Source organism: Eubalaena glacialis, chromosome 3, assembly GCF_028564815.1.
Source record: "Eubalaena glacialis isolate mEubGla1 chromosome 3, mEubGla1.1.hap2.+ XY, whole genome shotgun sequence".
Lineage (NCBI taxonomy): Eukaryota > Metazoa > Chordata > Mammalia > Artiodactyla > Balaenidae > Eubalaena > Eubalaena glacialis.
Window position 1 is genome coordinate 178377963 of NC_083718.1, and position 280889 is coordinate 178658851.

The following is a 280889-nucleotide window of genomic DNA, read 5'->3' on the forward strand; positions in this document are numbered from 1 at the left end:
TGTGTGGGTGATTGCAGGGAGCTGAGGATGAGAGAGCACTGGATTTGGTAACATGGAAGTCATGGTAACCTTGATAAAAGCAGGTGTAGAGGAGTGATAAGGTCATAGGCCAGATTGGAATTGGTTGAAGAGTGAATGGTGTTACCAGAAAACTGGGTTCACCTCTTGTTGGGTGTTAAGCCAAAAGACACAACCAAGGCAAACAGCAGGAGAAGGAAGGATTTATTACTTGCAGCAAGTAAGGAGAACACTGGGGATCTTTCCCAAAGCAGTGTCTCCCTGAACAGCAAAATTGAGGAACTTTTAAGCTAAGGGTACATGTGTAAAAGGGAAGAGCTAAATCGGAATCCATGTTCGATCTGTTTCTTTGTAACCTTTGCTTTTCGTTGCTTTTGTTATTATAATCATACATAATGGCCTGCCTCAGGGAACCCTGCCCCTTTGCCTCTATGTTAAACCAAAGTGCCTTTGTACATCCTGACCCTGTCCACCTGTGGATGGCTGCAAGAAAGAAGAAATTAACACATCCCCTTCCGGAGGCTGGCCATTCCAGGGGACATTTGCAAATCTTATGGCCTTTTTACTTTACTTCCTCATCTCCTCCCCTCCTCTATTCTATAAAAGAAACTGGCATCCAAACCCCAATAAGATGGTTTATCAGAGACACTAGGCTGCCATCTTGTCTGCCGGCTTTCCGAATAAAGTCGTATTTCTTGCTTCAACACCTCGTCTCTGATTCGTTGGCCTGTCGTGTGGTGAGCAGAGCGAGCTTGGACTCGGTAACTCATACATATTCATGAAGGGGCTTGAGCAGAGGAGAATTCAGCATAGAATTAGGGCAAAGGTTGAGAGAGTCCAGCTTTAGTTGATTGAAGTCCTTAGGGTCAGCAAAGATCAGCATCATCATTCCTTAGGTTTTGGGATCTCACCATGTAAGTTACCATCCTCCACCTGGGTGGGGCATTTGTTCCGGCAGAACTCAGAGATTATGTATATCCCTTGAGGAAGAACTAGGACTCTGCTTTATTGATGAACTCTTGTTTCTTGACTGCTTTTCCTGTGTTCCTGCATTCCCTCACTTTCCTACGGATCATTAATTGCTGAGACCGGTTCAAGGGCAAGCATTGTGGCCAGGCTTAGATCACAAAATGGCTTAGCCTAAAATGGCTTCTCTTTTGTAAAGGAAGCCATGCTGATTCTCTTTCTCTGGGGACCTCCTACCCTTTCTGCTTACAATAGGAGATGAGGAGGTCGAGAGAATATAGAACTGTGCCATCTATTATGGTACCACTCACTACATGTGGCTATTGAGCACTTGAATGTGGCAAGTTTCAAATGAGATGAGCTATAAGTGTAAAACGCTTGAAACTATCCTCCCTAAGCTTCTGAGTTACTCAATTCTTCTGATTCTCCTTATATCTAACAATTGTTCTTCTGGACCTTCTTCCTAGGGTCCTCCCCCTGTTCCCAAAACATCAGGTGAAGGAGCTAGCCATGTGGCTGTGCAGGGGAAGAAAGTTCCAGGTAAAGGACACAGCAAATGTAAAGGTCCTGAGGCATGGGTCTGCTTAAGGCGGTTATGGAACTGGGAGGAAGACTGTCGTTGGAACACAGCTGGAGAGAGTGTGGTAGGAAATGAGCTCTGGCCAATAAGGTGTAGAGGGGAGGGACTTTGTCATTTACTTTGAACGAGGTGCTAAGTTTTTGGAGGTTTTTGAGCAGAGGAATGTTGTTCTGGTTTACATGCCAAGAAGACTGTAAAGAGGTGTTGGGGGAGGGGAAAATTTCCCCCTCTACCCCTCTTGAGTTCTTGTGGCTGGACTAGTAATAAAATTGACACAAGACAGATTAAAAGGAGAAAAAGAAATAAATTTTAATTCACGTGCATGGAGGCCCCATAGAAATGGGACCTAAGAAGTGGCCAAAGCAGGCAGCTTTTATAGTTTTTAGACAAAGAAATAATAAATTTGTGAGAAATTGACAGGACAAAGAAACTAAGGTTTTGGGTGCCCAATTAATGAAGACTCTAAACAGAGTTTGGTCTTGGGGCAGTAAATTAAAGAAGTGACAAGGTTTGTTATCTAGGCTTCTCAGCCTGAATTCCCTATCTTTGGCGATAAGGATGTCCTTCTACCTCCAGATGCTGGGAGTGCACCTTTCACATGAAAGACTTATTTCCTGCTTTCAGGGAGACAGAAAGGAGGGTCAGAGTGTATCCCTCTTGCATTTCTTAAGTAACTGTAATTCAAAATAATCAATAGGCCATTGAGGCACATTTTGGGGCGGCCTACTCTGGGCCCCAACAGGCAAGGGCGAAAACAGGGAGACCAGTTAGGAAGCTTTTGCAATAATCCAGGTGAGAGGCCAGGTGGTAACAGTCCCTGTACAGTAGTTGCATTCCGTATATATTTTGAAGGCACACACAGTTGACAGGATTTGGGGAAGTTCTACATGGCGATGTAAGAGAGAGAGGTTAAAGCTACAGCTAAGATTTCAGGAAGGATGGAGCTGCCACCTGCTGAGATGGGGAAGATTACAGAAGGACGTTTGGGGGTGGCTGGAAGTAGAATATGTTTTGGATCTTTAAAGTGCAAAATACCTATCACCTATCATACATTGGAGATGCCAGGTATGCAGTAGGATATACAAGTCTGGCATTTTAGGAGCAAGGTCAGGTCAGGAGATAATGGAATTTGCGAGTCATTAACACACAGCTGGTATTTAAAGCCACAGGAGATGAGATCACCCAGGGAGTAAATGTAGTTAGAGAAGTCCAAGCACAACCCTAGGCCACTCAAGTTTACAGGTTAGAGAGATGAGAAAGAATCAGCAAAGGGCACTGAAAAAGAATGGCCAGTGGGTGATGGAAAAACCAGGAGAAGGTGGTGTCCTGCTGAAACTGAGGAGGACCCTATGGGGCTCTCTGGTACAAACCTTTCTGTTTCTCCCATTTCTTGTCTGTAGAAAATAGGCTTCATTCAGCCTCCATGACTTTCCCTGAGTTCCAAAGGGCAGGTTCAAACAGTTGCTAATCAGGGAAGGGAAAGAATGCAGAAACAAGGGAGGAAGAGTCAAGAAACAATAGTGCAGCCTTGTGGCAGGGTCCTGGTTCCTCCTCAAGGTATACATAACAATATCTGAGTTTTTCTGCAGGAACTAAGGCCCTCAGACAGGTGGAGGATGGTAACTTCAGGCTGAGCACGAGATTCCTGGAGTACCGCCATGTTATCTCACCACCAATCAATCAGAAGAAAGCCATACACCCTGCAGCCTTCACCCCAAATTTTGCCTATAAAACTTTTCCCCGCAAACCATCAGGGAGTTCAGGTTTTTTTGAGCACGAGCCAGCTGTTCTCCTTGCTTGGCCCTGCAATAAACCTTTCTCTGCTCCAAACTCCAACATTTCAGTTTGTTTGGCTTCACTGTGCATTGGGCACATGAACTTGTGTTCAGTAACACTGCGAGTTAAGAGAAGAACGTGTTCCCAAGAGGAGAGAGTGAAGAACTAGGTCAAATGCTGCACACAGGTCAAGTAAAACAGAGTGTGAACTCGCCACTGAATTTAACAACGTGGAGGCCTTTGGTGACCTTTATGTGGTTGGTTTTGGGGCAAGAGCCTGATTTAGAACGGGTTTAAGGGGGATAGGAAATTAGGGAACTGGAGAAGAGTCTAGATCACTCTTTCCAGGAGTTCTGCTATAAAGAAGAGCAGAGGAAAAAAAAAAAAAAAGAAGAAGAGCAGAGAAGTGGGATGGTAGCCGGTGGGGGATGTGGGAGTCAAGAGAGGGTTTGTTAAAACTGGGAGAAATTACAGCATGTATCTAATGCTGATGAGAATCACCCAGTAGAGACTGGAAAATCCATGATGCAGGAGCAATATATCCTGCAAGATTCAGACTCATGTCTCCTATCTCTACATGGATGTCCCTTATGCACTTAAAATGCAATTTATTAAAAACTGAAATCATCATCTCCCTTCTAAACCTGCTCCTTCTCTACTTGTTATCTCATTTGGTAGAAACTCTATTCGCTTAACTACCCAAGTTAGAAAACTGGCATATAGCAGTGACAGCACAATGAATAATATTCACGATTTTATCACGTGCTAAGTGAGGTAATGACACAGGGAGCTGTAAGCACCTAGGAAAGGGCTATGACCTACACCTGAAGGTCAAATAACAGAAAGGTAAACAGACTTTGCTTAGACCAACTTATCAAGTTTAGCAATTCCATGTCCTAAATATCTTTCAAGTTTGCCTCCTCATTCCACACCTATTACACTGCCCCATTCTGGCCTTCATTATCTCTGGCTTGTAGTATTTCTATAGTCTTACAAGGTTTCTCTGTCTCTGTCCTTGACCTAGACTGAGGAAGTTATACAAAATGAAAATCCCCCTTATATCACTCACCAGCTTTAAACATTTCAATGAGTCCCTCAGATAAAGCAAAGTCTTGGCCAGCCTCTCAAAGTCTCACCTCCCCTTCTCGGAGTTTGTGGCCTCATACCAAGAAGTTTCTCTCTTCTGTGCTTTTGTTCCTTATAGTTCCCTTTGTCTAGAATGGTACCTTTCTTCTAACCTGGCTAAGTTCTACTCATCTATTAAGGGTGGATTTAGGACTTATCCCTCCTGGGAAGACTTTCCCCAAGTACTCCAAACCTTCCAAGGAAGGGAAGGGGACCTTACTTTAAGTTTCTACCATTCTCCCCTCACCCCCGCCCCCTTGCAAAAGTGCAAGGACCATGTCTTATTTTCATCGTTCCTTAAGTGAACGTTTGTCTAAACAATTGCACACATAAAGCATCCAGTCTGGGTAATTCCCTGGTGGTCCAGTGGTTAGGACTCCACGCTCTCACTACCGAGGGCTCAGGTTCTATCCCTGGTCAGGGGAAACTAAAATCCCACAAGCTGTGCAGTGCAGCCAAAAAAAAAAAAGGCATCCAGTTCAAGGTTACCCAGCTGGCAAGCTATTGAGTATTGTGTCAGAAGTTAGTGCTTAGACCGCCATAAGGCTCTCATTAAAATGCAAAGTTCTCAAAATCCTCACTCAAGCAGTACCCTTTACAGTTCGCAAAACACTCTGATAAGGCTACTCTTTATGTCCAGAAGCAGAGATTGAAAAAAGGCAGTTTTCAAACCCTGCAGCTAAAGAGGACCATCATTAAAGAAGGAAGAAATCAGCATATGGAGATAACAGCAGTGAGGAGGGTCCACCACCTGCAAGGATGACCTTCCAGGGCAGAGAAACCTCGCCCAGGGACCCGCTAGCACCCCAGCACAAGCCAAGGCACAGCAAACCCACTACTGCGAAGACTACAAATCCCAGCATGCCTGGCATCCAGTGAGTGACAGCACGCAACGCATGCCGGGACACGTAGTCCAGTTCTAGCTCAGGAAAAGGCCAGAACGTCACGTGACGTCAGGAGGGCTCAGGAAAGGAGTCACAACCGGTCCAGGCTCGAGTTAACCCTTCCAGAGAGCCGACCCTGGTTCCTCTGGTGACCCAGGTTTCAGGTCCCACCCCACAATCCAGCGGACCTATGGTGTGCGTTGAGTAGCCTCTCGCGTGATCCTTCACGGTTAAAGGCGAAGTACCAGCGAGCTAAAACAGGCAGCCTTTAGCCCTCGAGGTGCCCGCTTGGAAGACTAGTGGTGCGCAGAACGCTATCCTGGACAGGAGCTGAGGTCGGTTCCCCTGCAGCGCCGGTGAGGACGTGGCAAGGGTCTCGACTAGCGGCTTCCCCTTCCTCCGCCCGTCGGGCCAGAGGCGCGGGAGGCGCAAAGACTGCTGGGAACGCGCATGCGCCCACCGCGGCGGGGAGTACACCTCCAACGTCTGCGGGTGCGGGGGGTGTCGGGTGTCCGCGGAGGCGCTTTGCGGCCGGTCGTGCGGGTCGGGTGCGGGCGCGCGGGCGGGCGCCCAGGCAGAGGCGCGCACAGGTGATTGACTGGCCAGCTGGCTGAGGGAGCGCCTGGTCCTCATCGCTGGCAGGTGGCGGAGCCCATTTGGGCGGCGGTGGAGGCGGCTGCGGCAGCCTGGGCGGCCGGGCTCAGGAGGCACTCCTCGGGCCAAGGCCATGGCCCCGCGGCTGCAGCTGGAGAAGGCGGCCTGGCGCTGGGCGGAGACGGTGCGGCCCGAGGAGGTGTCGCAGGAGCACATCGAGACCGCCTACCGCATCTGGCTCGAGCCCTGCATCCGCGGCGTGTGCAGGTGAGGCCCGCGCACCGGGCCTCGCGCCCCCCTCGCGTCGGACCTTGCAAAACCAGGCCAGGGGCTGGGGGAAGGAAGACGGCGGCCCTTTGCGTGCATCTAGCAGGCATGGAGAGAACAAGGTGGAGGTTTCCTCCTTTCCGCCTTCTGGGCGACCTGGGAAAGGCAGCCTTTCCGGGCTCTGCACGGAGGTGATGCTGCTGAAAGCCCTTCAGAAAAGGTTCTGGGTTCTTATTAGAAGATGGCGGTGGAGATGGTTGAAGGCAGGAGCTGAGAGCTTAGCAAACGTTGGTGGTTGGTATATCCTGGCCACTGCTCGGTTTTTTGGTTTGTAAAACGGGAACTTCTGTGAAGTGAGCTTCATCATTGTATATCTTGCATTGGTGTTGACGCTGAAGGCGTGATCATATTTTTGGGTAGGGCGGCTCTAGGAAAACGTACGGTTAGTCTGCGTCATCGGTACCCTTCATCCCCAGTTGACCTTCCCCTCTCTCGGTAATCTAGTATTTTTTAGCCTTTTTTGGGGGGTGGGGGGTCGCTCTGACTCAACACCAGTCTACCGAGTACAAAGTTTGAGCTGTGTAAGTGCTGTCCTTCACTTCTACTTAGCCCGTGAACCTTGCCTTTCCTTTTAGATCGAATCCTTAGCTGTTTTACCACCTTTTAACGCGGGAACTATAGTTTGTGTCTGGAATGGTGTTGAATTGACTTGGCCAAGCCGGGCATGCTCAGTAGCCTTTGATCAAGCATTTAGTAAAGACTTTCTGGAGTTTTTACATTCCACGGTGGGATCCGGAAGGAATGGAAGTCAAGGTCTCAGACTTGGAACTTTAAGTCTAGTATGGGAAGTGAAACAAGTTAGAGAGCTTCCATAAAGCAAACGAATAATTCCAAGCTCTGGGAGTCTGGCTCACGAGGAGGGCAACAGTCAGTACTGGAATGACGTGGCCGTGTATAATAGATAAGCTTCAGTCAGTTTCTCCACATAATTAGGTTCCAGAGTAACCAAAAAATATAAACTCTTTCACTGTAATAGTTATGATTTTAATGGAAGTAAAGGAGTAGAAATTAGCTGAGATCACTATAAGGGGAATGTCACGGACATGAGTTTTAAGCTGCAATTGCAAGGTTTATATCCAAGCAGTTTTTTTCATAAACAGCTTTGAGACATAATTCACACATCATATGATTCACCCATTTAAAATGTACAACCCAGTATTTTTTATTTGTATAGTCACAGAGTTGTTCAGCCCTCAGCACAATCCGACCCCCCTAAAAGAAGCTCTGTACCCATTAGCTTGGCACTCAGTCCTCCCTGTAAACCCCACTCCCCCTCCCCCCCAGTTCGAAGTAACCACTGATACACTTTCTGCCTCTAAATTTGCCTATTCTGGCCATTTCATGTAAATGGAATCATACAGTATGTGGACTTTTATTTTATGACTGGCTTCTTTGACAGCATAATGTTTTCAAGGATCATCCATGTTGTAGTATTTGTCAGTATTTCATTTCATTAAAAATTGTTTTGTAAAAGTTATGTAAAACGCACAACGAAATTTACCATTTTTTAAAAAAATTATTTATTTTTGTCTGCGTTGGGTCTTCGTTGCTGCTCGCAGGCTTTCTCTAGTTGCGGCGAGCGGGGGCTGCTCTTCATTGTGGTGCGCAGGCTGCTCATTGCGGTGGCTTCTCTTGTTGCGGAGCACGGGCTCAAGGCACGTGGGCTTCAGTAGTTGTGGTGTGTGGGCTCAGTAGTTGTGGCTCGTGGGCTCTAGAGTGCAGGCTCAGTCGTTGTGGTGCGCGGGCTTAGTTGCTCTGTGGCATGTGGGATCTTCCCGGACCAGGGCTCGAACCGTGTCCCCTGCGTTGGCAGGCGGATTCTTAACCGCTGTGCCACCAGGGAAGTCCCACTATTTTTAAAGCATACAATTACACGGCATTAAGTACCTTTACGATATTGTACAAACATCACCATTGTTTAGTTCCAGAACTTCTTCCATCACCCTAAAAGGAAACTCCATATCCATTAAACTCCAGTCACTTCCCAGTTCCTCCTCCCCCACCCCCTGGCAACCACTAATCTTTTTGTCTGTAGATTTCTTTATTCTGGATATTTTATATAAGTGGAATCATACAATACGTGGCCTTTTTTGGTCTGGCGTTCACTTAGCATAATGTTTTCAAGGGTCATCCATGTTATAGCATGTATCAGTACTTTATTCCTTTGTATGGTTGAATAATATTCCATTGTTGGATATGCCACATTTTATCTATTCATCAGTTGATGGATTTAAATTTTTTCCCCCAACTTTATTGAGGAATAATTGACAAATATAACTGTATATATTTACAGTGTACAACATGATAATTTAATGGACATTGTGGAATGATTACCAAGATCAGGGCAATTAACACATCCATCATCTCACAGCATAGTTAAGTTGATGGATATTTTGGTTATTTCTGCTTTCTGGCTGTTGTGAACAGTGTTGCTATGAACATTTGTGTACAAGTTTTTGTTTGAAGACCTATTTTCAGTTCTTTGGGATATATACCTAGGAGTGGAATTGCTGGGTCATGGGATAACTATGTTTAACATTTTGAGGAACTGACAAATTGTTTTCCAAAGTGGCTGCACTATTTTACATACTCACAGACAATATCTGAAGATTCCATTTTCTCCTCATCCTTACACTGTTTTTGTCTTATAGCCATCCTAGTGGGTGTGCAGTGGTATCTCATTGTGGTTTTGCTTTGCATTTTCCTGATGACTAATCAGGTTGAGCATCTTTTCATGTGCTTATTGGCCATTTGTAGATCTTTGGAGAGAGGTCTTTTCACATCCTTTGCCCATTTTAAAATTGGATTGTCTTTATTATTGAGTTCTAAGGGTTCTTTATATATTCTGGATATAAGTCCCATGTATTTGCAAATATTTTCTCATTCTATGGGTTCTCTTTTCCCTTTTTTTTTAAAATGCTTTTCTTTTTTATTTGTTTATTTTTGGCTGCGTTGGGTCTTCGTTGCTGCAGGGGCTTTCTTTAGTTGCTGAGAGCAGGGGCTGCTCTTCGTTGCAGTGTTTCTCATTGTGGTGGCTTCTCTTGTTGCAGAGCACGGGCTCTAGGCACGCGGGCTTCAGTAGTTGTGGCACACGGGCTTCAGTAGTTGTGACACGCAGGCTCAGTAGTTGTGGCGCACAGGCTTAGTTGCTCCGCGGCACGTGGAGTCTTCCTGCACCAGGGCTCTAACCTGTGTCCCCTGCATTGCCAGGCAGATTCTTAACCACTGCACCACCAGGCTGTGTCCCCTGCATTGGCGGGCGGATTCTTAACCACTGCGCCACCAGGGAAGTCCGGTTTTGCCTTCTTTGAACCAGCACATAGCACAAAGAGCCTGGGAATGTTGAGTCAGTCACCAAAGTTTTGGAAAGGGGTTAAAGTTAGGCAATGACCTGCTGTAGCGCCCCTCCCCCCTCCCCCTGTCAAAGGATGGGGAGCCTTCTGAATTCCTCCTTATTTGTTGACATCTGGTTAGAGACCGGTTTGTGATTATGAAATAAAATGGTAGAGGGACAAGAATGTTCTTAATTAGAGGGGACTAGTTTGGAAGGGAGTTCCTGAACTCAGTTAATGGACCTAACTAATCCTAAGCAACTGTCATTCTGATAGAGTGGTGACATTTGGAGTTACAGAGACAATTTGAAGTTTTCGAGGAAAATTCAGACAGTAAATGGTTATTATTGGAACTATTTCAGTAATCCTTGGTTAACCTATTCTCTCTCCCCCTCCCTCCCTCTCTTTCCTTCTCCCTTTCTCTCTCTCTCTGTGTACACACACAAATCACTTTTTAGAAATCTGGTGCTGCATTAGGCAAAGCCTTAGTGTAGTCAGGGGTCTTCCCTGGAAGCAGGAGAGTTGGCTTGCTATCCTTCATTGATTTCTACCTGGGCTGTGTGAAATGGTGTCCTAAGAGCCAAGAAACTAAAAGGTGTTGAGGGAGAAAAACAAAGCAATAACTCTTTAAATGACCACGCAGAGGGAGTAATATCTCCACCCTCCTCTTCCATTCAAATAATAAAATTTCTTTGCACTGCATAGCATCTATGAAATCATTGACTAAATTTCTGTCCATTGTGCTGGAAAACATACTCCTAAGTGACAGATCCTTGGAGATCTGTCAAAACAGAGCTAAAACTACCACTCTTACCTATGGTCAGTGTAGAAGGAACTTAAGTCATTTGCACCCCTAGATACTTAGCCTACTGTTTTTTTTTTCCACTTTGCAGTTTTTGATTTGTGAAAAATTGTTTCCTTTCTATACAGTTTTGGATATCATTGCAGATGTCTCCTTTTCCTTCTTGCCCACACCATCTAATCAGCTCCAAAGTCCTATTGATTTCATTGCATTGATATGCTGGAATTCAGCTTTCTTCCATTGCTTGCATTGCCACTAAATTGGTTTAGACTAGGAAAATTGTTATGTCTCAGGCTTTGTTCAGCCTCGGTCCATCATTTACATTGCTGCGAAAGGTCCATCATTTACATTGCTGCGAAAGCGTTTGTTGGCCTAAAATCACAGCGAATAATGTCAACAGCTGCTTAGCATGTCATACCAAACATTTGGGGAACCTGCCCCCTGCCTACTGCTGTAGCCGCTTGGTGTTCTTGTATCCATGGCCCTAGAAAAAAAAGTACCTGTTAGAATTCTTCATTTTGTTTCATTGCCACAGTGTCAAACATATTCTGTGGACATGTGCCCAGAAGTATTGAAACAAAATATTGGTGCCATTTAACATTTTGAGACATTTTTCTCAAGTTTTTCCAAAAGCGTTGTGTTTAACAATGAACGGACAATGACTCACTTTACCCTGATTCATGATCAAAACTTTTTTTTTTGGCCGCACCGCGTGGCCTGTGGAACTTCCCCGACCAGGGATCAAACCTGTGCCCACTACAGCGGAAGCACAGAGTCTTAACCACTGGACCACCAGGGAAGTCCATCACCAAAACTTTTTTTGCCAATTTCATAAGTGAAAACATCTTTCATGGCTGTTTTAAACTCACATTTCTCTGGAGCTGAATGTTTTCCCCTGTGTTTGTTAACTAGTCTTATAAGAAAGCTTAGAGGAAGAGGGGCAAAGCTGTTTTTAAGAATTCGGAGATCTGGGAGTTCCCTGGAAGTCTGGTGGTTAGGACTTTTCACTGCCGTGGCCCTGGGTTCAATCCCTGGTTGGGGAACTAAGATTCTGCAAGCGGCGCAGCGTGGCCAAAAAAAAAAAAAATTAGGAGATCTGTTAGAGACTGGAATGGATTGTTGGCTCTTGGAGGTAAGTTAATAACAGAAAAAGCTTTATTTCGTTAGTCCATATTTGTTAGGGTTCCTAGATACAGGTGACAGAAACTTTAATATAGTGTAAGGGAAGTGCCTCAGTTAACAAATCTAGGGAGGTGTTTGTTTTAATTCAGGAAAGATGTGGACAAATAAATCATGGCTAGGGCAGGGAAACACTTGAGCCCAGGAGAGATTCATGAACCTCTTCCAGCTGTTTCTCATGCAAATCAGCATGTTGTTTCCTTCTTAATGTTAGGACAGCTAAGCTGTCAGAAGGGTCTGCCACTGAAGAGGGATTGTCATTTTGGGGTTGTTTGTTTTCTCTTTCTCTCAGTTCCCATTTTAAATATCTTGTGAGGCTGTGTTTGGGTGCTGGATGGGAGCTGCATCTCAGCAGCTCTTGCTAGAACCACAAGAATGGAGGAACAGTTTGTTGTCAAAGAAAAAAAAAGGCAGGGGGAGCTGAAGAAACTAGGCATGTACAGTAATAGTCAACTGCCACACAAAACAAAAACCTAGTCGTAAGCCGACGGATGCATAAGTGAATGAGATACGAGTAGTGGGAGAGAGCCAGGGGAGAACCAGGATGAGTGCTCTTCGTGCTTTGTTTTTGTTTGTGATTCAGTTCTCCCTCTCTGATTCCCCTGTAGGCAGAAGGAAGGATTTCTGGGAAGAAGACCAGTGGGGAGTGGGTAGAGGGTACAGTTATAAGGTTGTAGGAACTTACTATTTCAGAGAAGGTGAATGGCATCACTCTACCTAGATTAAATCGGGGCTACTTGTGACCTTGAAAAAGTTACTTGCTTTTTAAGCCAGCATTAGCAAATTCACATGCTTTCTAGGGCCAAGTAAGTTGTATAAATTTGAGTCAACAGGCTAGGGTATTTACACATCAAACATGTAAACATGTGTCCCTGTCTCACGTGTCTCAGCCTCCTTGATCTGTCTCTTCTTACACTGATGGAAACAAGTATGCAGAAGTATTTTTCTACTATAAGAAAATTGGTACAAACAGGATGATAGATGATACTTGACACCTGTAGCCTACTCCTAATGGGGATAAAAAGGAGCTTGGGGCTTTGGAGACTGAGTGGGAGAGGTTTTCTTCTACAGGGGGATTTCATCTAGCCTTCTGTACATGGCATTCTGCTGCACTGCTTAGGTTGGCTTGGAAGTAATGGCTTATAATAGAAATTTTTATTTATTTACTTACTTATTTACTTATTTATTTATCTATCATTGGCTGCGTTGGGTCATCGTTGCTGCGCACGGGCTTCCTCTAGTTGCTGCGAGTGTGGGCTACTCTTCATTGCAGTGTGCGGGCTTCTCATTGCGGTGGCTTCTCGTTGCGGAGCACAGGCTCTAGGCGTGCGGGCTTCAGTAGTTGTGGCTCGTGGGCTCTAGAGCACAGGCTCAGTAGTTGTGGTGCACGGGCTTAGTTGCTCCGCAGCATGTGGGATTTTCCTGGACCAGGGCTCGAACCCGTGTCCCCTGCATTGGCAGGCAGATTCTTAACCACTGCGCCACCGGGGAGTCCCAATAGAAATGTTTTTATGATTTATGCTTCTTAAGTAGATTCTCCACTGCTCCAAACAAGAAAATAAATAAACAAACAAAAAAATCCTCCACAACATTGAGCCCATGTACCAAAAAAAAAACAGGCTTGGCCTCAATTTGGAAAGCTTTAGTTGGTTAGCCTAAGCTACTTTTAATGCAGTGGCTCACCACTGACTTTGGTTCTCACCTGGAGTGTGTCCTTAGGCACCCGGAAGCCATAGGTTCTCTGGGGAGGAGGGTGGCGGCTGGTGCTTTAACACAGGTTCATCTCATCTACACGGTGATGGCATTTTAGCTGATGGAACTTTATTCAGTGATACCTCACCATCAGCTAATTTAAGAAAAGCAAAAACAAAAAAACAATGCCAGCGTTCTAGGGCTAAATAATACAAGTTGCTCCCAACTTCTCACATCTGTTTTTGGAAGTCTTTTTAAAGTTAAAGAAACCTATTGCGTGACAGTTTTAGTTCATAGCTGTGTATTTTATTTGATCGTTGAAGCCAACTTTGGACCAAGTGTACAAGATTTATTGTGTGGGGGGGAGGGGAGGAACGTGGACAAGGAGAGCCTACTTTTGTTCATTTTCTCTATTTTGCTGTTAGGAACAGGAGACTAAAATCAGAATGGTTCTAATGGAACCGTAGTTTTCTGAGAGAATGATCTGTGCTTTTGACCCACAGGAGAGTGCCTGTCTTCCCAGCCAAAACCTATGAAGGACTTACCCCTCCCTTATTTACGAGGAGAAAACAAACTTGGTATACCTTTGAAAAGCATATTGGAAAGAGCAAGTACCTACTTACTTAGTTTTAGAGATAACATTTTCACTCTAGTTATTGATGCTAACTTTTCCTGTTCTAAAGACCTTGCAGTTCAGTGCTGTGAGTTGTAATTTGGGGGTGGGGTGGGGTGCGGATCCCAGCTCCCTGACCAGGGACTGAACCCAGGCCCTTGGCAGCAAAAGTGCAGTCCTAACCACTGGACTGCCAGAGAATTCCCTGTAATTTTCTTTTTAAAAGAATCTTCCTTATTTTTTTTATTTTTATTTATTTATTTATTTTTGGCTGTGTTGGGTCTTCGTTTCTGTGCGAGGGCTTTCTCTAGCTGCGGCAAGCGGGGGCCACTCTTCATTCATCGCGGTGCGCGGGCCTCTCACTATCGTGGCCTCTCTTGTTGCGGAGCACAGGCTCCAGACGCGCAGGCTCAGTAATTGTGGCTCACGGGCCTAGTTGCTCCGCGGCATGTGGGATCTTCCCAGACCAGGGCTCGAACCCGTGTCCCCTGCATTGGCAGACAGATTCTCAACCACTGCGCCACCAGGGAAGCCCTATTTTATTTTTTTATTTTTTTTTAAAAAAAAGGAATCTGCCTGGTAAGTCCTTGCTCCTATTCCAAGGAAAGATTTTAGGTTACTTTCCCCTGTCTCTGAATCAGGTTTGTTTGTTTGTTTCTTTATATCTTCTCTTGGTAGAAGAGAAAAATTACTTTTGTGTAAAAGGAGAGATTTTTTTTACTTATTGTAATTCCCTTGTAGTAGTCCTTTACCATTAGAGGTGAGTTATAGGTACAAAAAGTAACTCCTTTTAGATCCTCCCCCGCCCCCGCCATGGATCAGTTGTACTTTTATTTCCTTAGTAAGTTACTTTCCAACCTGGCTTTGACATAATCCTGACAAAACTGCTCTTAAGTTGGCCAAACTTGTTTTCATTTTTATTTTTAAAGCCAAGAAGACAGTGTGTTTAAGTGGAATATTGAGAACAATTATTTACTTATTTCTCGAATATGTAGTACTTCCCAGAGTTCTAAATCTGAAAGATATAAAAGGTGATGGAGGAGCATAGATGATATATATCTGAAAGATATAAAAGGTGATGGGGGAGCATAGCAATAAAACTAATTTATTCTTAGTTTTTGCAGCCAGCAGGTAGAGGTAAACCTCCTCAAAGATGGTTGTTCCCAGATTATAGTGCGTCTTTTTATCTAAACAAACAAACAGGTCTGTCATACCCCTCCCCCCCACCCCCCCTCCCCACACACACACTTTTTTTTGGCCATACCACCTGGCATGCGGTATGGGATCTTAGTTCCCTGACCAGGGATCAAACCCGCGCCCCCTGCATTGGGAGCACAGGGTCTTAGCCACTGGACCACCAGGGAAGTCCCCTTCACACCCTTTTTTTAATTTTTAAAGATTTAATTTTATTTATTTTTGGCTGCGTTGGGTCTTCTTTGCTGTGCGTGGGCTTTCTCTAGTTGCAGTGAGCAGGGGCTCCTCTTCGTTGCAGTGCGCGGGCTTCTCATTGCGGTGGCTTCTCTTGTTGCGGACCACGGGCTCTAGGCACGCGGGCTTCGGTAGTTGTGGCTCGTGGGCTCAGTAGTTGTGGCTCGCGGGCTCTAGAGTGTAGGCTCAGCAGTTGTGGCGCATGGGGCTTAGTTGCTCCGCGGCATGTGGGATCTTCCCGGACCAGGGCTCGAACCCGTATCCCCTGCCTTGGCAGGTGGATTCTTAACCACTGCGCCACCAGGGAAGTCCCCCCCACACCCATTTTTAAACACTGCTTTGTTCCTTGCTTTTTTCAACTAATGATATTGTTACATATCACAACATAACAGTTTCTCCTTATCTTTTTTTCCTAATTACAGTAGTTTCCATTGCTTGGCTGTATTATTTAGCAGATTCCTATTGATGGGCATTTATAGTGTTTCCAATCTTTTACTGCTGTTAATGAAGCTTTAGTGGGTAACCTTCTGAAATATTCAGAACATACTGATTTAATAAACTCCTTCATATCAAAAGAAAATCTAGGCTCGTATGTTGCAGTCAGTTGTGTATCTTAAGTCTCCTTTAATCTGGATAATTACTCAGTCTTTCTTTGTATTTCATCATATGGAGGGTTTTTTTTTTTTTAACATCTTTATTGGAGTATAATTGCTTTACAATGGTGTGTTAGTTTCTGCTTTATAACAAAGTGAATCAGCTACACATATACATATATCCCCATATCTATATGGAGGTTTTTGAAAAGTATAGGACACTTACTTTGCAGAAAGCTTCTCAACTTGGATTTGTCTGGTGTTGGCTTATAATTAGGTTTAGGTTATTCACTTTGGTAGGAAAACCACAGAAGTGATGTTGTGCTCTTAGTGCATCACACCAGGAGGGGCATACAGTTAATTAGACCCATTACTGGCTACTTAAACTTTGATCCTTTGGTTAGGTGGTATCTGCCAGGTTTCTCCACTGAAAGTTACTATATTTCCTTTTGTAATTAATAAACAACTTGTGCTGAGATACTTTGAGACTATGTAAATATTCTGTTACTCAAACTTTCCTACACTGGCATCCATTGACAATCCTTGCATGATTTCTTTATTAATCTGATGGATGCCAAATGGTGAATTTCTAATTCTGTCCTTTCTTCCACATTGATAGTTGGCTTTCTTCTTTAAGGAGATTTCTCATCCATCCATCCATCCACCCACCTTACTATGGAATCCTACCTTATTGAGCAGGTTGTAATCCGATCATTATTTTGTTGCTCAGATTGTTCCAGATTTGGGTACTGGGAACCCCATCCAAGCTCTTCCTTTTAACATGTCCCCCTCATTCTTTGAGTACATCCTTATTTTGGGGGCACAGCAATATGTCCATGTTTATCTTGCCCAGGCTTCAAATCGGCCATTTCTCCCAGGAGCTCTGGATTCTTCGAGTGGGGAATATTTATAAATCAAGATCTGCTTGCTGGGTGTGTTCATGTTACTGCTTTTAGGCCCTCGGCTGACAAAAAAGCTGTCTCGTTTGGGCTGCCCAATTAAATCTAAATTTCAGATAGACAACAAATACTTTTTAAAATATAAATATGTCATTTATCTGAAATTCAAATAACTTCTGTCCTGTATTTTATCTGGCAACACTAATCTACCTGTCTGTATATATTAAGACCCTGTGGATTTTGATTTAACACATGTTATTCCTAATCAATATTGCAGGGTTGGTTTTATTCTTCTTCCCTTATTTGTAACTTTCCTCTCCAAAACTTGATTCCCTTCATCCCCAGTATACATGTACTTATTTGTTCAATTGCAGAATGCACAGAAAGTTTCAGAATTGTTAACCCATCTATCTTTGAAAAGGAAGCTATTAAATAAGTTTGTTGTTTGTTCCTTATGTCTTTATCCTGACATTAATAAACTTGCTAATGACCAAGTTCAAGTTACTTGGGTCAGTGCCCCACCCTCTTCCTTTCAGTGTATGTTACTCAGTTGAAATATGTTATTGTTTGTGTTGAATTTGGGGTTCCCTCCATCCTTACTGATTTGTGTGTAACATTCACATGGCCCCCAAATTCAGCAATGTATGGAACGGTATATTCAGGAAAATGTCCAACGCTTCTTTTTTAAAAAAAATCTTAATCCTACTCATGTTCTACAGGTAACCAGTTTCACTAGTCTCTGATTTATCCTTTTGGTGTTTTTCTTTTTTTTATACTGTTATTTTTTTATTGAAGTATTGTTGATTTACAATGTTGTGTTAATTACTGTATAGCAAAGTGATTCAGTTATACACACGCGTATATACATTTGTGTTTTTCTTTTTGCTCAAATGAGCAGATACATGTATATTTTATTTCCCCATCTTTCTTAACACAAAAAATGGCATGCTGTAGATAACTCTTTTGCACTTTGCTTTTTGCTCATTAATATATCCTAGAAATTACATCAGTTCACAGAGATCGTCATGTGTTTTTCCTGTCACAGTTGTGTGGTACTCCATTGTGTGGCTGTACCATATTCCCTATGTTTGGTCATTTGGGTTGTTTCCAGTATTTTGCAATCACAAACAATGCTGTAATGAATAACCTAGTGTATGTGTTTTTGCACTGTTGGAGGTCCATCTTCAGGATGAATTCTTAGAAGTGAAATGGATAGGTCAAAAAGTAGGTGTGTATGTAGATTTGTTAGCAATTGCAAAATTCCCTTCTGTACGAGTCCTACCAGTTGGCATTCTCATCAGCAGTAGATGAGTTCTGTTTCCCCACAGCCTCACAGACTGGGTGTGGTGTTATGCTTTCTCAGTTTTGCTAATCTAATAGATGAGAAATAGAATTTTAAAAATGGTATCATTATAGTTTTAATTTGCATATTTCTTACCATGGAACTATGGTGTTTTTTAATCATACAATATTTTTTCATAGACGAAACTGCAAAGGAAATCCGAATTGCTTGGTTGGGATTGGTGAGCACATTTGGTTAGGAGAAATAGATGAAAATAGTTTTCATAACATTGACGACCCCAACTGTGAGAGGAGAAAAAAGGTAAGCCATCGTTTTTTAAGAGATTTCTATATGGCATTCTTGTGTGTTTTATATTGTGCCTATGATAAGAAACCATTACTGATTTCAGGTAACCTAAGCAGCTTTAAGATCAGTAGTGGAATTTAAGACTCTAAACCACTTGAATTGGAACAGTTCTTAATGGTATGCTTTAAAACAGGTAGCTATGTAATCCAGTAAGCCTTTAAATAATAGTTTTAGTTCAGTGCTGATTCTGTGTTTGCTTTAACATAGCATGTTTTATTTTGAGCTCTTTTTAAGTCTCTTTAAAGGAGGTGGTAAATCCAGGGAACAAGCTCCCATAATGATATTACTTTGCTTTCTTGGGCTTGTATTTTACATATTATACATACAACAGAAGTTTTACCTTTTTTTTTTTTTTTTAATGGTAATACACATTAATACTTTCTAACGATAACGATAAAGACTATTTACAAAATAGTCACTTGTATAGGTATTTTCTCTCTTAAAAAGAATGATTCTTTGTAAGTTCAGGAATTCTCAGCCTTATCTTTGGAAAAAATTGCAACTAACTCCCTCCATCCCCCCATCTCCCAGATCTATAGGATAAAAAGGAACTTTTCTGGAAGTTTCACTTTGTCATTCTGCTGAATGCTGGGCTCTTAGGAATACAGCAAATGAAAAACCTATGTACACGTGTTTAAAATTGGATGTTTCCTAGAGCCGACTGTTCTCTAAGCTTAGATTTAAGTGGCTGGAGAAGACTAGAGATGCTGTCCTAAGTCTTTCCCACTCCCATAGTCAACCCAAATGGGGCTTTCATGATAATTATGCCCTAACCTTTCCTGAGAGAGGCTCACAGGGTTTAGTGGTTGAGGCAGTTTAACACATTTTTAATCAAATTAAAAAAAATACTTCTCATAATTTTTTTATTTAAGGGGAAACTGGTTTTATAATTGTAAATTTTGTGTTTTTGTAGAACTCATTTGTGGGCCTCACTAACCTTGGAGCTACTTGTTATGTCAACACATTTCTTCAAGTGTGGTTTCTTAACCTGGAGCTTCGGCAGGCGCTCTACTTATGTCCAAGCACCTGTAGTGACTACATGATGGGAGATGGTATCCAAGAAGAGAAAGGTGAGTGGGGATGGGTATGGGGAGGACTTAACTGCTGAGCTTATTGCTAGCTAGACCACTTTGAACCAACCATATAGAGGAAACTTCAACTACAATTTCCCTCTGTAGTACACTGTGATTGCAGTCCATTAAGTTCTAGTGATTGAGAGAAATCAGTCAGTAAAGCAGACAAGGTTACTCTTTTGCCTAGTTTGAGAGACTTAATAAATACTTCAGTGTACCCACAGCCTTTTGTCTTGATTCCCAAATAGGCTGACTTACAAAATATCCTCTAAAATTAAGATTAAATTAACCAACCTTGGCAAAGCAAGCTACTAATATGCGACTACACTCATTGCACATTTAGAAATCAGCTTCAAACTGTTCTAGTGGAATTATTTAGTTTTTTTATGCATAATATGTGGATTGTTATTCCTAATTGATATTTCTATTTAGAGATTATTCTCTTTGAGATGGAACTTCCATGGAATGACCAGCTTTTTCTTCTTCTCAAAGCTGGGGGATAGAGGGAAGTGAGTATAAGATTACACAGGTCTAGGAGCTCCAGGTTGGGAACCTTTGACTCTTGTTCTCATTTGTAAATCCTGTGCTGTCTTTTATGTGATCTGATTTGGGCACACAGCTCATGTCTTTGGCTCTGAGAGAGAAAAGATAGGGTTCCTAAGCCCCACATCTTCCTTCTTGCTGCTCTTTAGATAATGGTAATACTTTTGGTCCTTGTTAACAGTTCAGAACAGTGCTTGAAAATTCTTAAGTTTGTTTCCCCACAGCTTTATTCCTATAGTTCTGAATATTTAAATCTAGATTAATAGTATAGAAGGTATTGATATTTAAAGAATTAGTGTATGTGAAGGATGAGTAATGGAAAATGGATCATTTTTAATTTTTAGCATTGTTTTTGCTGAAGAATAAATTTACCAATGAGAAGATAGCTAAATAACAAGTGGAAACTAAATGTCTATTTTGTAAAATGATGTACCATGGCTGCCTTTGGGTATTGTGGTTTTAATATGTATCTTCAAGAGATGTGTTTTTTTTTTGTTTTGTTTTTTAAATTTCTAAACACTTAGATCTTACCATTTCACCAAAGTCCTTAACCTTGTTCTCGGATAAGAGTGTGCATTTCTGGTGCTATTAGCGGACACAGTGCAGTGTAGTGAGAAGGGTTTGTGTTGGAAATGATGGGACTTGAGTTCTAGTCCCAGCTCCACTACTCCCTTATTTTACAGGTAGGAAAACCAGCAGAGGATAAGTTATTTAAGATCTCATGTAGTATCTAACCTGTAAAATAAGAAAGTTGGAGTAGATACAAACTTACTTGAAGGGCTTTTAAGATCCTGTAAAGCCCCTGCACCCCAGGAAGTAAGATTTTTATCTTTATTTTACAAATGAACTATTGACTTCCTTTTCACAATTGTTGAGTCACAATTGGTAGTAAAGAGATAAACCATTCAGACCAATCAGGAGACAAACTACACAACGACTTGAACTGACAAAAAATTATTAATAGGAAATTAGAGTAATAGGGGAATTGGTTAGTAAGAATTAAAGAGGACTTGAAAAAACACAGATATAGCAGATAGGGGAGCAGCCACTACCCCAAGGGCTGAAAAAGAATAGAGAAGGAGGAGTCCCACACCCCCACTGACCAGGCCTGAGATCCAGACCTCACTGGGGAAAGCACTGCCTGCCCGAGCTCACTGGATGGCCAAGAAGGTGCTGAGATGCCTCAGTGGGTTTCCCTGCTGGAAACTGTCCTCAGGGAGGTACTGGGCCTTGGAATCTCTTGCAGAGAGTGTCCAGGAGGTCATTCACAGGGTGGTCATTCAGGAGGAAATGCCTCACAAGAGGCATCCCACTGAAGCTACCAGAGGAGGTGCGGGGAGAAGCTGCTGGCCACTGCTGGCTGAGGGAGCCCACAGAGCCTGGTGAGACTCACAGTGGAACCCTGGAGCGCCCTCTACTGACAAGACTCAACTTTACACTAGCTGGCAAAGGAGGAATCTTTGCAGAGCTCATCTCTGTTAGCACAGAGCAAGCAAAGAAAGGGTGGATTTGGAGCCGAGAGGCAATTAATCGATAACTGGCACAGAAGAGAATACACAAATCTTTTAGGGCTCTTGAGATTCATGCTTCCTATTTGCATACCTTCTCCGAACTCACTAAAACTTGAAACTAAATTTTAAGATTTTTAACAGTAAATTGTTATATTGTTCATTCAAGTTTGAATCAGTGTGCTTGAGATTGCTGTCATTTGCTCTGTTTGTGGCAAGTTCACATTAATGAGATTATATTAAAGTATTTGGCCATTTAATGCAAATAGTAAATATAGTGTATGGTTTTTATTACTGGATTGGATGTTTCGGTGTGATTTGACACTCTAGAAGCCATAGTCATGATTGCTATTGTTGTTGTAACATATATATAGCCTCTTGCCTTTAGGGGATGCATATAGACAACCATGGCTGCCTCATGACTTCCAAAAGATGTGATTACTGATTTCTTTTAAAGTTTTAAAACTATAATAAAACATTATTATAGTTTGGATATAAGGGTGTTTAATTATAATTATGTTCTCATGTGAAGAGGAGTACATATTTTTAAAAAGTAGCAGTTTTTAAAAGAACAAACATTTCTTTAATAGATTATGAGCCTCAAACAATTTGTGAGCATCTCCAGTACTTATTTGCCTTGTTGCAAAACAGTAATAGGCGATACATTGATCCATCGGGATTTGTTAAAGCTTTGGGCTTGGACACAGGGCAGCAGCAGGTAAGAACCTTTTATTTTTTTAAATATAAAAAGCATTCCTTACAATCTTTATAGAAAGAAATGAAGAAATTTTTTAAAATTAATTTTTTTCTATTTTATTTACTGTTCAGTATATTATACATTTTCCTTGATCTCATTTCTGAAAATCCGTATGTGGGCACAAACTGATCCAGCATAGCTCTAGTCCTTGTTCCAAAATGCTAAGTTCAAAGTACAGATAGTTTCTGGATTATTTTACTTATTACTGTTTGTAACAGAAATTGAAAAGCAAGGTATGATTTTTTTTCTTTTTATTAACCCAAACCTGTATTGTAGGATGCCCAAGAATTTTCAAAGCTCTTTATGTCTCTTTTGGAAGATACTTTGTCTAAACAAAAGAATCCCGATGTGAGGAACATTGTGCAACAGCAGTTCTGTGGGGAATATGCTTATGTAACTGTGTAAGTGTGTTTCCACTTTTTCATCATACATTTTGTTCTAAGGCGGTTGCTTCTGTGTCTTCTAGTTCAGTTCCAGGTTATGGATTTAGTGGCCTATCATGGGACCTGAAGTATTTATAGTAATACGTTTCCATGGGAACATGTAAACAACTGACTAGATAATTGCAGTTGAACCCATCCAGGTGTTGGGAACTGTTTCTGGTTGAGCTCTTGCTGTTTATTTCATGGCTGTGGTCTGGGCTGAAAGCGTGAGATTGGAGCCTGCTGGAGTACTAAAAGTAAAACAACTCTTAAACTTCTTCCTAAGCATAAAATGCATGGCCTCATCAATCACTTTGTTTTTATTTTTTGAATATACATAGTGTAGATAATTTCTATGACAGAATTAAGGTAATAAATGCTTCTTTGTGTATTTCCAGGATGTAGTACATCCTGTACGTTATTGCTTTTCCCACTCTGATCTTAATTTTATCACTCTGCTTTATTATAGGTGCAATCAGTGTGGCAGAGAATCTAAGCTTTTATCAAAGTTTTATGAACTGGAGTTAAATATCCAAGGCCACAAACAGTTAACAGATTGTATCTCAGAATTTTTGAAGGTATTCACATTTTGGCGTGTATGTTGTTTCTGCCCATTAACACTATTCTGAATGTCTTTGATTTTATGAATAAATTCATTATTTCAACTTTTTCTACATATGAGTGTCTCTGTTTAATGATGTAGAAGAAACTTTGTAAATTATAAAGTATTGAAGTAGGCTGCATTTAAAATAATTTTTGACTGTTTCAGTTTATTTTATATGTAGAGTTATGTATGTGCAAAAACTCGTGTGATTGGGGTGTAACAGAGTAAGAAAATGTAAGTGATGTTACCATAAGGTTAATTTACTTTTTCATTTAATGAGAACTAGAAAGAGTTGAATGCACATATTTTTTTACATGGCCATTCAGCCTCTCCACTCCATATCTCTGTGTGTGTGTGTGTGTGTGTGTGTGTGTGTGTGTGTGTGTGTGTGTGTGTATGTATGTGTGTTTATTTCGGCCACACCAAGCGGCATGCGGGATCTTAGTTCCCCAACCAGGGATTGAACCCGTGCACCATGCATTGGGAGCGCGGATCCTTAACCACTGGACAGCCCGGGAAGTCCCTCTTTGTATATTTAGATTTATGCAGAGACGGGGAAATGGTTCCCCTTTGCTCCGAGTGGAAAAGTTGCTAAGAGGCAGCCTTTGTTATCATGTAGGAACAGACACATAGCATGGTATTGATAGGTGAGCTTATTATATAGCTTCCTTTCTTAAAATATTTTTGTACTTTTCCTCCTCCTTTAGCATAACCATTAGCATGCTTGAAGTGCTCATTTATTGGGTCCATTCAGCTAAATATTGAGTGCTTACTGGGTTCAGGCAGTGTTTCAGCTGTTGGGAATAACCATATGGAACAAAGCAGACATTTTTGCCTTTAAGAAGCTTATAGTGATAGTGGTATGGGGACCAGTGACGGACAATAAAATAAATGGAAGTAAAACATCTAGTGTGTCAACTGTAATAAGGGCTTTGGAGAGAACTAAAGCAGGGAAGGGGCATGGAGAACGTGGAGTGTGATTGAAGGTGGAGTAGTGAGTCATCCAAGAATTGGGGAGAAGAGTGTCTGGGGCAGATGAAATAGCAAGTGTAGCGCATGAGACAAGAATGTGCCTGGTGGTTTGAGGAATAGCAGGGAGGTCAGTGTGGTTGAAACATAGGGAGGATGATAGACGATGACATTGTGGAGGTAACTAAGGACCATATCAGACAGGGCCTGGTAGACCTTTGTTGGAAATCTGACTCTGAGTGAGATGAGATACCATGTAGGGCTGTATGCATAGGAGTGATGTAATCTGTTTCAACAGGATAACTCTGGTTGCTGTCTTGAGAATAGGCTGATGGTGGGGCAAGGGCAGACAGAAGGAGTTGATGGTGGCTTGGACCAAGGGTTAGCTGGAGAGGTGATAAGCAGTGTTTGGATTTTTCAAAGTAGAGCTGATAAAATTGTGGATTGGATATGGAGAAAAAGAGGAGTCAGGGATTACTAAGGTTTTGTCCTGAGCAACTGGAAGAATAAAGTTGGCATAACTAAGATGTGAAGGAGTGTGGGAAGAGTAGGTTTGGCAGAGGAATTAGGAATTTGCAGTGGAGCATGTTAGATTTGATAGGTATAGTTCAGGGGAGAAGTCAGGGCTTGATCAAATCACCAAGGGCATGAGAGGGATGAAGACCAAGGACTGAACCCTGGGACATTCAAACATTAAGAGATCAGAGAGACAGGGGAGCAGCTAGTCAAAGATGCTGAGGGGGATGTGAGTTGAGTAAATAGGCGAGTGTGGCTTCCTGGATCAAATGAATAAAGTGGTGGTACTAGTATTGTATTACTGTATTTATTGTCTTGTAGTGTAATCTGTACCAAAAAGCTGTTATAGAAACATAAAGGAAGTTGAGGTCTATCCCGATGGAGCTTTTTCTGTATACCTACAGTATTGGAAACGCCTCATAGAGTAACTATGTGGTTTCCTTTACTCATAGAACTACCTGTTATATCTGTGGAAAGAACTAACTATAAGACAGTAGCTGCCAAGTAAACTGTGAAAAACCTAACAGTCAAACTTTTTTTTATCTTAGGTATTGGCATATCCCAACGATCTGTACTGTTGTAGGGTGTGATAGCTTAGGAATGAGTATGATTTGAACTTAATACAATTTTAGAGGGTGTCAAATTCAGAACCAGGCAGATCCATCTCCTGACCCTAAACATGGTCCTACAGTAAATTGCTTGAGGAAACTGGATCCCAAAGGTTACAGGTGGGGAATTTTGAAGTGTGTCCGTATTCCATTGGAGATCAAAGAAGCCCAACTAAAAGAATTGTGGACTGACTGACATGACAGCTGTGGATTGAGCAAAACTTCTTTTTGAAAGGGCTATCTTATCTTGAAGATTATGACTTTGGAGATTTTCACTAAAATAATCACTAAGGTGATTGGCAGTGGAAAGAATCAGAACATGTGAAATTCCTTAAAAATTTATTGACTTAAGTAATTTTGCCTATGTTACACATAATAAAAAAAACCCTTTACACTTTGTGCAGAAAGTCAGCATAAAAAAAAAAAAGAAACATAAAGGAAAAATTTAAAAAGAAACCACCATTAGCTCTAACATTGCGTTTTTCTGCACTCTTAGTTTTGTGTCATGAATGTGGTTCAGTAACTTTAACTGTGTGTGTGTGTTTGAAATTTGTATATATAATTTCATATTTATTGCCCATATGTAGTTTCCGCCCATTTTCGCTGTTTTAAAATTAATTTTGCTGCATCAAAGTACCTATGATTTCTTTTTATTTTATTTATTTATTTATTTATTTATTTATGGCTGCGTTGGGTCTTCGTTGCTGCGCTCGGGCTTTCTCTAGTTGCGGTGAGCGGGGGCTACTCTTTGTTGCGGTGCGTGGGCACGAGCTTCTTATTGTGGTGGCTTCTCTTGTTGCAGAGCACGGGCTCTAGGTGCACAGGCTTCAGTAGTTGTGGCTCGCGGGTTCTAGCGCGCAGGCTCAGTAGTTGTGGCGCACGGGCTTAGTTGCTCCACGGCATGTGGGATCTTCCCAGACCAGGGCTCGAACCCGTGTCTCCTGCATTGGCAGGCGGATTCTTCACCACTGCGCCACCAGGGAAGCCCCTTATGATTTCTTTTTTAAACCTACTTCCTTACAATTCCCAGAATTGGGATTATCAGGAGAAAAGATCTAAAGCCAAGTATTTTTAAAATCATACATTTTGGAAAGAGAAACATCAGTTTTAAATCATTGTATACAAATTAATAATGTCACTGCTAAGCTAATACAATCTTATGTGTCCTTCATTATTTATAATAACTTGATCTTAAAGAGCTTGAATAGAAGCTATTAACTAAAATGAAATTATAATGTGCATCATAGGGTTGATCACTTGAAAAAAATCTTTTCTTTTTTTTAAACTAATGTGTCTTATTCCTGATCAGGAAGAAAAATTAGAAGGAGACAATCGATACTTTTGTGAAAACTGTCAAAGCAAACAGAATGCAACAAGGAAGATCCGACTCCTTAGTCTTCCTTGTACTCTGAACTTACAGCTAATGCGTTTTGTCTTTGACAGGTAAATATGTGCATGTCGTAGTGTTTGTTGCTCACTGTGGACTAGTATGTACAGATTTTACCATAGATAAGATAGTAAAATGCTTATAATTTGAAACTCAAGATTTGGGGATGAAAGTTACAGCCTGTCATAATTAAGAACTAGAAAAATAGAGAATCCTTATTTTTTATTCTGAAAAGTTATTAAAAACTGCCAAGGAAAAGCAGACATTTAGGTAGGAACTGAATTTCCTTGACATTCTGTATTATTGTATAAGGACTTGAGTAAATTTTCTACTCACTACAGTACATCCCCCATTCCCATGGAGATAGATCAGGCAATTTTTTTTTCACATGTGCATTTCTTCTGTAAAGCAGGAACATGTATGGTTTCCTTTGTAATAAAATTAAAACTTCTGGAAATGTACTGTTTGGAATTAGCACTTTAAATTCATACCTTTTAGGTTGTTGATTATTTATTGCCCAATTCTAAAACGGTATTATGTTTTGAGCAAGATTGCTAAATGAAATCTACCTAGCTGCTATCCAGTTTATTAAAATAACCAGTAGAGCTTATACATTGTTTTATGGTTGTTTTAAATATAAATATAATTAGCTTTCTTCTTGGTTAGGCAAACTGGACATAAGAAAAAGCTGAATACCTACATTGGCTTCTCAGAAATTTTGGATATGGAGCCTTATGTGGAACACAAAGGTAATATTTTTACCAAGCAGTGATAATTATAATGCTCAGAGACGAACTTGTGATCTACTTGTGTTGAGTACAGAGTAGCATTTTACTACTAAATTTTATTTGCTAATCTTTGAGAACAAAGGCATTTTAGGTGAGCCGATATGTTACTTTCATTTTCTATGAGTGAGTACATAACAAAGATTAGATGGTTCATGGATGTATATTGGGGTTGGCCAAAATGTTCGTTCACGGAAAAACCTAAACAAACTTTTTGGTCAACCCAGTATATAATTAATGGTATAAAAGAATAAAAAATGAAAAATACTTCGCTGTTCCTGTACTCAAGGCTTGTTACCTTAGCCTCAATACCGTATCTGTAATTCCTCGTAAAATTAAGGGTCTCCAAGCTGCCTCCATTCACGTTTTTAAAAAACATTTTATCAAAAACATTAGATGGCCTAGTTCCAATATTTATGCTGTAATTATATATATGACCACTGATAAGTTGTAGGATGTTATGACAGAGTCACTAATAACTTACTCTTTTTTTTCTTTTGGTAGTCTTCATCTTACCAAACAGGATGATTCTTGTTAGAGAAAAGAAACATCTTGCCCTTTGTTTCTCCTGCCCTTACTGGACAGACCATTTTGCTTCTCTTTTAAGATTGACCTTAATGTTTGTGAAATTTTTAATACAGAAATTATATCATAAACTCTGTCTCCGTAAAAAGGTTCTGGTGGCAGCTTATAAATAGAAGCAAGCCATAAAATAAAACCTTCAACAGAAATGATTGGGGAGGTTGGGGGAAGTGATGTAATAAATATTTAAGCCTTAAAATGTGTGGTGCTCTCTAATCAGTACTGGAGTTTAAGATTTACACCTGTGGAAGAAGGAAACTACTGTAGACGTTGCTGCTGGACTTTGTTACTATATTTGGCTGAATGAATAAACTTAGCAGTAGTTCACTTTACATAGTAGTTTGCTTCCTGCCTCCTTTGTTTAGGTAATTATTTGAAATTAGAGAAGCCTGATGGCTTAGTGGTTTCTTGGAGTCAGAAACTTAGGAGATGTAAAAGTATTCCTTTCCTTTTTTTTTTTTTTGGCTGAGCTGCGTGGCTTGTAGGATCTTAGTTCCCCAACCAGGGATTGAACCCCAGGCCACTGCAGTGAAAGCATCCAGTCCTAACCCTGGACCGCCAGGGAATTCCCAAATTATTCTTTTCCTTGACTCCAGTGTTATGATTTTGAATAGTTCTTATTGTTATTCAATTTATTATATATTTGTCCAATTTATACTGTAAAGAAAACCTTTGACCATAATAGGTCAAAAAAGCTGTATATATAATTTTAGTATGTTGGATTACTAAGTAATTTTTAATTAGTGAAATAAAAAGTCTTATTTTAGAATTGTTAGCTATGACTGGTAAAATTAATCCAGTAGTTTGTAGTTATAGACTTGTTCACACCCTTTTGTAATGTTTGTTATACAAATGTATTACCTCATATAGGTAGAATACTAGAAACAAATTAACTTGTTACAGTTGCACAGGGTTCATTCTAGATAATTAGGAAAATTCAGAAAGCATAAAGAAGAGTTATAAGTAAGAGCCACTTGTAATTCTATCACCCAGATAACCAGTATTTATATTTTCCTAAATTCTTATTCATATGTGTCTACACACACATATCCACACAAAGTGGAAAAGATAGATCTAAAAGATGATCTATTTTTGAAAGGAGAATTCATTTGCTTCTTTAGCGAACCTGCAGATACACAGAGATATGTAGACAGAGGGATTCTCATACCTTGAACATTTAGCAGCTTACCCTCTAACTCAACTCCTGCCATATTTCTTGGGGATTTTAATATCCCTGTAGACCATTTTAAGAGTCTGAATAAAATTCATAGAATTTTAGAAGAAACCAATTACATTTAAAGATTTTTGTTGATGTGGATCATTTTTGAAGTCTTTATTGAATTTGTTACAATATTGCTTCTGTTTTATGTTTTGGTTCCTTGGCCACGAGGCACGCGGGGTCTTAGCTCCCCACCAAGGATCGAACCCGCACCCGCACCCCCTGCATTGGAAGGCGAAGTCTTAACCACTGGACTGCCAGGGAAGTCCCAGAAACCAATTACATTTAAATGTAGTTATCAAAATACTGAGACAAATTTGTAATACAGTAATGTAGGTGCAAACCAAAGAACAGGTTCCAGTGGTCAAAACCACTGTAATTCTTAAGTTGATGAGTATAATAAATTGATAAGTATAAAATCAGGTTATCTGCAACAATGGTAATGTGATAATGAAAACCATGATGTCTATTGGTAATAGAGTCACAGTTACTGCTAATACTTCTGTGGTTTATTGTCTTCATTAATAATTTAGGGAATACTACTAAGTACCACTGTTGTAGACAGTCTTCAACTGACCTCATTAACAACTTCTCTCCTTCAGTGATTTTGTCTTTCACTCTGCCTCAGCCCTTCTGAGGACCCTCAGAGCTACCTTGTTCTTCCATAGTTTAAATTTCATACATCTTATTCCATCCTATTTTTCCTCTTCTTAAAATTATAAAATGTAACGCATTCATCGAAGTTAAAATACAAAAATGTATGGCTCAGGGAATTATCACAAAGTGAATATCTTCATGAGTACCACCCAGGTCAAGAAAGAAAACATTCCCAATACTCCAAAGATTCCTGTGTGCCCCGCCCAGTTGCAATCTCCTTCCTCCTGAAATATAGCCAGTAATCTGACTTATATGGCAATCACTTTTTTATTTTTTTGCTTTAGCGTTTTACCATGTAAGCTTGTACCCCTAAACATTATAGTTTAGTTTACCCTTTTGCCTCCTGGGATAGCCAGGCGAAATCTAACCCATCATTAAATCTTAATCTGCCTCCTCTGCTCCTTCATCTGGGCCATTGATTGCTGGAGAAAAACACCACAGGTGTCTCTGTCTTCTTAACCTTTTTATTTTGGAGAATTTCAAATTTATATGAGAAAATCCAATCTGACAGTTTTGATCTTTTAACTGGATCAGTTCATCTATTTACACTCCTAATTCCTCTAATTCAGATTTACATCACTTTTTATAGTTCCCTGTCACTTGCATATATTTTCAAGTTTCTCATTTCTCTAAACATAGAAAGCCCAGTTTTATAATCCATGATTGACATTGGTGGAATATTATTCAGGTTTATTTTTGCTGTCTGATTTGGTTATTTTAATGTTGCCATGTCTTCCATACCTGGTTATCTCTGGAAATTTTTTATTTTTTATTTTTGCCGCACTGCATGGCATGTGGGATCTTGTTCCCTCACCAGGGATCGAACCTGTGCCCCCTGCAGTGGAAGTGCAGAGTCTTAACCACTGGACCGCCAGGGAAGTCCCTGGAAAATTTTTTACGGGGATTCACTTAGGGCTGGGATGAAGCCACCTCCTTCAGAGAGACCTCAGGTTTCTTTCTGCCAGGCACCTGGGGTCCCTACTAGTTAGGTATTATCACAGATCAAGTTCGCTGCTTGAGGTTCCCTTGCTCACTCAGGCTATAAGAACCCGGCCAATTTAACACCATGACATTTCCCCCCATTCTCTTCCTGTTGCTCTGCTCAGGGTTAAGGAGTTTTCTTTAGGTTCCCTGAGGTTGGGGAGTGGAGAGGTTGTTTCTTCCCTGAGGTTGGGAGTGGAGAGGTTGTTTCTCGTTCACCTTTTCCATGAAATGATTGGGAGATGCAGTGTAGTAGAAAGAAGAGTGGGTAGGTGAGTCTAGGTAAGCCCTAAAACGTGGAGTGTGGAAGTGCCCACCTGGTGGATACAACCTGGGCTGGGCTGTTTGCTATTACTGTTTTGTTCTTTCAGTGATTAACCTGGAAATTATAACATACCTAACTCTTAAAGTTAACAACTTTACCCTCTGAAAGCAGTACAAAGACCTCAAACCACTAGGAAATCGATATTTTCCTAAGTTGTTTATTGTTTTCATATGTGTTTTAGTTCTACCTTAAAAAAAAACTCATAAGGGGAATCCCCTGCCGGGGGCCTGGGTTCGATCCCTAGTTGGGGAAGTAAGCTCCTGCAAGCCGCTTGGTGTGGCCACAGCTGCCAAACACACACACACACACACACACACACAATAGCCCTCATAGGATGCCTTATTATCTGTAGAACTATTGGTATTAGTTTACCTACCTCCTTTGTTTATCATTCCTTTTAATATTCTAGACCTTCCATCTGGAATCACTGTTTTTTTTTTAAAAGGAATTCCTTTATTTATTTATTTATTAATTTTTGGTTGTCTTGGGTCTTCGTTTCTGTGCGAGGGCTTTCTCTAGTTGTGGCAAGCGGGGGCCACTCTTCATCGCGGTGCGCGGGCCTCTCACTATCGCGGCCTCTCTTGTTGTGGAGCACAGGCTCCAGACGCGCAGGCTCAGTAGTTGTGGCTCACGGGCCTAGTTGCTCTACGGCATGTGGGATCGTCCCAGACCAGGGCTCGAACCAGTGTCCCCTGCATTGGCAGGCAGATTCTCAACCACTGTGCCACCAGGGAAGCCCCTGGAATCACTTTTTAAAATACAGAATTAAGTTTGTAAAAATGCCTTTAGTAAGGGTCTGTTGGTATCAAGTTATTTTCAGCATACTGTCTGGAAGTATCTATTTATTTCTTGTTGTGAAATTTACTCTAAGGATTAACAGTTATTTTCACTCAGTACAATTAGAGATTCTGTTGTCTTAGGGCTTCCTTTGTTGCTGTTGGAAAGTTGGTTGTGGTTTAATTCTTTCTTTATAGGTGACCTGTTTTATTTTGTCTGATTTTGAAGATCTTTTTGTTTGTTTGTTTGTTTTTGTTTTGGTGTTTTGCAGTGCCACTGTGACCTGTTTGGGTTGAATTTTAGTGTATTTATCCTCCCTAAAGGATAAATTTCTCAACCATTATGTCTTAAAATTTTTTCTCTTTTCCATTCATTCATCTCTCCTTCTGGAATTACATTAGTCATGTATTAAGATCTTAACTTTGCCATCCATGTCTCCTATCTCTTGCTTTGTCCTGCATTCTACATAACTTTTTTCAGGTCTGCCTTCTACTTTAATGATTCTCTATTTAGGCAAACCTAATCGCGCTGTTAAAACTTGCATAGAGTTTTGACTTTCAGTTATTGTAATTTTCATTTCTAGAAGCTTGATTTGGTTCTGTATCACATCTTACTTTCATTTTTTATAATCTCTTATTCCTTACTTTTAGTTTTTATTCTATCAATTATTTCTTTGAACATAACGTTCTACTTATTTTTACTTTTTCCAGTAACTGAGATGAAAAACTTCATGGGTTTTTTATCTGTTGTTTCCTGCCTCTCAGTTATAGTGACTTGTGTCCTTTGTGTTTTGTTGTGTTTGTGTGTGTTTATGTGTATGTTGGACTGAATTCATATTCCTTAGAACTGTCACTCATTCTAGGACCACATCAAACTAAACTCTTGGCTTGAAGTTTTTCTGTCTTCCTAGGTAGTATGAATTCTTGGTTGAAATATTCATGAGGGCTAGATTCTTAAAAACTTGCAACAGATATTTGTTTTTTTCCTCACCCCCAGAGTCAAAGTATAAGGCAGATAATTTTTTCCTACTATTTCCTCTGCAGGGTAGGTTCATTTCTCCTTATTTCTTAAACTGAAGAACCCTAGTTTCACAATGTGAGTCCTCTTCTAGACTCCTCACCTTTTAAGGATCTTAGCTTTGATCTCTGGTCCCACGAACCTCTTAAATGTGAAAAAAACAGTTGAAGTTGATAGTTTCACCTAATACTCTCAGGAGGAAATTGGTTTCATTTTCCTTAACCTCCCTAGCTTCCTGCCTTCACATAGTATTTGGCTTCTGAGAATTCTTCATTTGTTGCCAGATGATCATTGCATCTTAAAAGATTTTAAAGTATTTTTATCTTAGTATTTTAAATTTATTTTCAGCTGGGGTGGGTTAGATGGGCTTTGCTTCAGGTATTAATCTGCATTACCATGTCCCCCACTGAGCTAAAAGAATGCAGAACTTTGTCATTTCAGTCAACTGCTGTATTCTCCATGCCTAAAACAGTGTCTAAGATGTTTATTATTTGTTGAATGAGTGACTGGCTATACCTTTATGACTGACTTCTTGCAGTTTTAAGGAAATTACAGTGATGAAACAAAGATGTGTGCAAAGATTTTTATGACAAAGGTAATTATTTAATGGCCATAAAATGCTACCAGTTTAAATGTCTAGCAGTGAGGGAGTGGTTCAATATAATGTGGTACTTGTATATAGTTGCTATAAATAATTTTCAGAAGAATATTTAATGATGTGGAAAGATGTTAATGATATATTTGTTAGAAAAAAATCTATAAGTTTCAGTATTAATAGTGGTTATGTCTGTGTTGTAGGATTGCTGATGAATTTGTTTTCTAATTTTTATTAATAAAATGTGTAGTAGCAGTGATTGCTTTAAATACAATTTCCTCCCTATAATTGGTTTAAGTTTAGAATGTTTAAAAGATTTTTTTCAAACTTAAAAATATTTTATCGTAAAACGTAAATGTTCATTCATTTGCTGATATTTTGATGTATGGATAAAGCCTTCTCTTCTTGCATAAACCATGTGCATAGTAGATAGGCTGTGATATGTAGGTTTTATTTATTTTAATTTATTTATTATTTATTTTTGGCTGCGTTGGGTCCCCGTTGCTGCGTGCGGGCTTTCTGTAGTTGCTGCAAGCGGGGACTACTCCTCGTTGAGTTGCGCAGGCCTCTCATTGCGGTGGCTTCTCTCGTTGAGGAGCACGGGCTCTAGGCGCGCGGGCTTCAGTAGTTGTGGTATGCGACTTCAGCTCGCGGGCTCTAGAGAGCAGGCTCAGTAGTTGTGGCGCACGGGCTTCATTGCTCCGCAGGATGTAGGGTCTTCCCGCAGCAGGGATCGAACCCGTGTCCCCTGCACTGGCAGGCGGACTCCCAACCACTGCGCCACCAGGGAAGCCCCGGTTTTGTTTATTTAAAGTGGAATAGTTAATAAGTTAAAATACTTATAAAGAAATCTGAGTGCAGAACTCAGTCTAGATTTTTATTGTTTCTTTCTCTGTATTTTCTATTTGTCTTGTCTACACCAATTTTTCCCCCCTCTTTTGGCCGTGCCACGAGGCTTGTGGGATCTTAGTTCCCTGACGAGGGATCAAACCCACGTCATCGGCATTGAAAGCGCCGAGTCCTAACCACTGGACCACCAGTGAATTCCCTTGTCTACACCTATTTTGAAAGCAATTTTCCTTAATGACATATCTCCAATTTTTAAAAAACATTTTTCTTTTTTCTAGAAACAATAGCTTTTTAGTTTTGCACTCAAATCTTATTAGTTTGTGTGTAGTTAATTTTTGTAATAAGTTGGAAAATATGAACAACCGATTCTTGGTAAGCATATGGCTCAGCCTGTTAATGCAGAAGGGAAAGTATACTACAGAATAGCTTCGTAACCCTGAGTGCCCAGAATGCCGTAGCTTTCCACCTGTATATTTTGCAGAGGGAATGGAGAGTTGATACAGTGAGCTGCTTAAAACAATGCCTGCTACATTATTTTATGAGACTAAATTCTTTAAATCTTAGGTGACATATTTTGAACTCTGTCAGATGCATAAAGAATTGTAATCATTACAATTCAAGCTTAGGATATAAGAAGAAATAATGTTATCCAAAATTTCTTTCATTTTTCCCCTTTCTCCTTCCCTAGGTGGGTCCTATGTGTATGAACTCAGTGCAGTCCTCATACACAGAGGAGTGAGTGCTTATTCCGGTCACTACATTGCCCATGTGAAAGATCCACAGTCTGGTGAATGGTATAAGTTTAATGACGAAGACATAGAAAAGATGGAGGGGAAGAAATTACAACTAGGGATTGAGGAAGATCTAGGTAAAACCTTTAAGTTGTGAGTGCCCTTTTAAAATATAATTTTTTTTTTTTACCAGAAATGTTTGTGATAAATTATTATGGCCCAAGATTGTTATGGACTATCAAGGCTATATGCATTTCTTAAACACATGAAATCTCTGAACATCTTTTATAGCAATGCTTGAATTTTTTAAAAAAATGATTTTGCTCCAGAGATGGTTTCCATAATGTCATGTTTTCAGTACAGTTTGAAGGCACAAATTTAATTTTCAATTAACAGGTTAATTGTGGGCAGCTAGGGAAGAGGATGGTGAGTATTAAGCTAAAAATTATGAGTAGTAGATGTAATATAGTAGGATTTGTAGCCCTTTTCTCTGGGTCAGGACATTTATTTTGGGGAAATAAGTATAGCAGGGGAACTTTGTTCCCTGAGCAATGTCTACCCCTCCCTGTTAAGTATCTTACTCCGTCCCTAGAGTGTGGAGCAGTGCCTCTGTGGGGAATCAGCTGCTTGCTGTTTTGTAGTAATGAGGTCTGCTGTAAATGATACCTCCTGAAATAGTATTTTTCTAGTATGTAGCTCTCATCATCTCGGTTTTCGTGGGCTACATACCCATTTATTGTCGAATGGAGTGTGCAGTTCTTCCAATAGGAGCCATCTTGGCTGAGGTTCTCATCACTTTCTTACCGTGTCATTTTGGGGTGAGGCTCGGACAATGGGATGCAAAAAGAGAAAAGGATTGGGAATAGGTGTGTGTCTCCTGCCACCCTTCTTTCTTAAAGGATCAGTACCACTTTCCCAAGGTGGAATAGCATGGCAGTTGAGGTTGGCTTTCAAGGAAGGCATGGGGAATCTTGCTGCAGATATCCATGTGGTGGCTATATTCTTGTAATTTGAAGAAGTATTTTCTATTTTTTTATGTATACCATTTTTATTCATCAATTATACCTCAGTAAAGCTTGAAAAGAGAAAGTGGGAGGTGTGCTGGGCTTGCCTGCTCTGAGTAGCGCTCAACCCAGGCTTGATGCTAGAAGTATTTTCTAATTTTAAATCACATTTTAGACATGTAGCAATCTTGCTCCCACTTTACCTAAGTAATACTTAGGCTCTTAACATTTGCTTATATTTTTTCTTATCGTGATATTCTTACTAGGAACAAAATTGACATGTAGCTTTAAATTGTGAATAAAATTCAGCTTTATTTGACTGTTCTTTACTGAGGTTTATTTGATCTGTTTCATTTTAGTGAGAAAATTGTAGGATTAAAAGCATTATTAAGGCTCTCCTGTCTTCTACATATAGGTAGTCCTAAATTTTAAAACAGTTCAATAGAAAGAGACTCTACATGTATGAGGATCCCATTCCATTGTTTTAATGCCTCTCATTATATGCAGCTTACATTGCTCCTTTTATCTATTTTATCAAAAATAGAAAATACTTATTCATTAAATTCCATTAGTCATTCATTACTATATTCTCTTGTGAACGTCTATGAATCATTTTATATTCCGTCTTATACAAATCAATGAACATCTTAAATCTTAATTTTTTAGTTAGAAATGACCAACGTCTTTTCTTTGTATACATGCTCCTGAGGTTTTTAATTCCCTATGACTGTGGTCTTTAAACTTATTTGCTTCTGTAGTCCCTATAAGAATATTGAACAACTTTTGTATTTCATTGCACATTTTAAAATCCAACATTTTTCATTGTAAATTTAAGTAGCTTCAAATAATGTAACTTCTGACAAATTATAAATATTGAAACTTTAAACTGCAGCATTACTGTTGTATCCAAATGAAATTACATAACATATAGATTCCATACATCCACATCATCCTTTTCAGAGTTACATGAACTGACCTTTTTTTATGACAGGATTTTTTTTTTTTAATGTTTCCTTTTTCTCCTGTACTAGTGTTTCCATTACACTGACCCTATAGAATTTCATTCTAATGGAATATACTAAGTTTTCTGTAGCTATAAAGCTCTAAATAGTTAGAAAGCACTTCTGGATTGAGTGTTCTTTTTTTTTTTTTTTTAAATGAAACTATATAATTGATCAAACCAATGTAAGTGTGTTAGAAATTTTTAAAAATTGAACACAGCAAAATTTTACTGTAAACATATCTTTTGGTGAGATAAGACTTTTTTTGTCACAGGTAAGAGGTTATATCTTTCTTTTGTAAAGTGGGAGACAGATGACTGAAAGGAGAGGTGGAAACCATCAGTGAAACCTGAACAATTTTAGAAAAATACATTGTCAATTGAGGATCTGGTAATTGATTTCCTCAGAACTATCCATGACCTCCTACCCATTGGAAGGTTATACTGGGATAATCAGACTCAATTTGAAGATCACCTTCATGTGATATATGTGCCATGTAAAACACTAATGTTTTCCACTTGCTTCTGAATTTATAGAGATTAGTGGCTAATCTTAGCATTTTATTTCATTTTTTTCAGGAACATTCCATTTCTTTGCACAATTAAGTCTGGATTTATTTTTGTAATTTAAGATCAACAGTAAAATTAACTCATAATAGTTTGTGGGTTTTTTTTTTTTTTCCCCTGGTTCAGGTTTGTCATTGTGAAAAATAATACTTTCTTTTCAGCTTTTAAAAATGGAATATGGCAGGCAATGCGGGTTAGTAACTTGTTTAAACATTAAAAAATTTGTCCAGCCTGCTAAATTTTTATTGCCTTTTAATGTATCTTGAGTTTGTATTTTAGGAATTGTTTTCTATGACCCTCCCCCTTCCCCTCCCCTGCAAAAGAATGAATAAACTCTAGGCATTCTAATTTAGTCATCTTTTGATTTCTCTTACCTCAGCAGAACCTTCTAAATCCCAGACACGTAAACCCAAGTGTGGCAAAGGAACTCACTGCTCTCGAAATGCGTACATGTTGGTTTATAGACTACAAACTCAAGAAAAACCCAACACGACTATTCAGGTACCAGGTGAGCAATTTTCCAGGATTACATAAGGCAAATATTTTAGAGTACCGTGCTCAAAGGTCAATGACGAGAACGGATTGCTTTTATCTATTATGGTAGGTTGGTTGCATATGGTAAATGGTGAAAGTGTATATAATCACAGATTTGCTTTAAAGTGGTGAGTTTTTATGATAAAGGAGGCTTTAACAGAACTATTCCACTGACTGCCCCTAAAGAAAAGCAAAAGCAATTTTAAAAAGTTCCTGTGGATTATAAAGATGAATTTAAAGAGCAGTTTGGTTCTGTTTTGTTCAGTTTGTAAAGCAGTTTTGGGTTTTAGCCAGTTATAAATTTTCTAGATTTAATATAAAAAAGGAAGAGCTGCTGCTTGGCTGAAGGCAGTCGTCAGTTGTCATTTTACCTAATACTGTGCTGTGCTCTGTCTGTGGCACCATCTGTTTTGAATGGTGTTTCTGACCCATTTGATGCTTCCAGTTGGCTGATGATGTCATGGAGAATCGGGTAGGGGAACCCCCTGGTATTTATTCCAGGGGCTGTCTTCAGTTTTACTTCTGTCTGCAGGTTGTAGGGAGACCATAGTAGGATGTTGCCACCAAAATCTTAGCCAGTATTTGTTGTAATTTACAAATCAGCATGGTTCTTTGTCTTTGAAAAACAGGATAAAGGTTTTTGTGTCTTTCTGTTCTGAATAGCCTTTCTTCAAGAGCTGGTAGATCGGGATAATTCCAAATTTGAGGAGTGGTGTATTGAAATGGCCGAGATGCGTAAGCAAAGTGTGGATAAAGGAAAAGCAAAGCATGAAGAAGTTAAGGAGCTGTACCAAAGGTTACCTGCTGGAGCTGGTCTGTAAGATATTCTGGGACAGCACTGTTGCCATTAAGTGCCTTGTTTCTTTTATGTTCACAAATGTGTATGAACAAACTTTCCCCTGCCCTTTCTTATTTATAACCCGTTAATGCCAGCTTATGCACTATACAATTACTATGTAAACCAACAGTAACTTAATGTGTAGCATTCCGTATAATTTTCATTATCATGTACTTTTAAAAATGGGAAGCTCTTAATAAATTATGAGGTTTAGGTCAGCACTCTGCATATATAACTCTTGTAGATATTTCTAATTTGTGAGACATTAACTTGTTTTTAAAAGAAAAATCTGATTGGGCTACTATGGAAGCAACTCGCCTAGTCTATTTCCTTGTGTACTTTGTGCCCTAACAGTATTAACAGGCATTCTTTTATATGAGTACTATTTTTATGATACTGTTAGATTATTTTGAAATTTAGTATCAAATATTCTAAGAATAGGAAAGCTTTCTGCTGACCCCTAATTTCTTAAGAATTATCCCACACAGTCCAGCTCATTCCTTTACTGTGTATGTTTATTCAAGTTTATCTAATGCCTCAAAAAGGAAACCTCAACTCCTTAAGGCTGTTAATGCCATTTGTAATAATGTTTTCTGTCATTTCATAGGCAATTCCCCATACCCAACTCCTACTTTAAAAAGAGGCAGTTTTACTAATTTTAGAAAATAAATACTCAAGCATAATTGTACTTGTGGTTTTGTCTTTTTGATATCTCAATTTTCCATTACTGGTATTACTTTAAGCAAAAGATGAATATAAATTGCTACATCTGTAAGAATATCTCTCAAAAGTTCTGTCTAAACTATACCTTAATTTGATTCTGACCTTTCTTTGTAACCTGTTACTCTCACTCTGTTTTAAGGGTTGGGATTATGCTAAAGAATTAGACCGACCTCAGTTTGATTGGAAACAATTTGGAAATGAACATGTAATTCAAATCTCTAAATTTATTCAAAGGAGTTGGTACCTAGAAATTTGTTTTCTGAACCTTATTCATGGTTTCCTGTATTCACTGGACAAAAGAAAGCAACTTACTGGGTCTATAAACTAAAATGCTGTTTTGAATTACTCTTTAAAACTGCATGGTCCAAAGATGTTATGTGTCAAGTTTACACTGTGCTCCTCTTGCCTGTTTTCATTCCGTCTATAAGAACCAGTGCTTGTGTTCTTCGAATATGTATATATGTTATCAATACTCTTACCAATTATGAGCTTTATAATTTTTTCCCATTTATAGTAACCTTATATGGTAGTAAGTCCATGTTTTCCTAAAATATTGTCAGATCTCAAAGCTAATGACCATGGTTTTGTGCTGCCAATCAAAGTCTTGTTATGTTTTTTCTAAATCTTAACCTTTGTGAACATATTAAAAGAAGGGTCATTTATCCTAAAATATAAACCTCACTGGGGACCTGAACCCTTTTGGCCCTTTTTATTTAAGTTGAAATAAATTATCTCTAAATAATCCTAAATTATCTTTAGGTAAGTTTCAAATATTTTTCATGCCATGATCTTTCTAGACTTTATAACTTTCCAAAACAAATTCCTATTCAAAATCCAGGCATTTAAAACTATATATAAATAACTTTGAACCATAGTATACGTTTCCCTTTGGTAAATATTTTAACACTTGCTTTCCCGCTTCGTCAGATGCTGAGATTTTTATACAGTTTGTTTGTTATCCCAACTTAATAGAGTTCTTACTCCTGTTTGTTAGTTGATTATCCATGCCTTTGGCATCACAATAATGGAGAACATCTGTGAGAACCTGCCAGGCGTCTCTCTCTAGTGCAGAAACATCTGTAGTGTAAAAACCTTCCACAAGCAGAATCTACTTTAATTATTGAGACTTGTGCTAGACCCCGATTGTTAGGGAAGCCCTTGGTAGAAATTGATACAGCTCTTTCAAGATTTTTCTAATCTTCATATCTTACATCAATAGCCTTGAGATTACTAAAAGTTTTAACCTATGGGACTCTCCTTGGGAAAAGATTAGATATGCTAAGACTTCTATTTTGCTCTCTGGGATAGGGATCATTCCATACCATTATACATTGTAAAATGCCACAACCATGTTAACCTATGCTGAATCTTAAGGTCTCCACATTTATATATTGTGTGAATATATGATTAACTTTTCTATATCTCTTTTCTTCCAAAAAAGCTCAAAATGCTTCACATATCTTATCTTTTACATTCAACAACATCCCTGTGAGGTAGGTAGAAGGCAGGTATTATTACCTTCATTTTACAAATAAAAGATCTGAAGCATAGAGAGTTCAAGTGACTTGCTCAAGTTCAGTTTCTTGGTGGCAGAACTTGGTCTCAACTTGTAGTCACGAGCTCTTCCTCTGCAGCTGCATCAGAGCTGACCAATCAGTTAGGAGTCTCTCAGTTTATGATGTACAGTTTTAGCACAAATAAGGGATCCAACAGTTCTGGATTTTGTTTTTGTCAAAATTGAAATGTCTTATGCTAAACTTAAAATGGAAGTTAGTTTTTAGACTTGTAAATCTCAGGGAAGTGTAAAATTGGTCAAAATGGGCTTTGAGTTGAATTGTCTATCCCTCAGATCTCATCAGAAGTAGTATCATAATACAAATATATAAATTCAACCTCTGTATGTTTTCTTCTATGTTTTATGCTGGGACTCACTGGAGATCTTTGTAAGTAATCAAAGCTGGCCCTTTATCTTTAATTTTGGCTTTTACGGAACTCTGGGGCTCTGTTTTCCCAAATTAAAACACATTCTGAGGTGTTTGGTTGTACCTTTTAATTTTTGCAACTTCAGAATTGATATATTCCATTCTAGTGCACTTCATCCTAGAAGTTGCTTAAAATAGCTTAATTTCTTGAAATACATAATAATGTAATGAATTGATTGTGATATGGATTTGGATGGGGAAATCAACTACCTTTTAATCAACATCAGTATCATCTTGGGTGAAGAAAAATTCAGTGGTTTAAACGGCCTTGTGGAAGTGCGGTTGTAGCTGATGAGGTTAATTTTTAACTTAGAACCTAGTCAGACTCCTCGTTTTAACTTCCAGTTGTATTATCACACATCGATGACAAGTGTTGATGAAAATCATTATGGGGGTGAGGTTATGTGATTTGCGAGCTGGCCTGGAGTGTGGCTTGTAGTCACCAAGTGTCCTGATCAGAGCTCTGCTGTGCTTATCAAGCAAGACACTTCTCTCTGTGGAAACCTCTTTTGTAGAATGTGGTTAATAATACCAGCCGATCTTATAGGGCACCGTGCAGACTCGTCCCTCCCGTGCACAGCTCCTTGAACTCAGATGAGTGCTAGTTAAACGGAGCTTTGTGCTGTACTCATGAAACGTCTTCCCTGAACAATGATTCTTATGATTCTGCTAACTTTGGAAAGAGTTTGCATTGTCTTGAGGAAAATGAATGTATCGCTTAGTCAAAAAGCTGTAAGAATACATAGGCTCTTTCCCTTGCTTTCTTCCTCAGAGCCCTATGAATTTGTCTCTCTGGAGTGGTTGCAGAAGTGGTTGGATGAATCGACGCCCACCAAGCCTATTGATAATCACGCTTGCCTGTGTTCCCACGACAAGCTTCATCCCGATAAAATATCGATTATGAAGAGAATATCTGAATATGCGGCTGACATTTTCTATAGTAGATATGGAGGGGGACCAAGACTAACTGGTAATTCGAGATGTCTTATCTGCTTAAAAAAGAGTAACGCAATAAGCCTGCATTATATGATCTTTATGATCATTTGACCCAGACTGTGCTTAGACCTCATATTCCTTGCACTTTGCAAAAATGATTTGCTAAATCAAGTAAAAGTTAAGCAGCGTCATACATGGTATATTTATAATGTTAGAAAAGAAACTGCTTATTCAGTTTTGTTGTGTGTTTTTTCTCATAAAACAGACAAAATAGGATACATTTGAGAAAGCCATCTAGTAGTGTTTTGTTATTTTGTACAATACTCTTCAAAGTATTGGTCTGGTTGATACCCACACGAAGGTCTTAAACAATTAACATTACATTTATAGTTGTCAGATATATTGATTACCCTCCCCTCCTTTACAGCCTCCATCATTTGATGGTGGTCTTGCAAAATTTGCATCTAAATCTTGTAAAATGTACTTTCTGGCATAGATAGTTATGGCCTATTATAACACTTTATATCCTATAGTTCTTTCTTTATGCACGATAACACTATTGCTATCTTGATATTTATGTCGCCAAAATAATTTAGGACGTATACCAATTTGCTATATTGTCAAAATTTGTGACTTTGGGTTAAAATTCTTCATTGTTTTATGAAGTGCTGAAAACATTTTCTTAACAGGAAATCTGTATGTGAATACACTCTTCCCTTTCGTTTTCTCTGTCTCAGTGAAAGCCCTGTGTAAGGAATGCGTAGTAGAACGTTGTCGTGTGTTGCGTCTGAAGAACCAACTAAATGAAGATTATAAAACTGTAAATAATCTGCTCAAAGCAACAGTAAAGGGGTATGTTCACAGTGTATATTGTTTGATAAGCTAAAAAACCAAGTAGCTTATTATTTGTGGATAATAGGGACTTGGGATCTTTGAAAGAAAGAAGAGTGATGAGTGGTTGGCCACAGCAGAGTAAATTTTGTGGTGATTGCTGCTGTGGCAAAGATAAAGAGAGCTGAGGCACAGCCCCTGTGGCTATAATCCATCCATTAGAAAGGTGGAAGCAGAGATGTGCATCTGAGGCCTAAAGAAGCCAAGGCAAGGTTCTCGCCTGTGTTCTGACATGGAATTGTGGAATACTTATGTTGGAAAACCATTCTAGCAGGCCTGGGGTGTCCCCTTTAGAGAGGCTGAAGCAAGTTTGTTAACCAAGGGTACCCAGTGGTGCATCCTTGTCAGGAACATCCAGGCTTCTTGGAGTTTGTTGAGCCGCACTCTGTAGAGCACCTCTGGACTCAGGTGGCATTTATGATGTTTGGGTTTAATTTAAGTTGTATATTTCCCAAAGAAATATCAGTCTAGTTCACTGTTTTGGGTCATTCCACAAACAGCCTACTGAGTCCCCTAAATGTGTTTGTGTATATATATGTGAGTGCCTATATGTGCATTTGAAGGGTCAGCTATATGCAGTTTTGAGTAGTAATCAAGTGAAGGAAAGTGGCCAGTTGTTTGGCATGATTGGCATAAATTTAAATGAGGGTTAGGAGGAGCAGGGTAAGATTTAGGATGGAAGCAAAGTATTTTCTATACATGCAATTTAATAGTGAGGAGTAAAAATGGCCAAAATGAGGAAATACGTGAAAAAAAATTGTGTGCACAGCAGCAAATACTGAACATTTTAATTCAGTTTAGTTGTGGCCTTTACAAGGAAAGAAGGGAGAAGGACATTAGGAAATGTTACTTGCATGATTTTACATTCTCTCTCTTCTCCACAGCAGTGATGGATTTTGGGTAGGGAAATCCTCCTTACGCAGTTGGCGCCAGCTAGCTCTTGAACAGCTGGATGAGCAAGATGGCGATGCAGACCAAAGCAGTGGGAAAATGAATGGCAACACCTTGAATAAAGGTAATATTTAAAACCTGTATGTAGATGGTTGTGAATCATACCACAAAATTGTAAGCATTTGTTTGTAGTAAAATTGTTTTGATTCCCATCCACGTAATTTCTAAGACAATTTTTTTTGAAGCCTAAAGCTCTCAAAAATGTCTCAGAACAAATAAAAAGACTTATAAGCTATTGAAAGTGAGCAAGGGCGCGAGGGCTCAACAGCTCACGAGAGGCATTCCTTACGGCATAAGGCATTCCTTATGACCTGCTTTGGGCTTAGGGTCTCTCTAGTTAATCCCAAGCAAAATTACTTTTAATTTTGCTCCAGCTAAAATTTTTAAGAAAGGCAAGTCTGCTGCAAATTGCATAGTATGTTGTTAGCTCAGTACATTTTGGTTATAGATTATTAGCCACGCCAACAGGCTGACTTCGTCAAGTTAAATGTGTTTGAACTTCTGCATTTTTCATCCAGGAGAAAAAGCAGGTTTTGAATAGCTTTTTACTTATAAATTCTTCTGAGTTTTCTGAAGCGATGCTTTTAAATTGGAAATTATATTAATGTAAGTCAACCACTCAATTCAATTTTGTAATCAGTATTTTATAAGATTATGGGAAATTAAAGCATTAAAACCTTTTAGATTTAAAATAGAAATCAGTAGTTTGATCAGTTTACTAATTCAGATATAATTAATGATCCATAAGCAATTATTTCACTTAATTTTATCTCCAAATATTAGTACTTACATATATATATTTTATTATTTTAATATTCTTAACCTTTTTACTGAAATATTCTGTATTTTCTGCATTTGAACATTTGTATCATTTTATTTGGTGTGGATCTTCCCATATCACTGCTTTATTTTTGAGAATGTAAAAACACCAGAGCCATTAATAATTTTAAACTGTGATTTTTTTTTTTTTAAACATTTTCAAATTTGAAGAGTGTTTTTTTCTTTTGGCTAAAGTATTTTGTTGTGCTGTGTACTTCATGAACGTAACATTTGTTTCAATTTTATTCTATCATTTAAAAAAGATATTTTAAATATAGCCAATATATTATAATAGCTATATATGGAATATAATCTTTACAAATTGTGAATCACTATGTTGTATACCTGAAACTTATTTAATATTGTACATCAACCACCTCACTAAAAAGAAAGATTAAAAACATACTTTTAGTGTGACATGTGACCCAGTATGTTAAATATTTTGTGCTCTTTTAAGCCTCTTTACGTATCAGTGGCCCTTTTTTTTTTTTAAACTGAAGTATAGTTGACTTACAATGTGTTAATTACAGCAAAGTGACTAAGTTATACATATATATATTCTCTTCCATTATGGTTTATCCCAGTATATTGACTATAGTTCCCTGTGCTCTGCAGCAGGACCTTGTTGTTTATCTGTTCTGTATATACCAGTTTGCATCTGCTCACCCCAAAGTCCCAGTGCATGCCACCACCGCCACCCCAACCACCAGTCTGTTCTCTATGTCCCCGATTCTGTTTCTGTTTCATAGATAGGTTGATTTGTGTCATATTTTAGATTCCAGCAACCCTTCATTTTAAGGAAAGTTGGATGCCATAATAGAAAATGCCTTGATGTCCTAGCTTAAAAATATTTTTCATGTTGCTTTCAGAGTAAAATGCTCCTCTTCTCCCCCTTCCTCCATTCAAAGATTTTAAAAGCTTGAAGCAGAGTAGAAGTAACAAAGTAAAACCTGAAAGCCTTTCCACCAGGTATAATCACTGTAAATAGTGGCTTTTTTATAATGGTGCTTGTTATTGGCACAGTTGTGCATCGTCCTTTACCAAAACAGTTTTTAAAAATTTAGCAGCTACATTTCATTGTATGAATATATATTTATTTAACCTATTTCCGTTTTTTACAATTAGTATGTAAGCACAGATGCAGTAAATGTGTCCTTGTACCTACTTCTTTGCCTAATTTTCACATTGTGTGACAGAGAGAGAGACACAGAGAAACAGGCAGGAGACAGAGTTATCTGGTCATGTCTTTCCTTTGCCCATTTCTCTGCTTGAGCTTTTTAATGATTAGTAAATATTCTTTATGTATATTAAGTGTATTAAAAGTCTGTTATGTGCTTAAGCTGGAAAATCCATGAGTAACTATTCTAATCTCCTGCTACTTAGGACTTTTATTTGATCCTGTTCACTGGTATACACAAGTACAAACTGGCAAGTGTCACAGTGTAGACAAGTAGGAAAAGCAGATATTGAAAGAGAACTGTTAATAGGAAAAGGAAAGTTTTAATTATATATGTTTGACATGAAATGGTAAATCCTTATTTCATTAGCCTTCTAAAGTTTTCTGTTCTTCCCTAAAGAGTCGATGGGTGAAAGTGACATGACATGTAGATGATTATCCTGGTTTATGACACAGTATTCTGAATACCATGACTAGAATTAATGGAAGGATATGTAAAATGTTTTTCAGTTTGAAAAAAATGCATGTTTTCTTGCATAACCCCAATCTTTAAAAAACAAAACTGCCATTCAGAAATTTTTCTTTCCTTTAAGGGAAAGAAATGAAACACTTCTTAGCAGGACTGTGTCGAATCACTTGGGTCTAATTTTTAAAATGTTTTAAAGTTTTCTGTGTTTGAAATTGTGTAGAGTAGTATCTTTGCTACTTTGAAATTTAAATACAACAGTAGAAGAGTTATTATCTGTATTTCTTTTGATTAGATGAATCAAAGGAAGAAAGAAAAGAGGAGGAGGAAGAATTAAATTTTAATGAAGACATTCTGTGCCCACATGGTAAGCTAGATAATGTAAAACTTCTGTTGTTAGCCTTACTTTAGCATATCATATATATTTTGTTAAATATTTTACACTCAAGAGCTCAGGCCCTAATATGGCAGCCTTGGTAGAGCAACTGGTTTTCTAAACTGTTCATGATCCTAATGTTTCTATTCTCTTGCCCTTTTCAACTGTTAGCTTCTACTGCCTACTTTCAAGCCAATGCCTCTCACACTTTTCCCTCTCTCCTCGCAAAAAAAGTTTAAAATAATAGAATTTCCCCATATTTTAGCGAAGAAACTTATTGTCACTTGTCACATTGAAGGGTTTTCTGAGCTTGAAGGAGAAGAATTTCAGTTATTTCCCATTTATGTGTCTGTGTCTTTGTCCAAATTTGAACACTTTGAAAACAGCTTTTGTATATTCTTCTTCTTAGGGCTATTTCTGGTTTAGTTTCTTAGCTACTGTGTACTATATATTCTTAATAATAATTTCTAAATCCTTATTAATCCTGAATATTTGTTTATGAATTTATTTGGTTTTAGTGAGTGCTCATTTGAAATAACTTTTTTTTTGAGAGGGACTCCTTATATATGACACATGGTTTGCCATTCTGTCAGCCCTCTGAAAGCCAAAAAGGTGTCTACTTCTCAAAGTCTTTTACTGTATAAGTTCCCCAATCACTCTTTTTTTTTTTTTTTTTTTTCCCTAACTCCACCCTGAGAAAAATTGGACCCAGAGAAGCTGGGATGTCAGTGATGAATCTGTTGACACGTTTGCATTTCTTGTTGTGTGCTAATGTATTGCTGATACTCAGAATTCTTTTTTTTTTAAATTGAAGTATAGTTAATTACTATGTTGTAGTAGTTTCATGTGTACAGCAAACTGATTCAGTTATACATATATGTATTCTTTTTCAGATTCTTTTCCATTATAGATTATTATAAGATATTGAGTGTAGTTCCCTGTGCTATACAGTAGGTCCTTGTTGTTTGTCTATTTTATATATAGTAGTGTATATCTGCTAATCCCAAACTCCTAATTTATTCCCCCTCCACCATCCCCTTAGGTAACCATAAGTTTGTTTTCTGTCTGTGAGTCTATTTCTGTTTTGTAAATAAGTTCATTTGTATAATTTTTTTTTAGATTCCGTATGTGAGTGATATCATGGTATTTGTCTCTGACTTCACTTAATATAATAATCTCTAGGTCTATTCATGTTGCTGCAGATGGCGTTATTTCATTCTTTTTTATGGCTGAGCCTAATACTCAAACTTCTTGTTGGTCCCAATAAATTCCTTATTTTAGTTCTTACTTCATTGCCTCGTTATGAACCCATACATGATGCCTCACCCTTTCCCTCATTCACACCAGTGTGGCGCGGCACGCGGGATCTTAGTTCCTCGACCAGGGATCAAACCTGCGCCCCTTGCAGTGGAAGCACAGACTCTTAACCACTGGACTGCCAAGGAAGTCCCCACACCAGTGGTTTTTTATGAAGAAGAATCCTTGGTGATGCTAGTGACAGTAGTTGTCACTTGAGTTGTATTTGTATGCCTATCTTTCTGGACACCATCTCACTGCATTTTACTAGCTGAGTGGCATTCTCATTTACTGACTACACAACTAGGAAGTGGGGGTGAAGGGTCATCCTGGGATGTGGATTTTTTTTTTTTTTTAAACATTTGTAGCGTAGATGTGCACATAGCATAAGTGCCTTCATTTTGAGAGTTGAGGAACCTGTAGTAAAATGCTAAGTTTTCATGCTTGGTGCTGCTTAGCAGAGTGAAACAGTGCCAGAACTCAGATTGTCTTCCTCCTTCGCTCACTGACATTTGCTGTCAGCCCACCTCTCTCATCTTGTCATTTTAGTTTTACAGTTTTGACTAGAAAGCATGGCAGAGCTGAAAGTGATTTCAGGACTTATGCTGCTCTCCTCAGCTTGTCAGAAATGGTATATGAGCTATTTTTTTTAGATCTTCTAGCTTGATCTGCAGCTCAGTGGCATTTTGTTGCTGTACCTTGTTATCTTGCATTTAAAAAGCATAGTTCTCAACTCTTGCTTTTGCGGACGTCACCTGTCAGTGTACCATGTACACAGGTGCAGGATACGGGACTTCACTTAAAACCTACCCCACTCTTTAGGTTTATATTAAAACTTGTTCCTGAGATGTCGTAATGGTCGTCATAGCAAACAGATGATAGACATTTATCAAATGTTTACCTTGTGCCTAGTAGTTTTCTGAGTGTATAGATATTAACTCATTTAATCTATACAACAACCCTGAAAGGTCAGTATTACTATTGTACCGATTGTACTGATGAGTAAGTAAACTGAGGCAGAGGTGAGAGTCGTTTGCTAAAGGATACCACAATTAATGCATAGGTTTCTCCTAGTTATATAATTGTCTGAAATTCTTTTTCTTTGAAAATTTGAAGGACTTACTGTATCTTTCAATGTACCATTAGTCCAGAGCCCTTCTTAGGCAGTTTTTGTCCCTTCCACTTTTGGTAGCTTGTTAAGATCTCTGTCCACAGCATCGTGACACCTCACCCTGTGCAGGTCCTAATTCATTTATTGCTCGGGGGGTTCTGTGGAAGCCATGCACATGTGTGAGGGCAGGGGACCGCCAGCTTCCCTGTTTGGGTGTCCTGGCTGGGCCATTTCACTGGAGAATTCTCACTTTGATTATCCCTTCTTGGGCTGCTCAGATTTCTCCATAAGGATCTTTCATTCTCCTGCCTGGAAAATGCAGAGCTGGCTGTCACTTCCAGGGCTGTAGAGAGGAGGGCTTGGGAGTCTCTGCATTCTGTATGGAAACATTCACTTATCCGCATCTCAGCGCACTACCTCTTATCTCGGCTTTGTGTCCCCCAGTGCGGAGGCCTTAGGTTTTATATCATCAGAGAAGCTTGTGTTGTCTTTTGTGGATAGCGGGGGCAGGTATCTGTAGGGTGTATAGAAGGGCAACTCAGAATTTTAACTGCCTCTTAGATAGTCTTTTAGTCCGTTCTCTTCTGGGTACCCCTAATTCCTGGATTTGTGGGGCCAGTTCTGTAGTGTAGTAAATCGGGTTACTTCTTTTGTCAGTTTAGAATTCATTTTTCTTGTCTTATCCATCCATCTTTAAGCTTCTAAAATATTTGTTTCTGTTGTCCCATCTGTTTTCTTTTATCCATCATGATTTTGTATCTTTAAAAAAGGTCCCCTTTCTGTGGTTTAATGGTGTTTCAGGAGGAACTGGAAGTAAATGCAGTTTTAAAACATCATTTTTATCTGAAGTCCGTGTTTGCATTTTTATACTCTAAAGCCTGTGTATATTTATCACGGATTTTGTGTGAATTAATAATGGATTATATATTCCATTGTATGATTTGCTACTATCAGAGTTTAGCATTTACTGCAGATACTCCTTATCCATCAGGCTTTCTTATCCATTTCATTTTATATTCATTTAATGGTTAACCTTCCTTAACTTACCTTGTTTATTATACCTGTTTACTAAGCAGCTGAGCAGTTTTTTAATTTATATTTTTACAAGTTCTTTGGATATTCTGTGCCCCCAAAGTATTAGAGTTTGAACTAGATTTTGTCGGGGAGGGGACTTATCCAGAATCTAAACTCATTGTTAACTAGATTTCTATTTTTACCAGAAGATCTTTGGGGATTAGGTTATCGACTTATGTTTGGTGAATTCAATCTCTCATGACTAGTTTGATCTTGTATTGGGAGATGTTGCTTACAAAATGAATTTAGTTTATTGGCTTTCTCTTAAGATTTAAGAAGCAATGTTATATATTTCAGGATACAAGTCTAATTTCTAAAAATTCATCTGTCACAAATAAAAGTTCATTGTTGTGAGGTCGAACTATTCAGATACATTAAATCATGGTAGTTATTAAAATGATGTGAAACTAAATTTAGAAACATGACTAGGGGTAGAGTAGAGGACTTTCTATTTAATACTGACTTGCAGTATTTAATACTGACCGCAGTATTTAATTTCTGACTGCAGTGAAGTGACTTATTAAAATACATTGCTGATTTTAGAAATAAACTTGCGTTCTTTTCTAATTACCTGAGTAATGCACATCCTACAATACAGCCAGTCATAAAGTAAAAGCACCCTTACATCAAAACAAGAGGCAGTGTATCCAGAGAGTCTGTGGAATCCTGTTTAAAATATGTGTTTGTGTATTTGCATTATTATTATTATTATTTTTTTTTTTTTTTAGAATTTTTATTTATTTATTGTTGGCTGTGTTGGGTCTTCGTTTCTGTGCGAGGGCTTTCTCTAGTTGCGGCAAGTGGGGGCCACTCTTCATCGCGGTGCGCGGGCCTCTCACTATCGCGGCCTCTCTTGTTGCGGAGCACAGGCTCCAGACGTGCAGGCTCAGTAGTTGTGGCGCACGGGCCTAGTTGCTCCGCGGCATGTGGGATCTCCCCAGACCAGGGCTCGAGCCCGTGTCCCCTGCATTGGCAGGCAGATTCTCAACCACTGCGCCACCAGGGAAGCCCTGTATTTGCATTATTGTTTCCTACATTCTCTCTCCCTTTCTGAACCAGATTGGGTTATAACATACGTATACAGAGGAACGGTCCCATTAAAAAAAAGGAAACCACTTAAAAAGTATAATTGCCCTGGAGTTCTTTCTTTCTTTCTTTTTTTAAAATTTATTTATTTTTGGCTGTGTTGGGTCTTCGTTGCTGCGCGCGGGCTTTCTCTAGTTGCGGCGAGTGGGAGCCACTCTTCGATGGGGTGCACAGGCTTCTCATTGTGGTGGCTTCTCTTGTTGCGGAGAAAGGGCTCGTGACATGCGGGCTCTAGAGCGCAGGCTCAGTAGTTGTGGCGCACGGGGTTAGTTGCTCCGCAGCATGTGGGATCTTCCCGGACCAGGGCTTGAACCCGTGTCCCCTGCCTTGGCAGGCGGATTCTTAACCACTGTGCCACCAGGGAAGTCCCTTGGAGTTCTTTCTAAATCAGTTATAGAAGTCTACTGTAATCTTTTTTATGGCTGCATTATATTTCACCATAAAGGTGTACTAGATTGGAGCCTGATAATCCAGTTAACCTTTAAAAAAAATAATAAGTTCCCTAATGGTGTCTGAGGATAGCATTTTATTTTTTAAAGGATTTTTTTAAAAAATTATTTATTTATTTATTTTTGGCTGCATTGGATCTTCGTTGCTGCGTGTAGGTTTTCTCTAGTTGCAGCAAGTGGGGCTACTCTTTGTTGCGGTGCGCGGGCTTCTCATTGCGGTGGCTTCTCTTGTTGCGGAGCACGGGCCCTAGGCACTCAGGCTTCAGTAGTTTTGGCACGCGGGCTTAGTTGCTCCGTGGCATGTGGGAACTTCCCGGACCAGGGCTTGAACCCGTGTCCCATGCATTGGCAGGCAGATTCTTAACCACTGCGCCACCAGGGAAGCCCCAGGATAGCATTTTAAAGTAAGTTTTCATAACCTCAGAGGAAATTTGTTAACAGCCTACTCAGAAATAAAGTTAATTTTTACATTGTGATCTGTTTTCTCTGGTAATAAGTATATTAAAGCAAAGTAATCATTTCTTAGGATTAGTCAAAGCTCAATAAGAGGTGACGGATGGAAGTTAAGAAGATGCATTTTGAGGCATTAGAAATTATGGGGTTTAGATGAGAGATATCTGGTTTCATATCCTAGCTCCGTTATCCACCAATTGTGGTGACCCTGGGTGTATTAATTTCTCTGATTCTTGGTTTATTTATTGTTATAAAACACATAAAGCAAAGAATCATGATACTGCATTTAGAAAGCCCCTGGCTTTTTCACTCATATAAACATGTAAGTATCTTGCCAATGGGGGTAGAAACACATTTTCCTTTGGTAACTTAGAGATGGTTTTCTGGGTAAAGAACCATATAGGTACATATATGCAGTTCACTAATTATCTGTTGGGAACAGCTGAAGCAATAGAAACTGGAACCACAAACACAGTGAGGGGTTGAGTGGGGAGAAAGGCCCTGAAATGCCGGAAGTATCAGTCAACCGAGGAGGGGCTGCTGAGATTGAGGGTCACTGCCATCTGGGCGTTCTGTGATCTTCGGAGGAAATGAAGGGTGGTGGTGACTAGCACTCTGCTTATTCTCTTCTAGGATTTTTAAAGATCCACGGGGTTCAGGGTGTTTGCAGTAGTAATAGCAAACCAACTGGGTATTGACTGGAGATGGTTTTACGATTGAACAGTAGATTGCTTTACTATTTAAGCGTGAGTCTCACACAACTTTGAAAACAGCATTTCAATTCTGGATGAATTTAGTAAAGTAATAAGGTAAAACGGAGAAAATACGTTCTGCAGGAAATTGTGGCATTTGAATGTGGGCGGAGATGAAATACAGACGAAATACTGTTAAACAACCCCTGGGGTGGCACAGGGACACCAGGATCCCTGGAAGCCCTTTTAGTGCTTCCTTCACTGGTAGGAAGAAAGACCTAGATTAAGGACAAAGGAATGGCTGGCTTCTTTAGAATTAGATGAAATTAAAAATTTAGAGACTTTGAAACTAAGGAAAGAGAGAGAGAACTACAGTACTTTAGAACAGAAGGAAAAGAGGCCCTACAAATTTGTCTTAAGTTTAAGAAATATAAAATAGATTTTTGGAAGGTATATATTGATTTTTTTTTTTTTTTAACCTTTTCTCTCTACTCCGGCCCCCCCCCCCCTTTTTTGACTTAGGGGAGTTATGCATATCTGAAAATGAAAGAAGGCTTGTTTCTAAAGAGGCTTGGAGCAAACTGCAGCAGTACTTCCCAAAGGCTCCCGAGTTTCCAAGTTACAAAGAATGCTGTTCACAGTGCAAGGTGCTGCACGCTCTCCTGACATCTGTGGAAATTATAATGCCACCTCCCTGGATTGACTTCCCAGGAGAATTGACATTGCACTCTTGGTAGGGGTTAGGGAGGAGGCAGGTCCTGTGCTGTCAGCAGGAGATGGTTGATTGCTTCCTGCTTCATTCTCTTTCAGATTTTAGAAAGAGAAGGAGAAGAAAATGAAGCCTTGCATAAGATGATTGCAAATGAGCAAAAGACTTCTCTTCCAAATTTGTTCCAGGACAAAAACAGACCGTGTCTCAGTAACTGGCCAGAGGTATAATGATTCCCACAAAGGATAGAATTCATCTCACCTTTGTAAGACCCTTGCCAAATTCCTGATGAACAGTGGTTTCAGAACAACTGAGAGCTTCTCTAATTCTCATTTGTATAGTTTTCTTATCCGGGGGATTTTACTCTTACTTCTGGTTGCTTGGTAGAGGGCTGTATTTCCATTTTATTTATGAAGCTTGAAAGAGGAAAACCACAGTATATGGAGACATTTTCCCTATAGGATTTAGGTTAAGAATGCAGTGAATTAATGGATACTTTCATTTTTTCTATTCTAGGACACGGATGTCCTCTACATTGTGTCACAGTTCTTTGTAGAAGAATGGCGAAAATTTGTTAGGTATGTACCAAAAATTTTCTACTTCCTTTTTTATTGTTGATTTTAGTATTTTTAAGAATTCATGGATCCTGATCGTAGTACCTTACTTTTACTAGCATATACTGAAAGTTTTATTTTCTAATAATTTAAATGAATAATCCTTAGGAACACATTAATTACCATCATTAAAATATCTCTCTAATTTTAAAATAATCATCTTAAAAAAATCTTCTCTTTAGTCATGCAGTAGTGAAGTATATTGATCCTCCTTGTTTCATTTGAGTAGGAAACCTACAAGGTGTAGTCCTGTGTCATCGGTTGGAAACAGTGCTCTTCTGTGTCCTCACGGGGGACTCATGTTTACATTTGCTTCCATGACCAAAGAAGATTCTAAACTGTGAGTTTCTTCTCTTCATGTGATTTTTTTTTTTCTTCTAGTGATTAATAGAACGTGTTTAGGAAATTTCTCGTCTGACATAAAGAGTCTGTTTTAAGAATCTGTTGAATTGTGGGGTTATTTCCTCTGGTATTCTCTGCTAGGTGGAGCACTTGCCTTTTTAAAAAAAAAAAAAAAGACTGCTTCTCCGTAAAAATCAAGAGGCTGCCTGAGGCTACCTTGCTCTTGTTTCTCCCTTCTCCTTCCTGGAGCCCTGCTTTCTCCTTCCAAGCCGCTGGTACCCAGGACAGTGTCTCTAGGTTACATCATATAGTATTTATCCCTCTGTAGCTAACTTCTTTACTCATCTTCGGTTTTTGAGGTTTAGCCATGTTGATCCATGTATTGATAACTTCAGTCCATTTTGTTTTACTGCTGTTGTAAAATTTTTTGGTATGAAAAACCTACTATTCCTTGTTGTATCTTTTCCTTCTTAATTTATTTGTATTAAATATTGGTTTTGATAATTTTGGTTTAGAGATGGACTATGTCCTTGTGTCTTAAAGCATGTTGTGTTTTTTTGCACAGTATAGCTCTCATATGGCCCAGTGAGTGGCAAATGATACAAAAGCTCTTTGTCGTGGATCATGTAATTAAAATCATGAGAACTGAAGGAGGAGATGCAAACCCTTCAGAAACACAGTATATTTCTGAGCCTAGTAAGTTTTCATATTGCTCTTGCTTTATGTAGTTAAAAGTTGGCATTTTAAGGGGGAAGGAAAGAGTATGTCAATATTGTATTTTCTACTTAAAGATCATGTGGTGGTCCAAACTATATTCTGCAGATGGGAAGTATCGTATAATTACCTCATTATTTGTATGTTTGTCGACAGTAAATGGATTTGCTTATTTGCATACAATAGAATACAACGGTTAACAGAAAATATGAGTAATATTTTGATGAATACACTCTGGTAACTTTGATATGTTCTTTTAGATCTTTCATTCTTTGACAGTAATTCCTCAACCACTGCTATTTTATCCTCTTTTTTTTTTTTAAAGAACTCTGTCCTGAATGTAGAGAAGGGTTATTGTGTCAACAGCAGAGGGACCTGCGTGAATACACTCAAGCCACCATCTACGTCCATAAAGTCGTGGATAATAAGAAGGTACCAGTCCTTCTTGTGGCTGTGCCTAGTAATGATCAAGCTTGCCTTTTGACTTGCTGTTGGATTTTCACTGAGGATGGCCTAGGGTTGCCTTATTTTTTTTTTTTTTGATGGGAGGGGATGGTGCAGGCGGAGCCATTGGACTAGAATTGAAAAGGAATAGTTGTGTGATTTATGTGAATCTAGTCAGTTATTAATCGAAACACAAATATTGATTGAGTGTCAGCTGTGTGCTAGGAATGGTCTTGGTGCTGGGGATACAGGTGGTGCAGAAGACAGAGAGGTTACCTACTGTCAAGAATATTTGTACCAGGCTTCCCTGGTGGCACAGTGGTTGGGAATCCGCCTGCCAATGCAGGGGACACGGGTTCGAGCCCTGGCCCGGGAGGATCCTGCATGCTGTGGAGCAGCTAGGCCCGTGCACCACAACTACTGAGCCCGTGTGCCACAACTGCTGAAGCCCACGCACCTGGTGCCCATGCTCCACAACAAGAGAAGTCACCGCAATGAGAAGCCCGCGCACTGCAACAAAGAGCAACCCCCGCTCGCCGCAACTAGAGAGAAAAACCCACATGCAGCAATGAAGACCCAACACAGCCACAAAAAAAAAAAAGAATATTTGTACCTAGTGAGGTAGATCAAGAATAAGCCCATAAATTCACAAGATAATTTCAGACAAGAACAAGTATTTTGAAGGAAATCTAGCAGAGTAAAGCGAGAGACGGATAGAGGCGGAGGTGCATTGTTAGATAGGGCATGGGTAGGAAAGGTGCGTCAGAGGAGGAGTTGTTTTACCTGAGCATTAACTGTCAGAGAGTCAGCCTGTGATGTGTAGTCCAGGCAAAACCATAAGCCTAATGTGCTCAAGCAACAGAGTAAGTTTTATCTAGAGCAGCTCTGCCCAATGGAACTTTCTGCAGTGATGGAGATGTTCTGTATCTACACCGTAGCCATTAGCCGCATTTGACTGTGGAGCACTTGAAATGTGGCTAGGGTGACTTGAGGAACTGAGTTTTTAATTCATTTTAATTTAAATAGCTATGTGTCACCTCTGGCTACCATAGTGGACAGCACTGGTCTAGAGAGAAGTTTCTTCCAAGGAGGGAAAGTGATAGGTGATGAGGGATCAAATTTTATCGGCCTTTATACATCATACCAAGGATGTGGGATCTTATTCTAAGCGTAGATGTAAGCCACTGGAGTTTCAAGGGAGGTCATGGTGTGATCTCATTTACGCTTTCAAAAAGTCACCCTGGCCATTGTGTTTGGAGTTGGTAAGGGCATAACGGAAAGAAGGACGGCCAGTTTAGAGCCTCTTGCATTTTTTTATCTAAAGAGTAGGTGAAGTAGACAGATTGGGGTATAATTTGGGAGCAGGGGTGTTTTTGGAGCATTTTCACTATATTAGGAATGGCTCTTAGGTAGATCCTGACCCACATCTCTGGACATCTCATTAATTTGATTCCAAGGTTTTGGGAATTAAAGACAAAATAGAATGTGTTTTATTTGATGATAGTTACCAAACACATTATTTTAGAAAGGTAACTTACAAATTATGCTCTAATGGTGTAGGGTCTTGCTTCACAAGTTGAATTAAGGCCTCATTTCCTAATTTGCTGAGAAAATGAAGTTGAGTGAAAGTGTCTCAATTTTTCCCCTAGAATTTTCTTTTTTAATTTTATTTATTTATTTATTTATTTTTGGCTGTGTTGGGTCTTCGTTTCTGTGCGAGGGCTTTCTCTAGTTGCGGCAAGTGGGGACCGCTCTTCATCGCGGTGCGTGGGCCTCTCACTGTCGCGGCCTCTCTTGTTGTGGAGCACGGGCTCCAGACGTGCAGGCTCAGTAGTTGTGGCTCACGGGCCTAGTTGCTCCGCAGCATGTGGGATCTTCCCAGACCAGGGCTCGAACCCGTGTCCCCTGCATTGGCAGGCAGATTCTCAACCACTGCGCCATCAGGGAAGCCCCTAGAATTTTCTTGTATCTTTTGTACCTATTAGTGCATGTATATATTGGTATCTAGTACAAAATAGTATCCAATTTAGGTAAATTTTTATTATTATTATTTTTTAGTTTGATAGCAGAATTTCATCCATCCTTCATTTTCTCAGTCTCAAGGAGCATTGGGACTCCTGTCTGAACTTGAAAAGGCTTGACGATCAGTGTACTAGGGAAAATGTAGAGCAACTTTGAACTTCTACAAAATAACTTCTACAAAATGATCAATGTAAAATCTGATAACTGTTCTGCAGAGACCGCTTAAATTTATGGCGAACACATTAAATACAAGAATAAATCATAGGATAAGAACTAACATGTTAAAAGAGCACAGAAAAGAGAGAGAGCCCTTGAGTCTTCATCCTCTATCTGGTCTATTACCCCACCATTGAAAAAGGTGTGCCTCCTCTTGATAAAGGTGGCCAGTCAAAGCCACACAGCCGGGCTTCCCTGGTGGCACAGTGGTTAAGAATCCGCCTGCCAATGCAGGGGACACGGGTTTGAGCCCTGGTCTGGGAAGATCCCACATGCTGCAGAGCAACTAAGCCCGTGCGCCACAACTACTGAGCCTGTGCTCTAGAGCACGTGAGCCACAACACCTGAGCCCGTGTGCCACAACTACTGAAGCCCACGCGCCTAGAGCCTGGTCTCCACAACAAAGAGAAGCCACCACAATGAGAAGCCCGCACACTGCAACAAAGAGTAGCCCCCGTTCGCCACGACTAGAGAAAGCCCACGTGCAGCAACGAAGACCCAACGCAGCCAAAGATAGATAAATAAATGTATTAAAAAAAAAATTTAAAAAGCCCCACAGCCTCCATAGCTCGCCTTCCTAGGGTCTGACCTACTTTTCTCTCTTTTCCTGGCACATTCAGGTGATGAAGGATTCAGCTCCAGAGCTAAATGTGAGTAGTTCTGAAACAGAGGAGGATAAGGAAGAAGCTAAACCGGATGGAGAAAAAGATCCAGATTTTAATCAAGTATGTGTTGAAGCTGCTCTTCATTGTTACACCTTTTGCTGTTCTGAGAGCAGTCACTCTAAGCTCTTGGACATCTATGCGTAGCTTATGTAGGATGTTGGTTCTCAGGACCCCTTTTTTCCCGCTTTCCTGCATTGGGTAGCATGCTGTAGCTGTCCTGATTTCTCATGAAAAGCCATGGAGTACATTACTCCAGAATTAATATGTGCTATTAAGCAAGAAAGGCTAAAATATACTGAAATGATTCAGTTTTTACCTGGAAAGAAAACTTAAACTAACCCATATCTTGGTTTGTTGCTTAATCATGGAATCTTTATGTATGAAAAAATTATTAAACTCATATTCCCTGACTACAAGGAAAACACACAGTAGCCTTTATAATATTGGAGTTTATAGAAGAGACTTTTGGGTCTCTAACGTGTTAGGCAAGTGACTAGAATCAGCATTAGTCTTTCATTTTTCTTCTATTAAAAATTACCTATTTTCTGTGTATTTTGTTATGGTATTTCTACCCCCTCTCATTTTGTTGCTTGATTATATTCTGCATGTTCACAGTGATATTGGAGAAAAATGTCAAGAACAGGAAATAATGTGGGAACATGTTTGGTTGATATATGATGTAGATAAGTTTAGTGTCTCAAAAAGTCAGACCATTATACACCAGGATATTCTAGATTTACCTTATTCATGGCATTTCTACTCTAATTAGAATTTAGCTTTAATTAACTAATTAGAGATATTTGTGTTCTCTCTTTTCTGCTAAAAAATAGTGTAGTCGGATTACGGTTAGCATCCTCCCTGAAGGAATAAAAGTGATAAAATGGCCATCTGTTGTATCTGCTACAGAGCAGAGATTATCTGGGTTTCTTGGCCCCTCTGTGTATATATACTGATACTGTTAATTCATTTTCAACTGTGATTAAGAAAGTCTGAAAAGCACTCTTGACTTGAATCTTGGTCTCCCTGAGGTAAATGTTACTTGTAGTTTCCCAACTGGCATAAAGAGATATGTCAGCATTTGTTGACTTTAAAACACCTGTGGAAGAACAAAGTCAGGCACTTTCGCGCACAGCCCTGCTGACAGTGATCAGCCACTCCTGCCAAATTTGTGTTTCAATCCCTCAGCATTGGAGGGCCCCCTTGTCCCAGTGCTAACCAAATCCATACAGTTTATAGGGATGTAGGTTTTCAGTTTTATGGGGATATTTTCCTATAATAAATAATGCCCTCATTAAAATTTATGTACATGTATGCCTTCTGTTCCTTGGGATGGTTTTTGAGATTATTGAGTTAAGTAATATGTCTCTTGAATAGGAGTTTGCAAACATAACAAACCTTGTTTGTTGTCGACTTGTTTTATGTTCCCATCTCCTCTACAGTCCATTTTTCAAGTCAGATCTACAAGCTAGTGTATTTGCTTTTTCAGTTGATACATTTAAAATAGAAGTGTTTGTGTCCATCTTGATTTAGGACTCCATTCTCTTTCATTTGCTTGGCCGGCAGTACCATGGTAGTTTATTGGTAGTTTATTTATTAGTGGGAGTATGGTTTAATAATCAGTTGGGAATCCCTATTCTTCTGGTAAACTTTGTAAATAAGTTTGTAAAGCTAGATATATATCTGTGTTCTTACTGTCCTTATTTCTGTCATTTCAAGCTTTACTTTTCAGCCTAAGAGTTATTTAGAAAACTTTTTAAAACGTTTTCAAGTGATTTAGATTTTTGGGAAACTTTAACTTTTTTAATGTCTAGTTTTACCTATTGTTGTCATACCCACAGCAATTTTTAAATTGCCGTTCTGTTCCTCAGCTGCAGATGACAACAGATTTCACTTTTATAAATACGATAGAGAATATTTGTTGGGGAACATTGTTTTTTATGACATAATTATTTTTTGTACTTTGAATTTTCTTTTGTCTTCCTTCTCATTGTTGTATACTCTAGAATGTTTTAAACATTTTTGTCTTGCAAAAAAGGTGTAACCTTCCTTTTTGAAAAGAGTAGTTGGTCCCAGAAGAATGTCAAGAGTTTTCAGAATGTCGGCCTCCTCAAATCTTTTCTTTGTAATACGTTGCACTATCTCAATACAAAGCTTCTGTAGTTGCTGTTTTAAATCCCTGTAATATAAAATGATGCATTTCTATTTGTCCTTAATGGAAATGAACAAATCCCCTTTCCTCTTTTCTCTAAGCTAGATCAACCCACTTCCTTTGACTTTGACCTTATCTACAATTAAGGTTAATAATGTACCCAGTATTGGATATTACTTAGGTAATTGAAAGCCTTCTAAAACCAGTGGACTGCTTTTTGTCAGATAAGTTGGATTTAAATTCTGTGGATTTAAAAAAAAAAAAATTCTGGGAAAGGCTTTTAGACCCATTAAAATATATATCTTGCTTAATGCTCAGGGCTTTGTTACTTGGTTGTGTTTTATATTTTAAAGTAAAATTTTAGGTTGTTGTAGATATTTTCCCTTATATTCCTAATTGTGAAATTTAGGTCCAATTTCACCTTTTCTTTAATAGTTGAGATTGAGAAAAATGTGTCATGAATTTTTTTTAACTCCCACGTTGTTTCTTATGTTAGAATCACCTGTGTGCCTCTTTAGACGCACAGCTAGAGCTGAATCTAGCGTTGTGCAGCACCTAGCCAGTGGCCTATCACCCTGAACAAATGCTCTTCTGTTTACCCCCTGATCCTCTCTGCTTTGTAAATCTCTGGAGCTCCATTGATGATGCATATGTGGCATCTGTGTCCATAATGACCCCTAAACTGCTCTGATTATGCACACCTGACACTCAGTGACAACTACGGAAACTAGAGCCAGAGCCTGGGGGTTACCTCATCCAGATTTAATTAAACCAGGGGAAAATATTATTTTAAAAATCTTGTTTCATTCATTCCCTGTCCTGGTTAGCAGAAGAATCTTGACTGTTAACCTCTTGATGAGGCATTTATTGGAGTATTGTAGAAAGATACTTGGTCCTCGTCTATTTTTTTCTTAAGACTAGTACAATATATATTATATACCCATATGTATGCCTGTACTTTTTGCTGAACCATCTTTAGGTAAATTGTGCACATCATGGCATTCCACCTCCAAGTTCTTAAACCAGCTTATCAGTAAAGACAGTGTCCTGTTTACCCAACCTCAGATTTCTTCACCTATCCCAAATGTGTCTGAAGCAATTTTCCCTCCTCAAACCAGCATACAATTAAGATATGCATTGTTTTGTATCAGTTTAGACTGTTATCCAGAACAGTTATCCTGCCTCTGCACCCCTTTCTTTCCTTTTTGACACTAAGTGGATTAAATTTAATAATCTTAAAAATTTTTCAGTTTATCATAATTGTGTCTTTCTAAGGTCAAACTTATTTTGCTTTTAAATCTCCTTTTTATAATACATACATTTTTAAATCCTGGAGCTTATATGCAGTTAGAAGTGTATTTTACTTATCATTTAATTTTTTCAATTTTGTCTGAGCCTACTAAGAACCTCCAGCGAGTTCCTATTCACTGTTGATATTGAATTTCAAATGGTTAACAGTCTGATAAATAAATTGCTTTTGCTTGCCTGATGAACTTTATGAGCACGGGTCACAGTGTGGGTAATTTCAGTGCTTTCTTTTTTTTTCGGATCTTTATTATAGAGCAACGGAGGAACAAAGCGGCAAAAGATATCCCATCAAAATTATATAGCCTACCAAAAGCAAGTTATTCGGCGGAGTATGCGACATAGAAAAGTTCGTGGTGAAAAAGCTCTTCTTGTTTCTGCTAATCAAACATTAAAAGAATTGAAAATTCAGGTGAGGAAAATATAGCATTTGTTTAATTATGCTCTGAACTTGGAGGACCTTCACAAGTTTCTGCTTTGCACCTAAGTATTAGGCCATTGAGAGAGGGCTTTTTTGAGTTTAGAATAATGCTTGCAGGGTCACCAAATTAAAATAACTCTTTCTTTAGAAAGAGTTTCAAAGTTTTCAAAATTAGCCAAGAATCTTTCTGTGAAGATGAAAAGTATTTTGGGGATTCTGAAAACTTGAGCAGGTTCTGAGTAGCTTTCCAATAATAATGAGAAATGTTGAGAACCATTTAATTTGTTACGTGTTGAGGTTGTTCTTTTTGAAGGTTCATTTTAGATTGTTCCCACTCTATCCCCCCCCCGCCCCCTCCGTTGCTTTTGCACATCAACGCAGTAGATGCGTTATGAAAATGCCTCATGATATTGTTGTTTGCTGGTAGCAATACTAAAGTACTATAAATGAGCATGCCAATGGTACATCTCAAAACCCAGGAAAAAGAGGCTGATAAATTCAAGATGTACATGAAAAAAAATCTGGCCCCTTGTCTATTTTAGTCACTGATACAGATCCCAAAAGTTGACCAAATTTCCCTCTTTGCTACTTTCATGTGGCATGGTTTACTGGTTATGCATTTTTCCTTGTTGCTAATATTTATCATTGTAATTGAGGCAAAAGTATAGGCTTCCTTTGAGGGTGTTATGTGTTCCAGATTGTCCCGGGAACAGTATTTCCCTTGGTTGAACCCATGGCTCTGAAAATAAATGTGTTGGCATAATATCTTTACTCTGTTATTGTAGCTTTTACATCTGAGAAAGCTTGTTTCTATCACCGGCTTTCTGCCTGTCAGTGGTAAACCTCGAACATTCAAAACCTTTAAATTACAAAAAGAGCCCCTGTGGATAAAGACATTTTCAAAGCCTATGCTGCTTTTTATTGTGGACTACCCTTTTTAAAGAATAAATCAAAAGTCAGCAGAAATAACCTCTATCTATGAGCATGTTACCTGCACAAATGAGTTGCTAGAAGGCAGCAGCTATTCACAGGAAACCCCCCAAATGTGCTCTCCTTGGATGGCTCCTTTGCCGTGTCCCTCCTCTCATCTCCCATCCTTGCTTCGAGGACCACTGTGATCTAAACAGTCAAAAGAAAGGGCAGTGAAGTGTAATTTCCCTTCACTGATCCGTGGTGGTAGCTTTGAAAGCTCCCACTAGACGGGACCTTTTTGCCCAGCAACCTGAGCATTGTTGGAGCTTGTGGTGGGCACGCATGTGATCCTCAGCCAGTGGTGGTGGGTGACTTTTTAAGCATGTAGTGCATTTTTTTTATGTTTCATGGAGCCTGTCCTCTAGGGTATACTACATTTCCAAGTTAATAGGATGGCAACTACACCCATTTATAGTTGCTTAATTCATCCACCTATGAGGCCATAAAGTACAATTTATCCATCTCCTTTCTCAGAATATGCTTGGTGTTTAATTGTCTCATTCCATTTTCCCAAAGAGGGGTTTTGAGTGGGTAGTATTGCTTGCTTTAGAAAGGAGGAAATTTTCCTTATTTCACTTTCCTTATTTCCTTATTGCATTTCCTTATTTCAGCCACACACTCACACCCCCATGGCAAGCAGCATGGAGCCGCTCACCTTGTAGGAACAGAGTTTTCATTGTTCCTGTTACGCCCCACAGATCAACAACGCTGCACCCGCTTGTTAAACAGACCTATAGAATGTTAATTCTTCTGAAGCATTCTCCTAGCACTTACAGTTTATGAATTATTATTATACAGGGCACAGGCCTCCATGCCTTTGGCCTGTTCCCTCATTCTGAAATATCGTTTTCTCCTCACTAGTAAGCACTGTTCATCTTTCACAACATCTTTTCTGCAAAACCTGTCTTGGCCTTCAGTTACACAGCTAACTGCTCCTTTCTATGTGCTCCGCTAGGAGCATTGTGTACTTTCTGCCACCATCTTCACTGCTTGGTTTTGTCCTCTGGACCTCTCCAGGGTGGGATTATTCACTTCTATATTTCTAGTACCTAGCACAGTAGTCAACACATGGTGTAATAAATCTTCATGAGTTGTTGAATGAATGGAAATGTCCTTGTCTGTGCGCTCAAAATATAAAGTATGAGCCTCCACCCCTCATTGATGGAACTCGTGTCTAGAGGTATTTGCAGTTGGTCCAATGTTGTGTGGTGGTGCAAAGACCCTGTGCATCCCACTTAGGCGTGTGAACTAGCATTCCTACAGTCATGCAGCTCTGACATTGCCCACATTAAGTTGGTATCAGACACTTCCTCTGTAACTGTGCTTTCTTCTTCATGGGTCATATTTACTAACTGGGGCTGTTGCCTCTGCCTGATGCCCGTGTGCTGGGCTGCCTTCGGTAGAACTGTCCTGTCAGTACTTCTCACGTACCAGAAATAGGCTCATTGCTTCATAGACAGATCATTGATGATGTCAGTGCACCGTAGCTACAGATCCCTGTTTAATCAGTCTCTACTTGCTTCTGAGGGCCTGATGTCCCTTTGAGAAGTCCAATTACGAATCTGGCCTAACAGTTAGGGAGGAGGCCAGTGTTGTTATCCTGTTGTTATTTTCCTGTGTACTGTTATTAAAATCACTTTTCTGGTCACGGTCTTCCCAGCTGGAAAGCTCTTGGGCCCAATTATATACACAGTTGGTTCAGGGCTGCTTGTTTTGTCTTTCCAGATTTTTCAAAGAGTAGAGGAATAGAGTGCATAAAAGGGTAGAATGGTTTCCCTGTAACATGGATATTGGTGTAATGAGATACATGTAATGGAGCATATTCAAGGAGTATGGAACTCAGTTATGCAGCATAATAAAATGAATACTCTAGAATACACCCAAGTGAAGAATTAGAATGTATCATTGAAGGGTACCTATGTGTGCCTCCCTGAGCCCAACTCCTCCTTACTTCGCACTGGTATTTACTCCCTGGACGTGATAAAAAATTTTTCTGAATTTGAAAACAATGTTTAAGTATTATGCACAATAGTCTTTCTGAATGTATTCAATTTTTAAGACTTGGCTAGAACTGGGCTGGAGTATATGGCCCCTACCCTTAAGAAATTCATATTCTGGTCCCTAGAGGCAAGACTCGGTCTAAGAATATGTGACAGGCCCGATGGCTGAATTTTGTAGTCCCGGCTGCTCACTAAGGGGATCAAAACGAGAAGAGTCCAGATAGCCTTCTGGTTAATTTAGAGATGGTCTTATGAAAGAATTTGGAATTGACTTGGTTATTAAAACGATGTGGAACCTGGGCATGATAGGGGTGACAGTGACGGCCTTGCTCAAGCCTTATTACCAGAGGAGCTGTCAGCCCAGCCCCACCTTCTGCTCCTTTGTTTTCTCCGCACCACGACCCGTGGTGAGGTTGTAAGATGCAGAAGACAAGGTCCTGTGGGTATAATTGTCTCCTAATTCTCTATCAGGCCTCCTAAGAATGTTCTCAGATGTATTGGGATTAGAGTCTCAATAGGAATTTAGCAAACGAGCTGACTGTAAACTGTTGTATCTTTTGTATTCTGAAGTCTTTTATTTCGCCCTCAGAATCTATGCATTATTTCTTCAAATAGGGTATAAGTCTCAGTATTTTGCTTTATACAAACTTTGTTTCTTTTATATTGGCACAGATCATGCATGCATTTTCAGTTGCTCCTTTTGACCAGAATCTGTCAATTGATGGAAAGATTTTAAGTGATGACTGTGCCACCCTCGGAACCCTTGGCGTCATTCCTGAATCTGTCATTTTGTTAAAGGTAGGTAACAGCTCTTTACCTGAGGGATTCTAGGGATTCTCATGTGTAAACTGCGTGCAGTGGTGGTTACCGTTACCTCGGGTTCTCAGCAGGGTGTGGTAAGAAGCTTCTGCTGTGAGTTTTGCTGACCTCTACATTCTCCATCTCTGGGTGAGCCATGAGAGACTTAGAGGAGGTCACAACATCATTGGGTCTTGTGGGGTTTTAATAATTCTTGTTTAAAATAATCTAGATTTAACCTCCTCCCTAACTTTCGAATCAGCGAATTACTTAACCATATTTCTACTACTAAAGCATCTCCACCTTTCCTCATAAGTACAGGAAACAGACATAAGACACAAGGCTTGGCCACAATAGTCAAAATACTTTTGGTTGGCTTCATGGGATTCTTGTCCAGGGTATGGAAATTGGCTTTGGGGAGAATGGATTTAGGAGAGGTAGGTGTGTTTTAGAAAGTAGGGGCTTCTGAGACTTTGTCACAGAAGAAGAATCATTGAACCAGCCTCTTTAGCCCAATCCTGCCCTCCCTCAGGGCCTGATTTTGTCACTTTCCTTTGCCTCTTTTGTTTCTTTGTGGCTAGAAGCATGCCCCCTGCATGATGTGATAGAATATTTTTCAGGTTTTGAACTGTGAAATATATTTTTCATACCGTAGAGCCTCAATTCTGATCAGATAAAGTTAGGCCCTGGAAATGGTCATGCAGACCCATATCTACCCCTACACACACACACACCTACACACCCCTCATCCTGCTACCTACCCCCTGGAAATGACGATGCAGGCCCATATCTACCCCTACACACACCTACACACACACACACACACACACACACACACACACACACACACACACCCCTCATCCTGCTACCTACCCCCTTCCTGTTTGCTTTTCTTGGAACTGTAGGTTCTGTGGAATTATTTTGAAAGCCTGTTTGGTTTGCTGAATCCTAAGGACGCCGTCTAAAATCCTAGAAACAGCCTGTGTAGTTAAAGCGTTTGTACTTCACGTGGGCAACTAGAGTCCATATTGGTCATTGTCCTCTTGGCCCTTGCAGCTAATCCCACCGCAAGCTCAGACTCAGTGCTGGCTTCTGCCTTAAAAAGGACATGGGTATTTTTTTCTTGATGTTGAGGAGGGATGAAAATGTATTTTTAACCTAATTGGCATTTTTAGAGGACCATTCTGACTTGATTTCTGCCAACTCACGCTGTCATCACTGGCACCTTAAGTCATATCAATTAGATCAGTGTTTAGTAACCTCAGGGTATCTGAACCTTTCTGCATCTAAAGGTATTTGAGGAGCAGGAAAACAGTGCCACATCCAATGTGCAGTCTGTGCAGTTGTCAGGGTATTGAGTCTAGACCCACCATTGACAAGGCATCCTTTGTTAATCCTGGACATTGCCAGCTCTGGCTTGAACCCTGTTTTCCACTGGACAGTGTTTGTATTTGTGTCTTGGAGCAACACACTGGTGGGCTCGGGACCAGCCTTTCGTGTGAGGTGGATGGGACGTTATCCTCCTCCTGGCTTCCACTCCCTTGTGGTTTTGAATTGTCTTCGTTTGTTTTCTAGGCTGATGAACCAATTGCAGATTATGCTGCAATGGATGATGTCATGCAAGGTAAAGACCAACTTGTTTTGGGAATTTGTTGAGGAACTTGTTAAAGGAAGGTGGGATTATAGTTATTGATGCTTTTGTCTACAATGCTTTTACTTTTAAACTTGAACAAAGCTTCTACATGTTAAGGTAGAATCTTACATTATTGCTCTGAAAAGATCATAGTAAGAATGATATCTATGAAAATTTGGAAAGTGGAGAAAACAGTACTAATTAATTAATTTACCATAGGAAGCAAATAAATGTAAGCCTGCAGGTGAAAGAGGTCAACAAAAAGCAAAGCTAATTCAAATTGCAGAGCCTCAGACAGACACAGGAATTGGATGCCCTAGGTGCCTTTGAACGTAAGAGTGGGGTCTAAACCTAAAGGCAGGTTGGAAGCTGTATAAGAAGCAGTTAGACAGCTCACTACCTTGCAGATCCTCACAGCCCTTCCCTCATGTCACTGCCTCTTCTCAACCTGTAGAGTTTGTTTCAGCTCTTTGAAGAAATTAACCTAGAAAGGTGATAATGAGGCCCATTACCTACCAAACAGGGAGACCACCCACCAGCTCTTTGTTCAAATACTGGCAGCTGGAGGGAAGGGATGATCCTCTGGGGAAACGGGCAATTCAAGAAAACAACCTACAAATATTTTTAAAAAGTGGTTTGTCTCCCAGGTACCCTTGGGTGAAGCCCACCACTGCCCACCGAACAGTTTTTAGGCATCTTTTTAGTACCTCACACTTAAATAGGTGGAAATGGACAGCTAGAGAGCACCAGACAGTTGAGCAAAGAGCATGAAACCAAAAGACATCAATCAACAGACTGAAAAAAAAGGAGCCCAGAGAAAATAGACAACACAGGAAGCATAAGAAAGCTTAAAAATTAACTATAAACAATACGAGAGAAAGAGCAAATAGTCTATGTGTAAGGAACATTCAGAGAACAGAAAATAATTCATGAAAATAAAAAATGGGTGCACCAAGGGCCTGGTACAGTAAAGTACAGATCTAGGGATAAGAAGACCCTAAAAGCATCTAGAGGTATAGAAGGAAAAACCAGACACATTCACAGGATGAAGAGTCAGAAAGACAAACTAATGGACCAGTGCCCACAAGATTCTGAGGAAAAGTGAGTTTGAATCTAGAATTCTATAACTAGATAGACTTTATTTTAACATCACACTTGATGGCTCTTTGAATGTAAGGCCTCAAATTTCTCTCACACACCATTTGCCGAGATACTCTGGGAGGGTGTGCTCTGTTAAATGAGAGAGTAAATCAAGAAAGAAGTCAACAGTGGAACCCAAAAACAGGGATCCAACATAGGAATAGATGCCCTAGAAGCTGGTGAGGGGGAGATTCCAGGACGGAAGCTCTGCAGCAGGTGTTGAGCACACCCGATGCAGATTGGAGCGGTGGGATGCAGGCTTTGGCACAGGATGTCCCCTGGGAAGAGTGGAAGTGACAGATGACTGTCCTGAGGTTTACAGCTCTTTCAGAGTTTACACTTGAATTGGAGATAGTACAGAGAAAATGAAACACATAAATAATGCAGCAGTTACCAACCCCAGAAAGACACAGTCATACCAGACAGGAACTCTAACCAAGGTACACCAGGGAGGTCAACTGTGAGCAGTGTTACGGAATACAAAATAATGTGAACATTGGAGATTAGCTTAACAAAAACTGTCACTGTGTCAGGAGGATGGGTTCGGGGGCAGGTGGTATGTAAGAGGTGGTAGAAGAACTAAATTTTTATCTTTCACTGAAATTATTAGATAGTATCTAAAATTATGAATTAGCAATATAAGCATGTTATTTAGAAATACGGAGGTTAAATACCAGAAGTGGCTGCAAGGGCTGAAAGTGGTTTCTTCTAGAGTGTGGGAATGGGAGGGGGAGGGGGAGAGAGGGCGATGGCCACATGGTTTTCTCCGGCCCCCTGCCCCCATCATGCAAAATGTTGGCTCCAGTTACAACCCTTGTTCTCCCAGTATTTGTCTTTTGAGTGATGCATATGTATTGCTCTGATAAAAATAAAACAGAGAAAGATTTTCATTTGATTATTATCTATAACTTCAAAGGTAATGTTTATAGGTGAATAAGGTAATTAAAAGTTATTTTAAACTTTTCGTCTTTAGGCATTGAAGTGAACTTATGACTGTCGGTAGTGACAATCTTTTCAATTTGGAATTCTGTTTTTTTTTCCTTCCAGTGTGTATGCCAGAAGAAGGGTTTAAAGGTAAGTTACATTTGTCACGTTTTGTTCATGAATGTCAGAGTCATACTGTAATTTTCTATTAAAGTGAAGCCTATGATTTGATTTTAAAATTTAATTCAATCTGAGTCTCATGACTGAAATTAATTTTAGTTAAATGCATTTTTTATTCAAGCTTCTTCATTATCTGTATCAGCACTCAGGCCTCAGGGCCTCAAATAGGGCCTGTGTGTTAGACGTATCTACCGCCAGATGTCCATTCTGCTTTTTCTTTCTCATTTCGGGGGGAAGTTGGGGAATTAGCTAGTGGCATTTTGATTTTTATACTTAACCTTTTCAAGTTCCTCCTGTCAGTCCCATCTTAGAGCAAAACAGTTTGTATGTAACTGATAAGAATTAGAGGAGAAGAATTTGCTGAATTATATTAGGTTCAGTGAAAAGGTTTCATTGATCTATTTAGAATTAGGCATTTCTTGGATTATTACTTTAAATGGATAAACGGCAGTGCCTCCTACTACATCTTGGCCACTATAGTTGTGCACATAGTCGAATCCAGACCTTTGACATTTACAGATTTAACTGTTGCCAGTTTGATTCTTTGTGGCCTAGTCCAGAGGTCCATGACAGGTTGCAACTTTGCCCAAGAATGAGGTTGAATCGAATACCAGGGGTTCTTTGCTAAAGCGAACAAGTGAGCCCAGCTACTGGCCTAAATAAAGCCTCCCTCTCAGTGCGGCTTTTTGTCTACACGTTCCCACTACACAGAAACTCCTGATGTGGTTAAAACAAAACAAACAAAGCAAAAAATTCCTTTATGAAAAATGGCCATCAAATGAAAGCATCGGTAAAATCTGATTAACTTGTGTGAAGATAACTAATAGGAGCCGCATGGCTTTCAACAGGAATGTGCTTTAGCTGAAAACCTGGAGTCTGTTGATATTTTTTCTTATCCTTCAACGTCAAAAGGCTTCTGTGCTCATTTATTAAGTTGGATATTCCCTGTTGGTGATGCGTTCTTGGCAGATGGAATATATGAACTCTTACCTTGCAGTTCACAACTGTACCTCCACATGTGTTTCTTTTCCCAGGTACTGGTCTTCTTGGACATTAATCTTTTTGAACATTTGCTGACCGCTAAGAAATGACCAGAAGGGAAGAGGAGTTTGACATGTTAGGGCATTACAGAAAAAGTGGATTTAAGAATTAAACCATTACATGACTCCTCCGCAAGGCAGAAAACCATTCAAAAGTGACTGTCCCCAAATGCCTTATGTCAAATAAAGCAGATTGCACTGAAGGCCATCAGACTTGAAGGAAATGTTTCAAATTTTATATTTAAGGGGGGTGGGGGGGGGAATGGGCAAGTAAAGACTGAAGAAGTTTAGTAGCAGTATCAGTAAATCATGTTTACATATGAGATTTATAGGCACGGGAGGGAATAAAGTTCTGTTATATTTCCTTGCTTGAGTTTCATACCAGATGCATTCATTGGTCCATAAAGGATTTGTATCACAGGAGATGGGACAACATTCTGCTCTGAACTAAAAGTAATTCTTTAGAGACATAACCTGCTTACCAATACCTGTCTTTGATTCATATTTTACTTTCAATAAAGCATGAAAGTGAAGAACTTGCCGTAATTGTGGAAAAGTGTCTTCAGATTAGATTCCTCTCCGTGTCGGCTCCAGTGCACCCGCCTCACATCCTGCCCGCTGGTCTCTGACTTAGTGCTGGGAAAGGAGGGTGCACCTGCGTGTCTCCTGCAGTGAGCCAAGGGATTGTGTCTCACTTCTGTCTTCAAAGGCTTTTTACTTCCATGCATTTCAGAAAGGATGGCAAACGTATTACATGTCATAGCATCCTCCAGTTTTGCTATTATTAAAAAGTGGAAAATCAAATACACCTTGCACTTTTGAGAAGTCTGACCACCTTATCTGAAGAGTAAAATGGCCTGAAATACATTTGGAAAATAACATGGGTTTTTATATAAAATTTCTTCTTCCCATCCTCCAAGTCCGCCATTTCTTGGATCTCACTTCTCTTTTTTTGAAAGCATTTTTCCGAAACAGCCAGAAAGGATCTTTTAGATCACATTGTTCAAAAATGGAAAAAAATGTGTGCATGGAGTGTGCCACGTCATCCAGCTCAGGATTGTTGGTTAGCAACACATGACCAAAGCAGTATTCGTTAGAATATTGAAGGATTTTCAAATGGAATTAAGACTGGAGTTTGTTTCACTGTTTCCTCTGAGTACGTATGTACAAGTTTGCGGCCGAGATGCTGACTCAGGCGTCTCTCTTGCTAACACTTTATTTAGCCCTGGGTTTTGCTGGGGTTTTTTTTTTTTTTTTTTTTTTAAACCCCTCCCTTTTCTGAAAATTTAAACTGAAATACCGGATGGGGGTGTCAGGTTTCAATTTGAGGACCAGTAACCTTGGCAGCATCCCCTTTGAATAGATCTTTTTATCAGAATAATGATGGCTTTTTGGTAAAATTACAACTTCTTACCTGAGTTTCCCCTCTGTGTTTACAGTGTCTTCAGTCTGTACCGCCTGGGGAGGCAGAGGGTGTTTAATGAGTCTGTGTGGGAGAATGCGCTGCACACAGGACCCTCACAACGCATCCTAGGAACCTGTGGGCCCCACCCGCAGGTCGGCAAAGGGAAGGGAAGGACTTGAGGTCCGGGTCATGAGCTAATCCTCATTTTTAGATCCCCACACCCACCCCCCAATGAACCTGAACATAAAATAATAACATGCCAAGCAACTACTACTTTCCCAGGGTAAAGACTTGTGTGCAAGTTCACTTAGTACTGGATGCAGCTGCTTCCTCCTCCCTGTAAAGAAGCTGTTTGTCCAGAGAAGGTTCTTTCTGGGAATTGACATAAACATGGCAGTAGTCACCCAGAAATCTGATGTATTTCCCCAGTTTGCTGTTAATAACTGTTTTAAAATGTGTTACTTGGAGTCTTTTTTTTCCTCATGCAGTGGTACAAAATAACAGCCTGTGGTAGGTCTTTCAGGCTGATGACCCAGTACTGGCTCCCTTATTGATCTGCACAGGTGGTGGGAGCGGAGTGGGCCCTGTGTGAGCAGGTGATGCTCCAGCAGTTTTCTGTCTCCCGCCCCCACGACTTAACCGTGTGCTCCCAGCACCGCACTGCTCAGAGTGATGTCTGTGGCCCCACAGTACCAGCAGCATTGCGAAGCTGTATTAGAAATGCAGGTTTTCAGGCCTGAGACCCACTAAATCTGCATGTGCAAGCCGCCCCTGTTGAGAAGCCTTGGGCTGGGCCCTCTCCCGCCCACGGTCGGCAGAGTTACACAGTCATGTGTACGTGTATTTAGTGGCCCTCACCACTTTGTACAAGGAAAACAGGTACAACATGTAACCTAAAATCAGTTCTTGCCTTGTCTGTATTAATAGATGGAGATCAATTGTCTCCTTGACTATGACCACGCTAAGGTGCAGAGACTCTTTCCATCAGGTTTCTTATGCATGTGGTTTTGTTTTTGTTCTTGTTTTTTAAAGACAGTCTTCTGTGGAAGGTAAAATGAAGCTTGAAGTCACCCCGCCCCCCATCCCCATTGTATTTCTGTCCATTCCTCAATCCCAATCTGATGTGTACAACATGCCATTCTGCTACAAGTTGTTGCCGTCACCTCAAATATAGGTCGCCATTTGGATGTCTTCATTCCTTGGGGGGAATGAGTATCTGTGTATTAATGAACTTTATTGTGTAGAATTACAGTTACCATTCTGCCCAATTTAAAAGAAATGTATGTCCCTTTGTTTCTGTGGCATCATAATCCAGAGCGAATTTTTTATTACTTTAAATGTCGATTTGGTTGGTCTGTGTGGTCATGGGCTTCTTGATCAGACCCTGGTTAATACTTGAAGTGAATGCTAGGATTGAATAACCTGTTTTAAACACCCAAAGGGTGATTTATCTCTGTCTGAACAAACTGCTAAGGTGAAATGAGCACTGAAGCCTGGCTGTCCTGTTACAGAATCGCGCAGGAGTGTCACATCCTTTCTCTCTGGCATTTGGATGTTCAGCTTGTTCAGTGTTACAGGGGACTGTGAATAGAGTTCAGTCTCATGAACAACCAGCATTTTCATTTTAAGGAGATTCTCACCCCTTTGCCAATGGCCCGTGCATCCCCACCCCAGGTGCAGGGTTTTGTCACGAACTGTATTTCTGATTCTGAAAGCTAGCCGTTTACCACCCCCAAAATCCAGGCAATGCATAGATAACCAATATTGGCTGGGGATTTGATTATCAACATGAGTGGAATCCTTTATTCATTAAAGTACAGATTACAGACATTTGTAAAATGGTAACACTTTGTTTCACATACTTCACTGAGCAACAGCTTTGTGCCGAGTCCTGAGGGCCAAGTCTAGTAGGGAGACTTGGTGGCGCAGTGGTTAAGAATCTGCCTGCCAATGCAGGGGACACGGGTTCGAGCCCTGGTCTGGGAAGATCCCACATGCCGCGGAGCAACTAAGCCCGTGCGCCACAACTACTGAGCCCGCGAGCCACAACTACTGAAGCCCACGCGCCTAGAGCCCGTGCTCCGCAACAAGAGAAGCCACTGCAATGAGAAGCCTGTGCACCGCAACGAAGAGTAGTCCCCGCTCGCCGCAACTAGAGGAAGCCCACGCACAGCAACGAAGACCCAACATAGCCCAAAAAAAAAAAAAAAAAAAAAAAAGTCTAGTAGAGAGACGTAGAAAACAACGCCTCCACCTCATACATCCCAAACATTTGTGGGTTTTTCTCAAATCTGGCTTTTGAGTTAATTGGGCTGAGGAGTCTGCTGGCTGTTCAGATAGCACAGACTTGTGTAGGCGAGTGTTGAAAGGGCTAGTCTGAGAAGTTGGGTCCCCTGTGTTACAGATAATCTCACCATTTACCTTTAAGCAAAGTTGCTTAGCTTTGCTTTGTCTTGGTTTCCAAATCATCTCTTCGAACAGAGCAGTATTTGCTGCTTTGTTCACCCTCCCACACTGAGGATCATGCAATAATAAACACTGTTGGGGTAAAATACTTCGTGATTCTTTGTAATTAGACTTTAGCCTTTGTGAGGAAATGCTGTGGAATCTTTCCCGCAAGTCTTCAAAAAGAGGTCTTGTAACTGCATAGCCAAGCTGCCTGGAACCCCCTCCCTGAGAACTTCAGGACATACGTTACGCTGGAAGCCGTTGGAGTTAAAATGATGGCTGGACAGGTGTGTTTGATTATTCTGTTATATAAGTGTTTCCTCTTGGCCCATAAGGAAAGTGAAGCTAATGGCCAAACAGTAAGGTTCCTTGATTCTATGTTTATTTGCAGGGTCATGTTGAAAGGAATTTGAAACACGTTTGGAATGCATGTTGAAGATTTATGTCTTTGTGATAGGCAGGTTCTGCCCCAGAGGGGCAGCTTCCAATGTTTTGATTGTCATTGCCAAGAACATCAGGAACAGGTGCCGTGAGCCTCAGAGGCCGGGTTGTGCAGGCACCGGGCAAAGCAGAAGACTGCGGCCAGTGCTTCAGGCTACTTTCTGATCTGAGAATCGTGTTTTATATTCTTTATTTACCTCTTGAGATTTAGTGAATAGTATTTTTCAAGAGTAGGGTACATGGAACAGGTATTTCTTGTGCTTCTGGGAACTTCCCCAACATATAAGCCACAGGACCCGCTTTATCACATGACTGCAGTGTACTGCCAACCATATCACATTCAGCACTTTTAAAAAATGCATATGTTTCAGGCAAGTTGGTGACATTTGTTCATACGGTAAGACTTAGGTATCTTTGCTGAGCCTCATTAGGTTTTGGGACGAGGTTGCAGAATTGATCTTGTGAATCAAGTCATGTTTGTAACTTGCCAGGAGTTGTCTGGCCTTTTCTTTATTATTATTATTATTATTAATTTATTTATTATTTTTGGCTGTGTTGGGTCTTCATTGCTGCACGTGGGCTTTCTCTAGTTGCGGCGAGCGGGGGCCACTCTTCGTTGCAGTGTGTGGGCTTCTCATTGCGGTGGCTTCTCTTGTTGCGGAGCACGGGCTCTAGGCTTTAGTAGTTGTGGCTCACGGGCTCTAGAGCGCAGGCTCAGTAGTTGTGGCACACGGGCTTAGCTGCTCCGCGGCATGTGGGATCTTCCCGGACCAGGGCCTGAACCCGTGTCCCCTGCATTGGCAGGTGGATTCCCAACCACTGCGCCACCAGGGAAGCCCAGTCTGGCCTTTTCTAGGTGACATTGTTCTGCCTTTAGAATTGGGACCTGCACCAGCTCATTACTGGACTAAGCCCTGGCTGTGTCTCCCCCAGCGGAGGCAAGACCATGTTTCCCGAAGACGTGTATCCTGCTGCCAAACAGGCTCCGTCCACGGGCACCAGTGATGCGGTGGCTCCTCTCGTGCTGTGTGTTCACACTTTGCCATTCATGAGCCTGTCTGAATTCCCCCTGAAGTTAGTTCTGAGAGCTTGTCCAACATAATTACTGTATTGGTCTCAAACAGAGGGCATCATCTGTTCTCCCCCATCATGTTTAAAGGGGAAAAAACAAAAAGACCTGCTTTCAAGGATTTGGCTGGGACTGCGTAGGCCAGGGCCTTTGAAGTGAAATTGCTCTTGGTCAGGGAGGGAACCAGCCTCATAACAGCAGCTGGAATGGCAGCTTGAATTCTAGATCTGCGTTAGTGCTGCCAGGCGAGGCAGGCCCTGGGCCACAGGAAGTGGGGGACACACCCCAAGGAAGCCAGAAGGCCTGGGCAGCGGCTGCCTGGGTTGAAACGTTGCCGGCTGGCACATGGGCCTCTGCAAGCTTGGATCTTGGTTTCCCCTCCCCCCAGTCTCTGGCGTATTTGTAACGGAGAGAACACTAAACTTTTACCAGCTCTTTTTATGGTCCTGGATAAGTGTGTTCCCCTTTGTGCCTCAGTGTTCGCTCTAAAGGGAAGTTGGGTGTAGAAATTGTCGAGCAGGAATTAGGTGGAAGGAGGCAGTGGGGCCTCATCTCTTCACCCCTACCGCCACCCACTACCTCAAAGTCCAGGGAGTGCGTTTGGGAAATTGCCCGACTGGACCACCTCTAAGGACTCTTGTTTTATATGTGAGTCATTTCTTTGATTGGTTTATGTTTGGAGTTTTTGCTGCATCTCCTGTCCCACCTGTAGCGTGCACTGGCTCTGGGTGAAGGAGGAGACGGTCGAGAATTCTGGAACTAGAGTGAATTACTTATTTTTGTCTTAACTGGGAGCCAGAGTTAGGGCTGTGCTGGATCTTATGTCTGCATTTATTTTATTTTATTTTTCAAAATTTATTTATTTTTGATTTTTATTTTTGGCTGCGTTGGGTCTTTGCTGTGTGCGGGCTTTCTCTGGTAGCGGTGAGCGGGGTCTACTCTTCGTTGCGGTGCACGGGCTTCTCACTGCAGTGGCTTCTGTTGTTGCGGAGCACGGGCTCTAGGCGTGCGGGCTTCAGTAGTTGTGGTGCGCGGGCTTCAGTAGTTGTGGCGCGCGGGCTTAGTTGCTCCGCGGCATGTGGGATCTTCCCGGGCCAGGGCTCGAACCCATGTCCCCTGCATTGGCAGGCGGATTCTTAACCACTGCGCCACCAGGGAAGCACCTTACGTCTGCATTTAAAACCACTCCAAATCCCAGAAAATGAATCAACCTAATCAGTGCTGGACTGGTCTAGCTCCCTGAGGGCAGGGTCTCTGGCCATCTTATTCATCCTGTATCCTGCAGTGTGTCACATATGTTCTCAGCAAGGAAAAACCGGATGAACACTTCAGGATCCGCTGGAAGCTCTTGTCCAGCAACAGCAAGATCCCTGGGAGAGAGTTTTCTATTACTTTGGTGTGACCAGTGCTGTCTCCTTTGTCCTCAAAATGGGGATTTCCTAGCTGTGTTCACAGTTGTGATCCAAGAGTGGGTCCCCCTGGGGTGGCATCCTCTCTGCTGTGTGTCCGGCATCAGCATGGCAGCCCACCGAGACACTGAGGCCTCAGAACCTTTCTTGACGGATGTGCCCTGGAGCTGACTCTCAGTCCTCATCGGTCTTGTTCTCACTGGAGCGGAACTTTCTTCCAGCCATCCCTGCAGCCCACCCTCCTCCTCTTCACCAGCCCCTCCTAGACCTGACTCAGTGTTCTGCGGACAACACACCTTGGGGACCCACCGCTTTGGGGTCTTCTCCCTCTGCCTTTCCCACTGGGCAGCTCCCATCCCTATCTTTCTGATCTGGCCAGGCAGGGAAGGGTGGCAGAGAGTAATTTCCATTCCCAGTTTTGGACTCCCTCGTGCATGATTCCAAGTTTACAGCTGTGCCACCCACGTTTTCACTCTCCAGCCTTCTTAGATGTCAGATTTTTTGAAGCCAGCTTTCATTTTTCAGCAGTGGGGAGGGAGGGCAGGGGTGGTGGCTGGGTCGCAATGTATTAAGTGTTTGGAAAAGAAAAGGCTTGTGCCCAGAGGCAGCCATGCATGAGCGGTCAGTCTTGAGTGGTTTGGATTGAAATAGGGCAGGGAAAGCGAAGCTCCGGGGCCTTCATTCAATCTTCCCTTTAATACCCAGGCTCCATGCCAGACTCTGTGCCCAGCCCCGTACGGCACATGCCGGCTGCCTTCTCCCCAGGGCCCCTGAGAGTCTCAGCATGCTGCCCCCCAGGACACAGGAGAGATTATAAGACTCTTGCACTGAGGTTTTCTGTAAAGTGCTGTAATTGAAGAGCTCCTTGGTTAATAAAAAAGAAATAGAGGCCTGGCACAGAAGAGCCTTCGTTTTTTGACCTACTCGGCCAGGATTGGGTACATTCAGTCCCTCGGTGCCCATGGGACCACAGGCCCTTGGAGACCTTGGAGTTTGCTGGTCCAGACCACGAAAGATCACAGCTGCAACTCCTCACTTAGTTTCTTTCCGCACCTCCTCTGCCTCCATCGGGCCCCTTGCTGTGGCTCACGTGAGGCACTTTGGCTTCACTCCAGAGTCCAGTCTGGAATGGTACCACCAGCAGTGCTTTCCTGGCCAGAGCTGGAAGCCCATGGTCTCTGTCTCACAGCATGGAGGGGAAGAGGGCTTTTTGGGCGAGTAGTTGGAGAAGCTGAAGAGGCACTGGAATTTTGATGGGAACTGAATTCAAGGATCCATCTGGCCCAGTTCACAAAAAAGACAGAGGATGGGAGGAGATGTAGTGCTTCAGAGAACCTTGGAGTTTGTGTGCCCTTCCTGAGATGTGTGAGCCCAGCCTTGCTGTAGGCAGGTTAGCCCAGTGCATGCTGCCCTGGAAGGGCTTTAGGTTTTCAACCAGTGTTGTCCAAATACGATTTTACTTCACCAAGCATCTCTCAGGACCAGTGTCCTGTACAACATACCAGTCTGGGGCAATTGCTGCACTATGAAATCCCTTCTGCACCATCCCCAGAAGTACCTTGTCTCATTCAACTTCTTCCCTCTTAACTACAGCTTTGAACCAAACTATAAAGCCCTGGTGCATCCTGAGAAGGATCCAGGCTCAGGCCTGATGCTTAGGCAGGAAATCAAACGCCCCCTGGGGTGGGGGGGGCCCAGAGTGAGTAGGTGCTGCTCTTGGAGCACCTGCAGTTTTCTTTCTTCTTCCCTGAAGGCCTTGTTCTGCCAGCACTATTCAAAATGTTATCTGTGGCCCCAGAGCACCGGCAATGCTGTGAAGCTGTATTAGAAATGCAGAAGCCCAGGCCCCAGACCCACTGAATCTGGATCAGGCCACTCCTGTGCTCTTAGAAGTTTGAGAAGCCCTGGGCTGGGAACTCTCTCCCACCCATGGCTGGGGCGTGCCTGCGGAAGAGACACAGAAGGACTGGAAAGAATGCGTGCCCCATCCCTACATCCCCTCTGCCTTTTCACATTTTCAGGGGGTGGGATGAGGGTGAGGAATGGCCTGCTACTCCCCCTTAATTCTAATCTCTGTTGGTTGAGGTGAGAGCCTTGGCGGGGAAACATGGCCCTGGTCCCAACCCCTGTGGGACTGAAAACTCAGGCTTGAAAGGCTCAGATTGTCCAGAGGCTGATAGAAGCATTGCTGAAGGCCCCAGGTCTTTTCCTTAATGAAATGAATCCCCATGGCTGGGAAGATAGAGGGGGGAATGGGGACCGTGGAAGTGACGGTCCCTTGGTAAGCACACAGCAGGTGCTCAACAAATATGGTGAGTAAATGAATACAAGTCTTGAATCTTCCTTAAATCTTGTCTGTGAAGTGGGCCTATTGGACTCACTGACCTTGGAGGGTAGATGAGATGGAGGTTTTTCTCTACCCCTTTTGCAACCTCAGTTTCTCCAGTTATTAGAGCGAGGGTGTGAGATCCAGAGGTGTAAAGATCGCCTCTAAAATCAGCGTTCTGTGTGACGCAGGCCTACCAACCACAGCCTCACCCGTGGTCCCCGACAGCTCTGGCCTTGTAGGCACACTGCCTCTTTCCTCTGTTCATCTAGGGTGGTTGCTCCTTGGAGGGGAGTCCAGTGGGGAGAGGGGCCCAGGAGCCGCTCAAGGGTCCACGGCATTGCTGCTGCTCACTTGATTGTGACCTTGGGCAAGTCTCTTCCCCTCTCTGGGCCTCAGAGGTCAGGTTAAGGTGATGTCTGAGGCCCCTTCGTGCCTGGGTTTTCACTCTTGCCCTCACCCCACCTTTCTCCTGCAGCCTTCCCTCTACTTCTTCTTTCGAGCGTGGCCTGAGGTTCGCCACCCCCGTTCCCCGGTTAGGTTGGGAGTAGGAAGAGAGCTACCTACTCCCGGGAGGATGTCGGAGAGCCGCTAACCAGCTGCGGGGCCACCGCGCGGCCGCTGCCAGGAGGCACGCGAAGCGCCCGGGCGCGGAGGACGTGCCGCGGGGGCACAGCTTCCTCATCCAGCTAAACCTGGCCGCCTTTTCCTTCCTCCCCGCCCCTGCAGACTCGCGGGCCTAGGGCGTGTCCCCCACTTTCCCGTCGACCCCAGTTGTCGCAGAAGTTGCCCCTCTCCCCTTGGAGCAGGGACTGTCGGCTGGACCGCTGGGTCCTCGCCCGGCCCTGCCAGTTTAGCCGTGTAACCTTGAGCCGGTCCTTGCCCTCTCCGGTTCTCAGTTACCCGACCTGTAAAATGGGGCGCAGAGCGCCCGCCTCCGGGACCTGCTGTGGCGGGCGGCCGAGTGGGGGCCTCCGCCGAGCCCGCGGCTCCAGCTCTGGCTCCGCAGTGGCGGGGTGGGGGGAGCGCGCCGGGAAGGAGGCTCCGCGGTCACGTGACGCCGCCCCCCCACCCCCCCGAACTGCGGCGGCGGCGGCGGCGGCGGCGAACGCCGAGCCGCGTTCGATCAGAGCTGCAGCGGCTGCCGCGGGCTCCGGAGCGCCGAGCCCAGGAAGCCCCGGCCCAGGCCCGCGGGTGAGTCCGCCCCGCCCGGGCGGCGGCTCTGGGAAGGGGAAGGGACGGAGGTGGCCCGGGCTCCCCTCGGCCGGCAGCCAAGACCCGGCGCGGGCGGGCCGGGCAGGAGGGTGGGGGCAACGGGCGGGGACCCGGGGGCTGGGGGCCGGCGGGGAGGGGGCGCAGGCTGGCGTTGGCCGCGCTGCGGGCGGGGGATGGGGGGGGCGGCTCAGCCCCCTGCCTCCGGGGGTGGGTCGAGGCCGCGGCTCGGGAGGGGGGCGCTCGGGTCCCACCCCCCTGCGTGGGTGGGGGTTCCGTGTTGGGCTCACCCTGAGGAGGGGACGCGGAGAAATGGGCGCGTTCTCTCGATTTCTGGGGAGGGGCCCGGCCCCGACAGCCACCGGGAGGAGGCACTAGGGTCCTCAGAGGAAGGAAGTGGGGGTCCAGCGACCTTGAACCGAGGGGGCAGTGATGTCCTTGCTTCCCCAGGGACAGCGCGCATCCCCCCAGCCTCGTCCCTGACCCGCCGCGGAACAGGGCACCCCCGCGTCACGCAGTCGGACGCCCCCTCGTCGCCCCGTTCCCCCCCCCCTACCCCGGCTCCGCAGGATCTGAGGACTCGGTGGGAATCCACAGGGCGGTCCCCGCGACCCGCAGACGCTCTGGTGCCAGCCGTGGGGCGCCTGGGCTTGGGGAAGATCCCTTGTGTTCACACATGCACGCACACACACAGACACCAGCTCAGGACGTGAGCTCCCTCCCTCCATGGTAGTTAGACCCCGACCTGTGCGTGACCCCTAGTTTTTGTTGGGGTCCTACCACAGGCCTGGGGGTGGAATCAAGAAGGACACCCCACCCTTCACACATGGCACATGGGCATCTGTCCCCGTGCTTCATCCCCCTTCCTCTCCAAAGTCAGAGGCCAGCAGGAGGAAGACTGGGAGAAGCTGGGTCAGGACGGAGCAGGAGAGGCAGGCAGGGGGGAGATGAAGGAAGGAGGCAGCATCTCCTCCCCAGGCTCCTGGTCCACCCTGCCTGCCACAGGGTGGTGGTCCCTCCTTCCCGAGGGTGTCTGGAGGAAGAGGCTGGGCCAGGGCAAGGGGGTGGGCGGCCCTGAGCTTCCTAGCTAATGAGAGGGGAATCAGCCAAAGGGGCCCCTGGACAGGGAGAGGGCAGCGGCTGAGTGGGGCAGGTGGTAAGTCATGCCCAGCTGGCCCCAAGATGGCCCCCATTCCTCTGTCCGGGACCTGTGTCTCGCTCTGAGACCCCCTGGCAGCTGGAGGGTCTGGGGAAGCAGAGGGGTACCTTAATGGCCTTGGAAAGGATTCCAGGGTCACGATTAATCCTCAAGTGGCAGAGAGCCTTCCTTACCCACAGCAATGTTTCAGGGAGGGGAACTGGAGTCTCCATTGCACAGATGAGGAAACTGAGGCTCAGAGAGGCTGACTGAACTGTCCAAGGTCACAGAGTCACCTTTGGCTGGCCTAGAATCAGTTCTCTGACTCCTGGTCCAGACGGATCTCCACAGTGGTGGGGTGGAGACAGGGTCAGTGACAAGGTAGAGCGGTTCACAGGTGACCTGCTCTCCTGTGCGGCCCGGGGTGCGGGGGGAGGGTGCCTCTGGGATGGAGGTGGGAAGCTGGGTCGGGTTGAGGAGGACTTCACCTTTCTTCAGGGTCCAGAACTCAGACCTTCTCCCTTCCCAGAGCCCTGTGCTTGCTTTGCTGCCTCTGCCCACGGCCATGATGTTGTGTGTTCCCTCCCTGGGACCTTCCCAGCTCCCAGCCTTCCTTGGGCAAAGGCCTCTGCTCTCCTCTCTGCCCCGGCTGCCTGCCTGGCAGGGGTCTCCAGACACCCCTCTCTATCCACCCTCCGCCCCTGTGAGACAAGAAGGATTCTTCCTTCGGCCTCTTGAAATGCAGGTGGTCTCCTTTTTGGCTCGGGCGTCTCTGCTGCTCTGGCCTCAGGCCCCCAGCTGGGTCAGCACAAGCCTGGGGTAAGGGAACCCTGAGACCCGGCTCCACCTCCCTCTCACCAGGCCCCACCCCTGCCGGCTGTCCTGTTCCAGAGCCGAGAGGCCCTTTGAGGACTCCTGGGGTAGGTCTATCTTCCACGCCACCTGTCTGTCTGAGGAGGCCTTTGTCCTGGCTGTCAGACACCGCTGAGCAGCCACACGGCTGCACAAACAACCAAGACCCGTGCACAGCCAGACACAGATGCAAACACGCTCCGATTCACAGATACCCCGGGACCCAGACACAGGAACGCACCGCACACTCAGGCCAAGACACCCGCCTCTAACTCTGACCAGTACCGCAAGCGGAGAGACCTGCCATCCAGACGCTGTGTGCACACAGAGGGGGAGGGTGTTGTCAGGAAGAAGAGGCTCCTCCAAAGCCCTCGTGGGGCTGATAACGGCCTCCATTACCTCCTCCAGGGCACGCACATGACGTACACCCAGGAAAGAGCACAAGGAAGCCCCACACCCTTAGAAGTGAACCTGGCAGATAGGCCCCTGCACCCACCCACACCCAGGCTGCCCTGGGTGCACACACGCATGCATTACATCAGCTTCCTGTGCGGGGGACACGAACTTAGCACCACCCCGGCAGGGGGTGGCAGAGGCCCCTCTGGCCACCCCCAGCAAAGCCTCACCCTCACCTTCTTCCCTCTTTTTTGGTTCACATGAACCCAGGTTGGCTGACCCTGAGAATCCTGGGAAACTACCTGTGGTTCCCCCTCAGTGGACCTTCCTCTCCTGCCCACCTTCCCCCCAGACATATACCTGCCAGGTGGCCAGAGAAGCCTCTCCCTGGGCCGCCCCTTTGCTGCCCCTGGAGGTGCTGTTCCTCAGGCCCCTCCCAAAACAGGACACCCCCCAAGCCCAGGCTCCAAGCAGCCCTGGGGTTCCCTTTCCTTTGCCACTTTTCCGAGAGACCTTGCCAAGTCCTGGTTTCTGCTTTGCCCTCCCAGCGAGGCTGGGGGCCAGCTGGTGTGAAGGGAGGGGAAACCTCGGAGTTCTCCTCTACCCACCTCCTCACTCGGCAGAACCTCTGCCTGCCTGGGCCCTGGCACCCTGGCTCTGCCTCTGAGAGCCTGGCATCGCTGGGAGGCGGCTGCTGAGAGGTGCTTCTGGGGGCTCAGATATCTTCTGCAGGGCAGACTGATGCTAGGTGGAGGGCAGCGAGGGGCTCCGGGCTTTGCCGTTCTCACTTGGATGCTCACCCTGGGCTTGCCAGGGCGCTAGTTCTGAGTCCAGGCCTGGCCCTGCCTCTTGCTGGCTGTGTGGCCCGGGGAAGTCATCTCCCCTCTGGGCCCATCTCCAGCTCTGGGAGGCAGCTCGGCCTGGCTAGGGAGTGTGACGTGTGAGGTGGCAACTCTGTGCCAATGAGGAAAGGAAGTTTGGCTCTGCTGGGCAGTGTGGGGCAAGAGGGGGCCCCTGGCTAAGGACTTCCGGCAGATGGAAAACTCTGGGTCCACACTAGGCCAAGCAGGGGTTGCCAGTCCAGGGATTTCCTGGGGCGACCACCCTGGGGTCAACAGAGGGGGACCTGAGGGCAGGGGGGCTGCTGCTGTAGTTTACATCTGTGAGTATTTTTATGCCCCCATATGTGCTCTATTTTTAGGGCTGCAGACTTGTACTTGCAGGCAGTGACTCAGAGAGGAAGGAAGAAGAAGCAGAGGGGTGCTGGTGGGGAGACACCCCAAAACGGGGAGGTTCCGCTGGGATACCAGCCTTCCCCACTGGAAGAAAGGAGTCAAATCTGTGGTGCCCCCGCTGTGTGCTGGCACAATGGTAGGACCCTCCTTTGCACACTCAGGAAGCATTTATTGAGTGTGTAGTGTGTCCCAGGGACAGTAATAGATACCGGGGAAACAGACATGAGCTGGGTGTGGCATCCTTCGGTCCCTGCCCCAGCCCAGTGTGGTGCCACTGTGGCCATATCTCAGATGAGGAGGTAAGGCTCAAAGAGGTCAAATGACCTGCCCACTCCTCTAGTCGATGCCTCTGCCAGCGTGGGGCCACCCTCCCTGGGGTCCCCTTTTGGAAGAAAACCTGAGTTAAAAATCTGACTTTGCCACTGACTAACTGCACAACTTGGAACCCATTACTCCATCTCTCTGAGCCTCTGTTTCTTTATCTGTAAAGTGGGGATCACCCACTCTATGTACCTGATGGGGTTGTTTTGAGGGTTAAGAAGATTAATGTAGGCAAATACCCAGGGCAGTTTCCAGCTCATTGTGGCCATTTGTTGGGGACTCAGAGGAGATGGGGTGGGAGTTGTCAGGAATCCAAGTCCAGTTTCTGCTGTGTGACTTTGGATAAGTCACTCACTCTCTCTGTGCCTCATTTCCTTCTCCATAGAACAGGGATGATAAGCCCTTGTTTGCCTGCCTACCTGGGAGTGTTTTTTGTGCAGATCAGACATGATGGCTGGGAGCTGCTTGGAAAAACATAGAGCTGTACTCAGAGATATGAATGCACAGAAGAAAAAACAAACACCAGAAAAATATGAAGAAAAATCTTAAAAAAGAAACTTCAGATATTTTATTACAGCAAGAAAAAATAAGCCTTTTATTCAATGTTTTAGGGGCAGTGGGAATTGTTTCCATAACCTCACATTTCCAAGGCAGTTGGCGTTACTCTTGTCACATGAGATGGGTAGTTTTCCCCCTTGGGGAGTCAGTGCCTGGCACATAGTAGGTGGTCGATAAATGGTCATGGTGGCTATGAGTGGAGTCACTACGAGTGGAAGGAGGAGTGAAGATATTTCTGGTGGCGTGACCACTACAGCATGAAAGGTGGCAATCAGGACACTGGTTTGGCTTCACTGGAAGGTGTGAGTAGGGGTGAGTTGGAGCCAGTTTATTAAGGACCTTGAATGCCAGGCTGAGGAATTTTCCCTGCAAGCCAATGGGAAAACCACTGGAGAGAGTGGCTGAGTCTTCTGTGGGCAGGCCTTGGGTAGGAATTAGCCTGGCCCAGTTCTCTGCCCTGCTCCTGCTGTGTAAGTGTGGCTCCATTGCCCGTTTCCCTGGGTCTCATTTTCCCCCTGTATGCAAAGGAGAGAGCTCCAGCATCTTCCATCCCAGGGACAGGAAAGAGGACCAAGGCACCAACCAGTCAGGAAAGAAGGGGGCTATCATCTGTGCCGGAAATCAGGAGACACATGTCCCCCTCTGACCTCATCCCGCTAGCTGTGTGATCTTGGGCAAGTCGCCAGCCCCTTTGAGCCTCTCTTTCCATCTGTGCAATGGGTGGGTGCAGTTTCTGCCTTTGCAATGTGGCTCCAGTGAGGTGGAGCTGGTGACCGTGCTGTATGAGCCTCAGGTGTGTCGTATCTCTGGGGGAATCGTGCTGTTTCTTGCAACTACATGTTCCCCAGCCTCCCTTGAGAATCTGGGGCTGCTGCAATTTATAGGGGACAGTGGGTGAAAACAGACTCCTGAGCGGCCAGAGAGGCCGTGACCTTCTCAAGGCCACAGGAGCCACATGCCTGCCACAGCCAGGCTGTTGGGGGAGTGGACAGGTGAGGCATGTGGGTCCAGCCCTCTGCTCTGCTCCTGAGTTCTCCACCCCAAGTCTGCAAGAGAAAGACACCCCCATCCCAGCTCAGAGGATAGCCCTTTCCAAGACCCCACTCCTCTGAGTTGGGACTTTTGGGGGTGGGTGGAGGGTGACCTTGGGAATTTCTCTCTGCTTGCAAGCTCAGGGCCAGAACTGTTGGGGCAGCCCTAATTCCTCCGTTTCAAAAGTGGGACCCCTCATTGACCTGTGAGGGATTGCCAGGACGAGGCCCAGGCTGATGGCAGGCACGCCTCCCACCCTGGTGCCGCATCCCGACCTTGAGGGTCCAGAGAGAGGCCATGGGGCTGAAGCTCTGGGTAGGTGGGCTCCAGCCTGGCTCCATTTACCACCTGCCTCCACCTGAGATGTGGGAGCTTTTCCAGGTGCATAGGCGTGCCCTTAGGGTCCCTCTCCCAGGGCTTCAATCCTCTGGAAACAGGACTGCACAGAGCCCCTGGGACAAAGCCCTCACCTGTCCCAGTCACCGGGCAGGGCCCCAGACCGCCCTAGCTGGAGAGGTGTGGCCCTCCGTGGTCCTCTGAGGGGCAGAGAAACCTGGACCTGTCCCCTGCCCTTGCTCCCAGCTGCACCATTGGGGTCTGCCCTGTGTTAGCCAGGGTGGGAGCCGGCTGGCTGGCTTAGCAATGCAGGAGCGTTCCTGGCAGGGGAGAAGCAGAATGGAGGCTGAGTGATGGGGTGCAGGTGGGGGTCATTAATTGAGTACTTACAGTATGCTGGGCCCTGTGCTAAGCACTTTTCATGGATCTGTCTTATTTGATCCTCAGAACAGCTGTCATTAGGCCCACTGAGGCTCAGAGAGGGTAAGCAGTCCGCCCAAGGTCACCCAGCTGGTGTGTGGCTGGAGCTGAGATTTGAATTAAGGGCTGTCTGACTCCATTTTTAACCACTTTGGTGTACTGCATGCAGAATGAGATGGGGAGGGGGAGGGGGAGGGGAGGGGCCTAGTTCTGGGCAGGGGTGGGGCTGGGGCTCAAACCCTGGGGCTGCCGCACACCTGCAGGACCTGGCCCTGAACCTCCCAGCTCCCCCTCCCTCCCTTTTCCCTTCCCCATGGCCCGTCCGTGGGGCTCAGCACCCCGGGCTGAGTTGGGGGAAGAGGAGAGAATGGGGAGATTTGTTTGCAGAGGTTCCCAGGGACGTGAAATCCCACAGACCCTGGATTCTCCTGGCCCCCTCTGGCTGCATGAACTCCCAGCTCATGAAATCCTCAGCATCAGAGCTGGAGAGGAGCCCATGGAGATCAGCTGGTCCAACCCCCTCATTTTATAGATAATAATTATGATGATTACACCCGAGGGCAGCAATTCACAAAGGGCTTTCACATCTGGGTTGCCTCCGACGTGCGCCAGAACCCTCAGGGCTGGCAGGACTCATTTTGCCGTTGTTATTCTCCTCACTTTGTGGCCGAGGAAACTGAGGTTCAGAGAGGTGAAGGGATGGGCCTCGGGGCACAAGCTGGACTCCAAACCCAGATCTTGCTTCGCCTGAGCCCACTGCACCATCCCGTGTCCCCTGAGACTTAGAGCCCACGTGGTGTGGCTCCAGGACTGCATCCTGCCTTAGGGACAGTGTGGGGGGTGTCTCTAGGTGGGGGGCTGCTTCTTAGAGGTCTGTGTGGGCACGAGGCAGGTGTCAGGTGAAGCTCCGGGTCTCCCAGTGATGCCTGCCTTCCTCCCCTGTCATGGGAATACACCACCCGCTCCCTGCCGAGAGTGTAGACTGAGGGGCAGAGCTGTTTCCTAGGGGCCTCTCCACCTGCCATGCCCATGGGGCCCAGGCTGCCCCCCAAATCAGACTGAGAAGGCACCTTGGAGAGCCTTCATTTTACAGAGAAGGAAACTGGGTGCCAGAGGGGTAGGGACCTGCCCACAGTCACACTGAGCCAGTGGCAGAGCTGGGCCTAGGACCTGGGTCTCCTGACTCAGTGTATGGCTGTGCTGGCACAAGTCCAGTAACAGTACTAAGGACAGCCCCCACTTATTGGGCCCCTCTCGTGTGCCAGGGCTGAGCACTTTACACTGAATCCTAAGAACAACCCTATAAGGTAAGTACTGTTATTCTCATTACCATCCCCTTTTACAGATGAAGAAACTGAGGCTTTGAGAGGTTATGAAAATGGCCCAAAGTCATAAACCAGGAAGTGACAGACAGAGGCGAGAATTCAAACACAGGTCCACCTGACTCCGAACCCATGCTGATGTCAACCCCTGTATGTATTATGATAGGAATAAAATTTCTTTTGTCCTTCTTTTTGCTCATAGCCAACCTAGGACATCATACATTCATTCACTGACATTTATGGAGCGCCTTCTGTGCTGAGGAGACCAGGGAGCTGATCTGGAGTCAGAGGCCAGGGGTTGAGGGTCAGAGATTAGACAGTGAGGTAGGGCGTCTCCAAACACTCCTAGACTCTCTGGCCCCGCCAAGGATGGCTGTCCTCCCCCCTTCCATCCCCAGCCTGGCCACAGACTGTGTGTTTGCAACCTCTCTCTCTGCCCTTCCTCTTGCCCACGGTGTCTGTTGTAGCCTGATTTACCCTTGTGAGAAACGTGGGCATGACTCAGCAGGGGCTTCTGGATTTTGTACACCACAAGGAAGACTGTACGGACAATAGCAGTAGCAGCCGCCACCATGCAAGCTGTTCGTGGGCACAAGGCACCGTGCTAAGTCCTCTCTCTGTGTGCATCACCTTGTTCAATGCTCACCATCACCTTGTGAGCCAAGAGCTGGTATACCTCCATTTTCCAGACGTGGGAACTGAGGCTTAGAGCCCCACAGCTCAGGACTGGGCTGGAACCCAGCTCTGTCCAGCTCTGAGGCCTGTGCCCTTACCCCTGACTCACACTGCCCTGCTCTGTGTCCAGGCTCTGTGCCCAGGCTGCGTGTTTGTGCATTTAGAAGCCTGGTTCCTGGAAGGCAGGCTTCAGCCAAGCAGCAAATATTTGTTGAGCACCTACTGTGTGCTTTGGGGAAGTGCTTTGCGAGACTAAAGCTTGTGAGGATGGGGAGATAGGGGTGTTTCTGTGAGGGATGTGGGTCCCCATGCAACCACCCCACCCAAGTCTTGAGGCAGAGGAGGCTCTCAGGCTTCCAGGGGTGTCAGGGCAGGGCAGCGTGTGCTGTTTGAAGGGCTTTCTTCTTGCAGGAGTGTCCCTGAGAGTGACTCAGAGCTGAGTTACCTTAGGGGGTCTTCCCTGGCCCTTGGGCAAGCCATGTAGTCTCTCAAAAGGCCTCTGTTTCCTGGTCTGTGAACGGGGATGATAATAGCATGTAGTTTACAGGGTGGTCATGAGGACTAAACCAACGAGAGTGCTTGGTACAGGGCCTCGGGGACTCGTAGCTGCTCTTACTGAGCTGGGGTGCGTGTATGATGGAGGATGAGGTCTTGAGGGGGCGGCAGGAGAGCTGGCCTCAGTTTCTCCATCCATCACGGCTGACACACAACTCTTGTGTAATCTGCCTCAGGGGGCTGTTGTGGAGATCAGAGAGGTCCCAGGGCACGTAGGTGCGCCTCCATGATCTGCACACCGAGGGATCGGTTCCCGGGGGAGAGGGGACGGCGGGAACACGGTGGGCGGCGGCACAGGTGCCACCATTGTGGCGCGCAGGTGTGTCATTGTGGGCCGGAGAGGCGCGGCAGTTCGCTCCGGGGATTAGGGAAAAGGCACGTTCGGGAGGCCGCCTTCGCTCAAGTGGGGGAGTGAGGAGTGCGGGGGTCGGGGGTAACCAGAGCGCGGCCGGGAATGCAGGGCGCTTCCTCGGGGCGCCCTCGGGTCCCAGCCCTCCCCAGAAGAGACGCCCGGGACGCTGTCCCTGGTCCTGGAGCCCGCCCGGCCCTAGCCCTGCAGTTCCCGTGGTGACCAGTTGAGGGCGCCCGGGACCGCGGCGGACTCCTCAGGCCCATTTCAGAACACATTTTTAAAGAGCGTTTTTTATTCTCATGTAATGGTATTCCCGGATAATAAGCCTACCCACACACACAATTTAAAAAACCAAACGACACACTGCCCTAAGAGAAGTAAAAGCCCTCACTTCCACAGATAAATAGTCTGGCATGATCACACCACAGGACCTAATGAAGTAACCAAATGCTTGCCCCTGTTTGTATATTAAAAAAATTTAGATTTAAGGGTAGAAAAATCTTATCGTGGTACATGACTTCTAGTTCAGAATGGCTCCAGTAGTTACATCTTTTGAAGACTCAGTTTGTATAAAGCCACACTAAAAAATACTCATATGTAAACCAGAGTTAAGTTGTAGGATGGGATAAACGCGCCTTTCCCCCACGTGAATATCTGGGGGGATATTTGATGCACAGCAGGTCTCCTTGGTGGGATTCTCCCTGGCATAGCTTTCCTGGCCTCCACCCACTGAGAGACAGCGGTGACCCCCAGTAACTGCGGAGGACCAAAACCACCCTCGCGTATTTCCCTAATGCCCTTCAGGGGGCAGAGCCATCCCCGTTGAGAACCATTGCCAAGGTGGGGGCCTTGGCTGGGTGAAGAGGGGTTCACAGCATCCCTGACTGGCTGAGTGGGAGCATGGCACCTTAAGGAACTGTCGGGGCATCCCATCCCCCATCTTACAGATGGACCAGTAGAGGCCCAAAGCAGGAAGAGATTGTGCTAGGAAACACAATGAGTGACCAGCTGAGCCGGGAGCCGCAACCCAGATCTCCTGCCCCCGGTACAGGGCTCAGTCCACCCAGCTGCCCTGGGTGGAGCTCTGGGTGTAACTAGTCTCCCTTCCAGTTCAACTTACCTGCTTCTGAAAATGGGCAGGGAGTGCCATGCCCTTAGCAGGGGGGCTGGCTGGATTCCAGCCTATAATGTGTTAGAGGGTCTTGGCTTCCCCTCTCCTTGGGGATGTAGCAGTTGCACACCACTGGACCCCTACCTTTATTTCTTCCCAATAGTTGGCTGAGCGCTGTGTGTGTGTGTGATGTGTGTGCGCACGTGTGTCTATGTGTATATTTTGTGTGAACATAATGTGATCTGTGTGGGCCTGTGATTTCTGTGTATGAATCTGTTGTCATTGGTGTGTATTCACGTGTGTGTACAAACCCAGCCACAGTCAGTAGGTGAGCACTCACAGATTTGGGACCTGTGGGTGTGAGTTTGATTTGACCTTTGCATGCGTGTGTGCATGTGGATTTGTAAGTGTGGGGCTGGTGTTCATGTGAGCACGTCTGCATGCATTTGACCTTGATATGATCGCTGTAGGCATTAGATGTCTCTGTGCACAGTACAAGGACAAGTGCACATGTGACCTGGTGAAGTTTCTGCGCAGGTGCGCACACAGGTCCACTACAGACGGTCTTGTTCATCCTCTACCCCTAGTTCCTGAAGAGTGTCAGACACACAGTAGGTTTCTGATTAGGCAGAGGTCTCAGGAACTCGTTGGATGGGATGGCAGTCTCAGAGTCAGGATGGCTGGTTCATTAACTTCACTGGGCAGCCACTTGGGGAGAGGGTGTGAGCCAAGCCACACCCACTCCTCCCTCCTTTCCCAGGGCCTAGGGACCCTCCAGGAGACTCCTTTTCCAGGAGCTCAGGGTTTGCAGCATCTTGGCATTGGGTGGGTGTGGCTTGGCTAGAAAGGCCATGAGCTAAGGACAACGATGCTTCGAACCTATGAAATTCTCATTTTTCCATGATTCAGTCTCTAACCCAGCAAAGTAAAAGTGGGTGTTTTAACAGATGAGCAAGCTGAGGCCCAGAGAGGAAAACTGATTAACACAGGAGGCTGCCTGGCCAGGCAGGAAGCCCGGGATTGCCCTGCCTCCTGCCCAGGATGCCCCCAGCAGATATCATGGTTGGGAATGACAGGGGGGAGGGAGAACAGGGGAGGTTGCTGGGGACCCTAGCAAGAATTGACCCCACCAGCCCCATCTGGAGCCCAGGCCTGAGATCTTCCCAGGAGCCTGCCCCTCCCTGTGCCCTTACATTTCCGTGCTGAGGGTTGGGAAGTGGGAGCTGGAGGCAGCTGGGTGGAACTCCCAGAGTTCAACCCAGGGTGAATTTGGAAAGGGAGCTCTGCAACCCTCCACCCCTGCACCCTTCCCTCCTCCTTCACACAGTCTGGCACCTGTTTGAACAACTCAGGTGCAAATCTAGGAGGCCCAGAAGGGAGGCTTCCTCCTAGAGGGAGGGCCTGGACCCTGGAGGATAGCCTGGCTCTGGTTTCTAGGGGAGAGGCTGCAGGGAAAGGAAGAAGGGAGCTCTGTCCCACCCCAAAGACGGCAGTGGCTTCCCAGTGCCAGTCGGCAAGCACCGGTTCTGTGCTGCCTGGAGAGTATTGAGCTCCCTGTCACAGTGGCCAGTGGAGGCTGAACGTCTGGGGACTGTTAAACACGGTACAGCGAGGAAATGTCAGAGCCTGGCCTGGCACCTCCGCCCTTGCTGCCCCACCTCCGTGTGTGTCTGTGTGTCTGTCTTGGAGGTTGTTTCATGTGCCCACGCATAGAGCTGCCCCCTTCTTTCCAACAGCTGCATATACTGCATGGTGCACATGGACTTTGATCTATTTATCTGGATGGCTGTTAGTTTGTTTTGGAACTCTTACTAATAAATCTTTGCTAACTCAAAAAAAAAAAAATGGTGATTTCATGTAGTTCGGCCTAATACAAATGATGCTGCAGCAAGTGTTTTATTTAACAAACTCATGCGATTCAAATACTATTCTCAATGCTTTGTAAGTATTAAATTAGTTAATCCTTGGCAAAACCCTTTGAAGTAGGTACTTTTATATTCATCATCAACCCTATTTTGCAGATGAAGAAACTGAGGCACAGAAAGATTAAGTGACTTGCCTAAGGTCACACAGCCAACAAGTGGGAGAGCTGGGATTTGAACCCTGAGAGGGTTCACAAGAATGAGCATATAAGCACTTGCCTTCCTGTCTCTTGTCCTTGGCCATTCATCTTGAGACTCACCTGTGGTGACGTAGAGGGTAAATTCTCAGAAGTGGTTTTGCGGGTTCAGAAGGTGCGTTTAAATTCTGCTATTGCTGGCGGGACCGGGAGCTGGCCTGGGAGTGTCCTGTGCGTCGCCGGCTGAGGGACTGTGACACCCACCCCCACCCCACCCCCAGCTCTTGCCAATGAGGCAGCTGCAGCTGGTCAGAGCCCAAGAGTCCGGAGCCCACACTGGGCTCTTTGTCTTCGGTGGGAACCCTGCAGCCCCCATGGCCCCTCTCAAGGGCCCACTGTCCCAGCACCAGCAGGGCCTCCCGGGGGCCAGGCCCGGCTGGGAAACTTGGCACATCAGAGGCCTCTTGGCCACCCTGCCAAGTGGATATGCAGAGCCCACTCAGGAATCATTCCCACTGAAAAGAGAGTGGCGAGGCCGAGGGAAACGTCCAGGTGGGTGCATCACCCTGGATGGGGCTGGAGTCCTGGGCCCCAGCCCTGACACTGTGCACACCCCTTATGACCCAGGCCCAGCTCCTGGTCCTTCCCTCCACCCCAGCTCTCTGGGCGCCCCTGCTGCTGCTGCCACTTAGGAAGGAAAGACTTCCTCCCTCTTTGGGCCAATCTCAGTGCTCCTAGGGTTTGCCCCTCGGGAGCCCTACCAGACTGCCCTGTGAGGAGTGGGCTTCCCACACTGCCCCGGAATCTGCCGCCCTGCCCGGAGCAGAAGGGGCCCAGCCCTGGCTCCAGAGCACCCTGCCAAGAGAAAGCCAGACCCTCCTCTGAGAACCAAACCAAGGGAGTGGTTCTAGGGCCGAGAAAATCATGCTGGCCCTGCCCAGGCTCTGAACTCCGCAAGGGGCTCTTGAAGGCTCCTCCACCCACCAGAATGTGTGGAGAGGAGAAGGGGTCCAGGGTGGGGCAGAGAGAGGGGCTGGCGGGGGATGGAAATCCACCAAGACACGAATATTTGCTGTGAGCCAAGGTCTCAGTTTCTTCACGTCTGAAATTAGGAGACTGCTGTGCCCCCCATCCCCCACCTGGGTGAGGCAAACTGTGGAGCCCGGTACCCAGACCAGCCATTTCCCAGGGGAAGATGGAGCTCACTGAGCCCTGGCTCAGGGCCCAGGCGGAACAGCTCCTGAGAGGCCTCTGAAGAATCCCTGCCACCCTATCGTTGTGCCCTTGGGTGTCCCTTCTCCCTCGTCCCCCCACTGCATCTGTCCCCTGCAGTCCCTTTAAACAGAAAACCCCATAGAAAACCTCAGGTGTCTAAGAGGGCCTCCCAGGGTGCAGGGCATAGGGGCAGAGTGGGTGTTCTGGGAGGGGTGGGTGAGTCCTGGGGGCAGGGGCAGGGTCCCGTCTCCTGACACACCTTTACTTGGGGCAGGAGAGACAGCTTCCTGTGGGGTGGAGCACTGGACTGTGAGCTCTGGGTGAGTTGGGTGCAGAGGAGGGGCTCAGAGTGTTTGTTGAGTGAATGTGTGAACGGCTCTAGAACTTCGAGCCCCGTTTCCCTCGGAAGGGAAGGTTGCTGAGGAACCCAGGATGGATGATTTTCAAGAAGAGGGTGGGGCATCTCCATTCCCGCCCTCTTCCTCCTCACCTGGGCAAAGAAGGGCTCCTGGGAGTGGGGGTGAGAGTGGGCAATTCCTTCCCTCACTCTTTCAAGAGCAGAGCTTCTGACCCACAGTGCGGGACTCTCCTAGGTGGCACTTATTTAGCATTTACTGTGTCAGGCCTGGGCAGAGTGCTCCACACACATTAACTCACCACAAGGGCCCTGCGGGATTCGTCCTATTTTACAGATGAGAAATTCGAGGTACAGTGCAGACCATTTTGACCCTGGATTCCAAATTCTGGACCCGGCTCGCTATGAGCTTCCCCTTCGTGATGACAGGGGGACAAATCCGCCGACAGAACCGGAAAGCTCTAGGGGGGGATGGAAGAGGGTGTCGCCTCCAGAAGAGGGTCTGCAGCTCGGTACGCCCTGGTCTGGGGGTGGAGGGTTGGCCTCGTCCTAACCTCTCCCCGCACCTCCCCCCCCCCCGCACCCCCCGCTACCGCCGAAGTCCCGCCCGGCCCTCCCGCCTCCCCGCCCCGAGTTCCCAGCTCGGAAAGTCCAGCGAATCCCCTGCTCCCGGCCCGAGGGCGGCGCGAACAAGCGGCCCTTTCTGCGCGCGGCTGCCCCCGACAGCTGGACCGCAGCCCGCGGGGGCGCGGACAATCCCGGGGCTTGTGGCCGGGGGCGGGGCGGCCCGGGTTGCCAAGGTGACCCGGGCGCGGGGAGGCGGCTCCGGCTCGGCGCGGGCTGCGGCGGCACCATGAGCGGCCGGAAGCGCAGCTTCACCTTCGGGGCCTACGGAGGGTAGGTGTGCCGGGCGGGGGCGCTCGTGCGCGCGCGGGGGTGCGCGGGGAAGGGCGGGGGGGGGGGGACGCGCGCGCCCGCGGGTGTCTGCCTTGGTTTCTGTAGTTGTGAATTTGTGCTTAGGTGTGAGGTGAGCGTTTTATGTCAGTACGTAACTCGTAGGGTTGGGAAGTCTGCGTGCGTGCGTGTGTGTGTGTTCCGATTGGGTGCCCATGTGCACGCGTGGGGACGCGAGTGGCCGCCCATGTGCACGCGTGGGGACGCGAGTGGCCGCGGGCATTTCTGTGTTTGTGTCTAAGTGTGTGACAGTGTTTATGTGTATGACTGTGTGTGGACCGGCAGGTGGGCCTGTGTGTGTGCACTCCTGGGTGCACGTATAGGTCGTGGGGGTGGGAAAAGGCAGGTCAAGGGGAGGCCCTGCAGGGGCCCTGACTTGGTCCCTGAAGCTGCTGGGCCCCAGCAGTGAGGCTTTGGAGGAAGGGAACCTAGAAGCCATTAGCAGGCCCCTGCCCACCTCCACCCCTGGGCACCTCGCTACCTGGCTCTCAGGACGCCCCTCCTCCCAGGGCTGCTGGCTGCCTGGACCTGGAGACCTGTGGAGGCGGGGGGAGTCAGAGTGGTGTCTGGTCCATCTTGGGGTCACTGTTCCTCCTGACCCCAAGTGCCCACCCCAGAGGAGTGCAGAGGTGGGCTGGGAGGATCCTTGCCTTAGGCAGAGGTTTGGTAAATTGGAAGGAAGACTGGGTAGACAGACTGGCCAGAACCCCTTCCCTGGCTGGCCAAGTAGTTGCATAACCTTCACCAGGCCCTGCCTCTCTGTGGTCAGAGGGACACACAGGGCGCACCTTTTGGGTGCAGAGCACTTGGGGCTCACACATGTAACGCTGCAGAATATGTGCTCTTTGAGCTGAGGGGATTGTGTCCAAGGTACGTCCCCTCTCTGGACACCCAACCTCCAAGGGGATCCCGCAGAGGGGCTGGGTGGGGTGGGAGACAAGAGGGCTGCCCTCCCTGCCTGGGGCCGTGCTAGCCATCAGGTGATGGGCCTGGGTTGAGCCCTGAGCCTCCCGGTCAGCTGACACTGAGAGGCAGCCAGGCAGTGGGGCTGCATTCTGTTGTGTGACCTTGGGCGAGTCCTGGCCTCTCTGGCCTCACTTTCCCCATCTGCAGAGTCCGCATTAGCTGATCCCTGGGAGACCCCAGCCCTGCCTCCCCAGAAGATGTCTCCTTAGCTGGCGGAGTCTGGTTTGGGGCCCCTTTCCCATTCTCCTCTGGCCTCTGACCAGGAGGCAGGAGTTGTTTGTTGTCCCAACAGCTGCTGAGCCCCTCAGCCCCCAGCTGGGCGGGAGGGTGGAGCCCTCCCCTATCCCAAGGTGCCCTCAGAGGGCAATGGGGGGAGCCTCTGGGAGGGGGCACTGCCTATACACTCTCTCTAATGCCGGACCTGGAGGGAGTGGGGGAGATGAGGCCAGGGGGTGGCCCCTGAGCTCCGGGGGCTTGAGGTCTTCCTCTGGCTCTGCTCTGGGTTGGGGGTGGGTTAGGAGAGAAAGCCCCTCATGGGTCTCCTGCTCCCAGATTCCCAGGCGTTTGTCCCCTGGGTGGATGTGAGTGAGCTCCAGCTCCGGGATCGAGGCAGGCCACTGGGGAAGTAGAGGGGGGTGTTCTTCCTGCCCACCTTTACGAACACCCACACCCTTCAGTGCCGTCTGGAAACACTCTAAGTTGGCTCCAGCTGTGCCCCTGCATCCTTGCTCTGATCCCAAACTGCCGTGGCCACTGTCCCACTCCGCCCGTTCTAGGACGTCCCATGCGGAACCCCACCCCTGCTGCCACCCCAGAGCCTGGTCCTGGGCCCCTGCTCCCCTGTCCCCAATCCTGTCTCTCTTCCTTTCTTCTTCACCCCACAACTTCACATGTCCCTAAACTGACATTAGGGCCCCTGCAGCCTATGGGGGATGGTGACAGTGCATCAGGCACCTTAGAAGCAATACCTCCTCTAGGCCCCTCTGCAAGGGCGGGTGTGAGTTAGGATTGGCCTGATGTGCTGGGCGAGGCCTGGTAAGAAGGGTCTGCCCCCCTCACCTGCTGTCCCTCTTGCTGTGTTTCAGGGTGGACAAGTCCTTCACCCCTCACCGGAGTGCGTGGTGAGTACTGAGGGGCTCTCGGGAGGGGCTGGGCTGTTTCGCTGAACTTTAGAGACACTCCCAAACCATTACTGCCCCCTGTAATGCCAGACCAGACCCCACCAACCCTCTACCCATCCTCTGCAGGCCTTGGAGTGGGCAGACCCTCTTACCAGCTCTGTCCCATCACCACAGCTCTTTCTAGAGCTCTGCCTTGGAGTCAGGCAAATCAGGTTAAATCTCAGCTCTGCCATTGCCTGTGTGGCCTTCAGCAATTCACTCACCTCTCTGAACTTCAGTGCTCTCACCTGTGAAATGAGGATTAAAATGCCTATTTAACAGAGTGAAAGTTGTACCAAAAAAAAAAAGCAAAACAGGGCCTGGCATATTGTAGGCCCTCAGTGACAGGGTTTCCTTCCTTTTCTCTGTTCTTTCCCATCTCATGGTGGCTCCTGGGCACTGACCCCCAAACCCTCTACTTCCACTCCATACACAGCCTTCAGAACGCCCTCCTGCAGCCCATTTCCTGTGTCTGAGGCTGCCTCTCTCTGGAGGAGGAAGTGTCTGCAGCTTCCCCAACACTGTGCGCAGTGGGTGGAGGTGCAGCCTCACCTCGGGATTCACGCCCCCCAGCCCGATGCCCCAGCAGGCGGGTGCCTCCCGGCTTCCCTGGCACCGGCATCACTTGGGTCCGGCTGGCTGCTCCTGCTGCCACTTTAACTCCAGCAGGAGAGCCCCCAGCTGCTCTGGCTTCTGCTTTCTGCCCCTGCTGAGGGCTTCCTGGGGTCCCTAGGCCCTGCAGTGCCCCCCAGCTGCTGGATGACTCCTATCTGGCACCATTGCCTTACCTGCTGCCAGAGCTCCCTAGGAAGCCACACCTGGGGCGGGAGGCAAACGGGGTGCCCAGGCTGAGCTCCAGGGCCTGCCCTTTTATTTTCCTTTGACACTCTCTGTGCCACCTGGAGCCAGTTACTCTCCCTCTCTGGGTTTTGTCTCCTGCTGCTGTGCCTCTACTACGTGCAAAGCCAGTTTGAGTCTCTACCATGTGCAAGGCCATATGCCAAGCCCAGAGCGGGGGTAGGGCGAGGAGAGATACAGATGGAGGTGAGAAAAATGCCTTTTCTTTCAAGGAGTTCAATAATAGTATCCCAACAACTGCCATTTGTCAAGAACCTGCTGTGCACCAGGTACTGTTAGGTGCTTGAATTGCATCATCTCACATAATCTTTACCACATCTCTGAGTCAGGGACTATTAGCCTTAACTACAGATGAGAAGAATGGTGCATGGAGGGGGCAAGTGACTTGCCCAGGTTCACACAGCTAGTCAGTGGCAGAGCTGGGATTTGAATCTCGATCTTCCAGGCTCTGTGCAGAACCCAGAGTCTCACTCACTCCGTCCCAGGGCCTCCAGGCCACAGGGCAGATCTGACAGATGCACCTGAGGGAAGACTTGAAGATGGAGGAGGACTCAAAAAGATGGAGGAGTGACTCAGAAAGCCCACTCTAGGGAACCTTGAATGAAGAGTCAAGAGACGAGGATCTAGGACTAATAGTAACTAACCACTGTGTGACTTTGGGCAAGTCCCTTCCCCTCTCTGGGCCTCAGTTGACACACTTACAAAATAAGATTCTGGGATGACCAGGACTTGCCCATCACCCACAATGCCTTGCCCCACGCCCTCCTTGCTGGAGCTGCTGCCCCTGGTGCTAGCCCCTAGGCCCTCTCTTCCCCCATCCCCAAGCCAATTGCTTAGCCCCCAGCCTGTGCCTGGCATCTAGTTAGTGCCCTGTAAGTGGGTGGTCACTTTGACTGTCAGTTATGATTTTCTGGCATTCAAGGCCTGTCTCCACCTCACCTTCCAGGCCGGGACTCACTTCTCCCACACCCTGCATTTCCAATCAATGGGAATATGGTCCCCATGAGCACCACCTCCAGGCTTTTGCTCACGTTGTCGCTGCAGCCCGTCTTTATCACCATTTGTTGAGTGTTTCCTTTCCTGATCCCCACACCTCCTCTTTTTCTCCTTGAATGCCGTTTCCGCCGCTTATCATGCTTATAGAGCACACAGTAGAGCCTACTCCTAGTGCAGTGGAAAGACCATGGCCTTTGGAGTCTGACAGACATTGATTTGAATCTGCCTCTGTCACATACTAGTGGTGTGACCTTGGGCAGGTCACTTCCCCTCTCTGAGCCCCATTTGGTGCTCAATAGTATTTAATGAATTGGATCTTTCAGCGAGTTGACCTCAGTTGAGTTGAACGTATCCACATAAGACTGTGGCGTGAGGCAGGGTCTGAGGTCCTTGAAAGCAGGGGTTGCTTGAGTTACTTTTGACTTAGGCCCACTTTCCAGCATGAGTCCCATAAGAGCTGGGCTGTACTCTTCTCATCTCTCCATTCTCCACACAGTCTTGCCCAGCTACCCAAACCCAGTAAATGCTTAATGAATGTTTGTGGGATTGAATTGAATGTGTCCAGAGAGTGGAAGAGGTGAAACCTTGTCAGGTAGACTGAGAGGAGGTGTGGTTTTCACCGCATATTTTAAAAAAGGATTAAGAGGTAGGGGCTTGGATCAAGGGAGCAGTGAGGCCTGGTAGAGGCCAGACGTGATCATGGCTGGATTCCCCTACCCCCTGCCCCTCATCAGCAGATTATCTACAGTGGAGGAACACAGAACAAGTGTGCAAATGCCGAGGAATGAGGCCCAGTGGGAGGATTAGGAGCCAGTGGGATAGTGGGTGACTCTGGTTCCGCAGCCCTAATGGACATTTAAGGTGGATTCAAATGGTGGGGGGAGGAGGGAGGTGGAACAGTGTCAGAGTGGGGGAATGGCTAGGTGGAGTTGTGCAGGGAAGGCGGGTTCTGGAAATACCCTGGGAAGAGGAGATTCAGCTTTGACCTTAAAGCTGGGACCCTGGGGGGAGGAGCAGGACCTAGCAAGGATTCAGTGCCAGTGAGTGCTGGGCATTTTACTGTGGTGGTCTCATTAAGTCATGATGACAGTCCTGAAAGTTGGCCTTAGTGTCCCCTTTTTAGAGGCCAAAACCAAGACTGAGAACGTTGAAGACTCTGGCCCAAAGTCGCACAGCTGGCGAAGGCTGGATTTGAATCCAGCTTTTCCTCCTGCCAGGGAAGGGTCCTTGGCCAGAGACAAGGAAGCCACAGGAATGAGAAAAATCCTGGTTATGGGGTGAGAGAGGAGGAGGAGGAGAGTGAGATAATCCCGGGATACCTCCAAAACAGAGGGCACTGCCCAACCCCCTGTGTCCCACCGGGAGGGCCTATCTGGTCACTGAGATATTTCCCCGTGACAGTAATGGTACCAGTTGCTCCCATATATGAACCATTTCCCAGGTCTCAGGCCCTGGGCTGAGAACTTCATTTAAATTATTTCATTCCATCCTCATACCAGCTTTACAAAGTAAAGACTATTACTATCCGTCTCCCATTTTACAGATGAGGAAACTGAGGCTCAGAGAGGGGACCTGGCTGGCCCAGGGGAACACAGTCAGTGAGTGGTGAACAAGACTGGCAGCAGGGTCAGCCTGAGCCTGTACCTTTAGCCCCAGCTCTCCTGGAGGCTGCCTGTGCCGAGTGGGGGTCTTGGGTGGGCAGCCCCTGTCCTCAGGTGGCTCCTTTCTGTAATCACTGAGCCAGAGGCCCTGGGGGGCGGAGGGAGCCTGTGTGCTGCTGCAGGAAGCACGAGGCTGGCCTCATTAGCGGTTCTGAAATGCCAGGCGGGCACAGCCTGCTGGGCCTCCTCATCTATTATGCATCTGGTGGACAGGACCCCGGTGGGCAGCTGGCAGAGCACAGGACAGGGGAGCTAGCTACCACTTCTTGAGCCCACACCTGCCACCACACCTCTGAGCAGGGATCCCTCAAGGCGAATGCCAGGGCAGCTCCTGCCTCATCCCCCTGGCCCAGCCTGGGTGAGGGGGTTCCACGGGGGACAGGAGCATGGATGCTGGTCCCCAGCTCATTAGTCTGCCTGTCTCAGCAGCTACTCCTGAGAGAGGCTGGGACCTTGATTGAGCTGAGAGTCATTTGGGACTAGGGTGGGCAGAGGCAGGCTGATATAGAGTCTTAGGAGCACAGGCTCCTGGCTGCACAGCACCTCAGAGTGATGGTAGTCTTGGTCATTTATTCATCATTCATTCAGCCATAAGGAACTACTGAACACCTACTGTAAGCCAGACACAGTTCTAGGGACTGCAGATTCAGCAGAAAATGAGACAGGCCCAGTCCCTATCTTCAGAGAGATTGATTTGGCCAGTTCTTCACCTCTTTGAACCTCAATTTCCTCATGTGTAAAATAGGGAGTAGAGGAGACAGTCTATAAATAGACGCCCCCCAAAAAAACCAAAAAAACAAACTATGATGGTTGTGCTGAATTTTAAAGCAAGAGTACATGCTAACAAGAGCTGATCCTTACTTGGAGCTTAGCCAGCATGCTGGGCTGTGTTCCAAAGCCCTTTCCATATATTGATGGATTTAATCCTTACAACCCCATGAGGCAGGTACTGTCATTACTCCTGGTTTAGGGCTGAGGAAACTGAGGCCTAGAGAGGCCAAGTAACTTATTCAAGGTCTCTTGGCCAGGCTGAGATTTGAACACAAGCAGCTGGGCTCCAGTTTGTACATCACCCTGTACTGTGAAGCTGTGGGGTGATGGATGGAGTCATGGAAGGCTTTTCCGAGGAGGCGGCACTTGAACCAAAATCTGAAGAATGAGAAGAGCCACTTGAGAAAGCAGCAGATGCAAAGGCCCTAAGGCAGGAGTGAGTCTGGTGTGTCCTCAGAACAGGAAGGAGGCTGGTGTGGCTGAAGAGATGTGGGAGAGTGAAGCCAGGGGTGGATTTAGAAAGGGGGAAGGGGCCAGACTGAGAGTCTCACAGGCAGAGTAGGAGTTTGGCTACAACATCAGTGACTGACATGCAGAACCGCTGAGTCTCAGACTCTTGGCTTTGTGAAATCTTAGAATCAGAGAATTTGGGCCTCCTAGAACCTTTGGAGATGGAAGAAATGTTTGAGGCACCCTCCTATGGCCTCCCACTAAACAAGGAACCCTCCCTTGGTTCACAACCCCTTTGAATATTGGAAGAAGACTTTGGGGGCCCTCTGAGGAAATCGTACCTTTATTTTCAGTAGCTTTATAGACCTCTTGAAGCTCATCGTCCCTGGTTGAGACCATCATGACCTCTTGGCAGCTCCTTGACTAGCCTTTGTTGCTCACTCCTGGTGATAGGAGGCTCACTACCCTTGAAGTATCCCATTCCATTCCTGAGCAACTCAGATGGATTTCAAAATTCTTCCTTACTTCAAACCAGCTGCCTGAGCCTACATGCACCCTCTGGGTGTCCCATCCCTGACAGTGGCCCTTTAATGAGACAAGGATGGGGATTGTGTATTCCCAGGTCCACTCTTTCTTGTCTAAACAGCCACTCATCCTAGCCCACCCTCCTTTACATCCTCTATTTAGCTCAGCTTGTGCAGGCCTTGAAACCCCCTTAGTTGTCCCTCTCTGCCTTCCTATGGGGCCAGACAATGCCCACTCCTGGGGAAGGCCACTTCTTGGGCAGGGGGGATGCCTAGGAGAGACTCCAGACCAGAGAGACCCCCTCTTCCAGGACAGAGCCCTCCCTAACTTAAGGAGATAAGAGAAAGTCTCCTTCAGATGGGTTTTGGTCCTGGGTCTGCCGCTATGTTTCTGTGTGACCTTGGGAAGTGAATCCCCATCTTTGGGCAGTTTCCCCATGCCCACCTGCGGCACAATCAAGAGGCAGAGATGGGAGACTTCCTTGGCAGTCCAGTGGTTAAGACTCCGTGCTTCCACTTCAGGGAGCATGGGTTCCATCCCTGGTCAGGGCACTAAGATCCCGCATGCTGCGAGGTGTGGTCAAAAAAAAAAAAAAGGAGGCAGAGATGGTCCTGGAGGGCACTTGCAGCTCTAAGTTTCCCAGTCTGGTTGGCCCTGCTTGCCTCTACATCCCAGCAACGCTCAGGCTTAGGTCCCTTTGTTTGGGAGGTGCATAGAAAGACGGGGGTTCTGTTTTCAGGCAGATCTGAGTCCAAATACCAACTTCAACTTTTCTTACTTGCTGTGTGGCCTTGCCCAAGCTACTTTTGCCTCTCTGAACCTCAGATTGTTCATGACAATAAGAACCAGGCTGCTTACCCCACGGGAGACTTAGAATGAAATAAGTTCATTGTGTGCACTCAGTGGATGTTTTCCCTCTCTCTGAGCATTTGCATTTTGAGAGAAAAGACACATTAAACCAGAGAGACTCATTAAAATTTTAGTGCTAGAATTTTAGGCCCTGTGGAGGTGGCTTATTTGAGGAGAAGTGATTAAGGAGGGGACCTTTCTGATATCCCCAAATCCCATAAAGGCTTTCCTCTGCTCAGGGTCTCTCCCAAGACAGTCATTCCTTCATTTAGCAAATTAATTCAACAAATATTTAATGTGGGAATGCCCTCTAAGGGCCAGCCAAACCCCATGCTGGACACTGGGGACATGGCAATGGAGATGACAGACAAGGCCACTCTTCTCGTGGAGTTCAAGGGCAGGGGGGAGAATAAGGAAAGAGAGGGTTCTAAGGTGGGGTGATACGTGTTGATGGGGCAGATGTGGGGAGCTCTGAGAGCTCAGAGAAGGACTCCTCCCCCCTACCTGGGAATCAGGGGAGGCTTTCTGGAGGAGGTGACCCAGAAGCTGAAACTCAAAAAACAAGTTGAAACGGGCCAGTTGGCAGCGTGTCTGTGTGTGTGTGGTGTGGGAGGGAGGGCCAGTGCCAAGAGAGTGTTCCAAGAAGAGGAGGTGGCAGGTCAGCAACGTGGAGGAGAAGAGCGTTTGGTGGCACGTGCTGGGCACAGGACGGAACTGGACCTGGCAACAGAAAGTGGGAGAGGCAGCCACCAGCTCATGTCCCTGCTAGCCCCACTGGGACTTCCTGTGGGTGCCCTAGAGGGTCTGAACCCCCAAGCCACGATGGGGCAGAGGCCTGCTAGGGCTGCCCGTCACCCACTGTAAGATGGGCACTCCCCACTGTAAGAACTGCCCTGCTCTGTGCTGTCAGTCTGGGGCTGTGTACAGTGGAGGATAACTTCTCTGGGTCTTGTAAATTAAAGACCATAAAAGCACCTACCCTGAAGATTGTTGTGGGGATTAAGTGAGATAATGTATGCCAAGGTCCAAAACCAAAGTGATGCCAGCAATCGTGGTCACTGCCGTGTCATCCTTACAAGCTGGTCCTTGCAGTGGGGGCAGAATCGCTCAGCGTGTGGACTCTGCCCTCTGGAAGTTCACTGCCTGCCGGGAGGCAAGACCTGCCCACACGTGAGCATGCTCCCAGCCATGGGCACTGACCTTGACACTGGCCCTGAGAATGCTGGCTTTGCAGCCAGCCAGGTCTGCACTGAGTCCTGGCTGGGTGACCTTGGGCAGTGCCTCCCTGGCTGAGCCATGGTTTCTTCCTTTGTGCAGCGGGGTTATTAGTTGTCACCACCTCAGGGTGAGTGAGAGGAGTGAGGAGGTGCTTTTAAAGGGCCAGCACAGCCTAACAGTGCAGCTCTTTCAGACCACGGGAAGCCCCGGTAACCTGCAGAAACTGCACTCTCTCTCTCTGAGGCTCATTTTCCTATCTATAAAATGGGAAGGTTAGCTACAAAACACTGACGTGCTGGGGTTCTAGTGGAGTCTGATAGTCCCTAATCTTGACCTGATCTGACTGTTTGCTGTGTGACCCTGGGCTAGAGACTTAATCTCTCTGAACCTCAGTTTCCACACCTGTAAACAGGGACAATATTCACCTCACAGGATCCTTTCAAAGATTCGTTAGCCATTTGCTTGTTTTTTTTTTTTTTTTAATAAATTTGTTTATTTTATTTATTTATTTTTGGCTGCATTGGGTCTTTGTTGCTGCCCGCGGGCTTTCTCTAGTAGCGGCAAGCGGGGGCTACTCTTCGTTGCAGTGTGCAGGATTCTCATTGCGGTGGCTTCTCTTGTTGCGGAGCACGGGCTCTAGGCACGCAGGCTTCAGTAGTTGTGACACGCAGGCTCAGTAGTTGTGGCGCATGGGCTTAGTTGCTCCGTGGCATGTGGGATCTTCCCGGACCAGGGCTCGAACCAGTGTCCCCTGCATTGGCAGGTGGATCCTTAACCACTGTGCCACCAGGGAAGGCCCTCGTTAGCCATTTGTTCATTCAACCAATACTTATCAAGTCCCTGCCACGTGTCAGGTAACATCTAAGAATTGGGGATAAAGAGGTGAACCTGAGGGACCTGGTGTGTGGCCTCATGCAGGTCACCTTCCAATGCAGGAGACAGATGCAAAACGAGCTAACAGGCAAATAAGGTGAATTCACATGGGTAGTGGGTAGTGAGAGACAGGGTGGTTGGGGAGGGGATACCCTTTGCTAAGGGTATCAGGGAGGGCCTCTCAAGGCCTGAATGGGAAGGAACTGACTGTGGGAAGGGTGATCCAAGCAGAGGGCAGAGTATGTGTAAAGGCCTTGGGGCAGGAACAAGATTCCTTCCCTTCCCCAAATCTGGAACATTCCAGATCATCTCCTGGCAGCAGGTGGAAGGTGGCTGAGTAGGCAGGGGGGTTGGAGGCCCATCATCTCTCAGAAGAACTGCTGCTCACGAGGCAGGCCTGGGGGAGGGGGGTGGGCACTGTGGGCAGGCATGCAAGACCAGGCTTGGGTTGGGCCTCCGGTGAGAGGGGGTGTGTGGCAGAAGGCGGAGCCTCTGAGCCCACAGGGGTGGGGCCGACTGCAAGGGTGGGGCCGACTGCAGGGCACAGGCAGGAGGCCAGCCTGGCGACCACCTGGCTGATCCCCCTGCCCAGAAGTATTCTGGGGTCTGGTACAGAGACCCGGGGCCTATTTCAGGAGGGGTTTGGGGGAGGGGAGCAAAGGAACTTAGGCTGGCTTTCTCTCTCACTGCAGCCAAGCTGGACCTGAGTACCAGTCATAGAGTGCCCCGGCCTTTCCCAGATCTGGCCCACCCACGGGCCAGAGGTTCTTTGAGACGCCCCCTATACACACGCACATTTTCCCTATGCACACTCCTAGACTTGACTCTTGTCCAGGCAGCTTCGTCACGAGCATACAGCTATATACACATTCACTCATGTAGCACATCATAATCGGGCATCGACTGCGTGCCAGGCCCCCAAACAGATCGGGTCCGCACCTGAGGAAGCTCCGTGATCTGATAATCACACTGTGACAAGTGCAAACCCGGGACAGGCTTCTGGGAAAGCTGGTCAGGGTAGGGGCAACCTGACCCAGTCTGGGGAGGGGGCTCCAGAAAGACTGGATAAGAGTGTAGCATGTAGGTGTGATGGGGGATGACGGGGGAGGGTGGAACAGGTGGAGGGTACGGTGTGTGCAAAGGCTGGGAGGTGGGACAGACGCTCAGGGCCTCGTGGGCCACGTGAGGCAGTCGAGTCTCCATCCTGCACGTGGCGGGAAGCCACGGGGGGCTTTTAGGCAGGTGGATGACGTGATAGACACAAACATGCTCGCCTACAAACCCACGCACGCCCCAGACACGAGCGCGTTCTCTCCCACCCACATTTCACGTTCCTGCCAGGCCTCCCACCTACATCCTCACCCACGGAGTTGCACACACCCTGTCGCACCAGCGGGCAGCACTGCAGAAAACCCTGTGCCGGCTCCCAGCAAAAGTGTCAGACATTCGCCCCAGCTGCTTGCTGATTTTGTGGAGCAGCGCCCTCTGATCCAGCCCTTTGCACACTCCACATTTGCACAGATGTGCACGTGCCCCCTCCCAACCACCCCCACAGTGTGCAGGGTCATAACCCTCCCCTGCACATGGAAGGCGGCTCCTAGCTTGGGCAGTACTTTCATACACGTTATCTCACTGAATTCTCCCAGCAGCCCTGCGTGGAGGAATTATCAACACCATTTTACAGCTGAGGAAACTGAGGCTCAGAGAGGTGAAGTGACTCTCCCCATGCCACACAGCTAGAGCTTGACCAAGTCACGATTTGAACTCAAGTCCATCTGGCTTCTAGATCTGTCCATTGGTCCAGCCAGACTCAGGAGCACGCATCTGTGCTCCTCTCCTCTCCAGGCTCTCACTGAGAAGGCGGCAAGGAACTTAAAACGCCAGTTTCTTCCAGAAACACGTTGATCAACTTGGAAAGTTATTTAGAGCCCCAGTGCATGCCCATCCGCCTGGCGACCTTGAGGCCTTGGGGGGTGGTTCCAGGGGTGCGGCTGGGCACCTGCCAGCCTGCTAGCCTGGGGCAGCTCGGGGCTGGGACCTGATGCCAGGAGCAGAGGCTTCATTTATTTGCATTTGCAAATGAGGCAGACAGCCTTGTCCCTGCACAGGCTGACCCCGGCTGGCCTGGCTCCCAGGACCTGACAGCTGAGGTCCCAGGGTATAGCCCCGAGCCCAGCAGCCTGGGTTGCTTCTCTCCTGCCTTCTCTCCTCCCTGCCCCTCAGAGCAGAGTGCCTTGTGTAGGAGAAAGAGCGTGGGCTTCAGAGTCAGCCAGAACGAGGGTTACAGCCCAGCTCTGTCACTCCTGCCTGGGGGACCTTGGCCGTGGTGTTTAACCTCCCTCTGTGTCCGCTTCTCCTTGGAATAAGGAGTGAAGAGTATCTCTTTCTCAAGATGACTGAGGAAGGTAAAGGAGTCAGGTACTCAGAGAGCTGACTCATAGGATTCAGTTCTTTTAATCTTTCTTTTTTTTTTTCCTAATGACAAAAATAATCAGTGCGCATTGTAAAAATCCAAACAATGCAGAGAAATATATCCTGTAGAAGGCAGAAGTTCCTAGTGGTCCTGTTTCCCAGAGATAACCCATGTGAACTTTTACATGTAATTTAAAATTTTTACAAGTGAGATTTTTTTGGTGCAACCTGTTTTTTTCACTTAACAGTATACCTCAAATTCCCTTTTCCGTCACGACTAGAAACCTCCTTTGTCACCACTGCATGGTCTTCCGTGGTTTGCACATGGCTTGTGTATTTAACCAGCTTCCAGGTTTCAGCTATGGCAAACCCTGCTGCAGTGAATGTCCTCTGTTCATATATTTTTGTGCTTTTTTGTAAGTATTTCTGGGGGATAAATGCCTAGAAGTGGAGTTGCTGGGCCAAAGGGTGTGCACATTTTCATCCTTAATGGGAGTGGCAAGCAAACCGGCAGAGAAGTAGCAGCAATCCATGTGCCGCGGGAGATCCAGGAAAGTCCATCTCCTCGAAAGAATGGGAATTTATCCACTGCCTCTGCCCTTGACCACAGACCCGGGAGTCAAGAGGAATCGATTCCACATGTGGGAGGTGCCTGGCAGGTCATCTAGTGAAACCCCATGCTCCCATTATTCTTCCTGTTCCCATACTTTGGCATCTCCCCCTTCATCCCTTCCTGCCTTTGCTTGACGGGGAGCTCAGTACCTTACACGGCTCTATTCATCACGTTATTTCTCATGTTGGACTCTGGTCTACCTTCTCACAACTTTCACCCAGGAGCCCTGCCTCAGTCCTCAGCAGCCTACAGAGGAAGGAAAAAAGGAAGAGAGAAGGGAAGGCCAGGAAATGCTCATGGTTAATATTTACATACTTTATATGTATGAACTCATTTAATCCTCATGACAACCCTTGGAGGCAGACACAGTTGTTATCCCCAAATTATAGATGAGGAAACCGAGGCTCAGAGAGGTTAAGTAACTTGCCCAAGTCCCACAGCTGTTAAGTGGCAGAGCTAGGATATAAACCCAGGCAGTCTGGCTCCAGGGCCCACACCTCTGATGTTATGCTGTCTCTCCGGGCAGGAGCTTGTAATTTATTGAACAACACCTACTGTATACTCAGCTTCCGCTCACCAGTGGCCTGGAACCCATGAGGGAGCAAACCCACGGGCTAGGAGGAAGAGGGCTGGATTTAACAAGGCCTCAGCACTGCAGGGTTTAGCATCTGAGCAGTGAGGCCACAGAGCACCAGGCACAGCTAGAGAACAGTCCGGGCAGTGTCACTGGCTTTGCTTTGAGGTGGGTGAGGCCTGGCTCTGATGCCAACACCCAGCACCATTGTCTGGCCCAGAGCGGGTGTCAGGACGTGTGTCCTGAATGAGTGACTAAGCACAGGAATGAAGGGCACACGGGGGAGTGGGTGGGTGATGGAGTGAGTGAGCGAAGGAATGCATGGAGTTCAGCAAGGGAGACCCCCTGGGCTGCAGAGGCTGGGAAAGGACAATAAGGTTAAGGAGGGAGGTGGGGGGGGCGGGCGTGGCGGGGTGGGGGCTCTAAGACTGCGCAGCTGATGGGTGCTGGGAAGGCCCCTGCGCACGAGCTCCGGCCACCCTTTCCCTGGGTGCTAAGGGCGGCAGCCTGTGCCGGCCCATTGGTAAGTTGTCCTGTGCCCACGTGGGCAAGGGCTAGAGCCGCTGGGTTTGGGCTTCGGGTGTGATACCACGGGCGAGTCATCACCTCTGTCCCAGCTTCACTTTTCTTCTGTGTAGAATGGAGGTAACGAACATTACCTGCCTTCGGTTCCTTGTGAGGCTGTTGAGAGGGTCTAGAGCAAAGGAAGTCTGTAAACTGTAAAGTGCCAGGTGGGATAAGCGGATGTTGTTATTAGGGAGCAGGAAGAGGCCCCGTGGCTCGGTCATCTCAGTGTCACTCCTCCCTCCTGCCTCCGGTGCAGGGAGGGGTCAGTCCCCAGGGAGGCGGAGGGTCAGGCTTAGGCTGCTGCAGGCCTTGGGCCACCTGGGCAGGGGAGGCACTGGCGGGCAGCTGGCGGATGGGAGGCCCGGCTCCCAGGTGCTGTGCCCCCGGGTGGGGGCCAGTCCCATGACCTCCTCTCGGGGCTGCCAGCCTGTTGTTTGCTGAGGAGGCCGCTGCCTGGCGCAGCTCTGGGATCCGGTTGTCTCGGCGCTCAGCCAGCACGGGGTGAGGGTGCGGTGCTCCCGAGCCACCTTCCTGCTCCCCTCTGCCCTGCCTGGTGCCTAAGGTCCTCTCCTCCCGCCCCCAGGGGGGCCCTGCCAGCTCTGCCACTGGGCGGCTGCGAGACCCCGGCCCATCTTGCAACCTAGCTGAGCCTCTGCCTCCTTATCTCTGAAATGGTGTGAGGATAACAGCAGCCTCAATCAGAGCTGTTGTAAGGATTACAGGACATCACAGCTTGGCTCCCCCCATCCCCCTTTGTTTCCTGTGCCCTCAACACTCCCTCTTGAGTCCTGGCTGAGGTCAAAGGTGCCTGGGGAAAGGAGAGCCAGGAGCAGCCACGCCTGTGTCCCCCACGCCCCTGCTCTCGCCGCCCCTCCCCATGGGCCCCCAGAGGATGCCCAGGCCTAGCTTCAGAAACTTGCTCACCGGCTGCCCCTGGCCACCTTCCCTGGCACCTTGGCAAGGCCACGGGCAAGCAGTGCCAGATGGTTGAACTCCGGAGACAATGGGCTTCTGTGGCCCCCAGGGGAGGGGGCAGTTCCAGGGTGGCCTGTAGGCTCTGGTTTCAGGAGATTAGAGTCCCCTCAGACCTGATACCGCGGCTGGGAGGCACGGGCAGCCTCCCAAGCCCCATCCAGAGGGCCCTCTCTAAGGGGACTAAAGGTTCACAGGAGTAACCCTCCGGTGCGGGACCCCTTCTCGCTTTGAGGTCTGTGCCCTTTCCCCATCCCCCGCCCCAACGTGAATCGCCAGTTTGGTAGAACCGGTTGGTCTCATGGAGACCAGGGAGATTCAAGGGACCCTGAGCTCTGGTGACCAGTGCTGGGCTGGCCTGGACCCCTTAGGCCCCAGTCCTGGGCTAGCCCCCCACAAATCCTTCTCAGCCTTATGTTTGTTGGTTGCCTGAGCCCCTCTTCTGCCCTCCCAACACCCCCCAGGACTGGTTTCCCAACTTGTGTGTGTGCTGTCCAGCACCTGCCCGGCTCCCCTGCTCCCCGTCACAGGACTCCTGCCTTGGTGGTCATGTGTCACCTGCTCTGGCCACCAGAGTTTCACCTGTTTCAATTGCATTTTAAAGCATGAATGGTTTACCGGGGAGAAAAGAAGGAAAAAGGAGCTCCCAGCAAAGGGCAAAGCCTGTGCAGAGGCTCAGCAGTGGGAAACAGCGCGTTTGGAAAGCTGCCTGCAGCCCAGCCAGGTTAGGGCAGGAAGCTGGGGGTGTGGGGATAAGGCTGGGAGACTCAGCAGGGGTCAGACCCACCTGGGGGCCTCCATTCAGGGCAACTCTCTCTGAATGGCCAAAGGGCCAAGTCCTACTCACAGGATAGCTCAGCCACCCCTCTGGTGCCCTGAAAGGGTGGGTTCTCTGGGAGAGCGGCTAATAAAAATAATAATAATGGCAAACACCTCTACTGGGCTTACTTGCTTACTCTAATCCGTGGCTTAGGAGGTGGGTACATTGTCTCTCATTTTGCAGATAAGAGAAAAAGACAGGACCCTCCCACCAACTCTCCAGCTGGTTAACAGGTGGGAAGCAACCCAGGGAGGCATCTGGTCACCTGTCCTCCATCTTCCCTTTCTCCCCAGTCACACCTGAGTCTGACCTGCAGTTTTGCAGAGTGTGGATACCCCCCTGAGAGGCCCCCCACCCCAGCGCAGCATCTGTGGCCCTGGACCGGTGGTGGCCTGGTTCTAGTTCCTAATCTGCTCCCGCTTTGCTGGGTAACTTCAAGTTGGTTGTTTAACCTCTCTGAGCCTCAGTTTACCCTTCTGGGAATGGAGGATCCTAGCAACTGCCTTATCTCCCACTCCAGTTCCGGTGAGACTTCCAGGAGTGAGCAGATAAAGAGGGCTTTTGAAAAGTAGAAAAAGCTGCACTCACGACACTGCAATTATTACTGTTACAATATGGAGATAAGGGAGGGGGTGGAGGTGCGGTGACAGCTGCCAAGTTACCGGGAGCCGTCTGCAGCAGCTTCCGGCCTGGCCCATCCCACTCAGGAGCTGGGCCACTGGGTCCCTCCCCACACACCCCGCCGCACCCTTTCCCTGGGAGAGATGGGCACTCCGAGAGGGAGGGGAGCTAGGGCCAGATGGCTGGTGGCCACACACCTGCAGGGCCGGAAGGTGATCCTGGAATGTGGCTGGCCCAGACTCCAGGTGGGCTTTGGCTTTCTGTGTGACCTTGGGCAAGTCACCTCCTTTCTGGCTGCCGCCTATTGCTGTGTCCAGGTGTCCTGTACCCACAGGCAGGTGTCCAGGCCAGACAGAGCAGCATTGGAGCTGGACCTAGAGAAGATGCTTGGCGGTGGCGGCAGGAACCCAGGGCTGTGATGGGGAGGCCGCTGGGGGCTGGGTGACAGGACTGAGGGCCTGGGTTGAGAGCGGCTGTGATGCGTGTAGTAGACGAACCCTGGGCTAGAGTGAAACCCTGGCACTGCCCTTTCCCTGGAGTGACCTTGGGCTTGTCACTTAAAGTCTCTGAGCCTCAGTTTTCTTATCTGGAAAAAGGCTGATAATAATCCAACCTCACAAAACTGCCATGGTGATTGAATGAGACAATGCCTGTGTAAACTGTAGAGTGCTGTGCAGATATGACTGCGGTCCTGGCCAGGGGAAAGGAAAAGTGGGGAGAGTTCCCCATGTCCCAGCTGCTGCGTGTGCAGGAAGAAGGCAAAGCATTTTAAGCTGAGCCAGGCCATAGGGTCAGGAAGGTTTCCAGAGAAGTGGGGAGGGGGCAGAGACTTGGGAGGCCCCCGTGTGAACGGAATGATGGAGATCAGGAGGAGAAAAGGGTGGGATAGGAGAGAAAGGGGAGGGACAGAGAGATTCAAGTTCATGAGAGGGAGGAAAATAACCAAATAGGGGGAGGTCTGCGGAGACCAGAGGCAGAGGAGAGTGCATGGTGGGCTAGAAAGGTGGGGAAGAGGCGTGTGAGAGGTGAGGAAGGCTAAGAGGAGGAGGAGGAGGCATCAGGAGGGTAAGGGGTAGGGAGAGAGGCAAGAACCTGAGTTTATTCATTTCTTCAGAAGCCCTGATTGAGCAACTACTGTTTTCTAAGAGATAATAGAGTGAAGCATTAGGACAGCGTCTAGATCCGATGGTTGGAGGTTCAAATCCTCTGTATTTCACTTACTATCAGCGTGACCTTGGACATGTTGCTTAACCTCTGTGTCTTAGTTCCCTCCTCTGAAGCAGGATTAAATGAGGTAGTACAAGTGAAGCCGTTCGCGCAGGGTCTGCACGCGGTACGTCCTGCATCAGGGGTGGCTGCCGTTTCTGGAGTGACAAACCTGGGTTCAAATGCCTGCTCTGCCTCATTAACTGTGCGACCTTGGGCAAGTTAATATACCTTTCTGAGCCTGTTTCCTCATGTGCAAAGCAGGTAGATTTTGAGCACCTACCTCACTGGGGAGCTGTGAGGATTAAGAAAACTCATGGAGGGCTTCCCTGGTGGCGTAGTGGTTGAGGGTCTGCCTGCCGATGCAGGGGACACGGGTTCGGGCCCTGGTCTGGGAGGATCCCACATGCCGCGGAGCAGCTGGGCCCGTGTGCCACAACTGCTGAGCCTGCGCGTCTGGAGCCTGTGCTCCACAACAAGAGAGGCCGCGACAGTGAGAGGCCCGTGCACCGCGATGAAGAGTGGCCCCCGCTTGCCACAACTAGAGAAAGCCCTCGCACAGCAACGAGACCCAACACAGCCAAAAAATAAATAAATAAATAAATAAATTTATAAAAAAAAGAAAGAAAACTCATGGAAGGTGCAGGGAGGCTGTGGCTTTTGTTATTATTGTCCTTCTATCCCTGCAGAGCTGGGATGGATTGGGGCAGGCAGGACCTAGGGCCTCTGATGTCTGCTCTGTTCTCATCCTGGAGCCCCTCGCTTCCCCTGCCCCTTAGGGCCTCAGCAATGACCTTTGAGGTGGAGGAGTTGCCTGTGAGGGGCAGACTCTGGACAGCCAGGAACCGGAGAGCTGAGGGCCTTGGGCAGCGCTCCAACAGAAGCAAGAGCCCCCTTGTCTTGAGAGACCTACCGAGTCCTGTGCCAATGTGAGCAGTCCTGAGTGAGGGGACACCTGGACACAGGGAAACGGAGGTGGGTTCTGGAAGGGGAGCGTGTTAGGGAGCTGCTGCCAGGCTGACCTGCAGTGGCCACAGTCTGAGCCTTGGGGTGTGAGAAGGGACAGACAGAAGGACAGCACCCGAATAGCTCAGTCATGGGCAAAAACCTCCACTCGGCGGCCAGGGCCACCAAGACAGTGATCTCTACCATCAAGGGGACCCAGCTTCACCTGGGCTTCAACTCCAGGACTTCCTGGCCCTTGGACAATCTCCGCTCTCCATGCTGACCTGGCACCGCCCTGCTTTGTCAAGGGCATGGGCTTTAAATTCTGACTCTGTCACCCACTTGCTAGGGGAAGTGGCTTCATCTCTCTGAGCTTTAGTTTCTCCATCTGTAAAAAAGGGGATAAATAATGCCAGCCTCCCAGCACAGCAGTGAAGGTGTAATATGCCCGACACAGTTCCAGGCACATAGTCCGTCTCAAGGGTCCCCATGGCAGCCTCAGTGGAATTTGCCCGGACCATTTCTTTTTTTTTTTTTTTTTGACTCGTGAATTTGTTTTTATTTTTATTGGGCTATAGGGAATGGGTTGGGAAATATCTCTGTAAGTTATGCCCCACTAGGGAAATGTCCATTCTGATTTTCCTGGGATAGCTTTCGGAGCTTTTTCTTTTTCTTGGAGCTGCTGCTCTTGCTGGCAGCAGCCTCTTCAGGTCCGCTGCTGAGAGGCTCCTCCTTGGAAGAGAATTTCCTCTTTTTCTTGGGGACCCTCTTGTTTCCTGACTCTTCAGGGTCACTATCTGGTTCCTCTTTGGGGAAAGATTTCTTCCTCTTGGGAAGACTTCACTGCCAGCTGTCTCTTCAAGATCACTACTAACCAGCTCCTCCTTGGAAAAAGATTTATTTCTTCTTTTTCGGTTTGGAGGAGACAGATGGGTCTTCCATTCCATTCTCCTGAGGAGCCTCCTGGGGCTTTTGCTTTTGCTTTTGCTTCTTTTTGGGTCTTTCACTTGTCTCCTCACATTCCTCCGGGGTACTACTGCTGTTTTCTGAAGAAGCCAGGGCAATCGCAGCCAGCCTTTTCTTTTCCTTCTTCAAGTGTTTCTTCTCCTGTTTCTCCAGCTTCCTAGTAATCTCAGCAGCCGCTTCCTGTGCCTGAACCATTGCCTCCTTCATGACATCCAGATTCTTTCGTGGAATCTCTCCAGTCTCATAGAAGGACAGTGCCCGGACCATTTCTATGGGCCTCTCGCCACTCCCCCTTCCCCAGTCTCTCCCCATGTCACTGTACCTTGTAATCTACAGAAATCTACAGAAACCTGTGTTTAGGCCATTTTCTTGCTCACAAACCTTTAATGCCTTCCTACTGCCAACATTCATTCATTCAGTCACTCATCCATTTAACAAATACTTAATGAGACGCTAACGTGGGGAGCCAGAGTTTACCATGAATGCATGAATAGCAGAGAATTCATTGAGTGAATAGCTTCTAGCTGCCAGGCTCTATGATGAATTTTTTCTGGAAACTGAGGCTGAGAGGGGTGTGTCACTGATTCGAGGTCACACAGCAGGTAAGTGCCTGGGAATATCTCCCCTACAACGATGCCACAGGCCTAAAATGTCACTGCCACCATGTCTATCCTCTGGGTCAAGCACTACCCAGTTCAGGACCCCCTTTTAAGATGCTAGCCCCCCTGGGAGGTGGAGAGGCATCTGGTGCCTGCGGCAGGGCTATGGACAGTTCCTCTGAGCTGTTTCTCCCTGAGTAGCTGGGCCCAGGGGAGCCAGCAAGGGGGCTCAGAGCTTCCTCAGCATCTCCTTCCTGGGCCAGGTTCCCACAGGCCCTTCCCCTCTTGGGGTGTGGCAGTCCCAGCTCCGCCTGACTCAAGCGGGTCATGGGCTGAATGACTCACCCTCTCAGGACCAGCCTTAGTCGAGGGACGGGGGCGGGGGTGCAGCCACGTCGGGGTGGCCCTAGGTGGTGGGTGGAAGCCAGGACTGCTTGCCCAGCCCCGGGCCACCTGGGTCCCAGGAACCACTGGGCACTTCCTCTCCCTGACCCCAGAATTAGCCTCCTCAGCAGGCTTTCTAGGGTAATAGGAGCTGACTTCACCCTCACCAGACCTGCTTCCTTTTCTCAGGGAGGGCCATGGGTGTGGGCAAAGAGACTGGGCTTGGTGTCAGTCAAGCGCCACTCAGATGCTGCTCTGCCGCTGACCAGCTGTGTGAACTCGGCATGCCTCTGCATCCTCATCTGTAAAGTGGGAATGCCAGTGTGGTGATGAGTCTGTGCCCTCAGGCCTGGAAAGAGGGGCTTGGCATGGGACCTGGCACATAGTCGATCCAATGAGTGTCCGTTATTGTTATTGTCATTAATAATAGCAGTGGCCCAGGTGGCCTCTCAGCCTCAAGGCTACTCTGTCCCTAAAGGCTCAGGGAGAGGTGCATAGAGGCTGGGCTACCTTGCTTAGTCCAGACGTCAGGGCTCAGCCCTTTACAGCAACCCTCACCGCCCCCTGCCTCAGTCTACCCATCTTCAGAATGGGCTGTGGACATCCTCTTGGCTGGATTATGGGTTAGGGAGGCCTAATGGAGAGCTGAAAGTGAGACCCTGTCTACAGCTCTGATCTCTGGGGAAGGAGAGCCTGTTTGGCAGCCCTGCTCAGGAAGCCCCTCCTCTCCTGCCTCCTGGGGAACCCAGGACCCCCTCCTCCATGAAATCTGTCCCCCTTAATGTCCCCCAACTCTGAGAGTGACTCTCCCTCCCAAAGTTCACAAATCTCCCAACTTGGGGCCCTCCCTGACCTCAGACTCTTTTTCTCTTCCAGGAGGAGTGATGGGCAGAACCAGCGCTTCCCTCAGGCACTAGACCTGCCACGAGTGGACTTAGTTCCCTCCCAGACTGCTTCACTCCACCCTAAGGTAAGTGCCCGCCTCCCCACAGCCCCAGGTCTGGAGACCCCCCCAGGGCCAAGAGATACCTAGGAATGACTGCTGTGCAGAGGTAAAATGTTTGGGTAGATGCTCCTTGGGGTTTAGCCCCCCCAAGGGGATACCACTCCTCACCCCTGGGTGGGCCCGGTACAGTCTCAGAAGTTGAACCAGGGTCTGTAGCACTGTTGGGGGCAAAACAACTGGGAATAAACTGGCCAAACAGCTATTCTTCCTTATATTCGTTATCAACATCACCATCAGTTTCCTCATCTGTAAATCAGGTATAATGATAATACCCCACTTCACAGGGCTACTGTGAGAGGTAGCCCTGTGAAGTGGGGTAAAGTGTGAAAAGTGATGATAAAACACTCTGTGCACAATATCTGGCACAGGATAAGAGCCCTATAAATGAGGCTATTCTTGTTATCATCAAAATCAAATGTTTGCCCAGCACCTGACCTGTGTCAACTTTGTGCTGGGCACTGAGGTGCCAGAAATCAGTCTGACACAGACCCTGCCCTCAAGGAGCCATAGTCCAGTTAGGAGATAAATAACTAAACAACTTATACAGGGTGTCAAATACCAGTAATAGCCACTAGCATTTATTGAGATTTACTATGTGCCAGGTGGGTACTTAATGCTTTACATGCAGTATCTCATTTCATTCTCAAACTCTAACTACTATGTACTTATATTAGTACTCTTATTAGTCCCATTTTGCAGATGAGAAATCAAGGCTCAAAGAGGTTAGGTTACTTGCTCAAAGACACGCAGGTAGGATGTGATGGGTCTAGGACCAAAACTCATGTTATCTTACCAGAGTGCCTAGTCTGATGGCATCTCTAATGCAGAGGGTAATAAGCTCTCACTTTTGTAGTACACTTTTCAGTTTCTAAAGCACGTCCACAGATATCATGCCTCTTGGTCCTTCCATCAAACCTTGGTGGTAGGCATTCTCCAGATGAGGATCTAGATGCTCAGAGAGGGGAACTGGTTTTCCCAAGGTCACACAGCCAGGACATAGCAGAGGCAGGATCTGCCAAGCTCCTTTCCCAGTGCTCTGACCTGGAACAAGGGCCATATACCTCTTCTAGACCAGGAGGGCACATGTCCAAGGAATGGTGTACTTTTGGATCACCACCTCCAAGGGGATCCAAGTGCAGCGGGTCCTAGGGACCATATCAAGGGGTTCTTGAGATCCTCTCCTGTTGTCTGTGCCTGGGTGACAGCCCAAGACTGGGCCATGTGGATCCTGGGACTTGGCAGGTAGGGAGCCACTCCATGGCAGCTGGGCTCAGAAGTGAGTCTCCCAGTCCCTCTCCCCCAAGCATCCAGTAGGAGGCCTGGGTTCACTTCCCCTTCCTGGGCCTCAGTGTTCCTGTTGGAAAAATGAGGGTTAGAAGAGCCCATCTCCCTGAGTCCTGCCTGCTCGGCCAGCCTGGGGCTGGCCTTCTCAGATTAGCTCTGAGCTACCTCCCCTCTGCCCAGTTTGGCTAGAAGCCTCCATTTGTGCCAATACAGCCCAGCCGGCTGCGGGCTCCAAACTGCCCCATCCCAACAGCCCACCCCCACCCCAGAATCAAGACACAGTCTGTACATCGTACTCCTTTGACAGGAAAGGAAACCAGGGCCCAGAGAGACTGGATCCCCAGCAAACCAGTGGTGGGGCTGAGGGGTCCCAGGTCTGTGACACATTCTCCACCCCCTCCCCCAGCTCTGCACACATTTATAATGTTGATGGTGGAGCCAGTGTGAGGGGCAGTTGACCTCCCTGTGCCAGTGGGCAAATCCCTGCCCCTCTATGGGCCTCAGTTTCTGATCTGTAAAATAGAGGTGGCAGTTTTTTTTCTACCCACCTTGCCAGCTTGCAATTGGGGGATGACTGTGAAAGTAATTTTGGAAAGTTCAAATTAGGAAGCTGAACTATTATTAGCATCATTATGTTCCCAGGGCAGGACAGAACACCCAGAAAGGACATCCCCCTCTCACTGGGAAGCCACATTTGTGTAGACACTGAGCTATCCAAGACCCTCCTACCCTGTCCTGCTGTAGGATTTTTTCTGCTTGAGGATTTAGAAATCTGCACACATGTACATACACAGCCTACCCACACCTACATACATGGGTACATTCACATGTCTGCAGATGTATTCAGAGACTCGCACATGTACACATGCATGTATATACAGATACACGTGTACAAACACACAAATATGCACACCCAGGATGTCCCCATCTGATCTCAGAGTCACACACATCTACACAGCTGCATGCACACATGTGCACGCCCTCCACTCCTGGCACACAGATGTCTCCGGTGATGCGAGCAGCTCTTGCCTCCTCCCAGTGTGGGAATGAATGTTTCTCCGGCTGCATTTCAATGGGTGCCCGGAAGCGCTCAGGCCTGGAAGTGCCTGCGTGAATCAATATTTGCTGCTGTTAATTATTAAAAACAAAGCTACACTGTGTCTGGAATACACATCTCCAGAGTTCCCACCGGCTTCCTGGGCTCCAGCCTGACCCAGGGCCAGGTCTGGGGGAAAGGAAGGTGCGGTGCCTTTCTTCCAGGAGGCCTTGGCCCTGGAGATGGAGAGTGGTGGGTAGCTGCCAGCAGCTCCTTCAGGAAGCTGAAGAGAGGTTGGGTACTGAGCTGGTGGGCAGCCCTGCCCTGCAGGGTCTGAAGCAGCTGGTGTTACTTGGCCACAGCTCAGGAAGCAATTGCTGCTTTCCCAGCATCTGTCTGGGGAGGGGATGCTGAGGCCCTGCCCCACACTGTACAGTGGCAGACACAATGCAGGGTCAGCTGGAAGGGCTTGAAGAGGCCTTATATTTTACAGATGGGGAACCTGAGGCCTACAGAGGTGGCAGGGACTCACTCAGGTCTACTCAGCAAGTTGAAGCAAGGCCAGAGCTAGAACCTACATATGCTGAAGTCTTCTCCATGTGTGGGTCCTTGGCAGGCCCTGTTCCCTCCCTCTCCCAGAATCAGGGGCAGTTAGGGACAGGTATGGGCATGGGGCCTGGGGAAGGGAGGGTACAGGTCAGCCACTGGCAGGCATTAGAGGGGGGTGGAGGTGGGAGGGGAGAGAGCTCCAAGCCTTTCCCTAGATTCCTAGCTCTGCCTTTTCCAAGCTGTGTGATCTTCAGCATGATATTTTATCTCTTGGAATCAGTTTTCTCTTCTGTAAAATGGGGATGACACTCGTACCTCTTGAGTTGTAGGGCGAGGATAAGACTTGCAAAGGGTCCAACATTAAGTAGATGCTCAAGAAAAGCCCTCTGTCTCCAAGGTAACCCCCCCAACCCCCGCCACTTCCTCCCCGACTTCAAAGCCCAGCCCAAGAAGCCCATCCCTGAGGCCCTAAGGCGTGGTACCCAGAGTTTGGGAAGGTAGAGGAAGCAGGCTAGGGGTGCGCTGGAGAGCCTCGGGACTCAAGGGCCCGCGCCGAAAGCTCCCAGCGCGCTAGCAAGAGCGCGCAGGCGCAGTGTCCGGGAACCGCACCGGGGGCGGGGCCTCCTGTGTCCCCGCCCCGGATCCCCGAAGCCCCGCCCCGGTCCCGCGCCGCCCGTACCTGGCGCCCCGCCCCCTCAGGGCCCGGCAGCCCGGCGAGCCCAGCGCAGGCAGCGCGCCGCGGGAGCCCGAAGCCGGGAGCGCGGAGCTCGGCGCTGCGGGGCCCGGGCCGGGGCTCGCGCGGGCCGGAGCCGGCTGGGTCAGCTAAAGCGCTGCCGGGGTGGGGGCCGGGGCCGGGGCCGGGCCGAGCTCGGGATGGCGCAGCCGCGGCCCCTGGAGCCCCCGGGCCGTCCTCGGAGGGGATCGCTGCCCTCTGGGACCGCCTGGCAGGTGAGGACCAGGGCGAAGGCGGCCTGGCCAAGGGGGTCCGCGGGAGACGGATCAGCCCAACTTGTTCGGAGCCCGGCAGGCTCTGCCCCAGTCAGGGCGGGTGTGCGAGGCTCCGTCATGGAGGGTGTGTTAGCTTCTGGGCTGACACACGGCCACCGAGGCCGCAGCGCACACCCCTACCCTGGGGTCCCAGGCCTTGAGCTCTTTCTGCAGCTGCCTACGGAACAGAGTGCCCGTGGTGGCACTGTGGCTCCGGGCTACAGGGGCACTCTGTGTGTGTGTGGATGTGTGTGTGCGTGTGTGTGGATGTGTGTGTGTGGGCGCTAGCCTTGGGACCACTTCATCCATCCCCCCCCCCCTTTAGGAAGGGTCTGAATGTCACAGTGTAACTTTGCTTGGTGCCCTGGGGCACTTCACTCACAGCCTTCCATGTGTCAGAGCGTCTGATGCACTAATGAGGCTGTATCTGTGGGCATCACTTGTTGCTGTGTGTGCGCTCTGGGTGACAGTACCATGTGTCAGTGTTTATGTGGCTGTGACTCCCAGTGCGTTGTTCCTGGCCATGTAAGGCCATGTTACCCTGAGTGGGGTATTCTGGGGGACATCAGTGCACCTGTATCACTCGTGCTGGGACTGTGCTGGGCTGAGGTTGTGTGGCTCACCCAGGCACAGATGCTGATGTTGCTGTTGTGCAAGGTGTTGACTGAGAGGCGTGTTTGTCTACCTGGACTGCAGATGTGTGTCTGTGGTCTCTGCTCTAATTGCCTGTGGAATTGTCTCTTCCGAACTCAGAAGTGTTGGGTGTGGCCACAGGGGCCATGGGTCACCATCTCCTGTGGACTCCTGTCGTGCATTTTACAGGGTGGGTTTTACCTCTGTGGGCAGGCCTCACAGTGTGCACATGGGGTGTCTGTGTCTTGTGATCTTTAACAGACAGCTCCGTGTGTGTGTGTGTGTGTGTGTGTGTGTGTGTGTGTGTGTTTCAGACCAATGCCCCTCATCCTTGGCGATTAACCACTTCCACAGTTGCTGCATGCTTTTTCTTTTTCTCAAAACTCATTTAATGTTATGGGATCAAGTCTGTCATGTCTGTTATACAGGGAGTGTGACTGATGGGGAAGGGTGAACTTGTGCATGGCAGTGGGGCTCTGTGGCTCAGTTTCCATGAACATACCTGCCTGTGTCTGCGAGTGCATGTTATTGTGTCTCTCGGCACGCGGATGTGAGAGTAGTTTTGTGGCGTTCGTGTAGCTTCGTGTGCAATTACTGGTGCAGTTGCACAGATCTGCATAGGGGTGGGTTTGCATTTGTGTGTGCGGCTCTTATGGGACATAGACCTGTATGTGTGTGAGGGAGTGTGCTGTTGTGTAACGTAGGACACTGACACGTGTATTTGTATGTTAGCGTGTAGCTGTAAGAATTGATGTGCACAGACCCGGTGGGTTTGTGCGTGTGGGTTTCTGTGTGTTTGCTTTCTTTGGTACAGTGAGACTGTGTTTAAATATTGGTGTGCAGGCCTGTGTGTGTTTGAGCAAGAGAGAGAGAAAGAGAGAGAGAGGGAGTGTGTGTTTCCTGGTGCACAACCCCATAGCACATGTGTGTGTGAGCTCAGGCAGTGCCCCCACTGGACAGCAGGAGCCGACTGAATTGAGGCCTTGGAGGTGCTGGGGGAGGGGCGCTCTCCTAGAGACTCTGGGGGCTTCCCAGGCCCAGCCCCCAGCTCCGCCAACCGGCAAGGATGCCGCCTTCCAGGAAGGCTCGTAGGGAGCTGGCGCTGGAGAGGCTGAAGCTGCCAAGCACAGCTGGCAGATGCCCGGATTAACCCTGTGTGTGCCCTGGCTAGCCTCAGGAGAGGCTGGCTGGAGTGGGAGGAGGGAGGAGGGAGGAGGGGGAATGTGTGGACTCAGACACAGGTATTGGGCCAATGGGACATCCCAGCATTCTCTCCCCCAACAGACGCCCAGCCCACACTTGCTTGGGGGGGAGGATGGGGCCCTCCTTCCAGAGGTGAGTGGAACCACAGACCCTCCTGAGGATCCCAGCTGGGCTCGTCTCTGGAGTTGGGACCTGGGGCTCTTCTGAGGGGTCCATGGGCCGATCCGGGCACTGCCAGTCTTGCAGTGACATGGGGGAGGTGTGTCTCTCCCCAAAGGTCAAGACCTTCTTTGTCTGAGGCAGCAGCCTCCTCCTTTGGGGAAGGGGACTGAGTGGGGTGGGCTGCCTGGGGAGGGTGCTGGACTCTGGGCGGACTTCACCGGGCAGTTGGTCAAACTCTGCCAGTCAGTGGCACAGAGCCCCATCCTATGATGTCCCGTCCACTCCCTCTTGCTGCTTGGGCAGGTCCACGGTGTTTGGTCAGAGTTGGGGGACCAGGAGGGCTGGGGCAGGTGGAGACTCCTCGGGGACTTGTAGGATCAGCTGGGCTACCCCAGTGCTGACCTGCTCTCTCCATCTCTGTTGCAGAACACAGATCTGTTTGAGATGATTGAAAAGATGCAGGTGAGGTGGGCTCTGGAGCCCGTTCTGGGGAGCCACAGAGGGGGCTGGACTGGGGGTGGGGGGACCTTGCTGTATCTGCAGCCCTACATCTCTCTGAGGACGGGCCGGGAGCTCTCGCACACTGTGCCAGGAGGAGATGTTGGCAGTGCGTTGTCCAGAGCCCTTTGTCTGGGGTCGGAAGAGAGGATGGGGACTGATAGTGCCCAACTGCCTGAGTGACCCAGGGCGCAGGCCCCGCTTGCGTCTCTCCAGCTCCCATCCCTGTGTAGGTTGTTGGGGTCAGTGCCTCAACCCACCCTGCATACACATACCATCCCCCATCTCCCAAGAGGCATCACAGGCTCTGCAGGACCCTGTGTGGAATGGGGGCAGGGACAGATGCTAGGGCACAGGGCAACCGGAGGCTGGGCTGCAGGTCCGGGGAGGTGTTAAGGAACCGGGCAGCCCCTGCCCCCACTGCCTGACCCCTGCCCATCCTCCACTCCCCAGCCCTGGTCTTCCAGGCCCTCGTCTGTGTTTTTCGCTTGGGTGTGTGTTGGGAGGTGGCCGGGGGACTTGAACAAACCTCAGGAGCTTTCCTGATGTCGGTTCACCCTCCAAACCCCGTCTCCTGCCATCTTCCTGTTTCTCTGCCTCTCTTAGTCTTTCCATCTCCACCTCTCCCCCTCCTTCTCTCTCTCCCCCTCTCTCTCCCCCTCTCCCTCTTCCTTTCTCTCTCCCTCTCCCTCTTGCTCTCAACAACACGTATCTGTGTAGATGCAGCGGCCTCCCTCCCCAGCTCACACACAAGCGTGCACACTGGCCCTGCCCCCACTCCCAGCAGTGACCAGAGCCCCGAGCCCTCCCTGCTGCTGCCAGCCTCCCGCAGCCCCCGTTCCCTCCAGGAGGGCCAGCCCTGCAGAGGCCTGAGTAACCCCGCGGCCAGCGCCCTGCCCTGGGAGCACCTCCACAGCACCATCTACCTGGAAGGGGTGCTGCTTCCAGCCGCACGGGAAGGGTGTGACGGGATGTGCTGCCTTCTCTTTGCAGGGAAGCAGGATGGATGAACAGCGATGCTCCTTCCCACCACCCCTCAAAGTAGGTCTGAATCTGGAACCACTCCACCCTTCTGGGGGCCTTTGGCTTCCTGAGCAGTGCTCTCCAAAGGGCTTGGGGATGGGAGGGGACGGGAAGGGGGAGGCAGACTCCCTCTCTAGGGGTGGGGGAAGTGCTGCCCCAGCCGAGCAGCCAGCCCAGGAGAATCGGCGCCCCCCCTTTCGTGAAGTAGTCTTACTGCGGGCTGGTGCTGGGGCCAAGGGGGAAGCAGGGTATACCCAGCCCCTGCCCTCTAGGAGGCTAAGGTGTGGAGAACCCCTCCCTTGCTATAGGCCTTCATTCCAGCTCCTCCTCACTCCATCTGCACCACTGTAAACTCACCCCGCCTCTCCAGGCTTCCCCATCTCAAAATCGAAGCCCCATCCCTCGCAATAGCCTGCTGTAAAAGGTTTTCCTTGAAGCCACTTATGATCGGCAGTTGCAAGAAGACTCATACCCAGGACCCAGGAGGCTTACGCTCCCCCTCGCCATGTAGCTCCTGCCCGGGACGGCTGAGGGGGAGGGGGAGAGACGGAGAGATGGGGAGGGGTAGCCTCGTTGCCCCCCAACCTTCATGAAGAGACTAACAGGAGGCTTGGGACCAAAGGAGGTGTGAGGAGCCTCTTTAGACTCGGAATTTTCTTGGGGTGGGAGCTGCATAGCTCCTCCAGGTAGGCATACGGTACTATGGTTGGTGATTTGGGACCCCAATAATCCAAGAATATCAGTGGCTGGGCTTAGGGGAGTGGACCCAGGGCTACAAGGATGAGGGTTAAAGTGGGGTTCATGGGCACAAGGCTGATGCTTTGTCTAGAACAGGGCTTTTCAAAGTGTGGCCCTCAGACCAGCAGCATCGGCATCACCTGGGAGCTTGTTGGCATATAAATTCTTGGGCTCCACCCAGACACACAGCATAAGAAACTCTGGGGGTGGGGCAAAGCAATCTGTTTAATGAGCCCCCCAGGCCATTCTGATGCACTGAGAACCACTGGTCCAGAGGTTTCTTCTGGGGACGCAGTCAGCCTCCTTTTCCCCAGGCAGGAGACCCAGAAGAGGCTGCCAGCACTCAGTGAGCTAAGCCTGCCTCAGTCCCTGCCTCGTGGGGTCAGCCCACATGGGATGGGGAGATGAGGACGCAGCCCCATCCACAACCCCAGCCTGGGGGTGCTGGCTGAACAACAGGTGTTCTGGGGAGGCTGGAGGTAAAGGGTAAGGACCCCACCCCCACTGGGCCTCTGCCCTGCTTGTGTTTTGCAGACGGAGGAGGACTACATTCCCTACCCGAGCGTCCACGAGGTAACCGACTGGATCCCACTGAGCCCATCTCCATCCCGAGCCCAGGAGGCACTCCCTCAGGGAGTCTGGGCACCTGGGCCCTCCTCCTTGTCAAGAGCCTGACCACAGGCCTTGCTCTGGGTGTTGGAGACGCAGTTTACAAGCCCAAGACTTCAGAGCCCATGCGAACCCTTAGGCCTCTGAGCCAAATATGCCAGCCTCTCGGCCAACGTCATGCTCTCAGCTTAACCTGTCCCCACACTCCCATCCTTTGAGACTGGGACATGGGGCTCTGTGCATCTGGGTCTATGCCTGCAGTGGGAGGAAAAGGGCTGGAGCAAGTGCCTTGAAGGAGGTGGATATGAGCCCTGGGACCCACATAGGCTCTGGGCTGTCCCCTAGTACTCCTTAGCCGTGGCAGAAGTGGCTCCAGGGCTGAATTGGGGGGTGTCTTGGGGCCCCCAGTGGCGTGCAGTGTGGGTGGCTCTCAGCTGAGTCCTCCTTCAGGTCCTGGGGCGAGAAGGGCCCTTCCCCCTCATCCTGCTGCCCCAGTTTGGGGGCTACTGGATTGAAGGCACCAATCACGAAATCACCAGCATCCCGGAGACAGAGCCGCTGCAGTCGCCCACGGCCAAGGTGAAGCTGGAATGCAACCCCACCGCCCGCATCTACCGCAAGCACTTTCTTGGCAAGGTGTGTGGCCCACTGGTGTTGGGGGGCTGGGCTGGGTGGGGAGTGGGTCACAGCCCAGCCGTGGGGGAGGCTGGGCCTGGGAGGGAGCGGAACCGTGGGCTGGGCTGGCTGGCTGTCGCAGAGTCCAGGGAGCATGTGTAGTGGATTCACTCATTCAGTCAATAAACATTTATTGCAAAAGGCAGTGTTATGGCATAGTGGTTAACAGACTCTACCAGGGTTTGAATCCTGGCTCTGTCACTACATGGGACATCAGGCAAGTCACTTACCCTCTCTGTGCCTCTGTTTCTTTCTTTCTTTCTTTCTTTTAAGATGGGGAGACTGGTTTTTTGTTTTTAATAAATTTATTTATTTTTGGCTGCATTGGGTCTTCATTGCTGCATGCGGGCTCACCGCTGCTCTTCGTTGCGGTGCACGGGCTTCTCATTGCGGTGGCTTCTCTTGTTGTGGAGCATGGGCTCTAGGTGCGCAGGCTTCAGTAGTTGTGGCATGCAGGCTCAGTAGTTGTGGCACGCAGGCTCAGTAGTTGTGGCTCGCGGGCTCTAGAGCGCAGGCTCAGTAGTTGTGGCGCACGGGCTTAGTTGCTCTGTGGCATGTGGGATCTTCCCGGACCAGGGCTCGAACCCGTGTCCCCTGCATTGGCAGGCAAATTCTTAACCACTGCACCACCAGGGAAGCCCCTGCCTCTGGTTCTTCATCTGTAAAAACGGAGATGGTGATGATACCCACCTCGTGCCTTTAATGCAACGGTGTTTGTGAGGCATTTAGAATGGTGTCCGGCACAAAGTAAGGGCTCAGTCAGGGTGAACAAATAATGAGCACCAGCTGTGTGCCTGGTCCTGTTCTGGGCACCAGGTGTACAGCAGCAAACAAAACAGACCCAGGCCCTGCCCTCAGGCAGCTTGAGGTGGGGAAGACAGTAATTCCGTGGTGTGACCTGGATTGGTGCAACCCCTGCCCCACCACCTGCCCCAGAGCCGGGACCCTGCCCAGTAATGACCTGTCCTAGTGTCACCCGACGACGGCGTTCCAGGCAGGAGTTATTGGGAGAGGCTGTGGGAGCTGGAGGGGAGGTCACACGCTGGGACCTCGTACGTGCCACATTCCATGCCGAGTGCTGTCTCTGTGTCAGTTTACAAACGCGGTGGCGGAATGTAGCGTGGGCTCAGGAGTCTCGTGGCCTGAGTGCGCCTATTGACTCTTCTGTTTATTGATGGTGTGACCTTGGGCAAGTTAGTTAACCTTCCTGAGCCTGTTTTCCTCGTCTGTAAAAATGAGGATGATAAAAGCATCGAGAACCATGTTTGGCACATAGTAAGTACTCAGTAAATGTTAGCTGTTATTATTACATCTTCATAATTACTCCGTGAGATCAGGATCGTCCTAATTTTTACAGAAAAGGAAACTGAGGCTCAGAGAGATAAAGCGACTTGGTTAAGTTCACACAGTTACTGAGCTAGGAACTGGACATAGCTCTGGCTGACCTTCCATTAAGACACACTAAGGGAGGGGTCACGTTTCTAGCGTGTGTGCGTGCACTCGTGGGTGCTGGGAGGAGGGGTGACTCCTTGGGGTGTTGGGAAGCTGTGCGAGCTCAGTCTGGGCCCAGGGCATTAACCTGATGCTGGTGGGTATTGGTGCTAAGGTGGGGGGACAGGGTGACTGAGACTAAACCAGCAGGCTCAGATTCAGGAGCCATTGCCTGGGGACAAACTCAGAACAGGGCAGGGAATTCCACCTGTGGGTGGAGAGAGACCTGCATCCCCGGAACCCACTGTCCAGAGGCTCTTAATTGGATCTGGCAGGTGGTGGGGCCTGGGGGACTATGTGGGCCTAGCATATAGTTGGTGCACAGAAAAGTTTGCTGAAGGAGTGGTGAGTGATAGAATGAAGGTGGTGCCTTGGGCACTGGAGGATTGGAAGAGGTACAGGTTGGGGGGGTCTTAGAGGAGGCATGATGACCAGGGTCAGGCTGGCAGCACAGAGAGGAGGGGCCCCAGGGGCTGGCAGAGAGGCCAGGCCATTCCCAGCTCCAGGTGGGGTGCTGGAGAAGCAGTGGGCCCTGTTCTGGCAGAGGGAGGAAGTTAGGGTGACTTTGGCATTGACCCACTGGGACCCTGAGCCCACTCTCCTTGGGCTTCTCTGGGCCCAGCCAGGGGGGTCTGGGGAAACTCCCCACCCCGAGGACTTCGGTGCAGACCTCCTTGCCAAGAGCCTGCCACTCCCTCTGTGCAGATAGTGCCAAGCCTTTGGGGGTTTCCATCACTCTGCCCCAGGTCCCCGCAGACTGCCCCTGAGGTGTGGATTTGTGGGGCATGTCCCCTGGCCTCTACATCTTTTTCCTCCCATCCCTTGAGCACAGCTGTTTGTATTTAAACAGGGCTTCCTTCCACGATGACTCCTGGGGTGGGTGTGGCTGAGGAGCCAGCCTCATTCCCAGGGCCGGGCTGGCAGGGGAACCCAGGGCCAGCTGGGGTGAAATCTTCTGGCACTTCCGGCTCTTGGCTTTGGGGCTTCCCCACCCGGAGGTGCCAGACTGCCAGCTCCTCTCTGGGGGTGCCATCCCTGCTGCAGTTCCCCTGGGCCCTCGGGAGCATTTCTTCCCCACCCTGCGTCTTCCCCAGGTGAGGCAGGAGGGCAGGAACCGGCTTGGTCAGCCGGCCAGTGTGTTTATGAGATGTTTCATTTCCTGATTCTCATGGGCCCTGGCTTCAGGGGCCACAGAGCAATCAGTTGACCAATCAGTCAGTTGACATATTTTTATTGAGCACCTACTGTGTGCCCAGCTCTGAGAGGGGCGGGGGCTGGGAGACAGCCATGCAGGTACAGATGTGGTCCTGACTTTGCTGAAGACCCAGAGAGCCAAGGTTACTACAGACGTTCAGAGAACACCTACTCTGCGCCAGGCACTATCTCTTTCAGTGCCTGCCACCCTCCCACAAGGTAGTGGGCCTCACTCCCATTTGATAGACTAGGAAACTGAGGCACAGAAAGGTAAGGTGACCTTCTCAGGTTACCCAGCTGGCAAGTGGCAGAGCTGGGATTTGAATGCAGGTCTCTCTGAGGCAGATAGTGCTGTTAGCCCAGACACCTGCTGCTTGGTGAAGGACCCCCATCCGGGGGTGAGTTGGCTTTCTGGTCTGGTTTCTGGAGGCCTCAGGCTCAGCCTCACCCTCTCCCCTGGCCCCCACCTTCCACCACAGGAGCATTTTAATTACTACTCACTGGACACTGCCCTGGGCCACCTTGTCTTCTCACTCAAGTATGATGTCATCGGGGACCAGGAACACCTGCGTCTGCTGCTCAGGTGAGGGTGGGGTGAGGGGACCTGTGACAGCAGGGAGGGCTGTGGTCTCAGAATCTGAGAGCCCATCTCATTTTACGCACTCTTCTAACTGAGACCCAGAGAGGGCCAGGGATTTGCGTGAGGTTGCACAGCAAGTTAGTGCCCAAGCCAGGCCTGACCGCCTCATCACCTCTGGACCTCCCTGGGGTCTGCCCTCTCTGGTCTTACTTGGTGTGGAGGGGCTCCCATCTCCCTTTCGGACTGCCTCACCCCTCAGCATGGGTCTTCTCCTCCCAGGACCAAGTGCCGGACATACCATGACGTCATCCCCATCTCCTGCCTCACTGAGTTCCCCAACGTGGTCCAGATGGCAAAGGTGAGGCCTCTGATCCTTCATGCTGAGCCCCCCGTGAACGCCCCAGGTGGGCACAGAGCTGGGCTGCAGCCTCGCCTTTGCACACCCTCATCTTTAGCCCCAGATCCTGGCCTGCCTGCTGTGGCCTGTCTCCAGGGTCCTGCCGCTCACGCGTTCCCATGATGCCCACGTGCTGGCTGTGTGCTTTGGGCACTCTTTAGAGCACCTTTTGGAGACAGGGGCTCCAGTTCTCTGTACCCCATTCTGAGTGACAGTGAGCCTGCTTCAGGCTTGGTTGTCCCCTCTTTGTCCTCCACTGTCCTCCCCCCAGACCTTGGCCAGGGAGGCCCAGAGGCCCCACCCTCAGGCCCTCCCTTATCTGCTCCCACAGCTGGTGTGTGAAGACGTGAATGTGGATCGATTCTATCCTGTGCTCTACCCCAAGGTATGGCTGGATCTGGGCCCTGCTCACTGAGAGTGGGTGGGTAGCTAGGGGACCAAGCATTTATTGGGCACCTGCTGTGTGCAGGGCATTTTTCCTAAGTTCTCTCATTTAAACCTCACAATAACCCTGCAAAGTCCACAGTTTGTGGAAGAGGAACCAGAGGCCCAGAAAGGGTTGGTGCCTTACCCAAGGATGCACAGCAGATAAGGAAGCCTGCATTTGAACCTAGTGCTGTCCTCCTTGGAGGCAAGCCTTCCTTACCTCTGGAAACTCTCAGTGCCATTTGGGGACCCTCCTAAGGGTAATCTGTGCTCCTGAGCCAAGGCTCCACTGGTCTTGCCTTCTGACCCCAGAGGGGACCTGGGGAGAGAGAATAACACAGGCACCTCCATAGGTGCCGCCCCACAGACGGCAGCTGCACTTGCAGCTCTGGTGCTGGGTGCTGGGTTTGTGGCACTGTGACAATGTGGGATAAAGGGGAGGGACTTCTGTCTTCAGTGAGCCAGGGGGTTTCTGGAAAGAGGTGGGCCCTGAAAGACACGTACAGCCTGTGGCTCTGGCTGAATTCCAGAGTGAGGTGAGGTCGCTGAAGGCCGGGTGGTCCAGGAAAGGTCCCCTGAAGGAAGGGGCCTCAGAAATCAGGTCCTGCTTCTCAGTTACCGAAAGCCCAAGGTGAGGAGGGGAACTTGCTCAAGGCCCACAGCACACTGGTGGGACTCGGCCTGTTCTAGAATGATGAGGTGGCTTTACAGAAGAGCCGGGGAACAAGTTGGGTGTTAGAGCAGAGTAGGGGCGGGAGCTTATGGGCAGAACTCAGGAGCAATGCGCTTAGCCTTTGGAATCCAACAGACCTGAGTTCAAGTCCCAGCTCTGCCATTTGCCAGCTGTTGACCTTAGCAAGTCAGTTCCTTAAGGTCTCGGAATGTCGGCGTCTTCATCCGTGAGATGCAGTCCGCGGGAGTGCCTCCCTCACGGGCTTGTTCTGAGGAGGAAATGAGTGGATGCATGTGTAGTGCCTGGCACAGCGCTTGGCACATGGAGCAATAAACGGCAACTTGAAAAAGCAGCGTGTTTCACCCATCGTCCTGTCCCCGCAGGCCTCCCGCCTCATCGTCACCTTCGACGAGCACGTCATCAGCAATAACTTCAAGTTCGGAGTCATTTATCAGAAGCTTGGGCAGGTGTGCTCACCTCCTGCTCCCTGCCCCTCACACATCTGGCCATGTACCTGGGACCTCAGACCTTTGCCAGGGAGAGCACCTGCCCGGGGACTCAGTTTCCCAGGAGCTCAGGGGCTGCCAGAGGTCCCCCTTCCAGCCTTCCTGGGTGTGAGTGGGGGTAGGAGGCCCAGCTCGATGACCTCTGCCCTCTGTGCATCCCTAGACCTCCGAGGAAGAACTCTTCAGCACCAACGAGGAGAGCCCCGCCTTCGTGGAGTTCCTCGAATTCCTTGGCCAGAAGGTCAAACTGCAGGACTTTAAGGGGTGAGCATTGGGGTGGGACAAGCAGAGGATAATCTGACCCATGCCCTTGGGCAGGGAGGGAGCCCCCGTCCTGGCCCCCTGGAGGCCTGGCTGGGGCTGGAGACTGAGCCGTGGCCTGGGGGGCCTGGGGCAGGTTCCGAGGAGGCCTGGACGTGACCCACGGGCAGACGGGGACCGAGTCTGTGTACTGCACCTTCCGCAACAAGGAGATCATGTTTCACGTGTCCACCAAGCTGCCCTACACAGAAGGGGACGCCCAGCAGGTAGCCTGGGCACCCACCCGCCTGCTTCCCACCTGTCTTCCTGTCCCCCATTTACCTACCCATTCAGTGTCCACCACACCAGACTCAGTGGGCCCTGGGATAGAGAGATGGAAATGATCTAGTCCCCCAACTTGTGGCCTCTAGTTGGGGCAGGGTGACAAGCTACTACAATGTTGTGAAAGCCTCAGTTTCCACATCTGTGAAATGGGGATAATAATGGCACCTACCTTATAGGTGAGCATAAACGAGGGTATGCACCCAGAGTGGCTAGAACAGTATCTGGTACATAGCAGGAGCTCACTAAATGCGAGTATTTTTACAGGAAATGAAGGGTATTGTCATGTCACATGGGGGCACTTAGACTGGGCAGAGGTGGGAGGAGTCAGGCAAAGCTTTCAAGATAAAGTGACTTTTAGGCTACAAAGGAGGTAGGAGAAGGAGGAGGAGCATTCTGGGGGAAAGAATAGCTTCCATCTTCTGCAAAGGCCTGGTGATGAGGAAGTGCAAGGCATGTTCCTGGAGCTGAACTTGGAAATTTGTCACCTTGTTCTAAGCTTCCTGCAGGGCTGTCCTCCTTATTTCCCCATGCCCCCACTCCAGGGGTACAGGGGGATACAGGGGTCATGTGAGAAAAATGAAAATGTTTATTCCTTATTTTTAATGTCTTTTAATTTTATGTTAATAAGATTCTCTGTTCATTTTAACAACAAAGATATATTGAGTGGAACTTATTTGTTCAAGAGGGGCCCATGTTTGGGGTATTTAGACAGGAGGAGGGTGAGAGGTAGGGCCTGGGGACCAAGAGCCCCGGGTTCAAGTCCCCCAACTCACTGTAGGGCCTTGCAAGTCACTTCTGTCTTGGCCTCAGTTTTCTCATCTGTCACAGGATTCCAAGAAAACGAAAATAATTTTAAGACAAGTTTCTCACCACATTTTTTGGGGGGAAGCAACTCCTTAGACATGCCCTCTGCCTACCCCAAGCCCCCCGCACCTCTGCGGGCACCCTCCCCACACTCCGCGGGCCCCCGGCCAGGTGGTGAAGGCTGTGGCCCTGTGCTCAGTTGCAGCGGAAGCGGCACATCGGGAATGACATCGTGGCTGTGGTCTTCCAGGACGAGAACACGCCCTTTGTGCCGGACATGATTGCGTCCAACTTTCTGCATGCCTATGTGGTGGTGCAGGCCGAGAGTGGGGGCCCCGATGGCCCCCTGTACAAGGTGGGTGATCTCGGAGCTTCCCAAGGGCATCAGCCACCATCCCAGCCCCACCCTCACTCACTGTGAGGCCTCTCTGAGCCTCAGTTTTCCCAACTGTAAATAGGGGGACTGTCCGGAGGGCTCTGAGCCCCCCTGTCGCTGTGATGATGGAGGAGTCCCATCCTGCCCTCTCTGCTCCCTGAAATCCCTCCCCTCAGAGAGGCTGGTTACCCTCCTCCGCCCTTTAGCCTCCTCCTTCTTCTCCATCCTCGTGACTCCTGAGACCCTCCACCCCTTCCCACCACTCAAATTCAGGGCCAAGGATGGAGGAGCCAAAATCCTGGGGTTCACCCACCCAATCAGCAGTCACTGAACCTCCCCCACCAAGGGGCAGCCCTGTGCCCAGCACGGGGCAGGATAGGGAGGCGAATCAGTGGTTTCTGGCTGGTGTGGGGACTCCATGGGGACAGCTGCCCTCCCTTCCAGGTCTCCGTCACTGCGAGAGACGACGTGCCCTTCTTCGGGCCACCCCTCCCGGACCCTGCTGTGTTCAGGAAGGTGAGGGGCAGCCCCCAGCCCCCCCGTCATGGGCAGAGCAGGACTGAATGGGTGGGGGCTGAGAGCGTGCACGTTCTGCTGTATGAGGTCCTGAAGCCCCACTGTGCGCCAGGGCAGCCGGCCTCCCCTAACTGAGCAGCTGGGGCCTGGCTTTTCTGTTCATCTGGATAAAAACTGTGACTTTATTTTACAACGTCACAGAACAGACTATATCCTTGTTTTACATTTTGTGTAGCAGACTCTGTGGCCTTTCCTCATTTCTGTTGTCTTTTTGACAATTTCAGCCTTCTTCTAAAATGTTTGGGGAGAGGGGCACACATCTCTCTCACCTCTCAGGAGCCCTCACTTTGAGCCTTGGCTTCAGCCCCCCCCAATCCCCCAGACTGACGCAGTGGGAGACCCCAACCCAGCTCTCCCGAGGGGTGGGCAGCCATGAAGGGCATAGGGCTCACAGGTGCCTGGGCTGGGGGGCTGAGCCCAAGGAGATGCCCTTCTGGGAGTGAAGAGGGCAGCCCCCAGGCCCCAGCAGAGCATGGCTCAGGAGCCCCAGCCCCTTGTCTCTGTGTTCGCCTGACCCCCCTTTCTCTTCTCCTCCACGATGGGGGCTCCCAGGGGCCTGAGTTCCAGGAATTTTTGCTGACAAAACTGATCAATGCTGAATATGCTTGCTACAAGGCAGAGAAGTTTGCCAAACTGGAGGTGAGTATGCGTTCTTGGGGTTGAATCCCCCCACCCCCTAGAATTTCAGTCCCTGGGGAGAGAAAAGCTATGTTCAGACCTTGGCCTTAGGGAAAGCTGCCTGGGGGAGGACAGATTTACAGATGAGCAGCGCCAGGGTCAAGGGAGAGGAAGTAAGGGTTCATAAGGAATGCTCAGGAGGGTCTTGGAGGTAGGCGGGCTGGCACAGAGGACGCAGTGGAGGAGGGGCGTGGGGACATGAAGTCAGATCTTTGAGGGGCCACGTTGAGCCCTGGGGGCTGCCTGTGCTGTGGAGGGGCCTGAGGGAAGCCGTCTAGGCTTCTGGAGCCCAGGCCCACTTCCCACTCAGAGAAGGTGGCCGCGATTGCAAATGTGGGAAGAAGGGCTGATCCCTGGGGTCTCTCCTAACGGCCCCGCCCTGGCCCTCAGGAGCGGACACGGGCCGCCCTCCTGGAGACGCTCTATGAGGAACTGCACATCCACAGCCAGTCCATGATGGGCCTGGGTGGCGACGAGGACAAGATGGAGAACGGCGGCGGGGGCGGCGGCTTCTTCGAGTCCTTCAAGGTGAAGAGCAGGGGTCTACCTGGGTGCGAGGGGGACGGATGTGGTTGGCTTGGAATCTGGGCACGCGGTTGGGCTAGAGACAAGGTGTGGGGGTGTGGCTAGAGGCGAGCTCACATTGGAGGTGGAGTCGGGTGGGGGCGTGGCTCAGGGTGGAGTCAGGGGTGGAGTTAATAGGCGTGAGCTCGGGCTAGGTGGGCACGCAGCTGGGGTAGAGTCTGGGTGATGGTGAGCCTCTGGGTGGACTGGGCTTTAGGGTGGGCTTAGACTTGGGGGGGGTGGTCTTGGCCTGGGGTAGAGCTGCGGTTGGGAGTTGTAAGGTGGGCTCTGGCTGGGGGAGGAGTTGATGGTTGGAGGCGGGGCCTAAGCTTGGGGGCGGAGTCTGCCTGGGAGCTGTGCTGAAGGTTGGAGCCCTCTGGTGCCAAGGGTGGTGGCTCCCAGGTCAGCAGGCAGAGAAGAGAGGAGGAAGCCTCTGTCCTGACCGAGAGAAAGAAACAGAGGTCAGGGAAGGGACGTGAACGAGGGGCCATAGGAGAGGGACCTGGTCTGCATGACCTTAGGCCGTGTGACCCACCCTGGCTATCTCTGGTTTAGCTTAGTGTTAAGAGCATAGACACCCTGGGTTCAAATCCCAATTCTGCCACTTACCAGCTTGAGCATTCTCTGAGCCTCAGGTTTTTAATCTGTTGTTTAGGGTGATGGCAACTTACCTCATACAGCTGTTGAGAATTATTTGTGAAGCAGTTAGATCAGTGTAATCTAAGTTAAGAAGCAAAATGCAAAGCCCTGCCCATCTACCTCAGCAACTACCATCCAAAGTGAGAGGCAGAGGAGGAGAGAGTTCCTCTTCCCCCCACAGGGCCTGGACTCCCCCAGGCTGCAGGTCCCCAGGCGGTGGCCTCTTTGCCACTGTGTCCTCCACCCACAGGAGGAGGACTGCCCATCCTCCAGGTGCCCAGCAGGCTGGCAGGGCCTCATCTTTACCCCAGGGCAGGCCACAAAGCTGGAGGTGTGGGTTTGCATAAGAGGATTAGCCCAGCTGCCCAGGCCTGCCTTGGGCTGAGGCGAACAGAACGTCTTTGAGAAAGAGGCTTGAAGAGAGCCCTGCCTCTGCTCACTGGAGACAGGGAGTGGGTGGGAGGAACATGGACCTGGGGTGTCTTCTCTGAGCGGGGGCTCCAGTGACCCCACATCTGGTGAGTGCTGGATGGTGGATCGGGCTTAAGTTACAGACTTTCTTAGAGGCAGCGGAGCCCACGGTCAAGGGTTTGGGTTTGGCATCTGGGTTCCAGACCCACCTCTGCTTCAGTTTCATCACGTGTAAAATGGGCTTGGTGGCAGTGCCTGCTTCCTGGGGCGGATTGAGTGAGAGCAAATGTAAAGTACCCGGCCCTGAAGTGAGCATTCAGTGCAGATTGACTGAAAAAAGCAAGGGACGGAGGGAGGGAGGGAAGAAAAGCAAGGAGGAAAGCAAGCCCTAAGAGACGCTAAAAGGAGGGAATTGGGGTTTCTGGAGGTCTCTCTGTGCACGCTTTTGCTCATGACCCAGCGTCTTCTGCGGTCTTTACAACAACTGCACAACAGGTCATGAGGCTCAGAGGCTCAGAGGCTCAGAGGTGTGGAGTGGCTTGCCCAAGGTGACCCAGCAAGTTGGTGGCAGAGTCAAGGCCCACACTACCCTTGGCACATGTGGACCTGACTCTTGTGTGGTCTCATGGGAAGGGACTTCCTGAGGTCACCGAGAGTGGCGTCGGTGGCTCCTGGGTTTCCCCGAGGGGGTGAGGCCTTATGAAACCCCTACCGCCACCTTCGCAGCGGGTCATCCGGAGCCGCAGCCAGTCCATGGATGCCATGGGGCTGAGCAACAAGAAGCCCAACACCGTGTCCACCAGCCACAGCGGGAGCTTTGCACCCAACAACCCGGACCTGGCCAAAGCGGCTGGAATAGTGAGTGCCCTCCCCCAGGGGCCCCGCCTCCCCCCGCTGCCCTGCTGTCCGAGGGCTCATCCTGGGCTCTAGGCTAGGTCTAGCCACTGCTCTCCATGGGGTCAGGTGCCCAGGCTGTGACACTGGGATGCTGAGAGCCTGCAGCCCCCTCCCCAGCTCCTCGGCCCGCCCCACCTCCTGGCCCCTTATTCAGCTGTGTCTGTTCTGGGGCAGCTTCTGTGTCACATTCCTTATGAAGCACCTACTGTCTGTCATATGCTGGGGATTGGGCTGCTGTATGGACACCTCCTGTCAAGCCTTGAGTTTCTGGGAGCGCCTATTGTGTGTCAGGCTGTGGGCACGCACTGTGTGTCAGGACCTGGATTTCTGTGTGAGCATCTGCTGTATGCCTGGCTCTGAGATGCTGGTGGGTACCGCTGTGTGTCTAGACTTGGGCTGCTGTGTGAGCACTTACTGTGTATTAGGACCCGGGTTGCTGTGTGGACATGTACCTTGTGAGCATCTACTGTGGGCCTGGCCCTGAGATTCTGTGAGCACCTATTGTATGTCAGATCCTGGGCTACTGCGTGGACCTAACTCTGTAAGTGTCTGCTGTGTGCCCAGCCCTGAGCTGCTGTATGAGAATCCACCATGTGTCAGGAAATGGACTGCTGTGATAAGCCCTGGATATCAGTGAATACCTTCTCTGTGTCAGGAGATGAGCTGTGTGAGCACCCATTATGTGCCAGGGCCTCTGTGGTTGTGCCCACCTATTGTGTGTCAGGACCTGGGCTTCTGTGTGAGCCTCTCCTGAGTGAGCACCTACTGTGTGATTACTTACTGTCTGCCAGGCTCTGTGGGATTCTGCTACTAATACTCAGGGGGTGTGCTGGGCACAAAGGATGAATAAGGCCTTCAATTGTGGGCCAGTCTGCTTTCTGCTGCCCAGTGGTCACCCCCCAGCACTGCACCTACCGCTCTGCTGCCCCTTCCCCATCCATCTTTCCTTCCTTCCTTCCATCCACCCGTCCTTCCATCCATCCGTCTGTCCATCCATCCATCCATCCATCCACCCACCCACCCATCATTTACTGACTGATTGCTGCATGCCAAGCAAGCCCTGTGCTCAGTGCTGTGAGGCTGTGTCATGTGGCAGGAGGGACCCCCTCCACCCCACCCCTGCCCCATGGGCTGACCTGGCCAGGGAAGCAGGGCGAGTCCTCTGTGTTCCAGCAGTCACCAAGCCCACTGTCACTGGAGAAGCAGGCCCACCCTCCTCCAACCCCAATTCACTAGCCACTCCCTTCCTTCCCCGCCAGAGTGGCCCAGCCTCCTGTGGGTGGCTGTAGAGGGGCCCCAGGGACAGGGCCAGACCAGCAGCACCCACCGTGGCAGTAACCAGACCCATTTCTGTTTTTGTTTTTGCACAACTGTCCCCTCTCTTCATGTTGCTTCCTTTTCCTTCCACTCTCTCCTCTTTCCTTGTTTTCCCTTCCCTTTTTCTCTTCCCCTCCTCCACCCCCTGCCTCCCTCCACCTTCTTGCACTTGTGTATTCTGTCCTCTTGCACCTGTCTTTTTACTCCCTCTCCTCCTCTTTCTCGAACTGTTTTCACCCTTGATTTTCCCTTTGCGCCTGCCCCTCCCTCTCCGTCTCTGTCCGTCTTGCTCCCCGGGTCCATCTCTGTGTCTGTCTCTCCGTGTTTCACTCTGCACCCCTTCTCATGTGACTATTTGTCAATCTCTCTCCTCTGTTCTCTCTGTGTCTCCTCCCACCTCTTCTCTCCTTCCCTTCCCCGGCCTTGTCTCTCTCAATCCCCTGCCCCACTCTCTTCTTTGTCCCTGTCTGTGTCTGTCTGTCTTTCCCTCCTTTCCCTGTCTTATTTCTCTGTGCCTCCCCCTCCCGCCATCTCTGTCTCTCTGACTCTCTCTATGTCTGTCTCTCTCTCTCTCTCTCTCTGCTCCCACCCTCTGCTGCTTGCCAGTCATTGCTTATTCCTGGGAAAAGTGCGAGTAGATTCGGACGCCGGGGCAGTGCCATAGGCATAGGAACCGTGGAAGAGGTTGTCGTCCGCGGGGCCGCCGGCTCTGGAGGCTGCCTGCACGCGCTGTTCTCTGCTCGCTCTCAGGACGGAGGCCATATTGGGGACGTTGCCCCCCTCCCCCCGGGACAGGCCCGAGGGCTGGCAGGATGGAGTGCCAGCAGCTCTGATGGCACTCAGCACCTGCTTTGGGGCCTGGCACCTGTGCCAGTGCCACTGCCCCCCCCCCCCCGCCCACCAGGGGCTCTGGCCCTGCCCTGGCCCCTGGGACTCTGGCCCAGTCCCTGCCTTTAGGATCTGGTACCTAAAGACCCTCTGTCCAGCTGCACGTCCCCCAATATCGCCGGTTCTGCATGGAGCGCCATCGCCCTCCTCTGCCCTAACTCCCTGTCCCGACCATGAACTGGCCTGGGGGTTTCTGCCCATCTGTGCCTCCATGGGGCCCACCTTCCCGCCTCCCCAGAGAAATGGGGGACATGCTTCTGGTGCCTAGGGCATCCCACCATAGTGTATGAGTAAACTGGGCCGGAGGGCATCTTTCAGCTGCTGGGCCAGAACCTCCCCCAGCCAGTTTGGAGATTCCGAGGTGTAGCAGGGGGCAGGGGCTTGGGTTGCCTCACCCACTCTCTCCCCACTGCCCGTAGGCTGCAGGTCCCATGAAGTCCTGGGGGCAAAGAGGCAGCAGTCATTCCGAGGACTTGGCCTCCTCCAATCCCAGCCCAGAGTGGCTGTCCAGCTCCCTCAGGCTTCTGCTCTTCTCCTGGACTAAGATGCTGGGTCCAGACCTGCTGTGTGACCTCATGGGGGCCTTTGCCCTCTCTGGGCCTGTTTCCTTACCTGTAAATTAGGACGGCTCTCTCTGGAGATGGACAGTTCTCTCATTTTTCTTGCTCATTGTCTCTGCTTCAGGGCCTGGGCAGCAGGGCCCCAGGGTGGCATGTGGGGGGCACGGGGGCTCCTGGAGCAGGTGGGTACTGAGTTGGGACCTCTCCCCGCAGTCACTGATTGTCCCTGGAAAGAGCCCCACCAGGAAGAAGTCGGGCCCGTTCGGCTCACGCCGCAGCAGTGCCATCGGCATTGAGAACATACAGGAGGTGCAGGAGAAAAGGTGGGTGCAGCAGAGGGGGTGGGATGGCGTCCTGCGTCTCCTCTGGCTCCCCCCGACCCCCATTCAGTGGCAAAGCACAGCAGGCAAGAGGGAGCTCCCACGCTTCTCCCCCTCTGTCCCCACCGGTGACTACACGGTCAAATCCCTGCTCTGCGTCAGGCACCAGGGCCAGCTCGTCACCTGACATGAAGCGCTATCATCCAGTCCCAGCTCTGCCGGCTCCCAGGGGGGGTCACACCTTGCACATCAAGGAGCCATAGGTCAAGGGGTCAGGGGCCTGCCCAGGTCACACAGCTGGTGAGGGGCAGAGCCAGGATTTGAGGCCTGGTCCATGGAGGTCTGTAAGTGCATCTGTGTGGGCGGGGTGTGGACAGCACACCGTCTTACCAGCAGGGAGTCTCCGGGAAGCAGAGGATAGTTCCTGGGTGTGAGTCCTGTCTCCACCACACTGGGGCTGTGTGACCTTGGGAAAGTCACTGTACCTCTCTGAGCCTCACTGTCCCAATCTGAAAAATGGGGATAAGAGCACAACCAACGGCATGGTGCTGCTGCGGGGATGTGTGCAGTGCATGTGAAGCAGGGAGCAGGTGCACTGAGGCCTCAGGAGTGGAGCTGGCACTGTCCTCAAAAGCAAGAGAGCCCAGAACCCCATGAATCCAGGGTTCGAGTCTTGGCTTCGCCATGTCCTAGCTGCGCGTCCCTGAGCAGGTTCCTTCCCATCTCTGGACTCCAGTTTCCTTATCCATAACAGGGTCTTAAGTAGGTGCTCTCACAGCACCTGCCCCCTCCTTGGCCAGGCCAGCCCAGGAGCTGCAGGGACTGCTCTGGGGCTGGCCCCTGAGGATGTAGGGTGTGGGTACGAGGCAGGAGGCACCCATGACCTCCTCTCACCACCTGGGCCTCCTTCTACCCTTGATGCCAGGCCTGGTGCTGAATCCCCCCACTGCCCCCATGTGCCCCGCAGGGAGAGCCCCCCGGCTGGCCAGAAGACCCCAGACAGCGGGCACGTCTCACAGGAGCCCAAGTCGGAGAACTCATCCACTCAGAGCTCCCCAGAGATGCCCACGACCAAAAACAGGTTGGGGCTCGGGGCATGCTGAGCCGGGGGGCTTGGGTGTGGTGGGCCCATTCATTCTACCCCCTGTATGGGCCCAGGCCTGCCGGGAGTGTTGACACAGCCATACCACGGCGGCAGGGGACCTGATTACTCTCCTAGGTCCTCCTTTGACACACACCCACTGAGCGCTTTGTGCATGCCAAGCTCTGCAAGACAGCAGTGAGCTGGACATACACGGCCCCTGCCTCGTGGAGCTGACAGTCCAGCGTAACATAACCTAATAAGCTACTTCCAGATAGTGATGATAGAAAAATAAAGCAGAGGATATGATGAAGAATGGGTGGGGGTGGGGCGTTAGGTGGGTGCTCAGGGAAGACATCTACCAAGGGGTGGGGTTTGAATTGGGAGCTGAGTGAGGAGTCAGCCCTGTTAGGTCTGACTTACAGTGGCATGGCAGAGGGAAGAGGGTTTCAGGTAAGAAACACGGCAAGTGCAAAGGCCCTGAGGCATGCTTGGTGCAGTTGGAGCTGAATGAGTGAGGCTGGGCCCAGGCGGACACCGGTAGTGGAGGGGATGAGGTTGGAGAGGCGGGTGGGGGCTAGGTCACGGCTTTGAAGGCCATGTGAGAACTTTGAGACTGGCAAGGAGGCTTTGGAAGATTTTAGTTAAGAGGGGTAGTGGTGCTTTAACAAGCTGATTGTGGTCACCATGTGAAGGCTCTGAGGGTGGGGGCAGGAGCAGAAGCAGGGAGGCCAGCCAGGAGGCTGTCCCTCCGTTCAGTGCTTGTTGGCTGAGCCCCTTCTGTGTTGGCTGCCGGGGGTGAGGGGGCTGTTGAGAGGACCCGGCCTGGGCTGAAGAGTCAGGCAGGTGAACAGAGAAGCAGGAAAGGGCGACAGGGACAGGGAGAGACAAAGCTGAGCAGAGAGGGTCATTCCCACAGCAAGGAAGAATCAGGGAGGGCCTCCTTGAGTAAGCAACCCCTGGCTGGTTTTTGAAAGGTGAATTTACTTTTTGGGATTTGAGGGAAGGAGTGAGACTCCAGGCAGGAGACACAAAGGCCCTGAGCATGGGACAAAATTGTGAGAGAGTTAAAAGAGAGTAGACTGTGGAGTTGGAAGGCCTGGGTCCTACCGGTTCTCCCACCTATGGCTGCGTGACCTCGGGCTGTGTGCCCATCCTCTCTGTGCCTCGGTGTCTGCTGCTCTGTAAGATGGGTCTAATAATGATAGCGATGAGATAACTAGGGTAAAAGCACTTAGAACAGTGCCTGGCACAGAGCAAACCTGCACTAGATGGCAGTATTGTTGTTAATAGTTATGATTGAACATCCAGCCAAGGAAATTGGACTTTATCTGGGGCAGTGGGGATCCAGGAGAAGAGGGTATTGAGTAGGGGAGGGGCATGATAGGATCCGCGTGTTAGGAAGGACAGTGGCATCAGGGAGGCTCAGAGGCCCAGGGAGCTATAAGGGGCCAAAAAGGCACTTGGCTGGCTGCAGGCTGGGCCGCCCTGGGCCGGGAGGGCAGGGGCATGGGGTCTTGGCCCAGGAGGTGCCCAGTGTGGATGCTGGCTGATAGGACGCTATCTGTGGCAGAGCGGAGACAGCAGCTCAGAGAGCAGAAGTGCTGAAGGACTTCTCCCGCTCCTCGTCCAGTGCCAGCAGCTTCGCCAGCGTCGTGGAGGAAGCAGAGGGTGTGGACGGGGACGATACAGGCCTGGTGAGAGGCCCAGGGAGGGGAGGTGCCCCACAACGGCCTGAAGGGGGTGCTCTTTGGTCCCTGGAGATGCTCTGGGTGGAAGCATGAGGCTGGGCGTGGTTGAGTTGTGATCAAGGGACTCAGCCCAAAGGAGTAATGCAGACTGACCTTCCCTTACTCTAAAGCCTTCCATGGCTCCCCAGTACCCCCCACAGCCCAATCTCTGAGGCCATTGAAGATCTAGCCCCTCCCTCCCCAGCCTCGTCTCTTACCACTTCAGCCATTCTGCCCTCCTTTGCAGTCCCCCAAACCAACCAGGCTTACTCTACTTCTGGGCCTTTGCACATGCCATTTCCTCTGTCTGGAGCACTACCTGCTTCCTCCTTCCCACTTTGTCTGACTGACTCATATTCATCCTTCTCAACTCAGCCTCATATCACCTTCTCCTGAAGGCCTGCCTTCCTGGTCCCAGGGTAGGTTAGGAGCCCCCTTTACACTCTCATAGACCCTGGGCTCTGTCCTTGGAACCTGTCTGTCATGCTTCACTCAACAGTCCTTCGGCGAGCGCTGTTCCTTGCCACGCCCCGTGCCAGGTGCTGCATGGGCAGAGGGGACAGTGCAGACCAAGGCCCTGCCCTGTGGGGCTTGTACTAGTCTGGAATTGTACTAGTCTCTTCACAGCCTGTCTCTCCTCTCAACTTCAAGCTCTCGGAGGGCTGGGACCTTTCCTGATTTCTCTCGGTGGCTTGGCCCACGAGAACATCAATAAATGTTTGCTGAATGAATGAATGGGAGCGCACGTGTGCGTGTGCACGCGCGCGCCTGGGTCTGTGTCTGTTCCCACTCTGTCCTCCTTTGGTCCCCCCTGGGGCAGACATTGCTGGGCCCTCATCCTCTTTGCAGAGGGGCAAGGCTAGGGGGTTGTGGATTGCAGCAGCGAGGGGGTGGTGAGGAGGGGAGAGGGGAGCCAAGCCAGTGCCATGGCCAAGGGCTAACCTCCCTCTTTCTCTCCTCCCCCATCCCCAGGAGAGTGTCTCGTCCTCGGGGACGCCCCACAAGCGGGACTCCTTCATCTATAGCACGTGGCTGGAGGACAGTGTCAGCACCACAAGTGGGGGCAGCTCCCCAGGTACTGGCCAGGGCCAGCTTCCCCCGCCACAAGCAGGGCCAGTCTTGTGGTGGGCCGGGGACAGAGCTGGGCACAGAGGGTCAAAAGCAGTTCTCAGGCCCCAGGTGGTGGGTGTGTGATGGGACTGCCCCTGACATGGGGACAGTGGGCTGGTCATTATCCAGCCTAAGGTGGTTGGTGGCTTGGAGGGCTGGTGGTTTCCAGAAAGGCCTTGGAGGATGATGGGGGAGGGGGTTAAAGAAGGGAGTTAAGGGTGGGAGTCCCAGAGGGAGGGGCTCGGTGGAGTTGGGGAGCATTGGTGCCGACCGCCCATCCATGCCCCCGTCTCCCTGGTGCCTCCCCGCGGCCAGTGAGGTGGCTCCCTCCTGCCTCCCTCCCCAGGCCCCTCTCGGTCACCCCACCCAGACGCCGGCAAGTCGGGGGACCCTGCATGTCCCGAGATCAAGATCCAGCTGGAAGCATCTGAACAGCACATGCCCCAGCTGGTACGCACAGCCACCAGGGCCCTGGCCACGGTGGGGACAGGTGGCCTGGAGCCTGGCCCTGTGGGGAGCCCTACCTGGGAGGGGGATTGGCTGTTGGGGAGAGGCATCAAAGCGACCAGGGGTCCCCAGGGATGGGGGCTGGACCAAGGGGCCCCCTTAATCCTGGAGGGGTTGGGCTCGTCCAGCCTGGGCACAGCCAGTGACTTCTGCTTGCATGTGTCTCCCATGTCATCTGTCCTGTCACCTGCATTGCCGCCATTCTCTGTCTGTGCAGGGCTGTTAGCCAGGATGCCCCTCTGAAGGTGACACTGAGCAGGTCAGTACCAGCCCTCAGCTTCTGTTTGGTGGGGAGAGGGCGGGGGTGGGCCGACTTCCCTCTCTTCCTCTGTCACCTCTCTTGGGTGAGAGCTATGTATCTAGGTTTGAGTCCTCTGCCACTCAGTTGCTAGGTGACCGTGGGCCTCAGTTTCCTTAGCTGTACAATGGGTCTGATAAATGCTGCCTCACCTCTGCCCATGAGTTTCTGGGAGGATTTGATGGGAGCCTGAAAGGGACTTGGGAATTGTTGGGAGGGAGGGGTCTAGGGGGTTCCCAGTGGGATGGAAAGACCCAGAGCCTGGAACTCCAAGGGTGGGCCCCTTCCGCATCTGTCCCCCTGCTTCATGGTGCCTCCGTCTCCCTTTACCCTGCAGATGAGGCCGCAGAAGCACAAGGTGAAGACGCTGTGTCAAATCCAGGCAGACGGGACCTCTGCCCCCGAGGCCAGCACCAGCCTGTGGGCTGCCCCCGGCCTCCCCAACCCTCCTCCTGGCCCACTGTCTGGGCTGTCTCTGCAGGGCGGAGCCATCCAGACCTGGGAGTGGGGAAGCTGCTGGCACCATCCCCACCCCCTGGGCTGGGGGGCCGGCTGGGGCAGGGAGTGGTCACTTGAAACAGGACTCCAGGCCTGGCTCATCTGTCACCCCTGGGTGCTCCTCTGGACTCAGGGGGAGTGAGCTGGAAGGGGGGATTGAGACATCTCAGTGCATACAGAGCCTACTATGGAGGCCGTGGGGTGTGACGTGTGGTAGAATGAGCACTGGGCTGGGAGTCCTAAGTCCTAGCTTTTGATTTGGGTTCTGCTCTGTGACTATGGGCAAATCACTCTCCCTCTCTGGGCGCCTCTGCTATAAATGGACAAGATTATTTCAGAGGTCACTGAAGGCTGTGAGTCCATGCACCTGCCCCAGAATGGAGGATTGTCGTCCCAGGGACCTCCCATCACCCTACCCTGCTTCTTGGGGTTCCTGGGGCCCCCGGTGGGCCGAGGGGCAGGGAGCTGGCTGTGCCCATTGCCCCTCCTGGACCCTCAGTCTCTACCACAGATCTGCCGATGCCCTGTCCACTGCCTCCACGACAGACGAGTGACCCGCTTGTGGGGGAAGTGGGAGCTACCTGGCTCCTCAGCCAGCACCCAGCTTAACCCTTGCCTTCCCATGCTCCTGGGCACGCCGGGCCGAGGGGTCTCAGCTGGCCTAGAGTTATGGGCCGCACCTTTGCGCCACCCTCACCCACCATGGAGGGGGCAGCCAGGCACAGCCCACATCCTTGTGTGTGTCTGTCCACACTTTTTAGGCGCCACGCCAAAGGCCAGCCTTCCGGCCCCAACACCCATTTTGGAAGCCCCCCGTGGCCGTGTGTATGTCAGTAACAGTTGTACAAAATAAATTCTATTTATCGCTATTGTACCCCGAGTTGGATGTGGCTTCGTGTGACCCCACCCCCCACCTGGATCAACCCGACAGATCTCAGTGGCACCATGGTGGCGGGGGAGAGCCTATTCACCCCCGAATCAGAGCAGCTGGGTCTGCGAGCACCTCCAGGGCCAAGCCGCAGGCTCCATGACCACCAGCTGTGGCTTCCCCCCCGTGGCCCTGCCCTTTCTTCCACCTTGCTCCCCTCTCCACAGGGGGGAGAACGTGGCTTTGAAGGTCCAATCAGGCAGACCTAGATTGGAGTCCTGCCACCATCTCTTAACTCTCTGAGTGGCACTGAGAAACTTACAAGCTTCTCTGAGCCTCAGTTTCCACTTCTGTAAAACGGAAGCGATAGTACCTCTCCCAAGGGTTCGTCATGAGGATTCACTGAGCTGGAGCATATGGGACACCTAGCACAGCGTCTGGCACCCCGTGGGTTCTCAAGGATCCGCTTTCCTCTCCTTTCCTATGCCCAGTGAAGCTCAAGGGTTTCCCCTATGTGGCCACCTGGGGGCGCCAAGGGATTGCTTACCCGGAATGATGGGGGTGGGGAGATGGCGATGAATCTGTCCAGCTGCTGGAAGGAGCTCACAGTGCAGAGCGGTTACAATAAAGGGTGACGAATGCCCTGGCGGGGGTGGGGGGCGGGGACGAGCATGGGGTCCAGCCTGGCTAAGGGAAGAATGGGGAAGACTCTGGAACAGTGGTGCCTGAGCATCCTGGAAAGGCTTAGGATAGTGTCCCTGGGGGAGCGAGCTGCAGGTGCAAAGGTAGGAGGTGAGAGTGCTGCTTGCAGTCGGGAAGGGAGCCAGCAGTTCTGAATGATGGGAAGGTGATGATGGAGGGGCAGGGAGATGGGGCAGAGATGAGGCCAGAGGTCACATGGCCTTGGGTGCCAGACCAAGGGGCTAAGGCTTTATGCTGAGGGCAGTGGGGAGCCACGGAGGATGCGAAATAGCAGTAGAAAGAGAAGTGGGGGCTGCTGGTGGGGACTGGCTGGGCAATGTCAGCCCAAGGAAGGGAGGACCAAGGAGGCCATTGCTGGGTGCAGAGGGTAACCGGGACAGTGGGCAGGTCTGGAAGATGCTGGGAGACTTGAGCATCTGGACGAAGGGCCTGATGTGATGTGGGGCTGAGGGAGGACCTGAGGAGCCTTGGGGCGGGGCGGTGGGGTGTTCTGGCCTGAGTATTGGGTGAATGGGAGGGTCTCCTCTGAGGTAGGAGCACAGGAGGAAGAGCAGGTTGGGGGATTTGGGGTATGGGAGGGTGGGCACAGAATTGAGTTCCTGTGGGACTAACCATGCCTTGGCCTCGCCCCCTCCCCACCACAGCTCCCATGCGCTCCCCAGGACGATGCTGGGTGCACCCCAGGGCCTTTCCCGACAGGGCCCTGCTGTGACCCTCAGATGTCTGGGGCCACCCAGGGGTGGTGACTCACATCCACTCCCCAACCCCGCCCACCTGGGTTTGGCCCTGGGCAACCCTGGGCTCAGTGGGTCCCCTGGTAACCCCCCTCCCCTCCTCTGCCTCACCCCTGTTCTCTAACCCCTCCCAGGCCCTGGCTCTTCCCCACTCTCTGCCTCAGTCTCTTACCCTGTCTCCTCCCATCCCACCACCAAGGGCCAGTAGCCCCATTTCAGCACCAAGATCAAGAGCTTAGCTCTGAGCCTGTTCACCTCCTAGCTCTGTGACTTTGGGCACATGACTTTGGCTCTCTGGGCCTCAGGGTCTTCATCTGTATGATGGGAATGCTAATAGCCCTGCCCTTGGTACCCTGATGTGAGGATTCAATGAGGTGATACCTCAGAAAGTTCTTGGTGCTGCCCTAGCACACAGTGGGCTCAAAAAATAGTGTGTGTTGTGTGTGGGGACATGCAGTTGGCCATTAACGAGGACCATCTCCGTAACCCGCATCAGAGGCTGTGGAGTCGCTCTCTGAATGGGATATGGAGCGGCTGATGCGGAGCCCGGCACAGGTGTCTGGATACAAGGCGTTGGGAATGTACAGTTATCAGTTGCTTCCCTGAGCCTCAGCTTCCTGGACTTCACTGGGGTTCACGATCCTCGTATAAAAGAAGTGGGGCACCCCTGCTTGTATCCCTTTATGATGTGCCCCACCCCACAGCTCTGGCCCGCAGCTGAGCTGGAGCGGAAGCAGGGGGCCAGGCTGATGAGCAGAACCTGCCTTTGCCCCTCGGCCTGCCCGGCTTGTGGCAGAGCCCCCATCAGCGGGAAGGGCCGGCCTCCGGGCTGGGTTTCAGCCCGGGTCCCCGCCCCACCCCTCCAGGCTCCAAGGTGGGGCTGGGGGAGGCCGAGGACGAATCTGGCCTCTGGGATCAAAGTGTCCAGTGCTGTTTCTCTTGTGCCCGCGCCAGCTCTGTGCTGGTCCTGGGTTCTGAGGTGGGGAGGGCGAGCCAGGACACTGACCCGAGGCTGAAATTAGGGCTTGGGCGGGGGGCGCCGGGCTCCGGAAAGCACAGGACTCTGCTTAGAAATAACTCTGGTGGTGGAAACGGCAGCCAAAAGTTTCTCTGGACGCAGGAGGCAAGAGGCCTCCATGGAGGGACTTGGGTGCCTGGCTGACCCGACAGCCGCGTCTCCCCTGCCTCAGAGCTGGGACCTGTCTCTCCAGGTCTCAGTTTCCTCACCCATAAAATGGAGGCAAAGCCCTACCTGTTGCTGTCAGGCCAAGAAGCTGTCATGGCCTCTAAGGGATGTGGCATAGACCCCATGCCCAATAGGAGGGGTCCTCCCCGTCCCCCAGCAGCTGGGGCATCCCTGGACATCCATGGCTAACTCTAGGGCAACATTGCCAAAGAGCCGGCCACAGGCCCAGGCCCGCCCAGTGCCAGGGGACTGGGACCTGGACATTCTCTGCTGCTCAGGCCACAGGGGGTACTTAACCAGGGACCCTGGAATGTGGAGGTCCCTCCCTCCTTCCCTGTACCCGCCCTGCCAAGGGGACAGTCAGGGACGGAGCCTCCTGAAATAACCAGATCTGGTTAGCAAGGCTAATTTTAAAAGCCACTGTGGCTGCCCCATAGGCCCTTCTGGGAAACCATGAATGTCCCTGTGTTTGCCCCTGGGAGGCAGGGTGAGGGGAGAGCAGAGGGGCTGGGAGGACTCCCACCCCTGACTGCCAGTGCCGGAGACCCCAAGCTGCCTCCCAAGGCCTGCCCATCCAGGGCCCAGAGCTCTGGCCCACTACAGGGGCTCAGGGGCCCAGCCTCTGCCCTGATCCACTCAGAATGAACCCTGGTGGGCTCTCAGGATGCTCCACCCTCTGTACTGGTCTCCCTGAAGCAGTTCTGGGCAGGGAGCCTTAAGCTCTCTGTCTGTCTCTGTCTTGGCTATCTCCCACAGTCTCCATCTGCTTACTGTTTATGTCCCTTTTTCTCTGTGTCTCTGCCTCTCTCTGTCTCTGACACTCGAGGTCCCTCTCTGCAGCTGTGACTCTATCCCCCTCTCTCTGGGTCCACCATGCAGGAGGCCCCCGCAGCCTTCTGACAGTCTGTAGGCTGGACTGTGCATGCCAGGTAAGGGGTAAGTGTCCACCTGGGAGCTGGGGCTGCAGGTGGGTCCTGGTGGGGGAGGACAGTAGTCCTGGGGACCGACAGGAGCTGTAAGTGGGCAGGCAGGGGATGTGTCATGATCTGGGCCATCCATCCAGGCCAGGTGCAAGCAGAAGAATTGAGCTCCAGGGGTAGGGTGGCCAGATTTAGCAAGTAGAAACACACAGAGCCCAGTTAAACTTGAATTTCAGATAAACAAGGGATGATTTTTAGTTTAAGTATACCTCATGCAATGTTTGGGACATACTTAAACTAAAAATCATCCCTTGTTTATCTGAAATTCAAGTTTGACTGGACATCCTATGTTTTATCTGGCAGCCCTATCGGGGAGGCTCTAAGAATGAGAGGAGAAACGTGCTCTTAGGAGCAGCAGGTTCTATAGACCGAGGGAGCCCCCGCCTGGCGGGGATGTCACAGCCATGCCTGTGGGAAATCCCTGTCTGATGTGGGAGGAACAGCTCCTGCCCACAGGGAGCTTTCAGTTTTCTGGGGTGGGGCCAGTCCTCAGGAGCTTGGCTGGCGGGGTGCGGTGCACGTGATACACAGACACCAGTTACCTCCTCAGGGGAACCATAGACATCAGAATGGAGGGTCTCTCCTGAGCCCCGGTGCCTCATCCAGGGCCTGGCACACAGTAAGGGCTTCATAAATATTTGTTGAATGAATGAAGAATTCTCCCAACCCATGCCCACAGCAGTGGGGTGGTGCCTGGCCAGCAGGGGCTCCAGCACCCTACCTGCCCCTCCCAAGCTCCTTGGATCCAACGGGCGTGTGGACTGCCCTCACCCCAGCGGCTCCCCAAAGTGAGCTGTGGAGGGGGAGGAGCAGGGCAGAGGGCATAGAGAGATGATGCCAGCTTTCCTCCTACCCCACCCTCACCCCAGACCCCAATCCCAACTCGGAGTCCAGCCTGGGCAAGCATGCAGGTCGGGGCTGGGAACTAGGTCAGGGTGGCCGCTGGCTTCTGGCATTGGGGGCTTTTTGGGACTAAGGTAGGGGAGCAGGCCAAAGAGGTGCTGATCAGTGCTCCTTAGGGGGACATTTGGACAGTTGGGAGATTCCTGGGACCCAGAAACTTGAGGACACTTGTTTCTGGGGAGGTAAGATTTGGATCTTTTCCTGAAGTGCATTGATCTCAGGGGTCTTCCTGAAGGGGCCAACTAGGGAGAGGCCTGTGGTTCTCCCACACCTCCCCCAGGACAGAGTCCCTTAAACAGCCTTTTTGTTCATTCATTCATACATTCATTCATTTATTCACTTGCTGATCCCTCCCTCACTGCCGCCATTCGCTGGGATGACCCGGCTCCAGGCCAGGTGATAAAGGACTGCAGCATCTCTTCTGGTCTCAGTAGGAACATACCTGTTCCAGTGCTGGCCCTGCCACTGGCTCCCCGTGTGACCTTGGGCAAGTCACTGACCACTTTGAACCTCAGTTTCCCCATCCCTACAATGGGGATAACGCTAGCAGCTCCCTCCTGGGCTACTGTGAAGGGTACGAGATGATGCCAGCCCTCGGTGAGAGAGCTTCAGAGGGGGAGCCACCATGATTATTGTTGTTATTATTATTATCAGTCTCATTTTTTAAAGTTTTATTTATTTTATTTATTTTTGGCTGCGTTGGGTCTTCGTTGCTGCGCGCGGGCTTCCTCTAGTTGCGGCGAGTGGGGGCTACTCTTCTTTGCGGTGCGCGGGCTTCTCATTGCGGTGGCTTCTCTTTGTTGCGGAGCACGGGCTCTAGGCACGCAGGCTTCAGTAGTTGTGGCTCGCGGGCTCAGTAGTTGTGGCTCTTGGGCTCTAGAGTGCAGGCTCAGTAGTTGTGGCTCTTGGGCTCTAGACTGCAGGCTCAGTAGTTGTGGCGCACGGGCTTAGTTGCTCCGCGGTATGTGAGATCTTCCCGGACCAGGGCTCGAACCCGTGTCCCCTGCATTGGCAGGCGGATTCTTAACCACTGCGCCACCAGGGAAGCCCCATATTATCGGTATCATTTTGAGGCCCCTGTGGGTTGGTCAGGGAGTGGCTGGCCCCAAGGCCCAGGCCCCATGGCCAGTGTCACACTGAGCCATCCCGATAGGCCCGCTTCCTCTCGGTGCTTCAGCCATCTTGGCCCCCATCCCTCTTTTTCAAGGCATGTCAGCTCCTTCAAGGTGCCTCTGGCTTCTAGATCAGCAAGAAATCCTTCAGAGAAAAGTTAGAGGTGGGGACAGAGCTTGGCGCGGCCATCCGGTGGCAGGGCTTGGGCCTGGCCCCCCAGCCTGCAGCGTGAGCTGGAGCTGGTCCCTCCTGCTCGGGCCTGGTTTCCCCAGTTGTACAGCGAGGGGGCGGGGCTGGACGTCCTGCCACCGCCTGGACGGGGCCCTCTGTGTGTCATCCTGTTAGTAACGGGTTAGCTCGGAGCCTATAATCACATCTGCCCTGGGAAGAACTAACAGCGTCTCTGTAAATTGAGCTCTAATTGCGGCTTTTAGTGGAGTCAGCTGCTCCCCCATTTCCCCCCCCCCCGCCCACTGCTCTGAATCAGCGAGGTTGTCCCAGCCTGCCCTGCCAGGCCCAGGAATCCCCCAGGATTGGTCTGGCTCCCACTGAGCCAGCGATGGGTCAGGGACTAATGTCCTTCCAGGACCTACTGTGCACGAGGCTCTGAGCCGGGTGCTTTCCATGCAGTGGACTCCAGGTCATGTGACTACAGCTCTGGGAGGCAGGGGCTACTGGGGCTGTTTTTGCAGAAGGGGAAACTGAGGCACAGGGCAGTGAAGTCACTTGTCCAAGGCCACTCAGCTAGGATGTGGCAGAGTCTGGATATAAGCCTAGATCTGTCTGATTCCGAGGCTTTGTTCCCGGCCTGAGGCAGAGGAGACACGCCCCACCCCACCCAGGGGCTCCGAGACCCCCAGCTGATGTTTCTTCCGCACTGGCGTTTGCTGACGAGGCCAGAGGCAGCCCCCCTCCTCAGGCGGGGCGCAGGCCTGTGGTTTCCCTGTTTGTTCTGGAGGTCCCAGCCGCTTCCCCAAGGAGACAGCTAGTGGTTCCCAGGCCACAGCCCCTTGGGCGGAGCCAGACCACGACTGGCCGGCCTGGGAACACTGCCCGCCGGCCCCACTGGGCTCCACCAGGCCCTGGCGCTGGGTGGTCTGGGCAGGGGCCGGGGAGGGCCTCGATCCTGGCCACAGGGCAGGAGCCACAACTGGTGCCAGACACGAGGCTGCCCTGCCAGAGACCTGGAAGGGTCCTGAGGCCGGGGATGGCTAAACTGGGGCAAACATTGCCCTGGGGGGGAGCCCAGGAGGGAAGGCCCCAGGGCCCAGTTCTCTCTGAGGACCTCAAGAGAAACATCCACCCCCTTCAGGATTGTCATTGTTGGGTGGCTGCAACTCAACCATTGAGTTGGTTCAGACAGGAGCCCTCCTTAGAGGCTGGTGGAGAAGCCAGGGTTGGCAGGCAGAAGACCTAGCGTCCAGCCCTGCCCTCCTCTGGACCTCAGTTTCTCCATCTGTACAATGGGCAGGGGTCAGGACTCCATGCTTGACCAGGGCTCCGCCAGCTGGGCAGGCTGTGGTTGTGGGGTGGGCAGCCCAGGCTGGAAGGATCTCAGTTGTTCCCAAAGTCATTTTCAGGGGCTTCTTGTTGCCCCCACCCCCAAGTCTTATAGCCCCCGCCCACACCTCTGACAAAGCCCCCTCTGTTCCCCTCTCCCAGGTGACTGCCTGATGGAGTGGAAAGAGCTCCCATGGGTTTTGGAGTCTGACAGAGCCCAGTTCAAATCCTGGCCACTGGCTCTCTGTGATCTTGGGCATGTTTCATCCTCTCCCTCCCCCATAGCTTTAAATGCCATTGTGACACTTATCCTTCTATCTCCGGCCTGGGCTCCTCGCCTGAACTCCAGATTCTTTCCCAACTACCTACCAGCATGTCCACTCCGAAGTCCAATGGGCATCTCCAAGCTAACATGATCCAAACCAACTCTCTATTTTCTCCCCAAATCTGCCCCCCCATGTGCATAAATGGCATTCCACCCAGGTGGTCAGACCCCAAACTGAAGGGGCATCCCTGCTTCCGCTGTTTCCTCCTCTCCCTGCATTCAGCCCGTTAGCAAGCCCGGCTGGCTTTAATTCCCAAACGTGTCTGGGATGAAGCCCCTTCCCACCACGCTTAGCTGGTCCAAGCCATCACCACCTCCACCCCCAGCAACAGAAAGGCCTCCAGACTGCCCTCCGGCATCTGCTCCTGGCGTTCCTGATCCCTGCATGGCAGCCAGAGCAATCTTTCCATAAGCTGGATCGTGTCGCTCCCTGCGTCTAACCTTCCCATGTGACAGAAGAAGACGCAGGTGCCTATCGTGCCCCACGCAACGCAGCTCCCTTCCACCACTCCCCCTCATCCCATCCACTGTCTCCCCTTTCTCTGGGCTCCAGCCACATTGGTTATTTCTGTCCCTCAAACATATTAAGAGTATTCCTGCCCCAGGGTCTTTGCGCTTGCTTTATTCTACTTGGAATAATCTTTCCTCCAGCTCTTTGAAAGGCCACCTTCTTACCGACTGGGTCTCAAACCAAATGTCACCTCCTCAGACAAGTGCTCCCTGCCCACCAGCTACAGCAGGGCCCCCAGTCACTCTCTGGACCTTGGTTTTCTTATTTGTAAAATGGGGCCAGTGCCAGTGCCCTACCTAAGAGGGTGGAAAGAGATGGTTGGCGGGGAGGGGGGTGCGGAAATGCCAGCGTGAGGCAGGCACTGGGCTCCTGTGAGTCCTCCTCTCTCACTGGCACCCACAGTCCCAAGGCATGGCTGACTCTGAGCTGGCTGGACCCAGGGTCAGGAGACTGGGAGAACCCTTTGCCAGAGGTGGAAGCTGGGCTCCTCTGCCCGTTTTACTGTGTGACTTCAACTTGGTCTCTGATCCTCTCTGGGCTACCTTCCTCCCTGGCCTGCAGAAGCCAACTCCAGCCCTGAGCTTTGTCTGGGCGACAATGGAAAGAGGTCTGTCCCCAGGAGATCCCTCAGGAGTGGAGGGATCAGGGCAAAAGGCCCATCCAGCACTGAATCTTGCCTTGAGGTTGGATGTCAAGACAGCACCTGTTCATACCCCGCGAACAGGCAGCAGCTGCTCAGGCCTTAGCCCTGGAAGGGCTCTGGGAGAAGAGGGAATGATCACACCTTGAGCCTGTCCATATCCTGCCCCAGAGCCGCCTTCTCATCCTGACCCAGCCCCCTGTCCTCAGGGCACAGCCTCTTAGCTACCACTGTTCCCCAGCCAGGTCACCTGAGTGGGCAGGAGGCTGATTACAGGGCCCTCAGCCAGAGTGTTCAAGCCCAGGCTGACCTCAGAGACCCTGGGGCCACCCACCCTGGCCTGGGCAGGGGGAGGAAGGGGGAGGGAGGGGGAGGCAGGGGCTCTGCCCGAGGCTGCTGGGCACTCCCCACCGGGACAAGGGCACAGGCCCAAGAGGTCAGGATCTCCTGACTGACGCCGGCAGCCCTGCTCCCTCGAACCTTTGCAGAGTTACAATCCCGACGCCTCCTTTCTGCTCCTCATCCTGCCCGGTGCATGATTAGGTCCCGCACTCTGCAGCCACCCTGCCTGCCTTCGCGTCCTTCTCCACCTCCTGTTAGATGTGGGACTTCACATAAGTTATCAAATTTCTCTCTGCTTCCTTTTCCTCATCTGTAAACCAGAGACAGTAACAGTCCCTGCCCTCTGAGAGCGGTTGGGCGGATAAACGAGTTAAGCGCGCTGTGAAGCACTAGGAAGAGTGCTGGCCCTCAGGGAGCGCCACGGAAATGTTCACGACTGTGCCTGTAGCCAGTGTTTCTACCACCTCAGCGATTCTAAGCCTCGGTTCCAGTGCGCAGGAGGGAGAGCCAGCACTGGCCAGTGGCGGCCCCCTGCCCCGCCTGCCCCTGCTGGGCTGGTGGGTCATGTGCGTGCCCCCCATCCTGAGGTTGCGGGCAGATGGCTGAGGAGCCAGAAAAGAGCCTGGAGCCATGATCAAGGCAGCATCACAAGGAGGCCCCAGGAAGCCACACAGGAACTCGGAAGCCCAAATCCTCTTCTGAGAACTTAATCCCCCACCCCACCCCCAGATCGGCTGGTACTAGATCTTGGTGGGAGGTCTCGGGGTTAGCCACCAGGGCTAATTATAAACGCTGCTGCTTTGGGGATCTCACTACCTGATTGAAGGGCTTCTGTGGCTGATGGGGCTGGGGTTGTTTTCCTTGGAGAGATTAGCGCCTTGGAGGGGGTTGCAGGAGGTGGACTGGGGGTCAGACAGACCTGGGTTCAACTTGCAGCTGTCACTTACAAGCCATGGAACAGGTCCCTGTGCCCTGCCAAGCCTCAACTTTCTAATCTGTAAAATGGGGATGATATTGTCCAGCTCACAGGATGGTGGCGGGGTATGTGGATGCGTCTAGCATCTGGGGATGCTACTAACCATCCTACAACTTCACTGCCATGTCTTGGGTGCTTAGTAGGGTGTGCGGTGCATTGTAGGTCCCCTGCTCCCTCCTGCCTTCAATCTCAGAGCAGTAAGTTTGCTGACAATCTATCCACTTACATGCTGGTCCAGTTTCCTTCTTCACAAACAGGACTGAGACTCTCAGGCACAGGTTTGGGGACTGCTTCCTCCTCCCCATCTCCATGACCCCAGCTTCCCTTGCCTGGCCTCTTGCAGCAGACTCCTTGTTGGTGTCCCAGCCTTTAATCCTTCTCAAAGCTGCCCTCAAAGCTGGCAGCCAAGATGATCTTTCAAAAATGATGCTCACGCCCCAGCTCCAGAATCTTCCATGGCTCCCCAGGGTCTTCAAGGTCAACCCCCAGCTTCTTGGAATGGCATTTGAGGCCCTCCTGCCCATCTTTCCCACAACGTTTCCTCTGAATTCCCCCTCTGTAGCCTCAGGCTTGCCTCAGTCCTCCTTGCCTTGTCAAGCCCCGGTTCGTTCTTTGCCTTCTGTCTCTGTGCCCACCCCACCTGTGCCCCCAGCTGGTTAGGTGCCCCCTCCATGCCCCCACAGTTCCTTGCCTCCCCACCACCCTGGGATTCCCTCTGGTGGTCTCTGCCATGAGACATGAACTTCCTGAGGACAGAACCTTGGGCCTGTTCGCAGTTGTCTCCCAGGCGTGGCCCAGGCTGTGGCCCAGAATAAGGCAGGGGCCACAAGCTCAGTTTCCACAACGACCAGACAGGTAACACCAGTCCAGAGGGGCTTTGCATAAGGGTACAGGGAACCCTGGGGACTGAGGCAAACAGGAGAGGTACCCCCAAGATGGGCAGCCGTCTCTCAGCTCCAGCTGACTGCTGCCCTGCAGAAATGTGGGGCAGTGCCAGCACACCTTCCAATCTTTCAAAAAAAGCCAGAAATTCAAATCTTTTGTGCAAGTTCCCAATGTTCTGAAACACTGTGAAGATACTCAGTGACATCTGGGGAGCACGTGAGTTGGAAGGTGCCCTGAGCATAAGTGAAGCTGAGACAAGACAACCCAAGCTTCCTACACCCCTTCCTTTCTGTGGAGCAAAGGTTCTCACTGTTGAGTGGGGTGTGGGGCAGCGATTGTGTCCCCTAGAAATCTAGTGAGGAGGGGCTGGGCATGTTGCTAACCATCCTACAATGCACAGGACAGTCCTCACAACAGAGAAGCACCCAGCCCCAAGTGCCGGTAGTGCCGCGGTTGAGAACCTGCTAGAGTTGTTGGTGGGAAACAGCCACTCAACTGAAGACTACATTTCCCAGCCTCCTTTGCATTTGATGGGATCATGTGACTAGTTCTCACCAATGTACTGTGAGTAGAAGGGACATGTGTTACTTCCAGGAAGAAGTGGTTAAAAAGTGGTCCCTCCCACCCCCCTCATTGATGAGCTGGTCAGATAGACGTTCTGGTTAGATAGAACATCTGGAACTTAGAGGACAGTAGAGCCACATAGTGGAAAGAACCTGGGTCCCAGGCACCTGACCAGAGGCACCACCAGATGTTTGAGATAGAAATAAACTCTTACTGTGTTAAGTTCTAGATTTCTCTTTAACAGAAGACAGGGTTATCTGGATGACTAGAAGAGGATTTGTCAGCTTAGCTTCAGTCTTCCTCCCTGAGAAAGCATCTTACTATCACCCTTAGCCTCTAGTTCTGCGGGTGGATGGGTGGAGCTGGGACCTCTGCCTGGACCCCTGGGCTGGATTAGGACTCAGAGCCACCAACAGTCAGAATAAAGGGGTGATGAGTGACGTGAAGGTATGGGGTCCAGCCTGGGTGAGGGAGGCATGGGGAAGACTCTGGAGCAGTGGCGCCTGAGCATCCTTGATTATTCTTGAAGCAGACATCAGTCCACAGCCTGGACTCACGGCAGGAAGAGCTCCTTGTTTCTCATGGGATCCTAAAGGCTCAGTATGTGTTCAGCATGGTGCTGGGACTGTACATTCAGATGCAGGAATGGAACATCAGCGAAGTTAAAGAACTCTCCTGAGTTCATAGAAACGAGAAAGCGATGGAGCAGAGACAGGAACCCCTATCTCTCTGACTCACAGCCCATGCTTTTGAACCCCATCCCAAAGTTTAACAGATATGATGGTGCTTTGTTTGTATCCTTTGAGCATTTACTGTTCTAGCACATGCTTGGGAGCTTTGTCTCAGCCCTTCCAGGGGCAGGTTGGAAGGGCCAGGATGTTCATTTTCCTGGGAGCAGCACTTAGCCAATGAGGGATTAGAGCTGGAGAATAAATACCCCTGCTCCCTCGCCCCAAAGCGGGTTAACTCTGAGATACATCTTCTACACAGTCACCTGGAGGCCCACAGTGGGACTGAGCCCTAGTTGTCCAGAATGGTAACCTGCTTAATAACATATCCTTCCCTTTCCCGGCTGGCTTCCCCACTCTGCCTGGTGCTTTCTGGGTTCCTTTTATAAACTACTTGTACTCAGATCCTTGTCTCAGAGTCTGCCTCTGGAAAACCCAACCTAAGACACAAAGTATGGTTTGCATACCCCAGAGACATGTAAATTGATTTTGGGTGGTACTGGCGAACTTTTTTTTTTTTTAATTTTTATTTATTTATTTTTGGCTGCGTTGGGTCTTCGTTGCTGCACATGGGCTTTCTCCAGTTGTGGCGAGCAGGGGCTACTCTTTGTTGTGGTGCACAGGCTTCTCATTGCAGTGGCTTCTCTTGTTGCGGAACACAGGCTCTAGGCATGCGGGCTTCAGTAGTTGTGGCTCGCAGGCTCAGTAGTTGTGGCTCACGGGCTCTAGAGCGCAGGCTCAGTAGTTGTGGCGCACGGGCTTAGTTGCTCCACGGCATGTGGGATCTTCCCGGACCAGGGCTCGAACCTGTGTCTCCTGCTTTGACAGGCAGTTTCTTAACCACTGTGCCACCAGGGAAGTCCCTGGTGAACTTTTAAAAACAGACTGCTTAAATGTGAATTTAAAGAAGTGTTTAGGGGGGACTCCCCTGGTGGTCCAGGGGGTAAAGACTCCGTGCTCCCAGTGCAGGGGACGTGGGTTTGATCCCTGGTCAGGAAACTAGATCCCGCATGTATGCCGCAACTAAGAGCTTGCATGCCCCAACTAAGAAGTCCGCATGCCGCAACTAAGGATCCTGCATGCCGCCAACTAAGACCCGGTGCAGCCAAAATAAATTAAAAAAAAGAAAAAAAGAACTGTTTAGGAAATGATAGTACAGAGATATGACAAAAATTATGAAGATGGTATGAGAATAACAAATGAAAATGCTGTAATGTACAGCGAAGATGAGGTCTCTGTCCTGGCGAGAATGTAGGCATGTAGTTTAATTTGTTATCCCAGCATCAGCTCGGCTGTGCTTCCCTTTTTGCCAGGACTGCTAGGAAACTCAAAGAGAAATCTGCTCAGCTGCATTTTCATTCTTGAAGGATGTCTGCTTCTGACATACAATTTCTCATCTTTCCAAGTTCATATTTAACTGGCCCCTGTTATGTCATTAGCACTGGCTGCCTCAAAGCCTGGTTGGCAGGAGGTTGGAAATGCATTATAAATAAATAAAGGGTGTCATTAAGTATGGGAACTTTGTAATCAAATTCCAGCTCCACAACTTGAGGGACCTTGGGCACTCACATCACCTCCTGCACCCTTGGCTTCATCATCTATAAATGTGGATGATGGAGGCCTACTTCCTAGTGAGGATTAAATGAACTGAATGCATACAAGCATCAAGCACAGAGATTGGCAGATGGTAAATGATCAATATTAATTGTTAGGATTAGTATCATTATTGGGACTTTGATTCTAAATGAGGAAAGAGGAGCAAACTTGGGGAACTCTGTATACCCCCAATATCAGGTGTAATCTTGAGTCTGGTACCCAGGCTTGACAATCAGGAATGGAAAAATCACAGTCATCTAGGCTGAAGCTCTGTGAGGGCAACCACTAAATTCTTAGGACCTAGTACAGTGCCTGGCTCATACTCAATGCTTATTGAGTAAATGAATGGAGGAACAGCTACAATGGGCCAGGGTGGGCAGTTGTTTGTGGGCGCCATGCAGCAAGGGTGTCCCAGGGCCCTTGAAGGCCGTCCTGCCGTGGGTTTCAGGGCACAGAGGCAGTCTTCTTTAATCCTCATGGCAACCCCAGAGTGGACTGTCTCCCATTTTACAGATAAGAAAATGGAGAGGCAGAGACACAAAGGACTTTGTCCAAAGTCGCCCAGGTAATGAGCGGTGAAGTCCCCAGGTCAGCAGGAGACCCCCTTCTCCCCGTCCAACCCCACCTGTGCTCCTTGGCCCCGAGTCCAGTTCTTCCCAGAGAAATGATCTTATTTCAGTCTCTTCCTCACTGACCACAAAGACTCAGTCCTGTCCTCAGAAATATTTGGAAAGTTTTATTTAAATGTTTTGTGTTCCCTTTTAACCAACATCAAAAAGAGAAAAATTTTTGGCTGTTCCAAACAGGAGAGTCACTTCAGAGAGGAGCATGTGTGTTCAGAGCTGGGAAGTGTCTGCTTTGCCAGGCTGCTCTTCCCAGCCTGGGGCACCCTGGGCTGGACGGCCAGTCCCAGGAGCTGACTTCCTGGGAGCCCCAGGCGGCCTTGGAATGAGTGAGTGAGCAATCCCCCAACCTGAGGAGGAGGACCTGGTCTCCCCTGCAGTTAGGACTGGGCTTGGGGACAGTGACATGAGCCTGGTGGGGCCTGGTGGGTTCCAGAGGGAAGGAGAGGGGAGTGGGAGGGTCAGATCCGGAATGTTCTGTAGAAGCTCCAAGGCCTCTGGGTCTGGAGAAATATGTCTGCTAGAAAAATAAGATGCTTTGAGAAGTTCTGCAGTCTATGCTCTCTGCCTGCCCAAGAGAAACCGACCCTGTTGGCCAAAGGGGCAGTGGGTGGGGGCAGAGGCTGGAGGCCAGCAACTGGTGGAGATTTCCAGAGGGGAGCGAGGTGGGCAGCAGAGAGACTTTGGTTTCCTGGGTCCCCTTTCTGGCAGCTGCAGAGGCTGTGGAGGCCTCTGCCTCCCGCCCCTTGAGGTGTGGGCTGCCGGGGAGTGGGCAGCACTGGGAGAGGGAGGCCAGCCATCTGTCATGGGCTGGTAGATGCCCAGGCCCTGGGCCCTCAGAACAGGATGCCCAGGGGGAGCAGGGCCAGCAGGAACAGCAGAGGGCCTGGGGAGGGGCTGCCTGACAAGCTGGCGGAGGCACAGTGGTCGCGGTTGGCACCGATGCAGGCTGCGTAAGCCATCACGTGGGGGATGTAGTTCTGCTCGTGGACGCCGTGCAGCAGGTGTGCCATGGGGCCCTTGGCGAAGATGGCTACGTCCTCCCCGCCATGGGTCTCGTGGCGCAGGGGCACGGCGGACTGTGCCTGGTAGTTGTCGTGAGCTGCGGGCCAGAAGAAACACTTGCTGAGAGCCTACCAGGGGCCTGGCACTATGCAGTAGCTTCCCCGTGCCCCTTCCAGGTTGGCTTGAATGCCCCCATTTTATAGAAGAGGAAACTGAGGCTCACTGCAGGGAAGTCATTTCGCACCAGGCCACAGGATTTGGGCCTGAGTCTGTTCTGACACAGAAGCCTGCACTCTCAACCCCCAGACCTCACCCGGGCCGTCTGGATTAGAAGGGAAGAGTCAACCCAGGAGAGCCTCTTACCATTGGCTGTGCCATTAGGCCCCCAGGGACCCCTGGGGACATCATGAACAAACATCTAACAATATGGAATGGGATAAGCAGACTGGGAAGGCTCACACACTGGAATATTATACAGCCAGTAAAAACGACAGTGTAACATAGCAAGCACCTGCATGTGCCAGGCAACACGCTAAGCTCGTCAGATCTATCTAGTCCTTCAGACAACCTTAGGAGGTAGATATGGAGGAAACGGAAGCTGAGGAAGGTTAAGTTATGTGCCCAAGGTCACAGAGCTGCTAGATTTTAGGAGGGGATTCAAATCAAGGTTGTTCTGACTCAAGTCTTGGCTATTCTGAGACACCCCCCCCACCCCAGCCTTAACCACAGGACTACACTGTTTCCAAGCTCATCCCTAAGGGGGTGCCCTGTCCCCTCCCAGCTCTGGGCCTTGCAGTCTTACCGTAGTCCACCATGGAGACATTCTCTCGCTCACCACCCACCACCTTGTAGCCAGGCCCGTTGCCGTACAGGATTGAAGTGAAAGGCTTCTTGTCTGTGTCACTCACCATGGGGGCCAGACCTGCACAGGGAGGCACTGGTCCAGGGATCATGTTGGAGTATAGTCCCCAGCCCCCAGCTTGGCAACCCCTGGGTCCCCTTTCAAGGAAGCCACCTTCCAAACCCAATTTATTTCCAACCAGCCATCCTTCAGTTTTCACTGTGCCCACATCCTCCCATCTGTTGGTCTGTCCTTCCATCCTTCCATCCATCCTCTCCTCTCCCCTGTCCATTAATCCATCCTCCCTCTCATTTTTCTACCCATCCATCATCCAGGTGGCCACCCATACACCCACCCAGGCACCACTTCACTCCATCCCCCATCCTGTGTTCCCCCACCTGTCAGTGACTTCTCCTCCCTACCCAATTCTGAGTCTCACACGTGCCAGGCCCTGGGCTTGCCAGGTCTCCCACCCCCACTCCTGCTCCCAGAGGGCAGACCCTGGAAGTGCCCAGTGCCCACCCCAATGGAGGCCCACCTACCAAAAATAGAGTTGCCACGGGGGGTGTACCCGCCAAAGGTAAAGACATGGGAGTGGTCGGCGGTGACAACGGTCAGCGTGTCTTCCACGGAGGTCATGGTGCCTGCCTGTCCGATTGCCCGGTCCATCTCCACCACCTCGTGCAGTGCCTGCTTGGCTTTGCCCTCGTGGTGCCCGTGGTCAATCCTTCCCCCTTGGGACACCAAGGCAAAGGCCTCCAGTGAGGGGGCAGGGAAGGAGATCTGACCCCCAATTCCCATCCCATGACGGCCAGGGGACTCCCCTGGGCCAGGCACCACACCAGGCATTTGACGCAGCCATTCGACCTTCACAGCACCTCAGAAGGCGAGTTGTTGGACCACAGGTCCACGCATGGAGAGTGCAAAGCCAGGGTTTAAAGCAGACCCACCACCCCACTCTGCTCCCAGCTTCTTCAGCTGCTCAGTGTCCCTGAAGACCTCGGAGAGGCAGGGAAGGGACCCAACATGCCTGAACGGCTACTAGGTGCCAGGCATCATAAGCTGACGTCTCGTTTCCCCTTCACAACAACCGTGGGCAGAGATGGGTACGATTAGCCCCGTTTACAGATGGAGCAGCTGAGGCCGGGAGTGGGAAGTGATGTGTCCAAGGTGGGATCTGCTGGGATTTGAATTCAGGTGTGACTCACTGGAAAGCCCTGTTTTTCCATCTCCACTTTGAATACATCCCCTCTGAGGGTAAAGCACGCTCCTAAAGGGGAAAAGCCCTCCATGCCTGGGCAGTGCCTACGGCAGCCTTCCATAAAGGTCTGGGGAAGCCTGCACCTCATGCCACCTCCCCCAGATGAGCACAGGAGGCCTGGCGTTAAGCCTGGCTTAAAGGTCACGGCTAAGGCTGTGTGACTTCAGAGAACACCTTCCATCTCTAACAGGAAGACGATGCCTGGTGGACACTCCCAACTCTGAGGGTCCTGAGCCTGGGCGCCCGACCGCCCTCCTTCCTGCTAGCCTGGGCCTCACCACTGTGGCCTGGCAGGCTGGCAGGGTGGGTCCCTCCTTTGTTGTGGCTCTGGGAGCAGCTGGTCTGGCGGGCCCAGTCTTGGCCCCGCTCACAGAGGACCGCTCCCAGGGGAGCCCGTGCTCACCACCACTGGTTCCTGCCTGGTTCTTCGGCATCAGAGGCCCGTTCAGGGCCAGGCCGAGACCGCCGTGCTTGAGTGGGAACCCCGGGGCTTGGCAAGAAAGCCGCCGAGTTGGGCTGGCGCCCGCTGGCCTCTAGAGGGCAGAGGGGCCTGAGCGTGTGCGTATGTGTGGTGAGAGGATGTGTGCAAATACGTCCGTTGTGTGTGTCCATTTAGAACATGAAAGACAATAGTTGTTAGAACCTTGGAAGATTCCAGAAACTTTATCATTTCCTCTCACTTCCTATTGTGATTGACTTAGCTACTGTGTAATCATAATAATGATAATAATAGAAACATCAAGGATTTATTCTCTTTTGGGCCCTGTTCCAAGTACATTATGTCTCTGAACGCAATGGATGCTAATAACCCTTCTTGGAGAGGGGGACTATTTTTGGCCTCATTTTATGGAAATGTACAGGTAGAGGTCACAGAGCCAGTGGGTGGCAGCATCAGGACAATGACTCCAGGGCCTCACAACAGTGCTGGGAAACCCCAGGAATGTCGGCATACAGCACCCCTGCCTCCTGAAGGGTCTGGCTCTCCCAACCCAGGGGACCCCAGGATATACCAGGGCCTGCCCTGGGCCTTCTCCTCTCTGACCTTGTTCCCACACGGGCCCAGTAACATCAGAGGTCTGCTGTCCAGCTGCGAGGGTTCCTGCAGACCGATGGGCATCTACAGAGGAGGACCCTGGGCCGGCGTCCTTGGGCCCAGCCAGGCAGCTGTTAAGAGCACATTTGTCTACTGGGGCCTGCTGATTTGTCTTTTGGGAGGAGTGAAGCTGAGGGGCCTGCACACCCCTCCAGAGCCAGGCCTTGCGGAGGTATTTCCAAAAGGAAGAAACTTGCCTCCTCTCTCAGGAAGCCTTCCTGGACTAGTAAGCCAGATGTGCCATCTCCACGCCCAGAGGAGAGCTGCTTGTTGGGCTGGGAACTTCAGCACCGCCCCCTTTTCCCCCCTCCCTCCACAACCCATCTCCCTAAAGGAATCTCCCTGCTCATCCCCAAACTGGACAGTCCTCTCTGAGAGCTGGACCGCCCTACCCCTGAACCCATCTGGAAGCTCCCAGGGAAGTGGCCCTGCAGTCAGGCCCTGGACCCCTACCTTCCACCAGCAAGAAGAAGCCTTTGGGGTTCTTGCTCAGGATCTTGATGGCCATCTCCACCATCTCGGAGAGTGAAGGGTCAGTCACGTTGTTCCTGTTGAGCTCATACTGCATGTCCCCCGGCTCAAAGAGACCTGAGGAGGACCCGGGAGGATGTGGGTGTCTCAGGGAGCACAGGCTCCCCACACACAGCTTGGGGGTAAAGTGGGGGGATGGAAGCTCATCGGGGTGGCTCTTGTGGGCCTGACTTGAGCCAGGTGCTTTGGGCGTGCTTCCTCCTTTGATCTTCTTAGCCACGCCATGGTGAGAGGGACCACTGTGTCCATTTCACAGAGGAGGAGACTGAGCCTCAGGTGTTCAGTACCTTGTTATTTTCAGCTGCTAAGTGGGAGACCTGGGATTCCAATCCATCAGCCCACCCTGAGCCCATAGAGCCCTGGACATGGCCGAGGACTGTGTCCTGGCCTCAACAAGGCAGCCTGGGTGTGTATTTACATGTCATTTACAGGTCAGGCTTGAAGGGCTCAGTGCCCTGTGCAGTGAAACAGAAGAAGGGGTCACTGTCCCTTCTGTTCCGAGCTCGGTTTTTTCCCTTGTGAAGTAAGGAGAGTGATCCATTTCTTACCCATGTCACAAGATTCCACAAGTACTGGGTTGGTGTTTCCAGTCCTGGATGTCCTTCCAGAACACCTTGCCCTTCCATGAGTGCATGCAGCCAAGCAAGAGCTCCAATTAACAGAGTGCTTACTCTGTGCCACACGCTGTCCTATGTGCTTTGGAAGCACTGAGGCGCCAGCCTCTGAGATGGCACCCAATAATCCTCCCTCCTGGAATTCATGCCCGTGTGTGCCCCTCCCTCACTGACTAGGGCTAGCCGGTGTATCCAACAGAACACTGTAGAAATGATGGTGTGTGACTTCCAGGCCAGGGCATAACACACTGTGGCCTCGGCCTTGCATACTCTTACATTTCTGGGGGAAGCCAGCCGCCATGTTGTAAGGACACTCAAGCAACTCAATGGAGAGATTCACGTGGCAAGGAGCTGAGGCCTCCTGCCAACAGCCTGCACCAAGTTATGAGCCATATGAGTGGGCCACCTCAGAAGCCCCAGCCCCAGACAAGCCTTCAGATGACTGCAACCTCACGAGAGACCCAGCTAAATCACTCCCAAACTCCTGACCCAGAGAAACTGTGAAGGAATAAACTGTTCAACAATCATTATAAATAAAACAACTTTACAGTTGTTTTAAACTGTAAAGTTTTGGGATAATTTGTTATGCAGCAACAGGTAACTTATATATTAGCTCACTTAATCCTCATGACAACCCTGAGGTAGGCCCTATTGTTATCCCCATTTTACGGAGGACTCATTATCCTTATTTTATAGAAAACTGTGGCACAGAGAGGAGAAATCACTTGCCCAAGGTTGCATAGCTCATGGGTGGTAGGAGCTGGATGTGAACCCAGCACTCTGGCTCTAAGATCCATGAACAGAACTTTCTTGCTCCATGGGTACATGCATAACTCTACACAGCCAGTGTGGGGTATGGGGTGTGTGCTGTGTGACCCAGGCAAGAAGAGAGCTGTGTGTGTATCTGAGGGATCCTCCAGGTGCCCAGGGGGCAGTCTAAGCCCATAATTTCCAGTGACACACCCAGGACCCAGGGGCTGTGTTCCTTGAGAAAGATTTGCAGGAGGTTTTGCCACCACTTGCTTGGCCCAATAGCCAGAAGGGAAAGAGGACCCAGATGTCTGCATGGTGGCACTCAGGGTCTCATTCCACCTGGCCTGGAGCCGCCCCCAGGCCCCACACCTGTTTCCCACTCCCTGGGGAAATGGGGGCAACCCCCAGTCAAGACCACTGGCGACAATCTAGCTGGCTTCTGCCCTGGCAACACAGCAGGGCTGGCTCTGGGTCCCCTTGCTCCTCAGTCTAGGACTGCTTAAGTCCCAGCTCCAGCCAGGGTCCAAACTCACCTGGGCCCTAATTCTAACTGGCTGTGTGGCAAGCCAGAGGTCGTTTCCTTTCTCTTGAGCTTTGTTTCCCTTTGTGCTCAGTGGAGCTATTCACCCTGCACAGCCAGCAGATTTCAGGTCTAATTCTATGAACCAGAACCCCTCCCTCACCCCTCCCAGGTCCTGGAGCCTGAGGGCAAAGGTCCCTAAGTAGGGGGGCAGCCTGGGACCTCGTCCCCGGGGCACCCAGCTGGATGTCCACTCCACCCCCCTCCACTTACCCAAGAGGTAGTCCACGGTGTAGGGGTCGAGGGCCAGGAGTTCGGTGCGGTTCCAGATATAGTGAGAGTGCTAGGAAGGAGGGCGGTGTCAGCCAGGCCGGGGCTGGGGAAGTCAGAAGGACTAACCCCAGCTGGTCTCAGAGTCTGCGGCATGTACTGGTTCTCTTCAGTCATTTAAAATCCCTCCCCGAAGACCTACCATCCCTGCCTTCAAGAAATGGCAAATAAATGGGCAATTTTAATGCAGGGAGATGAGAATCTGGAGACCAGAGACCACTGTGAGCCTAGAGGCAGGATCAGAGAGGGCTTCCTGATGTCCTAATGGGGCCTTGAAGGACAAGCAGGAATTGATCAGCCTGGGGTCAGGGAGTAGAGTTCCAAGCACGGGGAGGGATCAGGGAGCAAAGAAGAGGGAGGCGCAGATCACAGGGGGCCTTGAGTGCCCACTGAGAGGTATGGGCTATGTGTATTCTGAGAGCTGTGGAGAGCCAGGGAGGAAGCAAAGCCCTAGCTCTGCCCTGGGGACCCCATCCAAGGGGGAGATAAAGGAAGTACTGTTTCCCCAGGGCACAGAGGCCATGGGAAGGGGCTGGCCAGCTTGCCTGGTGATGGCACCATTCAGGCCTAGACTGGGGGGTCCCAAACTACCAGGGATCAGCTGTGTGTCCACTGGAGAGCCCCTTGCCTTCTCTGGCCAATGGCATTGGGATCAGAGGTTTCTGAACCTCAGGGACTGCTTTGGGAAGGAGGGTGGGAAGGCTAAGAAAGTGGAGCTCCCCTCCTTCACTGAGATGATTCTCCTACGTTATCTCATTTGTCCCTCACATCACCCATACAAGGTAGGTACTGCATTCTCATTTTACGGATGAGGACACTGAGACACACAGATTAACCCATACTAAGGCATGATTTGTGAAGAATGTGTGGCTTATCCGAAACCTCAAAGTGATACCCTGTTCGGTCCAGTGATGTGGGCGCCTCTCTCCCTCTTGGTGTCTAGACTGAGCTCCAGGGTAAGCCCCCCGCCTGGGCAAGAAGGATTAAGCTCTGGTCCCATGTTCCAGGCAGAGAAACTGAGGCTGGGAGTGGCGGTGTCTCTCGGACTTGGGCTGGGATGGGGCTCTGGTCCAGCCTGAGCTGACTCAGGAGTGGGAAAGGTTCAATGCAGCTCAGTCTCACCCCTACCAGCCCTGGGGGGCCATTCCCCAGCCCCTACCCCCCACCTCGCTCTTGGCCCAGCCCTATCCCACAAGGCCTCCCCAGGGGCCAGTCCTGGAACCCTCAGAAACCCAACCCCAGAGTGACATCAAAGTGGCTGTCAGGCTGTTCACCACTGTCTTCAGCCCTGACCGCAGTCATTTCCAGACCCCAGCTGCCCCAGGCCCAGCGGCCGGCAGACGGATTTTAAGGGCCAGAGCTGCTCCAGGGAGCCTGCGCCCAGGTCTTCCCACGCTCCAGCAGGCCAGCACGTGCCCCGGCCCGGCCCCTCCCTGCTACTTCTGCCTGCAAGACCCTCCCAATATTGCCTCCTGCCCCTCCTCCCCCTTGTCAGGGCTTCTCAGCCCCACCCTTGTGGTCTGTCCCCTCTGGGTTCCCGTAGCTCCTGGGCGTCTCGCCATCCAAGCACACAGCATTCCACGTTTCCTTGACCACCTGACTCATCCTTTGGACCTCATGCCTAGCCAGGGGCCCTGCACACAGCAGCCGTGCAGGTGGACTGAATGTCTATGCAGGTTATTCCTTGGCCCACTTTCCTCCTTACTGCCTGAAGGTATTTCACTGTGGTCTTGAAGGAAGGACTTGATGGGCACCTACTATGTGCCATTCATATATCTGTAAGGCCCTCTGAGCCCGTTGAAGTAAGAATTATGACCCCATTCTACAGAAATGAACACGGATTCAGAGAGGGCTCCCGCAGCCCTGCCCACTGCAGGCGTCCCCTGCAGCCATCAGGCCCCCGGACAGGCTACCTTGTGTTTCGGTTTGAAGCTCTTCCAGATGTCGATGAGGTTCAGGCCGTCCAGCCTCGTGCCCCTGGCCTTCTCGTCCATCTCATACTCCACATCGGTTCTATTCTTGGGGAACATGTACTTCCGGCCGCCCCCCATGATCACCTAAAGGGGACACAGCCATGAGGAGCCCAGGGCGCCATGATGTCCAGAGGCTCCAGAGGCCCCGCCTGGAGAGCTGGGCTCCTGGGGGCCCGGCGGGTGGGGTGGAAGCTTCTCTGGCATGGCGAGTCCTGGCTGCAGTCCACGCTGCCCTCCCCGAGCCTCCACTTCTCCAGCTCGGGGGCAGGGATGAAATCACGAGGCTATTGGGACGTGATTTGGGCTTCTGGGTGCAATATTGGAGCTAACCTCCCTTATTCGGCTTTCCAGAAGCCTGACGCGTAACTTGGGCTTCTGTGAGAATAATACCATTTACAGAGTGTGTGTCAGGCACTAAGGACTTGAGATACATGATCTTATTCAACATCATACCAAGGCTGTAAGGGAACCCGTGTCACCTGTTTTCCAAATAAAGAAATGGGTGTAGAAATGTGATTTCTTTCTCATAAGGCCACACGGCCAGTGAGGGGCAGAGCCAGGATTCGAACCCGAGGCTCCTCCAGCCCCAGCACCAGGGCCCTGCGGCGTCCATGGAGCTGAGGAAGGGGACTCTGAAAGCCTCCTCCCCCCACAGCCAGGGAGGTCTTGGGGCAGCCCAGCTGGGAGCCTGGCAAACAGCGGGCCAGTACCCACGTCTGTGTAGTCACCACCAGGCTAATTTTACCCACTGTGCTGACCCGCTTGGGCAGACGGACACGGGACTGTTTGTTTTCCTGGGGAGTCCATGTTTGAAGTCCTGGCTATTTTTAAAACGGGGGCCAAGCGCATAATAGCCACCGCCCGCGGTGACCACCACACCACCGGTGTCCTCCTGTCACCGTGGGCGTCAGCCCAGGCCGCTGCCCCTGGCTGACACCTTGGGAGAGCAGACCCAGTGACAGCTGGCCTCAGATCCATTGTCCTGGGACTGGCATTTCATGGGCACCCTTCTCAACCTTCCATTCCAGCTCCCTCCTCAGAACCCAGGTTCCACAGGGTGGAGGGGGAGCCAGGAGTCCAGGCCGGTGGTACAGGTGGTACAGGTGAGGGGGGGGGTACAGGCTGGCCCCAGGACCAACCTGGATCCTGGGGAACCAGAAAGAGCTCTGAAGTCAGACTTGGGTTTGAATCTTGACTCTACTGCATCTTGACCAAGGGCTTGTCACTTAAGCTCTCTGCACCTCAGTTTCCTCAACTATAAAATGGAAGTAACGCCCACGCACAGGACTGTCCCAGCCACTGGACTGTCCCAGGAGGAAATGCAGTGACGCGGTGCAGTGCCGGCACCTGGGGCTGGCCTCCCGTGGAAGGTATTCTCAACGGCCAGAAGTAGTAGAGATCCAAGTAGTTCCATGGAGGCAAGTTCCTCACTGCCAGCTCCAGCCAGGAGCTCTGGGGGTAGGGCAGGCTGTTAAAAAAGGAAACGGGGACCCCGGGTCACTGGCCCCCCACCCCCCCAAACTGTTCCCACAGAACCTGACCCCTTGGCATTTTCAGAATGGAAAATGAAGCCCCCAATCTTCTTGCCTGGAGCCTCATCATTTCCAGCCCCAGCAGGCACTTCACACACTCATTAAACTCCCAAATAACAGACTTGCTGTTTGGCTTTGGGGTTTGGGTTTGTGCCTTTCATTTTTCTTTTTTTCTTTTTTTTTTTTTTAGCAAAAGATATTTATTTTCAGGGCGGACACCAGGATTTTTGTTTCATGTACAGCCTGGGGGCTGGGGGGCTTTGGGGTGGTGGTGATGCAGGGGCAGATGGGAGAGAGAAGGATGAGGAGGCTGAGAGAGGAGAGGGAGGAGGGGCAGTCCCCACAGCTGCCCCACCTCCCCACTCACGCCCTAGCTCATCCCCCAGCGGCCTCTGCGGATTACCACCCCCCTAAACCCAGTTCACACCCCTCCCCCCCGCCCGCCCCCACCAGAGAAGCCTTCCTTTAAGCTCCTGTCCCCTTCTCAGGCTGTTGCTGCCAAATCTCTCTCAAGAGCAGCCCGTAATTACACCCTGTGCTTGTACAACAAATGTTCTCACATCCATGACCTCATCTCAGCCTCCAGCGGCCCTGGGAGGGGGCAGGTGGGGCTCTCTGTCCCTGTTGCACAGGTGGGGACACTGAGGCTTGGGGAGGGGAAGCGACTTGTCCCAGGACATGAGTCAGGTACAGGCAAAGTCAGAACGGCGGCTTTGCCTGAGACAGTCACTTGCTAGGAGCGATCAACAGGGCTACGTGTCCCAAGAGGGGCAACTCAATCCACTGCTCAGAAAAATGAGGGGCTGGAAGAGGGGCCAGGTGGCACTTAGAAATTGGGGGGATGGCATGGGGGGGCAGAGGGTGGGTCTGGGAGCCAGGAAGTTTGTCTGGTGGGGGTAGAAACAGAGGTAAGGGGTAGGAGGGACCTGGGGGCTCTCTGAGCCTCATTGAACCCCCATTCTAGGCTTGGGGGCCGAAGTCCCCTCACCCCCTCACCAGCCCCTGGCAGTAGGTAACAAGAGTCTGAAAAGGGAACAAGCCAGAGGTTCTCATTTAAGAACAGAGAGTAGGGACCCATCTGAACATCAGGTGGACAAGGCTGGGGTGCACAAGTGCTAAGCCTGCTCCGTATGTCAAAGCTGGTGTTTCAGGGCAGGGACATGTGGCTGCTCGTGCATAAATGCTACCACTTTCTGAGCACTCACTAGGCATTGCGCCCAGGGCTAAACTCTACAGGGATTATTTTATTTAGATCTTGCAATGGGCTTATAAGGTAGGTACATTTCACAAAAGGGTTGTAGAAGGGAAGGCTCAGAGAGGTTAAGTAACTGACCCAAGGTCACACAGCTAGCAAACAGCAGGGCAAGGATTGGAACCCAAGTTTTAAAGTAAGAGCTCGGGTTAACCAAGGCCCACACCACCTTTTCTCTGGGCATGCTGCCTGAGGGCACGGGACGCGTGCCTGTCTCTGCATGTGGGAATGTACAGGGCAGGTACTCCCCTGAGATGGCACTGTGTCACCCCCGCGCTCCAGTGCAGCGCCAGTTTCCAATTTACAGAATAATCCCTGGGCGCCTGGTTCTTGAGGCGTGGTGGCGGCCACATCAGGATTCATCCCTCAGCCCCACCGCGGAGAAATCCTACAGTGCCTCCCTGCCCCAACCGCAAATCCCCTAATGGGCTGGGAGCCCTCCCAGGTGCGTGGGGAGCCAGGCCAAACTGCTTTTCCCGGGCCAGTCTAGGCCTGAGGCCTCGGACCCACAAGCCCCTACTCTGGCTGCACTCCCGCACTCGCCTCGATGTCCCTGACGTTGTGCATGAGCTGGTAGGCGATGTCCTTGCAGCCCTGGCTCAGGGCCTCCGGGGGCATCTCGTTGTCCGAGTACCAGTCCCGGTCAGCAGAGTGGGCGTAGGCGGCGCTGGGGGTGGCGTGGTTCACTCGCGTGGTGGTCACGATGCCCACGGATTTCCCTGGGGTGTGGGAGAGGAGGGGTTGGCTTCGTCTGGAAATGGGCGTGTCCAAGCTGTCTTCCCCCTCCCTCTCCTAGCTAAAGACAGGTCAGTTCTGCTGCCTGCCTGGGCCCCAGTCTCCCCATCCGTACTAAAGGTGGGGTTGGTGGCTTCCAAATATCCGGGCAGCTCAGATACTCTGCCTCTGTGACCCTCGCCCCTCCTGAGGGCCCTTGAGCTGTGAGCACCTGGGCTGGAGCCCTCCCCTCCACCACGGACCCTGCAGAGCCCCACCCCGCAGGAAGCCCCCCGGCTGCCCTGCAGGAACACAAGGGCCCCTCCGCAGGGCTCTCAGGTGGAGTGCGGTTCTGTCACCTATGTCAGCCGGCCTCATAGCCTGACTCCAAAGTCCCTGGGGGCACGTGCCTCCCAATTCCAAGGAGGAAGGGAGAAGGGGTAGACATTTACTGGACTCCCACGGGAACAGTGCTGGGCTCGTCCCTGACCTTCCTCACACTAAACCTGGGAAGGGGCTCTGTGTTCATGCCCATTTCATAGTCAAAGGAATAGACTCACGGAAATGAGCTGGGAGCAAACGCACACCTGAGTGACCCCCTAAACCACTAGCTTTCGCTGTCATGGAAGGGAATCCATGACTATTTCACAGAGGCCCAGAACCTCAGAGCTGGAAGGGCCCTGGAGAGCATCTTCTTCTACCCTCTCCCCACTGGACGGTTGGAAAGAGGCTCAGACAGGCCACAGAGCCAGGCCCATTCCCCACCACTCGCCCCACTCACCTGCGTCCTTGGCCCAGCGCAGGATGGAGGTGACCTCGTTGCCCTGAGTGGTGTTGCACTCGGTGCGCTGGGTCGCTGCGCTCACTCCCACGGTGCCCTCATTGGCCTTCACCCCACACAAATAGGCGGTGGCGGTGCCTGCGCTGTCAGGGACCTGAGCGTTGGTGTTGTATGTCTGCAGCAGGGAAAGGAGGGTCAGGAGGTGGTCCGGCCTTGGCCCACTCTGCTGCCCTCCGACCCCCACTCACACCATGGGGCCTGGGCACGAGGGAGACAGAGGCCTCCCGCGGCCTTGGTTGAGCCCTGCTACCCACCAAGGTCCCCCCGGAGCCACAGGATCACCTAGCTGCCTGCTTCCTGCCCACGCCCTGTGCCCTGGCAGCCAGGGTAGCAGGAAGGGGCGGGAACACAATGTTCCAATATGTGGAGACTCGTTTGGCAGAGAAATGGGGGCTGGGTCAGCTCTCTCTGGGTCTGGGGCTGCAGAAGCCAGAAAGGAGGAGGGGGAGGCAGGTGAGCCGTGGAGAAGGGAGACGGAGGGGGTTCTTGAGGGAGTGAGGGAGGCTGGGGAAGGGGAGGGAAAGTTAGGGGGAGGCAGGATCTAGGATGGGGAAATGGGGACCCCCCCCCCCACTATGCAGACCTCTGGTCTGAGACTATCTGCCTGTCTCCCTGCCCCACCAGCCTGAGAGCTCCTTGAAGGCCAGAAAACATTACAGTCCCTGCTATTCCCCCAGAAGGGAGCCCAGGGCCTGGCCCAGAGTGTCTAAAGGACCTTTATTATGTGACACCACCGCCACCAGCAACTACAACACCAGAAACAAAGCTACCACTTTCCATCTGAGCCGCCTTGGGAGAGAACGAACGTAACTGAACCCCATGCAAAGACTACACACTGCGTGATCCCGTTTACGTCAAATACAAAAGCAGGAACAGCTAATCTATGGTGTTAGAAGTCAAGGAGCAAGGACTGGAGGGGGGCGCGGGGGGACCCTTGGCTGCCGTCATGTTCAGTTTCTCAACCTGGATGCTGGTCATACAGGCACGTGCAAAGTTTGTGAAAATTCACTCTGTACACCGGTGCACTTCTCTCTATGTATGTTATGCGTCAATAGATTTTGAAATCAATGAGCTGAAATCCCCAGAGTCTTGGGAAGCAGCCGCTACTGTCCTCACTTCACAGAGGGGCCACAGAGCCCCTGGGAGGGCTGACTGCATTGCCAGCACGTTTGAGGGTTCCAGCGAATGCCATTCCCCTGCCCTTTCCTCCTAGAGGTGGGAGGCTTGGGGCTGGAGCTCACCTTGGAGAGGGCCACATAGGGAAACTTGTCCATCTCCAGCCTGGTCTCCTCTCCTGGGCTGTGGTGGAGCTGACCCTTGAGGATGCGGGCCGCCGTCACCGTGGAGACGCCCATCCCTGTGGCGGGGGCGGGGGGCGGGGGGGCTCAGTCTCTCGGGCTCCCAGCCTCTCCAATCAGCCCTCTTGGGCACCCAGAGCTCCCTAGAGTTAGGTGCCAAGGCAGGCTGAGCAGTGGGCACCAGAGCATGACTGGGTGGCCCCTTTGCTCCTTCCCTCCCGAGACCCTCGGGGTTCACAGCCTGGCACTCCCATCCTCTTCAACATGCCCCCAGGGCCCCAGCCTCTACAACACAGCCACCTTCACCTCTGCCTGGCTCCCTGGGCCCCCATCCAGCCCCTCCCTTGGGCCCCCAGGCCTCACCGTCTCCTAGGAACATGATGACATTCTTAGCCACGTTGGTGTTGAGAGTCTGAAGCCTCAGGGCATTTTTCAGGGTCTGCTGAGCTTGGTCTCTCCAGTACTTGGGGTCTTTCTCTTTCTCTGTACCGACAGAGAGGCAGAGTTATTTGGCAGGGGGTGGGGCAGCTTCCCATCCCCAGCCACTACAGACACCAACTTCTCATTGCAGAAGGCTGCCTGGACTCGGCAGAGGAAGCAGTAGTTGCCCATCTCAGACAGCCGTCGTGAGATCTGCAAAACCTATGCCAGTCCCATCCTCCAAACGAGCCTGTGGACCCTGGGTCTTCTACCCACATCTGAGACTGGAAAAACCAAGGCTCAGAGACACCAAGCGACTTGCCCAAGAAGGCCACACCGCTCTGGCAGACACTGGCAGAGCTGGGCTTCACTCCAAAGCCCACGCTCTTTCCTTCCACCCAGCAGAGAGACATTGTGCTAAGGCAGCAAATGAACTGTGCTAGCACAATTAGGAGGATGATGTTTAACTTATTCAAGAGAACAAACTACTTCCAACTGCAGGAGCCCCCAGATGTATCCAGCCATCAATTATAAACTCTGCTTGGCTTATTCATTAAAGTAGGCTCCGCAGCAACCTGACTTAGCAACAGCTATTTAGCTGTGCTGGAAAGCAAGACTTGCCTGTTGTTTAACGTATCAAACTTAAAGTAGCCGAGAACAGCCTCACTCCTGTAAGGATAAATTAGCAAAGAAGACGTTCTGTGTCCCTAATCTTGAGAAAAATTGGGAACCAGCAATGCCCTCTCCTCTCTCTCTCTCTCTCTCTCTCTCATGTCCATGAGTCTAGTCGTCAATTCTCCAGTGGAAAGAACACTCTAGTGCCCGACAGTCCTCAGTTAGAACCGCATCTGTGCCAAGCAGCAGCTGTGTGGATAAGCGAGTTCCCTGGACCTTAGTCTCCTCCCTGTCAGATGCAGGTGTTTGTACTTTCCTCTCGGGGTCTTCACGAGGACGGGATTTAGATAAGGCAAGCGACACACCTGACCCACAGGAGAGGATCGATGCCCCCCCACCCCAGTAAGTCCTGGAATCCCCTCTTCTTCCAAGCAGAGGCCCAGGATCCCTGTCCACAGGGGTCGGGGTCCCTGCCACCATCTGCTGGTTTGTCTTCTGTACTCGGGCCCCATCAAACCTGCCCATGGAAGTACAGAAGCCTAGAGAGGGGAGCTCCTTGGGGATTCTCTCTTTCAGTGGCCTCCATTGCATGGATGGAAGGCTGAGGCCAGCAGAGGTGGGAGGGTCCTGTCCAAGGCCATGTTACACATTCATGGGCTGAAGACACAGGCCCATGCTGTGCGGGTGAAGAGCGCAGCTCTCCTTTCTTACACACTCACGGTACCCAGGCTCGTGCCAAGCGCCCCGTACACGGCAACAGTACCTTCCCCTCCCCACAGCCTTACAGGGTGGCTACCATTACTTCCTCCACGTTGCGGAATGAGGAAACAGGATTCTGAGACTGAGCCGCAGGGGAACAGAAAACCCACACATCTCCATGGCTGTGCTCCTGCCTGGGGCAGGCAGCGCAGGCAAGGAGATGGAAGGAAGCAGTTCTCCACCTCAAGCCTGGGACCCATCCACGCCCCACTCCTCCCCCTAGAGGTCCCATCCCCACCCTGATGCCTTAGTCCCCCACCTTCACGCTGGCAGCCCCCAGCGCCACATCTCTCTTCTGAAGCTCCCCAATTTCAGACCTCACGGGCGATGGTCCCTGGCTGGAGCCCGGAGAGCCTTGGCCCTTCCATCCAGCTGTGCGCCTTTAGGCAAGTTCCTGCCACTCAAGTTTCTGCCCCAGAAAAATGGGAGGACATAGCTACTCGCAGGCAGTTCTAGGATCAAGTGAGGTAAAGCCTGGGCAAGTGCCCTGAACCAGTGTTGTTTTTTTTTTAAACTTGGGTTTGTTTTATTTCCAAATATAAGCTTTTCTTATAAATTTATCTTTTAATTGAAGTATAGTTGACTTACAGTGTTGTGTTAATTTCTGCTGTACAGCAAAGTGACTCAGTTATACACATAGATACGTTCTTTTTCATATTCTTTTCCATTATGGTTTATCCCAGGATATTGAATATAGTTCCCTGTGCTCTACAGTAGGACCTTGTTGTTTCTCCATTTTACATGTAACAGTTTGCATCTGCTAACCCCAAACTCCCTGGGCTAGTGGTTTTGATCAGGGATCCCACTAGCTCTGGGCGGGTTTCAATCTCCCTCCCGCCTTCCTCCCACATACCACGGTGCCAGGGCTTTGGTCAAGGAGCTTCTTTGGCCATTTGGGTGCCATCTGGGTGGTGATGAACTTCTACCCACCTTGCCCTCCCCCCAGCACCTGGCACAGCACCCCCGGGGCTGGGCTGCCATCAGCCTCCCTGTTCCCGTTGCTACTTCTCCAGGTGAGCCCTGTTACCCGTTTGCCAGTTCCCCGCTGTGCCTGCTCCCTGAGAGACTGGGACTCTGGCAGAGCCCTTGTCTTTTTCACCAGCGCCATCCCAGGGTCCGAGAAGGGTTCAGTGGGTGTCAAACTGACTTTATTGTCAGAGGACTGGTTTAAGCAACAGTGGCTTTGGACAACTGAGTATCAGGAGGCCATTGTTTTTGGAGACCATTAAATGACACTCAGAAATGCTCGTGCTGTAATGACTGCTACGTGAAGAGTGCTTGTCAGTACGTACTGTGTGACTCCATTTATACGAAGCTCAAAACAGGCAAAACTCGACTAAGGTGACAGGAGTTAGCCTAGTCATTTCCTCTGGCTTGGGGCAGGGCGGGGCAGGGGCAGTGGTTGGGAGGGGCACAGGAAAGCCCTTGGTGTCCCATGATCAATATTCTTTCTTGATCCGGGTGATGGTTACATGGGTACAAAAATATGTCAAAACTCATCAAGCTATACATTTAAGATTTGCGCACTTTGCTGTAAGTTACACCTAATTTTCTTAAAAAAGGAAAAGACCATGATGTAACACCACTACAGACCCATCAGAATGACTAAAATGAAACATACAAAAAACTGAAGCGCTGAATATTTGAAGATTTTTCATTTTGTCGCTTCTTCGTCTTCTCACATTTCATCCACCTGCTCACCTTTCGCTCAGGTGGGTTGTGAGAGCTGAGAAAGCAGGGACTCGGTCCCAGAGTGACCTTGGGCCCCCAAGGACACGAGCCGAAAGGCATCATGGGATCGCAGAGGGAGCAGTGGCCTGGGAATCTAGCAGCTCAGGTTCAGTCCCCAGGGCTGCTACTGACTTGCTGTGTGACCTGGGAGGGCCAGTCCCTTCTCTGAATCCCAATTCCCTCATCTGTTGAAATATATTCTTCCTACGAGCGCCCACTCCCTGCCTGCACTGTGACTGCCCCTTATAATTCCCACAACAGCCCGAAGGAGGAGAGATTATTATCTCCACTGGACAGACGGAGAAATTAAGGTTCGGGGAGGGCAAGTGGGACTTCCAGCCACATGATGGACTGAGCCAAGGAGGGCTCCCCTCCTACAACAGACACTGAAATGCTGGAAAAAAAAAAAAAAAATCAAGAACAGTATATAACTTGAAAAAGGAAGAAAAGGGGGAAGGGAAATCCCCAGGAGGCGGAAATTGAGAGGGTATTCAAAACCAGAAAGGTAAACAGGAGCTGAGGCTGAAGGACCCTTGCGGTGTCAGACCAAATACAAGCCTAGGCTGAAACTATTTTCAGGTACATGTTTTGCCTGGGAGCTGTGGAAGGGATGGGGACACAAAGCCAGTCATAAAAATGTGAACTCAACTCCAAATCTGAGCCGGAATTTATAGTGTAAGAACCAAAAACTGAGAAATTAACGTAAGTACTCTCAGGCTTCCCTGGTGGTGCAGTGGTTGAGAATCTGCCTGCTAATGCAGGGGACACGGGTTCTAGCCCTGGTCTGGGAAGATCCCACATGCCGTGGAGCAACTAGGCCCGTGAGCCACAACTACTGAGCCTGCGCGTCTGGAGCCTGTGCTCCGCAACAAGAGAGGCCGCGATAGTGAGAGGCCTGCGCACCGCGATGAAGAGTGGCCCCCGCTCGCCACAACTAGAGAAAGCCCTCGCACACAAACGAAGACCCAACACAGCCAAAAATAAAAATGAATAAATAAATAAATAAATAAATAAATAACATAAGTACTCTCATAGAATTAGTTGAAGAATCAAACGTAATACTGCACTGTAGAAACACTTTTGTACGAGTTTACAACAGGAAACAAAAACAAAACAACAACAACAAAACTGTTGAAGGTGAGTTTACAAGCAAGAATTACAAAATATAAGGAAATGTACTATCATGAGGGAGAGTTAAGCAGACGAAACCAACAGGAGACTTAACATACCACGACTTGGAAGAGTTTATAGAATAAGTTCTATTTCAGATTCTTTGAGGTAAGAGAGAATAGAAACCCCAATTAAAGAATAATATAAAGAGAAAAAGAGTGACCTTTCCAACACTAGCACATGTAGAGGCTGGGATTTCCTGCTCTGAACATTTGTTTCCAGCTCTTAAATACTTTGGATGGTTCTATGACCCTGAACACAGACACTGCCCTCATCCTATCCTTCCTGCACCACGTCTCCCCCTCCCTCCGCCCTTGCCCCCCATCCTACCTGGCACTAAGGAGTTGGTAAGGCAGGTGCCAATGGCCAGCACTAAGAATGGTGAAATCATGGTGCACTCCAAGACCTGCTTTTTCTCTGGGGCCCAGAGGTATGATGGATATGGGTGGGAAGGGTGGGCTGCCAGTGGTCAGTAGTTAATTGATGTTCCAATCCTAGAAAAAAAAAAAAAAGACGACATGAAGGTCACAGCTCCAGAGTTCATTTGTTCATTCACTTATTCATTTGTTGATTCATTCATTATTCACCTATTACAGGAGACTAGGCATTTAGATGCAAAACCTAGGTGGTCCCTCCCTCAAGAAGCTTAATCACATAAACAGTTGTATAGGCATAAATGAGTTCCATGCTGCAAAGTGGTTCCTTCTCCTTTCCCAAGTGAATTCCCACTTTCAATCCACCTGAAGCCCAGAACCCACCAGACTTCACTTTCTGTGTAGTGCTTCTCAAACTGCAGCATGCATCAGAATCTTCTAGAGGGCTTGCTGAAACAGATTCCAGTACCCTCCACCCCTCGCCCAGAGACTCCAACTGCATTTCTAACAAGCTCCCAGGTGCTGCAGCTACTGCTGCTGTTGGTTTGTGGACCCCACTTTGAGAAGCACTGCTCTAGAACATCAGCCTTTAGCCTTGAAGTACCCATGTCCCAAGCACATCAGAGACAAAACAAAGGGTCCACCTTTTCTTACAGGGACACCTACATTTGCTCTTACAGGACAACTATATTTGCTACGTTCTCTTCTAGAGCTTGTCATTTATGGCGAGAGACATAAAAACCATAGGAGGGACATACAGGAAAAGATTGTCTTATAAGAGTGGCCATTCCTGGGCAGTGACCTTTTAGATGACTCATTATTTTTTCATCGTCTTTTTTGCATTTTCCAAATTTTCCTTCTGTGTTGAGATGTTACCTTTATAATTTTTTTAAAAAATGTTATTAAAAAAAAAAAACTGGAAGGAAATACACCAAAAGGTTAACTGGTTTTCTCTGGGCAGTAGGACTGTGAATGATTATTTCTTCTTTAATTTTTTTTTTGAATTTTCCAAATTGCCTAAAATGAGCATGTATTAATGGCCTAAGAATGTTTTTAAACTGTGGTCATCCTGTTAGGATCACATGGGATAATCCCATTGGCAGCTGCGAAATGTAAATACTAACCATGTTGTGTATAAATGTTACTGGAAGATGAGGAATTTTAAATAGCAAGAGTTTCACCGGGAAATAATGTTATTATTTCTGCCAAAATCAAGATAAAAATGATCATTTCATTTGTTGTGGGAAATGGCAGTGATACACAACATTCTACCATTAGACAGAGTGGGCTGTTAGGTAAGAAGCCACTCTAACTGGAAAAAGGGATGTTGATTCAACCTTAAAAATGTGCATGGAGGGAATTCCCTGGTGGTCCAGTGGTTAAGACTCTGCACTTCTACTGCAGCGGGGCACGGGTTCGATCCCTGGTCGGGGAACTAAGATCCCGCATGCCACGAGGTACGGCCAAAAAAAATTTTTTTTTAAGTGCACTCCAGTGCTTTTCTACTGCCTTCCTTGTCCACCTGGCTCCTTAAAAACCTGGCTTGGGGCAGGGACAGGTGGCAGGAAGGAAAGCACAGGAATTGAAAGGAAATACCTTTCATCTAACATCTAACAGCACTTAACTCTGAGTGGTGGGATTTCAGATGACTTCTAATTCTTTAAGTCTACTTTAGTTTTTCCAAACATTACTAGAGTAAATTCTAACATCAGAAAAAAAGTTATTAAATTGATATACAATATCAATACAATCATTGCATGTACTTCTCTGTTTTGAAAGTAATTCCTTCCTGGTCCATCTCACCTACCACACTGGGAGCTTCTAAGAGCAGAGACTTTGCCTTGTTTGTTTCCACTCCAGTGCTTGGCATAGTAAGTATTTACATCATCAGTTGAAAGTCAGTGCTCTAAGAAGTGGAGGTAGGGAGGAATCACCCCAAAATCCTCCCTTTGTGTGTGAAGAAAAGTCCAAGTGTTGGCAAGGAATTGGGACTACCAGAGTATCTGTTCACTGCTGGAAGAGTGTAGATTGGTACAACCACTTTGGAAAACTGACAGTACTACCAAGGTGACACCATACACACGCCCCCTGACCCATTTAACGTCAACAGAAATGTACACGTGTTCACCAAAAGACATATATAAGAATGTTCATATCAGCCCTGTTCATAATGGCTTCAAAACTCTGTCCATCTTCAGCAGGATGGATAAATACATTGTGTAGGTTCACAAGAAGGTAATCCACACACAACAATGAGAATGAATAATTGAGAACTCCATACACCAACATGGATGAATCCTGCAAAGGTGAGGTTGAGTGAAGGAAGCTGACCCAAGAGTATATACAGTGTGATTCTAATGATATAAAGCAGGGGTCCCCAACCCCGGGCCTCGGACCGGTACTGGTCCTCAGCCTGTTAGGAACCAGGCCGCACAGCAGGAGGTGAGCAGCGTGCAAGCGAGTGAAGCTTCATCTACTGCTCCCATCACTCGCATTACCGCCTGAACCATTCCCTCCCTCCCCGTGAAAAAACTGTCTTCCACAAAACCGGTCCCTGGTGCCAAAAAGGTTGGGGACCGCTGATATAAAGTATAAAACCCAAGGGGGGGAGGGGCAATATAGAGGTAGGGGATCAAGAGGTACAAACTACTATGTATATAGGGAATATTGCCAGTATTTTATAATTATAAATGGAAAATAACCTTTAAAAATTGTGAATCACTATACAGTACACCTGTAACTTACATAATATTGTACATCAACTACACGTCAATTTAAAAGAATTTTTTAAAAAGTATAAAAACCAACTAAGGGTATTACAAGACAGGATAAAGGCAGAGGGAGATTTGACACAGAAGAGAAGGCTGAGTGAGGACAGAAGATTCAGAGAAGGAAGATGCTAAGCGACTGGCTTTGAAGAAAAAGGCCACAAGCCAAAAAATACAGGAGCCTCCAGAAGCTAGAAAGGCAAGGAAGTGGATTCACTCTGGAGCCTCCCCAGAAGGGAACGGCCCCACCAATGTGTTGATTCTCAGCCCCAAAGACTCTCTTGGAGCTCCTGACTTCCAGAACTGAGGATAACTTCGTATTGTTTTAAGTCACTGTGTTTGCGGTCATTTGTTATGGCAGCGACAAGAAAGTGAATATTGAACATCAAAAAAAAAAAAAAAAAAGGCACTCTCTGCCTTATACGGGTGGGTTCAATCTGAAAATCCAACAAGCTGTCGATTGAGGATATAGACATTTTGCTGTATGTATGTTATACTTCAATAAAATAAAAACACTAATCTGAGAGATTATATGAACAATCCCTAAAGGACACTGATAAAATGTTCACCATAATAACTTATGCGGTAGACAGAGAGAGATGTATGATCTCCTTTGTAGATAGGAAAAACAAGGCTCTGAAAGGAAAAGTGACTCGCCCAAGGTTACAAACAAGCAGGTAGCAGAGCTGAGCTCTAACCACTAAGCTGCCAATTACAGAATTAGCAACGAGGTTACCACGGGGATCCTCCAAGGGTGGCGATTTTGGTTCACCAACTACAGGATGAAGGTTCTGAAGTTTAACACATGGATAGATTCCTGGATATGGATATCCACAAGGATATCCAGCACAATCAGGATAGAGAACAGTTCTGCCAGCCCAAAAAACTCTCTTGTGCTGTCGCTTTGTAGTCAGAAGCTGCCCATGCCTGTACCTGGCAACCACAGGTCTGTTCTCCATCACTATAGCTTTTTTTTTTAAATTTATTTATTTATTTTTGTCTGCGTTGGGTTTGTTGCTGTGTGTGGGCTTTCTCTAGTTGTGGTGAGTGGGGGCTATTCTTCGTTGCGGTGCGCGGGCTTCTCATTATGGAGCACAGGCTCTAGGTGCATGGGCTTCAGTAGTTGTGGCATGCAGGCTCAGTCGTTGTGGCGCACGGGCTTAGTTGCTCCGCCGCATGTGGGATCTTCCTGGACCAGGGCTCGAACCCATGTCCCCTGCATTGGCAGGCGGATTCTTAACCACTGTGCCACCAGGGAAGCCCCATCAGTATAGTTTTGATTGATATTGTATTAAATCTGTGGATCAATATGGGGAAGATCTGCATCTTGACGATGTTCAGTCTTCCAATCATGAAGACAATATGTCTCTCTGTGCATTTAAATCTTATAGTCTTCAGCATACAGATACTGTTAGATTTATACTGTTGTATTGCACTTTGGGGGGAGCTATTAAAATAGCATTGCTTTTTTTTTTTTCTTTTGGCCACGCCGTGCAGCATGTGGGATCTTAGTTTCCCGACCAGGTATCGAACCCCTGCCCTCTACAGTGGAAGTGCAGAGTCTCAACCACTGGACCCCCAGGGAAGTCCCTTTTCTGTTTTGTTTTTTTTTTTTGGCCGTGCCGCATAGCTTGCAGGATCTTAGTTCCCTGACTAGGAACTGAACCTGGGTCCTTGCCATCTTCTGTGTAGTCAATCATGTCACTGACAAATAGGGACAGTTTTAGTTCTTCCTATCCAATCTGTATGCCTTTTATTTCTTTTTCTTGCCTTATTGTGCTGGCTAGGACTTCCAGCACCATGCTGAACAGGAGAGGCAAGAGTGGACATCCTCACCTTGTTCCTAATCTTAGAGGAAAAGCATTCAGCCTTTCAGCATTTGGGGCAGTGTTTTGAGGTGTGAGGTGGAGTAAATTTGGTGGGGAAAATCAGGAGCGTGGTTTTGGACATGTTGAGTTTAAGATGAAGTGGAGATGTTAAGCAGACCGTTGCATATAGGCATCTGGCAACCGGGAAAGAGTTCTTGGCTAGAGGTATACACTTGGGAACCCTGGGCATAAAGGTGGCATTTAAAGCCTTAATCAAACTTACAAGATCATCTAAGAAGAGGGAATGGGGATGTAGGGAACTATATGATAAAAGCCCTCAGAAAACCAGGAATTGAAATAATTTCTTTAACTTGATAAAGACTTTATATATCAAAAAAACCTACAGAACCATCATATTTATTGAAGAAACTTTTGGCATATTCCCTTTAACACTGGCTTATGATTAGAAGATTTGGGGGCAACCTCTAGGTCCATAACTAGGGGAAGGAAGTTGTAAAGAGTGGTGGGGCAATATCTATGTGGCAGTAGTATTAAAACTAGAAGTTAAAACAGTAGGATGGGTGGAGTTTAAAAACACAGGATTTCAGTAGTTTGTATGTCAGCGTAAACCACACTCATATACACAACACAGCGTTACTTGCAAGGACACTTATAAATTCAACACATATTAAATAAAGCATACTAGCATGAAGACCTTTGGAGGGTGGTGGGATTGGTACTGGGGAGCAGGGATGAAGGGGAAAATGAACAAATAAAACAAAAACTGAGCTCATGATAGTACCCCACGCACTGAGGAATATGACTTATTCAACCCTCTGCACCGCAGGTCCAAAACAAACACATAAATAAGGTCCAAAGCAAACACATAAATAAGGAAAAATAAAAGTGAAGCGTGACTCCAGGAGCTCTAAAGGGCTCATCCAGCCCTGCACGGTTATTCTTATTTGTCTCTCTTCTCTGCTAGCCCGACACTCTGTGAGAGTAAAGACCATCTCTTCTCCATCTCTGACTCCCAACCCCGTGCACATAGAATCAGCTCTGTAAATGCTAACTTAATGAAAAGCTCCATGATTCAGGCTGGAATGCTCTGAATTTTGGCCCCAGGGATGTGGCATTGAGAAGGGCCTGTTCTGGAGACAGACAGGTGCCTTTTCCCATTGCCGCCTGGAAAGGAGAATCTAGGAAACCCTTCAGGAGCCAGAGTCTCCCCTGCTGGCTCCTCCTCACGGCCCCGCCCCTGCTCAGAGGCTCCAAGTCCGCTCTCTGGCAGCCCTAGGTGATGGGCTCCGTGGGGCCCAGCCTGGGGCTGCGGGGGCCCCAGCTGCCCACCACCCTCTGCCAATGCTCTACCAGTTCATAATGGAGCCTCCGGGTGTGTGCCAGCCCCATCGCTCCCCACCTCCCAGCCGAACCATCTCTGCCAGGCTCCCAGCTACGTGCCCTGATTATTCATGACAAGTGTGCAGATGCCCTGGCTGGGCCCTGGCCTTGGAGGAGAAGCAGCCACTTGGCAGGTCAGGGGAGGGAGCGGAGGCTGGGCCTTGGCCCTGGGGACTGACTCAGCATCCTGGGACAGAGGGCACTGGAGCCCTTTGGAGCTGGGCAGAAAGCCAGCCCTGGGCTGGGTCTCAAAAGGTCCAGGACAAATGACAGAACAATAGGACTGATAAGAATCACTACCACTTCTTGGGCATCTCACTTAATCCTCACAAGTGTAATTAGCTCCTGTTTTACAGTTTAGGAAACTGAGCAAAGGATCTCAGCAAGTCCATGGCCAAGTGCAATTCGATCCCAAGCTGACTCAACCTCTCTGGGCCTCAGTTTCCCCACCACGGAGAGGGAGAGACACCAGTGCCCACCCTTCCACTATCCCTCAAGAGCAAATAGAAGCCAAATGAATTTAGGGCGGGAGATCTGGCAGAGGAAGGAGTCGGGCCGGGGTGAGTTCTACCTGAGCGGCCTGGCCAGGCGGCAGGTGAAGAAGCAGACCAGGCTCAAGGTCAGCACCAGGAGGAGGAGGCTGAGGACCGCTGTGAGGACCATGTCCATGGTGGGGGACAGGAGGGCCATCTTGAGTGAAGAGGGCCCCACGGAGTAGCCACCACAACCTGTAACACCTAGTCACACTAGCCTTGGGTGTCTGCTCCAAAGCTCTGGGTCAGTGGCTGTGACCTGGCTTTGTTCCCTGGGGTTAATCTTTGGGGCTTAGCCCAGGAGGGGTGAAATGGGAGGGAGGACAATCCATGGGGCTCCCCTCCCCCAGCCCAGTCCTTCCCCACCTGAGGCTTGTTCATTCCTCTTTGTCCATTCATTCTTTATTCCCAAACACTTACTGAGTACCTGCTATGTACCTGGCTCTGTTCTAGGTACTAAAGACTCAGTGGGGAGGAGGACAGACACAGTCTCTGATTTCTTGGAGATTCCTGACCGGCCAGGGTAGGAAAAAGCACTACTATGTGCCAGTCGTTGTGCTGGGCACCTTGTGGGATAAAAGCACAGAAGGAAAGGAACCCCCATCTGGGGTCACAATAGTTTTTTCCCCAGCAGCAGTGGCCGTTCCACCCCATTTACATGCCCAGGAACCTGAGTCTGCACTGAATCAGCCAGAGGGGCGAACTCATGTCCAGAATAAGAGCAACTGCTCTTACTGAGCACCAACTGTGTGCCAGGCCCCATATGAGCTAGATACTAGCATCCCCGCTTCCAGATGAAGGAAACAGACGCTCAGAGGTGCAAAGATGGAGTTGGAATTTGAACCCAGATCTGCTGGCCTCCACAGCTGTAACCCCAGCTCCTGCACTGCCTCAGATCTAGGATAGCACCAACCCTGCAGGGCAGCAAGGAGGCTTCAGTCAAGTCTCGGCCAGGTGTTGGCCGTCACCAGAGAGTCAGCACATACAGGCTGGAGGTAGCTGAGCTGTCACCTGCCTGGAGGGGTCTTTTCTGCTTCCAAAGTGTCCTCAACCCCTTTTTCATTTTCTCTTGGGTTCCGACAACATCTCCTCAAGTCAGGATGGTGACTATGGTTTTCATCTTACAGATTCAGAAGCTGAGGCTCAGAGAGGTGAAGCCACTGGACACACACAGAGCCCAGAAGCAACCCCAGCTATGTGCCTATGAGACCAGGCCTTTTCCCATTATATTTCCTGCCTCTTGGGACACCTCAGATCCCAAGGTACAAAGCACCCAAGGTTGGGGGGAGACGCTTTTACCCTCTCGGTGCCAAGGGAGGGGCCCTGTTCCTGGCCCCAGAAAGGCCACTGAGCTCACCATGACAACAGGAAACCCATCGCATCACTCCATTAAACCTTTTTCTTTCTCACTTTGTATCAGATCTTCCTACTGCATCAGATCTTCACCACACCTTAGTGACACAGGCAGAGTGGAGTGATTAGCCCCACTGATAGATGGGGAAACTGAGGCTTATCCGGGAAGTCACTCGGTCAGCTGTCAAACTGCCAGCAAGTCTGGTCCAAGTCCCAGCTCCATCACTTCCCAGCTGTTGTGATGCTGGGTCAGTCCGTGCACCTGTGAGCCCATTGCCTTATCCTCCTAACATCCATCTCCCATTCAGGAGAGCCCGGAGGCGGGCCAGGCACTGAATATACCTGATCTTACTTTAATCCTTATAAACAACTGAGAGCTAGATACAGTTGTCCCCTTTTCCAGGTGAGGGAATAAAGGCCCAGGGATACAGTTGTCCCCTTTTCCAGGTGAGGGAATAAAGGCCCAGGGGGCCATGGTGAAGATGACCCAGGGTCACACAGATGGGAGGTGCTGAGCCTGGCCCTGCACAGGACTCCACACAGGACCTACCCAGGTCACCCCTACTCCAGACTCTTTCCACCACAGCTCACCCAGGGACCCTCCCCGCCCCATCCAGCTCCCAGGCCTGGGACACCCTCTAAGGCTCCCCTACTCACCAGCCTAATAAATCAATATGAGACCCAAGAAGTTACACCTTGTGCTCACCAGCAGTACCTGGTGGGGCCAGAGGGACAGTTATTTGTCCTTAGGGAACCCCCAGTCTAGAGGACACAGTCCAAAAATGTCTGAGCTGGGAAGGGTCCTTTGACCAGATTTTCCCAAATGTCCCAGACCACAAAAATCACTTGGGGTGATTGTGGGAAAAGTCCTATTCCCAAGTGGTACCCAGGAAGGTATATAGCCTAGGAAGTGTATGAGGTGGGTGATGGAAGTATTCTTTACAATGATCTGGGAGGTGTTGATAGTTTAAAGTGTATATATGTATGGGATTTCCCTGGTGGTCCAGTGGTTAAGAATCCGCCTTCCAATGCAGGGGACACGCCTTCCAATGCAAGGGACGCAGGTTCAGTCCCTGGTTGAGGAACTAAGATCCCACATGCTGCAGGGCAACTAAGCCCACGTGCCACAACTATTGAGCTCTCGCGCCTCAAGGAGAGAGCCCATGCACCACAACTAGAGAGAAGCCTGTGTGCCACAACGAAGAGCTCATGTGCTGCAACTAAGACCCAACACAGCCTAAAGAAAGAAAGAAAATAAAGAAAAATTTAAAAAAAAAAGAAAACTTAAAAAAAAAAGTGTATATATGTAAAAATTCATCCAGGGGCTAATAACCCCTACCCTGCCCATATTGTTAGGTGTGATAAAGGTCTGAGGAGATTTAAGGGAGTGTTGAGAAGGAGAAGGTGTCATGATGTGGCTGTATTCAAACTTTAAAAGAGATTAAAGAGACATAACAACCCCTCCCCCCTAATTAATTCCCAGCCCCACCTCCCCCCCAGAACTTCTCAGTCAGAATCTCCCAGGGCAGGGCCTGGAAAGTCATCCTATGAGCAGATTAGTTTGGGAAACATTGCCTTAGACATTATCCCATTGCCCAGAGAGGAAGACTAAGGCCTAAAGAAGAAGAAAGACTTACCCCAGGCCTCCCAGCTCCTACTCCCCGTAGACACACACAGGGAACAATCAGAACCAGCTTGGAGCCAGTGCCCTCTGGGCCGTCAGCTGCGCCTTCTTGGCTCTTTCAAGGAACTGTGGCTGAAGAGAAGGGCTGAATGTTCCTTGTGCTTCCGGGGGGGCGTGGGGAATGGGAGGGGAGTTGGAGTGGGTCTTGCAACATCAAACTGGGCTGCAGCAGCTGCTCGGGGAGGGAGTGCCACTAAAGATCAGCCCAGGAACATCTCACCTGCAGGGTCAGAGAGAAGGAACATAGAACCCCTCTCTCAGCCAAGCCCAGCGTCTCTGGCAAGCCTTGTTGGCTGGGGCTCTACTCATTCACTGATGGAAGTTATTTATGGCTGCCATAAAGCAGCCTCTGGGTGAAGGCTCTGGAAGGAATGTGTGCTGGTCAGAGTAGGCTGCAGGTCAGACCCAAGGAGGGACTTCCCCAGAGGGCGGTAGGCCAGGTGCTGGCATAGAGCAAGGCTCAGACCTCTAGCCGCTGCAGACAGCACCTCATCTTGACAAAAAAACAGACGCGGGCGTGCCTGGGGAGGCTTGGCGTCAGCCCTGCCTGCTGCCAAGCCACTGCATCTTTAGGGCTGTGATGACAAGCCAGCTGTCCCCCTGAGCACCTCCAGCCTCAGCACCTCTGCACACTGCGTTCCCTGGTCTGGAATGTTCCCTGCTGTCCACCCGATAAAATCCTCCCATCACCCTTCCCCCTCGAGCTTAGCTCTGCTGGGCTGCCCTGCAGCCCAGCCCCAGCCCAGGCGGTAGCTACAGTTCCTCCCCAAGCTCCCAAAACCCAGCCGCTCAAGACCTTGGTCACGTTTATCAGAGTCAGAGAACCATGGGTGGTCGCCTCCTCACCATGGGGTGAGCTCCTAGAGAGCAGGGATCTTGCTCTGTGGATGCTGGCAGCCCCACGGCTGGCAGAGCCGGGTGCACAGCCGGCTGGCCGGGCAGGAATGTGGGTAGGTGGGTGGAAGGGTGGCGGGTCAATGGTGAGTGACCAAAGAGGCAGCTCGGCAGCAGGAAGCAAGCTCTGGAGCCAGGGCTCCAGGTTCAGATCCTGCCTCTGCCCCTCTTGAGCTGGGTAGCTCAGGGCCAGTGACCCCACCCCTGGGGCCTCAGGTTTCTCATCTGCAAAGTGGGAGACGACTAAAATCCATAGGGTCCTTGTAAGGATTATATGAGTTAATGCACAGAAAGGCTTAAAACAGGGCCTGGGACACAGTAAGTGGGCAATGAATGTCACCCAGCAGCCATGATCACCGGGCAGGGGAGGATGGAGTGAGGGGTAAGTGGGCAGGTGAGGGGCTGGAGCTGAGAAGGGACAGACCCTTCTCTGCCCACTCGGCCAGCAGCCATTTACCCTTGTGTTCATCACAGACCTGCCCACCTGGAAGGCCCGCGAGGTCTCTCTAGCTCTAAGGCTCTAGAAACCAAAAAGCTTACCTGGCTGCTGTGCACCTCCACTTGGGGGAGGGGTTAATTAGGGGGTGGAGGTTCCAGTTCCTATAGTCAAGGGGCGCTATGTTTCCTGAGAGAACCAGATTTGTCTGTCTGCCTGTCTCCCTCTCACAGACAAACATCTCACCAGGAAGCCTGATGCCTTCTCTTCCTCTTGAAGGAGAAAGAGAAAGAGACCACCTAGGGTCAGCCGGGAAGATTCCATGGAGTGGGTGGGAGGAGAGCCAGGCTGGAAGGATGGTAGGGTTGAGATGAACAGAGAGAGAAACAGCGCTCCCTACAGGAGAAACTGAATGTGCAAAGGCAAGGAGGTAGGAATGAAGTATTTAGAGGTGGGGAGAAAGGCAGGAGCCGACAGTTGGTGACAGAGGACAGAGAGGCAGCCAGGACCGACCACAAAGGGCTTTGCTCCCTGAGCTCAGCCTGGTCAAGAGCAGGCGCTTGGCATCCCCGCCTGACTTACACGTCTCTTGCCAGCCCATTTCACAGGTGAGGACTTTGCAGCTCAGATGGTCTGCCCCTCGCCCAAGGCCACACAGCAGAGCTGGAATCGGAAGCCTCAGGGGTCTGGGTTCCAGAGCTAAAGATTTTTCTGTGGCTTCCTGGGGCGCCTGGTCGGTCTGGATGCCACAGACTGGCTCTGTGGGCAGAGGACTGAAGCCAGTCAAGGTTCATCTGGTGGGAGGAGAGCTGGCAGCAGGGAGGCGGGGGAGGGAGATGGCAGGGCCCAGAGGCTCTGTGCCTGGGGTGGCTGGAGCGCCTGGGAAGAGGGGTGTCAGGGATGGCTGTTCCACGGGCACACAGGCTCCCACCATCCCACGCAGAGGACATGTTCTGTCCCAGGCCACCTTGCTCTGAGCCAAGCCTGGGAGCTGAGTGGTGGGGTGGGGGGAAGGAGCATGTGCTGTGTGTCCCTGAGGTGTTTGTCATCCCCTGCACTCTGGCACCTCACTCAGCACTCCTGCAGTGGGAGCCCCTCTGGTACCAGGAGACGTAGCCATCCCATCCTTACTCTCACAGTGGACAACAAGAAAAGGAAGGCACAGAGAGGGTATACAACCTGCCCAGGGTCACACAGCAATCATCAGCAGGGATAAGTCTCCCCACTAACCAGCTAAGATTTGGGAGGCTATTACCAGAAGCACAAGGCAGTCTGTGAGGCATAGCATGGATACCAATGTCTTGGAATTCCAGAAATCAGTGATTTCTGTCAACTGAAAAGAACATTTCAAACTGAGACTACTCTAGAAAAACCCTTACTTTATATACTTTGTAATAATAATAGCATACCTTTTCATAGCATTTACTATGTTCCAGACATTGTTCTAAACACTTTACCTATATTAACTCATTCAATCTCCACAACAACCTACTAGGTAGGCACTATTATTATACCCATTTTACAGGTAACAAAACAGAAGCACAGAGAGATCGTGCTTGCTCAAGGTCACACAGCCAGTAAGTGACCAAGCCAGAATTCAACGCCACCTGTAGACGTTTCTGTCTCCCAGGGCCAAGTGTAAACTCCTAAAGAAGTCAGTAAGACTGAAAACAAACCACATTTGTTCTATCTGCAATATGTACGTTATATGTTTGTAGATGAATGGAATACACACAGCTACCATTTGACTTATACTCACTATACACTCTTCCCAAATGTCATTTTACTGTATGTGCATCACAGCCCCCTGAGGGAGGGCTTCTTATCCCCACTTTATGGAAGAGAGGTGAGGTGACTTGCCCCAGGTCACACAGCATGAGAGTGGCCAAGGACTGACTGAGTCCAAGTCCTTGATCACAGGTGGCCTGCCCTGCAGAGGGGACGACCTGGGGTGTGCAGCAGAGACAGGGGGCGGGGTGGGGAAGACCTCGGCTGGAGACCTGGCTCCACCCCTGGACAGGCCAGTGACCCTGGACACACCCCTCCTCCCCCACAATCCCCTACTTCAGCTGGTCCTCATGCAGGACCCTGGACCACCGTGGCTCTTCCCCCTCCCTGCCCCCGACGCCCCACGTGCTCTGGCAGCCTTCCCCTAGGAGATGAAACCTCCATTCCATAGACAGCCCAACACAGACCCTGTAAGAAGAGGCTGAGGCGGCTCTGGACTTCAGGGAAATAGGCCATGAACTTGTAACCTTCTGAGTGGCGGCCAACACAAGCAGTATCCCTGGGTGGCAAGTGCCGGGTTTCTCGAATGCCCGGCTTGCGTCAGAACAGGGAGTACACGGACGTTCCCAGAGACAGGTCTCACTGCCCTGGGCCCATGGTAATAGCGCTCCTCACGTTCCCAGAGAACCTTCCAGCTGGTGGAGGCTCCTGGCACTATTACACTTGATATCCATGGTGACCCTGGGAGGTACAGGGCAGGGATGCACCCCAACCTCCAGGCAGGAAATATGGACCCACAGAGGTGAGGGTCTCACCCAAGGGCGCACAGCTGAGCAGAGCCCCCAGATTGCTTACTGGCTTTGTGACCTTGGGCACATCACTTCCCCTTTCTGGGTCTCAGTTTTCTCACGGGTCCAATGGGGATAATCACAGAGAGTGCCTATATCACTGTGCTATTATAAGAAGGATAACTGCACAATAAACAATGAGATCAAGGCCCAGGGCTTGGCCCATATTAAACACTCAAAATAAATGTTAGCTAGTAGTAAAGGTGATAACAAGTGTGCCAGGCACTGTTCTAAGTGCTTTCCAGGCATTCCTTCATCTACTCCTCACAACACCATGTGGTAGGTGCTATCATTGCTCCCACTGCACAGAGAAGTTAAGTAACTTGGCCAGGGTCACACAGCTATTAACAGGACACTATGAAGGGGGAAAAGGAGAAACTCATAATGAATGAAGCACCTATTATGTACTGGGAGCTTTTTGTTCAGCCTTCTAAGAAACCAGTCAGGTGGGAATTATCAGCCCGGGTCAGAAGAGAAAACTGAGGCTCAAAAGGGGGGAGGGAAGTGCGGGGTCACACAGCAACCACGTGGGAGAGCTGGGATGCAGGCCAGGCCTGTCTGGCTCCATATTCAGTGTGCTGGCTCCCCCATCTCAGTCACATGCCAAGACAACTTCCATCACGGTCACCATTATGGGCGGCAGACCCCGATGCCTTGGCCACCCCCGGTACAGGGAGCCCCACGTCAGTGTGTCACGTGACCTCCCTCTGCCTGTGTGGCAGTGTGCGTGTGTGAGTTTGTGTGCATGTGTATGCGCGTGCATGCCGGGGTCCTGGCAGTGAGAGAGGCAGGGCTCCCATTGTGTGTGTGCCCAGCCCCGTGACCAGTCCTCACGTCAGGCTGTTCCCTCTGCCCCCAGACCAGCTCTTCCTGGGCTTTCACGTGATTGCAGTTTCCTGGGGACCTCTCATATTTGGAACGGGCGCTCCCTCCGTAAAGGGAGGGGCTTCAGTCACACTGGCTCCCTCCCTCCCAGGTCAGCCCCTCTGGGTTTATAATTTTACACAAAGAGGCTGAGGTGGGTGGGGGCAGCTCAGGGTTACAAGTCAGAGTCCTGGCCAGTTACTCAAGGGCTGTTTTCTCATCTGCAAAGCAGTGATAATAAGTGCCATTCCGCTTCCAATATTGGCTTCTTAGGAGGAAAGGAACTTTGCAAACTGTAAAGTGCTATGCAGATGTTTCTATGGCTTTATGTTGTTTCCCCTTCTGATGACTGTAGTAGATACGTGCTATAATTTTTGGCCACCCAGAATCCATTCCCCTTTCCTAACAGTACCACAAAGTTTCCTTGGGAAGTGACTCTCTCTTTTCCAGCCAACTGGTTTGGGTAGGACTGATCCTACCTCCAGGCTCCAGGTGGGTCCTGACTGGCTTAAGCTCAAGACTCTCTCCACCTGGATGGTGTGTTGTGAGGGTGTGGGGCAATGGGGAGGGGCACTGTGTGCAGCCTGAAGATAAGGCAAGCTCTCAGAAGGTGGAGTAGAGAGATGCAGAGAATCTGAGTCTTTGATGACGCTGCTTGAGCCCCTGGATGTAGCCATGCCTGAAGCCTACTTCTGAACATCCAAGTTACATGAGCTAGTTAATTCCCCATATTGCTTACCTTGGATTTTCTGTTACTTGGAACACAGAGTCTGACCTCAGAACTCCAGTTCAGCCTGTTTTTCTCAGCCCCTTACATTGTAAGCAACCACATCATGTCACTCATCTAGTTGTTTCTACCAAAGGAAAAATCTTGCAAACAAGCTAAAGATGGGTCAATAAGTTTCAAGTGCATGGTAAAATGAGGCCAACCAATACAAGCTTGGTTTTCTTCTTGGAATCTATAAACCTGTAGAATTGTAGGAGGTCCTTGGGCAGGATTTGCCTAAAAGCCCTACTGTGTGCAGGACTCGGACCCTCCCCTTCCAAGGTTGTTGTCAGTTGAGTTTAACAACTCTTTGACTACCATGTTCCAAGTGTCTACTGTGTGGCTGGCCCTGCACCAAGGGCCGCAGGTACAACTTCTGCCTTCTAGGCCCTTCAGTCTAGTGATGATTGGTCACAATACACATTTTTACTATATTTTACACAAACCCTAGGAGGCTGGCATACAGGGGGGAAACTGCTACACCCATTTCACAGAGGAGGAAACAGAGACTCAGAGAGGTGCAGTGATTTGCCGAACAGCCCTCTGGTAAAGAGGGGCAGGGCTAGGCCATAACCCTGGATCTGCCTGCCTCTAAACCCAGTGCTTTTTCTTCTAGCCTTTGGGGTGGCAGGGATGGCGCTGGGACTGACATTTCTCTGAGGTAGTCTGTTCCACTTAGGGGCAATCAGAATGGTTTAAGAAGCTAAAGAAAGCAGGGAAGCCAAGTATCATGGGCTTCCTGTTTGCCCCAAGAGTCTTGGCTCCATGAGAAGCCCCAGTACTCAGGCCCATCCAGTTTTACTCTCCTAAAGGACTCACCTCCTACAGGCTGTGGACAGAGAGGGACCAGCCACAACCTTAAAATCCAGGCCCCAGATGCTTTCATGGGCAGCCCTTGGCACCCCAAGTGAGCTGTCCTGGCCTCTCTCGTGCCTCTGTCCTGCATCTCTAAGATCCAACTGACACGGCCTCAACATCCCCTATCCCCTAGGGTCTTCCCTATATGTTATTCAACCAACAGTCATTCGACCACTGTTTATTGAGCACCTACTATATGCAAGGGGCTGTTCTAGGTGCTCAAATCCCTGCTGGTGGGGTGAGCAGACAATAAGAAAATAAGTAAAATCAATAGGATGCCAGGTAGTGGTAAGTGAGATGGAGAAAAAGGAGCGGGGGGAGGAGAGTTGGTATTTGCAGTTTTAAATAGAGAGATCAGAGAAGGTCTCACCACGAAGTCATCTCACTGGAGGCTTGCAATAATCCCACGCAGGCAAGAATGTGATTCCCAAACTGCAGATAAGGAAACTGAGGCTTCAGGATTAAATCGAGTCTACACATGCCAATCTAACCAGCTGTGGAGCTGAGATTCTGGTGCAGGGCTACTGCTGCTCCCCCACGTACCCTCTCCCCTACCAAATGGTACTAGCAGCCCTTTTGCAGGCTCTGAGAGGTAAAGCCACATATCCGGACCTGCAAGAGTACGGGGCGGGGCTGGAGTCAGCCCTAGTGCCACCCTCTGGAACTGCCTCTTAGCAAGGCCTACATCTGCTTCCACAGGCCTCGCTCTTCAGCTTCAGCTCTGGGCTTGCTGAATCTCAGTCCTCCTCTTTGCTGACTCCGTGTCCTCCAAGACCACTGCTCTCTTTCCCAGAGCCCCTTTGGCTCTCTATCCCAGGTCACATGAGACGCTAATCGTCCAACCCACCCTTGTTCTGCCTCCTCAATTAACTTCTGGCCCATCATTAAATCTGCATTTGCATGAAACCTACAAAAGACATCTTGTGGACGGCCTAGGCGGGCAGACAGCTGGCGTACATGTGTAACGGGGAGGGGGAGTTTCTCACCAAGCTTTTCCATCTGGATTTGTTCAGTAATCTCCCAAAACCCCAGACTAATCTTTCTGAACACTGTGGCATAGTGCAAAGACCTTGACCATGGAGGAGCTGGATATCGGGTTAAGTCCTGGCTGTGTAGCTTTGAAAGTAACTTTATGTTTGGGGCCGCAGAATCCTTATCCGTAAAACAGGGTTACAGATCCTCATTCTGCAAGGTTGTTTTAAAGATAAAATGCAGGGACTTCCCTGGTGGTGCAGTGGTTAAGAATCCGCCTGCCAATGCAGGGGACACGGGTTTGAGCCCTGGTCCGGGAAGATCCCACATGCCGCGGAGCAACTAAGCCCTTGTGCCACAACTACTGAGCCTGCGTTCTAGAGCCCACGAGCCACAACTACTGAGCCTGAGTGCCACAACTACTGAAGCCCACACGCCTAGAGCCCGTGCTCCACAACAAAGAGAAGCCACCAGAATGAGAAGCCCTCACTGCAACAAAGAGTAGCCCCAGCTCGCCGCAACTAGAGAAAGCCCGCGCACAGCAACAAAGACCCAACACAACCAAAAAAAAAAAAAAAAAAAAGATAAAAGGCAAAAGAGAGTATCTGTTAAGCAATAAAATTTGGTAGAATTTAAAAAAGCATTTAGATAGAGCCTGGCAGACAAACATCAAGATTTTGTTGAATGGAATGGAGAAGTCTGTATAATGGTGAACAACCACCACCAGCACAACAACAGCTGCATTCATTGTGCTCCTACACTCAGAGGTAGGCACCCTTAATATCAACATTATTGTACAGAAGACGGGGAAAAAAAAGCACAGGGAGGCTCAGTAACTTGCCTATGGTCACACAGCAGGCAAGTGACAGAGTTGGGATTATGAACCCAAATTGTCCAACCCCAAAGTATAAGCTCTTTACCATTATGCTAGGTTAGTAAATGAGGCTTGAAACACAGCGATTAAGTCCAGAACCTTCATTCTTAACCACTGTACCAGCTTGTCAGAGCTGAAAGGGGCTCTAGGACTAATCTAACCCAGCACTCATTTTTTTCCCAGCAGGAGCCTAAGGTCCAGAGAGGTAGTGTGACTTTCCCAAAGTAACACAGTCAGTTAGTTGAAGAATAGGACAAGCACCCTGGTTTCCTAACTCTTGAACCCCATGCCATCACTGAGTATCACAATGACCATGAGAGGCCTTCAGGGAAGGAGTCTCGAGGATATACCAGAATTTTTCCAGCAGAAGTGTAGGGAAGGCAGACTAATCCGAGGGAACAGCCCATGCGAAGGTCTGGTGGCCATCAAAGTCTTTTTTTGGAGAATAGTGAGCTGTGAGGTGCATGCAAAGGTTGGGGCTGGAACAGATGATAAGGCTGGTTTTCATATTAAACCATGTTTCATATTTCCACATGGTTCTTTTATTGTTTAACACTTTCTTGTTCTGTCTTATGTTGCTAATATCTTTCCTTATTTCTTTCGCATGTTTCTAATGTTAATTAAAAATTCTTGGTCTATCTGTTCTAATGTCGCTGACCCCAGTGCTATCTCGAGTCAGTTTGCTGTTTTTCTTTTGAAGCCTCTGTGCTCTGGCTGGTGATACAGTGGGGGTGAGGGTGCTGCACATACCATCCCTAGAAACAGTGAGGGAAGACATATGGCTCCCCGCCCCTCGTCCTCAAATCAACACCAGAGTAACAATAGAGCAAAAACGTCACTAAGCCTAGGAAATCGTGGAGAGAAACGGAATCTCCTGGGGAGACGGAAGGGGGTTTTAACTTGGTGTGTGCAGCGCTGGAGGGTGGGAACGCAGCAGCCAGGAGAAGGGGCAGGGCCTAGTCTTTAGCGGGTGGAGAATATTGTAGAAAAGACAATTGGATTTGAGCTCTGCTCTTGCTTCTTTGCATCAAGCCTTCCCCAGCACACCTCCCCACACCCCCTGCCCCAAAACATGCCCACTTGCCCTGGAGCAACCGAGGCCAGCATTCTCACTTGCACACGCAGGGCCCAGGCAGACGGTCCAAGTATATGCCGGAGTAAAATCAGGGCCGTGCAGCAGGCACTGTGGAGTTGCAGAAATCAAGAGGGAACTAATGGGGTGACAGGCCTCCACGGTCACTCCACCACCCCTTCTCTTCCGGACCTGGAGGCTTGTGGATTCTGACCTAGGCAGACAGCCCCCTCCCTTGGCTGCTTCTTCCTGGCATCCAGAAAGTGAGGCTCAATCCTGTAGAGTTAGTTATTTGGTGGGGGGGCTGGGGGTGAGAGTCATGATGACAAACCCAGGGAGGAACTATACAGTTCTGACACCTGGGGGCCTCCACTCTGGGACCGTCATCTCCTTGGGCTCATCAATGCTGACAGAGACCAGGGTCAGGCTTGGATTCTTACCCCAACATGCAGCACCAGACAGAATAGCTGAAACCCTCCCACCCCGAGGAATGAGCTCACGGGTTACAGAACAGGGAATCCGAGGAGTACACTGGCTTCAAAAGAAAAACAAACCAATTAGAGATACCACTGGAATCGGCCGTGTTCAACAGATGGACTGAGAATTTTAAAATAAGCATTAGAAACACGCCAAAGAAATAAGGAAAGATATTAGTGAAACAAAACAGAATAAGAAAGTGTTAAAGGACCCAAGTGGAAATATTCTATATGAAAAAACAGTTGAAATAACAAACATAATAGGTAGAATTAACTGCAGAATGGATACTGCAGCTGAGGAATGAAATAGGGAACGGGGATATCAGATGGAGGAATATTTCCAGGAAGAAGCCAGGAAGGATTAAGAAATCGGAAACATGAAAGAAATGGTAAAAGATCAGTTAAAAGTTAAAACAGCAGCCCCAATCTTACTCCATTAATTTGAAATGGTTCATAAACCTAATTGTACAAATCTTCTTGTTTTTTTTTTTTTTTTGGCCGCACCACACGGCATGCGGGATCTTAGTTCCCCAGCAGTGGAAGCACCGCGTCTTAACCCCTGGACCACCACGGAAGTCCCCATAATCCTAACTATAAAAGCCAGAACCATAAAGCCTCTAGAAGATAACATAAGCAGGTATCTTTGTGACTTTGGGGTAAGGCAAGGAGTCCTAACTTCATTTAAAAAAAATGATAATTTGGACTTCATCAAAATTTTACATTTCTGCTCATCAGAAGATACCATTAAGAAGCTGAATAGACAAGACACATAATGGGAAAGAATATGCACAATACACATAGCTCCCGAAGGACTTGTATCCAGTAAATAAAGAATTCCTAAAGTTGCCAATAAAATGATTAACAACCCCCCCACGCACAATGGGCACGAGACTTAGCCACTTCAAAATGAAAACATACGAATGACCAATAGTTCATGGTGCTCCACATCATCAGGTAAATGAAAATTAAACCCGTTTCACACCCACCAGAATGACTAAAACCAAATCAAAATGACTTGCAAAATCAAACATTGGCAGGAATGTAGAAAAACTCATGGTTTTGTAATAAAGTACACTGACTTTGGAAAAGAGTTTGGCAGTTAAACCAACATACACTTATCACATGATCCAGCAATTCCACTCCTAAGTATTTGCTCAAAAGAAATGAAAATACACCCAAAGGGCTTCCCTGGTGGCGCAGTGGTTGAGAATCTGCCTGCCAATGCAGGGGACACGGGTTCGAGCCCTCGTCCGGGAAGATCCCACATGCCGCGGAGCAACTAAGCCCGTGCGCCACAACTGCTGAGCCGGCGTGCCACAACTACTGAAGCTCGGGCACCTAGAGCCCGTGCTCCGCAACAAGAGAAGCCACCACAATGAGAAGCCCGCACACCACAACAAAGAGTAGCCCCGCTCGCTGCAACTAGAGAAAGCCCCTGCGCAGCAATGAAGACTCAACGCAGCCAAAAATAAATAAATAAATTTATTAAAAAAAGAAAGAAAATACACCCAAAGAGTCATACATTAAGTGTTCATAGGAACTTTATTTATAATACCCCCAAACTGGAAACACTCTATTTATTTAATTTTTGGCGGCATGGCATGTGGGATCTTAGTTCCCCGACCAGGGATTGAAGCCACGCCCCCTGCACTGGAAGCGCGCAGTCTTAACCACTGGACCGCCAGGGAAGTCCCTGGAAACAGTTTAAATATTCACTAACACGGCTTCCCTGGTGGTGCAGTGGTTGAGAATCCGCCTGCCAATGCAGGGGACACGGGTTCGAGCCCTGATCTGGGAAGATCCCACATGCCGCGGAGCAACTAGCCCCGTGAGTCACAACTACTGAGCCTGCGCGTCTGGAGCCTGTGCTCCGCAACAAGAGAGGCCGCGATAGTGAGAGGCCTGCGCACCGCGATGAAGAGTGGCCCCCGCTCGCCACAACTAGAGAAAGCCCTCGCACACAAACGAAGACCCAACACAGCCAAAAATAAATAAATAAATAAATAAATATTCACTAACAGATCAATGAATAAACAATGGTGGTATATTAATTCAACGGAAAACCACTTGGCAAAAAAAGGAGAGAACTATTGAGGCAACAAACATAGATGAATCTCAAAAACATTATGCTAAGTGAAAGAAGCTAGACATAGAAGAGTATCTGCTGTATGATTCCATTTACACGAAACTCTAGAAAAGATCAATCTAATCTATGGTAAAAGAAATCAGAATAATGATTGCAATTTGGGAGGAAAAATAGACTGGAAAGGGTGTGAGGGAACTTGCTAGAGAGACGAAATTTTTTTAAATCTTATTTTGGGGTTACGGTTACAAGGTAATGTAATTGGTCAAAATACCACATTGAATTGAACACTTAAGATCTGTGTATTTTATTGAATGAAATTATACATCAACCAAAAAAAAGAGAGAGATGGAAATTAAGCGCCAACATCTAGATATTAGGAGTCCCATGAGAGGAAAATAAATCAAAAGAAGAGATATTTGAAGAAATAATGAAGACAACCTTGGAACTGAAGAAAAATGATAGATCTCAGTTTGAAAGCATCCCAAATACATCAGACAGGATAGATAATGAAAAACCCACACTCAGAAATATTAGAGTGACTATCAGAAGACACATTCTCGAGAAAAACAGATCACTTACAAAGGAATAAGTAACAAATTGAATTGACCAAAGTACCAAAGGAAAAGAATTTGAACTGAGAATTTTATATCCAGCTAAACTGCCATTCAAATGTTAAAGGCTTAAAAAAAAAATCATTCAATGGCTCAGGTTTATACAAAAAGACACCCCCCACAAAAAAAATTTTGAAGTAACTACTTCAGTAATAGAAACAAATTCCACATATGATACTAAAGATATGTGAAAGCTGAGCAAATAACTTAGTAAAGTTTAGTGTTTAAAAAAAATCCCCAGATCAAAGAGAAGAACAAGACAAATATATAATATCTAAACAACTCAGAACTGCAAAACCTAGACAGTTTTAATGTGCTGTCATGGGGGCTCAAAGGCATGTCACTGAAGAGTATAAGGGTTGAAAGGGAAGAGAGAGACCAAAGGGTATAAGAAAGTGCTAATCTTGTCTTTGCAGGGAAGAGCTACAGCTAACAATTCTTTTAAAGTAATAAAATATTAAAATGAAACAGAAAAAGCAAGATAAATTGAAATTAAAAAGTAGGATACACACACATACTTTTCAGGAACACTCAAACATTTTAAAAATTAATCACATACCAGACCACAAAACAAGTCTCACATTTTAAATAACAGGTCTTCACATAGTCCACATTCTCTGACCATTAAGTTTGAAGTTAGTTTTTAAAAGGACAAACAATTTTCCATACACTTAGAGATTAAAAAATCCCTAAATAACTCATAGATCAAAGAAATGTCATAGTAGAAATTAAACACCACTTAGAACTGAACGATAATAAAACACTATATATCAAAAACTGCAATGCAGCAAAGAAAGTCTAAAAATTAATGAGCTAAGTTTCCAATTAAAGAAATTAGAAAAAACAGAAACTCGAAGAAAATAAAAGGAGATTACAAAGAGCAGAAATCAACAAAACAGAAAACAAAGATTAAACTGAGAAGATCAAAGCCACAAGCTGGTCTTTTAAAAAAGTCAATAAACTTGAGGCAAGATTAATTTAAAAAAAAAACAGAGGGAGAAAGAGATAATACACAATTATTACGGAAAAGAGGAATACAATAAGGAAATGCTATAAGCAACCTTACACTGATAAATATGAAAATGCAGATTAAATGCATACATTTCTAAAAATACATATATAACGTACCAAAACTGACTCAAGAAGAAATAAGGAAACTAAATTTAAAAATTGAAACAGTAGTTAAAATCTTTCCACAAAGAAAACAGGCCAAGGTGATTTTACAGGTGAGTTCTATCAGACTTCAAGAAGCAAATTATCTCAATTTTACCCAGACTTTTCCAGAAAACAGTAAAAGAGAAAATATTACCATCTACTTCTATGAGGCCATTATTATTGCAATACCAAAGTCAGAAAAGTACAACATAAAAAATGAAAATTACAGACCCATTTTATTCATGAAAACTGATAAAATAATTCTAAACAAGATATAAGAGAATAACCAATATACAAGTTAGACTTATCTTAGGACTGCAAGGATGGTTTAATATTAGAAGATCAAATATGTAATTAATTACATTAACAGATTAAAGGAGAAAAACCATATAATCATCTCAAGATACTTTTTGAAAGCATTTAATGCAAATTAATTCAACACAAGTTATTATTTTTAAAAAGCTCTCGGTAAGTTATGAATAGAAGAAAGCTTCCTTAACCTAAAAAAAGTCATTTATAAAAAATCTGCAATACATATATATTAAATGGGGAAACACTAGAACATTATCTCTAAAATAAAAAACAAGACAAAGATACCTAATACCACCTTTTAAATTTTTAAGATTGTACTGGTAGACAGTGTAATAAGATGAGGAAAAAAGTTAAAAGCATAAAGACCTAAAAATACAAAAGAAAACTATCATTACTTGTAACTGATTGTCTGCATAGAATCTACAGAAAAATAATTGGAAATAGAGTTTAGCAAATTAGCTTGATAAGATCAAATGCAAAAAAGCCTATTGCATTTTCATACATCAGCTACAAAGAGAACTGGAAAACATAAGAAAAAATGGGTACCCAGATGGGAAAAAAGTTGAATTGGATCCTTATCCTGCACTATACACAAAATCAACTGAACATGGATCAAGGTCTTAAATGTGAAAAACAAAACTTTGAAACATTTAGTAGAAACTGTAGGTGACAGCTTTCTGATCTTGGAGCTAAGGCACACTTTCTTAAATAAGATCCAAAAAGCACTAAATATTAAATAAAACAGTGCTAGATTAGACTCTATAAATTTTAGAATTTCAGTTTCCCAAACATCAGTAGACTCAGAAATATAAAGAACTATAACAAGGGAGTTCCCTGGTGGCCTAGTGGTTAGGATTCCGGGCTTTCACAGCCGTGGTCTGGGTCCAATCCTGGGTCAGGGAACTGAGATCCTGCAAACCACACAGTGGGGGAAGGAAGGAAGGAAGGGAGGGAAGGAGAGAGGGAGGGAGGGAGGGAGGAAGGAAGGACTATTACAAATCAATAAGAAAAGAACAAAAAAAGGACAAATAGAAAAATGGGCAAGGGACTTCCCTGGTGGTCCAGTGGTTGGGAATCCGCCTTCCAGTGCAGGGGACGCGGGTTCGATCCCTGGTCAGGGAACTAAGATCCCACATGCCTCGGAGCAACTAAGCCTGCATGCCTCAACTAGGGAGGAGTCTGCACGCCCCAAGGAGGACCTGACACAGCCAAAAATAATTAATTAATTAATTAATTAATTAAAAATGGGCAAAAGACATCTCACACACACACATTCATACACACTTCTTCAACCTCATTGGCAATCAGGGATATGTAAATCAAATCTACAATGAGAAATCGTTATACTTGTTGGGTTGGAAAAAATTAGAAGTCTGACAACACTTACGGAAGATGTAGAACAACAGGATCTCTTATATGTTACTGGTGGGAGTATAAACTGATACAATCATTTGGAAAACAGTTTGCTCTTATCTTGTGATACTGAACCAATATTCATATACCCTATGACCCCACAATTCCACTCCTAGTTATATATCAAGAGAAAATTTCTATATATATGCATTAGAAAGCATGTACATGAATACTCATAGTGCTTTTTCTACACTAGCAAAAACCTGAAAACAACCCAAATGCCATCAACAAGAAATTGACTAAATAAAAACTGCGGTGGGAATTCCCTCGAGGTCCAGTGGTTAGGACTTGGCGCTTTCACTGCCAAGGCCCCAGGTTCAATCCCTAGTCGGGGAACTAAGATCCCACAAACAGGGCGGCACAGCCAAAAAAAAAAAAATTACGGAACACTCAGTGGAATATTATACTGTAGTTAAAAAAAAAGAATCACAGCTACATGCAACCATTGGATCAATCTCGGCAATGTAAGATTGAGTGAAAAAAGCAAGTCCCAGGAGATTATGTAAAGCATGATACACTTTCATAAAGTAAAAAATATATATTTTTTACATAATGTATATAACACACACATATATATGATTTTAAATACTAATCCAAAAAAGGCAAAGGGAATGAGAAACTTCATATGTATAATACGTATATCTGTGTGTGATAATAATACTAATAAAGTATTAATCAAAATTTTAAAATAATAATTTTAAAAGGCAAGGGAATGAGAAAGCCCAGACTCAGGAGAATGGTTACCCCGCATGAAGAAAGGTGGGTAGGAGACAGATGGAGGAACCCAGAGGAAGATGTAAGGTATTGGATGATGGCTCATAGGCATTTAAAATTTATTTTTAATAATAAAATAGGGACTTCCCTGGCAGTCCAGTGGTTAAGACTCCACGCTCCCACTGCAGGGGACATGGGTTCGATCCCTGGTAGAGGAACTAAGATCCCACATGCCACGCGGTGGGGCCAAAAAATAAATAAATAAAAATAATAAAATATACACGAGGGACATTATGAACCAGTGATAAATGTGCTTGAACAAGGATCATGATTAATCCACTGAAAGATCCCAGGGTCCATAAAACAACTTAAATGAAAACAAAAATGCTCAGTAAATATTCACATTTTGCCAAGCACTATAGAAACTGTTCAACACGCTTCATATCTCATTGAATCCTCAAACAGTTTTATGAGCTGGAAACCATTACTGTCCCCATTTTGTGAGTAAACTGAGGTTCAGTCACTCGGCCAGGGTCAATCATCTGGAACCCAGGTCACCTCCTCCTGTCAAAGTAGGCAAAATATGTAACTTTCTTTTTTTTTTTTTAATTTTATTTATTTATTTATTTTTGGCTGTGTTGGGTCTTCGTTTCTGTGCGAGGGCTTTCTCTAGTTGCGGCAAGCGGGGGCCACTCTTCATCGCGGTGCGCGGGCCTCTCATTATCGCGGCCTCTCCTGTTGCGGAGCACGGGCTCCAGACGCGCAGGCTCAGTAATTGTGGCTCACGGGCGCAGTTGCTCCGCGGCATGTGGGATCTTCCCAGATCAGGGCTCGAACCCGTGTCCCCTGCATTAGCAGGCAGATTCTCAACCACTGCACCAGCAGGGAAGCCCAAGATATGTAACTTTCTTGGCAAACAGTAAGTGCTTAATAAGTGTTTGCCTTAATTCAGAGGGGCTGTGTGGGCATATTGGAGAGAAACTGGTTGGTGGCTAGGGGACCCAGATACAGTCCTACCACCTCCCTTCACGACCTGGCAGGGTCACTTTCCCTCTCTGTGCCTGGAGAGGGCTGGAGTGGCAAACCCCAAAGGCCATTCCTGCTTAAACAACCGTTTAAGGGGCCACAGAACAAACAGGTCACCCTTACCTTACTTCTCCTGGCAGGCCCTGCTGATTCTCCCAGAGTCGGTCTGAGGTCTGCAAGCTTTGGGTCCAGCCCACCTTCTGACATCACCTCCTGGCCCCCTCCGCTCACCACTCAGACCTTCTGTGCCCTGCTCTCTTCCCTCAGGGTTTTTGCACGGCCTGTTCCCCTGCCTGGAACACTCATTCCCAAGGTCTTTGCTTGGATCACTCCTTCTCATTCTTCAGGTCAAAGGCCACCTCCTCTGAGCCCCTACCGCACCCCAGTCCCTCACTGTTTCACAACCCTGCTCATCACTGGCTGAAATTAACCCAATTTTATTTTATGGTCTGTCTTTTGCATTACAGAGGAGCTCCTGTATCCCCAGCACCCAGAACCACACCTGCCTGCAGAAGACGCTCAGTATTTGTTGGAAAGAGAGAGGAAAAAAAAAGAATGACGCTGCCTCCCGCAGAAATTCTTTGTGGTTGTTCTGCCCGAGGCTTGGTTAGGTGGCTCCTCTGGTCCCACAGCTCTTGAACTTTCCTTCACCCTACACCACCTGGTGAGTGTGTCTGAATGTGTCTGTTTACATGACCATCTCCTGCACGCACTGGTTGATCTTTGAAGGAAAAGCGAGACCAGATTCGTCTGCGAATTCCAGCAGCCAGCCTTGGGCCTAGCAGGCAGTTGGGCTAAGGAAATGTTTGTTGAATGAATGAATGAATGTTCTGCACCCAACTTTCCCCCTTCCTGACTCTGCTTCCTCCTTTTTCCAGCCTGACAGGCACCAAGAGCTGACACCCAGGTGAGCTGACAAGAAAGGCCACTCCAGCGTGAATTTTCTGAAGTGGGGACAGCCCCTCCTTCCCCCAACAGTAGTCACTCCAGACAGTGAGGGAACAAAGCCCAAGGTCAGCCCTGCCTCTGCCACAGGAACCATCTGGGGCCTGCCCAGCAAAGCCAATGCGACAGGGTTTTCCGTGCATCTCAGCCTCGCTGATTAGAGCGTGCCACAGAACGGGGAGGCTGGCAGGCCTGCCTCAGAGCCCCAGCGAGAGGCCTTGCCAAGTGAGCTCTGCCTGGCCAGGGGCCAGTGGGGAAATACTTGATTATTCAAATCAAGTAGCCACTCAAGAGGAAAAGATCTGCTTCCTCCAAAAGGACAAAGTGGGGCAGGCAGGCCAGTCCAGGGACTTGGGTGTCGAAGGGGGAAATTGCAGAGCAAAGTTCTCACACAAACCAGTGCTCGGAGATTTGCCACCCCAGGAAGACTCTGGAAGCCTGAGATGGAACTCCAGGAGGGTCAGGTCCAAGGCCAGAGCCCTGGACTGAAGCTGGGGCCAGTCCCCCACTGAGGATTCTCAGTTAGCAGTAGCTTCAGCCAGGTTAATTGCTCTGGCCTCCTTCTGACCCTGGTTCTGGAGACACCGGGACTGCCCCCCTGTGCTCCCCACCCCTGTCCGTTCCTCCCTTCGACCAGGATCACACAAGGGGTAGATAAACTCTGCATCCTCGGCTCAGGGGGCCAGGGAGTGTCCCACAGTCTATTCCTGCCATTTGCTCAACTCCTGCCTTGCACCCACTACCTGAGTCGGGCTCTGGAAGAACCATCAGGTGCAAGAAGAGTTTATACATCTGGCCTGCAGAGATTTATCTAACATTTATTAAGTGACTACGGGCCCACACTCTGGAGCCAGGCTGCCCAGGTTCCAATTCTGGCTTAACCACTTATGAGCTGCATGACCTTGGGCAAGTCCCTTCCCTTTTCCGTGCTTCTCCTTTTCACCTGTAAAAGCTGGGATTGGAGTACCTACTCTGTGGGAAGTTTAAGAGGACCAAATGAAAAAGGGTGTATAAAACACTTACTTAGCAGGCCACACATGCGGATTCAGCAAATGACAACTCTTAGTATTATTAAACAAATTAAGATTGTTTGGAGGCAGGCCTAAGTCTCTGGACCAGACATCCCCAAGACAGACAATTTTTCCCTCACAGAGGCAAAACCAGTCAGCTCAGAGCAGACTGAAAGGCAGAGGGGAAAGCCCCCAGACTCTGGGTTCAAATTCCAGCTCCTCCACCCATCAGCTCTGCAACCCTGGGCAAGTTACTTAACCACACTGAGTCTTGTTTCTGCCTCTGTGTATTATAGACCACAGTAGTACCTCCCTCAGAACTGTCACGAATCTTCCCCATCGGGAGGGATGTTAGTCCCCGTTGCTGTCGGCTCTGAGCAGTGCCAGGGAATTAGGGAGCTGACACGTGCGGGGGCTGACACGTGCGGGGGCTGCCCCAGGCAGGGGTGAGGTGATAGGCTGGTTTCCTTTCCTGAAAACCTCTGTCTGGGCCCAGCCTCGGGGTGTGATGTGGGGAAGGCTCCCCAGGAGGTGGGGAAACTCTCCTCCACTCCCAGGATCATGTAATATCAGCGTGTACACTCACACAGGCCTGCCTGCCAACAGCCAGCCCTGAGCAGAGGCGAGAGGAACTGACCAGCAGGAAACTTCGATGAGCCTTTCCTCACAAAAGGAGGCAGTACGGCCAGACTTCATAGCCTGATGGCTGGGATTTACATGCCGGCCTGCCAGCTACTAACCATTTCCTGGGCAAGTGAGTTCATTTCTCTCATCCGTGGGGTGGGTATGATTAAGTATGGTGCTACCTCCCAGGGCTGATGAGCTCCTACATCTAACACACTTGGGGCAGCGTCTGCTCCTCAGGAGGTATCAGTTGGCGCTGTTATAGTCATTCAGGACTGCTTTAATTTCTTCCATGAAGGATCTCCTGGCTTTCTCCAGCAGACTCAGGTCTCCCTCCTGTGGGCTTCTACACAGGGCAGGATCCACGCCTGTTACACAGATGATGATCACAAGACCTACTATGTGCTCGGCACTGTGTTAAGCATTTTATATCCATGGAGATGTTTCCTAGTCAGGGGGCAAAACCACCACTGGACTCACCTACTACTTATGACCACAGGCTCTGGGGCAGGGGCTTCTGTGCTATGGAAAGAGGTTGGGGGAAAGTGGTCACCACATTATATTACTTGGAATACATGTGCCCTGGAAGGTATGAAAATATTTGCACTTGGTACCAACTGTGTGACCTAGGAGACATTACTTAGACTCTCTGGGGCTCAGTTGTGAGGATAAATGAATAAATATAAGTGAAGCACTTAAAGCAGAGCCTGGTTCATGACATATTTAAAACAAACATCTATTGATATATATGTATCAATCACTCCTCCGAGTACCTCTCAGGGACAGAGGAGGAAACAGGCACGGAGGTCATACAAGGTCTTAGTTCCTAAGAGATGTTATTTCCTGCAAGTATTCACTCACCCATTCACCATATATGTATTAACTGCGTACTATGCACCAGGATGCATGTTATATAGATTCGGCAAATGATGGCTGTTACTATTTTTAAAGAAATTAATGTTACTTGGCACTGAGGGTCCATCTGTGAACAGGTTGGACAAGATTGGTCAGAGGTATGACGCTGGGGAAACTCATACCTGACTAAGGGTCTGAGCCACCAATAGGGAGACTGGATTGTCCTGCTGCCAATCATTAACCAATCATTCATGAGCTGATGTCACTGGTGGAGAGAAGAAGATACCAATGTAGATGCGGGAAGGGCAGCCAGGCTCGGCCTGGAGTGGCTCAGGTGTTAAACCCAGCGGGACAGCCTTTCCAGATTTCCCCATGGGAACCAAGCCCGGCTGGGCTGTGGACACCCCTGCCAGGCGGGGCAGCCTTTCGTTACGTTAACATCATTGGACACTTGCTGAATGCGGGTACCTTGTTAGACACTGGGATTCACGAATGACTCAGATGGGGTTCCTGCCCTCCAGAAACTCACACAGAGCCAGACACTACCTGGATGATCAGATTACAAAGGACTGAAGATTTCCAAGCAAGATCTAGAAAAGCAGCCGTGATGCCAACTGGCAACACAGGCAGGGAGGACACAGCAGGTGCAAAGGCAAAGATGGGACAGGTTGGGGGACACATTTGGGGAAAGATCTTTAGCCTGGGATCCTGACCTGAGTTTGAGGGCTGGTTCTGCCATCGACTTGACCTGAGCCTGTTTCCATTTTGCAAAATGAAGATAATACTTTATTGGGCTGTTTCAAGGATTCAGTGAGTTCATGAATAAGAAAGAGCCTTAAAAATGGAAAAGTATAAGAGCCTGGATACTGAGGCTGGCAGTATCCAGTATTAAAGTGACTATTAAATGAGTATTAAAGTGACTCATCTACGGTCCCATGGCTGATTAAAACAGGAACTAGTTTTGGTTCATCCAGGATGGGGGGCCAGCAACTCAACCCCACCTCAGCTGCAACACTCCCACGTTCCCATCCCCCAACCCAGGCTCCCCTGGCCAATCCAGGGCCCAGGGATAACCATCTCCTCACCGTGTGATCCCAGGCCCGATTTTCTAACCTGCAACATGGAGACGCCGTTTGCTGTGCTACTCCCATGTGTATATGGAAGGCTCTGCATGCAGAAGAGCACTTTCCACAGGTGAAGGAATGTCAGGGTCACAAATGAGAGGTGATGATGGTGAGTGAGGAAGAGCCAGTGTGGAAACTGAGCCAGGGAGGGGAGCCAGCTTCAGGGCTGGACGGATGTGAAAATTCTAATCTCAGCAACTCCGCTGGTTCACCAGCTGAGGAAACTTGGGCAAATTATTTCACCTTCGAGTCATTTCCCTCACTTGAAAAATGGGCTGTAATAAGGATTAAAAGCATGAATGTATATAAAGCATTTAGTAGAGTGGCTTGGTGCATAACAAATATTCAGTAGATGTTAATAACTCTTATTACTACTATTACTACTACTATGGATATTATTATGGAGGGTGGGGGAAGGGGTAAGCGGAACTCTTTCCGGGACGATCTGAAACCAGCCTCTTCCTTCTCATTTTTACTTTAAGCCTGAGTTGTGACCAGCCCCAGAAACCATTCCCCACCCTTCCTTGAGGAGTGAACCAGGGACACAGCTCCATGGAAGGTCTCCACCCTACACCAGAAGTGAGTTCTGCCGCAGTCTAGCTCAAGAGTCCTCCTGCTTTCCCAGGCCAGGAAAAGAAGACTGAGGAGCACAGTGACACTGACCTGGGCACCACCCTGGGCCTGTCCCTTCTCTGCCCCTGTTCACACAATGCCTAAGTCTAATTTGGTTCTGGGATGTCTTTCCATCTTGTGTGCCAATTCTAATGAGTGGATAATGGCTGCCTGGAGGACTGCATTTAGAAGGAACTTGAGGTTTAGAAGGAAAGAGAGCAGTGCTTGATTAGTCATGTCTGACATGTACAGGACGTAGGGTGACAGCATGCATGCCAACTACTTGCCACACGTGAACTAGAAAAGTCCTAACCTTGCCTCCCTCAAACAAGCCATAGTTGTCAGGCAGGGTAACTGAAAGCCAAGAGGGAAAGGGACGTGTCCAAGGTCACACAGCTTGAAATGGCAGGGTTGGGATTCAAACCCAGGCTCCTCCGGCTTTCTGAGGATGCTTCCTGCTAGGATTGTCATTTCCTTCCTCTTGACTAGAAGAGGAGGTGTCCAGGCCAAAACCCATTGTCTTGGAGAACAGAAGCTGCTGTCCAACCAGGAGTGTGCCTGTCCTTGGTCACCTTCCTCTGAGACCTCCCACATGACTTTGCAAACCCTAGAGACAGATGGTTCCACTGAAAACAAATATATACAGCAAGGTCCCCTGAGGGCTTGTATCCAGACAAAAAAATTGAATCCAGATGCTAATCTGATTGGGCAGGAAGGCATAAGACCTGAATTTGGGTCTCATCGCCTCTTTCTAGCTGTGTGACCTTGAGAAAGTTACTCAGCTTCTCTGAGCTTTAGTTTTCGTCTCTATAAAATGGAGAGGATAACAAGTTAAATATAATAAGGTCATTAAAAGTGATTTGCTCAGTTCCTGACACAGAGTAAGACCTTAAATGTTAGTTGGAAGGACGAGGTCAAGGGGAAAAATGAAAACTCACAGCATTTTCACAAAAATTACTCAGGTGATTAAGGCAAGGCTCATATGAGCTGTTGAGAGGAACTTGTTTATCTTTGATATCCTGATAGGCTAACTGAAGCTGAAATATGAATTACTAGATTTGATAATTTCAAAATAAGGAACCAGACTCTTCTAGGAAAATAGGGTGTGTCATTCATGTCACAAAGAAGAAAGCATCCTTGAGTGGGTGGGTTGGCAATGGTAGGGGATGAGTGTGTATATTTCCCACTTTCCAGGCTGAGTGATCTTGTGCCTCAGTTTCCTCATCTGTAATGGGATAATTGCACTTGCCACATAGGGCAGCCGTTTAGACTAACTGAACAGTTCCAGGACAGGCGCTGAGTACCACCTGGCATGGCAATGTTAGCGGTGGTGTGTGGAGGTGGGAGGGGGGTGCTCACTTAATGAGGCGGAGGAAACAGAGCAGCTATACAGGTGCTAAGAAGGAGTGAAGGAGGGGAGGGGGTCCCAGAGTCAGCTGACACACTTTCTACCCAGAATGGTGGCAGATGAGTACGTTATTAACTCCTGTATGTTAAGAGGCCAGTAAGTCAAAGTGGGAACAGGTGGAGTAAGAAAGAGACAAATGATACTCAGAGAGGCCAAGCCTGACACAGGTGAATGACAGCCAGCTTAGAGGATTATAGGACAGCGAACTGACAACCTCAACCTGAGGTCTGGGAGAGTGCCCACCCTGCTGTTCTGTAGACAAAGTAAAAGGTGGATCAGAGAAGGCAAGAACTTGACTTCACAAAGAGTCACATGGCGGATCCGTTTAAAAGTGAGATTTACGGGGACTCCCCTGGTGGCGCAGTGGTTAAGAATCCACCTGCCAATGGAGGCGACACGGGTTCAAGCCCTGGTCCAGGAAGATCCCTCATGCCGCGGAGCAACTAAGCCCGTGCACCACAACTACTCAGCCTGCGCTCTAGAGCCCGCAAGCCACAACTACTGAGCCCGTGCGCCTAGAGCCCATGCTCCGCAGCAAGAGAAGCCACCACAATGAGAAGCCCGTGCATGCAACGAAGAGTAGCCCCCGCTCACCACAACTAGAGAAAACCCGCGCGCAATAACGAAGACCCAATGCGGCCAAAAAATAAAAATTAAAAAAATTTTAAAAAAATTTTTAAAAAGTGGGGTTTATGGTTTTTCAAATAAAAGCCACCTAAACACTTTTTTAAAGAACATAAAATGTTAGCTGGGCTTGTCCGGCAGCTTGCAGACCTGGCCAGCTGAAGTTCATCCACCTGAATCACAAACTGAGATCTGGGAAGATGAAGACGCTTCTCTCAAACAAGCCCTGGGTCAGCGCCTCACTACAGGGTCTCAGAGGAAATAGCCTCCCAGCCGCCATTCCCCTCTCTCCCTTCCCTGGGTCAGGGCAGGGTGACTGAGGCACCTAGGGGAGGGGTTTGGACCCAAGGTGTCCATCCCTTGAGCCTCAACTGCAAAATGGCAGGGAGTGAGGGGTAGGTGAGGTTCAAAGACGATGGGTTAAGTGCCTGGTACCCAGCGGGTGCTCACAAAATGCTACTTCCCACACACGGTCATTCCTCGAACTCTGCAGCTGCAGGGACCAGGGGCCCTGTGGCTCTGTCAGGAATCAGGGCTCCCCCTTGTTCACCTTGTACCCCGCAGAGCAGTTTGCTTGTGGAGACCTTCTAGGATCTCATGCTAGGCAGCTGCCTCCAGAGCCTTCACCGTGAGCTTTAACCATGAGGTTTCATGGCCTCCTACACTGCCCTTGAGCTCAGACACGGCGATTTGGAGATCTGTGCTACAGCTGGGCTACGGCCTGTCATCAATCACCAGGCCTTGGTCCCCAGAAAAGGGGGCAGAACAGAGAGCTGTGGGTTCAGAGTGCAAGACGGTGTTTCCTGTCTGCAAAGTGACACCAATGCACAGGGCTACTGGGAGCATTAGGTGAGGCGGCAGATGTCAAGGGAGTTCCTCCCCTCAGGGGGCTGCATAATCTCTAGTCTGAAGCACCCCAGGTTGCCTGTCCCCAAGGGGGTGGGCCCCGGGCCCAGCTTCCTAAGCACTAACAGGCTGATGCTCTATTAGCCCCCAAACTCTAGAGCCCTTAGCCTCTTCCTGGGACCAGAAAAGCAGAAAGAAAGCTCCCTCATCCCGGCTGACATGTTTCAGAGATGCTGCCAGGCCCCGGAAGAGGGATTGGTGTCTATGTGTCCCACATTCCTACCCTGAGCCTCCTGAGGGCTGGCCCAAGCCTCACGCACCTAGCCCAGAAACTGCAAACTCAGAAGGCAGGCAGGGAATGACAATGAAGCAAATGGGCTGGGTGTGAGAGCAGGGCACAGTGGGGACTGCGGTCAAGTGGATAGAGCAGCTGCTAATCAGCTCCAGTCATGGTGGCCAGGCAGGGATGCAGCCCAGAGTGGCCACAACTTTTGATCTTTTGAGGGAAGCCAGAAACCCTTATTTTTATGTAAAATGAAATCACCAGCAATGAAATCAAAGTTTTAAAATCACTGCAGGAGACTTATAGACATCGAAAACAAGCTTATGGTTACCAAAGGGGAAACGTGGCGGGGAGGGATAAACCAGGAGCTTGGGATTAACACATGCACACTACTATATATAAGATAGATGACCGACGGGGACCTACTGCATAGCATAGGGAACTCTACCCAATATTCTGTGATAACCTATATGAGAAAAGAATCTAAAAAAGAATGAGTATATGTATATGTATAACTGAATCATTTTGCTGTACACCTGAAACTAACACAACACTGTAAATCAACTATATTTCAATAAAATTAAAAAAAAAATCACTGTGGGAGTCAACAATGCCCCCACCCCCACCCTTTTCTGCCTCAGGAGGGCAGTTTGTGACTGACCTGCCATAACCTAAGTCACAAATGTTTGAGGACCAACTCAAATTAAATCAGACCCATTCCAAGTCTTAGGGATGTCGCAACCCCCCAACTCCTGCTCTTCAGGCAACTTGGGTTACAGATGAGGACACTGAGGCTCAGAAAGGGGAAGGGACTTGCCCAAGGTCACACAGGTAGTATATCAACAGTTCAAGGGCTTAAACTCTGCTCTGAGTTGCGGATCTTTCTCTACCAACGCGTACCATCTATATTCTTCCTTCAACAATTCTTTCTTTTTAAAAAATAGATATATTAAGGATATGCTATGGAAATGATACACACCAAAATCAAGATAGTGGTTACTTTTAGGACGGTCATGGGTGACCCTGGGCAAGCTCTTCCCCTCTCTGGACCTCAGTCTCCCTGGTCTGCAAAGCAGCCGGTTGACAGAGGCAGCCTTTAAATGCCTTCCAGCTCTGAGGCATCTATGAGGTCTCTTCTCTGGCCAGTACTTTGTGGCTTCAGATGAATATAAAATTGTAATAATAATAATAATGGGGAGGGCAAGTCCACGGTAGCCAGGAAGGAACACTACAATTTTAAGTGAAACTTGACTCCTGGTTACTGGAATTCAGAAAGAACGATGTTAATACCCAGGCAGTTTAACCACCACCCAACAGTTAAACAAAAACACATCTGGTTTAACTTCATTTTCCTCGTCTCCTCCCCCCCACCCCCTACCCTCATCTCAAATTTTACCCCTTAATTTGAGAAGTCAAATTAAATGCAAACAATTGATTTCATGCCACAGTGAGGTTGAGAATTTCAGCATGGAAAACTTTAAGCATGAAGTTTTTCTGGGAGTAATTAGGAAATGTTGGGGGGTGGTATAAGGGGGGTGGAAAAATATGGAGACTATTCTTGAATGTTCTTTGGACACTGAGCATCAGAGAAGAGTTGCTGGGGGCCTACTATGAACCCAGCACTCAGAGAGGCCAAGTGACTTGCCTCAGGTCACGCAGCTAGGGATTGGAACCCAAGATGCCGATCCCAAAGCCAGCACTTTCCCTCCTGTCTAGGCCTTTGTAACCTACATAGGGCCTTCCCTCTGGCCCTTATGGATCACCTGGTAGTGGCAAAGAAACTGTCCCGTAGGAAATATTAACTTCTCAACAGCAATCTCCAACAGTGGGTCAGCCCCAGCTGAGCCATTCAATGGTGAAAAACCATTTATGATTTTGCTGGCCCCACACAGCAACTCTGCAAAGTACATATTATTAACCCATATTACAGATGATTTCCTTACCTGAGGCTCAGAGAGGGAAATAAACTTGTCTAGGGTCACACAGCAGCGCTGGGAATGAACCTCCAATCTACTGCCCACAGCTGCCCTCTAAAAGTGAGGACATCTCTAAAAACAAAACAAAACAAAAGGGGCTTCCCTGGTGGCACAGTGGTTGAGAATCTGCCTGCCAATGCAGGGGACACGGGTTCGAGCCCTGGTCTGGGAAGATCCCACATGCCACGGAGCAACTAGGCCCGTGAGCCACAACTACTGAGCCTGCGCGTCTGGAGCCCGTGCTCCGCAACAAGAGAGGCCGCGATAGTGAGAGGCCTGCGCACCGCGATGAAGAGTGGCCCCCGCTTGCCGCAACTAGAGAAAGCCCTCGCACACAAACGAAGACCCAACACAGCCAAAAATAAATATAAAAAAAAATAAATTAAAAACAAAACAAAACAAAAAACAAAAAAACACACTGCACAGCTTAGCTCCAGCCTGCTGAGGATGAGGATGACGACGTAGCACTGGAAAGCTGAGTCTGCATTCCTGTGGCCATGCGGAGATTTCTGAGCGCTAGTTCTCAGCTCAGCTTGCTCCCTCTCCCCGTAATGTTCTCTTCAAGCTCTGAGTTTTGTATTAATAACTCAAGGTGAGAACTCCGAGCTATGTCACTGGATCCTACCCCTGGATTAAGAGGCCTCATCCCCAAAGATGGGTACAACGTGAAGATCGCTAGAGTTGATCACGAGGGTTCCAGCCCCAGCTCCCCAGGTAGCATCTGTGTGTCCTTGAACAAGTCACTTCCCTTCTCCAGGACTGATTTCTAGTTTGCAGGGAATGTTGGGTATGTAAGCCATGGGACAGGCAGGGTTTGAGTTTGGTTTCACCTCATTTCAAAGCTGGGACACATAGAGGCAGAAGGCACTGTGGAGATAACAGCCCCAGGCCTGTTCCCAGCAAGGACCTCCAGGCTCCTGGCCAAGGCTGAGTTTAGGATGACAGGAGGTGGCACCTGAGTGTGGGCAAGGAAGATGCCGTGCCACTCTACAGCACAGCCCATCAGGGAAAGGACAGGGCCTAGGCGGTGGGTGACAGGTTTCCAGGGTTCAGGGGCAGTGACATAACCCTATGCCCAGTCTCAAGGTTGCATTTTCTGCTGAGATTAGAGCTGATTATAGACAATATTTTCTTAGGCACAGACACCAGCTAAACACTTTGCATACATTAATCATACTATTTATTGATCTCAGCTTAAAGGAGGAGACTGGGGCATGACAGAGAACAGAATTTGTCCCAGGTCACACAGCTAGGTTGCCTTTTCTATTAGTGAAAACCAAAGGTTGGCTGATCAGTTTTACCCATCTTATTGCATTTTAATCTCCTTCCTTGTGAATTGCTTAATTCCAATTCTAAAGTGTCAATTTCAGAGCCTGAAAACATTTTGTTATACAAGCGTCCAGATGGCTGTTTAATTTACCGCTGCATTCTCAGCACCTAGAACAGGGCTTGGCGCATTCATAAGTATTTGTTAAATGAAGATAGCATTTCGTTTCTGGCCTCAGTTCAGTTTTATTCCTCACAATAGTCTCATGAGAGAGGCATACTCCCTATTTTCCAGGTGGGGCCACAAATACAGACAGGGGCCATCACTCAAGCCTGTCTTACTCCAGGGGCCAGGAAGTTAGGAAGCCATGTCCAGGAGCCTCTTCTGCTTAGGGAGTTCAGAGGCATGAAGTTCAGGAAGAAAAAAGGAGGCAAAGGGACAAGAGCAGGGGCAGGGAGTGGAGTAGGTGGGGGTGGGGGGAACAACACAGTGGGGAGGACTAAATATTTGAAGAAGGCAGGTCTAGAGCATGGGGGGAGGCAAGACTGAGCACCAGCAGGGCCAGAAGAGGAACCAAGGTCAGCCCCTCATCTCTTGGGTCATATAATGGAAGCAGGGAGCTAAGGTTGTAGGGTTTAGAGTCTGGGTTCACATCCTGGTCTCATATTTACTTAACTGCTCCAGGCCTCCGTCTCCCTATTTGTAAACAAGATGATGCATGTGAAGTGTTGGAGCCTGGCACACAGTAGGCATTCAATAAACAGTTGCTGTCATCTTTGCTGGTGTGGGAGCCAAGCCCTTGCCTACCAGGGAAGCCCGGCCCACCGGGGGAGTCTTTCTTTCCCAGGGCCCAGAGGCCCTTTCTGGCCTGAGAATTGCCCCCTTTTGATCTCCAGGGTTTTCCCCCTCCACCCACAGGCCTTTGTAAAGCCCCCCTCCCCCAATCCCATTACGCTTGGAAAAAGGGTCAGAAGGGACAATGTAGGGGAAGGATGGGGTTTTCCTTAGCTTCCCGCCCCACCATTGTTACCATGCATTTAACCCTTTCTTATCTAGACTAGGCGTGGGAACCAACCCTGAGCTATCCGCTCACCTGCACATGCCCAGAGATAGATCGCAAACTCCCTCAGCTTCCGGGGCTCCGGAGCTTTGCCCTAAGGCTTTTGTGCCCACCCCCGACTCCCAAACAGCCTCCAACACGCCGGTTGTCCGTTCCCCCCACTCCCACCCCCCTGCGGCTCCCGGACCCAAGTGCCTGCCTCCCTCTACTGTTCCCAGCTCTGGCCCAAACTACTTTGGAGCCCACCCAGGCAGACCAGCCCCCTCCCCGCCTGCTGCGGCAAGATCTAGAGATTACTAGGTGGTTGGCAGTTCTGGGTGGGCAACCTGACTCGCTTGATCTCGGACCAAGGGGGTTCCGTAGAAGCCGCTCAGTCACGGAGCACCGGGAGGAGGTGCCTAGACTGAAGGTGGGGGGTCTCGGGCAGCGGCCTGGGAGGTAGGAGACCCCAGGGCTGCAGCAGCGGTCGCGAGCGCAGTCCCCTTGACTCGCCGGCTCCGCGAGCGCCAAGTCCGATTTCCAGCCCGGCCCAGCGCGCCCGCCGGGAGCCTCGGATGCACGCGAGTACGGGAGCGGGACAGGTGGCTGGGGGTTCATAATGGGCTGCCTTGGGAGGTGTCGGGGCGCGGAGGTCCCTGCCCCGCCACTGATATCCGACCTCGCCACCGTCCCCAGGCGAGGGGAGGATGTGGGAGGGGCCGGGGAATCGACCACATCCCTGGGGCCGCGGGGAGCCGGGAGCCAGCGTCGAGTCTTTACCTGCGCTGAGTTCGTGGGCGAAGGTCTGTCCTGGCACAAGTGACGAGAGGTCGGTGCGCTGGGACGGAGAGCTCGGAGTGGCGGGAGCGCGACGCTGCATGGGCCACCTCCCCCGCGGGCTTATAAAGGCGACCGCGGGGCCCGAGCGCGGCCGGGGCAGCCCTCCCCTGCTCCCGACCCCGCCCCCGGCCGGGGCCCCGGCCCTCCCCGCCCCCGCCCCGCCCCCGGCCCCGGCCGGAGCGATGCCCGCAGGTCCGCCGCGTGGCCAGGGCGCCCCCTGCCGGGGAGTGGGGCACCCTCCCCCTTCCCGCGCCCCGGCTCGGCTCGTGTCCCGCGCGGGGTTGGGGCGGGCTGGGGTGCCGCTGTCTCCGTGTTCTCCTGCTCTTTCCGCCTCCGCGCTTCTCCGCGCGACCATCTCTCTCTCTCTCTCTCTCTAACTTTCTCTCCGCGAGCTCCGGCTCTGATTCCGTCTCTGTGAGCGACTCTTTGGGGTTGTCTTTTTCTTTGGCTGCAACTTCCTTCTGTGTCTCTTTGTGGCTGTCTTTCTCGCGCCCTCTGTCTTGTCTGCCCCTCTCTGTATGTCTGCCCCTCTCTGTACGTCTGCCTCTGTGTCTGGCAACCTGTCTCTATTTGGGTCTCTGTCTCTACCCATCTCTATCCACGAGTCTCTCTCTCCGTCTCTGTCCACCTGTGTCTCTGACTCTCCTCCCTGTCCCCTCTCGCCTTCCCACTCCAACCAGACCACTAGCCTGTCTCTCTCTCCCCTGCCCTTGGGCTGTCTCTTTTGCTAGGGGCTGAGGAAGCAGAGGGAGACCAAGAAGGGGGTGGCTTCGGGGAGGGGAGCCTCCCCTAGACAGGGCCAACTCTCCTAGACAGGGACTGTTCCCTCTTTCTCCTTAGAGCCAACTAGGGTTCCTGCAGACTGCATCCCAGCCAGAGCCTGAGGACCTGTCCCCTGGGTGACCAGAGGAAGAAGCCAACACTCCCCATGCAGTAGGAACAGACAGCCCAGGTTCAAGACTCCACCCTGGTGACCTTGGGCAAATCATTTGAGCCCTGTGGCATGGCCGGCCCCTTAATAGGCAGACATTATCTCCCCTGGCTTCCCTTATCACATGCTGAGAGGCAGATTAATATGAGTCAGGGTTGAAAAGTGCACAGGAAACTCTAAAATTCTAGATAAAGGGGGTTGGAGCTGGGACTGGAGGGGATTGAGGCCAGAGCAGAGCAGAGAAGGTGTCAGCACCAGCAGAACCAATACCAGCCCAGAATTCTCTCTCTTACCTACTCCATGCCAGCTCAGAGCCAGGCATCTTGCATACATTATCTCCCAACAACCCCATTTTAGGGAGGAGAAAACAGAGGTCCAGAGAGAACATGCAGGCGGCTTGTCAGTATAATTGGAACAAGAACTGGGGCCTGGCACCAGAAACCAAGAATGTATTTATTTTTCTTTTTTCTTGTATTTTTAGCAACTGATACTGCTTCTTTATTTACAGGAGTGATATGAAGTTTCTTTTTGACATAAGTTTATGTTTTTAGAAAGTGAAGCAAAACATTGATTAAATATTATTTATTTATGTATTCAGTGCGTTAGATTATTATGGCAAAAATCATGGAGGTGGTAAATGAATCAAGTTTGGGAAACAACACTTTTGCATAAGAAATTGTGGGTGAAAGCATCCAGAACCTGGGAGGGGTTCTGTAATTGCTCACAAACTCCAAGGAAGGATTTAGGGATACGAAGAGACTTGAGATGGTGTCATCATCAGTGAGCCAGGGGCAAATCCCCAGGTATGGGAGGTCTGCCTGTCCCAGCCTGAACAGAGACTGGGGAGCTGAGGCAACAGGGATTTGGAAGGACCGCATTTCACCAATCATGGGCCCCCATGCCTGCCCCTGACTTCTGATCTCCCCAAGGCTGAGGGGGGATGGACACTTCTGGTTGCACCACATGGCCAGCATTGGGCCTCCTGTGTGTCGATGATTTTTCCCCAAGTACCACCTTGGGAGTCCAGGGATTGGTTATGAGCAAGACGGACCACTGCCTTGCCAGTCCTGCTACCTTCCTCCCTCACTCTTCCTACCCTGGTCCTGGGCTCTGTCCCCCAAGAATTCAACTGAGGTGGAGTCACCCAGCAGCCATTGCCTCCCCTGTTCCCTGGATGCCACCCCTCCTGGTGCTGTCAACACAGCAGGAAGGAGGCCTGGACTGGAAACCAGGAGCCCCATCTTCCAGCTCTGCTTCCTGGGTGAGCTGAGCAATCGCTTTCCCTGTCCAGGCCTAGATTTCCTCTGGCTGGCTGGACTGGACAATCTCTAGAATTCCAGGATTCGTGGACCACTCAGCTGTGAGAAAACAGTTCATTATATTAGGTTTCTCTGCATCTACACATACCGTGTCTCTGGGGATTTGTTTCCTTCTTGAAAAAATAAGCAAATTGGACTGCGTGACCTCCAAGCTCCCTTTATTCTAAGAGCTGATGATCTCATTTGATTCTTACGACAGTTTTTTAAGGTGGACAGGGAAGGCATTTATAACCCTCATTAGAGATGAGGAAACTAAAGGCCAGAGGAAGAAAATGACCTAATGGTTAGGGTCAGAGCTGGGTCTTTTCCTACTCATTCATTCACTCCATGTTTATTAAATGGGTCAGAGCTGGGGCTTTTCCTACTCATTCATTCACTCCATGTTTATTAAATGCATGCCATGAGCCCCCTGCCTTGAGCAAGGTCTGAAGCTCACCAGGCATCAGAAGCTGAGTTAGAGGTGAAAAGACCCAGGAGCTCAGAGTTTTCTCATTTCTACTAACCCTGGGGAGGTTCCTACAGGGATAAAGGCTGAGATGGAGATCACAGGGGTGTCAGGTCCTTAGCGTGAAGGATGAAGGAGAAAGGATGGAGAGAGAAGAACAAAACTCCAAGGCCTATTTATGGGTGGCATCGAGGAGTCAGCTCTGACCCAGCGCTGGAGGATGGAGCGCCTGAAATCTAGGCAGATATTTAAAGAGGAGGGAGTCTGGAAACCTTTTGTCTGTTTTAAGCCTTGGATGTGAGGGATCATTTTATCTTAAGCCTAAGCATAACCAAACGTTCAGCCATTTGACTCCCAGAGTCACCTCCAGCCTCTCCTTCAACTCAATAAAACAAGGACCCAAAAGGCTGAGATGGAAGGAACTAAGGGTGGTACTGCCCAGCGTTACTGAATGCTGACTTCATGTGAGGCTATGACCTAATATGAGGCTTTGTACATATTAACCCAGCTAACCCTCACAACTTTTATTCCCACTTTACAGTTGAGGAAACTGAGGCATATACGAGCTGTCATTTGCAGAAGTGCCCGCCAGCCTGGTGCAAAGCTCTTCACAGGCGAGATCTCATTGGCTCCTCCCTGCAACACCGAGGCAGCATCATTAATGTCATCCTCGCTTTTCTTTTTTTTTTTTTAATTAATTAATTTTATTTATTTTATTTTTGGCTGCATTGGGTCTTTGTTGCTGTGCGCAGGCTTTCTCTAGTTGTGGCAAACAGGGGCTACTCTTCTTGTGGTGCACGGGCTTCTCATTGCAGTGACTTCTCTTCTTGCGGAGCACAGGCTCTAGGCACGCAGGCTTCAGTAGTTGTGGTGCGCGGGCTCAGTAGTTGTGGCTCGCGGGCTCTAGAGTGCACGCTCAGTAGTTGTGGCGCACGGGCTTAGTTGCTCCTTGGCATGTGGGATCTTCCTGGACCAGGGCTCGAACCCGTGTCCCCTGCATTGGCAGGTGGATTCTTAACCACTGTGCCACCGGGGAAGCCCTCATCCGCTCTTTTCACATGAGAAAGCTCTCGGCTCAGAGAGGCTTAACAACTTTATTCATTCAACAAATATTTATTGGATGCCTGCTCAGTGCCAGGCACCGTGCTAGGATCTGGGGACACAAGTGAACAAGATAAAGATTTCTGTCCTCATGGAACTGACATTCTAGTTAAGGAAGACAGATAAACAATAAACATTATAATTAAGTAAATTATATAGTAAATGAGAAAGTGTTAAGGGAATGAGTAAAGAATGAGCACAGATATAGGGGGAGGAGGAGTGCCAAGGGGGCCAGATTGTGGCATTAAATAGGGTGTTCAGGGGAGAGAAGATGGGATCGGAGCGAAGATGAAAGCCGAGAGTGAGCCTGCCTGAGACCACCCAGACAGTCAGGGAAGAACCCAGGCCGCCCATGGCTAAAGCCTGGGCTTTGAGCAGTGTACAGTATGCTCTCCCAGGACCAGCTCTAACCCCCAAGCCCCTTCCCAGCTTCCCAGTCCTGGCTGCAGCCCCAGGCCTAGACTTACCCACCCGCCCCACCCACCCCAGTCCTGCCCTGGCCCCTGTGCTGTCCCATCTTGAGGCTTGCCCTCGCTCAGCCCTCGTCTTCTCTCTCTTAGGCCAATCTCTCAGGCAGTATTAACTCAAGCACACTTCCAGCCCCATCTGCAGTCCCAGGCCCCACCCTCCACCCCCCCCACCCCCCCACCGCGGTCAGCCCTGTGCTCAGGCTGAGGCCGGAGGGTGTCCTCCAGCCCCGGCTGCACTTAAAGGAAGCCTTCCTCACAAAGGCCTGGGTAGCCTGCCCTGTGAAAAAACCCCATTGTCCAGGGAACAGTGCCGCCATCTTGTCCTTTACTTCTAAAGGGACTTGTGAGCAGGCTTCAAGCTCCAAGAGGGAGTATGCTTCCTCTTCTGAGCCCTGGAGAAGGCTGTGCTGCTGCCTCTTCTGAGCCCTGGAGAAGGCTGCAGGCCAAAAGGAAGGGTCAAGGCTGTCTGCTGGGGGCTGGATTCCAGAGGTCAGAGCAGATTCAGGCAGGCCCAGCCATAGCAGTCCCGTGGCATTTCCAGAGGAAGGCAGGAAGGAAGCCATCCTGAATAAGCAGAAAGAGAGTTTGGCTGTACGCAGGATGGCGGAGAGATCTCCTCCACCCTCGCCCCCCTCTCCCCCATGCATATACTGGCTTTTATCATCACTGATAAAATCTTCCTGAAGATTCATCCATCCTCCTGGCTGTGCATCAGTCTGTCCATCCATCTCCCCGTCTTCGATGGACACACCTGAGATGGGCCTTGGAGATGCTCTCTCTGGGGGCCGTACCCCTTTAGCATCCCACTTCCTGTTAGATGCAGATTTGGGGACCCAAGAATACTTTAGGCCTTGGGCAATGGCAGGTTGATATTGGGCAGATGGGGGATTACTTTAGCAATGTTTTAAAAGGCTCAGTAGGTGTCTGACCTATTTGCTTTTAGCCAAATACATGGAGACTTTGCCACTTATCTGTGTCTAGGACATGACCTGAGGATATTCATCTCCTGACAACTAACCTTGGGCTCAGGGCATGCCCCCGCCTTTGGTTTAATGGATGGCTTCTTCCTTGACATGTCAAAGCCATAGCAGGTGTGGAGAGATATTGCTAATTGACCTCTTGTCCACAGTCTGCATCCCAGCAGAAGCGTGAGAGGAGGAGTTGCGTCTCCTTGCCAAACAAAGAATGCTTGGGAATTCCCTGGTGGTCCAGTGGCTAGGACTCACTGCTGAGCCCCGAGTTCAATCCCTGGCTGGGGAACGAAGATCCCGCAAGTCGCATGGCACAGCCAAAAAAAAAAAAATCATCTCAGACAAAGAATGCTTAATGGGATGAGTTTGGGAGGGACCTGAGGGGTCTTCAGCTTTATCTCCTGCTAAGTCCCCCACCTCCTGGCCTCTGCTTACACTAAATATAGCTGGGCATGGAGAATTCAGCTTTTTGGCTGTAATCCTGGACTCACTGTTAACTTGGACCACAGGCCTCAGGTCTGAAGTGTCTAGTTCTTCTTTCTCTTCTTTCAAACAGGCCAATTTCAAAGGAACCACGCACGTCTCTTTCTTGTAGGAATTTACTAAAGACTACAAGACATGAACAACCTCCAAAATCCTGAAATTTTCCCACAAGTCTCACAAAAGAGCAGCCTTGGAGGCACCTTGGTTTGAATTCCAAGATTCAGACTACAGCCTAACTGACTTCTTCACCACCAGCTCTTTGAGAATTGCCAACCTCCCAGGCAGAAGCCCTGGCTCCACCTACACCATACCTCCCTCCTCAGCCCCACAAGTTCTGCACCATAGGGTCTATTATTTGCCATATCCCACTTCAGGTCCCTGTTTCCTTATCAGTTAGGAAGTTGTAAATAACAAAATCTAACTTCTCAAACTGGTTTTGAAAGTAAAGGAAATTTACTGGCTCGTGAAACAGAAAAGTCTACATTCAGGAGAGGCTTTTTTCCCCAGTGGTTCAGTGATGTAATCAGGACCTGGTTTCCCTCTCTTTCCATTTCTCAGCTCCTTTTCCTCTCTTTTGGCCCCAATTTCACCCAGGTGGAGGTTCCCAGGTGACATATGGATATATGTCACCTATAATATATCAAAAACGTGGAAATCTGTTTCCCCAGACAAACACAAGTCTTGGAATTAAGTCTCGTGCACCAAACCTCCATCACGGACTCCCTAATCCAGTCACCACAATGACTGATTTAAGCCGATCCAGGCCCACCTGTGGAGATAGGATAAGGTCCCCACCTACCCAATCTGCTCCAAAAGGAGAAGAGGGAAGTGCATGTGGGAGAGGCAACTCACAAATGTCCCCCACACCTGACTCTAGGACTTGGGCAAGTACTCACACTCTACATTTATGGGCTCTATACTTGCCAAAGCACTTTGAAGTAAATAATAATAAAAATATTTTATATGTGTAAAGTGAGATATATTTTTAAATACATAAATCATCTATGTTCATGTCAGAAAGTTTGAATCTAAAAAATAAAAAGTAAATTAAAATACCCTGTAGTCTCATCACACAGGGATATACAATTTAACGCCTTGATATTTATCTTTCCCAATTTAAAAGCAAAACAAAACAAAAACTCGAAGAATGGGATCGTAGAATACATATAAAACAAAAAAGTCTACATTTAGGTGAGGCTTCTCCCAGTGGCTCAGTGATGTAATCAGGACATGGTTTCTCTCACTTATTAAGAAAAGCACAAAGGCCCCCGCTTTTCTCACTTAATACATAAACATATTCCCATTATCCTATTTTCTCCTCTGGGTAGGGGTTATTATGACCCCCATTTTACAGATAACAAATCCAAGGCTTGGAGATCAAGTTAGGTGCAGGCAGCTAGTGTACAATTCCCAGCCCAGGCCCCTCACCATGGTGGCTTCAAGTGGGAGAGAGGATGCGCTGCTGGTCATTCAGGAAGTGCCCAGAAGCAATTCTGGAAGGTGAGAGTGACCACGTGCTGCACCTCCCGAACAGTCTTGTCCCCTTTCCAGCCTCCTTCGAGGTGGTTCCAGAGGTCTCTGGGCACTCAGAGGAAGGAAGACCAATGGGTTTAATGTTTACCACCCCACAGTGCAGTGTCATGGAAACCCAGGGACTCTGGACTCTCCCTCTACTTCTGGGGGTGGGGTAGGCAGGGCAGGGGGCAGGGGGCAAGCACTCCCCCTCAGAGGCCAACTCCTCCAGCTTGAGTTTTCTGTGTGGGTGCAGGGCTGGAATGAGCATGTGATGCGGGGGGAGCTCAGAAGCCCTGAGCCCCCACCTCCCAGCAGTCTCAACTGAAAAGGCTGTCATAATGGACAGTGGCCCAGACTCTGAAGCCAGACGACCTGCGGTCAAATCTGGCTCCACTAGCTGTGTGACCTTGAGCAGGTGAACCTATCTGTGCTCAGTTTCTTCAGCTGTGAAATGGGAATAATAATACATACCCCCACAGAGTTGTTGAGGGGTTTAAATAAGATAATCTATATTAAACCCCTTGGGAGAGTGTATGGCATATAATAAGCATTCAATAAATATCAGCTATTATTATTATTATTTTATTAAATATATGTGTTAATGAGTATTCTAGCTGCAGGCAATAGAAAACCACTCCTGCTGGACTAACAGAAAAGAGGAATTTATTAAAGGGACATTTGTCATGAAGGGAGGCAGCCAGGGTTCCAGAAGCGACTGGAAGCAGGGATTTTTTTTTTTTTTTTTTTGGCTGGGGGAAACATTCAAAAGCCTTTGTATTCAATTCTTTTTTTTTTTTTAATTTTTATTTATTTATTTATTTATTTTTGGCTGTGTTGGGTCTTCGTTTCTGTGAGAGGGCTTTCTCTAGTTGCGGCAAGCGGGGGCCACTCTTCATCGCGGTGCGCGGGCCTCTCACTATCGCGGCCTCTCTTGTTGCGGAGCACAGGCTCCAGACGCGCAGGCTCAGTAGTTGTGGCTCACCGGCCTAGTTGCTCCGCGGCATGTGGGATCCTCCCAGGCCAGGGCTCGAACCCATGTCCCCTGCATTGGCAGGCAGATTCTCAACCACTGCGCCACCAGGGAAGCCCCAATTCTTTTTTTAATTGAGATATAGCTGATGTACAATATTATATAAGTTTTAGGTGTACAACATAGTGGTTCACAAATTTTAATGTTTTACTACATTTATATTGTTGTAAAATACTGGCTCTATTCCGTGTGCTGTACAATATAACCTTGTAGCTTATTTATTTTATACATAGTAGTTTGTACCTCTTAATCCACTACCCCTATCTTGCCCCTCCCTGCTTCCCTCTCCCCACTGGTAACCACTAGTTTGTTCTCTATATGTGTGAATCTGTTTCTTTTTTGTTATATGCATTAGTTTGTTTTATTTTTTAGATTCCACATGTAAGGGATATCAAACAGTATTTGTCTTTCTCTGTCTGACTTGTTTCACCTGGCATAATACCTTCCAAGTCCATCCATGTTGTTGCAAATGGCAAAATTTCATTTTTTTTTTATGGCTGAGTAGTATTCCATTGTATATATACGTACCACATCTTTATCCATTCATCTGTTGATGGACACTTAGGTTGCTTCCATATCTTGGCTATCATAAATAGTGCTGCTATAAACATTGGGTGCATGTGTCTTTTTGAATTAGTGTTTTCATTTTTTTTCAGCTATATACTCAGGAGTGGAATTGCTGGGTCATATGGTAGTTCTGTTTTTAGTTTTTTGAGAAACCTCCATATGTTTTCCACAGTGACTAGAAGCAGGGATTTGATCAGTCACCATTTCAGACCATTTTCAAACTTAGTTTCTTCTCTCTGTACCTGCTTCACTCTGCCATCCCTGCAGACCCGCTTTCTCTTGTTGCCAGTCTTTGCGGCAGGACCTGGCCCCCCAGGGCTATCTGGCAAGTGCACTGAGGCATTGCAGTGCCAGTGCCCAGCAGAGAGAATTGGATTGTCCCCTCTGGGTCACATGTCCACTCCTGGTCCAATCAACTATGGATGGGGTCGGGGTCAGGCAGTGCCAACATGGCAGCTCTTAAAGAATTGGGGACTGGCCTGTGAAGGGGTCTGGACACTCAGATGGTGAGAGGCCATCATCCCACTTCCTTCTGTTACAAACCACGTTTGCTCCTTGGTTCTCAAACTGAGAGGCCATCATCCCACTTCCTTCTGTTACAAACCACGTTTGCTCCTTGGTTCTCAAACTGAGAGAACAAACTCTCATTCCCACTCTACCACACTTACTTAGAGGGCCTGCTTGCAGCGTCCCTCATCCCAGGGGAGACCCTACCACAGCATCTGTTACTCTAGGTAGCCATCACAGCACACCCCTTCACACACACACACACACACACAGATACACACACACACACACACACCCCTCTGGACACAGCTGATCAGCTCAGGTTCAGCCAATCCCTAGACTTGTCCCCTGACTCCACAATCAATCAGAATCTGAACCAAGAAGCACTAATGGGAGGGCGGTTGCTGACCACGAGCAAGGAAAGGCCAGGTTCTCCTGGGTGCCAGGGGCCACGTGGAGCTACGTGGAGTCTGAGGCAGTGGACTGTGTCCGCTGGATGACAGGAGAAGCGAGCAGTTGCTCAGAAAGGAACTGAGGTAAGAGAGACCTGCAGCCCAAGGCACCGGGCAGGTAGCTTCAGTCTCCAACTCTCCAGTTCCCACGTCCAGCACCAGAGGGACCTGGCTGCGTTTAGCTTTCCCGGGCCCATGGAGCTCCCTGGAAATTCCAATATGGCCTCACAATTCCCTCCACCCAAAGTTTTGTTTCATGTCACCAAACATGCCCTGCCCAGAAAAAATTCACTTCCTTATTTCTCCCTAAAACAAATAATCCAACTTCCTTATTTCTCCGAGGAGAGAAGACGCTACAACCAACCCACCCCCTTATTTCTCCTACTTAAAGCCCCATGGACATGTGTGCATAGAGCGTGTACCAGAAACACCCATTTAAGGACACTTAGAACAATGGTTGGCACCACAATACTCTCCTTGTCCCAATGCCACCTGACCTCCCCCAGGAGAGAGGGGACAGAAAGCAACTTTCCCAAAATGGCCGGTAGAAACAATCGTTATGACTGCCAACTCCAGATTGTGGGCATGGCATCCCTGGGGGGCAGAAGGGGAAGATCCCCAGTGTGCACGGCCCTTCTCCATGCCTCAGAGCTGGGCTGGTCATGGCACGTCAAAGTGGGGCCAGAGTAGGACTTTGAGGAAAATATCTCCCCTGAAGCACCACTCGCAGTGTTTCTGCACTTAATTAGATGCAGAAGTTGTTTGTAGACTAAGCAACCATTCACTGGGAGGGAGGTGGGTTAGAATCTGCCATGGAGGCCACCTCTCTCTCTCTCTTTTTAATATATATTTTATTTATTTATTTATTTTTGGCTGCGTTGGGTCTTCGCTGCTGTGCACAGGCTTTCTCTAGCTGCAGCGAGCAGTGGCTACTCTTCGTTGCGGTGCATGGGCTTCTCATTGCAGTGGCTTCTCTTGTTGTGGAGCACAGGCTCTAGGCGCGCGGGCTCAGTAGTTGTGGCTCGCAGGCTCAGTAGTTGTGGCCCACGGGCTTAGTTGCTCTGCGACATGTGGGATCTTGCTGGACCAGGGCTCGAACCCGTGGTTAAGAATCCACCCGTGGCAGGTGGATTCTTAACCACTGCATCACCAGAAGTCCCTAGAGGCCACCTCTCTTCCCACCACGTCCCCACCACGGGTAAGTAGCTCAACCAAGACCTGGTTCCAACTTCCTCTCTCCTGCAGCAAATCAGAAGATTTATTTGAATTCAGTGATGATTCTTTTTTTTTTTTGAGCCCATGGTGTGCTAGGACCTGCCCATGATTAAATTACACACATGCTAATCCCTCCTTGGCAGGAGCCACTGTTAACGCCGAAATCTTATTTCCTTATTTGTAAAATGACAAGGTTGGACAAGGTATGGTCTCAGGCCCCGACTTGCTCTGATGGTCTAGAAATGAGGTGTCTCATTGCTACCGTGTGTTATGATAGTGGATAGTAGACTGTTTTATTCTTTATTCTTGGGCCATTTTCTACACCTGTTTCCTGATCTCTCGGTGTCCCCAACACAGAGAGTCTGTGTGGAGTAAACTGATAACTGCTTGCTGAGAATCGAGCTAGTGCCTGTGAGATGAGGCAGGTTCCTGTTCCACTGGCTGAAAGGCTGATGTCAGACCGACAGCACAGAGTGATCCTGACAGGTGACATGTCAACATTCTGAGCCTAGGGGCAGCGGCAGTCCCTGGGCTGGGCCGGGTCACACTCCCACCTCATCCCGCTCCACACCCACCCTCCCTTAGCAACTAGTGGTTAGGCGAAAAAAATGTGGCCAGGGTGCCAGAAAAGTGAAAGAATCACCCCCAGTCCAAACAATACCCGAGAACAGAAGTGCATTTCAACAATCTTATTCAAATTCTGCAATCAGTAAGTTTAAAATACGGAAGTATAAGCTAATTTTAACTTTGGCATATCTGAAAGGTGTTTGTGGTTTAATGTTATTTATATTTCAAATTACACGGGAAGAGGGTAGTAAGGGGCACCACAGTGCTCAGGCAGCTAAAGGTCTAAAGCGGGCCCTGGTGCTGGAAGTCGGGTCCGCCACCTTGGAACTGGTGGCCCCAAGTCATTGCTTTTCTCTTTCTCTGGGTGGACGGCCCTGTCTGTTTTCTTATCACCACCTCTTAAAATATCTTAAGACCTTAGTTGCAAAACAACGCTCAACTCACCCAAACAACACTTAACTAGTTGAGTCCAAGTGGCTTTGTTTATATTAACTTTTTTTCCCAGGAGGAGGGGTTGGAGGGAGGAAAACAGTCCCTGCAGAAAATAATACCAAGGTTGTTAATTGCTCTTTATCCCAAGCAGGTTGAGTTGATCCCAGACCAAAAGGAAAATCCTCCATTCTCTGGGGTATTTTGGAAATAGGTGGGACAGGGATTCCACGGGAGAGTCTCGAGTCTGTGGGGCTGGGTGGAGACAGTTTGTTTCCTTTTGCTTACCTCCAGGTGGTTGTTGGCCTGTCTGTGGGTCACCACCTGTGCTATTACTGGTTGATATGCTTCTTCAAGTGGGTGCACGTTTACCTATTTTTAATTCCAGTAGATTCATTTTAGAATTAAATCACTATTCAAAATGGGAAACCAGTTTCATTTGCCATAATTAGAAGCTAACCATGACCATAGATTCAATGAATTCTAGCTTGAATCTGTTGCCTGCCAAGGGCTTTTAACAAGTGGTGGGGAGGTGTTGATGATGTACTGGCCCAGGGAGAGTGAAATAAAATTGAAAAAGGAAAGCTTTCTCAATATGTGATTTGAGGTTATTTAAGATCACATCTGGATACCACTCCAGATGTGATTCTGGGTCATTTTTTTTTTAACATCTTTATTGGAGTATAATTGCTTTACAATGGTGTGTTAGTTTCTGCTTTATAACAAAGTGAATCAGTTATACATATACATATATCCCCATATCTCTTCCCTCTTGCGTCTCCCTCCCTCCCTGGGTCATTTTTATGAGGCTGTGAGCTCCCTGGTGGAGAGAGATGGGTTGATGTCCTTGTTAGCAGAATGTCTTACATATATTGAGTGCACGGTAAATATGTCTACGTGTTGGGTGCCCTGAGCACAATGGCAGCCTGCCAAGGCTGTGACAACCCAGGGGCCAGGTCCTCCCTCAGACTTATAACTTGGTGAGAGGTGGAAGAGCCTATGGATAGGAGTGGGGGATGGAGCTTCACGATCCTGAACTGCCATTAGGTCCCAGGGTCTTACAAGCAGGGCAGGGCTGGGGTGAAAGTTCCCCACTTGCCTCACCCCGGTCTGACCCAAAAGGGTCTGGAGAGCTGGGTGAGGCCGACCTCTTTTCTGGAAGAACAACGCCCCAACACAATCCATGAATTGGCCTTTTGGTATTTGTAATTCTTAAAAGAACAATAATTTGTTGCCACTTTTCCTGTGGCCTCCAGCCAATGTTTGCTTTCTGCCTATTTTCAGCGTTTGCTGCTAATTTGGGGCAAATTGCCAAGTGTTTGAATAGGATGGAATTATAGTCCCAGCTTGGGAATTTTATCTCTTCCCCCACCACCCAGGAGTGGGGGAGGTGTTTTGGAACTGGAAATTCTACTTTGGCAATTATATTTCATCTTTTCAAATTTCCGAGCCCTGGGGGCTTCAGAACCAACCTTGACCTCTTTGTTCTGATACCTAGTTCCTGCCTTGGGTAGAGTATCACCTCCGAGGCCCCCAGCCTGGAGGTTCTGGGCCCACCTCAGCAGAGGGCCACTGGTTACTGAACACCTACGGTGTAGCAGGCACTGTGCACTGTCAGCCGGGTGGCTACTGCCAGGATATTCTTGTGCTCTTAGGAAACAGTTTCTTGGCTTCGTTCTCGCTGGCTCTGTCGTCCATCTGAGGTGTGAAGTTGATTCCAGAATGCCCAGACAAGAATGCTCCCAGATCTTAAGCAATGGAGCATTTCTAACTACCACCTCCACTCCCCACCCCACCCCTACACGCCAGCTGGAAAATTTCCTCAGGAGCAGCAGGTGTTCAGAATAGCATTACCACCCATCCCCACCTCATCCTGCCATCTGGCCATAACCAGTCCCTTTACCTCGCAGAAACTTGGCTTCTTCAGCTCAGAATGGTCTCCTGACCCCTCAGGTCTGGTCCCCCTCTAGGAGTTCCTACCTCACTGGCATTGCCTTTTATCCATGGCTCACACCAGTGTCCTCCCTGGCTCTCCCTCCTTATGTCCAGACCATCTCCAAATCCTGTTTGTTTTACCTAATAAATCCCTAAATATTTCTAAATTCTGACCACTCCCCTTCATGCCCACTACCACCATCCTGCTCCAGGAAACCAGTTCCTCACCAAGATGAGTGCAGGTCCTCCCCATGGTCACAGGATGTGACACTGCTCTCTCTTCTCAGGGCAGATCTGATCATATCATGCTCCTGTGCTAAAGACCTGATTTCTAACTATGGCTGCCTAAGCCTTGTGAGGTCTGGCCCTCACCACCTTCAGCCACATCTGGCCCTTGCTGTAGCTACCTGGGCCTTCCTTTGGTTCCTTGAATGCACCATGCTCTTGCCTGCCACAGGGCATTTGCACACCCTGTTTCTTCTTCCTGGAAAGCCATCCTTTACTCCCCCAAAGCCTTGCCTCATTCTGTCCTATTTACTAAGTTCTTAGCTAAAGGGTCACCTCCTCCTCGATGCCCTCTCTGATCAGCAGCCCTGAGAGAGTCAGGGCCTCATTATACCCTCTCAGAGCACTGGGTACTTCATCACCTTACTCTAATATGGTTATTTGATTAACCATCTTCTTGACTGTAACCTTCATGAAGGGAGGGACAGTGGCTATTTAAAGTCACATTGTTGCCCCAGAGCTTAGCACCTGACACACAGTAGTTGAGTGAATAAACGATTGTATGAAGGCTGTTCTGAGAATCAAATAAGGAAGAGGGAGTGGGAAATGGAGAGGAAATTAATGTTTGGAAGGTGCCCACATGGTGCCAGGTGTTTCAGATACATTGTTCTAACTAATTTTCACAAACCACCAATTTTACATTTGAGAAAACTGAGACTTAAAGATATTAGGTAACCCACCCATAGTACACAGCCAATAAATGGTAGAGTTAGGATAAGAGCAGATTCTATTTAACTCCAATGCTCATTATCTCCCCCGTTCCCCACTTTGCCTCCAAGTTAAAAACGTGAAAGAATGTGTTTTGCAAATTCTTGAGATAAATATTAGTCTTTTATGACCATCCCCAGAGCTATCATTACCATATTCATAATAGATGTGGAGGGAGGTGGGGGAGTTGTTGGAAAGAAAAACGCTCAGGGGTAATGGAAAGGTCTGTATTCTGTTTGGGGTGGTGGTAGCACAGGTATGTATATATTTATTGTAACTCATTGAAATGTGCACCTAAGAGCTGTAAATTTTACCATATATAAATTTTACCTCCATGCCACAGCTATGAATAGTTGGTACTACTGAGGAAATTTGACTATGTCTCCATTAGCTAATATTATTGTATCAATGCTAAATTCTGTCAAAGTTTAACCACAGAGTTACCATGTAACCCAGCAATTCACTCCTAGTACCTAAGAGAATTGAAAACACGTATACACCCACACAGAAAACTGGTACATAAATGTTCATAGCAGCATATTCAGAATAGCCCCAAGGTGGAGATAACACAAATGTCCATCAGCTGATGAATAGAAGAATAAAACGTGTTTTTTTTAAAGTAGAAAGAACATGAACAAATAATTTTCAAAGAAAAAATCTCAACCTGAAAAAAATAAAAATAAAACAAAATGTGAGCTACATATAAAAGAATGAAATTAGAACACTTCCTAACACCATACACAAAAATAAACTCAAAATGGATTAAAAACCTAAACGTAAGGCCAGACACTATAAAACTCTTAGAGGAAAACATAGGAAGAACACTCTTTGACATAAATCACAGCAAGATCCTTTTTGACCCACCTCCTAGAGAAATGGAAATAAAAACAAAAATAAACAAATGGGACCTAATGAAACTTAATTTCCACAGCAAAGGAAACCATAAACGAGATGAAAAGACAACCCTCAGAATGGTAGAAAGTATTTGCAAATGAAGCAACTGACAAAGGATTAATCTCCAAAATATACAAGCAGCTCATGCAGCTCAATATCAAAAAAACAAACAACCCAATCCAAGAATGGGCAGAAGACCTAAATAGACATTTCTCCAAAGAAGACATACAGATGGCCAAAATGCACATGAAAAGATACTCACATCACTAATCATTAGAGAAATGCAAATCAAAACTACAATGAGGTATCACCTCACACCAGTCAGAATGGCCATCATCAGAAAATCTACAAACAGTAAATGCTGGAGAGGGTGTGGAGAAAAGGGAACCCTCTTGCACTGTTGGTGGGAATGTAAATTGATACAGCCACTATGGAGAACAGTATGGAGGTTCCTTAAAAAACTAAAAATAGAACTATCATATGACCCAGCAGTCCCACTACTGGGCATATACCCAGAGAAAACCATAATTCAGAAAGAGTCATGTACCACCATGTTCATTGCAGCACTATTTACAATAGCCAGGACATGCAAGCAACCTAAGTGTCCATTGACAGATGAATGGATAAAGAAGATGTGGCACAGAGAAGCAAGAAGAACTACAATCCTACAGCCTGTGGAACAAAAACCACATTCACAGAAAGGGAGACAAGATAAAAAGGCAGAGGGCTATGTACCAGATGAAGGGACAAGATAAAACCCCAGAAAAACAGCTCAATGAAGTGGAGATAGGCAACCTTCCAGAAAAATAATTCAGAATAATGATAGTGAAGATGATCCAGGACCTCAGAAAAAGAATGGAGGCAAAGATGGAGAAGATGCAAGACATATTTAACAAAGACCTTGAAGAATTAAAGAACGAACAAACAGAGATGAACAATACAATAACTGAGGTGAAAAATACACTAGAAGGAATCAGTAGCAGAATAACTGAGGCAGAAGAACAGATAAGTGACCTGGAAGACAGAATGGTGGAATTCACTGCTGCAGAACAGAATAAAGAAAAAAGTATGAAAAGAAATGAAGACAGCCTAAGAGACCTCTGGGACAACATTAAACACAACAGCATTCGCATTATAGGAGTCCCAGAAGGAGAAGAGAGAGAGAAAAGACCCGAGAAAATATTTGAAGAGATTATAGTGGAAAACTTCCCTAACATGGGAAAGGAAATAGCCAACCAAGTCCAGGAAGTGCACAGGGTCCCAGGCAGGATAAACCCAAGGAGAAACACATCGAGACACAGAGTATCAAATTGGCAGAAATTAAAGACAAAGAAAAATTATTGAAAGCAGCAAGGGAAAAAAGACAAACAACATACAAGGGAACTCCCATAAGGTTAACAGCTGATTTCTCAGCAGAAACTCTACAAGCCAGAAGGGAGTGGCATGACATATTTAGAGTGATGAAAGGGAAGAACCTACAACCAAGATTACTCTACCTGGCAAGGATCTCATTCAGATTCGATGGAGAAATCAAAAGCTTTACAGACAAGCAAAAGCTAAGAGAATACAGCACCACCAAACCAGCTCTACAACAAATGCTAAAGGAACTTCTCTAAGTGGGAAACACAAGAGAAGAAAAGGACCTACAAAAAACAAACCCAAAACAATTAAGAAAATGGTCATAGGAACATACATATCGATAATTACCTTAAACGTGAATGGATTAAATGCTCCAACCAAAAGACACAGGTTCGCTGAATTGATACAAAACCAAGACCCATTTATATATAGGCTGTCTACAAGAGACCCACTTCAGACCTAGGGACACATACAGACTGAAAGTGAGGGGATGGAAAAAGATATTCCATGCAAATGGAAATCAAAAGAAAGCTGGGGTAGCAATACTGTATCAGATAAAATAGATTTTAAAATAAAGGATGTTACAAGAGACAAGGAAGGACAGTACATAATGATCAAGGGATCAATCCAAGAAGAAGATAAAACTACTGTAAATATTTATGCACCCAACATAGGAGCACCTCAATACATAAGGCAACTGCTAACAGCTATAAAAGAGGAAATCGACAGTAACACAATAATAGTGGGGGACTTTAACACCTCACTTACACCAATGGACAGATCATCCAAACAGAAAATCAATAAGGAAACAGAAGCTTTAAATGACAGAAAATCAATAAGGAAACAGAAGCTTTAAATGACACAATAGACCAGATAGATTTAATTGATATTTATAGGACATTCCATCCAAAAACAGCAGAGTACACTTTCTTCTCAAGTGCGCATGGAACATTCTCCAGGATAGATCACATCTTGGGTCACAAATCAAGCCTCAGTAAATTTAAGAAAATTGAAATCATATCAAGCATCTTTTCTGACCACAATGCTATGAGATTAGAAATGAATTACAGGGAAAAAAATGTAAAAAACACAAACACGTGGAGGCTAAACAATACGTTACTAAATAACCAAGAGATCACTGAAGAAATCAAAGAGGAAATCAAAAAATACCTAGAGACAAATGACAATGAAAATACGATGATCCAAAACCTATGGGATGCAGCAAAGGCAGTTCTAAGAGCGAAGTTTATAGTAATACAAGCTTACCTCAAGAAACAAGAAAAACCTCAAATAACCCATCTAACCTTACACCTAAAGGAACTAGAGAAAGAAGAACAAGCAAAACCCAAAGTTAGCAGAAGGGAAGAAATCATAAAGACCAGAGCAGAAATAAATGAAATAGAAACAAAGAAAACAATAGCAAAGATCAATAAAACTAAAAGCTGGTTCTTCGAGAAGATAAACAAAATTGATAAACCATTAGCCAGACTCATCAAGAAAAAGAGGGAGAGGGCTCAAATCAATGAAATTAGAAATGAAAAAGGAGAAGTTTTTCATAGGAGAGAAAAACAAATACCATATGCTAACACATGTGTTTGGAATCTAAAATAATAAAAAATGGTTCTAATGAACCTAGGGGCAGGACAGGAATAAAGACACAGACGTATAGAATGGCCTTGAGGACATGGGGAGGGGGAAGGGTAAGCTGGGACGAAGTGAGAGAGTAGCATTGACATATATACCCTACCAAATGTAAAATAAATAGCTAGTGGGAAGCAGCTGCATAGCACAGGGAGATCACCTTGGTGCTTTGTGACCACCTAGAGGGGTGGGTTAGGGAGGATTGGAGGGAGACGCAAGAGGGAGGGGATATGGGGATATAGGTATACATAACGCTGATTCACTTTGTTATGCAGCAGAAACTAACACAACATTGTAAAGCAATTGTACTCCAATAAAGATGTTAAAAAAAAAATGTGGTATATCTGTCTAGTGGAATATTATTTGGGAATAAAAAGAAACAAAGAGATGCAGTGAAAGCAGTGCTCAGAGGGAAATTTATACCTATATATCCCTACACTATAAAAGAAGAAAGATCTCAAATCAATGACCTAACCTTCCACCTTAAAGAACTAGAAACAAAGGAGCAAACTAACCCCAAAGCAAGCATAAGAAAGGAAATTAAAAAGATCACAGTGGTGGGGCTTCTCTGGTGGCGCAGTGGTTGAGAATCTGCCTGCCAATGCAGGGGACACGGGTTCGAGCCCTGGTCTGGGAAGATCCCACATGCCACGGAGCAACTAGGCCCGTGAGCCACAATTACTGAGGCTGCGCGTCTGAAGCCTGTGCTCCGCAACAAGAGAGGCCACGACAGTGAGAGGCCCGCGCACCACGATGAAGAGTGGCCCCCACTTGCCGCAACTAGAGAAAGCCCTCGCACAGAAATGAAGACCCAACACAGCCATAAATAAATAAATAAAATTTAAAAAAAAAAAAGGATCACAGTGGAGATAAATGAAATTAAAAACAGAATAACAATAGAGAGGATCAATGAAACGAGAAGTTGGTTCTTTGAAAAGATCAAATTTTTTGTCAAGAGGTGCTTTAGCTAGACTGACCAAGCAAAAAAAAGAGAGAAGACTCAAATTACTAAAAATCAGAAGTGAAAGTGGGGACATTACTACCAAACTTATAGAAATAAAAAGGATTATAGGAGAATACTATCAACAATTGTATGACAATAAATTAGATAATATAAATGAAATGGAAAAATCCCAGAAAGACACAAACTGCCAAAAAAACTAAAGATAGCACCATTATATGATCCAGCAACTCCACTCCTGGTTATACATCCGAAGAAAACGAAAACACTAATTTGAAAAGATAGATGCACCCCAATATTCATAGCAACATTACTTACAATAGCCAAGATAGGAAGCAACCTAAGTGTCCATCAACAAATTAATAGATAAAGAAGATGTGGTATATATATACAATGGGATATTACTCAGCCATAAAAAAAGAATGAAATTCTGCTATTTGCAATATGGATGGACCTAGAGAGTATTATGCTTAGTGAAATAAGTCAGACAGAAAAAGACAAATACTGTATGTTACCACTGATATGTGGAATCTAAAAAATAAAACAAACAAATGAATATAACAAAACAGAAACAGACTCACAGATATAGAGAAAAAACTAGTGGCTACCAGTGGGGAGAGAGGAGGGGGAGGGGCAATTATAGGGGTGGTAGATCAAGAGGTACAAACTGCTATGTATAAAATAAGTTACAAGAATATATTGTACGGCACAGGGAAATATAGCCATTATTTTATAATAATTTTAAATGGAGTATAATCTATAGAAATATTGTATTCCTATGTTATATGCCTGAAATTAATATATCAATAATAATGTAAATTTTTTAAAAATCTGAATAGATATATAGTAAGTAAGGAGATTGAGTCAGTAGTCAAAAAATTTCCGGCAAAGAAAAGTTCAGGACTAGATGGTTTTACTGTTAAATTATATCAACATTTCAAGGAAGAATTAGCACCAATCCTTCCAAAACTCTTCCAAAAAAATAGAGGAGGAGGGAACACTTCCCAGCTCATTCTATGAGCCCAGTATTACTCTGATACCAAAGCCAAAGACATTACAAGAAAAGAAAACCACAGACCAATATCTGTTATGAATATACATGCAGAAATTCTCAACAAAATACTAGTAAACCAAATACAAACCAAATATACCGTGACCAAGTGGGACTTTTCCCAGGAATGTAAGATTGGTTTAATATGCAAAAATCAATTGATGTAATATACCATATTAATACAATAAAGGGAGAAAACCACATGATCATCCCAATTGATGCCAAAAAAAAAAAGCATTTGAAAAGCTCCAACATCCTTTCATGATAAAAACACTCAACAAACTAGGAAGGGAAAGAAATTTTCCTCAACCTGATAAAGGGCATCTGTGAAAAACCCACAGCTAACATCAGACTGGTGATGCTTTCTCCCTAAGATAAAGAACGAGACAAGGATGTCTGCTCTCACCACTTCTATTCAACATTGTACTGGGGGTTCTAGACAGAGCAATTAGGCAAGAAAAAGAAATAAAAAGCATACAGATTGGAAAGAAAGAAGTAGAATTATCTCTATTCTCAAATGACATGATGTTATATATGGAAAATCTTAAGGAATCCATTAAAAAAACTATTAGAACCAACAAACAAGTTCAGCAAGGTTGGAGAATACAAAATCAATATACAAAAATAAATTGTATTTCTATGTACTAAGCAATAAGCAATCCAAAAATGAATAAGAAAATTCCATTTACATTATCATTGAAAAATAAAATATTTAGGAGTAAACTTAACAAAGGAGATATAATATATGTACACTAAAAGTTATAAAACATTGTTAATAGAAATTTAATAACCCTTAAGTAAATAGAAAAATATCTCATGTTCATGGATTGGAAGACAATATTTATATGATGGCAATACCAGATTGATCTACAGATTCAATGCATTTCCTATCAAAATTCCACCTGATATTTTTGCAGAAATGGACAAGATAATCGTAAAATTCATCTGGAAACTCAAGGGACCCAGAATAGCCAAAACAATCTCGAAAGAAAAAAAGAACAAAATTGGAGAATTCACAATTCCTGATTTCAAAACTTACTACAAAGCTACAATATTCAAGACAGTGTCGAACTGGCATAATGGAACAGATCTGAGAGCCCAGAAATAAACCCATAAATCTATGGTCAATTGATTTTCTACAAGAGTGCCAAGACCTTCAATAGGGAAAAATGGTCTTATCAATAAATGGTGCTGGGACAACTGGATATCCACATGCAAAAGAACGAAAATGAAGTAGAACCCTTATCTCACACCATATGCAAAAATTAACTAAAAATTGATCAAAGACCTAAACATCAGAGCTGTAACCATAAATTCCTAGAAGAAAGCATAGAGTTAAATCTTCATGACCATGGGTTTGGAAATGGATTCTTACATATGACACCAAAAATACAAGCAACAAAAAAAAACTAGATAAATTGGATTTCATCAACATTAAAAAAATTTGTACATCAAAGGACACCATCAAGAAAGTGAAAAGACTTAACACAACATTGTAAATCAACTATATTTCAATAAAAAAGGAAAGTGAAAAGACAACCCACAGAATGGGAGAAAATATTTGCAAATCATGTCTGATAAAGGTCTAGTATGCAGAATATGTAAAGAATTCTTACAGTGCAACAACAAAAAGACAACCCAATTACAAGATGGACAAAGGACTTGAATTGACATTTGTCCGAAGAAGACATACAAATGGCCAATACCACATGAAATGATACTCGGCATCATTAGTCATTAGGGAAATGCAATTAAAAACCACGAGATGCCACTTCACACCCACTAGGATGGTTCAGGTATAAAACATTTCTATCATCACAGAAATTTTTATTGGCCAGTGTTGATATACATAGAGATAAAGCAAGTGTGGTAAAATGTTAGCAAATGGGAAATCTTGGTGAAGCATATATAGGTGTTTCTTATATTTCTGTCAACAGAGGGATAATAATAACATGGCAAAGAATTTCCAATGTTCATTCCATGGGCCCAAGCACCATGCGAATCCAAGTTCTTTGGAAATTCCGAGATCCTTGTCCCAGCAGTCTGTTTTGCTTATTAACACATTGTTCCCAGGATCCTCTCCCTAAAGTGAGGTACGTGCATAGCATACAATGCTCTGCGCCCCTGTTCATCTACTTCCTTAGAGAGGAATTACATGGTAGTGGTTTTGGAGCTAGACAGACTCGGGTTTAAATTTCTGCTCTGTCACTTAATTAACTGTGTGACCTTGGTCACATTACTTAACCTCTTAGTCAGGTCTCTCACCTGTAAAAAGAGGCTGAGGATAGAGATTGTCTCTTGCATTATGGAGGACACTTAGCTTTGGTCCTAGCACAAAGCAAGTGTTTATTACAAGCAGCTAGGCTTGTTCTAGGGTGATGGAGAGATGGATTGGCTGAGACTGCAGGTTGAACTGCCATGGCCTCTTTGGTTTTTTGTTTGTTTTGTTGTTGTTTTGGCATTTTGTTGGGGTTTTTTTTTTGGCATTTCTTTTTTTAATTTTTATTGGAGTACAGTTGATTTACAATGTTGTGTTAGTTTCTGCTGTGTAGCAAAGTGAATCAGTTATACTAATATATATCCACTCTTTCTTAGATTCTTTTCCCATATAGGTCATTACAGAGTATTGAGTAGAGTTCCCTGTGCTATACAGTAGGTCCTTATTAGTTATCTATTTTATATATAGTAGTGTGTATATGTCAGTCCCAACCTTCCAATTTATCCCTCCCTCCCTTCCCGCCCTGGTAACCATGAGATTGTTTTCTACGTCTGTGACTCTATTTTTGTTTTGTAGATAAGTTCATTTGTACCTTTTTTTTTTTAGATCCCACATATAAGCCATATCATACAATATCTGTCTTTCTCTGACTTACTTTACTCAGTATGAGAAACTCTAGGTCCATCCAGGTTGCTGCAGGTAGCATTATTTCGTTCTTTTTTAATGGCTGAATAATATTCCATTGTATATATGTACCACATCTTCCTTATCCATTCCTCTGTTGATGGATATTTAGGTTGCTTCCATGTCCTGGCTATTGTAAATAGTGCTGCAATGAACACTGAGGTGCATGTATCTTTTTGAATTATGGTTTTCTCTGGGTATATGCCCAGGAGTGGGATTGCTGGATCATATGGTAGCTCTATTTTTAGTTTTTTAAGGAAGCTCTGTACTGTTCTCCATAGTGGCTGTACCAATTTACATTCCCACCAACAATGTAGAAGGGTTCCCTTTTCTCCACACCCTCTCCAGCATTTATTTTTTTATTTTTATTTTTTGTATCTTTATTGGAGTATAATGGCTTTACAATGTTGTATTCGTTTCTGCTGTACAACAAAATGAATCAGCTATATGTATACCTATATCCCCATATCCCCTCCCTCTTGAGCCTCCCTCCCACCCTCCCTATCCCATCCCTCTAAGTCATCACAAAGTATCGAGCTGATCTCCCTGTGCTATGCAGCAGCTTCCCACTAGCCATCCATTTTACATTTGGTAATGTATATATGTCAATGCTACTATCTCACTTCGTCCCAGCTTCCCCTTCCCCCTCTGTGTCCTCAAGTCCATTCTCTACGTCTGCATCTTTATTCCTGCCCTGCCACTAGGTTCATCAGTACTGTTTTTTTAGATTCCATATATGTGCGTTAGCCTACGGTATTTGTTTTTCTCTATCTGACTTACTTTACTCTGTATGACAGACTGTAGGTCCATCCACCTCAACACAAATAACTCAATTCCGTTCCTTTTTATGGCTGAGTAATATTCCATTGTATGTATGTGCCACATCTTTTTTATCCATTCATCTGTCGATGGACATTTAAGTTGTTTCCTTGTCCTGGCTATTGTAAATAGTGCTGCAATGAACACGGTGGTACATGTACCTTTTTGAATTATGGTTTTCTTGGGGTATATGCCCAGTAGTGGGATTGCTGGGTCATATGGTAGTTCTATTTTTAGTTTTTTAAGGAACCTCCATACTGTTCTCCATAGTGGCTGTATCAATTTACATTCCCACCAACAGTGCAGGAGGGTTCCCTTTCTCCACACCCTCTCCAGCATTTATTGTTTGTAGATTTTCTGATGATGCCCATTCTAACCAGTGTGAGGTGATACCTCATTGTAGTTTTGATTTGCATTTCTCTAATGATTAGCGATGTTGAGCATCTTTTCATGTGCATTTTGGCCATCTGTATGTCTTCTTTGGAGAAATGTCTATTTAGGTCTTTTGCCCATTTTTGGATTGGGTTGTTTGTTTTTTTTGATATTGAGCTGCATGAGCTGTTTGTATATTTTGGAGATTAATCCTTTGTCAGTTACTTCATTTGCAAATGTTTTCTCCCATTCTGAGGGTTGTCTTTTCATCTTGTTTATGGTTTCCTTTGCTGTGCAAAAGCTTTTAAGTTTAATTAGGTCCCATTTGTTTATTTCCGTTTTTATTCTCATTACTCTGGGAGGTGGGTCAAAAAAGATCTTGCTTCGATTTATGTCAGAGAGTGTCCTGCCTGTTTTCCTCTAAGAGTTTTATAGTATCTGGTCTTACATTTAGGTCTTTAATCCATTTGCCATGGCTTCTTACCTCAAGGAGTTTCTAGTCTAAAACAGAGGTTAGCCATCTGCCGGGGGACCAGGATAGCCGTGCTGACAATTGAGGACATAATTTTGTCAGCAATAAAAGAACAAGTGTTATGACTATTCAATAAAATTAAGTATGCCCCTATGCTTGCATTAAAATGACCTTAATCTCTGGACAGATGGAGCTAGGTTGCCAGGAGTTGTGGTTTTTAATGACCTTATATGGCAATTCTACGTCAGTCTCTGTGTCTTTTGACACTGTACAGGCTTGTGAAACCCCAAGTCTGGGAATCACTAACTCAAAGGACACTTGAAGGGGGATCAGTGGACAGGGAGAGCCAAACTTCGGAGTCAATAAATTGAATTCACTCAAGTATTTGCATGTTTATAACCAGTCAGCGAAGTAGTAGACATTTGCCTGTGGGAACGAGTTCCTAGGAAGGCTTTTTTCTATTATCTTTTGCTTGAGCAATTGTTTCTCTGGGTCTGGCATTTCCTTCCTGTGTCTGCCTGCTCCCTGTTACCCAGGTTTGGGACAGAGAAGGGCAAGGGTGAGGTGAGGCTCTGCAGAGCAGGAAAGAGGCAAGGTCAGGAGAGAGGGCTGAGCTGGACCCCTAGGTGTCAGAATCGTATCCTGCCACTCTCCTGCTTTGTGATCCAGGGAACTCACTTCACCTCTCTGAGCCTCCATTTTCTCATCCATTAAAATAACATCTCTTGGGCTTCCCTGGTGGCGCAGTGGTTAAGAATCCGCCTGCCAATGCAGGGAACACGGGTTCGAGCCCTAGTCCGGGAAGATCCCACATGCCGCAGAGCAACTAATCCATGCGTCACAACTGCTGAGCCTGCGTTCTAGAGCCCGCGAGCCACAACTACTGAGCCCGTGCTCCACAACAAGAGAAGCCACTGCTCGCTGCAACTAGAGAAAGCCCACACACAGCAATGAAGACCCAATGCAGCCAAAGATAAATAAATAAATAAATATTTAAAAAATAAAATAAAAATAACATCTCTTCCCAGTGTTGGACAGTTTCTGCTTTTATGCTCAATTTTAAGGCTCAATTTCCTCAACTGTAAAATGGGCATAAAAATCTTACCCACCTTATAGCATGGAGGTGAGGATTAACACTTAGCACAGTTCCTGGCACATAGTAGGTGCTCAGGAAATGCATGCTAATGCTGGCCATTAGCTTTTACTACAGATCTACAATCCCTTATCTGCAATTTGAAATTCATAAAGCTCTGAAAACTCAAGTGTTTTTGTAAGTTTGCCACCAAAACTCATTTGATGGCAGAACTTGATCTGAATTGATGCCAAGCTATTTATAGTTTTAATGGAATAACCCACTGATTGTATGTTAATGTGGTTGATTACCAGGTGTGGTCCCAGAATATGCACCAAATCACCTTTTTACAATCTGAAAAATATTGAATTCTGAATCACCTCAGGCCCCTAGAGTTTAGATAGAGGACATTGAGCTTATAGTAAGGGAGATATGATAGAGGCATAAAATAATGACTGGTTATAGCTAGGACTTGCTGGCTTCAGGGAGGGGGAGATCCTTTGTGCTGCAGGAGCCTTAGAAGTGAGAGAGAAGGACAACCAAGAAGGACCTAGCAGAGGGGGGTCTTGGTTACAACAGAAACTGACTCTGGCTAATTTAAGGAGCAAGGAGACTTGTTGGAAGAGTATCGGGTTCATTCCAGGGTATTGGTAGGAGGGAGAACCAGGCTCAGAGGCCTCAAGGCCAAGAAACTACCGAAATCACCCACAGAACTGGTCAGGTGAATAACAGCCGAGCCCCAAAGCCACAGCCTGCAGTGCCAATCCTGACCCACAACTGGCACCAGATGAGGGCAGCCACTTCCAGCCTAGCTGCTGCTGCCCCACTGGGCACAGTCTCTCTGTCCCTGCTTTGAATTCAAAGTTTAGAGTGGGAACATCTGATTGACAGAACCAGGTCACGTGACCATGCCGAGACTGCAAGGGAAGCTGGGAAAACAAACATCTAGAAATTTTTGCTTTTAAAATGGGAGGCAGTTCTGCCTCCTCCCACGACTCCTAAGGAAGAGACTCCTCTAGAATAGGAAAGAGGGTTCAGATGTCAGGCAGTCAAAACAAACAAGAACAGGCAAAGGCTCAAGCAACAGTTTCTCAGAGGAGGCATTGATTCTACCAGCGCCTTGAAGAGTGATCAGACTTAGGCTGGAAGGGGTATGAAGGGTGGAGGGGTTCAGACCAGGGCAGGGGCTTATGTGTCTGGCTGGAGGGTGCTTACTAGATGACAGTCACTGAGCTCAGCACTTTATTCACACTTAATTCTCACAAATGTAGGCAGCAGGGGAACTATTATTAGCAACTTTTTTCAGACAAAGAACCTGAGGGTCAAAGTGGTTAGGTCAACTTGCCCAAGATCATACAGCTAGAAGGTGGCAGAGCTGAGATCTGAATGCAGGCAATCTGACACCTGGCCCATAACCTCTACACTCTACAGGAAATAGGTTCCCTATTGAGGTCATACTCTTATCAATTGATAGTGGCTGCCTGGAGCCCTATGTTGAGAAGGATTCTGAGGTTGTCTCTGATATATAACGTAAGAAGGGCTGTGATCAATTAGTGATATTTTCTTAACGAATTTGACCTGAGAACTCAAAATTCACGTTTTCAAGTGAACATACAATATTTATCAAAATTGACCATATACTGGCCCATAAAAAAAGACTCAACACATTTCAAAAGATTGAAATTATTCAGACTGTATTCTCTAACCACAAAGGAACTAAACTATAAATCAATAACAAAAAAGAAAAGTTAAAAACCCCAAGTGCCTGGAAATTAAACATTAAACTCATCAAAGGAAAAATCAGAAAACTTTTTGGACTGAATGATAATAAAGATATCTCATATTAAAACTTGCAGGATGCAGCTAATGCAGTTCTTAAAGGAAAATTTGTAGCCTCAAAATGGGTATATTAGAAAAGGAGAAAGATTCGGAAATTAGTGATTAAAGCATCCATCTCAAGAAGCTGAAAAGTAACAGCAAAGGGAAAAAAAAAGAAAAAAGGAAAGAAGAAAACAACAAAGATAACAGCATAAATCAACAATGCTAATAGTTGGTTCTTTGAAAGTATCAATAGTAACAAAAAATTGAGTAAGTCGTATCTACCATAGACAGGGTATTGAGGTAATGACAGAACATGTGCCAGAAAGTACCTATCCTTGGAACCCTCTACCTTTTGTATGGTATATGCTTACAATAGTATTAGTTAAACTGAATTTGAACAAGGGCAGAGAGACACAATGTTTAAGGGATGATGAGTAATTCATTTAGGTTGGAGTTGAAATGCTGTGAGGGAGACGAATTAGACTGGATTCTGTTGTAGGTGACAGGAGCCCATATCAAATTGTCTTAAGCAAATAAGAGACTTTATTTGTTTGCATAACTGAAAAGTCCAGGAGGAAGTCTGGCTCTACACACAGGTGGCTCTAGGTGTTTAAGTGCTGCTGCAGGAGTGGCTCTTTGTGCTTTTTATCCTCATCTTTCTGTATTCATTTAATTCTCAGACAGACTCTCCAGCCTAGGCTGGAAGGGCAGTGAGCTACTTGGGTGTTTTCATGGTGATGGCAGAAGTGCAAGAGAACAAGGGCACAAGCGTATTTCAGGCAGCTAAATGTGACTCATTTGCCAATACACTATTGGTCAAAGCAAGTCACATGACCAACCCCAAAGTCTAGGGCTTGGGAAATTCTCTCTGCCCATCCTGAGGTTGTGGCAAGGATATAAAATAAATAATTAGGAGCACAATTCAGTCTACATAGATTCTAACTCAGCATTGGGCTTTCTGGGTCATAGGGTACGTGCATGCTTAATTTCACTTACAAACTGCCCGACTGTTCTCCAGAATGGCTGCACCAGTCTACATTCCCCCCAGCAATTCACAAGGGTGTCTCCCTGAATCCTCACCAATGCTCAGCATTATCCACTTCTCTCATTTTTTGCCAGCCTGATGGATGTGAAATGGCATCTCACTGATGTTTTACTTTGTGTCTCTGATTATGGATGCATCTAAGTATCTCTGCACCTTGTTAGTCATTTGGATTCCCTTTCTGTGAGTCGCCTATTCATATCCTTCACTCATTTGCCCTCACATTTTGGTTCCTTTTCTTATTGATTTGCAGGAGTTCCATGTATAGTCTAGATATGAATCCCCTGTCAGCTTTTGACATTGAAAACATCTTTTACAAATCAGTTTTCCATCTGTTAATTTTGTTTACAGGGTCCTTCGCTGAACAAAAATCTTTGATATAATCAAATTCAACATTTCTTCTCATGGCTTTTGCTTTTTGGGTCTAGTTTAGGAGGTGCTTTCCCCACTTCTAGATCACAAAATATTCTACATTTTTTTTCTTTCACATCTAGGTCTTTCATACAGCTGGAATCCACGTTTGTGGTGGCCAAGGGCAAGGAGTCAGTTTTGTTCTAAAAAGTCTGTTCCTTCCTTCTTTGATTCATGGTGCCATCTTTGTTATATATCGGATCTATCTATCTATCATTTATTTTTATCTATCTATCATCACCATCATCATCATCATTGTCATCATCTGTATCTATATTTGTAACTATGTCTATCTATCTATCTGTGTATATGATAAGACAATTTCTCCCATTTAGTTTTTCTTTTACAAAGTTGACTTAACTCTTTGTGGACCTTATTCTTGCATATATAATTTAGAACAAGCTTGATGAGTTTCTCCAAAATGAAATCCATCTAGAATTTTGCTTGGGATTGTACTGATTTTGTAGCTCAATTTGAGAAAAACCAGCAAGTTTATGATGTTAAGTTACCCTAACCATTAGTATGGAGTAGGTATCCATTTATATCTTCTCTTATATTCTTTAATAGAATTTTAAAAATTTCACCTTAGGGATCTTTTGCATTCCTTAAGTTAATTTCTAGAGACTTTTAATGTAAATCTTAGGATATTAAAAAAATTTTAAATAATCTTAAACATACAGGAGAGTTGTAAGAACAATACAAAGAGTTTTTTCCTGAACCATTTGAGTTTTTGTTGCCAACCTGATGCCCCATCATCCTCACATACTTTGTTGGGTATTCCATACAAACAAGGACACTCTCATACATAGCCACCATATAACCATCAACGTTGGGAAGTTAACACTGATGCATTACTATCATCTCATCCCCAGACCTCATTCAAGTTTCAACAATTGTCCCAATAATGTTCTTTTTTTTTTAAAATAAATTTATTTATTTTATTTATTTAGTTTTGGCTGTGTTGGGTCTTTGTTGCTGCGCGCGGGGCTTTCTCTAGTTGCGGTGAGCGGCGGCTACTCTTCGTTGCGTTGCACGGGCTTCTCATTGCGGTGGCTTCTCTCGTTGTGCAGCACGGGCTCTAGGCACGTGGGCTTCAGTAGTTGCGGCATGCGGGCTCAGTAGTTGTGGCTCGCGGGCTCTAGAGCACAGGCTCAGTAGTTGTGGTGCACGGTCTTAGTTGCTCCACGGCATGTGGGATCTTCCCGGACCAGGGATCGAACCCGTGTCCCCTGCATTGGCAGGCGGATTCTCAACCACTGCACCACCAGGGAAGCCCCCCAATAATGTTCTTAATGGCAAAAGGAATCACATGTTCAAACCACATCTTGCATTTGCTTTCCGTATCTCTTTAATCTCCTTTGGTTTGGAACTTGTTCCTCAGTCTTTCTTTGACTCACATGACCTTGATACTTTTGAAGATCACAGGCAAGTTATTTTACAGAATGTTCCTCAATTTAGATTTGTCTAATATTTCCTCATGATTAGATCCAGATTATGCATCTTTGGCAGGAACATCACAGAAGTGATGCTGCATTCTTCCTGTGGCATCCTACCAGATGGCACACAGTTTCAGTTTGTCCTGTCGCTAATGGTGTTTACTTTGATCGCTTGATTAAGGTGGCATCTGCCAGGTTTTGCCATTGTAAAGTTACTCTTTTTCCCTTTGTAATTAAAAGTACTTTGTGGAGTACTTTAAAATTATGTAAATAATCTATTTTCATGAAACTTTCAATTTATTCATGGTTTTCATTTTATTCAATCCATTATTATCATTATTTATTTTGCTCTCAGATTGTCCTATTTTTGTCTAGTGGAAGCCCTTCCAAGTTGGACATGTCCTTTTGGCATGTCCTCATCATTCTTTTTTTTTTTTTTAAATTTATTTATTTATGGCTGTGTTGGGTCTTCGTTTCTGTGCGAGGGCTTTCTCTAGTTGTGGCAAGCGGGGGCCGCTCTTCATCGCGGTGCGCGGGCCTCTCACTATCATGGCTTCTCTTGTTGCGGAGCACAGGCTCCAGACGCGCAGGCTCAGTAATTGTGGCTCACGGGCCCAGCTGCTCCGCGGCACGTGGGATCTTCCCAGACCAGGGCTCGAACCCGTGTCCCCTGCATTGGCAGGCAGATTCTCAACCACTGCGCCACCAGGGAAGCCCCCTCATCATTCTTTGAGCCCTTCCTTGCTTTCTCTTATAACAAGATGATCTAGGCTCCTTTCCTACTTTCTCTGCCCGAAACCTGGGATCAGCGATTCATCCAAAGACACCTGGTCCCTTTTAGTGGAGAATAGTATTTAGAAGCTAAGAGCTGAGAATAGGTGTGCTTAATGCTGCTGGGGTATCACTGCTCCCAGGCCCTCTCAGAGCTAGAGAATATATGTTGCTCTCTTCACCTGTCTCAGGCCCCAGCTTCTCATACCAGGCTTGCCCCATGCTGGATGCCTTCCTCACCCCACTTGGGCCCCAACACCCCACACAGGCTGCCCCTCTGCACAGATGTCACTTTTCTGTGTGCCGCCTAATGGCTTTAGGACTGAATTTTGGGGGGAAGGGCAGGAAAAAGAATAAAAAGGAAGAGGAAGCTAATTTCCTTGTTACTTCAGTATTTTATTTTCCTTTATATTTTTCAGTTGGCTATTGCTGATATGGAAAAATGCTTTCACTTTTTATAGGTAGGTCTTTTATATGGTGATTATTGCATTGGTTTTTCTGTGTAGGTGATTAGTAAATAGTCTGCAAGTAATGACAGGTTTACCTGTTATCTTCTAATCCTTACATTTCTTTTGCTTTTCTTTGTAATGTGAGCTAGAATCTCGGGGCTAATTTACATAGTAGCTGTGATAGCAGGCATCTTTGAGTTGTTTCTGATCTTAGAGGCATCTAAAGTTTGTCCATTAAGAATATATTTGTTGGACTTCCCTGGTGGCGCAGTGGTTAAGAATCCGCCTGCCAATGCAGGTGACACGGGTTCGAGCCCTGGTCTGTGAAGATCCCACATGCTGCGGAGCAACTAAGCTCATGTGCCACAACTACTGAGCCTGTGCTCTAAGAGAATCCATAAGCCACAGCTACTGAATCCCGTGCGCCTAGAGCCCGTGCTCCGCAACAAGAGAAGCCACCACAGTGAAAAGTCCGCACACCACAACGAAGAGTAGCCCCCGCTCGCCGCAACTAGAGAGAGCCCGCACGCAGCAACAAAGACCCAACGCAGCCAAAAATAAATAAATAAATAAATAAATTTATTTTTAAAAAAAGAAAGAACATATTTGTTCTAAAATTTTGGCATATAATTTTTATCAAAATTTGCAGCTTATTTTCTATTTCTAGTTTGTAAAGAAGAATTTTTTAAATCATAAATTATTGCTAAATTTATCAAAATCCTTTTTTGTGTATATGTGCCTATAATGAAACAAATGCGAGTTTTCTCCTTCAGTCTACTAATTAACATGGAAAATTTAAAGAAATAATTTTCTGATGGTTAATTCTCGTTTCTTATATGTGATAAACCCCATTTGGCTGTGATTTTATAACATCAACAACAACATAGGATCCAGTTAGCCAGTATTTTGCTTAGGATTTTCATCTTCATGTTCATAGGTGAAAGAACCTATAATTTTCTTGTCTTGTTTATTTTTCCAATTTTGGAAGTAAGATTATACCACCTCATCAAATGTCTTAAACAATTTCTTCTCCCCCTTTTTTCTGATCCCTCTGCTTGAGAATTGAAACTTTGATACCCAGAGAGAGGGCTGGATTTAACAAAGATCACAGAGAGAGGAGAGAGTTTGTGACATTTTCTACCCTGAAAAAAACCCCTCTTGGAGATGTCACCCACCTGGGCTCCTTTGTCAGGCAGAAGTGCTCCAGCCACTGTGTGATTATCTATACTTTGTGTGACCAATCAGGTAGAACACTGGGGTCTCAGGTTCAAGTGCTTGCTTTGCCACAGGACTTTGCCTCTATGCCCTTGTGCGTTCGTTTCCTCCTCCTTAAAATGGGAACACGGGATCAGGCAACCCTGAACCTGTTCTGTCCCTGACAGTTGAGGCCTTTGTCATTCTCAGACACCCTCCTGGGGTTTTAGGTCAACCTTCAGGGCACAAATAGAATCTGGTGAAAAGGGAAGTACTTGATGGGAGCATCATCTACACGGGGAGCCAGGGCCTTGTTTGTGATTCCAGTCTTGGCCTTGATTGCAGCCTTGTGTGGATCTCCACATCCGAGAGAATGGGCTCTGGGTGATGTGTCTGCTGAGACCATGGGCAGGGGAGTGAAGGAACCTGAGAGAAGCAGGAGGAAGAAGAACAGACTGCCTTACTACTGACTAGTGGCAGAGTCAAGCCTGGTGGAGCTCCGGCCCCGCCCCAGGACCTCCCTCACCTTTCAGAGGCCTCGTCTGGGTAGAGGAGTGCTTGAGGCCAGGGGAGGCCAGCTCAGCCTGGCTCCGGCCGCTGGGTCTGGGACTCCAGCAGAAAGCTGCATCTGGGGCCTGACTCTCCTGGAGGCCTGATTGGTTCTCCCTGGCCCTCCTCCTTTGGAACCTCCACCATGATTCCCTGCCCCAGCTCCTGGATGCCAACTCAGCTTTCCAACTCCCAACTGCAAAGCCCATTTCACACCCCAAGCCTCAACCCCCAACCCCCAAATCCCTGCCTAAACTCTGCCCTTTAAATCCCAGTACAATTCCTTCCCCCAGACTTACCTAAGCAAGGCTCATTCTTAACTGAGCTCTTCATCTCATTCTCCCCAAGGTGTCCCTGGTCACCCACACAGGTCTGCTTTGGGCCCAGGGAAATATCTAGTATTGATCTATTTCCCTCTTGACTCATCCAGGCTGCCCATGAAGCTGTCCTAGCTATTCCCAGGGACACTCCGTGAGTCCACCCGCTGGCTCCCACCGCACCTGAGCTGGAGCTCCCCCTCCTCTGCCACTCCTAACCTTATTATCTACCATACTGGGGCTCCATGCTGGCCTGGGCCCCCTCCAGCCTGCATCATTGCCCCCTTGGGTACTACAACCTGAAGGTTTGCACCAAGTCCTTCCTTGCATGGACATGCTGCCCCCTGCTGGTCAGTTGGTGATAAAACAGGAACGGTTTTCCAGGCCCAGGGAGGCTTGCTGAGCTGCCCTGCTGCGCTCTTACCACAAGTTGTAAGCACTTAATATGTTTTATCTAATTGAATCTTCACAGCAGCTTCATGAGGAAGGTTCCGTTATTACCCCTATTTTACAGATTGGGATGAATGGAGCTGGTTTTGAACCCAGTACAACTAGGAATAAGAATGAGAGCAGTTCATCAACCCAGCTCTTCCTTAGGATTCAGAACTGCATTAGGCCTTTCCAACGTGCTGTCTCCTTAAACCTTCTCTCCCACTTTCCACAACCTGGTATCAAAGGTTCTCCATGGGCCCCACCCGGCAACCACCCCTTCCACAAACACAGCCTGCATGGTCTCCCCCGCTCTCAGCTAGGGACCCTCAAGCTGCTCACAGCACTTGCGAAACTCCCCACACCTGCATCCCTCCTCAACTCCCTTCCCACTACCCACCGCAGGCCAGTCAGCCTCGGTCCTCTGGGTCCTATTCCTTCCTGTGTCCAGCTAATTATCCCTCTTTCTCCAGCTCCTTCCACCCCCCATCTCAACCAAAACTTTCCCGGAGACATTTAAAATGCTAACGTCTCTCTCCTCTTAAAAATATAAGCAAACAACCCCTCTGCCCCCTGCTCTTCAACTCTAGCTACCCTCCTATTTCTCCTCACAGCAAAAGTTCTGGAAGGGCTGTCTACACTCACTGTGCTCATTTCCTCACTTCCTCCTCATTTTTCAGCCCAGGCCATTTTGGCTTTTGGCCCCCAGCTTCAGCAAAGCATCCTAAGGTCACCACTCAGGGGACATTGTTCAGGGTCTGGGCACTTGATTTCTCTCTCAGCTGCGTTTAACGCTCTTGGCCACACCCTCCTTCTGGCAAGAGTCCCTCACCTGTGTTTCTGGCTTCTGGTTCTCCTCCCACCTCTCAAGCCTCTCTTCCCCACCCTCCTCTGATGGCCTGTTATAATTATCTGGCCATTAGATGCTGGCGTTCCTCAACACTCGGTCCTGGACCCTCTCCTCTTTTCATCCCATTCTCTCACCCGGGGTAATCTCATCCACACCCATATAGATGCTGATGACTCCCAAGTGTATACCTCTAGCCCAGGGTCCCAACTGGGAGCAGTTTGGCCCTCCAAGGGACATTCAGCAATGTCTGAAGACATTTGTGGTTGTCACAACTATGGAGGGATGCTACTGACATCTAGTGGGCAGAGGCCAGGGATGCTGTTAAATATCCTACAATGCACAGGACGGCCCCCACAGCAAAGAATTGTCTAAGCTGCCAATGTCAGCAATACCCAGGTTGAGGACCCCATTCTAGCCTAGCCCTTCCTCTGAACCCCAGGTTGGTACATCCAACCACTTGTACCACATCTCCACTTGGATGTCTCAAACATACCTCAAACTCAACTTGTCCAAGTTGAACTCATGATCTACCCCAACCTGATTCTCTAACAATCTTCCCCACCTCAGTTGCACCCTGTTATGTGAGCTACAAACCTGGGAGTCATCCTGGAAACCTCCCTCTCCCTCACCTCAGTGTCTAGTCCATCACCAGCTACTGCCCATGTTCTCTTACCATCTCTCCAACACCCTACTCCAGATACCATCATCTCCTGCCTAGGCTTTTGTAAAAGCATCCTGTCTGGTCTCCTGGCAATGTCTCAGGGGATTCCCTCCAATCTTTTCACCACACAGCAGCCAGAGTGGTCCACATCAAACTGCGGATCTGATTGTGACACCTCCTTGTCTGAAACACTGAAAGCTTCCCATTGCTCTTTGGATTAAGACCCAAAACCTTAACACAGCCTGCAAGGCCACATGTTCCGGACCCTGGCAGTTCTCCAGCCTCTCGTAAAGCCCTTGCCCACCCCCCTCTCTGCACTCTAGTCACCATTGCTCTATTTTTCAGTTCTTCAAATCCACTGAGCTCCCTCCCACCCCAGGGCCTTTGCATATGCTGTTCCCCTGACTGGACTGCTCTCCTTCTGCTTCCATTCCCTTCACCTAGTTGACTCCTACTCATCCTTCAGATATATCAATAACTTCAGAGGTCACCACTTCAGGGAGACGTTACATGACCCCAGCATCTAGGTCAAGTTCTATGGTAGACCCTGTCAAAGAGCCATGTTTCTTTCCTCACAAAACTTAGTTCAGCACGTAATTTCCCTGCTTATCCACGCAATGACCTGATTAATGTCTGTCTCTCTGCATTGATTCTGTGCCCACCAGGTGGGACCACATCTGTGCTTGCTCACCAGCCCCTAGCATAGGCCGGGCACTTAGAGGGGGTCAGTACAATCTCTGAAGGACAGAGTGAGTGAAATCTGATCTTTCCTTCCGGCAACACGGTGAATCACACAAAGAAGAAGCATCTGAGTCATCACCTTTTCTTTTCCCCTGAAAGGCATTGCTTCTATTCCTTCCTTATCACAAAAGCAGTCCATGCTTGCGATGGTAAAATCAGAAATACAAATAAACAAAAGGAAGAAAATATAATCCTGCTGCACATACTATTTCGCAAACTACTTTTTAACCTGAGCAATAAAACATGAACCATAGGTATAGATGCGTGTCAGGAGTTACATTTCTTTATTATTGTTTTTCCTGCATAATATCCCATTATATGTACAGTGTATAGATTCTTTCTCAATGGACCCGCTGCATTAGAATACCAGGAAGCTCTTTAAAATACAGATTTCAAGCTCCACGCCCAGGAGACTGATTTGGGAAGACTTGGGTGGGTCCCAGGTATTGCTACTTTAAAATTTCCCCTGGAGATTCTACTGGGCTTGCCGGGGTTGGGAACCACTAGTTGAACAAATCCTCTATTCTGGGCCACAAAGGGAGCACCCAACATTTTGTTATTCCTAGTTGTGCAGCAATGAGAATCCTTATGTCTGCACTAGCAAATGACCTCAGTTCTTTCAGAAAGCTAGTTCCCAGGGTGGCCTTGCACAGTGGTAAGCCTGGCTGGGCCATGCTGCCAAACCGCTTTGAGTTTTCAATCCCCTTTCTCTAGATCGGGTCTCTTCTCCCAAGTCAAGTCAAGACTGACTTGATCTGGGAAGGGTAAAGCAGTGGTGGGAGAAGCATGATTTTCATTTCTTTACTTTATACCCTTCTGAATAGTTTGATTTTGTGATGACTGGTATGTATTCTTTTTTTTTTTAATTACTTTTACACTAAGACTTGGGATTTTTATTTTATTTTATTTTAAATGTTTTATTTATTTTATTTTATTTATTTATTTTTTGGCTACGTTGGGTTTTTGTTGCTGCCCGTGGACTTTCTTCTAGTTGTGGTGAGCGGGGGGCTGCTCTTTGCTGCGGTGCATGGGCTTCTCATTGCGGTGGCTTCTCCTGTTGCGGAGCGTGGGCTCTAGGCACACAGGCTTCAGTAGTTGTGGCTCGCGGGCTGTAGAGCGCAGGCTCAGTAGCTGTGGCGCACGGGCTTAGTCGCTCCGTGGCATGTGGGATCTTCCTGGACCAGGGCTCGAACCCGTGTCCCCTGCATTGGCAGGCGGATTCTTAACCACTGCACCACCAGGGAAGCCCGGCATGTATTGTTTTTGCAATTAAAAAAAAAAAAAAAATAGGATTTTCTGAAATGTCGAATGAGCTTCCAGCCTGGATGGATCTCTTTTGCTGAGCTCTGACCTTGCTCTCCAGCTGCTTCCCTGTGACCCTCAGTTGTTTTACAGACATCTCAAAATTGACACACATGTGAAAATTAACAGAGCCAAACTCATTCTCCCCTCTCAAACCTGCTTCGCCACAGTAAATGGCACCTCCGCTCACCTAGCTGCTTGGACAGAAGCAGGGAGCCCTCAGCACCCTCTCCCTCACCCCCAATATCCATCCTTCCCAAGCCCTGGGGACTCTGTCTACAGATCCCATCTCACACTGGTCCAGTTCTCTCCATCCCCACCACCATCATCTTGGTCTAAGCTGTCTTCATCACTTGCTGGACTTCTGCATCTCACCCCCAAACAAGCCATTTTACCCGTGGTAACCAGAGTGGTCTTTCAAAACCTAAGTTAGATCAAGACAACCTGACTCGGGATGTTCTGATAACTTCCTGTTGTACTTAGGATGAAATCCAAGTCTTGAAGGTGACCTACCAGCCCCATGTGGTCTGGCCTTTGCCCACCTCTTCTTGCCTTACCTCTCTCTGGGCTGCAACAGCCCTGGCCTCCAATGACTCCTCATGACAGGAGGTGAAGCTCCTTCCCACCTGAATGCCTTCACACATCTCTGGAACATTCTTCTGACCAAGCCTCACCTTCCCTTGGCTCTCAACTTGAGCGCCCTTCTCCAGGGGTTTCTCTGACCTGATCTAGGGTAGAGTCCCCCTCCACCTTCTTTCTAGCTGCTTGTGCTTCTTCATAACCCTCAGCCTCCATTGCAATGATATGTTTAGGTGTCTGATAATTGGCTATTGTTGGCTTCACTTACTGGAACGTAAGTTCCCTGAGAGAGTAGAGACATGGCTGTTTGTTCACCGTGAATCCAGCACTAGCTCAGTGCCTGACACATGTAAGGTTCTAAGTACATGTTCATTAAAGACATTGAAGGACAAGGGGTAAGAGTATCATTCTTCCTGTTTTAAAGGGGAGACAATACAGGCCTGAAATGTAAAGGGACTTACCTGATGTCATACAGCAAGTCAGTGGAGCTCAGGGACCTCACCCTGTAGACCCTGGATGCAGTGCTCCCCTACCATCTTAGGCTGCCCATCATTTAAACTCACCATAACCCTGAGAGAAAAGGGATGGTCTCCTCATGTCACAGGTAACTGTGCAAATTCAGGCCCACTGAGGTCATGTGACTTACCAAAAGTCACCGGGTTAAGAGAGTGGACGCTGTACTCACACCCAGTCTGTTCTCTCTCTGTTCTTTCTCCTACAACAAACTACAGTCCACACATTTTTACTGAGTACCTACTAAGTGCCGGGCACTGTGCTGGGAGCTGGGGAAGTGGAGTGAACCAGAAGACACATCCCTGCTCTCCTGGTACTCACATCACTGTGGAAGGAGGCAGGAAAGCACTGCAGAGAAAAGCCCACTAATAATTATGAGTTGTGATATCAGGCTTAGAAACCCAGCCAAGTGCTTTAGGCATCATCCCTGGCACCCCCCCCCCATCTCTGGGCATCTGGAAGTTCTTCTGCTCCCAGCCCTTCCCCAGGGCCTCCCTAGCTTGCCAAAGCTGGCCCCTTACCAGAAATAATAAAGGTCAGAGTGGAAATAAATGAAATAGCAACTAAAAAAATATAGAAAAGATCAATGAACAGAGCTGGTTCTTTAAAAGGTAAACAAAATCAACAAACCTTTAGCCAGACTAACCAAGAAAAAAGAGAGAGGACTCAAATAAATAAGATAAGAAATGAAAGAGGAGAAGGTACAGCTGATAACTCAGAAATACAAAGAATCATAAGAGACTACTATGAACAATTATACACCAATAAATTGGACAAACTAGAAGAAACAGATATTTTCCTAGAAACATACAATCTTTCAAGACTGAATCATGAATAAAGAGAATATCTGAATAGACTGATTACTAGTAAGGGCATTGAAACAGTAATCAAAAATCTCCCAACAGCAACAACAACAAAACCCCGGACCATATGGCTTCACTGGTGAATTCTACCAAACACTCAAAGAAAAATTAACACCAATCCTTTTCAAACTCTTCCAAAGTAGAAGAGAGGGGAATTCTTCCAAACACATTTATGAGGTCAGCATTATCCTGATACCCAAACCAGACAAAGATACTACAAAAAAAGAAAACTACAGTCCAATATCCTTGTTGAACATAGATGCAAAAATCCCCAACAAAATATTAGCAAACTGAATTCAACAATATATTAAAAGGATCATACACTATGATCAAGTGGGATTTATTCTAGGGGTGCAATGATGGTTCAGTATCCACAAATCAATCAATTTGATACATCACATTCACAGAATGAAGGATAAAAATTATGATCATCTCAATAGATACAGAAAGAGCATTTGACAATGTTCAACATCCATTTATGATAAAACTCTCAACAAAGTGACTATGGAGGAATGTACCTCACCATAATAAAAGGCACATGTAACAAACACATAGTTAGCATCATACTCAGTGGTGAAAAGCTGAGACTTTACCTCTAAGATCAGGAACAAGACAAGGATATCCACTCTTGCCACTTGTATTCAACATAGTATTGGAAGTCCTAGCCACAGCAATTAGGCAAGAAAAAGAAATAAAAGGCATCCAAATTGGAAAGGAAGAAGTAAAACTCACAATTTGCAGATGACAGGACTCTATGTACAGAAAACCCTAATGACCACCAAAAAATATTTAGAGCTAGTAAATGAATTCAGTAAAGTTGCAGAATACAAAATCAATATACAGAAATACATGACATTTCTATACACTAATAATGAAATATTAGAAAGAGTAATTAAGAAAACAATCCCGTTTACAGTTGCATGAAAAAGAATAAAATACCTGGGAATAGATTTAACCAAGGTGGTAAAAGACTTGTAAACTGAAAACTGCTAGATACTGATGAAATAATTTGAAGAAGACACACACAAAAAATGGAGAGATAGTCCATGCTCATGCATTGGAAAAATTAATATTGTTTAAAATGTCCATACTACACAAAGCAATTCACAGATTCAATGCAATCTGTATCAAAATTCCAATGGCACATTTCATGAACTAGAAAAATAATTCTAAAATTTGTAGGAACCACAAAAGACCCTGAATAGCAAAAACGATCTTGAGAAAGAAGAGCAAAGCTGGAGGTATCACAAGCTCTGATTTCAAACTATACTACAAAGCTATAGTAATCAAAACAGTATGGTACTGGCACAGAAACAGACACACAGATGAACAAAACAGAATTGAGAGTCCAGAAATAAACTCAAACATATATGGACAACTAATTTACAACAAAAGAGCAAAGAATATACAATAGAGAAAGGATAGTCTCTTCAATAAATGGTGTTGGTAAAACTGGACAGCCACATGCAAAAGAATGAAACGGGACCGTTATTTTACACCATACACAAAAACTAACTCAAAATGGATTAAAGACCTGAATGTAAGACCTGAAACCATAAAATTCCTAGAAGAAAACATAGGCAGTAACCTCACTGACATTGGTCTTAGTGATGTTTTAGTGGATCTGACTCCAAAAGCAAGGGAAACAAAAGAAAATGTAAGCAAATGGGACTACATCAAACTAAAAAGCTTCTGCACAGCAAAGGAAACCATCATCAAATCAAAAAGGCAACCTACTGAATGGGAGAAGATATTTGCAAATTATATATCCAATAAGGGATTAACATCCAAAATATATAAAGAACTCACACGACTCAACAATAGAAGGACAAACAACCCTATTAAGAAATGAGGATCTGAAATAGGCAGTTTTTTCCAAAAAAGACATAGAGATGGCCAACAGGCACATGAAAAGTTGTTCAACATCACTAACTACTAGGGAAAAGCAAATCAAAACCACAATGAGATATCACCTCACACTTAATAGAATAGCTATTATTGAAATGACAAGAACTAACAAATGTCGGAGAGGCTAGAAACCCTCGCACACTGTTGGCAAGACTGTAAATTGGTGCAGCCACTATGGGAAAAGGTATGGAGATTCCTCAAAAAAAGAATAGAACTACCATACGACCCAGCTATTCCACTTCTGGGTATTTATCCCAAGAACAGGAAAACACTAATTCAAAAAGACATATGCACCCCTATGTTCATCGCAGCATTATTTACAATAGCTAAGATATGGAAATAACTTACGTGTCCATAGATGGATGAATAGGTAAAGAAGATGTGGTATATATAAAATGAAATACTACTCAGCCATAAAAAAGAGTGAAATCCTGCCATTTGCAGCAACATGGATGGAACCTGAAGGTATTACGCCAAGTGAAATAAGTCAGATGGGGAGAGACAAATACCATATGATCTCACTCATGTATGGAATCCAGGCAACAACAGCAACAACAAACAAACAAAGACAAACTCACAGATACAGAGATCAGAGAAGTAGTTAGCAAAGAAGGGTATTGGGAGGTGGACGAAATGAGTGAAGGGGGATCAGCTGTATGGTGATGGATGGTGACTAGACTTGTGGTGGTGATCACTTTGTAGTGTATACAGATGTCCAATGATAATATTGTACACCTGAAACTTACAATAAAAAAAAAAAGCTGGCCTCTTACCCAGCTCTGTCCCCACCACCACACTCCCACTTTGGACTACCACCAGGGGGCAGTTGTGTTCCATCTCAGATGGTTCCTCCACCAGCGCAGCTTGGGATGGGGAGAGAAGGGGAGAGAAGCAGATATCTAAGGGACAGAAGGGAACTAAAAGGCTGCCAGACTCCCCAGCTCCGGTGTCTTAGGGAATCGGCTCTGCCCAGATCTAGAGAAAAGTTTCTCAATTGTTTTTCCTCCTTTGTCTCCCTCCTACTTTTTTTTTTTTTAATTAATTAATTAATTTATTATTTTTAGCTGTGTTGGGTCTTCGTTTCTGTACGAGGGCTTTCTCTAGTTGCGGCAAGCGGGGGCCACTCTTCATCGCGTTGCGCGGGCCTCTCACTGTCGCGGCCTCTCTTGTTGCGGAGCACAGGCTCCAGACGTGCAGGCTCAGTAGCTGTGGCTCACGGGCCCAGTTGCTCCGCGGCATGTGGGATCGTCCCAGACCAGGGCTCGAACCCGTGTCCCCTGCATTGGCAGGCGGATTCTCAACCACTGCGCCACCAGGGAAGCCCTCCCTCCTACTTTTATGTCTCCTCATTCATTCATTTAATAAACTTTTAAAATAGGTTTATTGAGATAATTTCTATCCCATAAAAGTTCACCCCCTTAAAGTGGACAAGACAATGATTTCTAGTATATTTACAGAGTTGTGCAACTGTTACCATAATCCAATTTCAGGACATTTTCATCCTCCAAAGAAGCCTTGTACCCATCAGCAATCACTTCCCAGCTTTCCATCCCCTGTTCCTCTCCCTCCCTGCCCTAGGCAACCACTAATCTACTTTCTGTCTCTATAGATTTACCTATTCTGGATGTCTCCTATAAATGGAACCATAGAATATGCAGCCTTTTGCGACTGGCTTCTTTCACTTAGTGTAATGTCGTCAATGTTCAACCATGTTGTAGCCTATATCAGTACTTACTTCCTTTTTATGGCTGAATAATATTCCATTGTATGGATAGACTACACTTTATCCGTTAATCAGTTGATGGACATTTGGGTTTTTTTCTACTTTTGGGCTATCATGAATAACACTGCTATGAACATTAGCATTCCAGTTTTTTAAATTGAGATATAATTCACATACCATAAACTTCATCCTTTTAAAGACTACAATTCAGTGGTTCTTAGTATATTCACAAAGTTGTGCAACCGTCACCACTACCTAATTCCAGAACATTTCATCATCCTACAAAAGACCCCATAATCATTAGCAGTCATTCCCTATTTCCCCTTCCCTCTAGCCCCTGGAAACCACGAATCTACTTTCTGTCTCTGTGTATTTGTCTATTCTGGACATTTCATGTAAATGAAATCATACAATATGTGGCCTTTTGTGTCTGCCTTTTTTACTTAGTATATGTTTTTGAGGTTTGTCCATGTTGTAACATGTATCATTACTTTATTCTTTTTGTTGCTGAATAATATTGCATTGTAATGATATACTACATTTTATTTATGTATTTGTCAGCTGGTAGACATTTGGGTTGTTTCCAATTTTTGGCAATTATGAATAGTGCTGCTATGAACATTCATGTACAAGTTTTTGTGTAGACATGTGTTTTCATTCGCTTGTGTATATACCTCGGATTGGAATTGCGGGGTCATATGGCACACAAAACAGCTGCACCATTTTCCATTCCTACCAGCAATGTATAGAAATTCTAATTTCTCCACATCCTCGCCCTTTTGATTCTAGCCATTCTCGTGGGTATGAAATGTTATCTCATTCACTCAATACGCTTTTACGGAGCACCGAACTACGTGCCAAGCCCGTTCTAGGTGCTAGAGATGAGCAGTGAACAGGACAGAGATGGCCCTGCCCTCATGGGGGCCCAAGACCTACTATAGATTTAGATATTCAAGGAGTAATGAATACATTAACCAGACAAGTTCAGGAAGTGCGACAATGACTTGAAGCAGAGTATGGGTGGCAGGGCAAGGGCAGTGGTGGCGGAGCTGCCTCATCTAGGGGATCAGGGGAAATGGCGCCGCTGGGAAGGTGACATTTGTGATGAGATGTAACAGATAAGAAGGAGCCATCCCGCTCAGCCCTGGAGGACAAGGTCCCAAGTACAGGGAATAGCAGGGGCAAAGGCCCTGAAATCTGATGAGTGTGGTGTCTTCTAGGGACAGCAGGAGAACAGTGTGGTGGGAGCTAAGTGAGCAAAGGCGGGGAGAGGAGGTGACAGGGGTGGTGGAGGAAGATCACTCATGCCTTTGAAGGCTACCATGAAGAGCCTGAATTTAATTCTGAGCTTGGTGAGAAGCCACTAAAGTTTTGAGAGCAGAGTATCTACATTCTCAGAATCTCCCTCTTTCTGTGTGTGGGGAAGTGGCTCTCGGGAGACAAGGGCAGAGCAGGGAGACTGATGAGGGCACCATTCACACAGTCCAGGTGAAGGATGGCGGAGGCTGGGAGGGTTAGGCCTGGGTCTGGATATGCTTTGGAGGTAGAAATAAACAATTTACTGGAGGGTTGCATGTGAAGGATGAAGAGAGGAGAAGCATGTTCCTTCTGGCCCCTCACATTTGGCAAACATGCAGTGAGGCCTCAGTGTACTGATTCGATCCAGTGGACCCACCGGGACCAGAAGAGGTACATCTTCTGCCTTCAGCCCAGAGAGCCAGGACTCTCCCTCACCAAAAAATTGCAGGCTGGTGGCCAGTCTTCATCAAGCTCCTGTGGCATCCTGGGTCCTACCCTTGGCACTGTGAGGGCTCAAAAGAAGACCCTTATTTTTGCCCTTAGGAGTTCAAGCCTCATGCCAACCCTACTCTAACTGCTTCTGGTCATCCAGAACACGCTGCCCAATTCATCTCCCTGGCACTGTGCTCCCACCAGCTCATCCCCGACTCGGAGCCCTTCAGTAGGTTGCTGTGCCCCTAGCCGTATTTCCCAACTTGAGTAATGTATAGACAGGCTCTCCAAAAGGAAGAAGATCCTCCCATGCCAGATACTGTTGATTTAAAATGCTTTTATTATACTGTTCCTTAAGATATAAAGCTAGGTACAAACTTCAAGGGCTCCTATACAACCATAAAACCGAGTTATAAATTAAATACAAACACAACTACAAACCTGATAACACTCAGACGAATGTTAGTCATTTAATGTGCTGGATGATGTTGTTTTGCAGAATCAAAATCACCCCCTTGCAATTTTGAGCATTTTATTGGCTGTGTCAGTGTGGTGTTTTGTTTTGTCTTTGTTTGTTTTTACTTTGGAGCTCCTACATGACTGTGTGGGCTGAATCGATTTGCTCACTTCTTTTCTCATGTGGGTGAGGGGAACCCTCTCAAAGGGTGAGCGCATAGCCTCATCATTTGGCTCCCTTGCTGTGGGCATGTCCGTTCCTCTGTGTTTTAAGCCCAGGACTGTTATAAGCCCAGGACCTTCATAGGCCCCCAGAATTCTTACCTTTGGAGGCTCCACCTCACCCCTTGTCAAACGTATGAAAATGTACCCACACTTCACATCAACTATACTTTTTCTTTTTGCTATTAAAAGGGATTTATTTTTATAATTCTGCAGTTGAAATTATTTCAAGGAAAAATGTTTGCGGGTGTGTCTGTTATTTTAGTTGTTGTTGTTTGTTACTTCAGAGTCATTAACATTCTTTTTTCAGATGTGAAACATTGTCTGGGCCCTTGGAATTCTCCCAGGCCCAAGGGCTGAGCTCACGGTGCTGGAAGATAAACCAGCCAAGCCGAGGCCTGCTTCTTTCTTTCCTCATCAGCCCAAGACAATTAAAGTGGGGCAGTTGGCGCCAACCTGACCCCAAGCACAGACCAACATGGGCATGAAAATGGGGTTGGCTGCTCTGGGTTATGAGACCTGGGTCATTCAGAGGAGTCAGAATTATGCTTATACTCGTTGTTTTTAGACTATCAGTGAAATGAAAGCCCTAAATTATGAAAACCCTAGTGAAGCCAGATTACTGGGAACATGCCTGAGGCTCCTCAGAGGTCAGAGACCCCAGTTTGAGGCCCCTTGGCCTTCAAGGTCAAGTCGCAGCACCTTGGCCTGGGACCAAGTGCCACACATTGTACGGCTAGTTCTCCTTTCCAGAGGTTTTCTCCTCATCACTCCCCTACCCGATACCAAATATAGGAGCTTCTCCACAGCCAGCCTTTGATCCTACTGTTGTCTCTGTTCAAAATGACCCCCTTACAGTTTTCAGACTATTTTATTTTTCAAAGGTTTTAAAACATTGTGCGGGTTATACATGTTAACTATAGGAAAATCAGAAAATACAGGTATAGGAAAATAAAAATAGGAAAATAAAAAAATAAAAATAATCAGTGATCTCATCACAGAGAAATAATCATGATTAACTGATTATTTGCTATATATACTCTTTAAACTTCAGTTTTCCACATGCATATATTTATATTAACAAAATATAGTGAGTGTGATTTTTCAAATGAAATATCATAAGTAAATAAAAACAGAGAGAGTACGGTAACATGTACTCCTCATAACCGAATTTTGACAAAACTTAACACTTTTAGCATATTTCCTTCAGCTCCTTAAAAAAAAAAAAAAAACCTGACAGATGTGGCTGAAGCACCCTCTACCCCTGACCTAGTGCTCTTTGGCAATCCCGCCCCTGCATCCCCCTACCAGAGTCAATCTCTCTTACAAATTTGGGGTTTAGCTTTCCCATCCATGCTCTGGATATTGTTAAACTTTAAATGAATTGCATTGTTGTGCATATATCCTTCTGCAATCTGCCTTTGGGTCTGACGCTATGTCCTACAGGGGCGTTCGTGTTGATTCATGTCACCTAGTTTGTTCATTCACACTGCTATTCACAATTCCGTGGAATGAATGGACCACAGTTTCTTTACCAATTCCACTGATAATTGATTGTGCAGACTGTGCTACAGAACACCTTGGTACGTACAGTCTTCTTGTGTTGGGAACATGAATTTCTCTGGGATCAATACCCAAGACAGAATTGCTGAGTTGTAAGGCACATGCAATATCATAACCTTCCTTTTTCTTAATTCACTCAAATTCATGAACATTTTTCCATTTCAATACCTATCCCACATCAATATATTTTGTTTCTTTGTTTGTTTTGTTTTTTATAAATTTATTTATTTATTTATTTATTTTTGGCTGCTTTGGGTCTTCGTTGCTGCGCGCGGGCTTTCTCTAGTTGCAGTGAGCAGGGGCTACTCTTCATTGCGGTGCACAGGCTTCTCATCGTGGTGGCTTCTCTTGTTGTGGAGCACGGGCTCTAGGCTCGCAGGCTTCAGTAGTTGTGGTATGTGGGCTCAGTAGTTGTGGCTTGCAGGCTCTAGAGCACAGGCTTAGTAGTTGTGGCGCACGGGCTTAGTTGCTCCACGGCATGTGGGATCTTCCCGGACCAGGGCTCGAACCTGTGTCCCCTGCACTGGCAGGCGGATTCTTAACCACTGCTCCACCAGGGAAGTTCTAATATATTTTTGACAGCTATAGAAATTCTGCCAAAAATTTCTCAACATAATCAAGATAGGCATAATTAGTTTCTATTAAAATCTACTCTGTGAGGGAGTATCTTTGCAGCTATATTTCTGTGCATATCTTTAATTATTTCTGTAGGAGGAATGCATAAAGGTAGAACTTCTGGGTCAAAAGGGATATGTATTTTCAAGACCAACTTCCCTGAGAATTCTTGAACCAACTGCTCCTTCCATCAGCTCCCACCTCCTACAAGGGTACGAGGGCCTGTTTCCCCTAAATCTGGCCCACTCACACCCTTAAAGCTTTTGCCTCTGGAAATATTGTCCTTACACCTTCACCTCTCCTGCCGCTTCTCCTCTTCCCTCAGCCAAAATCTGGCCTGTGGACTTTCAAAGCCCTTAATAACTCTTGTATAACATTCATCACTTTCTCATTTCCTCCACAGCTATTTTGGTGTGTGATTTATCTTTGCTCCAGATATAAATATTTTAGTATCAGGAATTCTATTTTCTTCAATGTTATTCTTTCGTAATTTATACACCTCCAAGTAACATATACAACATCTATAGTAAACTACACATGTAGACTGTTAAAAAATACATGGAGGTCTGGAAAATATTTGATTAAAATGTTCTAAGTCAGTGAAGTTACTGCATTTCCATTCCATTCCACCCAACTGACATTTGTTGAGAAAGCTCTCCGGGATAGGAGCTGTGCCAGGCCCCAGGGAACCAGAGGCAAACAGGCCCTGGTCCCTGTCCTCCAGGAGTTCACAGTCAATTAAATGTTGCCCTGAGCATCCTCTCATGCAAGGCAAAAAGGGAAACATGATGTATTATCTCCAACTCATGATTAAAGAACGAAGGCTATTTCAGCTGTGAAAGACCCTTTACCCTGGTGTTAAAGTACAAGAAGGATTTTTCCCATAAGTTCTGCTATATGGACCTATGTTTTGAACAATCTCTTTAGCGGTCTTTTAGAGACAACGCAGAGATGCTCCGCTCCATGTGGATTTAATTCCTCCATCATACGTCAGAGAGGCAAGGACATACTATTAAGACATCATTCAGGGGATTTCCTGGTGGCGCAGTGGTTAAGAATCCGCCTGCCAATGCAGGGGACATGGGTTCGAGCCCTGGTCCGGGAAGATCCCACATGCCGCAGAGCAACTAAGCCCGTGTGCCACAACTACTGAGCCTGCGCTCTAGAGCCCGCGAGCCACAACTACTGAAGCCCGCGCGCCTAGAGCCTGTGCTCCACAACAAGAGAAGCCACCGCAATGAGAAGTCCGCGCACTGCAACGAAGAGTAGCCCTGGCTCCCCGCAACTAGAGAAAGCCCGCGCGCAGCAACGAAGACCCAACGCAGCCAAAAATAAATAAATAAATAAAGATTAAAAAAAAAAAAAGAAAGACATCATTCAGTAAGGGTCCTTCTGTGGGTTGGGATCAGGGTTCCACCAATGTAGCCTGGGTATAAAGTGGCTTAATGTCTGCTGGCTTAATGTCAACCCCAGAGGAGGACAGCCACCGGGTGATTAGCACAGTGTTAGACGCCTAGTAGGGGTCTAACCACACGCCAGTTCAGCCAGCATTTGTTTACTCACTTATTTAACTGACTGCTTACTATGTGCCAGGCATTCAGGCTAAATCCTGGGGACACTTTGGTAGATAAAAGACATGTTGCCACCTCATACACTGCTGGTGGGAATGTAAAATGATATGGCCACTTTGGAAAAGAGTTTGACAGTCTCTGAGGAAGTTGAACATACACTGACCATAAAACCCAGCAATTCCATTCATAGGTATCCAGGTACTTACTCCAGCAAAATGAAAATGTGTGTCCACACAAAGACTGGTAGGCAAATGTTCATATCAGCATTATTCTACAGAGGAAACTGGAAGCAATCCAAAATTGAAAAGGGGAATGGATTAACCAATTGTAGCACAACCATGTTAGGGAATACTACTCAGCAATAAAAAGAAACAAACTTCCAATACTCGCAATACGGATGAAGCTCAGACTTCATGCTCAGTGAAAGAAGCCAGACACAGAAGGTCTCATATTATACCGATTCCATTTATGTGACATTCCCAGAAAAGGCAAAACTGGAGAGACAGAAAGCAGATCGCTGATTGCCTGGCGATGAGGGTAAAAGCAGGGATTAACGGCAAACAGGTCTGAGGGATCTTTTGGGGGTGATGAAAGTTCTAAAACTGGATTGTGGTGATGGTCATGCAATTCTGCGAATTTACTAAAAATCATGGAATTATACACTTTAAATGGGTGAGTTTTGTGGCGTGTCTTGTAAAGAGACATGACAAAACAAAAAAGACAGAGGCCCTACATTTATGGGTTTTATCATCTAATTAGGGAGAGAGTAATCAAGCATCTAAGTATAGAATAATAAAGTCTGTCAAATAGAAGGAAGGAAATACAGTGGGTGCAGTGACAGAGAATAAAAAGGGGAAGCTCCTTGGAGAGGTGGCCAGGGAAGGCCTATCTGAAGAGGTGTCATTTGGATGGAGACCTACAAGGAGGAGAGATGGAAAGGGCACTCCAGGAGAGGGAACGGCATGGTCAAAGTCAGGGTTGGAAGCCCATGAGCTATACTTTTATGCATATTTTGTAGTGCTTCAAAGAGGTGCCCCGACCTGCTAACCACATGGCACATGAGTGATGGGGCAGGTGTTTAAAACAAGGTCTGCTTGTGCCTTAAGTTGGCATCAGTCTTCCTGCCAGTTTGTTCCTGCAGCCGATGCGACTGCCCCAGTCACACACAAGCTGCCCAGCATGTCCACACTGGCCTGCCGCTGCCCAGGGCTTGGGGCACAGTGGGTAGTGGAGGTGCCTGGGCACATGCTAGGCAAGGAGACGGCCAAGGTATGTGTGACCTCATGCTGCCCCAGCACCTGCTTCCCAAACTGTGAGTCACGGGGCAGGGATGACTGCAGGGTCCCCCTTGACAGACTCCGCCCAGGCTCAGGCAGTCCAGAGGGCCAGGGGAGCTATAGGCTCCAAGTGGACCTGCCTGCCTGCACCTCCTCTCCATATCCAGACCTAATGCCCCTGAGGGCAGACCTGGATTCAAACTGCCACAGTGGCACTTCTGAACTGTGTGACCTTGGACTTCACTGAGCCTTGCTCTCCTCCTTTGCAGGATGAGGACGTTGGGGTATGGGAAAGAGCAGATCTGGGATTAGAACCCACATCCGCTTGGTTCTGAAGCCCTGGTTTCTCCGTCATGCCAGATGGAATGGCTTCTTGCAACGGGCCTCACTGAGGGGCTAGTTGGGTGTTCTCAGCCCTGACTGTGCAATCAGATCACTGGGGAGTTTGATGAACTTTGGGATCCACCCTCAGGGATTGGGTTTAATTGACCTGAGGTGGGGCCCAGGTGCCAGTACATTTTAAAAGTTCTCCAGATAATTCAAATAAATAGGCTGCCAGGGTTGAGAATCAGTGATCCAACCGCTTCATTTTCTTTCCTTTTTTAAACCCCTTCGTTCTAGAGATGAGGTGACGGATGCCCAGAGATTCTGAGTGACTGGCCCCATCCCCAACGTCCTCCAGCCATTTGCAGCTGAGCTGGAGTCTTTGAATTCTCCCCTATGTGTGAAAGAACTACAGTGAGGACATATAAAGCCTCAGGAAAGAGCAGGAGCTTTGTAATCAGATAGAGGTGGGTGCAATTCCAAGTTGCCACTTACCTACACGCTGTGTGACCTGGGGCAAGTCACTTCACCTCTCTGACCCTCAGGAACTTCATCTGTGAAAACAGGGGTTATGTGAAGTCTAAGCCAGATAGTGTATGCAGAGAGGAGGTACTCGTTAATCAGGTGGCATCCCCTAGAAGAGACCTTCAGTACAGTTCGATAGACACTTATTGAGCACCAGCTATAGGCTGGTGCCTGTTTCTGGGGCTACAGAGCTGGGATCAGACAGGGGAGACCGACAGAGGGAACACAGGAAACAGACTGGGCTAGACAGAGTGGAGGGGCTATGTTAGCAGTAACATAGGCTGTGGGAGCACAGATGTGGGAGCCCTAATCAGACTTGAGATGGGGCAGGGGTGTAGGGTATGGGGGTGACTCCATCAAAGGCCTCTTTCCTAGTACCCTGGGTTTGGGGAAGTGAATGTTCATTGAAATAACTACTTTATGTTAAGTCTTTTGCTTTTGTCTACTCACCTAATCTTCAAAACACCCCTTCAGGATAGGTAACATCACTCGCATTTTAGAGATGAGCTTCAGAGAAGTACGGAACCTTGGCCAAGGTCCCTCAGCTGAGGTCAGAATCCACTCAAGGAGTCTGACTCCAGAGTGGAAGCTCATCCCATGGTCCCCAGCCCTAGTCATATGGGGTCTTTTGGGGGGTCTTAGTCCACCATCCTTGGTTCTGACTGGCTGGGCAGCCCCTGGGGAGTTGCCCCCTGAGTCAGGGGGGCTGAGCAGCTGGTCTGCTTCAAGGGCACCTGGCTCGATGCTTTTCTCCTACCTTCACCTGCACCCCCAGCCCAAAGTCAAAGACACCCAGGAGTGGGAAACAGCAGCTCCCTGGGAAAGCTCCTGAGAACACAAATGTTCAGCCCTTAGGATACAAGACACCTCGCAGAGTGGCAAGGCCTTGCCTGGCTCTACCACTCCCAGCCCCAGCTCACCCACTGTCCTCGCTGCTCTAAGCACTCCAGCCACTGGAGCCTTCTTCCTGCCCTCCTGCACCCTTCCCACTTCCGGGTCTTTGCACAGGTCGCTCCCACTGCCTGAGCCCTCTTCCCTTCTCTCTGGGTGTGTGACTCCATCCTTCACACTCAGCTACTCCCTCTCTAGTGCCCCTGACCTCCCCGCCATGTGGAATATCTCCAGCACCAAGCACCTATTCCCCAAGTGACCAATCATATTTGCTAAGATGGTCTTGACGTCCTCTCCCTCCTGCCTGATCCAGCTTCCCCCACCTTGGCCCTGTCCAGTCCTATGCCCTATCCCATTTCTCTAGGACCTGACTCTCTCCAGTTGTCAACCAACAAATTCACATTACAGAATGTTTTTGTTTATGATCAAAATCTCCTCCATTTACAAAAATTCAGTGGAGCAGCTGCTCGGTGGTAAAGCAAGCATTATAAAACATGGATTGAAAAGAGAGATTGAAAGCCACTAGAAAGAGATAGGGAGAAATCTATCAGGCTTCTGTACCAAATTAGTAACTGAGGTTCAATATATAACTTACCTAAGAGCTTCCTAGCAGCCAAAGCAAAAGGGGAAATATACTGGGTTAGAGTAGTCTGGTTCTGGGGTGACTTGGTCCCTTGAAAAAACACATCCCTACTCCCCCCACTGAGAAGGGCTGTATATAGAAGAGCTGCTATTGGCAGGGAAGGCCTTTGAGCCTATGTCCCTCAAATGCTCTTTCAAAGCTCAGGCTGCACTGTTCTTAGCTCCTTGGTCCCTGCTCTAGCCTCTCCCATCTTTTCCCACCCAGCAATCTCTGCCCTTTCTCTCCTAGCTTGTTTCTTTCCCCTCCCTCCTCCTGTTACTTGGAGGGAGTGGTTTTCCATTCTCTCTGCACTCCTGTCCCTGCTGGCAGTCTCCGTGCTTGTCCCAGCTAATTCTCAGGCATTTCATCTGCTTCACTGCTCCAGCCTGGCCTACTTTCCCCAGCTCTGGGCTCCGCAAAAGTAGTGGGTTTCCCATCAGCAGAGGTGTTCAGACTTGGGCCATGTGACCTCTGTGGGGGAAGCAGCAGAGATTTATAAATGGAAAGAGGGACTAGAATAGATGACTTTTCACATCTCTTTCAGGTCCAGCCCTCAAGGTCAGTGACTCTGTGCCTGGGTGACCGAGATGTAGCCCAGATCCCCACCCCAGCTCCGGCTCCGGTATGGTCCTTCAGAGAAAACACAGTTGAGTTCAAATCCCATGACACAACTTAAAAGCTGCCTTACTCTAGATTAGTGATCATGTCCCACTCAGCTTCAGGTTCTTAACGTAGAAAACAGGGGTAATACTGACCGCAGGGAATCGTGGGGTCAAGGACAGTGCATGCCTAACTTTTATTTATGTATATTCCTGCCCGATCACAAGCAGAAAGGGGTTTGAAGCTCCTTAACAAATAAACACACAAATAACAACAACAACAAAAACTAAGCAACTACATACCAGACGATTAAAATAATGGAAAAATTATCTCATCCCAGCTCCCCCACTTGCTGGCTGTGTGACCTCGGGCAAGTTGTTTCACCTCTCTGAGCCTCAGCTTCCTCATTTGTAAAATGAGATAATAGTAGTACCTGCCCCCATTGGGGTATTATAGAATTAAATAAAGTAATATGGAAGAATATTTAGCACAATGCCTGGCATATAGTAAATAGTCAATACATTTTAGCAATTATTAATATTATGTAATCTCATTTTTTTGTTTATAAAAAAGTAACCTGGGTAAAGCTGAGCCACTTTGAGGCCAGTCTCAAATCACTATTGAATTAGAAAGAAACACCAGTTCCTCCCCCCGCCCCAGCAACAAAAAATTGAAAGGCAATTTAAAGGGCTTTTTTTTTTTTTTTAATTTATGTTTGGCTGCGTTGGGTCTTTGATGCTGCGCGCAGGCTTTCTCTAGTTGCGGCAAGCGGGGGCTACTTTTCATTGTGGTGCACGGGCTTCTCATTGCGGTGGCTTCTCTTGTTGAGGAGCACGGGCTCTAGGCGAGCAGGCTTCAGTAGTTGTGGCACACGGGCTCAGTAGTTGTGGCACACGGGCTCAGTAGTTGTGGCGCACGGGCTTAGTTGCTCCGTGGCATGTGGGGTCTTCCCAGCCCAGGGCTCGAACCTGTGTCCCCTGCATTGGCAGGCGGATTCTTAACCACTGCACCACCAGGGAAGTCCAAAAGGCAATTTAAATATTTATTCAATTCTTTTGAAAATGTTAAAGGTGATTTTATTCATAATCTCAGAAAAACTTCTTAACATTCCTTTTCCTCTTTCTGTTTCTTTTTCTCATCTTCCCTCCCACCCTCTGCAGACAGCCTCCAAATCTGTATCCTGAGTCCCTCAAATGCTCTCTCAAAGCTCAGGCTGCACTGTTCTTACCTCCTTGCCCCCTGCTCTAGCCTCTCCCATCTTTTCCCACCCAGCAACCTCTGCCCTTTCTCTCTTAGCTTGTTTCCTTCCCTTCCCTCCTCCTGTTACTCAGATCCACAGAATAAAACCAGGCTGAAGCTACCTGAACTACAGAGTTTTCTTCCTCAAAGGCAGGGAGGAAAGGAGGCTATGAACAGGTGAATAATGTAATGTTCTTCCTCTCACAAAACAGACATACATCTGTTAATACAGCTAAATGCAGAATCTCATCAAGGAGTTAACAGTGGTTGATATTTGAGGAGTAGGATTATGGGGGACTTTTCCCCTATTGTATTCATTTCCATATTGTTTACATTATTTTACAGTGAGCACATATTAAGTGCACTTGAAATCAGGGAAAAGGGGGAAAATAGCAGAAAGAGTAAAGCAAAAGCAGGGATAATGTGAGTATCCAAAATATATTCCACTGGTCCTGTATTTAAATCATGCGAAGTGCCAACTATGGGACCCAGCACACACTTGATAAATAGCAGCTATTGTTAGTCAAGACCTAATGGACCTCCAATCCCTCATGGAAACTCAAACTGCCCAATTGAATCAGAGTAGCTGGTGGCCCAAGGAGAAAGGGATCAGGCTGGGACATGTCGGTCCCCAGCCCCACCCCAGGCAAACTCTCTGCAGGGTTGTATCAGTCAAGAAATAGTCTGATTGGGTCTGACAAGCTCTGCCTGCTCCTCCCAGACCAGCCTCCTAACGGGCTCTTTCTGATGCTTTCCTGACTATATCCTCCTAGGCTGGTGGGTGGATGTGTGTGATGGGGGAGTCTGTTCCTGGAGAGTCTGGTGATGCCCCCAGGAGCTCTAGACTATAGCTTCAGTTCAGTTATGGAAGACAAAACAAAATAAAAAATTAAATAATTCTCATAATGAGTCTCATCCTGTCTGCAGGCCTGTGGGCTGTCCAATTTTTCCAGACTCTATCTGACTTGGTACATGGCATCAGCAACCCCCCACTCCCCCAAAAACTCAGTCAACCACTAAGGATTCTTTGGGTACCTACTGTATGCTAGACATTACTGAATGTCTATTCTGTACAAGATGATGACAGAGGCAAAGCAGAGGAAGAAGAATACCAATAATAACTGTTGCCATTTATTGAAGGTCTATGAAATGTAAGCCTCTCCACAAATTCGGGAGGATTCTTCTTGGACCTTGGTGAGTCCTGAGGCTGGGATGGCTAGAAATCACACCTAGACTCAAATGCCAGGTACCTCTGAGGCCCTCACTCTCCATGGCCTGGACAGTCAGAACCCTTGGCCACAGTGATTGGCCAAGGAATGGATACATGTCTCAGTAAGAGCCAATGAGACTTGGTTTGAGGAATGTTGTTGGAACTGTTGAGGAAAGAATCCCTGTTTCTGTTGCAGCTGCTGAGAGACTAGGATGCCTGGCTGGTGCTGCTGGCAGCCACCCTGTGATCATGAGGAGAGAGCCTGCCAGAGAACAAGGCCAGCAGAGAGGGAAACAGTCTTGAGAGACCAAGAGAATGACACCACCAATCCTGACATCATCTGAGCTCCTCAATGCAGCCATGACTAAAGCTAGCTCTACCCCTGTATTTTTCAGTTTAAGGGAGTTCTTCTGCCAGTTTGAGCCCTGATGCTCTGACTGCTGTGCCCAGAAACCTGAGTATTTGGAGGAAGCACCCTCACCATCCAGTCTATAGGAGCCTGACAAGGGAAACATGTTTCCTGCCACACAACCACCCAGGTTTCTGTCAGAGAGCCCAGCAAGCCCACAAACGTCGACAGAAGCAGCATGACGCCAGCAAAGGACCAAATCCTCTTAGACTGGCTGTGCCACCTTGGGGAAGTCACTTTCCCTCTCTGAACATTAATTTTCCTCACCTGTAACATGGGGCTGGGGTGGGAATCATAGCATCTATAGAATAGAATTGTTCCTAGAAGGCTGTTTGGTGGAGGTGAGTTCTGAGGATCCTCAAGGAGCTGGGGGTTAGGGTCAGAGTTAGCAGCAAACCTTCTCACTGTTCTCCCCTGAGCAGCATAAGACCAGGGCCTGTCTCTCCCAGGCAGCCTGGTGGAACGGAAGAGACTCAGCCATAGCACTAGGAGTCCTTCATTCTAGTCCTGGTTCTGCTGCCAGCCAGGGAGTGGCTCTGGGCAAGCCCCTCCCCTGCCAATGTGCCCCCTTCAGAGGTGAGAAAGCCACGCCCTTTCTCCTCTTTTCTTCATAGAGTCAGGATCACATCATGTTCACTGTTGTATCCCCAATACTCAGACCGGTTCCTGCCTCGTTGATAGAGCATTCCAGAATGCCCATCGTGTGAGTGAATAAAATGTGGTCAGGATGCCTGACCTTTCTTTTCTTTTTTTTGGAACATGTTGTTGTAGTATAACATATACAGAAGAAAATGCACAGATCCTAAGGCGTCTTCACAAACTGAGCACAGCCCTGTCCCCAGTCCTTCCATCCCCAAACCACCTTACCAGCAGCCGGAATTCCCCCTGTTGCCCCCTTTCCAGTCATTC

General features: G+C 48.1%; 3 protein-coding genes and 2 non-coding genes across 16 annotated transcripts; 4 read left to right on the forward strand and 1 right to left on the reverse strand.

Annotated features, from left to right (window-relative positions):
* The first annotated feature begins 5802 nt into the window (after window positions 1–5802).
* USP48 (ubiquitin specific peptidase 48) lies at window positions 5803–72277 on the forward strand. 4 transcript variants are annotated; one of them, XM_061184779.1, is made up of 27 exons: window positions 5803–6210; window positions 18291–18411; window positions 19370–19526; window positions 22171–22298; window positions 22614–22738; window positions 23229–23337; window positions 26766–26899; window positions 27510–27592; window positions 35319–35498; window positions 38312–38440; window positions 39130–39279; window positions 42782–42979; window positions 43683–43797; window positions 44721–44851; window positions 47545–47616; window positions 54309–54433; window positions 54597–54719; window positions 55012–55073; window positions 55339–55449; window positions 56017–56147; window positions 56491–56597; window positions 59468–59572; window positions 63223–63378; window positions 67032–67157; window positions 68733–68781; window positions 70978–71004; window positions 72069–72277. In XM_061184779.1, exons 1-27 carry the CDS (start codon window positions 6077–6079, stop codon window positions 72089–72091), a joined length of 3111 nt encoding a protein of 1036 aa, XP_061040762.1. In that variant the 5' UTR covers window positions 5803–6076; the 3' UTR covers window positions 72092–72277. The 4 variants fall into 4 exon arrangements, with proteins under 4 accessions (XP_061040762.1, XP_061040763.1, XP_061040764.1 ...); XM_061184780.1 differs by having other exon boundaries at window positions 44724–44851; XM_061184781.1 differs by having other exon boundaries at window positions 38315–38440.
* LOC133089302 (small nucleolar RNA SNORA18) lies at window positions 25211–25344 on the forward strand. The gene has a single exon (XR_009700675.1). It is a non-coding gene; the product is annotated as a small nucleolar RNA SNORA18 (small nucleolar RNA).
* Window positions 72278–97165: 24888 nt separating the features above from the next.
* Window positions 97166–148646, forward strand: RAP1GAP (RAP1 GTPase activating protein). 9 transcript variants are annotated; one of them, XM_061184788.1, is made up of 25 exons: window positions 97166–97213; window positions 99322–99357; window positions 119153–119246; window positions 125563–125598; window positions 126628–126675; window positions 127930–127968; window positions 128455–128640; window positions 131844–131947; window positions 132224–132302; window positions 132673–132726; window positions 133824–133907; window positions 134110–134210; window positions 134344–134473; window positions 135535–135690; window positions 136156–136227; window positions 136840–136926; window positions 137356–137493; window positions 139306–139437; window positions 141400–141654; window positions 142455–142564; window positions 143529–143642; window positions 145216–145339; window positions 146345–146447; window positions 146853–146932; window positions 147625–148646. In XM_061184788.1, the coding sequence occupies exons 1-25, from the start codon at window positions 97170–97172 to the stop codon at window positions 147925–147927; spliced, it is 2709 nt and encodes a 902-aa protein (XP_061040771.1). In that variant the 5' UTR covers window positions 97166–97169; the 3' UTR covers window positions 147928–148646. The 9 variants fall into 9 exon arrangements, 5 of the variants coding, with proteins under 5 accessions (XP_061040771.1, XP_061040768.1, XP_061040769.1 ...); XR_009700406.1 differs by lacking the exon at window positions 141400–141654 and adding an exon at window positions 147207–147248 and having other exon boundaries at window positions 97168–97213; window positions 146798–146932; window positions 147625–147671; XM_061184785.1 differs by lacking the exon at window positions 141400–141654 and adding an exon at window positions 147207–147248 and having other exon boundaries at window positions 97168–97213; window positions 147625–147681.
* Window positions 148647–163063: 14417 nt separating this feature from the next.
* On the reverse strand, window positions 163064–222797 carry ALPL (alkaline phosphatase, biomineralization associated). Its single transcript, XM_061184789.1, has 12 exons — window positions 222634–222797; window positions 182545–182708; window positions 177883–178002; window positions 177463–177578; window positions 176162–176336; window positions 175210–175385; window positions 171823–171966; window positions 169853–169922; window positions 167615–167749; window positions 165350–165541; window positions 164769–164888; window positions 163064–164063 (listed from the first exon to the last, which is right to left on the reverse strand). The coding sequence occupies exons 2-12, from the start codon at window positions 182603–182605 to the stop codon at window positions 163798–163800; spliced, it is 1575 nt and encodes a 524-aa protein (XP_061040772.1). The 5' UTR covers window positions 182606–182708; window positions 222634–222797; the 3' UTR covers window positions 163064–163797.
* TRNAR-UCU (transfer RNA arginine (anticodon UCU)) lies at window positions 183950–184023 on the forward strand. Its single transcript has one exon. It is a non-coding gene; the product is annotated as a tRNA-Arg (tRNA).
* Window positions 222798–280889: the final 58092 nt, after the last annotated feature.

Bases quoted from the DNA above. Each gene is read 5' to 3' on its own strand.
- USP48 (XM_061184779.1), top strand. From the start codon at position 6,077: ATGGCCCCGCGGCTGCAGCTGGAGAAGGCGGCCTGGCGCTGGGCGGAG. The intron at 23,338-26,765 runs GTATTCACATTT...ATTCCTGATCAG, and splicing joins GTATCTCAGAATTTTTGAAG to GAAGAAAAATTAGAAGGAGA. The intron at 55,074-55,338 runs GTATGTACCAAA...TCATTTGAGTAG, and splicing joins GAATGGCGAAAATTTGTTAG to GAAACCTACAAGGTGTAGTC.
- RAP1GAP (XM_061184788.1), top strand. From the start codon at position 97,170: ATGAGCGGCCGGAAGCGCAGCTTCACCTTCGGGGCCTACGGAGG. The intron at 136,927-137,355 runs GTGAGTATGCGT...CCTGGCCCTCAG, and splicing joins AGAAGTTTGCCAAACTGGAG to GAGCGGACACGGGCCGCCCT. The intron at 143,643-145,215 runs GTTGGGGCTCGG...TATCTGTGGCAG, and splicing joins ATGCCCACGACCAAAAACAG to AGCGGAGACAGCAGCTCAGA.
- ALPL (XM_061184789.1), bottom strand. From the start codon at position 182,605: ATGATTTCACCATTCTTAGTGCTGGCCATTGGCACCTGCCTTACCAAC. The intron at 177,579-177,882 runs GTGAGGCCTGGG...CCCCCGCCACAG, and splicing joins CATCATGTTCCTAGGAGACG to GGATGGGCGTCTCCACGGTG. The intron at 165,542-167,614 runs GTAGGGGTCCAG...TGGTGTCCCAAG, and splicing joins CTTCTTCTTGCTGGTGGAAG to GGGGAAGGATTGACCACGGG.